Genomic DNA, 288,358 nt, shown 5'->3' with positions numbered 1-288,358 from the left:
TGGACACTGCAACTGGCATTTCTCTTTCTGAACATCTTGTCCCCACAAATGCCCCCATTGGAGGTGGTCCTGAGTAATTAGAGCACAACCATTGTGTCCAGGGCATTGCATTCTTAGGCCCCAGGCATTTCATGCAGAGATCTTGTATCAGACTGCAATCTAATTTTACAGGATGAGGGATCTGTCTTGTTCACAGAGAGCACATGTGGTTCATTTGCTGGAGTAAGTAGTTATACCTTTTAGCAATTGCCTGAGAGCCAGTTCTTCCATTCCAGGGTCTCAGTGGTCGGATCACCCAGCATCTTGCCAGAAGCTGCTCAGAATGGCAGGCAACTCTCAAGGTTTATCCTTCCCATAGCATTTCAAGGTCCATCTCCTTTACTCCAGAACAAGAAGAAAAGACAAGATTCTTCCATCTGTTCTGTTCCGTCTTCTGTACATTTCTCTGTGAGCGGATTCAAGTCAAAGGAGTTTCTATTACTCCCCTAAGAATCCACCTATGGGCTCACAAAACTTCCAAGGATCTCACACTTCCATGGACTTTGTAGCTGTCATTCGATCTGATGCAAGGGAAATATTCCTGAAGCTTGAAAGGCTAGTCCTGTTCTCCAGGTGAGCATAGGTCTCACTGAAGCATGTGAGCATCAGGCCTGCCTTTCTAGGACAGATGGTGTTCAAGGCCATTGAATTGGACCAGATGGTCTATAGCAAAGGACTTATTCTAACTGCACAAACTTTGGTGCTTCCACTTTTCACTCAATAGCTGGGTGAGCATAGCCTGCCCTCCTGAAAGAACTTCGACAAAGAGAGTCTGAAGAATAAAATGCCCCAAGTCAGGGATAAGCCTTCTTTTCCATGGAGCCTTCCAAAGGGCACGCCCTCTGCTACTGCGTACTGTAAATTCAGCGCTTCAGGAGCCGAGGCCTCCTGTGCTTGGGGGGAAAGGTAGCTGAGGAGAAAGGGACTCCTTCTCACCTTTTGTTTACCTTCAATCTGGCTGAATTTAGCTGCCCTTAACTTCTAGTTTGCTAAAGTCCTTATTGCCTTAACAACCACCTAATAAGCAGTCAGAACCAGAAGAGAAAGCCCCTTTGTTGGCATTCATTGTTAACCCCTACACCTGTCCCTGTCTCCCCAGTGCTGCTGTGCCTGAAATGAGTCCCAACCCTATCTCCAAAGCACTGGGTTAGCCTCTGCTGAGGCAGAGACAAACCCAGGCCAAGGACAAACCCAGGACTGCTCAGACGGGGAGAGATCCCCACACCACATTTTCACTGCTGACAACCATTTCTGTCCTTCAGACTTGCTTTGCTTCAGATCTGGACTCCTCACGCTCCCTCTCCTCCATCTCTTGTTCCAGAGACCCTCCACACCCCATCATTCTCAGTGCCGTTCCTGAAGACCATCTAGACTTTTTGTTCTCCTGAACATTCTACTCACCTTCAGCTGCAGCGTATTTCTTCAGCCTCTCCACCAAGCTCTTTAAAACGAAAGGCAGTTGCTGTCTTCCCATGGACAATAATGAATGTATCTACTGTAAGTGCAGACCATGTAGAGAAGTGGCTGGGTTTATCAAAAAGAGGGTTTTTGTAAAGCCTGTTTATTTTTTTAAGTCAGTTTTGAGCATTTCTATTTTACCACCCTTCACATGGTTTTGGGGAACCCAAATTGTATCAAGGTCTCATGCCAAAACAAGCCAAAAGTTGTTTTCTTTACCTTTTTCCTCCATGCACCATGATTTAAATGATTGTTTCAGTGTCATTTTAAATGTTTTCTTGTGACATGTACTGACGATAAAAGTCATCTTGACAAAAAAAAAAAAAAGATTTATACATGAATCAGAAAGTATTTATTTCAATTTTGTACCTTTCCATTTTAATACATTATAATGTATTGACTCAACTGAGATAATATAAACAGTTCATTTTAATAACATGTGTGTGTGTGGCTTTTCATTTATTCATGGTCAGGGAGGGACAAATAATCACGGAGTGAAAAATTCTAGGGATTTATTGGCATCAGTGTGAGCAGAGCGCTGCCTCTGAGCCAACCAAAGGCTTCTTGGCAGCAGCTGGAGACCCCTGGGAGTGGCAGAGATTTTACAAGGGAAACAAGGAGGTAAGTGGGCAGGCTCTCCAGGCATCAACTGCCTGCTGATATACTGACACACCTCTGCACATAGGGAGCACCATAGAGACGCCTCTACTTACCCATGGAGCCTGAATGCAGGCTGGCAATCAAAGGTTGGCATAGGGGCCAGATATGGGAAAACCCAAAGCAGATAAAATGAGAAGAAGCTAGGGAGAAAATTCAGTGTTAAAAGTGCTGGAGGGTGAAGGGTAGGAAGAAACAGAAGACTTCTGTGTTATATTTTCTGGATACAACCCCCACCCCCAACCCCCAGAACCTTATGTTAGAAATGCTGCAAATGAATCCCTGGGGAAAGTTGCCTTCAAAAAGCCCACTGACAATCAACCAAATGGTTTCTATTGCTTCCTTAGTATAATTCCTTATGGCTATAGTAGTATAAACACAAAATTGAACACAACTGTACTCATTCCTGGCTCTTTACTGGAAGATAGGTGAGAAGGTGGGCAGGGGTGGTGACAAGTGGAAGCAGGTTTCCGGAAGCAGGCAACCAGAGAAAGAGGGAGGAGGTGTCAAATGCAATTGCATCCAAACATCCAAAGGGCTTTATTAAAAATTTTTACCAAGTATATTTGGCAAAGGGGGTGGTAATTTCATGAGCCTCATGACATTAATCTCTAGTCTTCTCTATATGTTTGAACATGTTCCATTTTTATTTAAAAGATGTCATCTGGGAGGAGAGAGAGAAATGCTACTTGAAAGGAATCTATCAGCCCTTTCTTCCTAGTAAAAGTTTGGCTCCACATGAGACTCCTCTGAGGAGAGAAAGAGACTGAGAGACAGAGATTTTATGTCTAGGACTCTGAGAGGTCTGTCTTGGGTATGTCTAGGACTCTGGGAGGAAAGATGGATGTTCTCAACAATCAGTCATTTGATCTTCTGCATCCCCATTCCCTCCCTTTTCCTGCTCCCAACTTTTAAGCCTACAACTTTCTACAACTGCCCTTCTTGGGCACCTCCCTCTCTGGCCCAGGTTCCTTGAGTGCAAGCTTATCTCAGCCAGCAAGAACACATCAGAAGACAACTCTGGCTAGTGAGCCAAGGGACCTCCCTTTGATTCCTTCATCACCCCCACACCATCTTCAGCCTATTCTTCTGGGAACATTTGTATGTTCCATACAGGAGATTCATTAATGGATTATTTTAAGTCCTAAACCAATACTTTAGAAATGATCAGTTGCCAATTACATAAAATAAGCAGCTCTTCAGCCCTACAAAGGCTCAGCTACCAGGAAAGACATAGAAATTCCCCTCCCATCCACTTCTTTCTAAATCTCTTTTCCAAAACTCCCATTAAACTTATGGTAATCTTTAGCTTGCAGGGGATTTAGCTGTTTAAAGAGAGCTTGGGTTCTAAGGGAAGGATGTGGGAGGCACTTATTATCTTAAACTGAAATCCTTTCTAAATTGAGTTGATCTGCTTTGGCAAACCATTTCATCACAGGCAACATAGAAGACCCTTTTCAGATATATGGGAAAATTGCTCTTTGGGAATAGTAGTCCAAAATTTCATATTCTTCCCCTGTGCCAATGTATATTTGCATTTGGGGATTTGTGATTCTGGACCCTCTTTTCTCCTTAACTTGTAAAGAGAAGTCTGGGTTACTTGGTCCCTGGTAGTTGGAGCTGGGTGATAGGCTATTGTAAACAATCCCCATAGCTAACTGCTGTCAAGTTCACATTTGCTGGTCATACACAGACACATACACACCCATGTTCATGATACCCCAATTCCAGGAGGTCCCAAAGCACCACCCATCAGCCCTTGGACCCAGGCATCCAGTCAAGGGCACTAAAGCCTGTTTGGATGCACTAAAGCCAAGAGAGGCAGACGTTGAGCCATCCTTCCTCTGTGCCCTGCACTGCCCTTCATCTTTCAACCTAGTTTTCTTCCTTCTGGCCCCTTCTTTTGCTTACTCTCTCTCAGACCTTACCTGATTTCCTCTGCTCCCAGATTTTAGCCCGTTGATTTGACTTATGATCCCTTTCCACAATTTCAGTGTCACAAGAAGGAAGAGATCATCCCTGGGACTGGGAGTGAAATTCCTCATCCTCCCTGTGCCAGACTTGGGCAGAGTAGAAAAGAAGTCCTCATCTGAAAACTCTTTGGCAAAAGACCTCTGAGAGTAGAATTCCAGTTATTTCCTTGCCTTGAGATATTCTCCATCCTTAGGAGAGGTTTTTTGTTGGGTGCAGGGTAGGTTTGCGGGCATATTCATTCAAATAAACTCATGGTCCTCTCCTAATGAGGAGACCCACACACCAGCCCCTCACTTAATATATATTAAGCCTAGGAAGCACATATGCTGCCATAGCACCTTCAGGAAAAGAACCTCCCTTCCCATCTCCCACCCATATACACAGGGATGGCAGAAATGTGAAGCTTGCAATGGGCACAGGAGAAATGTATGCAGAGGAAGGAGGTCCCTGGAATCTTCAGTAAACATCACCAGGCTACCTGGGACAGCCTCATCCTTCAAAGCTGCTTCTCAGGTCCCCTACATGCACCCCTCCTCAGATGCCAGAAAGGGAGCACCAATCTAACTCAGCGTTCAATTTTCAGACCAGACTGCAGCCTGTGCGGTTTCCGGCCAATGGGAGCTGGTCTGGTCTTCTGCACAAACAGAGGCAAAAGTTAAGGAGGCTCCTCCTTTTTTTTTTTTTTAAGTTTATTTATTTATTTTGAGAGAGAATGCAAGCTTGACCAGGGAAGGGGTAGAGAGAGGGGGAGAGAAAGAATCCCAAGCAGGCTCCACGTTGTTAGAGCAGAACCTGATGTGGAGCTTGAACTCATGAACTGTGAGATCATGACCTGAGCTGAAATCAAGAGACTTAACAGATTGAGACACCCAGGATCCCCTAGGAGGCTCCTTTTAAGGACACATGACACAACACTTAGGAAAAATATAGAACACAAAGTAATAGTTAACAATATTTACATTTCAATATGTACATTGAAAACCCCCAGCTCTATTTGAATTACACTCTGATCTTGTTATGTAACTCTCCCCACCTGTATCCTTCTGAAGAGGAAGGGCCTTGGGCATTTGGGGAGGAATGTTAAAAGCTGCACTAGGAATAGGGAAAATCTGCTGTGTCTTGCCCTCTGCCTAGCAATAACACATAAACATTAACAGAGAGAAGGAAAGAAAACATGGAGGAAAAATTCCATTTTCTGTTTTTTGGGAGTAGCTATTCCCTTATAGACTGTGAACCAAGAGCACAGAATCATAAAATGATGTTGGATGACTTCAAGAAAACATATATTTGCCTCTGGAAAATCAGCTCTGCTCAGAGCCTAGACTCCCAAGTGGTGTTTTCTTCCACTTGATTCTCCTGCTTGGTGAGGGACATTCCCAGATTTGCTTTCCAAATGTCCTTACTGAATATCAGGTAGGAATAAAAGGGAAACAAATAACTATCGGGCAGTAAAACACAAATAGCTGAGCCCCTGTGTCTCTCACCACTGAGACCACAGGTGATCTGAGCTATTTCAGCTCTGGTCCTAGTAGATTGGCATGGCCTCCAGACACCATACTAGAATCTCTCATTTCTAAGTTCCTGGCCTGGTTCCATGCAGAGGACGTCTTCTTACAAGCCACCACCTACAAGGTCCCTTATCAAAAGCTTGACAACTTTTTGAATAAGGCCAAGAGAGCTGAATCCCCCTGGGAAGTGTTCCTGGAGTTTCTCTGCCCCTTTTCTGTTTCCTTTGAGAGACACAATTCTTCTCTCTGGTGACTGATGCAGGGGATAATATCACCTTTTAGGTGAGACCCCAAATCCACAGAGGCAGCCCTATCCTTGTAATGCCAATAATTAATTATTAAAATATTGGATCTCAGCTGTGCTATCAGAATGCCTGGATTTAATTCTTGGCTCTTACTGTCCATGTAAACTTATTAATATCTCTCTGCACCTCAGTTTTCTCATCTGTAAAGTGGGGACAGTAACAACCCATCTCACAGGGATTTTGTGAACAATAAATGGGATAATACATGTAAAAAATATTGAACAATGCCTGCTCCTGACAAAGATTCTCTCCTTGACTAAATTGTAGCCAGGCTCCTCTGAGCCTTCTCATCTGCTGGGCTTCAACCTTGGTCTATAAAGATGTGAACAAAATGTTAACACAGTTTCTAACAGCTCAAGTTTACATCTCCTGGATGACCCTAGCCCACCTCTAAAAGTGCCTGCCTGAGAAAACTCAAGGCTGCCCAAAGAATTTACTGTGTGTTCCAGCCAACACCTGAAGATGGCCCTGTCTGCCAGCCTTTGTGGAAGGGGAGGAGCCTAACTTGGATACACTGCAGTTAGCAAACCCAGATGGGTTTCATATGGGCCAACCCCCTTCCTGATTTTTGTAATTTTTCACTTCCCTGACTCTATTGAGACCCACTAATCCTCCTCCCTATCCCCTCATCTTCCCTTTAAAATGCAAGTGCAAGTCAAAGTTGAGTTCAGTTCATGTAGACTCTTTGCCTTATTGCCCTCATGCATATATTACTGACTAAAATCTGTCCTGACCAACTTCAAATACTGTCCAGCTTTGTTTATTGTTGACGCTACACACTGGCACTCAGTAAATGTTATCCACTGTTATTATCATTTAGCACTATATAATATTCTCCTTTCTGACTGACTGTTACAAGCTCTAGGCCACTTTTGACCTTTAGCTCAAGTTTACAGTATGTATTTCTATACACTAACCTCACCCTTGAATTATCTTATTTTGCTTACTTATATTTTCTCCCTTTGACTGGACTTCTTCATATTTTTAAAATTTCTGTGACCCATGTATTTTTGCATGCCACCTCAGGTTTTCCTGATGAAGGAAGCAATATATTCTAAAAATAAAGTTAAAATATTAAAAATTAAATATAGAAAGCAGGAAGATCAATTGCTCAAAGCTGGGTTTTTGTGGGTTTGAATATTTGCTTATGCTTTCTACAAATATATTATGGAGGTTGAGACCTAGAAAGAAAACTTAATATTTGTCACCTCCCCATCTCACCATACAGTTAGAACCAACTAATAAAGATGAGAAGTCATGGGGCGCCTGGGTGGCTCAGTCCTTTAAGTGTATAACTCTGCATTTTGGCTCAGGTCATGATCTCACTGTTGTGAGATGGAGCCCCATGTCTGGCTCCTGGATGAGTGTGCAGACTGCTTGGGATTCTCTCTCTCCCTCTGCCTCTGCCCTTCTCCCCCCACCCCCTACTTGCACATGCTCTCTCTGTCTCTCAAAATAAATAAGTAAACATTAAAAAAAAAAAAAAAAGGATGAGAAGTCATGAGGTCTAAAAGCCAGAAACCATTTTCAGAGGCTATAGTTTCAGGAGCAATTTGTGTGTGTTTAGATTTGGTTCTGTCTGTGAAGTCACTAAGTCACACAGGGGAGTCACCACTTACCCTGTGCTTTACTTTTCCTACATAACAATGTGATTCAGAGACGGTCCCTTGCTGCTTTCCTTCTCCCTTGGAATTGACATTCTGCCTTTGCCAACTCCCTGGAGCTCACTGAGATAAAACTAAGCAAAAGCTGATGGATTTGGAGAAAGAAATCAAGAAAAAGGAAACCTACTTAGCTGCACAACTTGAGAGACATAAAGGATGCCACAGATACCAACCTCTAGTTTACTCTGAATAAAGAGAGTTAATACTCCTTGTCCAATGGAGCATCTACACAGCTAGTGTAGCTCACTTTTGTACCACGGAGATTTCTTCCCCAGTTTCCTTCCCTACCACTCAGTCCTCTTTTCTGCATTATTTGAATGTAAAAATATGCTGAGTTCAGCACTAGTTCAGCTGATACCCCAGCATTCCTCCCTTCCCACCCAATAGACTCCCTCCTTAGCCTTTATTCTTAAAAAAAAAAAAAAAAAAAAAAAAAAAAAAAAAAAGCTGCAGACAATGCTTGTAACTATGCCAAAGACAGTTCTTGTCCAAATGGAAAACTCCCACCTGCCCTCTTGTTTTGAACTCAATATTCACCCACATTTTGTTATATAGACAAGGGGTAAAACCATATAGGATCCCTTGGCCAAGGAGAAGAAAAGTTTAAGATGAAAAAGACTTGGGTTTTAGCTAAGGCATTCTGGGTGATGACTGGGTTAAACACAGTCATTATCACAACTATTATATCAGCTACTAGTACTTATTTACCATTTATAACTCACTTTCAAGCATACTGCCCCATTTGGCTAGGTATTCCTGTCTTCCATTTCATAGATATGGAAACTAAGCCACAGAGATGTCAGTTGACCTCCTGCCCTGTAAGTGGCAGAACCACACCTGATTTTGGGGACTATCAGCCCCCCAAACCTGTGTTCTTCCCACCACACCACTGTCACTGTACCACTTTATGTACACATTCAACCTTAACAGTCCTCCCCACCAAAGCAAAAAAGAATGCATTGACTGCAACAGGGGACTGAATAGAACTCTTTTGGGTCTAGTTAACTATGGATTTGCCAGTATTAGGAACAGAAAACCAGGAAAAAGAGCTCCTGGGACAGAAAAAGCATTGAAGGCATACTAATAGCAAGGCAAACAACTGCAGAGAACATGAAAGAAGCCACAAGTCCAGGAAGGAAGTCCTCTTGGTTGACATCTAAAAGGAGGGGTGGCTGAAATCATGAGAAAGAAGGAGCCCCAGAAGGGAGCGAGATGGGGAGAGGAGGAGAGATCAAACAAACGGCTTAGGCATAGCTAATGTTACACATCTGGAGGAAGATGGTAGCAAAGGGGGAGAAGATAAATGTGGAGAAAACAGAATAAGACAAAGAAAGTACTTAGCATGTGTCAGGCAGTGAGAGCTGGGGAAGGCCCTTGGGCTTCCCCATGTTGAGTGTGACTTTGAAGAATCATTAGCTCCATGAAAAAGGAAGTGGTCCTAGCAAGATCCTATTAGCATGGAATCAGGTTCTTCTCCTAACTGAGCTTCATTATTACCTGGGAATGTAGTGTTCACCCCAATGCACCATGTTTGGTAAATTAGATTGGAGCCCATGCCTCTAAGTGAGGCTTCTTCTCTGCCTTAAGTCTAACTCCTACCCCAGCTGGCTGAAGATCTACAAGGCTACATGGGCACATGCAGAGAGGAAGAGAGAGAAAGCAATATGGGCAAGCCCACCCCGGAGAGACAACCCTGACTCAGCTGGTTCCTTCCACTACCAGAGAGAAAGCCACATCGGTGTATGACACATGACCTTCACCACATACAGCAACCTTGACCACTAGGAAATGTGGTCTAATTGGTATCTTGAAACCTGGACCCATCAGTTCAGTATAACTTTAATTTTCTTGTGGAGGAAGAAGCTGGAGAGCAGGGCATAGTATGTATCTTCTTGGTCCCCTCTTTAACCTCCCACAAGCTGCCAACAAATGTAAAATGGTGCTTCCTATGGCTTTGTGATTCATATTGCTGGACTTTCTATGGAGTTAACTCAATTATTATTACTATTATTATTTAATGTTTAGTTTTGAGAGAGACCACAAGTGGGAGAGGGGCAGAGAGAAAGGGCTGGAGGATCTGGAGTCGGCTCCACGCTGATGGCAGCGAGCCTGATGCAGGGCTGAAACTCACAAACCATGAGATCATGACCTAAGCTGAAGTCCAATGCTCAACCAACTGAGCCACCTAGGCATCCCTCTATAGGGTTAACTTTTAAGAAGTGGTTAAATATGGGCAAAAGACCTGAACAGACATTTCCCCAAAGAGGATATACAGGTAGTAAATAAACATACAAAAAGATGTTCACATCATTAGCCATCAGAGAATTGCATGTTAAAGCCACGTGATATCACCACCCCACCAAAAAATAGTGACAACACCAAACGCTGGAGAAGATGCTGAGAAACTAGACCACTAATACATTCTGGATGGGAAAGTGAAATGGTGCAGCTATGCTGGAAAACATTTTGTGAGTTTCTTACATATCTAAACATGCGATTATGTCTTGACTCAGGAATTGCATTCTTGGGCATTTATATCAAGGTAATAAACATCCATGTTCACACAAAAACCTGTACAGGTATGTTTGTAGCAATGGTCCAAAAATAAAAACAGCCCAGATATCCTCTACCAGGTGAATGGTTAAACAGTAATACACCTACACCCTGGAATCCTAATTAGAAATAAAAAGTGGTACAGACTGTTGATACACACAACAGCTTGGATGAATCTAAAACCTAAGGCCATAAATGACTGGCCTGTCTGCAAATACTGCACTTGTCGTTTTCATCAGGAGGGACTTAGCCATATTAACTTCAGAGCTCCCCTCTAAGATATCTAGAAATTTCCCTAGAGTTGTGTCATATGCCAATGCTAGGCAGGGCTGCCCAAATGGACCTAGAAATGTGATCATGGTGTCTGAAAGCCTGAGACAGGAGAGGCAATCAAGAGATTAGACCAGAAAACAAAAAAGAAAGTCAAACCAGGATCAAGAAGTGGGAGCCTAGAGGCCAAAGATCCTTAAAAGGGACACATTCAGAAGTAGGAACTGGGAAGTCACAAGAATCAAAGCTGTGGGAACAGGAAGTAACATGGACTGGTGGCAGGGCAGAGTGGCTAGGAACAGGCAGTGTGTATTAGGAGCAAGGGCATCCATATGGGACCCCAGCTATAGTCAGCTGATGTCATTCCTGGTGGTTCCCAGTCACATGTTTCTGCCTCAGGAAAATGCTAAATGTGTCCAGTGGTTTCCAAAATGCGGACAGATTTCTGTCATCTGTGCCTAAAATGAGTTTCCAACATGCCTCGGATTGGGTGGATAAGGTGGAATTAAGTTTCCAGGCAAAATACTTATGTCCATTCCATATACAGACAGACAATAATTTTAAAGGGAGCATGCATGCCCCTTTCACATATTAATAAACAGAATATATACATTTAAATTGTTCTGGTATAACAGAGAAAAAATATGTCATTATAATTTAAAAGTCTTGGCAATATAGAAATATACATTGCAGAAAATAAAGTCTCCTGTAATTCCTTTCCTGTTCCACTGAAAATGCCAATACTGGGGCGCCTGGGTGGCGCAGTCGGTTGAGCGTCCGACTTCAGCCAGGTCACGATCTCGCGGTCCGTGAGTTCGAGCCCCGCGTCAGGCTCTGGGCTGAGTTCGAGCCCCGCGTCAGGCTCTGGGCTGATGGCTCGGAGCCTGGAGCCTGTTTCCGATTCTGTGTCTCCCTCTCTCTCTGCCCCTCCCCCGTTCATGCTCTGTCTCTCTCTGTCCCAAAAATAAATAAAAAACGTTGAAAAAAAAAAAAATTTTAAAAAAGAAAATGCCAATATTAGCAGTTTGGAATATAAGCTTCTCAGATATTTCCATGTATATGCTAACTGTGTATGTATGTATATGTACACTATTACATATACTTTTTTAAAATTTTTTTTAACATTTATTTATTTTTGAGACAGAGAGAGACAGAGCATGAACGGGGAAGGGGCAGAGAGAGAGGGAGACACAGAATCGGAAGCAGGCTCCGAGCCATCAGCCCAGAGCCCGACGCAGGGCTCAAACTCACGGAGTGCGAGATCATGATCTGAGTCGAAATTGGACGCTTAACAGACTGAGCCACCCAGGCGCCCCACTTTTTTTTTTTTAAGAGAGAGAGAGCATGGGGCTTGACCTCACGACTGTGAGATCATAACCTGAGCCAAAGTCAAGAGTCGGATGCTTAACTGATTGAGCTACTCAGACACCTCAACATATACTTTTTTATTTTTAAAAGTGGGGTTTTAAAAAATGGGGTGTCTATAACTGTGCAAATGGTATTACTTAATATCTCTCATAATCAAGTTTTTTAAAAGAACTAAATGTGAATTAACTCTGTATAAGTCAAAAACGTCTGAAAGGACTTCTAGAGATTTCCTAGGTAATATCCCCTGATGTAAGGATTTGTGCTTCATGATCATGGCCTCCTCTTCACCACCTCCTCAATCAGCAATGGCCTCGGCTAGTGGCTTAATAGGTCTCCAATTCTTTGGGACTCTAGGTCTAATGACAACCACCACCCAGGAATCTCTCTCATCTGTTACCCTGCTGAGATCACTACTGGACAGATCAAGATGGTGGCCTTGGTGTGCACTTAAAAAACAAAACTGTGCACACTCCAGTACAAACAGCCATTTCTTTAGTTCCTTCTTTATGTTCCTTCTCCTTGTGGTAAACTACTTGAGGATTTCATTTAGGACATTCATTAAATTGCTTTTTCAACCAGCATTGCAATCCTTTGAGGGAGGTACCAGTATCAACCTTAAATGAGGCACAGAATATTTAGTAACTTGCCCAGAGTCAGCAACTGGTAAATGGCAGAAAAAGATGAAAGAGGGACAGGAAGAATAAGGAAGGCGCAGATTCAGCCCCAAGAACTGCATATAATTCTCAGGGTAAACAGCAAAGGCCACTTGCAGTATTACAACACTATAGCTCACTAGCCGTTCCTGTGTGTCTTCCACTTAATTTTCACAGCAACCCCTGGGATAGCAGATGCACGATCAGAGAGAGGACATAAGTTGCAGTCGTCAGAGCTAGATTTGAACCCTCTAACTTTGGAACTCACTCTGTTAATTACTGCACCAAAGAAAATCATCATGGTGAGGACAGACTATACCAGCAGAGCTCCATGGGCTGGGGACTACTTACCTAGAGAGCAGCAGAAGCCAGAAAGATTCTAGAAGGGGCCAGGGAGAGGCAATAGTAAGGCTTGGGAAACTTCCTTAGGTGATTCCAGAATCTCCATTCAAAATTGCCACGGTCCCTGCCTGATGGGATGCTTTCCCTCTCTCAGGACTGGGGGCCTCAGCTAGCAGCTCAGGTCTGGAAACCCTCTCAAGCCACTAAGTTGGCCACCACACCATCCTTTTTCATCACCCCAACTCCCACCCTGTGGGTCTATTCATTCCCTTTGCAGGCATCTCCCTGACCTCATCCCTATCACCCTCCCCTCTACCACCTGCAGCCCTGAAAACACCTCAAGGTATAAGAAACTAAAGTGTCACCACCTCACTCAAAGGCTAGAGAAGGCTAATCTAAGACAATAAAAAAAAAAAAATGTAAGGCAGTGAGGAAATCGGATTTTTTTTTCTTTTGACATGATTTTGTGAATTTGATCTCTGGATGTGATTTTCCACCGTTGAGCTTTACAGATTTTGTGAAGTCTAAAGCTTGAAGTCCTAACATTTTGATAGGAAGTATAAACAGAGGAGGCATCTCATGCCGGAACCGCCGCCAGGAAGCCAGAAGGCATTTCTGGACCAGTATCAATAGAGAGCCTTCCCTTCACACTGCTCTTGGCTAGGTTTTGTCTTCCTATGCGAGCTTCTATAACATACAAATACTGCAAGAGAGGACAAGAAAATCGATTACAGGAGGCTTTGAAGATGAGGGCCCTGAGTTGGTATTAGCTGAGCATGTCAACTTAAGGAAAAAAGGATCACTCACACATTCTCCAGACTCAGAAGCACAGGCAACAGAAACCAGGTTGAGTTTCAAGTAGATTACAGGGGGAATAGCCTAGCAAAATAGGATACTTCCTCTCCCCCCTCCCTCCACACCGGCCAGGGAATGGGTAGATAAATCTCAGGAAGACATCATATCAAGCACCCATTTCTAGTGTATTGGATCTGAGAGCGGGAAGGTGCTTCTCAGCTTGCGGTCTGAGGCAGGCTTCAGCAGGCACTGCAGGAGAAACCCTTCAGGGAGGGATGCGCCCTCCATGCTTTGGGTAACAGCCACTAGATTGGCACATTTAGAGAGTTTATAATAGATACAGCTCCCCTGATAACTGACAAGAACAGACTCCGTGGGCTGTGTCATTCCTGCTTGGGCAAAATATCTCCCAAGGTTGGTGGGGGGAAGGGCGGAGCCGAGGCCAGCAGTGAACTTCCAAGGCAGAATTAGCTTTAAATAAGTGAGAAAACAAAGCTATTTCCCTCAGCCTGCTCCCAGGCTCCCCTGCTCCAACCACCACAATATGCAGCTCTATGGAAATTCAGAATGCTCTCTGAGATGTTTATAGTTTGTTTTGGTGACAGTGGTGGTGGTGGGTAGTTTTTTTTGTTTGTTTGTTTGTTCTTGTTTTGTTTTTAATAGAAGTCATTCAGAGCAAATGATATTTCATTTCTGCTTTATGCAATTTTAGGTTCATGTGTTTTCACTAGTGAAAAAATTATATGAAGATAAAATTGGGTTTGTTGGCTTAAACCTTCCATGGTTCTAACTTGCTTGTTACTGTATAGGACAATTTTACTTTTTAAAGACTTGTTTTGGGGTGTCTACATAGCTAGTATATAAACTATATAAAACTTGAAACATTCACAAAGTATAAGGAATCTCTGCTTCCAGCCACAAGAGAGTAACAGGGACTGGATTTATCATCCATCTTGAACAACACAAAACTGGATGAAAGATACAAAATACTGGTTTTCAGACATTAAGCAGTGGGCAGTCAAGAACTGTGCTCCCCAAGAGATAGAATGTAAAGGGTGTGAACCCTCTGATTGCCCTTATGTCCTGCCTGGAGAGAGTTTCCAGGCTGTACACGGGGATGGGGCCCCCAAACAGAACCCAGAGGGTCTCCCTGAGCCGAGGAGACACAGATCAAAGTAGCTAGAATCCACGGGGCTGTGTATTGGAGAGAAGAGAGCTATACCAAGTGATGGCTCCACATACCATCAAAGGGGTCCCCTCCAGTCTTCCAGTGAGCACTGAGCAAGGGACACATGTACAGAAACTACAGGGAAAGAACCGCCCAAGAGAAACAGGCAGAAAAAAATCCCCAGAGCTTATGCAGTGCCAAGAATAACTTCCTGAGCAGGAAGAACTCTGAACACATGGAGCATTAAATAGAATCCTCAGAAGATTGTCTTACCTCAGTTGTGGGACCAGATTACATCTAAACTAAAAGACTATTAGCCTCCCACCTAACAAAGCTTGAAAGAAAGTCTTGAAAAGATCAAATTATTCCCCCCAAAACCTAACTGTATCCCAGAATGAAATATTTAAAGGAATATAAATCCTCCCAAACCCAATAATATAACACAGAATTCTTGTCATGGCATAACAAGTTATCAGGTAGGTAAGTAAAGAAGCAGGAACATATGAACCATAATCAGGAGAAAACCTTAAAAAGCATTAAGAAGATCAAAAAATAACCATGACCTTACCAGTAATAAATGATCTTAATGATTCAGGTTATTATTACCTTTTAGGCTTTTATTTGGTACATATTTTTTAAGTTACTGAAATCACATTAACTATGGCTGATCAAATATAGGTACAACTTAACTTGGTTGAGAACTTTTCTGCCTTCCTGCCTTCTTTTCTTTCTTTCCTTTTCTTTTCTTTCTTTTTTGGTGATAAGAACCAACACTCATTTGGGTTACCTCAAATAGGAAGTGTATTATAAGGAGAACACTAGGTAATAAGGAAAGAGGGTTCTCAGCTAAATTGGCCAAGGGAGAACAAAAGACAAGTAATTGGACCTTGTAGGAAGTGAAGGCATGAGAATTGCTCAGAACCAGAACAGCTTCCACATGTCGGCAAGAGCCTTAAATATTCCCTCCGATGCCCCACCTTAACAAGCCTCACTCCCCATGAACTCAGTATTCCTTCTCTTTGTACATCACCTTGTCGCTTCTGTTGTACACAATGGTTTCTGGCCTGGATCATTCAAACCCATGAACATCCACCTGACTTTCAACCAAACTGAGAACACTTTACATTAAGGGATTGAGAACAGAGATGACAATGACATTTATTCTCTTGGTTGTGGTCCCAGGACAGGACCTGAGCACAGGTAGGACATTTCTCTCACTGCCTCCATTCAGGAAGCTATGGCTGAAAGCAGAGGCAATGTGGGTGAGCTTTCTTCAGTCAAAATTTGCCTACACATCCAAGAAAAAGTCAAATGTTGGGGTATATATTTGAGCATCAACTGCACAGAAAGGATACACAGATTACAGTAACTTCCTTCATGACCACAGGGCTCAACTTCCAGCTCTTAGCCATCAAAACGGGGCTATCCCCATCAAGCAAGTTTACTCTATTAGAAGCAGAGAATTATTTTTCATTGGTCATTTCTCCATAAAACCCTGTAAAAGGAGTGAGAGTCTGTTTACTATTGGATTTGTTGCTCTATCTTATTTAGAGGTTGGTACAATATTATCTTTGAGCCCTTGTATTTATGTAAATGAAAACATCCTCAAAATCCTATCTTAAACATTGTCAGTGTTGTTTTTATTCAATTATGAAAAATTTCAAGCATAAAGTAAAGCTGGGAGAATGTTATAGGGAACATCCATCGAGATTTTACTCTACTTGCTCTATCACACATTCACATAATTGTCCTCTCTCCATCCATTAATCCCACCTATGTTTGGTGCATTTCAGAGTAAGTTGTAGCTATCAGAATACATTCCCCTAAATAACTCAGCATGAATGTTGTTACCTAAATTTCAATGTTTGCTAATATTTTTTCCATGTCTACACAATAAAATGTGAAAATCCTAAGAGTGCACCCCTGAGCTCAAAAAAAAAAAAAAAAACACATTGAACTGGGTAACCCAAATAATTATCAAAATCTATGACACCATCATCATCCCAGAAAATTTCTTTGTGCCCCTTCCCAGTCAATTTGTGTCCCAGTCCCCAGAGACAACAGCTGTTCTGATTTTTTACACCTAGATTTCCTTTGCCTTTCCAGAATTTCATGTAAATGGAATCACAGAATATATACTTCTTTCACCGAGCATCATGTTTTTGAGATTAATTCAGGGCACAGCAAATTTTTTCTTAATATATTTTTAAAAGTTTACTTATTTTGAGAGAGAAAGAGAGTGTGCGCACACACACACACACACACATACACAAAGTGGGGGAAGGGGAAGAGAGAAGGAGAGACAGAATCCCAAGTAGGCTCTGCACCTTCAGTGCAGAGCCTGATGCAGGGCTCAAACTCACGAACCTTGAGATCAGGACCTGAACTGAGATCAAGAGTCTAATGCTTAACTGACTGAGCCACCCAAGCGTCCCCTTAATATTTCTAAGTTGAAATATTTTAGCCTTTGGGGCCATACAATCTCCCAAAACTACTCAATTATGCTGATGTGGCCAGAAAACAGCCCAACACTAGATAAACAAATGGGGTTGGTTGTTCCAATAAAACTTTGTTTACAAACACAGGTAGCCAGCCCATAGGCCATGGTTTGCCAACCCCATTAAATGTTGTGTGCTTCAGTAGTTTGTTTCTCCTCACTGCTGAGTAGGATGCCATGGTAGGAATGTGCCAGTTTATTTATCATTTGCCAGCTGATGATCACCAGGGATGCTTCTAGTTTCTAACTATCGTGAATAAAGCCTCTAAGAACACTCTTGTACAAGTGTTTTTGTAAAAATGTGTTTTTCATTTCTCTTGAGTAATACTTAGAAGTGGAATTGCTGGGTCATGGGGTAGGTTTATTTTTACTTTTATTCTAAATCTATAAAAAAATAAACAATAAAAAACAGGTGCCAGGCATCAGTGTTACTTTTACTTCCCTTTACCAGGGAGAGATAATTATAACCACGTTCTGTGGAATTGTCTTCTCTCACGGAAACTTCTCTCCCTCTCCTGCCCTTTCCTTACTTTCACAGTGAGATCATCACAAACAAAACCTTAAAAAACATACTTTACACAGCTATCTCTACTACCTGGCTGCTTCTTTCTACTTCCTGGTTCAAACTGCCAAGAGGAAGACTCATTTCAGCTGATCATCACCTCATGCCTGGCCAGCTTTTCAAGGTGGCCTCATGCCAGTGGGTGTTGGCCTTCCAGGGAGTGACCGCATGCCTCATCTAACAGGCATCTAATAGGCAAAGTGGTTCATAGGGTAGAGATGGGGCTTCTATAAAGGAAACCTGGAGGGCTGTGTCTCTTGGCTGAGCAGTTTCCCATAGCAAGGATGGTAGATGTGGCTGGAATTTTAATTGACATATAACTATAATGATTAATAATTCCCCTATTGTTGGATATTTAGGTTGTTTTCAATTTTTTGTCTCACAACTTAGGCTGCAAAAAACACTCTGAAACACAAATATTTGCATAAAATTGGCAATATTTCTTTCTAGACCCCCTAGAAGTCATATTACCAGGCATGAGTATCTGATATCAGTGTTTCCCCTACTTCAGCATGAACATTACGGGCAGGGCTTACTAAAACACACAGGGCTGGGACCCATCCTAGAGTTTCTGTTTCAGAAGGTCTAGGGTGGACGTGAGAATTCGCATTTCTAACAAATTCCCAAGTGATGCTGACCTGGGAAGAGGAATTTTTCTTTCCTTCTAATGCTTCCACAGCCACTTTCTGCTACTTTAAAATATTTAACACAATTTGCATTGTGTTACAATTAAATTTGCATATATCCATTTCCTCCCTAGAATAAGAGTTCCATAAGGTCAGGTTTTGCATTGTTTATCTTCATAGGCACTAAAGTGCTAAGCACGAATAGTGTGTTTCCAAAAAAGAAAAAAAAAAAAAAGGTTGTTATGTCAATAATCTGCCACCTACCTAATTTCCTTGTTATTCTCTGCTTTGCAGTATTAATGCTGTCCCCAATTCCCCCAATTTTATTGGCAGACACTTAAAACTAGTTGCCACCTAACTTTTGATTATTGCTTCAATTTTTGATAAGCAATAGCTGTAATTTTTCACGCCTGGATTTTATACCTCCTCTTGTCATTAAGTACCCTTGATCCAAATTTTCCTTGGGGTGGGTGATAGTGGAAGGAGGTTGTGAGGGAAGATCGGATGGCTTGGCTTAGCTCAAACAGTGTCACAAATGCATAAACAGAGATCTTAAAATTAAATTTTTCCATTAGCATCCTTGAAATCAAAATCAAAATGAGATGTTTGTGAAAGACTTTGAAAGTAGTAAAGCCCTCTCTAAATTATGGAATTATTAATATGACACCTAGGTTATATAATAAACAGAGGAGAGGAAAACATTTAGGAAGTAACCTACCCAACTTTACCCCTGTCACAGTTCAGACAAAAATCAGACATACTTAAAACATTTAGACCACAATGCAGAAACTAAAAGATGGATAAACAGCACATTCAGACCAAAGTTAGGAGAGTCTCCATGAGTTTGTATTACAGGAACCACAGAAGTTTTTTTGACTCAGATTTGTGGTATTTCCATACCATACAGTAAAAGTGTAAAATGTTTTGAATGAACTGGCCCTAATTGCCTCAGAACATCTTAAAGTGAGAAACTTTCCCTCTGGTTTATTTCACCTGATCCCACAACCTCTCTCTTCATCCAAGGTATGATCTAAAATAGGACTCACAGCCCATTTCCAAGATTTTCAGGTGATATAAGGTCAATGCACCAAGGAAAGTACCTGTTTGCAATTACATATATGTAATTGCATGTAAGTATTTACTATAGGTACATACAATTACTATGTCATTGAATATACGTACTTACTATCCTTTTTCTTTTTTCTTTTTTATTTAAAGTTAGTTAACACATAGTGTAATAATGATTTGAGGAATAGAATTTACTGATTCATCACTTACACATTACATCTAGTGTTACTATCCTTTTTCACGAAGTTTTCCCAGTCATCTCCTGGTAGGATGAAGCTTGTCCTTAATAGACTTCTCAAGAAAGGTTCATGAGTGTAGTATTCCCTCAGTTGTGGCAAGTTTAAAACTGGTTTTCTACAGATTTGACACTTGAAGGATACCTAGGCTGGATATACAATTCTTGATTCATATTTTCTTTACTTGAGTGTCTTAAAATAGCTGCTCCATGGTTGTCTTGCTTTCTACGTTGATATTGAGAGGTCTTATGTTGACTTAATCTTTTGCCTTTATTATTTTAAGCAATTAATTATGTTCATTAATTAACTTACTATTTACATGTTATTATTATTACCTTGCTTAGAGATTTTTCCTTTTTTTAAAATTTTTTTTATTAGTTTTATTTTTGAGAGGCAGAGAGAGACATAGTGTGTGTGGGGCAGGGGGGCAGAGAGAGAGAGGGAGACACAGAATCAGAAGCAGGCTCCAGGCTCTGAGCTGTCAGCACAGAGCCTGATGCAGGGCCTGAACTCATGAACCGTGAGATCATGACCTGAGCCGAAGTCAAACACTCAACCAACTGAGCCACCCAGGCGCCCCAAGATTTTTCTTTTTGAAAAAGTCTAATAGTTTTGCTAGGATATGTCTTGGAGTTGATTGTTGTGGCTTAGTTTTCCCAGGTATTTGATGGACATTTTATTGAAAAAAAAAATTTTTTTGATGGACTTTTTAAATATGTAGAATCAGATCCTCTTTTATTTCTGGAAAGTTTTATGGACTATAGTTGTAAATGTTAGTTCTGTTCCATTGTTTTCTTTTTCTTCTTCAGGAACTCCAATTTTATATATGTCTGTTGGATCTTCTTTGCCTCTCTTCCATTTCAACAGCTTTCTGACAGTTTTTTTAAATTCCTTTTTAAATTTTATTTTCATTCTCTTAGCTTTCTTCAATATCTCTTATTAACTTTTAATTGAATAGCTTCCTCTGGGCATCTTGTAATCTTGTCATCACTTCTGATACGGTTGTGCCTTTTTACTTCCATTTCTTTCCCGTGTACAATCAACTCTCATTTGATTTCTTTCTGTTTTTTGTTCCTATGAGTCTGAATTTCCAATTCAGAGTTGTTTTTTCTCCTCCACATCACCAAGTAATTAATTTGATATGGGGTATTATCTATACTTTTCTTCTGGTTTTGGTTGTTTTTACAGGGGTAGATTTTCATCCATTGAAATGTTTCAATTCCCACTTTCTGTTTTCTTCTCATAGAAGCCTTGTATAGATGAAGACTATTTTTGTTTATTAATTTCATGGACAGGCTCTTGGCTAAGGCGTAGTGCAAGAGTGCCACTTACTCTCAGTGTAGCAAAGTGCCCTTTCAAACAGTAGTTCTCTTTTTAGTGTGTGTGGAGGGGAAATTGGGGAAAAGAAATTTAGATTCCTTGATTGTTTAGGATTCTCTTTTGCTTGCAGAACTCTAAATCTCCTCTTCTTTTATCTTTTTAATCACCTAGTCCCCAAAGGAGACTTTCAGAAGCATTGAAATTGGTTCACTGCTACATAAAAATCATCAGTATTCATACTTGATCTCTTGCTGCTTTCAACATTGCTGATCACTTCATCGTTATCTTAAACATTTCCCCCCCCTGCTTTTCCTCTTACCTCTACAGCAGCTCCTTCTATCTCTCCTAGGAGTCTTGTTATTCTCTTCTGGCTATTAAATTTAGATTTCTTCAAAGCCTGGCCTTTTGCTATTCTCATTCCATGTGCCTTCTGGGTGCACACATTATGGTCCATGGCTTCCTTTAACATCTACATTTGCATGATTCCCAATTTTTATCTCTAGCCCAACCTGTTCCCTGAGCTCTGGACACCTATGTCTAACTGATGAGGTTCATACTCAAAGACACCTCAATCATCCCATATCTAAAACTGAGTTATTTTATTCCTCACTCCCAAATACCACCATTTCAGTTGTAGAAATTTTGAGATTATTCTTGACAACTTTCTCTCTCTCAACTCCCAAATCAGTCTTCCCATATATACCTTTCTCCCTTCAATGTGTTCAGCCCATACAACAGCCATAGGGAACTTTTAGAAGCTATAATGTGTGTTACTCCCCTACTTAAAAATTCTTCAGTGGCTTCCCATAGCTCTTGAGACAAAGACCCAGACCATTATTATGACCCACAATGCCTTGTAAGAACTGGCCCCTTATTCAGTTTTGTGGCCTTGTTTTCCCTTGCTCTGAATTCTAGCCACATCAAGTCCTGGAATAGTCCATGTTTTAATTCATTTGTCACTTCCTTGTGGAAGCTTTCTTTAATTTTCCTAAGTTAAATCCCCTCTTATATTCTGTCCTAGCCACATGCATTTCTCTTTCACAACATTTACCTTTAGGTCTAATTCTATATTTATGGTAATGCCTCTTTTCTTTGCAAACTCAATGAGGGTAGGGGTCATGACTGTTTTGTTCACTTTTGTAATTCCAGCACCAAGCACAATCTCTGAAACAATAAATATTTGTTGAAATAATCATCCTAACCTCTATTTCCTTTAAAATTATAATAGTGCCTTATTGAGTATTATATTGAGTGTTTCCTATGCATCAGGTGCTTTTCTAAGCACTTGACATGTATCATCTCATTATTTCTCTTAATAGAGGAATAGGGAGGTAAAGTAATCTGCCCAAGATACACAGCAGGTTACCAAAGCTAGTAAGTAAGTGACAGAGCTAAGATTTGAACCCAGAAAGTGTGGCTTCAGAATCCTAGCTCTCTGGGGCACCTGGGTGGCTCAGTCGGTTGAGCGTCTGACTTCGGCTCAGGTCATGATCTCACGGCTTGAGTTCAAGCCCCGCGTCAGGCTCTGTGCTGACAGCTCAGAGCCTGGAGCCTGCTTCCGATTCTGTGTCTCCCTCTCTCTCTGCCCCTAACCCACTCGCATTCTGTCTCTGTCTCTCTCAAAAATAAATAAACATCAAAAAAAAAAAAAAAAAGAATCCTAGATCTCAAATATTATGATATTATAGTCCCTTTAATGTTCATATCACTGACTTATGCTTTTCTGATTAAAGTAATTTTCTGAAAGTCTTTCAGATGGAAATAATCTCAGTGATAATTCTTTTTTCATAGATTGGATCAGTGTTATAAAAAGAGGTCATTTCAAGATGACTTTCTCAAGATCACACTCCAAGCTAGTAGCAGAATTTAGGCTCTGTAATATTTTCTGACTGCTTTTTTCTTCCTCCATTGTATCAGCCTGGTGCCTCTTAGGACTGGGCTAAGTTTAACTGGCAAGATTCAGTTCTATTTCTTTTACAGATAAAAATTTTAGTGATACATCTGATATATAAAGATGTAGTACAGCATATGAGAATTCCTTTTTGTGATTGTACAGAATGTGTAACTAGCTTTTGTAATTGTATGTATGTGGAGTGTGTGTGTGTGGGGGGGGGTGTTGACTGAGATTTGCCAGAGCTAAAGAAAAGAAGTAGCAATCATCTATCTCTGACATTGGTCTTTGCTTGCCTGAAGGTGGGGGACTATGTCAGATGATTTACCCAAGTAACTTCTAGGTTCAGTTCTTTCGTATATTGAGAGCATTTGTTACCTAAAGGTATTCTTTGCAATGTACTTTTCTTGAACAGAAAAAAAAAAAGGTATATTTTAACCCTGCGTTCATTCATACCTTTGGTTGTTTAATGGCCTGCTGCACAAAGGAAGGTCTGTGGATCATCGGCACCCACATCCTTGGAAGCTTGTTAGAAGTGCAGAATTTCTGGTCCTATCCCAGACCTGCTGAATGAGAAACTGCATTTTAATAAGATCCTCAGATGATTCACATGCACATTAAAGGTTGAGAAGCACTGCTCTGAGAGGGTCTGCCAAGAAAGAGACTGAAGAATAAGACTGAATGTCTTATACTGATGTGTCTTATTTTTGTTTATTTTTAAAATTTTTAATGTTTTTATTTATTTTTGAGAGAGAGTAGGCGCATGAGTGGGGCAGGGGCAGAGAGAGAGGGAGACACAGAATCCAAAGCAGGCTCTAGGCTCTGAGCTGTCAGCACAGAGCCTGACGTGGGCTCGAACTGTGAACTGCAAGATCATGATCTGAGCTGAAGTTGGGTGCTTAACCGAATGAGCCACCCAGGTGCCCCCAAATCACCTTGTTTTTAAAAGTACAGTATCCACTCCCAACTGACAATTTAAAAATACAAATAGGGTTCTATATACATTTTTTAAAGCCCAAACTTAACAATAGTTTTTTCCCATTATAACGTGCACTCTGGAACTTGGCCTTTATCATAATCATCTCTGTATGCACATAGACATCTAGCAGAATAGTTTGAGTATGGTAGGGCTGTTTTGTGAATTTTAACTGAAGTGTCTCAGTCTCCAGGGGAGTTCTAATGAAATTCTGGCAAGGGGACTGTCAGACAGAGAGGAGGGACATGTGACTCTCCACAAATTTCAGGTGACTATATAGATAGAAGGCTTTCTCCTCATGAGTAGAACATAAAGAGAGCATCCTAGGTGCCAAGAGAAGCTGTATGAAGGACTAGATTCCTGTTCTAGATGAAGTTTCCCTTTAACTAGGGGTCTAGACCATCAAGGTAAACTTACCTAGTTTCATAAACATTAGAAAAAAGAAATACAAACGAATAGTTGCTGCTAGCAGTGAATACCCAGGAACTGAGGGGAAAGAGGAGAGGCAAAATCAATGTAACTTTTATAACTAAGTCAGGGAGCACATAAGTTGTGACGCAGAAAACAGGAGTAAAGTAGGGAGTTGGACTTGCTCCAAATGAGAAAGGCAGGATCACCCAAGTCCTTGGATAATTAGCTGATCTGTTTGATAAGATAGGAGAAGATAGAAGGTAGTTACATGAGAGTGGACAATAGTGAATTGATCAGGAAGTCAGCATTTTCAAGCACCACATACGTTGGTATATGATTGCAGGAAGATAATTTTGTCTCTTTGATGGTCAGAAACATTGAGACAGAAGTTTGCATCACTGCTGGTGTGGTCTAGGTCAAAACTGAACTCGGATTGTTGAGTGTGGCAGTGAATAGTAAGGAATGGTTGTGCCTTGTGATTTGGTGAGCTGCCTTTCCTGGAGATGTTCAGTCAGAGACCGAAAAAGGAATCCTATAAAAGGGACTGCATTTGGACGAATGCAGGATAGACTAATGGTTTCCATGGTTTGTTTCAACTCCACCATTTCTTGCGTCTATGACATCTCTATGAGGATTATATATTGAAAAAAACTATTAGTCTTGTTGAAGACATCATGTTAAAGACAGACAACATTTTAGCCACATTTAGTTATCTTATTAACTTGGGATCCCACAGATAGATTCATAGTTGTGTGTCTACTTACCTATCTACCTCAGAGGGCAGAGGTGGGACACCATACTGCAAAGTCCTCCCCTCTAGGTGAGTTTGTCAAACTCCTCATACACACCGTTTTAATAATACTGGCGGCCCTAAGAACTATTGTTTACATGTTTCTTTTCCTCAGGAGATTCTGAGCGGAGGGCAGAGTTCATGTTTTACTTCCAGAAACCACCACTCTTGGCATTTAGTTATTAATATTGAGAGTGACACAGGTAACCCTATTGAGCGCTTGCTCTGTGGCAGACGCTTTTAGAAGCGTTTACACATAGGCAATCATTTAGTTCAGGAACTTGCTCATGCGAATAAACCCACACCCTCCCCTCCACCTGCTTTAGACCCGGAGACCTCTGACCTCTCCCCCTGGGTGTCCGCAAGCCCGCACCTTCCGGAATATACTCTCCCCGGCCCGCCCCTCCCCCATAAGGCCCGCGTCCCGCCCACTCGCCGCCACGTGGTTGAGGGCTGGTCGCGGCCCACTGACGTCACCAGCACGCGCCTCGGCCGCTGCAGTCCACCTGGTTTGCGAGTCTGGTGGTTGTAACTTCCCCGCGAGCCGGCTGCTTGGTCGCCGCCACCTCTCAGGTCCGAAGGCTCGTGGCGTCACAGGCTCTCGACATGTCAATGCTGGCTGAGCGTGAGTGGAGGGAGCGAGGGTGAAGTTTCCAGGTGACGGGCCCGGCCAGACCAAGTGGTGCGGGGTGCGGGTCTCCGGCGCGCAGCGGGGCGGGGGATGCCAGGGGACTGGGTAACCCCGGTTCGTCTCGCCCTGCCTGCCGCAGAGATTTCCCGGCGCAGCCTTCCCCAGGTTAGCTACTGGTCGGTTAGTGAAAGAGACTGCCAGTGTCCACGTGGGACTTTGTCCTCAAGCTCAGATCTGGGCACGCGCGCGGTGGGCTCGAATGGGAGCCAGAACGCCGATCGTAGGAACCCTGACTTGGTCTTTCACTTCCCGGCCCTCAGCTTCTTCTGGTTAAAAAGAGGCGGCTGGGCCAGCAGAATCTCTTCAGGCAGTGAAATCCCGTTCTCGAAGGTTTATTGAACCCAGAAAAAGAAAAGCAAAGGGGTTAAAAGCGTCAAACGCAGGAAGTTAGCCTTTTTTAGGGGATGCAGGGCTAATGAGTGATTCTAAGTAAGACTGGCTTAGTTGGGCTTAGTTGGAAATGTTAACATTCTTGTGTGACAGGAGTGTTGGCTGTAACGCCGCGTCCTGCTTCAGTTTGCTTCTGACACCACCACTTTGTGAAGTTCATCAATTCCCTCCCTCTGGAGAGGCTATTTGACTTCTGAGCGGTATCTGTAGCTAAGGTTTCCTGCCACCAGATGGCAGTCGTGCTTTGGCCATGAAAAGATGGCCCATAACTTTTTGGAAGTGTATAGTGAGCAATGAACAGAAACCGCTTGAACAGACCTACAGCAACCACATAGGATTCTGTGAAATAAATGTTATCAGCATCCTCTTATCTAAGAAGGTGGAAGAATGGGAGCACAAAACGCAAGGAGTAAACAGTTTTACAGGGAGTTCCAGTTTTACAGGGGATGAAATCGAGGTGCAGAGGAAAATAATTTGCCCCGAGTCACTGAGCTAGAAAGTGACAAATTTGATCTAGTTATCTCGTATCTTAACTTTTTTGTCACTAGGACCAGCAGTTTTCTATTGTTTTTAAATAGGGACTTACAGAAAAGAATATGTTCTAGACTGTGACTCTGTGGGCTGTTTGTTCATTTGTAAAACTAGGGCTGCTAAGATCTTTTCTGGTTTTAATATTTTCTGATGTATGCTTAATACAGCATGCACGTTGGCCCTGGCTCTGCTGTTCATTTATGTCTCTTTCCATGATCAGTTTCTGTGGGACTATTAAAAACTACTTTTATTATCTTCATTACTAGGTTGGCTTAAAAAAAAATCAATGAAGTGGTGAATGTGAAAATATTTCAAAGTATGAAATGCTTGCTGTAGATGCATGAAATGCTGTCTGTAGACATCAGTAATTCAAGTTGCATGATTACAAGGGAATATTTTGAGTTCTTGTCTCCCCACCATGACTCCAGATTTTCAAATCTTTTGGTTTTTTTTTTATGCTTATTTATTTTTGAGACAAGAGTTGTGAGTGGGGGAGGGCCAGAGAGAGAGGGAGACACAGAATCCCAGCAGGCTCAGGCTCTGAGCTGTCAGCACATACCCCCCAGTGCTCAAACCCAAGACCTGCGAGATCATGACCTGAGCTGAAGTGAGATGCTTAACTGATTGAGCCACCCAGGCACCCCAAATTTTCAAATCTTTGGCATAATATTATATTTTGTGTTATCTTTTAAAATAACTTGCTAAGTATAGTTTGTGGCATCTTTTGTGATTAGATATTTAGGACTGATGTTCTCATTTTATTTTATTTTTTTTGTTGTTGTTGTTTTTTTGTTTTTTTTTTTTGTTTTTTTGTTTTTATTTTTGAGACAGAGAGAGACAGAGCATGAACGGGGGAGGGTCAGAGAGAGGGAGACACAGAATCTGAAACAGGCTCCAGGCTCTGAGCTGTCAGCACAGAGCCCGACGCGGGGCTTGAACTCACGGACCGCGAGATCATGACCTGAGCCGAAGTCGGCCGCTTAACCGACTGAGCCACCCAGGCGCCCCTGTTCTCATTTTAGAAGTAAGAAAATAGAAGCAAAGAAAAACCCCATACTCATAATTTCACTGCCTAGCAATTCTATTTTCTGTTAGTTTATAAAATTGGGGTGATTCTTAATTCTGTAGGTACAGTTTTGGTTTTTCCCCCACTTAACATTAGTGAAGATTTTCAATTCATTAAGCACATGCTATTTCCTGTTTTCCCTTGCCATGTGTACTATATTTTGTTTTATTTTTGCTATAGGCACTTACCCTATTTTTAAAATCTAGTAGTTTTCTTTGTATTTCTCAAATATATTTTTTATTTATTATTTCTTTAATTATCAAGTGTTATTTTATTGGGTCTCCTTTGTGTAAGACAAAAAATCTAGCTTACCGAAACTTCCCCCATGTAAGACAAGAATTTAATTTATTGATCTCACTTCGTAGTCTTTATATCATTTGAAGTTTTAGACCTGGATTTTTATCAAGATATTACTCTTTTCTTAGATTCTTTCCTTTTCGAGACAATTTTTGACACTTCTAGTCATATTTATAGTCAAATCACACTATAGTTAATGGATTTTAGTGCTCATCACATTAAGATTTTTATACTGCAGTTTCTTTAACTTTGAATATGTCTTGAATAATTTTTTAATAGGAATACATGGTACATGGATGGTATATTTTGAGCTCTTGAATATCTAAAAGTGTCCTCTGAAAAAGAGAAAAAAGACAAAACTTCTGTCCCTGGCTTTTGGGACTCAACACACCTTTCAGAGTAAGCTGAATCCTGGCATAAGTCATGTGGTATTAGGCATGGAGTAATTGGAAAGTGAATAGAATTGAGAGTCTAGAAATAAACCGTTATATTTATACTCAATTGATTTTCAAGAGTGCCAAGACAATTCAATGGGGAAGGAATAGTTTTTTCAAAGAACGGTGCTCAAGCAACTGGATGTTCACAAGCAAAAGAATGAAGTTGTACTCTTATTTAAGCATGTATATAAAAATTAATTCAAAATTAATTGTATTTAATCATATTTAAATATAATTATTTTGGGGTGATGAAAATATTCTTTAAGTAGGTAATGGTGATGGTACTACTCCATGAATATACTAAAAACCAATGAATACTACACTTTAAATGGGTGAATTTTATGGTTTGTGAATTATATCTCAACAAAACTACTTAAGCATTAAATAGTTGGAAAATATAGTTGGATAGTTATATAATCTAGAGTTAAATAAGGCCTTTCTAATGTTACCTAGGTAAAAAATATAGCAAAAAATGATTTATATACTTGATTATAAATTATTTTTATAATTTCTCTATTAAAAATTGTATTAAACTTTGCTTCAACAGAAAAAAAAAGAAAAGGGTTATTTATTGGGGTTACCCCCAAAATGCCTTGATGGAACCATCTAAAGTTAGAACTCCAAATAGGAGGAGTCCGGCTAGCGGATGGCAGAACACATCATCCTAAATAGTGATTCTGCAGATTCAGGGTACTCAACCCTGAGGCCCAGTGCTCCAGACTCCCAGAAGGAAAGCCAAGTATTCAGTATAAACCATATTGTTTGTATTAACAATTAGGCATAGTGAGCCACTGACCAATTCTGAGAATGCTTGGAACCCTCCTGAAAGCTAGGTTCCCAGCCAAGGTGCCAACCTTGTAAGCAAGCCTTTCGAAGGTTAGTAGTGAGGCCTGCTATGTTCTCTTCTGCACACAGGGTTAACAAGTTGACATCTAAGCGCAGAATGATTGTGGAATAAGAATAACAAAGCACATGAAAAAGTTGATCCAATCTGAACAGACCAGTGACAGTCTTTTCCTTGCCACGATTTCCCAAACCTGGAAATTCTACAGCACTAGAGCCCAAAAAGCCTTCCAGTGAAGTAGGGTTCGGATCAAATAAATTTGAGAAACATAGCATGCCTGCTTTGCCCTTAGAGGATCTACACATCTGCATATGAAATGTTCTGGGAAAGTCTCTAATATGGAACACTATTAAATTTTGTTTCACACAATGTTGCTCTATTTTATTTTAATGGGAAGCTCCCCTGATTTAACATCCTCGCTGGGGAAACCCTGCCCTACCCCTTTATTTGAGGATACCTGACATTTCTGCAAGGAAGAGGAACTGACCTTGGTGACCTTTTGTATAAGCATTATTACAGTCTGCTGTGTATGTGTATGTAACATAAAGTGTTGGAGTTCTTATTGGATAAGGTGGGTTCATTCATTCTCAGAAATGTCTTTTTCATATAAGCCCCAGTTAGAATCCCTGGCAGGCACCGCTGTGGAGAGACATGAACGCTGACACATACCAGTAAGCAGCCTTACAAAGAGAACATGGCTAAGAAGGCTCATATCTGGTATGTTGTTCATTAGCAGAGGCAATGTTATTCTCTGTATTTACTAAGATAGGTAAACTGGTAACTTAGTCATGGTTAACATTTTGGGGTCACCTTTTTCTTGCAAAACTGTAGATTTGAGCCCAACTTGTTTTGCTTTTTCTGCATGCTTATAAAAAGTTTACTTTTGTTTGGATGTGTGTAGTTTTGGGTCCCTTTATTGATTTTATGTGTTATACTGTAAGCCTCTCACTGGAGGTTGTATTATTTTTAAATTATGTTGTGAAGATGTGAGGGCGATCTGGCTGTGACACCTGTCACCGCATTGATTGCCAGGGTCGATTTGGCTGACCTGGCTGGTTAGGTGGGTGTCCCCTTCCCCACTGCTCTATGTGTGTCCCTCCCAAAGCTGCACAATAGGTCGAAGAGGGCGACCTTCCCCTTTAGAAAAGGGATAGAGGAGGACTGTTCTTCTGTCAAGGGTATACTAGTAGCTGTGCTCCCCTTCTAGAACCTTCAACCCAAGGTCCGTTTGTAGAATGTAGGGTAATCAAGCTTCCAAGACTCTAGACACATCCAAATGAGGTGCAGCATGTGACACTCTGCCTTCCTTGAAGGAGGAGGGGACGCAGGGAGTTAAGAGACTGCCAAGCATAAGGCTGTTGTTGATAGTGAGATACTGTGCTTTGATTGCTGCAGTAGGTCAATAATAAGCACACTTGACCTCCAAATTTCTCAATTGGCCACAATTTACTTTAGGGCTTCGTGTTCTTGTTCTGTGAACTTTTTGAGGTTCTATATCTCTGCAGCAATTTTCCATAAAACTATACTGATAAATTTGAGTTCCCAACGGTCAATTATTTGTATGCATTAAAAAATACTTAATACAAAGAGATTCAAAGCAGTTCCCTTAATTATGTTCTTTCCTTCCTTCATTCCTTTCCTCTTTCTCCTTTTTTCTTCCTTCTTTCTTTTGAATTCACTCATACATTCATTCACATATTTCCTGAGTGCCTGCTGTGGACATAGCATTTTCTACTTCTTGCAATGAAGCATGAAAAAGAATAGCACACAAATGTAAGCTGTAAGGAGATGATGGTCTCATAGGAAACATAAGAGAAGGATATTAGTAGTCATAATACAGAAGAATGTGTATTCAATGCCAGAAAAGAAGCAGATAGTTTATTTTGGAAGTTCAGAGAAGGGGTCATGTGTCTCTAGGGCATTTCAGTAATAAGGGATGACATCATAACTATGTGTAGATCACATGTGTGGAGGGTACAGTTGACTCTCCCCAAGATCATAATGACTGTTGTATATTGTGGATTAAGAATATAAGCTTTGATGTCAGTAGGCCCTTGCTTTGTATAGAGGCTCTGATATTTGTTTGGGGGCATTAGGTACATTTCTTTCTCTAAGCCTCAGATTTCCTCATCTGAAAAATGGAGGTAAGAATTTCCATCCTCATTGGGTTACTGTGCAAATCGAATACAATATATGGATAACATTTGGTACATAACGTATGGCACCGGAAGCTGTAGTGGCTGATGCTGCTGGTGGTGATGATGACACTGGTGTTGACAAGTGCTTAAGTTGCTGCCTTTAGCTGAGTGTGGAAGGCCAACTGATGGTATATCATGTATGTCTATTTGTCACATTTGGAGGGAACACTGTTATTTTTATCTTAGGCCAGTTTGTATATTGAGAATATAGTAGTTACTGGGAAAACCAGGGTAAGTAATCCAATCTGATGATATTTCATTGAATGCTGAATGTGATATCTGTATCTAATAAAACATATTGTTTGTCATATTTTTGCAAATATGTGTGTACGCATTAGGTTTTGTGTGTATTTGTGTAGTGTTTTCCAGGTTTAAAAGATAAATTGCTGATGAGATACTTTGTCATTTGCAGGTCGGCGGAAGCAGAAGTGGGCCGTGGATCCGAGAAACACTGCCTGGAGCAATGATGATTCCAAGTTTGGCCAGAGGATGCTAGAGAAGATGGGGTGGTCTAAAGGAAAGGTATGTTGGAGAAGAGCAAAAGAAATTGGAGCCATGCATAAAGGCAAATCAGAAGAATGCATCTTTCTTAGGACACTGGGAGAAATTTGTGTTTTTGATCAGTAAGCGATTTTGGAGACATAACTAAATTGTAACAATAAAATTAGAATTGAACATAAAGGTCAGTTCTCTTCGTTTATCATTTAAATTGCTGTGATTAGCATCTTTTATAGATTGTGCCTTTTAATTAGCTGCACTTGGAATCATACTTAACCATCAGTGTTTTTATATTGCTAAGAGTAATATTTTGTTCCCCTTTATAGCTCAGAATATACATTTTCCCATTTTCCTCACACTATTTATTCCTGGTTGAAATGGGTTTCTGGTGATACTTTTGTATTTAAATGGTTCTTGTGATGGCCTTTAATGATCTTGTTCCCAATCCAGTGGATCCTTTTTTATTCTCACGTTACTTAATCCCTTAGCAGCATTGGACACACTGGACTATTCTTGGCAATACTTGTGTCTTGGCTTCCACAGTACTGCTCTCTCCCTGTTTTTCCTTCTACCGCATTGGCCACTCCTAAGTATGTTGCTGGCTCTTCCTCCTCCAGCCTTTTGAGCTCTGGAGCTCCTCAGCCCCAGGCCTTTTCTGTATTCTGAAAGGTGAGCTCTTTGATTCCATACCATACTTTGAATGGTCTAAATTCTGAGAATTATCTGGTCCAGATCTGTCCTCTGAGCTTCAGGTTTGTAAATTCACCAGACTGCTTGACATTTCCACTTGAGTGAGCATCTCAAACTTTATAATTTTTGTTATAAAATTCTTGATACCCACCTTCCAGTCTTTTCCGTCTCAAGTTTTCCCCATTTTTGTAAATGGTCTTGCTTGGTTCCCCTACCTCTCTCACTTCTCGCATCGCCAGTCATTATTCCTCTCTATCCGGGGCCCCATCCTGGTCCACACACCATCACTGCCTGCCCTCTCAGCTGCTTCCCTCCCTCCTTTTCTTCCTCGGGGCCGTTTGCCAAACAATAGCCAGAATATCTTTTGAAATACAGAAATTAGATCATGGCATTCCCTTGCTTAAAAGTTCAGTGGCTTCCCATCGTTTTAAAAAATTAAATCCAAATTTCTACTGTAATTTCTAGGGTCCTGTGAGGTCTAGCCCCTTTATTTTATCTTATTTTCTCTCTGTCCACTCACCTAGAGCCACCCTGGTTGCCTTTTAGTTTCTTCAGTACAGCAGCCTCTCTGAGACACCTTACAAATGAGTGTTGATTGATTTAGGGACTTGGGGTCTCCTTTCTCCACTCTGTCAGTGTTGTTTTGTAAAATTATGTAATGGAGAGAGCCATAGATTTGTAATATCTCCAATGGGATTCCATTAGTTTGGTAATAGTACTCTGATTTCGAGCATCACAAAAAGGCATGTTCTGCATAGTGTGTACATGGGCCGTGAAATAGGTCTCAGGTTGAAGAGTTAGCATTCATTATTGTAAGTGCATCCTTGGTATTACAGACGTACTTTGTAAGAATCCATTAGACTGTGTCCTCTCTGAGGATAAGGATAGTGCCTCACTCCTGGATATTTCGTAATTAGTCGAATAGTTGATGAAGGAAGAAAGATGTGATCTCTCTTTATACTTGATAAAAATACTAACTCTCTTTGTGCTTGACCTCCACAGGGTTTAGGGGCTCAGGAGCAAGGAGCCACAGATCATATTAAAGTTCAAGTTAAAAATAACCACCTGGGACTTGGAGCTACAATCAATAATGAAGTGAGCAACAGTGTGTTTGCTGGGGGTTTTCCTTGCATGATTGGCTTTTTTTGTAAATACACATATTTCATCAAATTGATGAGGTTTTAACTATGCAAGTGTGTATCTTCCATGCTGTGGTTGACTAAAGAGCCCATAACTAAGCAGGCTTTTCGCCACACACCATGCCTTCACCTTGCCTTGTTGTCCTTATGGGATTCTTTACTTGATTATGTCTAAGATCCGAATTAGTTTTGTTCCTAAACTTTGAAAAAAATATTCTTTTTATAGAAATATTCATTTCAGTATAGAAAGGAATTTTTATCTTTATCTTCTTTCTAATATTTGCTTATACTATTAAAAGTTAGTGGCATTTAACTTCGGAGAGAAATTAAGTTTTTTCTGCAAGAAAGTGGTGACCTTTTCCTGTCCTTTTGTCTATTTTTTAATTTCATTTTTTAACATTTATTTATTTTTGAGAGAGACCAAGTGTGGGCGGAAGAGGGGCAGAGAGAGAGGGAGAGACAGTGTCCGAAGCAGGCTACAGGCTGTGAGCTGTCAGCACAGAGCCCCATGCCGGACTCGAACCCACAAACTGTGAGATCATGACTTGAGCCCAAGTCGAACGTTTAACTGACTGAGCCAACCAGGCGCCTCCCTTTTGTCTGTTTCCGACTATTGGTATATAGCAGTTGAATTTATTCACGTTTCTCCTTAAATACTGGTGCTTTGAAAATATAACACTGTAATTAAAAATTAATGGCCTATTGTGCTTTTCATTTTCAGTATTACTATAGTGTCTATGTTTTAAGTGTATAAGTATATATAAGTGTATAAGTATTCAGTATTACTATAGTGTCTGAGCTGAAAACTTTGTTCTTAAATTTTTACAGCCAGCAGAATCTGATAGGAAATCTGGAGAACTACTTATTATTTTGGAGAACTACACCAAATTATTTATTTGATATACTGAGTAATGGACTAGAAATAGTAATTGCGCTGAGTGATAGACTAGAGCAGCTAAAATTTTTCGGACTAACAGCTAAAATTTTAAACCACTAAAGAGTTTATATGGGGTTAGTTTTGAAGGTAGTTGTTAAAAGATAGATGTATAGATACACTTAATTTTTAGGAGAAGCGTTGCCCAGTAAACCTATTTTTAACATGCCTTAACCTTCAGCATTCTTAAAAAAGTGTGTATAAGGCAAATTTCTGCATTGATACTTGCTTCCCACTGGTTAGATTGTTTCGGAGATGCCCATTCCCTTTTAAAGTCAGGTTATTTTTGTTACAATGAACATATTAGCACCACTTCATGAAGGTGCTGACAGAGGGAAATTGGAGTCTTTCTTACTCCTTCCTCAGTGTGGTTTTGTAAATTGGGGGTCAATGCAAGCATGTAGAATTGGGCAAAGTATTTTAAGTTCACATGAGCACAAAAGAGAGCCCTGAACTCTGTCACTGCTTTTTTCCTTTGACCCACATAATATTTCCATAATGAGGTAATGATTTTATTTTGCTTTATTTTAATATTTAGCATGCAGGTTGCCTGTTGATTATTTGATTATAAGTGGACTGTTGATAAGTTATCCACATTTGAAATCAGGACTCAGGCTTCAAATAAGCCCATTTTTAATACCGACACAGATAAATTACATTTTAAATTTATATTATTTCTTCATTCAAATTTATGTCATAATATTTTGATGAAACATTTAAAGTTTCACATTAACCACTAGATTTCCTTGATTCCAAAATAAATCTATCTCAACTGGTGCAAGTAAACTGTAAGCTTACCTTTATTTGATTTTTTGGATATTTTCAGGATAACTGGATTGCTCATCAGGATGATTTTAACCAGCTTCTGGCTGAGCTGAACACTTGCCATGGGCAAGAAACAGCAGGTAGGGGAAACCTTTGCTTTGTTGTCCATTGGCTCTATAGAAGACACGTCTCAGTTTAAATTTTTTTACCAACTCTTTTTACTATAAGCATTATATATCTGAAAGTTAATTGATTGAAGTTATTACAATAGGCATTTCTGTTTACATTTTAATGGTGCTCTCCCCATCAAAAGCAAACACTTTTTCCCAGTAATAGTTTGAGAATGGCAAGATAAATCTGTTCAGTTCACAATCTCAAACAGTAAAGTGACCTTTCTGGGGATCCTTGAGTGTGACTAAAAACATGTTTTTAAAATATAAAGCAAAAACAAATACATATACAAAGCAAGAAATATCGAGTAGGACCACAAACCAGCAGCCAGCAAAGGCTTAATAGAAAAGCCTTTTTTGTGTTGATACTACTTAGTGAAATTTGTTTTACCTTTGAATGTATATAAGAGATTCAAAATGCTCAGGTAAAGTAAAATTTGTTACAAGGAGCTCAGTACTAGAAATTGTATACCTAAGGTATAGGAACTGGAAATGAAACAGTTGAATATTGGGCATTCCATATTAACAGAAAAATAGTACTGTTAAGGGAACATGGATGGTATAGTCCTCAGACTTTTGGGCCTTTGGTCTAATTTTAGAGTTTAAAGGAAGTTTTTTTTGTCGCATGGCTATTTGGAAAGCAAGGGCATGATGTCACCTAATTCTTGAAGAAATCTAGACTGTTAGCTCTTTGGCAAACAGTTTTTTTAAAAGAATAGTGGTAAAATACACGTAACAAAATTAACCATTTAACCGTTTTTAAGTGTACAGATCAGGGACATTAGGTACATTCATACTGTTGTGCAACCATCACACCATCTATCCGTAAAACACTTCATCTCGTAAAACTGAAATGGTGTCCCCATTCAATACTTACTCCCCATTCTTCTCTCTCTCAAGCCCTTGGTAGCCACCATTCTACTTTCTGTCTCTGAATTTGACTACTCTAGGTACCTCATATAAGTGGGATGATAAGGTATCTGTCTTCTGCATCCAGATCATTTCACTGAACAGAATGTCCATGTTATACCATTTCCAGGCATTCGGTTTTGTATCATTCCTTCCTTTTAAGGCTCAGTAGTGTTTCATTGTATGTACATACCACATTTTGCTTATCATTCATTCATCCATCAGTGGACACTTGGGTCGTCTCATGGTAATTCTAAGTTTTTGAAGAACTGCCACAGTATTTTCCGTAATGGCTACACCATTTTACATTCACAACAGCGCACATGACTTCCAGTTTCTCCATATGCTTGCCAACACTGGTTATTTTCTAGGTTTTTGGTTTTTTTGATAGGAGACATCCTGATGGGTGTGAGGGGATATCTCATAGGCTTTTGATTTGCATTTCTCTAGTGATTAGTCATGTCCGACATCTTTTCATATACTTGGCTGTTTTTATGTCTTCTTTGGAAACAGGTCTTCAATTCTTCAATTCCTTTGCCCCTTCTGAATTGTTTTGTTGTTGTTGATGATGAGTTATATTCTGCAAACATTTTTGTAAGGAATTTCTTTCTGTTCCCTGTGATTATGTTTGGCATACACTGAACTGTCAAAAGATGTTTGTTAAATTGGAAGAGGAAAAACTTTGTGGAATTAAAAATCAACCAAGTTCAGCAAACATTTATTGAGCTGTGTACTGAGTTAGACTTGAGGATATGTAGATGTATGAGACAGTCCCTGCTTAAGAGTTAGCTAGAGGATATGCTGGTAATTGGTAAAATTATAGGGCAAATTCAACTCTGGGAAGATTTATTGCAGTACTGCTTATAGGACTGAGCCCAAAAGCATGAAGGGAAAGGTGCTGTGTTTGTGTTTTCCCTAATTCCTTGTTAGAATCTATAACTTGGACAGTTTTCTTATCCATGGGATAACTATCAGAACTATCCTAATAGTTCTGTATAAAAAGATATATGGTCCTAATAAAAAAGATGCCAGTTTGTTAGCCAGAGAAAAACATAAGGAAAATGTTTTGTGAAAACACCAACTGGACTGGTATTAGGAAATGCGGGATATATGCAGTAGTAAATCTCAAGGACATTTAACCCTTACTAATTATAAACAAAAACATCTTTACATTCAGGATTTTAGTTGAAATCAGTAGAACCACAGATATGAATGTAAACATCATCATCTAAGACTTGCAGGTTTTGACTGAAGAGTAATAGAGTGTCATGGTTTAGAGATGAACACCAGAGCCAGACTGCCCAGATTGACATCTCTACTTGTGTGACCTTGACCTTGAGTACATTACTGAACATCTCTGTACCTTGGTTTCCTTTTTGGTGAAATGCAGATAATAGTACCATCCTCAGAAGGTTGTTGTGAGAATTAGATACATTAATATAACTAAAGCACGTTGAACACTGCCTAACCTATAGTAAGTACTCAGTAAGTATTAGCTGCTATAATCTTTATGATTGTTGTTATTTGTAGAGATAGAACTCCATAGTAGAATATTTCCTCTTGATTACTTTTAGTAATTAGAATATAGTGCCACCAAGAAAGTGTGTTACTTTTCAGGTGGATAGATTTGGGCTCATTACTGAGACTGTTCCTAAGTGTCATTAATGAAATCAAAGGCAATAATGTGCTTTCTCCCCAGATTAAAAAAAAAAAAAAAAAAAGAATGCTCTTAAGATAATGAATATTATAAATAGCCTCACTTGTTGGCAGCTAGATATAAATAAAATTTGAAATCTTTGTATGACTAATGGATGATCTGCAATTATTATAAGGTAAAAAAAGATGAAAACCCGTATATATGGCATGAGTTTGTAGGAAAATATAGAGAGGAAATACATGTGTGTGTGCTTGGGTATGCATCAGTGGTTTTCAACTGAGGGCAGTGTCTGGAGACATTTTTGTTTGTCACAACTAGAGGTGCTTCCGGTGACCGGTAGATAGAGGCCAGGGATGCTGTTTAATATCCTACAGTGCACAGGATAGCCCCCGATAACAAAGGATTATCTGGCCCCAAATACTAGTGGTGCTGAGGTTGATATACATAGAGTAGCTCCAGAATATCTATTCTGTACATATTTTATATACATAAAATATCTATGGAAAAATACTGAAGAAACTGGTAAGAGTGATTGCATCTGGGAAGGGAGCTGAGTGGCTGGGAAACAGGGATGAGAGGAAATTAAGCTTGTGCTATAGTCCTTTTGTACCTTCATGACTTTGTACCATGTGTGTTTTGTCCTACTCAAAAAATTGTTTAAAAATTAAGTTCAGGGGCGCCTGGGTGGCTCAGTCGGTTAGGCGTCCGACTTCAGCTCAGGTCACGATCTCGCAGTCCGTGAGTTCGAGCCCTGCGTCAGGCTCTGGGCTGATGGCTCAGAGCCTGGAGCCTGCTTCTGGTTCTGTGTCTCCCTCTCTCTCTGCCCCTCCCCCGTTCATGCTCTGTCTCTCTCTGTCTCAAAAATAAACAAACGTTAAAAAAAAATTTTTTTTAAATAAATAAATAAATTTAAAAAAATTAAGTTTAAAACTGTTTCTTGAGTCCATTTCCCTCATTTACGGCCACTTCTGATGCTTCTGCTCTCCTTTGCCACAGAACTCGAATTTTCTATACAAATTGATTTCAGTTCTGTTCTCTCTTTTTAAAAACTTTTAACATGGATTGAGTCAGTCTCAGACAGTCTGTTTAGCTGCTCTGCCTCTCTTTCGCCTCTTCTAGACTTGGCAGACACTCACTGTGTGGGGCGGGGAACCCAAAACATCACACTCACTTCTCTGGATTTTCTTAGCCTTAACTGGGACTGTGTAATTCTCTGCTTTGCTCCACTATAATATCTTGGAGTCATTCCCCTCCTGCCCCCCAATATTTTGTTGCGGTTTTCTTAGTAAGAGAGACCATTGAAATGAGCCAGTTCACCATTACTGGAAGCAGGACTCTGGCTAGAATTTTTTTTTTTTAAATAAACCTTAGTGAGGTATAATTTACATATATACAGTGTACCCATTTTTGAGAGTACAGTTCCATGAGTTTTGACAAATGTATATACCTCTAATATATAATATCGTAACAACCATGATAAATTTTCATTATTATAAAAAATTATCTTGGGTCGCTTCCGAGTCAGCCCCCTGCCACTCTCCTCCCACCCCTCACTTCATTCTCTGGCCCCATACAACCACTGATCTCTCTATATAGACTGGTTTTGTATTTTCTTTTCTGCCTGGCTTGTTTTTCTCAGCACAAGTCATCCATGTTGTGTTTTATCCATGGAGATTTATCCATGTTGCGTTTATCAGTAACTCATTTCATTCCTGAATAGTATGCCATTGTATGCGTATGCCATAATTGTTTATCTGTTCACCTGCTGATGGACATTTGGGTTGTTTCCAGTTTTTGCCTACTATACCCAGAGCTGCTGTGAACATTTCTGTGCACATCTTCGTGTGGACATATGTTTTCATTTCAGCGAGAGCCCTGTGCTCCCTTCCTTGTGCTATGTCCAGAAATTGCCTCTTGACAGAAATCCAGGGCAGTCCTTGAGCTCACGTCCTTTGTTGCCCCTCTGTCAAGGATGACAGTCCTGTGCTGCCTGTCATCAGTATCTCATGAGTTGTTTCATATCTTTTGTTTTCCCATTGTTTATAGTAGAGGGGCGTGCCCCATGGCAGTTACCTTTTGTGGGCAGAAGACAGGGAGTCTTCCTGCCGTCTCTTTTAAACCCATGTCAGTCAGACTTTGCCTCACTGCTCCACAGAATCTGCCCTTGCCAAAGTCACCAGTGACTTCCATGTTAGCAAATCCAGTGGGTATTTTAAAAAAAATTTTTTTAGAGGGAGAGAGGGAGAAAGAATCTCAAGCAGGTTCCATGCCCAGCATGGAGCTTGACATGGGGCTCGATCTCAATGACTCTGAGATCATGACCTGAGCCAAAATCAGGAGTCGGACACCTTACCGACTGAGCCACCCAGGCATCCCTCCAGTGGGCATTTTTTAATCCTCATCTTACCTCGCCCGTGACATAGATGTTCACTGCTTCTTGAAGCACTCATTTTCCTTGGCTTCTCAGACCCCACCATCTCCTGGTTTTCTTCCTGCTTCACTGGCCACTCCTCCTTAATCTCTGTTGCATTTTTCTTATCCCAGGCTTATGTCTGGGGCCCAGCAGTTCAGTCCTAGGACTGCCTTCATCTGTTATCTACACCAATTGTTTATTACATCATGGCCGGATGTAACAACATGGCTGGGATGTTTAGTGACAACGGCCAGATTGCTTGCTATGGTGTCACCCTCTCTCCTAAATTCCAGACTTGTATTGAACCCCCAACTCAGTATTCTTAATTTGGGGTGTCATCAGCTGTCAACCTCTCACACTTAACATGTTCAAACTCCAGTTCTGACTACTTCCCCACACCTACCCTCAGACGGTTTTATCCAATGTCTTTCCTATTTCAGTTGATGTCAGTTCCATCCTTCTAGTTATTCAAGCTCAACACCTGTGTCCACTAGGAAATGTTGTTGGTTCTGCCTTCAGAATATATCCACACCCTGACTGCTTCCTGCCACCTGCACTATATCCAGTATGATCTGAGCAATCATTTTTTCTTGTCTAGGTTTATAACAGCTTCTAAAGCTGATTTTCTCGTCCATGGCACTACTGAAGTTTTAGCCTAGATAATTCTTTGCTGTGAGGCAGGTCCTGTGCAAATAGGATGATTAAGCAGCATCCCTGGCCTCTATCCACTAAATGCCACTGGCACCTCTCCCACCCGCCCAGTTGTGGCAACCACAGGTATCTGCACATATTGCCAGATGTCCTTTGAGCAAAATACCCCTGGTTGAGAACACTGTTCTCAGTTGATCTTTCTTCATCCGTCCGTGGTCTCCTTCTGCATAACAGAGTGATTCTTTCAGAGTTTAAGTCTGTGCTATTCTGCTTTCCTGCTCCCCCGCCCCCCACCCCTGCCACTGTTTCCTCCTTTTCATTCAGAACAAAAGCCAAAGCCCTTTCAGTGGACTTGCAGCCATATATAATATGGGCCTTTTCTCTTTCTGACCTCATCTCCTGCCACCCCTCTTCTTACTCATTCCATCCTAGCCACTGACCCCTGTGCCAGTTTGTGAATACATCAGGCATCCTCCTGCCTTAGGATTTTGCACTAGATTCTCTGTCTCTAGAGCACTCTTCCCCCAGTTAGCTTCTATGCATTTTTTTAGCAAGGTCCACACTTACTGCCAGTTTAAAATTGCTTCTGTTTTTGGAAGCCAATTGGAAATTGGTAAGAAATAGCAGTATAAGGATATTATTTAGAAATATGAAGGAAGTAAAACCCAGGAGAACCAACTAAGAATGGAGAGAGATGGGGCAGGGAATTTGCTGTGTTGTTTTTTTAGCTTTGTTGAGATACAATTCACATGGCATATAATTTACTTATTTATAATGTATAGTTCAATGGCTTTTAATATATTCACAGAGTTTTCACCAGAACCAATTTTAAAACATTTCATTACCCCTAAAAGAAACTCTACCTGGTGGCAGTCATCCCCCATGACCCCCCTACCCACCCTAGGTAACTGCTGATTTACTTTCTGTCTCTAAAGATTTGCCTATTCTGTACATCTCATGTAAATGGAATCTTACAACATGTGGTCTTTTGTCACTGGTTTCCTTCACTGAGCATAACGTTTTCAAGGTTCATCTTTGTTGTAACATGTATCAGTACTTTATTCCTTTTAGTTGCCCAGTAATACTCCATTGTAGAAATATACCATGGTGTATCCATTCATTAGTTAATAGGCATTTGTGTTTCTTCCACTTTTTGGTCTGTTATGAATAATGCAGCTGTGAACACTATCAGTTTTTCTGTGGCCTGTATTTTCATTTTTCTTGGGTATAGATGTAGAGTGAAATTGCTGGGTGGTATGGTTACTGTATGTTTAACTTGACTTGAGTAACCACCACCCTCTTTTCCAAAACAGCTACACTATTTGACATTCCCACCAGCAGTGTATGAGGATTTTAATTTCTCTTTATCTTTGCCAGCACTTGTTACTATCTGTCTTTTTTATTATAGCCATGCTAGTGGCTATAAAGTAACATCTACATGTGGTTTGATTTGCATGTCCATGTCGGCTAATGATGTTGACCATTTTTCATGTGATTATTGTCCATTTGTGTCTTCTTTGGAGAAATAGCTATTCAGGCCTTTGCCCAATGTTTAATTGGGTTGTGTGTCTTTATTCTTGTTTAGTAAACTTTTTAATATTTTCCAGTACCAGTCCCTTATCAGATACATGATTTGTGAATATTTTCTCCAATTCTGTGGGTTGTCTTTTCACTTTCCTGATAGTATTGTTTGAAGACTAAGGATACAGAAATAGGTTAAAAGACTCATCCCGTTGTCTGAAGAAACTTAAAATCTAGTGCAAAAGAAAGAAATGAAATAAATACCAAAATAATTTGATCCTCCCAACTTTTTCAGTTCCTGAATAGTTGAGAGAGAGTAGCAAAGCTTTGGATGGTGAGGGTCTTCTTTGAAAATTTATCCTTATCTCTTTGTTTTCTAAGCTTTTTATTTCCCATCAGGTATCGCTAAGTTTGCATTACTGATGACTGTGGCTGGTTTCTAGCACACCTAAGCTTAGATACTAAGTGTGCTATTGGGTTGTTGTTTTGTTTTGTTTTTTAATGTTTATCTATTTTGAGACAGAGCGTGCAAGCAGGGGACAGGCAGAGAAAGAGAGAGATTCCTAAGGAGACTGCACTGTCAGCATGGAGCCTGACACAGAGCCTGATCCACGAACTGTGAGATCCTGACCTGAGCCAAAATCACGAGATGGATGCTTAACCTACTGAGCCACCGAGGCGCCCCCTATTGGGTGTAATGACAAAGTGGACACAGCTGAAGAAAGTCTAGAAAATAGACTAGAAAACAGCGACCCAGAATGCAGCTGTGAAAGAGGAAAAGCTGGGAAATATGAAACAAGTTTAAAGTGAGAAGACCAGCAGCACAAAGAAGAGAGAAAATGGGACAGAGGCAGTGTTTAAGGGGATAAGGGCTGAAGATGGTCTAGAATTAGTGATAAATCCACAGATTCAAAAAATTTAATGAATCCGAGCAGATTACATTTAAAGAAATCTTCACTTACAAACATAATAGCAGATGTAACTGTGTAACAGTGTAGCAGAACGCCATACACACGCATAAACACACACACACACACACACACACACACACACACATACATACACATTCACAGAGAGGAGACTCTTAATGCAGCCAGAGAAGATACACTGATTATCTGCAAAGAAGCAATGGTTATAAATGAAAGCAGAGTTCTTAAAGTGGAACCCAAAAGACATTGGAGTAATAATATTGAGGGAAATATAACTGGCAACCTAGAATTTTACCCCCAGCAAATAAAGTTTTCATGAAAGTGGATGGAAGAAGTTTTCAGATAAAGCTTTACCACCAGTAGGCCTTTGATAAAGGAAATTTTAAAGGATGTATTTCAGTCAGGAGGAAAGAATACTTATCATCTGCAGTATCCCCAAACCGGCGGTAACCCAACTGTCCATCAGCAAAAGACTGGATAAGTAAACTGCTATATGTTTGTAAATGCAAAGAAATGAAGTATGGTTACATGCAAGAGTAGAGAGCAGGGGTTGGTAAGCTTTTTCTGTAGAGGGCCACATAGAAATAATTTGCAGAGCATAGGGTCTCTGTTACAACCACTCAACTTGACTATTGGACTGTAAAATCAGCAACAAACAATATATAAACAAATGGATGTGACTGTGTTCTCCTTAAATGTTATTTACAAAAACAGGTGGCAGATCAGAGTTGGCCTGCAGGCTATTATTTATTCCCTGGTGTGGAAGAATCTCAGTAACTTCATGTTGACAGAAATGAGACACAAAGATAACATCCGGTATGATTCCACTTGTATAAAAATTGAGAGGGCAGGTGAAAATCTGATATTTAGGTGCCATACTTGGGTGGTCAAGTTATTTTAAAATACAAAGAAGTGATTACTATGTTAAGACAATAGTGATTACTTTGGGGGAGAGGCAAGGAGTTGGCATTGAGAAGGGACTCACGGGGAACTTTTGGGGTGATATTAGTGTTCTGTTTTTTTTTCTTGGTTGGCAATTACATAGGTTATTTGTGAACATTATGTTATATGTATTTTCTGTGGCTGTTACTCTCCCACCCTCCCGAAAGTAAATGGTTCAAAACCAGAACCAAAAGCAAGAGGAAGAGTGATTATCACAAAACTGAGGATAATGATTACAATTAGGACAGTGGTTTTCAACTGGGCGTGATATTGCCCCTCGTGGGACATGTGGCAATGTCTGGAGAGAATTTTGGTTTTCACAGCTGGGGAGATGTTAATTCTATCTAGTGGGTAGAGGCCAGACTGCTAAACATCCTACAGTGCACAGCACAGCCATGCCCCTCTGTCCCCGAACAAATAATTACTCACCCCGAAATGTCAGTAGCTCAGAGGTTGACGAACTCTATTCTAGGAGGAGGGGCCACAGGGGTGCTGGATGCTTCTGGGTGCAAGCAGTGTTCTGTTTTCTAATCCAGGGAGTGGTGGTGTGGTGGAATTTCTTTATAACTAACTGTATGGACTTCAGATGTTCCTATATATGATGATATGTGTCACAATAAATCTAAAAATTACTTGGTCCTTTTCTAGTAGACTTAATTACTTGAGTAATTTATGTAATATTAAACCTGTAATGAAGGTTGACTGAGAGTAACGTGCAGCAGTTTCATTATCAGGGTATCAACTGTAAATGGCAGTCAGTTTTCCTACACACATTCAATGACGTGCTTAGGGTGTTAGATAGACTTGAGCTGACCTTGCATGACCATGGTCATGGAGGCAGAAGCTTTTGAGTCTGGGGCTTTTTTTCTTAGAAACATCCACACAATCTTGAAGAGGGAAAATGAGTTGACTTTGCACTTTGGTATCATAACTTCCTCCTTCATGTACTGAATTAGAGAAAACTTGGTAATGTCTTAGGTAATAGGGTTATCAAGAAATCATCAACTGCAAGATTCATAAAGAAAGGAGCTATGAGATTATTTTTGTAGGTACTAAGAAAAGAAAGCAGAGTTTTCAGTTGTTTTCTTTTGAGATTTGACAGTGCTAGCTAGAAAGTTACTTTTTTTCTTTGATGGTATCGTGATTACTCTTTTCTGAGAAATGCCGTTGTAGTTGCAAAAACCCTGGTTGGGGACAGATGTACTTTGTTCTATTGCTGATTGCTGAGGCTGGGCACAGTGTAGTTGGGCCTTTGTGATGTATTCCCAGAAGTGCAGTCAGTGAAATGTTTAAAGTGACCCAGGGGACCCTGTATTATTTGTCAGGAAGGTAGTGAGTGTGTAACAGCTTCCAAGTGGTAGTGCTTTGTCCTCATGCAGTCCGGCCCACAGGTTTATCTGTGCAGGCTGATTCTTTTGTGCATAAAGCAAGCAGAAGACAGCTGAAGAGTTCCTCATCTGTAGATTAAGTTCCACCTCAAGACCCGTAGAGGGTGCTGATAGCTCTGCAAATGGGACGGAGCAGCTCACTGCTTACTGTCCTGCCCAGTAGAAACCAGGCCTTGCTAACTGCCACTCCCAATACTGAAAAGCCTTTAGAATCTTCCTGTGAGGGAAGACCTATCCAAGGAATGGACCTGGACAACTAATAGGTTATTTTTCTGCCATGTCATCCTTGGTAAATACAGTATCTTCATCCAAGTGAATTTTTGATCATATTGCTTGTATTAAAGCTGAAAAGCAGATGACACAATAACCCAATAACATACTTTTCTACTGTTATAATATTTTTAGTTAGTTAAGCCTGTGTATCAATTCATACAGTATTGTTTTAACTAAGTAGAGATTCCATACTGTTTGCTTCATAGAATGTCTTGCAAAGATTCTAGAAATAACCCTTATTTTCTTGTGGGACATAAAACTCGGTGTATTCTTCAGAATTTCATTTTTTGGAATTATTTTATTAATTAGTTCTCTCTACCAGACTCAACTTAGCTTTTCAGTGGACTTCATGGTTTTACGAAATGTTTGTTACTTCCAGCAGGTATTTTGTCCCTTATGATTTTAAATATTTTTGAAAATAAACTGGGATGCCAAACACCTGTTTAGGACAGGGGTCTTCAAGTTTTTTTGCACTTTGAAAAACAGTATACCCTGTCTCACATTTTTTTTTTTTTAAGTTTATTTACTTCTTTTGAGAGAAAGTGAGTGAGCTGGAGATGGGCAAAGAGAGGGAGAGAGAGAATCCCAAGCAGGCTCCGTGCTGTCAACACAGAGCCCAGCACAGGGCTCGAACCCACGAACTGTGAGATCATGACCTGAGCCTAAATCAAGAGTTGGATGCTTAACCGACTGAGCCACACATGCACCCACCCACCTCCGCCTCACATTTTTGAGAACAACATTTGTAAGGTTTTTAATCATAGCTTTAAATCATTGCAAAAAATATAATTTCTGGCCTATTGGGAAATGCTAGCATTTTAAAATAATACCATTACATTGTTAAATGTATCCAGCGGATGCTATATACCAGTACAATTTGATATTCATTGCCACATATTTATAAATACACCAGCAAGTCTTTTAGTAGTCAGAAATGTTGTATTTTGTTGTTCCTTTTCCTCTGCAATAATGTTTCCATTGCACATACCCCATAGTATTTTATGCTTATATGTTTCTTTTTGTTTAAACTTTTAAAAATTCATCACCCTATTCTATTTCTCTGCTACAAAACAAATACATATAAATACACCATTCCTGGGAAAGACTGCTCCTGTGTAAATCAGCCCCCAAAAGTCTCTGTTCCTAGAATGGGATTTGCCACCATACCTCTCCAAAAAAGAGACAGAGAGAGAGAGAGAGAGAGAGGAAGGAATTTGAGCAATTCAAGGTTGCTTTATTTCTAGTAACCCCAAGATTTTAAGTGTAATATTTTTCTTTGGATGAAGTTGTCATTGCATCAGTAGATGGCAATGAATAAAACTGGGAAATATATTACAAATTTTGAAAATAATTATTATAATAGTGCAATCTTTCTGGAAGTGCGTCTCTTGATGAGATAGATAGATTGGTGCGGGGAGGGGGCTGCTTTTGCTGCTTTGATTAAAAGATGCTTCCCAGTCCTTTGGTTTGTGCCTTGCTTATATCCTTGTTGAGAGGAGAGTTGTGCCCCTCTTGTAAAGTGAGGGAAGGACCCATGGGAGAAGTGGAGAAGGAGAGCCACATTGCTGCATCCGCTCACAGAGCAGTGTGGGGAAAAAGCTAGGGACTGATTCCCCTGGGATCCGTCCGTGCTCCATGTACTGTGGGAAGCCTGTGTCCTCGGCAGGTGAGAAGCTCTCCCGGTGAGGCTTAGTGTCCTCTGAAGTGCAAGAGCAGCTCTGATGGGGACGTGGTGTAATGGGTAAGGATGTGGACTGTCACTCATCTCTGCCTAGGTTTGAATCCCTTCATAGCCACCTCCTAGATGTGCCTCGTTTAATCCCTCTGTGCCTCAGTGTCCTGTGAAGTACAGTTAGTCATCATGGCCCCTCCTTTGCAGGACATGCATAGAAAGCTCTGGAGTCCAGGGTCTCGTGCCTCATAAGCCTTCAGTTGATCATAACTACTTATCTAAGCTCGGAACTTACTAAGTGACTTGTGTTTGGAACATCAAAATTGAGAATATTACGTACCCTAAGAAGTGTTTGACCTCCGAAAGACAAGAAAAATTCACTCGTGGGATGTCTGAAAAAAACCCCAAGCTGTTTGTGAGAAGTGGCTGCAGGAGAAAATGTTTTGGGTTGCTGATATGATTAACCCATGCTAAGCATAGTCTGAAACCTTGAGATATCTATACATCCTTTGGAGCCTTACTATGTAATTCACACTTTGTTTTTAAAATTGCTGATTTCTAGGAGGGATTACAGCTAACTCCTATAACATAGTCAGTGGACATGTGCTGGTTTTGCTCCAGTACTAAGGCAAAATTTTCCTTTCCCCCACTTTTTCTAACCTCATATCTGTATTTCTTTATGGAAAATTCAGGCTCTTTTCTACCTGTGGTGTTCTGTTTCTGTTGTACTCCGCTGCCTGACCTTGACACATAAAGGTGAGGGAATACAGGCAGCTAGTTAACTAATTGACTATAATTGACTCTAACCCCAGTTGTACTTGCTCTGACATTTTAGGCAAGGTACTTTCTGGCTCACATTTTCCTTTTTTATCAAAAGAATAAACATGAATTTCTTCTTCAATTTGTTTTTGTTTTTGTTTTTGTTTTGTCCTTAAGGTAAGTCTCTAGTGAAATCTGGTATTTGAGGCTATGGCTCAGTGCTAGCTCTGCTCCTTCACACTCTGATTGTCATCTCTGATCTGGTTTTTGATTATCATTTAACCTCTTACCTTTATTCAATTTTTTTTTTTAATTTTTTTTTCAACATTTTTATTTATTTTTGAGACAGAGAGAGACAGAGCATGAATGGGGGAGGGTCAGAGAGAGGGAGACACAGAATCTGAAACAGGCTCCAGGCTCTGAGCTGTCAGCACAGAGCCCGACGCGGGGCTCGAACTCACGGACCGTGAGATCATGACCTGAGCCGAAGTCGGCCGCTTAACCGACTGAGCCACCCAGGCGCCCCTATTCAATTTTTAAAAGAATTTTTTATTTTGAAACAATTATAAACATATAGAAAATTGCAAAAATAGTACTACAAAGAGTCCTGAGTATCATTCACCCACTTTTTCCCAGGGGTGACATCTAATATAGCAACAGCGTAACATTGAAACCAGGAAATTGACACTTGTGTGGATTGTTAATCAGACCATAGACCTTATTAAGTTTTCATCATTTTTTTAGCCTTCATTTGTGCGCGCATGCGTGTGTGTGTGTGTGTGTGTATGTGTAAGTTGTGTAGAATTTTATCGTGTGTATAAATTCATGTAATCATCACCACAGTTAAGATACAGGATTGTCTCATTACCACAGAAGAGCTGCCTCATGCTGCCTTTTTGCATGCACACCCACCTTCCACCCCTCCATCCTCCAGCACTCCCCATTCATCCCTGACCCCTGGAGACCATGAATGTGTTCTCTGGCTCTATAGTTTTGTCATTTTGACAATGTTCTCTAAATGGAACATATAGTGTGTAGGTCCACCTTTTTCACAGGCACAATGAGGTTGTTGCATGTATCCATAGCTTGATGCCTTTTTATTGTCGAGTAGCATTTCAGCATAAAGATGTACCAGGATTTGCTTAGCCATTCGCCCATTGAAGGAATTTTGGGTTATTTCCAGTATTTTACTATCATAAATAAGACTGTTATAACATTCGTTTGTAAGCTTTTGTGTGAACACAAGTTTTCATTTCTCTTTCTTGAGGATTTTATAAATTTCATGTGAATAGCCTTGCCTGATTCACAGTACACAGTTTAAGGAGAGTGTTTCTAATCCTATGAGTAGAGCTCAGTATTAAATAATAGGGCTTCTAAAGGTTTTATTTAAAAAAGACCATGTCATGGTAAGAGAATGAATGAGGGGATGGGTTTCAGAGAGTTTAATGCTTTTCTTTCGTTCTTTTTTTTTTTTTTTTAAAGACTCCTCAGACAACAAAGAAAAGAAAACTTTCAGCCTTGAAGAAAAATCCAAGATCTCCAAAAACCGTGTTCATTATATGAAATTCACAAAAGGTAAAATTAAGCATTTCTTTATTTGTTGTTGAAATCCCCATGTTCATACCAGGTTTCTTAAAGCATTTTTAGCTCTCACCAAAATTACTTCTTGTTTTATGTGCAGAATGGACAAGTATGGGTGGCCTGCCTGGCTTGATGTACAGCAGTGCTAAAGTTTCAGCATTTATTGTGAGTCACCTGGAGATCTTGTTAAATTGCAGATCCGTTAGCTCTGAGGTAGGGCCCCACATTCGGTTTTAGATTACATGCAAGTCCTTTGGCAAAGCTGGAAGCAGAAGTCAACTTGCTATGTAAAAGAGAAAAGTGACTTTACGTCACTAAGTCAGAAAATAATTTTAATTCATTGCTCAGCATTTTTACTTACAATTTCTAGTTTTTGAAGTTTAATGTTGGTATTGAATAACTTAAATTATTCCAATTTACAGAACTGTGTTCTATCTTGAGATCTCCAGTATGAGAAATCTCCCTCCTAAACTGATTTATATTATTTCACACCATTTCTTCATTGAATGGAGTGTTAACTTAGGCATTCCATGGTCATGGCAAAGTAGCATTAGAAAACATATTTGAGAACTGGGTAGTGAATCCCATCTTCTTCCATCACCGCTTCCCTACTCCCTTCCCAATAAACGCCGCCAATTACAAGTGCAGTTGTCCTGTGTAACCACCAGGTGGCAGTCTTGTATTGGTAAGAAACAATTTAACTTGAACTCCTCAACTCCCCCAGATGTTTTCCCATAGAATAATATTATGCATTAAGTACACTTTCCAGGCACAAAATCTTATTTGTTACATACTGTACTTCAAGTATAAATGTGATGATAATCCTGTTGTGCTATCTAGTCACCATATGATGGCCTTTCTATGGGAGATGAGATGTACCTTTCTATCTTTATATGCCAGGAAGCACACATCTCTTTGGTTTAGTCTAGTTGGCATGATTGAGAATTCCCTAATTCCTAGAACTTGCCTCAATAGCAGTAGGAGCTGGAATTCCCATTCCTCTTGGCAATTAATTGTTCTCACTTGGGCCAAAACCCCAAAGGTTTGGGTTTGGTTTTGGTTTAAGTGAGAGCCCGTGGCAGAGTTTAATGGAGTCGGGAGCTGAATAGCTTCAGGAACATGTACAAAGAGAAACAGGCACTTCCCCTTTCCCTCTTCCAGCTGCTGTGGTTTGTATGGCTCTTCATGTCTTCCCCTCTTCTTTCAGTTTAGAACCTTCTTTGTTGTTGTCCTCTGTGGTTTCTGATTGGGGTTTCTCTCCACTCCACTTCTGTTCTGGAACAAGAACAGTCCCTGTTACCTCCTCAGTCTTTCTGAGAAGAGGCTAAATTGCCACTTTATAACCAGTCGTTAAATATCCCTCCTTTTTTCATTATAACCTATGGGAAAAAAGAGACATATCACAGAAAGATGCTGAGCAAATTCATGAAAAGTGGCCTGTAACTTTTTAGATGGCATGTCAGCCTTTGAAGCTTTCACTTTTGCAAATCTAGTTTTCCTTTAGTATCTAACTACATGCATGATTTCACCCGAAGTGTTTGCTGAAGCTGGGATAAACCTCTTTAATCTGCTTTAATCTAATGGATGCTGGGAGTATCTGCTTTCTATTTCTAGTTAAGCCACTTCCTTGCCAGGTGACCCTGTCGGCCTGCTTGGTGTGTTGTGCCTTCGTTTTCTCTGAATGAGGTTTGCTGATTTATTAGCCTTGCCTGGGGAGAAAGAGGGCATCGGTATACAGGGAAAAGATACATCCTTTCAAGATATATTGTCAGAAAGGAAGCAGAGGAGATTGAGTGGGAAGATACAGGAAATGCAGATTGAGAGTAAGTGGAAAAGGTGGGAAAAGGAGGCAGAAATCCAGGTGGTGAAGAAAATAATTATTTACTACCCATCTTAACAATCCACAGTGAAAGCAGGTTCTAAAGTTCTTTCATTTAATAAATCTTTTCTTGTAGAACAATTGTTGTCCCTGGTTATGAATGATAAACCCTCAGTTTTCTCTAAGGTGGATGTTCTTTTTTTTTTTTTCAATATATGAAATTTATTGTCAAATTGTTTCCATACAACACCCAGTGCTCATTCCAAAAGATGCCGTCCTCAATACCCATCACCCACCCCCCATCAACTCTCAGTTTGTTCTCAGTTTTTAAGAGTCTCTTATGCTTTGGCTCTCTCCCACTCTAACCTCTTTTTTTTTTTTCTTCCTTCCCCTCCCCCATGGGTTTCTGTTAAGTTTCTCAGGATCCACATAAGAGTGAAAACATATGGTATATGTCTTTCTCTGTATGGGTTTTTTCACTTAGCATAACACTCTAAGGTGGATGTTCTTAGATCAACAGGAAACTTGGGTTCTGCCATTAGTCTCTCACATCACTTAAGCACTTACCTTCTTTCAGACTCAGTTTCCTGTCTTAAAAATGAGGAAAGATTTCAGGGGTGCCTGAGTGGCTCAGTTGGTTAAGCGTCTGACTCTTGATCTCAGCTCAGGTCTTGATCTCAAGGTTGTGTGTTTGGGCCCCATATTGGGCTCCATGCTAGGCGTGAAGCCTATTGAAAAATAAGTAAGTAAAATGAGGAAAGATTTCTCAGTCATTATAAAGTTCTAAAGTAGGTTCCATTTTATGACTTTTCAGAAATGACCCATTTTATGGAACTTTTGATTGTTCAGCATATTAAATGATAATCATTTTAGCCTGCGGGTATGCCCCGCAGTAACTAATTTGCTTATTTGATGAGGGTGATTCATGTTGTAACTCCCATGTGTGGTCCAGAGACCAAATCATGGGAAAATGGCATTTTACATAGCTTGGTTTGAAGAGTGAAGATAAAAATTTGACTTCAGTGAGATTCCAGTAGTGAATAGCACTGTAAAATATACTGCTGCCTAAATACTGGCTATATCATTTTAGTTCTAATACATAATTATTCCTTTTTCTGGTCCCAAATTTCTGCTTTTATTTTGAAACAATTTATTATATAACTTAAAAGTTAATTTCATCTGTATTTGTTTAACAAGCCTAACTTCAGTGCAGTTTCTTTTAATTTGAAAAATGTTTGTTGAGGCCTCATCTACAGAGAGGAAAAGATAGGGAGAATGTGAAATTCTACAAAGCCATTTTTGAAGTGTTTAGTATATGCAGTGGGAAGTTATCAAGAGAACGCTGCTTCTACCCCCCCACCCCCCCCGACCACTGCCCCGCATCGTGCGGTGGCTAGAAGAAAGGTCGCACAAACTGAAGCTGTGCAGCTTCACCTTAGTAATATTACTCAGCCTTCTTACTCCTGTGACAGTTTGCAGTATTTGCTTCTTAAACAAGGAAACTGCGCGGACAGCACAGGTCCTGGTAGCTGGCTTGCTAGCCTGGATACACCAGACTGTAGGACTGCTGGCGTGGTGACCTCCTCCCCACGTCGGACTCTGCTGGTGACCGACATCCAGTTTCCTCTTCTGATTCTTTTGCCATTTAAATATAAAATAGCACCATGGCAGGCTTTTACAGAATCCTGACTGTCTTATTGGTTGTGAGGGTCTCACTTCTTTTCATTCCCTACTCTGATTCCTTCAGTTTTCCTGGTTTTCTGACATCACCCTTTCAGTGACGTTGCCATAATCTTTGGTCCTAGGCTTATTATCGGTCCCATGTATTTTCATTAAAAACAGAAATCAGAATGCAGTGTTTTATCCTTCTTTATTGGGGAATGCAAATGAAATTTCTAAGCAAATGAAGCTTCCTACATACACCTGCAGTGGGTTTTTTGTTTGTTTGTTTTTTTATTTTAACAAACGTATTTCTCAGACCTGCATTTCCTTGCCCTCGCCCCTTTACTCTGAGTAGAAAACTCAGGGTTTTTTTTAAGTCTTTGTTACAATACAGTGCTGTAATACATTTTTTTCCTTAGAACTTGTTGGGTTCTATATGACTTTTACCCTTAAAGTAAGAGCCTCCAAATCTCTGTGATTCTTCAATTCTTATGTTTGTTTTTTGTAGTTTCATTTGCTTCCCTTGTGGACTCCTTGGTGTTGTAAAGTGTATCTGACTATAGTGGTAACTTCTCTCCTTTCCAAATTGCCACTTGGATAGACTGGAAAACCTAATAATCATGATTACTAGAAAAACAGCTAAAAAGATCATAAAGTACTCTTTTCTGAAAGTACTTGTTTATCCTTTTATGGACTTAAGTTCTATCAGCTTGGCTACTGGAAGCTGTTTTTCCTGGTTCTCAAAATGTTATGGCCAATTGAAGATTAATAGATAGATGACCCAAATTCAGACAGAGAACACATATTTCCTTTTAGTTTTTGATTGTCATTTTCTCTAACATCTAAGTTTATCAACAGTATTTGTTGTGATTTAACCTTAATTCAGAACTGAGACCAGTAAACTTTCAAACTCAGTTTTAATATATATACCTGATTCCAAAATGGCCATAATTTTGTAACGTTGATAAACTTTTCACCCAGGACCATTGACTAATAACTATTTCAATATTGCTTCCATCTTCACATTTTGATCTATCTTTAAGTCCCTTTCCATTGGTCTCTGACTCTTAATTCTTCTCTGTGTTTTGTTTTCCAGATCAAATCCAGAGCAAGGCCTGTAACAATCCTGGTTTCTACATTTACTTAAGTGAACTTTCTAAAGGATAAAAATTTCTGATACAAGAACCCATCACCAAAACCTTAGAAACACTTGCACCTTCATTGGTACAGCTTACTGTCTCTCTCAGCTTGGCAGTTTTCCCTTTGATGTTTAGATTTGTTTTCAATCTCTGCGTGTTCATAGTTTGACATCCTGTTTTAGAATTGTGATCTTGCATGTACCCTGCCTTCTTTAATCCCTTCAGCATTCCTTTTAGTTGAATTGCTATAAAAGAGATCTTAATTTGCATTTCTTTTAGGGTTTCTGTTCCATTCCAGAAGATAGGTTGGGGATAGATGGCGAATACATATTTTGAACTAAGTATAACTCCTTTTTCTGAAATAGAAGCTGCCACCCTGAATGTGCTCTGCTGTGCAAAATGGGTTATGCTGATGACAAAGCTAAGAATAGATCTCTAGACCTCCTCCTGAGGGTTTGTCCAGTTATCCCCACCATGAGCAGTGTTATTCCCCACTTTTCTGGTTCATTTTCTGAGTTCTTGTCTGGGATATGCTTCATTTTGTTCTTAAGTAGGTTTCCTATGGGGTCTCTTGTATGGGTCTGCTTAATAATCAGAACCAGGAGGGCTTTGTTTCTAGCTCAGGAAGAAAGGAGAGAGTAACACAGAGCCACAAAGGAACATGTCCTTCCTGATAGAAACTGGTCGTATTGACTGGACCATTGAATCTGGTACTGCTGCCTATGAAACTGGTTATGGCGCCTGGCTTTGCATTAAATCCAAGAGTGTTTTGTTTTTTAATTTCATGGAGTCACTGAGCGATATCATATTTGAATGCCCCAGTGATTGTCAGTGAACTAGAACTTTCTGGGTCATGCCATTACTTTGCCAAGTCAGTTTGCTACAGGAAGCTAAGAAGACCAGTGGGTCCATGACATTGGAACTTAGTCTTCCTACTCAAAACAAAAATTCCTGTGTCTAACCTAGAGCCTAACTCCCCCAGAGCTTCAAGACTTTACATGTAGTAGTTACATTTTAAAGTGCATTTGCCATGTAGTTGACAAATGGGAACAGATTCAGTTGACTGCTCACAGAGTATTATTGGTAGAAGTGGAAATTCCAAAGAAGTGAATTTTAAATTAGTTGGTTTGTGGGTTTGAAATTAAGTTAAAGAGTTTAGTGTTTTTAATAAGAGGCATAGGTCCTTTGGACAGTGCTTTGCCAGAAGCCATTTCATTTCCTGCTCTTATTATGTATCCTTTTATTTAAAGATGATATAGTTGTAACAGTAAAGAACATTTTAAAGAGAAAAATCTGAAATCCTTTCACCCTAATGTAGTAATTTTTGTTTGCATTTATTCTTTTTAAATTTTTTCTCATTCATTCAATTAGTTATTGAGCTCCTATGTGTCAAATACAATATGCTCTCATTCGTGTGTGTTTAAAAGCTGTAAAGCTACCAGCATTTTTGTTCTGCATTTCATAATCCTGAGTAACTCATGTCTCCTTGAAGTAAAAAATATCTGTTTTATAAATGGGGAACCTAGAGACCCAGAAATCATAAGTGAAAGGTGTACCAGTAGTAGAGCTAGCTTTGAAATTCAGTTTTCCTCTCCTGCTACACGCTTTTGATTGTTTCTACCGTAAAGAAGAGAACATCACTGATTCTGGTTGTGAAACACTGTCTTGAGTTTTAAGTCATTTTAAAATTTATTTGATTTTACTTGTTAACTAAGGAGTTGTTGTGAAGGGAGACAGAAAGTAGTTTACAAAATTGTCTCTTTTCCAAAATCCATTTTGCTTTCAGGATTCTCATAGTTTATATTTGTGCCCCTTATTTTAGAAAGAATGGTATTACTGAAAGGCACCGTGTTGTTTTTCTAGGGAAGGATCTATCATCTCGGAGCAAAACAGATCTTGACTGCATTTTTGGGAAAAGACAGAGTAAGAAGACTCCTGAGGTATTAAGCCACATACAATTGATATGTTCTGTTTCAACACCGCTTGGTTTTCAGCTGTGCGTAGAACTATTTATATCTATTACTGATAGTACTCTTTAGATAAAGCTCCAAAAAAAAGATGTGAGAAGTCTCAAAGGCTAAATGTGACCTTCTTAATAATAGTAGTTGGAAGATACAAGGATTCTAAAGAAGAGTATGTGTCACCTGCTTTTTCCCTTGTGTGAGGACTAGAGTAAACTCTGGGAAGAATGCTTTTGCTGACATATTCAATGGGGAAAATGTCTCTCCCATCTGAGGATGCTTGCAGCGGTTTTGTTTGCTCAGACTGCATAACAGTCTGGGATATGGCTTGGGAGGGACAATGTCATCTGCATAGTCCTGTCCTGGTCTGCTTCCTTTTAAAAACATTTTGAAAGTGTAGGATCATCACCAAGAATCTGTAAGGGATTTAGATGTAGTATTTCCTCCATTGTACAATAGTGTTTGTCTTAAAACTAGGTGAGAGCAGGGTGACTACACCGTACCCTACATGAGATGAGTCCATAATTCATAAGCTTCGTTAGTAAATTGGGCTTTGTAATTTAGTATGGAGTTTTTTGTGCCATTTCCAAAGTAAGAGGCAGTCCTGAGTTTGGATGTCAAAATAGAATTTGTGAAATAGGGGTTTCTGGAGACATAGGAGTAAAAATTTAAAATTGGTGTTGCCTCCAAAAATCTGCAGTATGGTTGCTATAACTATTACTCAGTTAATCTGGTGTGTCCTACTTAGGTTTCTTTATTGGTTTCTAGCCAAGGCCCTGGTGCAATTTTTTCTGACATTTCTCTAGACTGACAGGAATTTTTCCAGGGTAGTAGCTTTTTGTTACTTCATATTATTTCCGAAGACTCTAGAATAAGCAGTTATTAGAAATTTTTGCTCGGTGATTTCCTTTGCAGGTTGGGACTAAATTCCATTTGTCAGGGCTTTTCTGCCCCTACACCTTTAGCAGTGAGGACTGAGGAAGCAGTGCTCCCTTGGCTCACTGAGGGGCGGTGTTTATAGGTCTCTGCTGAGTCATGTCAAAGGCAGGTGGGTCATTAGGGAGAAGGCGTTCTGCCATCAGGCCACACTGGATGTTTCACTCCCAGAGAGGCTGTTGGAAAGAGCAGAGGATCATCAGACAGCCCTGCTTCTGGTCACCCCTCTGCCCCTCAGTGGTGACTGTATGACCTGGATTGGCTCAGGCAGGGCCCCTGCCTTGTTCACTAAAGACTGCATTTGTCTTATCTGAGTCTTCCTCTTTAATCACTGTCCTTTGATCATGCTCCATATTTTGAGTATCCTCAAGGATGTTCTATCACCTCTGCACTGACCTAACCACACCCTCCCATGGCCACACCTGGCACCTTTGCCTCGGCCCCATAGTCCATCCTGGACTCCTGAAAATAACCTTTTTGTTCCAGCTCTGTCAATCCTGCATTCTTACTGTGCTGGCATTTCTGGATCTTTGCGTTCTTGGATTACTTGGCCCGCCTTTTTCTTCCTGCTGCCTGAAACCGTGGTCTTTTGTAGTACTCTGTTTGAAATTTTATGGTTGAACAGATCAGGGAAGGAAACTTTTGGTAGAACTTTAAAAGAACTTCTGTGGTAAGCACAGGAAAGCTTTTTGTTAAAGGCAATTAGAGGTTTCTAATCCTCTGGCAGACATCTGCCTGAGGACTACTGATGTTAGGTGCCTTGAGGTTTTCAACACTGTCTGGTATTACTTGGCCTTTTGACGGTGATGTCATTCATGACCACGTTGACATGAGCCTGTGTTTGAGGAGCTTCGGAACCAATTCTCTGGTACTAACCCAGGGAAAATCTATTTTGGTGCAGTTGGTGTGGAGAAGACCGGCCTTGTAGGATCCTGTGCTTTGTGCAAGATTTATATCCAGGCGTGTCTTCATCTCTCATTCCAGCTTACGGTCCTCCTCTTGTTGATGCATTGAACATCCTGATTGTTCGCTGAGGCAGTTTTATATCAGGACGCAGCACTTGGTCTGTAGCAGTGGTTCTCAGCATCTCTTGCACTCAGTCACCTAAGGAGCTTTTTAAAAAATGATAATGCCAGGGTGCCACCCCAGGCCAGTTAAATCCTAATTTGGGGTTAGGGTCCAGGAATAGGTATTAAAAAGAGAAGAAGAAAAATCGTTTTAATATCAAATAAAGCCTACCCAGATGACACAGGTGATTATTGGGAGTAAGGATTGAGAGCCACTAGTAGAAGCCCTGTCATATGTGACATCTGGGAGAGCTTCTGACTTTAGGATTACGAATGTTGCCTAGGACAGGGCTTCTGAAATCTTAATCTGGACACAGACCGTCTGGGAATTTTATTAAACTGCAGGTTCTGGTTCTTGAGGGTGGGGTGGGGCCCAAGAGTCTGCATTTCTGAGAAGCTCCCAGGTGATGCCGATGCTGCTGGTCACACTCTGCTGCATGCAGTACAAGGAGTAGATTGGGCCCTGGTGGTATTTGACATTTAATATACGTCTGTACGTATTTGCATACAACATGGAATGTATTTAAATCTAATCACATTTTAAGACGCCAACTAAGAAGTATTTCTGTAAAGCAGAGTCACTTTTACGTTTTTATTTAAATTCCAGTTAGCATTAAGTACAGTGTAGTATTAGTTTCAGGTGTACAATGTAGTGAGTCAGCACTTCCATACAGTACCCGGTGCTATCACAAGTGCCCTCCTTAATCTCCATCACCTCTTTCACCCGTGCCCCCACCTACCTCCCCTCTGGTAACCCTCAGTTTGTTCTCAATAGTTAAGAGTCTATTTCTTGGTTTGCCTTTCTCTCTAAAGCAGAATCACTTTTAAATTTAAGTTTTAGATATGTGTGGATTTTCATATATGGAGTTGGCTCTCATTGAGGCACACCTGTACCTTCCCTGAATAAATTGTTGCTATGAAACCTTACCGTGTTAGTTACAACGGTCCTTATAGCCAAGGGCAGGAGGCCTTTGATGAGATTTGTTTGAAAATACAACCTCTTTTGGTTCCTGTTTGCAGTTGGAAGTAGGATCACTTGTTTTTACTCCCTTGACCCCCTAACAGTATTGGCCTGAAATTATATTTGGCATTGCCAAGGTAAAGGTGCTGCTGGAGGTCAAATACCTAAAGAATCTTAGACACCATGGCAGTGTTGAATGTTGAAGTAGTAATCCTCCCTGGGTGCTCTGGTTAAGGTACTGATGATAATCTTGGCTTTGCATCTGGATTTAAAGAACCTTGGGCATTGACCACATCTGGCTTGGGCAACATCATCTCTCTCACAACTAAGCCTGACTTACTGATTTCTATAACCCCTGACTGTTGTAGTGATAGAAAAGAAACTACAACCTTATGAAGCATGTATTTGCTGGACACTGTGAGAGACATATGTGAAGTAGGCATTATTATCACCTTTTTAGCAGTAAGGAAACCAAGGCTCAGAAGGATTTGTTATGAAGGTCCAACACAGCACAAATGGGGTTTAAATCCAGGTCCCTCTGACTCCAAAGTCCTTGTCCTTTTCCCTCTGCCACAATGTTAATTAACTTTTGTGCATTAAAAAAAAAAAAAAAATCTATGTTTAAATGAGTCCAGTTATGCCTCAGAAATTTTCTTTGAGATTTTGTTAGAGACATAAGCAGTTAATACTTCATCATAATTTTGTGGGGAAATGGTTGGCTATTATTTTGCTGAAAATAATGGTTTAACTTCCAAAACCTCACTGCCTTGCCTTCAGTCAGAATTGAACTATGGTGGGTTCAGAAGCATATTACAAATGCCTGGGCCAGCTTTGGGAACAATTTACTGTGCTGGTGGGAGCTGAATTAAGAAAGAGCCAGCCAGGGGCGCCTGAGTGGCTCAGTCGGTTAAGCATTCGACTTTTGGTTTCAGCTCAGGTCATGATCTCACAGTTTCGTGAGTTTGAGCCCACGAGCTCTGTGCTGGCAATGAGGAGCCTGCTTGGAATTCTCTCTCTCTCCCTTGCTCTCTGCCCCTTCCCCGCTTGTGCTGTAAAGAAAAAAAAGAAAGAGCTAGCTTTAGTTTCTGGAGCACAGATGCTGTGTTACTTGTGCATTTTCTGATTTCTCATATGCATCAAATGATCTGAATACATTTATATTCAAGAAATATCTGCAACCCTTAATTAATAACAGATTTTTTTTGGCTTTTTGCTTTAAAGCTTCTTATTTGGAAATAATTACAGATGCATAGGAAGTTGCAAGGATAGTTCAGAGGGGTTTCTTGTACTCTTCACCCAGTTATCCCAGTGATTACATTTTGTACAACTATAGCATAAGATGAAAACCAGGAAAGTGACATTCATACAGTCTGTGTGTGTAGTTCTGTGTATGCCACTTTATCCCATTTGTGGATCCTGTAACCACTGTCTCAGTTAATTACAGAACTATTCCCTCACCATAAAGATCTCCCTCATACTACCTCCACTTGTAGTCAACTCCCTTCCCTGCACCTTCCCCAACCTCAGCAACTGCTGCTGTCAACACAATTGTCTGATTCAAGATTGAATGTTCTATGTATCAGCCATTTGATCTCTCACAGTTACATGCTGGGTCCACTTACATCTGTAATGATCAGTACCCAGATTTTAAGGGCTGATCGTAGTTTCCATGATCTACCTTGGACACTTAATGCTTGCTAGCTTTTATGTCTTTTGCTAGATTGTATGTCTTCTATCTTGTGGAACTTTAGAAAATGCCCTGTAGAAATCAGATTGTTTGATGTCTTTAAAATCCAAATGTATTGATGAAGTCCTTTACTTTAGTAATGTCAGAAGTACATGAAACTGTAAAGTGATGATAAATATAAAGTGGTATCATTATTATATGACAGGTTTGTTCTGTGCAACATGTCAGTGCAGGAGAGGTCCTTGGGCAGTATCTCTGGGTATACTCATTATAGTGGGTTGGTGAACTCCTCTAAGTTGCATGCAGAATTTGTTTGTGGGCTTCTGTACATGTAGGTATGGATATATAAAGTCCAGAGCTTTCATCAGATTTTCCTGGGAGTCCTTGATCCAAAAGGAATTTTTAAAATCCAGGACTGTGCATAAAAAATCTCTTCCTAGTTAAAAAAAAATTATATAAAATGAACATTTTCTTTGTGAGGGTAGTAGTAGCAGTGAGCCTTATATTATGTAGAGGAGCAAACTGTGCCAGACCAGGAATCTGATTCTTTAATTATTTTGAATATAATATGTAGGAAAAAAAACCACATCAAAATAACAATCTAAGCTAAACCTAAGATGTCTGGGACACATTGATGAAATTTCGATTATGCCTTTTATCCTCTCTCTGATCTTGACACATCAAATGAAGAAATCAATCTCCTGTATTTTTACACATGGAGTTTTTCATCCATCACACACACTGGACAGTAAACTACATAAAGAGAGAGGATTTGTGTTGTATTCATCTCTGGGCCTCTGGCATGGCCTTGAGTCAGTGCTTGGCACATGGTAGGAATTCAGTAAATTAAAATCTCCCTGCACTTCTGTTTTTTAAAAATGGACCTGTTTCTCATCTTAAAAATGGTTTGTATAGCTTCAAGGTTGATATTTGAAATATTTTTTTCCTTTTGGAATGTTTTAATTAATAAATAACTGTCTCTTCTCTGAGAGTAGGAAATATTCATCAGTTAACTTTCAGTCCTATGCCAAGCATAATCCACTGGTACATCTAGTAGTTTCTCAAGAAAGGATTATTGAATGAATGTTTGCTTATGCCATTTTGTGTTTTTAAAAATCAATCCCATTTGCCAGAAATTGGCCTTTAGACATTGCATTTCACTCTGGAATAGTTTTTCATGGGCTTAACTGTGTTGTATTGTTAAAGAAATTAAAACCTTCCTGTCTCTTTAGGAACTACCCTCTGACTTTCTCAGTGCTCAGTGTTTTCTCAAGCCGCAGAGACAGTCTAGCGGCACTGTTGCCCTATCTGAATCTGGCTATTCAGAACTACTTGCTTAAATAGTGAAAGATCCTCACACACTACCGAGTAGTCAGAAACTTTTTAGTAAACTGCTGTGTATGGGAATGGTTGGTTGTACATTTCTAATTTCCAAGTCCTTCCTTTTCCCATCATCTTTGTAATAGGGAGACAATGACTCTGGATTGGAGTGCATCTAAATTGGAGATGTATGCACTTTCTATGGAGACAAAGAAATGATCGAATATATTGAACTGAGATTGCTAGGGCCCCTTGAGACCTACAGCATGTACTTGTGCTGGCCAGTGCCTGCCAGGAGGTATAGATACGTGTGTGTGTGTGTGTGTGTGTGTGTGTGTGTGTGTGTGTGTGTGTGTATCTTTTCTCACTTGGTGTGCAAGTGGGAGCTGGAGACGCTAAAAAACAAATTCCATTAGTTCCTATCTTGTTGAACTTCCTGATACTCCTCTTTTTTTTTTTTTTTTTTGCTTCTCTCATTTTTTCCCTCCCCCCACCTTTCCAGTTTCCTTCCTCTATCCAGCTTGTTTCCTGATTCAGCCTTATCACTAGAGAAAATACTCCTAAACCATATCAAGGATTGAGAATGTGTTACCAGCATTCCTACTTTGTTTCTCTAAACAGCGTGTTTCTGGCATAGTCTCTTGACAAAATAATTGTGTATTTATTCACCTCTATAATCTGATTGAATTAGAAACTTTGTTATTTCTTACATGCTCCCAGGATACCCCAGTTAATGATCACTTTGCTTGAATAATCTGATGGCTTTTGCCTTTTGAACCAAAGCATGACTTTTGTGGTTTATGTCCCTTTCTTGTCAGTTATCATGAATTCCCTCTCTTTCCCATTTCTGACTGTCAAATCTAAAAACTCACTTCCAAGCAGACCCTTCTCTTTTAGCTAATTGAATTCACGGAGGTATTTTTGACTATTCCATTAGTTCTATAAATTGCCCTCAGTACCTCTTAAGGGAAGATCATTGGGAAAAGAAGAGTCTTTTTTTGTTTTTTGTTTTTTGTTTTTTTAATTTTTGTTTGAAATGTCCTTGAAGGCTATTACTCCTTAGTTCCAAATGTTCCTTTTAATTACCTATATTCATTAATTAAGTTGAGTTTTATAAATTGTTTCCAGAATACAAACTCTTAAATTTGAATGTTTCCCCCTTCTTGCAACCTCTGTCACTACCTCCCCCTCCTCACCCCTGATCTGGGCATTAGCATTCAAAAGCTGGGCAGTTTTCCTATACTAGTATTTGCTAAAGCCATCTTCTAATGAAGAACCTTTTAGTTAGAGGTAAATTTAAACCAAGCCCTCAAACAAGCCAAATAATACATTTAAGTCTATATTAAGTTTATTTTTTTGCTGGCGTTGATGACTTCAGTAATTCCCGTCACCATTTTGACTACTGATAACAGAGCCAAAATAATCTGTCTAAGCTGGAAAACACTTTATTTAACCAAAACTAAATAGATGAAAATTTGTGAAGATATGTAAAGCCTCATTTAATCCTGGAAAGATCCTATTTGGTAGCAGTTAGATGAGAATTAACTTAGAGGCCGGGACATGCAACCTGACCACAGTTTTACATAAGCCAAAGCATGTAGTATGGCAGCTATCTTGCATGGAGGCTTGTGCTGTGTCAGAATGATTGTGCCTCCATGCTGAAAGAAGCAGGCTTTTTGCTTATTTTCTGCACTGGTGACCATATTTGAACTAGTCTGTTCAGGCCTGCGTGCCATATTTTAAGAGTGTGTTCAGACATGAGCCCTAGGGACCAAAGTATCAGGAAAGCAGGTTATGCACAGAACTAGCAAATGAGGGGCGCCTGGGTGGCGCAGTCGGTTAAGCGTCCGACTTCAGCCAGGTCACGATCTCGCGGTCCGTGAGTTTGAGCCCCGCGTCAGGCTCTGGGCTGATGGCTCGGAGCCTGGAGCCTGTTTCCGATTCTGTGTCTCCCTCTCTCTCTGCCCCTCCCCCGTTCATGTTCTGTCTCTCTCTGTCCCAAAAATAAATAAAAAACGTTGAAAAAAAAAATTAAAAAAAAAAAAAAAAAAAGAACTAGCAAATGAGCAGTTAGGAAATTCTGCCTGAATTCTGAGAAACCCTGACTTGAACTTAAATAGTTTTACTGGTCCTCTAAAAAAGGAACAGATTTGTTTGTTATGCTTCATAAGGAAAAACTAGTACTGATGGATGAAATTGATAGATATCTACCTAGAGAAAAGAAACAACATGGGCTGATCAGCTGTAGGATGTACCTTGTGGTTTGTGTGAGGAATTCTTGAAATGAGGGAGTCTGAACTAAATGCTTTTGAGTACTTCCAAGTCTAAGGTTCCCTGATTCTGAAGTAAAGAGGACACATGAAATACATTTGAAATAAGTTTTATGTTGTCCTAGACTACAAAGGAAAAACATTACTTGGATTCCTCTTCTTGATTCTCCTGTACTTGGGACAACTTTGGCTTTATCTACTTCTGTTTCTTACCCAGGAGATGAATGTAAAAAGTCTTTTGTGTGTTTAAGCAAGAAATTGCATAATATTGAGCAAGTTGTCGTAACAATTCAAGCCTTACAGGAGTTATTAGAAATGTTGAGTGTCAAGGTGAAGTTAACTGTCTTGGATGTTTTTTAATGTGTAAACTCCATTTTCTTATTTAGTGAGAGCGTTGAATTGTATGTCCTTCCACTAGGTTCTGTTTTCCAGAGATTCTCCTCAGTGATATTTCCCATTCCACATACTCTTCTAGATTGACCCTTGCCACTGTCTCACCATGACAGTGGATGAGAAGTGGAGCCCAGTCCCCTCCCCTTCCATCTGGGCAGGACTGTGACTTGCTTATAGTGATAGAGTGTAGCAGGGGGGATGCTGCCTGACTTCAGAAGCCTTGCTGGCTAAAATACTTACTCTTGAAGGTTTCAGCCTTCATATAAGCAGTGCAGTAGCCCTGAACCCCCAAGCTGTAAGAAAGCCCAAAGCCCAGACTAGCCCACGTGGAGAGCATAGCACACAGAATTATGCAGGTGCCCAAAAAGTACGTGAAGAGAAAGAGGTTCTGGTCAACACCCTTTGATCGTTAGAGAGAACTGTAGCCAGACTCTTTGCCCAGCCAAACTCTTCCTTGAATTAGTGACCCACAGAAATAGCATGTGGTAATGAAAGGATTGTTGTTTTAAGCTGCTAAGTTTTGCAGTGATTTGTTACCCAGATAACTGAAGTGGTTCTCTTAGGATCTGTCATTCTGTGGTTCTGTGATTATACATTGATGGTGAACCTGGTAGATCTGTCTTAACCTGTGGAATGAGGAAATGATGTCATCAAATGAATTGTTCTGTTTCTCTGGTTTCTTCTAAAGGGAAGCTCAATCAGTGGAATATGGCATTGAGCAGGCACTTCAGAGTTTGATAAACCTGTGTTTGATCCATGAGTAGTGTGAAGACTGTGTGATTTGGAGCAAGTTACTTACCTCTCTGAGCCTCAGCTTTTCCATTCATAAAATTGGCATAGTAAATCATCTAGCAAGATTGAATAAGCCGTGTAAAGTTCTCAGCAAGTCTCTTGCATGCAATAAGTGCCAAGCGTATCTTTGTTGCTGCCTCTAAGATCGCTGTCATTGTAATTGTTAATACACTCAAATTTAAGGTGGTAAAAATAAACCTAATATAGAAATGAGAAAATTTTAATCCATTTGCACACAGTCACATGCTGAGCAATATTTAATATAAATGTACTGACTAAACTTACTCATTGCCAATAAGCCCTTCCTTAAAGTCCTCCAGCAGGGAGGCTTTTCTGTTGTCATTTTGCTATTATAGCAATTATAGAGGATTTCTTAGCATATCGATTTTGTTTTAATTAATATTTAAGATGAGTAATAACTAAGGCAGTGATCTTCCTTGTAATGTGATGTCCTGTACAATTCTGGTAGAGGTATTAGCATTTGTTTATCATGTAAAGAATTCATTGCTTTTAAAAAACATGAGAAAAAGAAAACTGAGGTAAAAGCTCTTTATCATCATCAACATTTATTACGTATTCATGGAGATGATGGTACTGAATTTAATAAGTTTCAAAATGTATTTGATGCTATCCCTATTCGCAAAAGATTTACAGTGGTTTAGTACTGTTAGAATCTGTTTGTTTATGGAAAGATAATAGGATCTCAGGACAGATAGACTCTTAAGATAATCTAGTTTATGCCCCTGTATCAAGCAGGACTATTTCTGTCATCATTGCGGAAATTAGTGTGATTCCATTATCAGAAGAAAGAGAAAACGATTTTTTAATGTGAGTTTCAGAGATTAAGTTAGATATAAAGAATGTTCTTTAAAGAGGAAGTGGACGGTACAAATTATTTAGAGAGGTCATAGAAAATTTAACTTCTGGAGATACTTGCAAGTGGAATTAAATGCCAACTAAGAGAATTGAGGGACAGTCCATTTAGGAAGCACCAGGAGACTATTACCCTCCCCTTTTCTTTCACTAAAGTTCATCTGAGCAACATGACATCCTGGAGATAGGAAAGGACAAAATAGTAAATAGTTTACCAAGGATATTAAACTTAAATCAAGATGATCCTTTGTACCTGAGTACATTCTTCACTTCTATTAATCCTTTTTTTTTTAATGTTTATTTATATATTTTGGGAGAGAGCATGTACACACACATGTGTACGCGGGGGAGGGGCAGAGAGAGGGGGAGAGAATCACAAGCAGGTTCCACACTGTCAGCACAGAGCCCAACACAGGGCTTGATCTCACAAACCGTGAGATCATGACCTGAGCCGAGATCAAGAGTCAGATAGATACTTAACCGACTGAGCCACCCAGGCACCCCTGTATTAATACTCTCGAAACCAGACACAAAAGATATCCTCTTACAGGATATGTTCAGTTGTTTTCTTCTCTTCCATAATAAGCATAGTTTGTTGGCACTTACTTAATAATTGGAAAGCTGGGAAAACTTCAACGGTTATAAAAATTTACCTAGTGTATCCCAAGTATTACTGTAATTGCTGAAGCTGCGAAGATGATAGGATTTGGTCCCCTTCATGGAATTCACGGTCCTCTGCTAGAGGAGATAGATGTCGAAATATCTTGAATATAATGTAATAAATTCTATAAGAGAGTGTAAAGAGTCTTTTCTGCAGTGTATTTTTTCTATAGCAGCTTGAGTGATCTTTTGAAAATGTAATTGAGAGCATGTCACTACTGTGTTTAAAACCCTCCCACATTTTCTTGTCACACTCAGTGCAAAAGGCAAATCTTTACAGTTGCCTAAAGTCCTATATGTTGTGCTCCCCCACCCCCACCCCCACCCCGGCCCTCTCTCTTATACAGACAGGCACACACATACACTACCGCCCTGCCTCATCTTCTGGGTTTTTGGTACCCACTCTGCCCTCATCACACTGTCTGCTTTGCTGTTTCTCTATAGGAAAGCTTCCACCTCAAGTTTAAGTACTTGGTGGCTCCTCTGTGTGGAGTGGCTTGCCCCTGCCTCCTCTGCGTTTTTGTCCAAATGTGTCCTCTCAGTTGGTCTTCCTTGATTATCCTATATATAATTGAAAACACAAACAATAACAACAAAAAACTGTGACACTCTTATACCTTCTCCTTTGCTGTGTTTTTCACCACAGCAGTCACTGCCATCTGATGTACTAAATTGTTTACTTACCATCTTTCTTCAGTAGATTGGAACCCCCGTGAGGGCAGGAATTTTTGTACTGTCTAGCATTTAGAAACATGCCTGGCATGGAGTAGGTTCTCAGTGAAGGTTTTGTTGAATTGAACTCAGTTACTGAAGTATGTTTTAAACATTGTGGAAACACAGACCAGAGAACCATTAACTTTTACCATGATGTCAGAAAAACCTACAGAGAAGAACTGGTGATTGATCTCAGCCCAAAGGGCAGGAGTGTCTGAATGGACAAGGCATAGAAAAAAAGGTGTAACATGAACACCTTATCCTGGGTCTCAAACTCAAATGTCAATAGGATCTAGGCATCTGACTGTAACTGTGTGAATAGTCTAACTGTAAGATTATAGGGAATCAGGGAAATTGATATCCTGTCTGGAAGTCTCCAAGATTCATAAAATAATAACCATGATGTTGATGATGGTAGTGGTAGTAGATCTTGTTCAGGACAAGTGAAACATGTTTGTGATCTCATGTAACACAGACTGCTGGTTTGGAATCTTTGGCTTAGCTGGAGGTGAGAAAGCCAGGGAGTTTTATGTATGTAAGTAAGTGTGCAAGTGTGGAATTGCATGGCAAAGACCAGCTGCTCAGGACCGCCGTGCAGAGGCTAGGCAGCATACGACACATATGTAAGAGGTGCTTCCTATCTCCTACATTTATGAAGATTCACATCAATCTTCTGTGGAACTTGTATTCCTCTGATATTTGAACTTGTACTTCTTCATGCTTTGTGGTGCCTGTCAGAGGCATGAGGATGCTAAGAAACTGCAAGAGCCTGCAGCACCATGGGCGGCTGCTTGACTGGAGTGAGAGCTGAGTGTAAATAATGCCTGAGATGAGGTTGCTCGTGGCCTCGTCTAACTCAGCGTGCAGGTGAAATCATTCCAAGTGAGTAAGAAGCATTGCAGAGCTAGATTTTCTATTGAGCACAGCTTTTGATAAAAAGAACAAGAGCTAGATATTGACTTTTTGGTGCCTGTTCTATCAGTGGTCTGTTAATCAACAGAGGATAAATTATTGCTCCTCAGAAACAGGAAAGGATCCCCTTGGCTTGAAGGCATTTCCGCCTTTCTTTTCTTTGTTTTTTCTTTTTATTGGTAGAGGATCTTTCCTCCAGCCATTTGCTCCTTGGGGGTTTTGTTAAGGACTGAAGGGAAACTGAAAGGAGCTCTTTTGATTTATCTTCTATCCTTTCCTTTTGGTCACTCCACAAGGCTAAAATAGCCGAGTTGGCTTTAATATGTCGCCATTAGAGACCAAACATTAGCTGGAATAAACCATCATGCCTCACAATGAAAAATGTCCCCTGATTGGCTAATTAATCAGTCAAAGGGGAATGACATGGCTCTCGGCTTGAGGGACTCTGCTAGAGAGAAACAGGCTGTTGATAAATGGTTTTCCAACAAATTCATATATCAAGGAAACTTAGTCATTTTTTAACTATAGTTTGTGTGACTGTAATTTTTTCTAACTTTTTCTTTTCTGCTGCTCTTGCTGTTTGGGCTGCGTTTTTTATTGTTGATAAAAAAAAAATATGGGATTTTAGATATGAGAAAATAAATGCTTTCTACTTATTCATGTCTCTTAGTCTGATTGGTTGTGCCTGTCTAGGTTTATCAATAGGTGGAAATCCACTTTCTCCAAAATAATTTATGAAATTAAAGTTTCCTGGCTTTCTTCAAAGTTAAGATCTCCAGATTGTGGTCCACGCTGCCTAAGTTTGAACCCTGGCTTCATCAGTTGCTGGCAAGTGAGCTCCTAGGCCAATTACCTAACCTCTCTGTGCTTTAATTTCCTCACCTTTAAAATGGGGTAATAATGGTATTACCTAAAAGGATTCTTAGTTTGGAGATTAAATGAGATCATCTGAAAAGCAGTTCAAATAGTCCCAGGCACGTAGTGATAGTGAGCATTCATTTTGTTCCTTGTTATTTTTCAAAGTGATACCTGCACATTGATTTTAAAAATTAAGCTGCACTGAACAGCTTATAATGAAAAGCAGCATTCTGCATTCACATCCTGTGCTGCTCCATCTCCCAAGTGTTCCCTCCAGAACCTCAAAGTCTTTTAAAATTATAGGGTATTTATTTTCATATTTAAAGATGTCTGTTACAGTGACATTCTTTTTTTTTTTTTTTATTTTTTTATTTTTTAATATATGAAATTTACTGTCAAATTGGTTTCCATACAACACCCAGTGCTCATCCCAAAAGGTGCCCTCCTCAATACCCATCACCCACCCTGCCCTCCCTTCACTCTTATGTGGATCCTGAGAAACATAACAGAAACCCATGGGGGAGGGAAAAAAAAAAAAAAAAAAAAGAGGTTAGAGTGGGAGAGAGCCAAAGCATAAGAGACTGTTTTTTTTTTTTTTTTTTTAACGTTTATTTATTTTTGAGACAGAGAGAGACAGAGCATGAACGGGGGAGGGTCAGAGAGAGGGAGACACAGAATCTGAAACAGGCTCCAGGCTCTGAGCTGTCAGCACAGAGCCCGACATGGGTCTCGAACTCACGGACCGCGAGATCATTACCTGAGCTGAAGTCGGCCGCTTAACCGACTGAGCCACCCAGGCGCCCCTACAGTGACATTCTTGATGCGTTAATTTTTTTAACATCATCTGGACTTCTCTTTCAGTAGGTTACTGAAGAGAACTGTACTGACATAATTATTAGTTAATTTAAAATTTGGTATTTATATTTTTATGACTATGTAAATATTGTTCCTTGCTAAGCCAAGTAGTGTACTATTATTTCTTTTATAAGTGTACATGTCCTTTTATAATTTTGCATTTTCTGGGACAAAGGGTGTATCCATGTAACTTTTTCTATTTCCTGAATAGAATAGAATACTTTTAATAGAATACTTTTCTGCAGTGTCGAACATAGTGGGTAATCATTCAGCTCAGTTTTTTCCCCAGGGATTGCCTTCATTCTGCTTACTTTGGCCATTGGGTTTGCTCTAGCCCTGTCATCCCAAATTTTCCTTCCACCCTGCTCCTTTTCTCTCTTTTGTCCTTTGTCTCCTCGCTTCTCTTCCTCCAGCTTTCTGAGAAGCTTTCTTTTCAGACTTTTGAAGGTATTACTCTAGTCTCTTCTGATTTCCATTGCTGCTGTTCTTATTGTGTTCCTCTACATGTATTTGTTTTGTCTTCAAGAGTTTTTAGGATTTTTTTATCCTTGGATTTCTAAATTCTCATGGAAATGTGAGTTGGTTGGGAGTTTTTATTCATGAGATACTTGATAAGCCTTCCACTGTGAAGATTCATGTCTTTCTGTCAGTTCTGGAAATACCTTTTATTCATTCTTTGATAATTTCTTCCTTTCCTTTTTCTCTGGAAGTCACTAGTTACATGGTGCGCATCTTCAATTATTCTTCAGATTTTCTTCATCTTTTGTCTCCTATTTTTCTGTATCTGAATTCACTTTTGGATTTTCTTTGATATTTTTTCTTTCAATCTTTCTATTAAATTTTAAGTTTTGTTTTCATATTTTTAATTTCCAAGAGCTGCTTCTCATCATTTGATTGTTTTATTTTATTTATTTATTTATTTATTTATTTATTTATTTATTTATAAGTAGCATCCTGTTCTCGTTTCATGGGTGCAGAGTGCCCCTGTATCTCTCAGTGCATTATTTTATGAAAGCTACAGGTTGTTTTTCTCTTCTTCCTCTGAGCTCCTTTTTTTCTGTTGGATTTTGGGTGTGGTTTCTTTCATGTTGGAGACCTTCTCCGTAGTCAGATGTTCCTTTGCTCTCCAGCCCTCATTTGAGTCAATCAGTGAACAGCTGATCGAGAGCTCTGTTTGCATAGGCACCACTGCTTTCTTTTAGTGAGGTTCAGTTTCTCTAGAAAGGCACTGTTGCTTTCTAGAGAACGTGGCCTGGGTTCTGGTAAGGGATGGGGTGGGGAGGTCATTGCTGTATACTCAGGCCTCCTTGTCAGTGGAGCATCCACCCTGCCCTCCAGCTGCACGTTAGGTTGTACCAGCAGAACCTCTCAAGGTCAGTCTTTCCAGAGATGAAAGCTCTTGTCTTCTCACACATTTTTATTTTAGAGGGAAAAATGTCCCATTTTTACAGAAGTTACCCATTCTGTAAGTGGATAGGGCCTAATGTACAGGATATTCAGCAAATCACTAAATGAAAGAAGGTTGGAAACATTAAGATGAAACCCTTTCACCTCAAAAGAAATATTTTTATGGAAATTTAGCAACCCTTTTTCTCATCCATTAATTCCAAATGTAAACTATTTTATCTCAAAAGACTTGGGCCTGGTGAGGGTGGGGATTGCTTTCAAATCATGGGCCTAGCATTATTCCTGCTTTAAAACAAAACACAAAACACTCACTACTCAGATTTACTTTCTTATAAGATGCACTAAAACAAGATTGGCCTGGACATCAACTAAATTTTACATTATCCCTGGTCTCTCATGTGGACGTCTCCTCCACTTCCTCATTCTCCTCCTCCTCCTCATGACTGTCTCCTACTTCAGCCTTTGGAATGTATGTCTGAGGAAGACTGAAGATGCCCCCACTTTGAAGTGAAGGAGGGGGCATATTTGTCTTTACCTCTCTCCCTCAGCTCTAGTGTTGGTTCTTCATGTAGGTTAAGTGCAAGTAATTTGTTGAGTGTCTCTGTTGTCTAAAGTATATCATAGAAATATATTATTCCTAATTTATTATATACCAATGTGTGAGTGGGTTGCAGAAAGTACCCCGAGCTTCCAGAAATACATTGTTAACACCTTGACATGGAAGTCTTTGGGTGTGATTTCTGTAGTCAGCAAGCTGCATCTATTATATCATTTCTCCAAACACGCATTGAAGGAGGCCGTAGGTCAGACATCTTGCCCCTGGCTCCCATTTTCTTCTCCCACCGAAAGAATGCAAGGTGTTCTACCAGGAGAGACAGGCCTCACCTACTGACAGGTTTGCCTTTCTTAGAAATTATAATTGCACTCTTGAGAAAGATTAATGGAAACTAGTTATGTTGTCGAAGTGGAAAGAGTAATGAACTGAGAGACAGGAGATTTCCATTTCAGTGTTAGATCTGTTGGTAACTACCCTTGTGACTTTGAGCCAAGCCTTAACTTCTCTGGTCCTGAGTTTAGATGGAAGCATTTGTGGGGTGGCTTCATGTGAGAATGACAGCGAGTGGATTAAATGTACCCAGAGTTGTGGAGAAAAAAGTAAAACCGCAGACTACCTTTTCCATCAATGTGTGTTGTATTTGCCCAACATAAGTTGGATAATGAACTTGAGTATGATCTTTGATTTCGTTCTCTCCTTTGACCTTCATATGCAATCAGACCATCACCAACTCTTGTTGACTTGGTATTTTTAATACCTGTGGCATTCATCCTGCTTTTCCATTTTTACCAATATTACCATGGCTGTTATTACTTCTGATTGTTATTACCACTGAACTACTCTCCTGACTGGTCTGCCTGACAGCAGTTTTTCTTATTTTCAGGGCATCCTCTTATCTGTTTTCATGAAATCTCCTTGTAGTTCCAGTAGTCCCCCATGTCTAACGAATGCACTACCCCTTAGCCTAGCGTACCTCCACCAACCCTCCTGGCTCTGTATTCCAAGGGCTAATGCCCACTGATCTAAAATAAAGATCACCAGGACCGTGTCAGTCAGCTCCAGACATCTTTTGTCCTCTCACAGCTTTGTTTCCCCACACCGTTGCCTCTGCTTTCACTGCCCTTGCCTTGTCCACTCCGCCTGCCCACTTCTTCCACTGCAGCTCAAGTCCAGCCTCCCGCCATTGAAGGAAGAGAAGGAATGCACACTTGTTCAGTCGAATAAGCATTGGTATTTAAATCCTGTTTCATTCATGTATTCAGATTTTTATTAAATGCCTCTGGGCCAAGCACTAGTCTAGATATTAATGATGCAGCAGTCAGCAAAACAGATAAGGATTTCACTGCCCTCTAGGAGTAAGTTTCATGAAAGGGTTCCCCATGGTGGTCTTGCCTTCACTGAACTCTGCATTTGTCTGAGTTTGCTGTCACTGTGTGTTACCTTCACTTGTTACCTCTTTTATTATCCTTTTAACAGTGTATGTCTTACTGTTCTACGGCCATGACTTTGTGTCCCTTCATAGACCCTAGCTCAGTGTCTTTAATAGTTGCTCACTAGGAAACTAGGTAACTCTGAATTAGCTGGTATAATTAAATGGATAGATAGATTGAACTTTTGTAATATTCATGGGAATCAAGTGTATGGTTTTAATTGCAGGTTAATGTTCCTGCTTCTTAATTGATAACTAAATATAAGGACTGTTAAGTTTTGGTTACTGCTAACAACCTTACGTTATCTGCTTTATTAAGAGTTACTTAAAAATTACTTCCATAGTAATCTATGGAAATCTATTTCAGTAGCAAAAAATATTTTTCAGTGCTGATAAAGAATCTGTCACTGATCAATCTTAGTAATGTTAAAATCAATCTTAGATTAGACCTTGCATGCACCTCACATATGCAATATCAACCTATAAAGTATTCTTGCTATAAAAAGTAGAATCAAAATCCGTTCAAATCTCTAAAAGTAACTTTCACTCTCAAAAAATAGTGTATGGTGGTACAAGCTTAATGACTTTCTAAGGAAACAAAATTCCATAATGTGGAAAATTGTTAAGACAACTAATCCTATTTCTACAGTAAGTCATGGCATTGAAAGACATGGCATTTTCAGGGGGAAGGAGACTCTAGAAAGACCCTAAGAGATATGTCACTAGATATAATATGAAGGCCTAGTGTGGGACCTGATTTGAACCTTGAGAAGGTACACGTGAGACAGTTGAGAAATCTACTTGTGGATTTGTGTTAGATAATACCAAAGAATTCTTGTCAGTTTTGTTCGGTGTGCTAATGGCATTGTGATTGTGTAAGAAAATTTCCTTATTTTTTAAGAGATCTATACTGAAAGGAGTAGGGCTAAAGTGACTTGGTATCTGAAATTTGCTTAGAAATACGTAAAGAAATACATAAATGAAGAACAAAGAAATGCTGTAACAATGTGGTAAAACCTTGTTAATTATCGATAAGAATATTGGGGGCTCACTAATTATGTATATACTTGAAAGCTTTCATAATCTAAAATTTGGTAAAGAATCTACTAATTATAATATTCTTTAACATTTATTTAGCTCTGTTCAAAGAATGGTATGATTATTTTGTGTGGTAGGTTCAAAATATCATGGTCATCCTTCAAGTGCAAAGTTGTTAGTGCCCAGTTTATTTTTGTCCTCATATGTCCTAGTTTACTCCTTCCTTAGATCCTTTCAATAAGTCTTCTTGTCATTTATATTAATATTAATAGAAATCAGGGATGGAAGCCAACAGAGAGAGAATAAAGGTGGATGAAAGAGAATTGCCGTTAGAGAATGGCTAGCTTGATTCTTTCAGAGAGCATAATTCCTTGTTCTTTGAACACCTCATCCTCTCATACCTATAGGTCTGCCATATTCCTTGCTTATGGTTCATCATCCTGATTGCACGGAACAGAGAATGAGGCGTGGAGACAGTAGAGTGCCTGATTCCTCCTGGGTCCATTATCATTTGTCTACTCATGAGTGCTTGGGAAATCTAGATCTGGGAGTAGCAAGCAGGAGGGAAGATTAAGGAATATAGGATAACTAATAGGTTTTGGTCATCATCTGGGTTCTGGCAGAGACAGCAGTCCCCGAATGAGATCAGGTTCAAAAAGTGGTTGTTTTATGTTGAGATGGAGTATGGTTATGTATGTATGTATATAGTGGAGTGGTTATGTGGAGCAGATTTACTCCTTTATGAAGGAGTGTAATGCATGGGGCGCCTGGGTGGCTCAGTTGGTTAAGCGTCCGACTTCAGCTCAGGTCACGATCTCGCAGTCCGTGAGTTTGAGCCCCGCGTCAGGCTCTGGGCTGATGGCTCAGAGCCTGGAGCCTGCTTCCGATTCTGTGTCTCCCTCTCTCTGTGCCCTTCCCCCGTTCATGCTCTTTCTCTCTCTGTCTCAAAAATAAATAAAACGTTTAAAAAAAATTAAAAAAAAAAAAAAAAAAGGAGTGTAATGCAAAACTATTCCAGATCTGGAATATCCAAATTTAGTTGGTGTTCCAAGGTTGAGAGTTATTTTCATAAGTGAGGTTTACCCTTGTATGTGGAGTGAGGAATTCTGAGAAAGTTGTTTTTAGTGTATGAGTAACTCACTGTGTATAAGTCACAGAGGTTTGTCTCACTAGCCAAGGTGACCCTGGTGTTGTCAGCTTTATGAGCTTATTCCGGAAGCTATTCTGTATGTTCTGGAGAAGCAAGATGCCCAGAGATGTATGTTATGGGATTTATGACTTGTTCCAAGAAGTTTCTTGATTATTCTAAATCTTATTCCTCCCCTCCTCAATGCCCCAACCTGCCGTTTTGTTTGTTCATGTCCTTGAAGTCTGTGGGTTCTTTTCTTTGTTTTCATTGTACATTTTTCAGTTTATTGGTAGGACACAGTTGTGACTCATAAGGCATACAGAATGTCTTTTACTTCCCTTCCACTTTGGAGGAATAGTACTATAGGTTGGCCATATTTCAGTGGCTCTTATATAAGACATGATGTTTTCTTTACCACTTTCAGTCTGTGACCAGCAGAGTCTCTCATGGGACTATGATGATACCCATACTCAAAGGCAGGTATACTTATTGGTCTAGCAGTTAGGATTCTTGAGCTACTGATCATAGGGACAAAGAGTCAGGTTACAGTGATAACAGAAGTTTTATTTTATTAGAAGTGGTTTAGCGTAGTTCAGTGAGTATTGATTGTTTTAAAAGCCAGAGTACTTAGATGAAAGTCCCAGTTCTGTCAGTTAACTAGCCCTCACTGTGACTTTGGGCAAGGGGTAAAGTTTAGAACTGAAAGAGATGATCTGGGTTTTTCTTTGACTTTTAAAAAAGGAAATTGAGGACCATAGAGGTTGAGCTTGACCACCTAAGTGCTGGGCTAAGAGAATTCCAGTTTTAACTTTTGGGTAAAGGTATCGTACCACTTATCTGGTGACTAACCTGCTCTGGGCTTCTGCCTCTCCATCTGGAAAATGTGGATAAAATAACTTGTGTGAAAGCACTGCGAGACTCATTAAGTCATGAAGCGAACATAAAAAGTCTAATTATCTTTGAAAGGATGGGAAGGAAGTACAAGCAAATACCTGGAGTGATACTTGTTTTCTCTTACTTTAAGTGTGTGAGAAATAGAGTTTAAGGTGCAATTCTTCAAGCTGCCAATGGAAGTCCATTCCATTCCTGTATTTCCTCCTGCCTTCCTGTCTGCAGGATGAGGCATGATTAATCTGTGATACTAGGAAGAATTCACTTAAGTTTTCGTATGTTCTAGGATTCCATTTTTTAGTAGCAGTATATACATAACATATATTTATATCTATCTTGCTGAGCTTGTGATGATAAAATATAGAGCTAAAGAGATCTATGCCAAGGATCCAGCAAGAAAGGTGACTATCTTAGATATACTTAGGGTTTGCCGGTGCAGAAAGAGAGCGGGGCCAGATTTGTTGTCCGCTTACTTAGATAGATGGGTCCCACTAAGTCAGTGCTTTGGTCAAGTGCTGTGGTTGGAGGCTGTGGGAAAGCACAGAAAAGAGAATAGTGTCTTTTTCTTTTGAGACTAGTGTCACACTAGGAATTTGTACTGTATCCTCAACCAGATCATATAGATAAACTCCATTTTATTGTTTTAGTTAACCATGACCAAGAGAAATCCAATTTACTCATAACAACACGTTCAATAAAAGAACCACAAGGTAATTATCATTGACATTGTGTAAAACTCTTCAGTAACATCTGATCGCATCAGTGCAATGTAGCAACAGGGCCACCCTTAAATTGGACAGGTAGGTTTATAAGTGCGCAGTGTTAAAATATTCATTAAACCTGAAGATCTGTACCAAATTCTGTATGTCAAGCTCTTAATAGGTAATGTTCCCAAATCTAGGGTGTCACTTTGTGCAAGTGACAATGTAGATATAGAAAAATGTAATTTAAACCAAAACTAGAAAGGGCAAAAATCTGAAAGAACAGAAGTGATAAATGCAAAAAATGGTGTAAGATAGTGGGAAGAGTACAGGCTCTATGCGTGCCTGGGACTCAGTCTTGACTAGGCTCTCATGACTCACGCAGTCGTGGGCAGGAATTTAATCTTTCTGAGCCTCGGGAGTCAGGTAGTGACAAATAGCCCAGCAACGACTAACCTTGACCCTAATTCAGAATGAGTTCCCTGTTCAGGTTGTCAGAAGTCACCCTAACTTGGAGAAAACCTGCTTTGCCCAGTAAAATTCCTAAGATCCATGTTCAAATCCATAGTCCTTAAAAATTGCTGTCTGATCTCCTGCCAGTCAACTCTTCTTATCTCATGACCCATGACTGCTTACTCAACTGCCGCGCACCCTCATTCAGATGTTTGCAGACGTCATGTTTTTCATCCACTGCACCCCAGCTGAGAGAGAGGCGGCGAGCAGTATTAGACAGCTGTGGTGTTGCCCACTCGGCTTTAGCCCGAGTGGCTGTATTGTTCCCTGCATGCTTGCTTCAGGTTAGGCCCGTCACCTGTGCATTTCAGACCTTATCAAAGATGGACTTTTATAAGCCAGGCAGATTTGGTTGGGAAAAAACTGGAGTCTTTTTTGGCAGCTATTTAAGGCAGAATAAGGTGAATGGCAGAGCCAGGCTGGAGAAAAATGAAACAGGAGCAGACATGTCTGTTCATCATCTCCCCAGCAACTGTCAGGCCTCTGGGGCCTGAAGGGGACTATTTGTCTAGTAATGTAAAAGCAACAACATCAGAACACATCCGGAATGAACATACCTTTTTAAAGTCTTGTCAGTTTTATTAATACTATCTTACATCAATACCGTATTCAAATCCATTAATAGTAGAAAATGTAAGTGCAGGTTTATCATCCATTTAACTGAAGATTAACCTATTGTTTCTCTGTAGTTTCTTCTTCTGTCCAAATATAATAGAATTTTTAAAAATTAGACAAAAACAGAAGACCTTTCTCTAAATGTTGTATTTTATTGAAAAGAATTTTAAATATCCTGGTGCACATACCAGGTTTCTAAAAAAGTCGGAAGGGTCTTCATCTCTGATTTCTTTTTTGTGAAAGTGTGTATAAACTCACTTTCTCACAATTCATGTGATGAGAGGGACAGCTTTTCTTGCAGAGAGAGCAGAAAATGATGTACAGGCAAAACCTATAACTCAAACATCATAAATATTCCCTAACCACATAGCTAAGAAGAGGGGAAGGTATTTTTCCCCATTAGTGCAAACAGATACCCTTTTCTGTGACCACTGGTAACTGAAGGGGTGTTGATTGTTGTTCTGACATCAAATACGGTAGTTCCCCTTTATCTGTGGCTTCGCTTTCCATGGTTTCAGTTATACGTGGTCAACTGCAGCTCCAGAGCAGATGGTCCTCTTTCTGATCATCTTCAGAAGGTCAGGAATTAGCCTATGCTACATCACAATGCTTTTGTCACACATCCACCTCACTTCATCTCATCACATAGGCATTTTGTCATCTCATACCCTCACAAGAAGAAAAGAAGGGTGAGTACGGTACAGTGTGGTCTTTTGAGAGAAAAAGGGAGAGGAACCACATTTATGTAACTTTTATTATAGTATATTATTATAATTGTATTTTATTACTAATTTTTGTCGTTAATCTCTTACTATACCTAATTTATAAATAAAACTTTGTCACAAGTGTATGAAAAAACACCTATATGTGGGGTTTGGTTCTGTCTGCGGTTTCAGTCATCCACTGGGGGTCTTGGAAGTAGCCCCCCACAGATGAGGGGGCACTACTGTCATTGCTTCTTGTGCCCAATTTGGGAAAACTTGAGTATTTTCTGAAAAGCTGACACTAGGAGGAGCTACTGAGCAGTAATTTATTCACTGCCTCCAGTAAGAACTTAACTCCAGTTCTTAGGCAGAAGGATCACCTGATGAGCTTGTCAAAAATGCCTATTTTAGGCTCTGGGTGGACTCTAGAAATAGGCATTTGTAACAAGCCTCAGGTAACTGTGATGTGCAACTTCAAAAACACTTGACTAGGCCTTTAGACTCAAAAGAATTTACTTCTAAGAAGTTAGAAAGGGTGGCTTTCCCTTTTTGAAAGAGGTACAAAAGCATTTGATGGGGTTGTGGAAGGATTTTAGTTTTAACCAGCTTAATGCCAAAGGATTTTTCCTAAATACCCACGAATACAGCTTTTGAATTGCCTGGTTGGCTTTTATTAATCAGGAGTACCAGCTGCAAGCTTGATTGATAACAAGAAATTGCATATTTTTCTCTTCTTCACTAATTTCATTTCATATTTTCTTTTATATATACCAAGTGAAAGTATGCCTTCATATTGGCATTTTAACCAGTGCTACTTAAAAATTGGTAAAAGTAATATGTAGCCACAAGAACTCATTCTGAGTTGTTTCCAGTGGTGTTGAAGGCAAATAGATTTGGGAAGGCATGGAAGTCAACTTTAAGTGGTAACTCCTTGAAGCAGAGGATTATGCTTCTCTTCGTAATTCAGCGGTACACACACACACACACACACACACACACACAGAAACACACATACATTTTCATTGGCACTTAAGTGCAACCCAAGTCAGATGTACTCTGGGAGAAGTTAAGTTTTCCAAGATTTTGGCTGACTAGTTTATTCAAAGAAGGCCTACCTGTGTCTGCAGTGATCTCAGAAGCACATCTGTTGATAGGACAGATCCAGAATGGATTGTTTCACCTAATCTCTTCTTCACTTCTAGTTTAGCTTTTATACCTGAAAAATCAAGGTAGATTCATTTTTCTCTCCTTAAAAGCCAAAAATACTTGGCTTTTATTTCTTATTAAATAAAATAGCAGTTGTTGTTTTGACTTAATTCATCATTTAGTAGAATTGTATACTTCATTGCATTATTAAGATGACTGACATTTCTCTGACATGGATATGTTATTGCATATTTCTTCTCTCCATCAGAAACTGAAAGGACATTAATTGCTGTTGTACCATTTCCTAATGACCAAATGTTTAAAGAAGTTATTATGAATTTCTTTCAATGACTATTCTATGTGCTATTAGGGTTTTTTTTTTAAATGCAAATTATTAGAAGATACGAAAAGGTGGTTTGGGGAGCTTTTTGTCATGATGATGCAACATTACAAATAAAAGTGATTTTCATATGTCCCTTTTCCTAGATATCTGTGCTAAGAAGATTTTTTTCCTCAATCTCTGATTCAGAGGTTCTCTTTATTGTGAATAAAATAATAGCTTCTTAATACTCTCCAAACTGCAATGATCTACATGACTTAGACCCTGTTTGCCTTTAGAAAATCGTTTAACAACTATGTTGTTATAATCTCCTGTTGCCATGTGTTCAGATTTTAATTGAGATTGGTAGGGCACCGCTATAGGCTACTTCACACTCTGCCTGGTAAGTTTGAGCTAAATGCAGAAGGTTCATATTGTTAAACTGGAGGTTTTTTATTAGACAGGAAGTGGCTTAACAGTATAATAATTTTGGTTTAGAGAGGACAGTCTCAACATGGTTTCATTCTAGACTATTAGACAATCCTTGAGAGGTAGACAAGACAGGTATTAAATATGAGGAAGATTCAGAGAGTTTAAATGAAGTACCTTGTGTCATGACTGTTCAAAAACCAGATGTTTTTCACTGTAGCTCAGTAGCATTCTTGCTCCTGTCTTGCTTTACTGTGCTGCAGATTGATATAGGTGGGCCACAGTGGGGTCAGGGAGACAGGGATTGGATCAACTTCAGTTCAAGTTGTGCTGTGGTTTCTTCTGATTGGTCTGTCAGCATTGGTCTGTCAACCCTGCTGTAGGGCAGGGTTTTCCAAAGATTTTCAATGGGACAAGAGATAGTATTAATAGACATTGTGGGGAAAAGGGAGGGGAGGAGGCTGATGGTTGTCATGTCACATGTTCAGATACGTTTGGGAAACACTGGATTAAACATAATTATATAACAAGTTTGTTGCTGCTGTTGTTGTTGTTGTTGTTTAAACTGCATCCTTAAGAGCCCTTTATGTGGTAATGAACATGGTGCATCTCCAAAGCTTCTGTTACTCATTGGACTGTGGATCCCTCTTTTGAAAAACTACCTCTGTACATCTCTTAGAACAAGTTGAGGAAAGCTCTCTAGGTCACTAAGAAGAAATTTAAAAATTTAGGCAGAATAATGAGTTTTTACAACCTATCAGAAGTCAAGTTGGTTTTCTTGGACTCCTTATGTTCTAAACATTTTATGGTTTTAAGGATAATATGTTACCAGGACAACACTAAACAGATAGAACAGCAGTGTAGAAGGCATGCTTGGCTAGCTGAGTCATCAATATATTAGAGAATTACTGTCATTGTCTTTCTCCTACTACTCTCTGAAACTTGATAGAATGGCCCAAGTGATACTATGATGGAGGCTGGAATACAAGATAGGAAAGATATAATGCACCAGATTCTTACAGATCATCTCCACTGTGGTTAAAGTTAACCAAATCAAAATTCCTTTAAGCTCTATTTGGCTCAGAGGATGCCTGTGCCTTTCACCTGCCTGCGGCCTTTGACTTCAAGTGGGAGCACTCTTCGGCTTGATACCTGGTTTTTACTGGCAGTTCCTCAGAAGCCTTATGTGAAAGGACAAGCTACTTCCATGCATTCAGCACTTAATGGATGTGCTTTTTCTCACCATCATTATCTGTAACCCTAGAAATCTTCTGTCTCACTCTCATTTGAACCCATGAATTCTCTGAATTTCAGAACTCTTTCACCACTTGGTGTCCAAAGGCATCAGTCAGTTCCCTGAAATACCTTTCTTTACCTTTCTTCTGTGAGGGGTATGAGTTTTTAAACTCCCCTCAGGCAGTTAAAGCAGTGGCTCTGTTTTATTCACCCATACAAATTCTTTGTTCAGTTGAAAGGGAATGACTGCTTAGGCAATATGGAAAAGATTCAAATTATATTTATGAATAAATAAAGGTCCTCTTGTTGGGTTTTGGTGACTGTCATAATATCTGGAACTCCCTACCATAGAGTAGATTAAAAAAAAAGTGAGATCATGTTCATTTTAACTTTGCCTATTTAGGTAATAAAATATGCTTTAAGAGTCTTGAGTTTGTTGTTGTTGTTGAAAGCAGTGACTATAAAATAAGTCATGAAGTTACAAGGTAAAGACCTTGTTTTTTATTTGAGGTGACATTGATTATTGAAAATTTTTGTTGTCACTTTTAAAAAGGACCGTTTCTGCCTCGTTGATTATAGCAGCTAAGAAAGCATGGGAGTAAGCCAAGTCCTTGGTGGCTGCATCAGAGAAATGCTGTGAACTTCATTGGCTAAGGTGGAGGTTTGATAGCCCTTATCCATGCATGTCTGGTGAATTTACTTACTTTGATATTAGCACTTTCACCCAACCCATGTGATTTGTGGTGTTGTTGAGTGAATTGATCTTAGAATTTTGCACTTGTAAAATCAAGATACTTCAGTTTTATTTTCTGATTCTCTAAGTGAATATCCACTTTCTAGATGAGCATAACATTTGCCATGTTTAAATATTTGGGAACATGTGATGTGTTCATTTCTGACTTTTTTTTTTTTTTTTTAACATTTATTTTTTGAGACAGAGAGAGACAGAGCATGAACAGGGGAAGGGCAGAGAGAGAGGGAGACACAGAATCGGAAGCAGGCTCCAGGCTCTGAGCCATCAGCCCAGAGCCCTACGCGGGCTCAAACTCACGGACCGCGAGATCGTGACCTGAGCTGAAGTCGGACGCTTAACCGACTGAGCCACCCAGGCGCCCCTCTAACTTCTTTATCAAGCCATGTCTCTTTAGTAATGTTAAATTTCCCATTCTTTCCCAAGAAAACTTGCCCTGAATAAATACAATAGATAAATGGTCTTTCTGTTCCTGGGAAGAATTCAGAGCACTTTTTGTAGTTGATGTCGCTAAAAACAAAATTCCTTAAAAATGTTTAGGCACTCAGATTTTAGTTTTAAATTCTAAAAGTCTAATTAGAAGGCATCCATTATCTTTTCACTCATTTAAAAGTAATGACAAGCAAAAAGTCAGATCCTTTTTCTTTGCACAGGCATACCTTGGAGATTTGGTTTGGTTACAGAAAACTGTAGTAAATATCACTATAAAGCCAGTCAAATGAAGTTTTTGGTTTTCTAGTACATATAAAAGTTATGTTTACACTAGACTGTGGTCTATTACGTGTGCAAAAGCATTACATCTAAGAAAAATTTGCATACCTTATTTAAAAAATATTGCTTAAAAATGCTAACAACCATCTGAGTTTTTCAGTGAGTCGTAATCACTGATCCCTGATCACCATAACAAATACAATAATGAAAAAGTTTGAAATATTGCAGGAATTACCAACACATGACACAGAGACACAAAGTGAACAAATGCTACTGGGAAAATGGCGCCCATCGGCTTACTTCATGCAGGGTTGCCACAAACCTTTAATTTGTAAAAAAATACAATATCTGTGAAGTGCAGCAAAGTGAAATATAGTGAAACAAAATGTGCCTGTAATATTGTTTCAGCCTTAAGCAAATAGGTAATAAAGCTACTTTTTGTGAGAAAACAAAAGTTGCTTTCCTCATAGGTTAATGGAGGTGTGTCGATGTTTTATATGATCTGTGTGTTTTAAAATATATTTGTAAATACAGATTTTAGTTGATGTTAATTACGCAGTGAGTTGGCATTAATATTTCGCTCCTTATGAGCTTATTCCTAGAAATACCCCTTCATTGCCTTTCCATAATATTCCCATTTTTGAAGAGAAAAATCAGTAGTTATTATGTTGAAAAACAACTGCTAAGCAATTCGCAAATCCATTTTTTAACAGCTCACACTTGTTCAAATTTCAGAGCATTTCTAAAGCTTTGGATGTCATTGTGCTTTTATATGAAGCTGTTCTAGGCAGCGTAGCTTTCACACACACCTCCAGCTGAATTATCTTTGCCTCTTGTTTGAATCTGTTAATAGATACTCGTTGCAATAATATTTGTTTTACGTTTATCTTAAGTTAAATCTCTGCAGGTATTGAGGAATACACTTAAAATGCTCATATGTGAGTGACTCACGTTATTATGATTGGTTATAACAGTATTCACTGTATTCATGTTGCTTTGGCGGATATCCCTGAGGCCAAATGAGTTATAAACACACCCTACTTTTATTTTTGAAAGTAGAGCTCTTTTTGTTTGATTATTGAAATTAGTAATAAAAGGTAAAACAAGTGCCTACATTCTACTGGACACATGTATTCTTCCTTTAGCATTAGCCCATATGGAGCTTTTTGTTGGAGACATAATTGTCTAGGTCAAAACATTTGAACAAACCAAGCTCAGGAGCACCACTCTTTGTTCAGAAAAGTCTTGTACCATAAATAATAATTTGGTTTGAAGTTTTTCAGTATATTTTTAATATTTATTTTTGAGAGAGAGAGAGAGACAGGGTGTGAGTGGGGGAGACAGAGAGAGGGAGACACAGAATCAGAAGCAGGCTCCAGGCTCTGAGCTGTCAGCACAGAGCCCGATGAGGGGCTCGAACTCACGAACCATGAGATCATGACCTGAGCCAAAGTCAGACGCTTAACTGACTGAGCCACCCAGGTGCCCTTAAAGTTTTTTTGTCAATCAACAAATAGAGGATTATATAGATAATAATACCCATTAAAATAGTTGAAGGAATGCAGACACTCAGATATTGGAGGGCAGGAACTACTCAATCTTAACGCTTCTAGAAGCTCCTCAAGGCTAAGATCTCCATCCCTAGCAAAGTACTGGCACATAGTATGCACTCGAGAGATGTCAACAAGGGTTGGAGTAGTCCACTGAGATACACTTGTAGATAGCATGATTTGGCAGATACATGTTAAGGAGGAAAAAGACGGTGTGCAATAGAGCTAGGAGTATGAATGGAAAGTCAGCTTTCATGTGGCAGCGAGACATCCCTAATTGGGGAAAAGGTTGAGCAGTACCCTGAATGAGCTGAGCTGTGAGAGTCTCATTGAGATGGGAGTCTCAAATAAAAAACTGGTTTATTTTGTTTAATCATGCATATTATATGTTACAACTATGCGTAAAACACATTACAATATAAGTAATTAATACAGGTTGTAGCTATATCATGTATAAGTATGCATATGTATGTGTATATGGTATACGCATATATACACAGATATATATATATAGATAGATAGATAGATAGATAGATAGATAGTTTTGAGTGCCATTTGTTTCTAATTCAGAGTTGTGTGTACTGTGGGTCACAAATCACAACATTGAAGTAATCCTGTCCTTTAACTGATTCCTTTTTTTCTAATGCATTCACCCGTCGATACTACCATTAACCTGAAGATCCTAAAAATATCATTAAACCTTACATGAGTCCCTGTGGTCTGCATATGGCACACCATTTGCAAATCTCTCATGAATTCAATCACTAAGATTATTTCTTTTTACTGTAAACCTGCTTTACTTCAGTCATTAATCCCATAAACAGTTCTTGAATATCTGCTGTGTGGCAAGCACTCTTAAAAGCTGTACGCTGGGAAGATAAGACATAGTCCATCCTCCCAAGATGCTGACAGTGGCATGGAAGAGAGAAGTGGTCCATCATTTCAGTGCAGTTTGGTAACTTGTGCTAGAGGTGCACATATGGCTCCTACCTTCTTGGAGGTGGTAGTGTCTCAGCTTATCTGTAAAGGACAAATAGATTAGTAAGAGAAGAGGCAGGGAAGGTTTTTCAAGCAGAAGTTGCAATTTGTGCAAACATGAAGTCGAAAGAGAGCATGGAGAGCTGCAGAGTGCCGGGAGAGGGCATTAGGAGGTGAGGTACAAGCCAGATTGTACGGGGAATGCACTAGTCTGATTAGAGACTGGTTGTCGGGGGTGCCTGGGTGGATCAGTTGGTTAAGTGGCCAACTTCAGCTCAGGTCATGATCTCACAGTTTGTGGGTTCGAGCCTTGCGTCGGGCTCTGTGCTGACAGCTCAGAGCCTGGAGCCTGCTTCAGATTCTCTGTCTCCCTCTCTGTCTGCCCCTTCCCCACTCATGCTCTGTATTTCTCTCAAAATTAAATAAACATTTTAAAAAAGTTAAAAAAAAGAAACTGGTTGTCTAAGTCCCCTATATAAGTGGACCTTTATCCAGAGACTCAGACTCTCAGTTTGATACAAATATAAACCAGCTTCAGTGCTACCTCTTGTTCATCCTGAGTGATAGAAGGGAAGAAAGGGGGCGCCTGGGTGGCTCAGTCGGTTAAGCGTCCGACTTCACCTCAGGTCACGATCTCGCGGTCTGTGAGTTCGAGCCCCGCGTCGGGCTCTGGGCTGATGGCTCAGAGCCTGGAGCCTGCTTCCGGTTCTGTGTCTCCCTCTCTCTGTGCCCCTCCCCCGTTCATGCTCTGTCTCTCTCTGTCTCAAAAATAAATAAACGTTAAAAAAAAAATTAAAAAAAAAAAGGGAAGAAAGGAGAAGCCCTGGCCAGAACAGGGAGCTTCCCCTCACACCAGGCAAGTTATAAAGGGCACCTCTGTATAGAGATTGAGATTGGAAGACGTTGTCCGGAGAGCCACAGGTCTTCAAAAGCTAGCTTCTTTCTGGTCAGGCTAGAAGAGGACTTCCACCAGGGGGCCCAGGCAGGTACTACAGCTGTAGCACAGGCCAGTACAAGTCCTTTTGCCCTGGTCAGTGCTGGAGAGAAGCCATGACCAATGTTGCCTTTCTTTTAGCTGCTAAGTCAGACTCTTACTGGAAACTCATATTGGGCCAACGATTTCCTAAGCACAGCAGAGGTAGCCACAAAGACAAGAGCTGGGGCTCCCCAAACAGAAATACTCTACCGCTTCTTTTTTAAAAGAGTATAGTATGTTTCCAACTTTGTACTGAACCCTAATTTCTAACTGTAGTTTGACAAGCAGTTTCACCAGCCTGCTTTATTTCTAAGGCTGAGTTTAGCAGCCAGTGTGCCATACATGAATGCATTGCATGTGTGCTGAGTTACTGATCCCCTGAACCCTTGGAGCAGCCCAGTGGGGCCTGGAGTAGCTGATGTCCCTGGGTTGGTCACCTTCAGCTAGCCCCCCAGCAAGCTACTGCATGCATTTACCCATGGATGCCAGAGATGTATTATTGCCAATATGCGCTCTACTAAAAAGAGTTGGAAGCCACTATTAAGGTGTTGGTATCACAGAAAAGAAAGCCTCGCTATAAATTAGTTTTGACTTTTGGACTGGGTGTTGGAAGAGGGTTCCTAGGGAACCCTATTAAGATACATGCTAGGAGCTTAAATGGTATTCTCTGCATGCATTTGGGAGTAACTGAGGGATTTGAAGCATAGGAGGGGTGTGATTATTTTTGCAATTTAGAAAGATACAAGGGAGGAGTAAGTCTGTGGCTACTGATCAACAATGAAACAGTAGTTAACAGAATGTGTCTGCCACCTGGGCCTTCCATGCAGTCACGCTTTTACTTTATTCTCACTCACTATACATTCACTTGCTTATCATTTCCTTGCTATTACTGTTAACTAGTTGTGTTTTCCCCACACACACACTTTATTTGATGTTGTGAGTGCTTTTCTCGTGGATCCATCCACATCTGCCAAACCCATTCTCCCCTCGAACCTTGTCTTCCTGGTCAGCTTCCTTATTTTCATTTGGCTACTTTCTGTTATCGCTACATGTGACAGAGGCTTTTTCATTTGGCCTCATTAGAATCCCTATACATTCAAGCTGATGTGGTATGATGGGGGGAAGGACCTTGAGAGAGGCATTAGGACCATCTGGAAGTGAAAGAGATGAGGGAAAGAGCATGGAGCTGGTAGCATAGGTAGCTCCAAGATGCCGCCTGCTCTGATTAGTTCGCCTGCCACTTGGGCATGACTGTAGTCTGACCCAAACATGATCCTCTTGGAGGGAAGAGCAATCTGCCCTAAGCTTGTAGGTTTTTTCCTGTGTGTGTTGGGGGCAGGGGATGAATTTCAAATGATTAAAAAAAAATTTTTTTTATAATGTCTGTTTTTGAAAGAGAAAGAACATGAGTGGGGGAGGGGCAGAAAGACTGGGGGAGAGAGAATGCCAAGCAGGCTCTCTGCACTGTCAGCACAAAGCCTGACGCAGGGCTCAAACCCATGAACCGTGAGATCATGACCTGAGCCAAAGTCGAACACTAAACCCACTGAGCCACCCAGGTGCCCCTCAAATGATTTTTTGTATTATAAAAGCAGAAAACAGGGGTGCCTGGGTGGCTTAGTCGGTTGGATGTCTGACTCTTGATTTCGGCTCAGGTCTCTTTAGGAACTTGCCTTTTTAGCTCTGCCACTAAGCCTGTGAAGTGTGTTGCTTGCTTGCGGGCTGTGTGCTGGTTGGCTCCATTCCTAAAATGCTCCTTGCTTTTAGGAATGACCGCCGCTCTCTCTGCAGTGAGAGGGCACATGCCCAGCATGTCCCCCCTCTCGTTGGCCCATTGTTCTTCCCTTTACCTAGCGTCTCCTTAATTCTGCTCATTCTTTGTGGAGAAGATTCCCTTGTCATGTTCTGATGGCCTAGAAGTTACCTGGTAATCGAGGGAAAGAAGAAACTGGCTGAAAGGGGTGAGGCTGCAGGAAGTTGTCCTGGGCTGGATCCCTTTAAGGGCTGCTGAGAGCCTTTTCCATTCCCGCCTCCACCTTCATCCTGTCACTCTTCTCTACCCCTCATCCTGCTTTTCCCCCAGTGTCCTCAGTTCCCTGGTATTACATAATATTCCTGTTAGGATCAGTTCCTGTTTTGCTAGCAAGAGGAATTGTGACTCTTTCAGGGAAAAACCCTGTTCTAACATTAGTAGTGGCTGCTGGTGGCCAATCCATGATCTCATATGGGAAACGCATCGTTTTGCTGGCTTCTCTTTTCCCGTCTGAGTCAGCGCACAGATGGGATTACCTTGCTGCCTTGTTTGGGTTCCACTCTGCCTGGTCTCTTCTGTAGGAGTCCACGATGGTTTTTCTCTTATGATAATGGACCTGCCAGTGTCAGGCCAGTTAGTGATCACTTTCACTTATGCACAGATGCCCTAGGTTACTTACTGCACTCCAGGAAAAATTGTCCTTATACACTAGCAGACGTACATTCACTTTTAAAAACATTTCATAGTGGTAAACTTAAAATGTAATAAAAGCCAAGTAACAAGAGTTCCTACATACTCATTCCCAGCTTAACAACGATCAGTCCATGGCCAGTCTTGTGTCAGCTGTACTCCATTCTCTCCCCAGTTACTAAAGCAATTCCCAGACATCTTATCATTTTATCTTAGTTTCTTATTTTAGCATTTCATTATATACCTCTTAAAGATAAAGACTCTTTTCTTAAAGATAAGGACTCCCAAACACACAACCACAGTACCATTATTATACCTTAAAAAAATTAACCGCAATCACTTATCAAATCCAGTCAGTGTTCACATTTCCCCAGCTGTCTCATAATCTTTTAGTATGCATGTGTGTGTCTGAATTAGGATTCTAACAAGATCTGTATATTGTGATTGGTAATTTTTTTTATTATAAACTGCCATTTGATATTGAAATTTTTATTCATTGTAAATATTTATGTGATACTATATCTGATGTGCCAAAACTCTGGCTTTGAGAAAATAATTGGGGATATTAATAATGACTAATAGTTATTCATTTATTTAGTCATTTGGCCTTTTCAGTTTTTCTTATTCAACCAACAAATATTTACTGAATATCTAGCACACGTCACACATGATCCTAGGACAATGTGGATACAGATATGAAACACAAAGAGATTGATAATGTTTTTTACTCTTAACCTATAGGTTTTCATTTCTTCTTTTTTCCTTGCAGTTTATTTTTGAAGATACTTTGGGTCCTTGTCTTACAGAATTTTCCATATTCTGGATGTTGTTTTTATCTTTAGAGTGTCCTTTAATACATTCACTTTGTAAAGAAATGCTACACTGAATCGTTTTATAACGTAAATTACCATCCCTGCTGGCCCCCCTTTTATCATTAATTTTATTTGCATGGCTCTTTACCAGGTATATGGTTCCTGCCTTCATGTAATTTACAATGTAATCTGAGAGACAATAGATAGTACTGTAAGCTCTTCCAAGATAATGTCAAATATAAATATAATACAAAAAATATCAAGTAGAGGCATTTCTGCTATAACACAAGATATGTGTTCATGAAAAATGTTACATTTTGCAAATTCCACATTATAAAGAATAGAGCTTATGTGAAAAGACAGGTAAGAGGCAGATTAATAAATCGATGCAGTTTTGTAACTAAGAACACACATGTTGTTCCCCCACCATCTCTTTTCCTCTCTTATACACACACACACACACACATGCACACACACACACACACACAGTAGCTGTTGGCTCATGGTAATTCACTCAGACCAGGGAGACTACTTAGGAGATCTTAAAAATGCTCAGAAACAAATAGAGTGAACACATTGGCTTGTTGGTGCTCAGTTACTAAGGATGGAAGCGGAGCTCTGAGTTGTGAGCCACCATTTAGGTGAACACAGGGGCCTGAAATCTGCTACCAGCTGAGAGCTCTTTGGGGCAAGAGCCCTGGATGCCAGTGTGGTTGCAGATCTGGGTGAAGCAGACTCTAAAAATGGATGCGAGTTTAGCATTGTAGGAAGCGTATTGGGAGGTGTTTTCAGGATTACTAGCTGGGGGTGGGCGTGTGCAAAGACAGAGGAAGCAGGATTGGGCAAAGAGAGAAGTTGGCCTGCTATTATATAGTCACATGTCCTCAACTGACTCCACAGGGCCCTCTTCAAAGCTGCCCTAGAGGCTGGGTCTTTGTGGCCCTGCATTGGCCAGTCACTGGGTTCAGCTTCCCTCTCCAGGAATGGGGGCGTGACCTTAGGTCAGGTGGCTATTCGCAGAGAGGACTGACAGCTGAGAGTTGTCAGCCCTTGGGGAGCAGACCCTTTAGTCTGAAGGGTGGGTTTGGGGGTACAGCACAACATTCATTACCTGTGCTCATTTTAATTTTCTGAAAATAGAACTAAAGGGATCCTGCCTGCACAGCAGCCAAACTGAGAGATTTTGGGGTTTTTCTTGCCTTCTGGGGGTGTGATTCTGTCCACACGGTCCTGGTTCCTCTGGTCTAGGAAAAATACACGGCTTCCACATTTTACCATTACTAGTCCCCTGTTTACCAGCGATGGATGAGCTACTTGGTGTGAAAAACAGATATCACAGAACGGACTAGTTGAGAAGAGTAAGCAGTGGCATCAGGGCCTCTTCACATTTTCACTGACTGCAGAAAGTGTCCACACCATTCACACTTGCCTTTGGCAGCTAATTACCAGGTACAATTGCCTTGAGAAATTCACCTGCAGTTTAAGACACTTCCCTTGGTGGCACGTGATAAATTATACCTAACTTATTCATCCCTTCCATCAGACTGTCACAAATTTACACAGTTAGTTACTACAAAGCAACAGAGAAACTGAGAAAATGTTAGATTTCTCTGGCCATCAGAAACTTCAGCTGGCCAATTACTTTCAATGACTCTTTAGATATATTGACAAAGAAACAAAGGACAGAGGATTATTGTATAGCATTACAGGGCATTTTGGGTTAATGAAAATGTGGAAAAAATCACTAGGATCATGAACTCCAAATAGCATTTTAACAAATGCTTAAACTTATGTTTTGACTTCAGTAATCTAAACTTGGTGGAGTTTCTATTTCTATAAATAGAAATGCTGACCTGGGGAAGCTACTTTACCTAAGTACAATCTGAACATTTCATGTCACAGAGAATCTGTGCATCTTCAGCAATAAAATGGACAGCCTTATCTTTCTACTTACTATGTTCTAGTTCTGCCGAGTTAACCAGGTAAAATCCTTTAATCTAGTGATAGACAGAGTCTTTTTAGGTAACTAATTCTGCCATCTGGAATTTGGTGTGCCTAGCAACAAATTTCAGTACTTGTCTGAGGAGGAAAGAAGTAGTCACAGTGCATTGTTTATGTTCCTTTATAACAAGGCATTACTCTAACCTTACATAGGGGGTGTGTGTGTATAGATGTAGATGTACATAGACAAGCAACATACATTCCAAATTGGGTACCTAAAAATTGACCTTTCAACACTAGTTTCTTCAGTGTTGTGAAAAGTATTTACAGTCAAGATTTTCTTTAATTTCTTATTGAAGTTTGGAGTTTAAGAGCCTGTGTTCCACAGGAAAAAAAACCACTTACTTGATGAGAACTAATTGTAATTAGTACAGCAAATTGTTTGTATAAATGAGATCATTAAATTGCTTGAAGCTACCTGAAAGAATTTCTTTTAGGTAATTGAAGTATTTCCCTTGGCCATAGGAATTCTTTGTAATTCAGCCTATTTTGTAATCATGTCATTTAGAGAATTTGTCATTGAAACACTGTTGGATCAAGCTTAATAATCTTGTCTTTTTTTAGACTTTGGTTCTAAGGTAAACTTTTAAGGAGGATTCTTATTGTTAATTTACTAGGGCCAGTCCTTTTTTTTTTCCATTCATTTTAATTTTTAATTTTTTTAAACATTTATTTATCCTTGAGAGACAGAGCATGAGTGGGGGAGGGGCAGAGAGGGAGACACAGAATCCGAAGCAGGCTCCAGGCTCTGAGCTGTCAGCACAGAGTCCACAGAGTCCAATGCGGGGCTTGAACTTGTCAAATGCAAGATCATGACCCAAGCCGAAGTCGGATGCTCCACCGACTGAGCCACCCAGGTGCCCCAATTTCATTCATTTTTAGAGCAAAGTTGTATCCCATTGCATATACCACATCTTCTTATCAGTTAATCCATCAGTGAATACTTAGGTTGTTTCCGTATCTTGGCTATTGAAAATAATGCTGCAATAAACATTGGAGTACATACGTCTTTCCTTATTCAGATAAATACCCAGAAGTGTAATTAGTTGCTCATATGGTAGTTCTATTTTTAATTTTTTGAGGATGCTCCATATTTTTCATAGTGGCCACACATAGGGCCAGTTCTTCCATAGAAAGAATGTGAGAAACTTAAACCCAGCCCTAAATTAGTAGTATCTCACTAACAGCTCTAAGTGTAGTTTAGCATATTTCTTGATGCTTATCAGTCATTAAATTGTAATCTTATGTAATTCCATTGGAACTGCTTTATAACAACCAAAAAATTCTGTTTAAAACTCAGTCCTTAACCTAAAACTTTATGGGAATTTTCCAAATAATTATTTTTTTCTTCCATAAGATTTAAATTAGAAGTTCTGTGTGTGTGTCATAAATCACAGTACTGGTAGGTCTTTCTGATTGCCAAGGTTCTGTTCATTCTTATCTGAGCCTCAAGGAAGTTCACCCAGAGGTTTATTTCTTCCAATGGCACTCAGACTTTGCAAACAGCATAAGGTTACAATGGTTGGGTTTTTATTTATCTTTTCTTCATCAGAGAGAGTTGTTTCAAACAGAGGAGTAGCAGTAATGACAGCCAGCCTCCAGTCACTACTGTCCCCTGACATCTAGGACCCCTTCTGTAATTCTCATTCCAACTCTTAAAATCATGTGGAGGCTCTAAGTTTTACTTGACTGATACTGAAACATTGTGTTAGCCTGAACTCCAAGTCACTTACTTTTTCACAAGTGCCTAAACTTATTTTATGTCTTGATTTCAATAACTTAAATTTGGTGGGGTTTCTGTTTCTACAAACAGGAAAGGTGACCTGGGGGAGATACTTAATACTTAAGTAAAATCTGAACATTCGTATCAACACCCTTTCTAAAAGGAAGGTGGCTTTATATTATAGGAAATTGTTGATAGACTCTGGAAATCAGTAAAGTTAGTTTTATTTCTGTATATCAGTGAAACTTGTAAATAGAGTGTTAGCTTTAGATATTTTTCTAATTCTTATTCCATAATTGTTCAAGTTCCAGATTGGAAATTGTGTGCCTGTTTACTTTGTGATCCTAAGAAAATCTTTTTAAAAACTTATGATATACTTTTTAAAGTTAAATATTGACCCTATTAATTTAGTTAAATCCAATCATTTAATTTTAGATTATTATCCTTAATGCTCAACCCATCCTTTCCTCCCTTTTAAGATGATAAATATATTATTAGGGAAGCAAAAGCATGGCATTCATATTACTTTGTTTTTAATGGATCCTGGTTACTTGGAATTCTATTATGCATGATGCATGACACATTATCATCATTGGTCACATTTTATTTCAGACTCCTTTTTCCTTATAAGGATCTAGAAATGACACCTTGGCACTTTCTTAAAATTAATAGATAAAATTATAGGTCAGTTAGTTGAAGTAATGAGTGAGCCATAAACAGAGCCTGCTTTCCATTTATCTGTACTTTGAAGCTACAGGATCAAGCTGAGGCCTACTCGGTGTCTTTACATGAGGCTAGAGTCTTGGTCCTGACTCCTGCAGTGTAATAATCTCTCATTATTTCATCATTCTTCTAAGAAATATTATCATAATTGTTTTCTTCCTATGTACTTCCCCTGCTTGAGACTTTTCCAGTTCCTTCTTCTATTTTGGATGTTTGTCCTTGTCACCCAGTAGCACTATTGCATGACAAATGATTAAATGAGTAAGACACAGTCCCTACTCACCGTCTAGTTGGGAAGTCAAGATGTATACAGTCAACTGGAGAAGAGGTGAGCCAGAGGACTGGGGACGTCGTCTGCCAGAGGACTGGGGAGGTAGTGATGAATTCAGCGTGCACAGATTAAAGAAGGTAGTAGTTGGCCAGCCTGAAAGGTCTCACAAGGAGGAAAGAAGAGCATCTCCACAAAGACACACATCCTTGAAAAAGCAAAGGGCCTTTTTGGGGGACAACTGGCATACTGATATGGCTACATTGTGAAGGTGGATAGAGAGGGGTACATACCCCAGACACCTCTGCCTGCTGTGGTACTTTGAAATAAATCCCTGAACTCATAACATTTCATCATAAATATTTCAGTACTTCAGCATACATGTCTAAAAGTTAAAGGACTTTTTTACATAACTCCACGACTATTATACTCTACAAAAATTGATAATAATTGTGTGCTATCATCGATAATAAGTGTTCAGTTGCAGTTTTTGTAAATGTTACAAATTTTGTCTTTCTTTAAATCTCTTTGTTTGACTCAGGATCCAAATAAGAGTCACATCTAACAATTGGTTGATATAGGTTTTGTTTCTTTCATTTTGTGGATTCTCTCCAAATCTCGTTCTTTTTTTTTTTCTTTTTTCAATTTTAGAATGAAATTTAGAATAGAAATTCTCACATACCCACTACTGTTTACCCTGAGGTAATAAATAAATGATAGATATTTTATTTGTTTTCTTTATTTACCAGTTTCCAAATGGGGGAGGTTCTCTAGCATTCTCTGAATGTGGACCAATGAGTTTTCCTTTGTGCATCACTCATGGAGTGAAATATATCTGTTATGTTTCAGTACATTGCATTTATTATTTTTATTGATGATCACGTTTTCCATCTTTGCCTAGTGGAAGCCTCTTCAAGTTGGTTCCTGAATTCTTTTGACATGACCCTTTAATGATATTTGATCATTCCTTCCTACTTGGTGAAAGATTTTCTGGACTTAACTTTGTACATTTGCTGCCCCAGACTTGGAGTCATCCATTTCTCCCTGGTTCCTTTTGATGGTAATTGATATTTAGAGACCACAATCTGGGCAGTAGGGTTGCTAATTGATATTAGGTTTGTCTTTATTCTAGTTCTTGTTACATGGATAGAACTATAATTTTTTTTTAATGATAAAATATATTGAGTTTCTACTCATATTACTGATTCAAAATTCAGGACCACAGGACTTAACATTATTAAGTTAGAATTATTATTAAGTAGAATTATTATTAAGTTAGAATTAATAATTCCTGGAATCTATGGAATCTAGAAATAAAAGCATTAAACTGTTATTTTACTCATTTGCTTATTTCTCATTACATACATGATAGTCCCAAAATAACACCAATAACTTGATTATCAAAAAAAAAAAAGTAGATTTGAGGAGTTGTTTTGTTTTGTTTTACCAGTTCTTTTTGTCTTTAGGGTATATCCCATTAGGGTATGTACAATCAAATTACAGTGTTTTAAAGTTATTTGGAATTCTGTTCTGCATAGGTATCCAACAACTGGTGCAACAACTGGTGCAAAGTCAACGTGTTTTTGTTTCATTTTACTTTTAGGATTTTCTTAAATTTTAATTTTGTTATATGTTTATTGATTCTTGATTACGTTCTCCATTTTTATCCTCTTGATCATATTAGAAATTATTTACAATTCTGTAGTTTGAACTTTACGCAGACTTTTAAATGGAACCTCGTCCTAAGATCTTTCTTCACTCTGGTTATCCCACTGGTCAGAATATATAGCTCTTACATAATCCTGAAAACAAAATGTGATTAGATTACATGCCATTTTAAAATTTGACCCACACATACTTGTGTGATTTAGGACATGTTATTTCTCTGCCATCTCCCATTCCAAGATGAAAGAATTATATTTCTAACTAAGCCTGGGAATGGATATTCCCATTTTAATAATGGGATATCTAGGGAAGAGCTAGCCTCTTCTGCCAAGGCCACCTGGCAAGCTGGTTGTTCATAATGGAATATTTGTCTGGTCGTCTTTTCACTTCCCTAATAGGTGTCTGCCAGTTTTGCATAAAATGTGTGGTTCATTGGTAGAAAGCCCACCCCCTTAGACAGAACAAGGTAAATGAAAGATTAAGCTATAGGATTTAATCAGGAGAACTCGTCTTATCCAGATCATAGGGTGTCTATGCGAATAAACCTTAAAGCAGGTTCAGCAGAACACTAATTCCGCGGGTTGTTGATGGATTTTATACCAAAAACGGTTCCAGTGTGAAATAGTTTGGGAAGTTCTGAAGTTTAACAGCTACTGGGTATATCAGATGATAGAGTGCTTTATGAATCAAAGGGAAGAATAGCATAAGTTTGCTTCACAAGTTCACTTAACCATGAATCCATCCCAGTTTTTCATAAAGGAGCATGCCATATTGGAGAAGTGCTACGTTAGAAAATAAAGCTGTCTCTAGATTTAACTCTACAGGACATGCATTAGACAGAGGAATGTGCTAACCCATACCATACCACAGGGATCAATTCAGCAAAATTCAGATTCTGGGAGAACTTTATAGCACAGATACCTTGGTGTCATCAATAAGAAGTTGCAAAAACAAATGAGGGAATGAGAACCAATAGCCTAAAAGACGAGACATATCAGCTAATCACAGTATATGGACCTTATTTGGAAGCTGATTCAAATGAACTGTAGTAAGAAATAACTTAAAAGACAATAAAAACATTGTGAACACAGACTAAATATTTAGTGATATTAAAGAATTTTCTATTAATCTTTTTATGTGATCATATTAAAGTTAGGGATTTTTTTTAGAGCTGTTATCTTTTAGAGAGACACACTAAAACATTTATAGATGAAAGTATATGATATCTTTGATTTGCTTTGAATTAATGGGAGTAGAGTTGGTAATGGTTATGTGTTGATAATTGTTAAAGCTGGGTAATGGGTATTGGGTTCGTTTTACTATTTTCTCTGCTTTTCTGTGTTTGACAATTTTCGTGGTAAAAGGTTTAAAAAGAAGACTGCTAAATTTTTAAATTAGAAATAACGAGGCCATAACTAATTTTAAATTTTCCTACTTGGTCTAGATTCTGCTCCAGCAGCTATCTTTGTTTCCCAGCCCAAAAAAGACCAGGATTTCTGAAGAAGCATAGAATCCTTGGATTCAGAGGTGTCATTTTTTGCAGAATGAAAGAGGTCACCAATGACATCCTTGTATATTTGGAGGACTGTCTCATAGCCTTGCTTGTTCCTTTGCAATATGGAAATGGAATTGGCCCCAGAAAACACTGGTTGTCTAAATGAGGCATGTGTGCCCATAGAAAGCCTTCTGTCTACAGCCTATGGTTTACAGGCCCCTGTCAGAGCATAGACAGCAGATGGGTCCCGTGCTACGTGCCCAGGAGCCAGTAGCACAAGGCAGTTAGGGGCAGGGCCCAAAGCAAGGAAAGTGGTGGTGCATTCCGACCAGAAAGGAAGTTCTTACAAAAACTTTTATTCCTGTTACTGCAGTTTTAGCAAAAAAAGATGTAAAACGTGTGTGTTTAGTAAAAGCAGGGGGGCAGTTTTATTTGGGCCACACCATTTTAAGATATATTAAAAACCTCATCTCTTCGTTCTGTACCCCTTCCTACCTCACTCCTTCCAATCTCAAGCTACTCACACACCCAGCCCCCCTTAGACTAGTTTAGTTTATTGCCAGTCATGATGCTGTCTGCTCTGGAAAGTAGCAGGAAAAGCTGATAAGGTGCTGAGGACAGAAATCTCTGGCCTTATCTCTCCCTAGCACACAGTGCTGAGAGTGCATCCTTTTCCTGTCCTAGGACAAGAGACATAAACCGACCATCTCCTGGCAGCAAGGACTTCAAACAGGGCTTGGGGGCCTGCCTCTACTTTCTATAAGAGCCAGAAAGGAGAAAGTGGGTCATTGCTTTTTTGAAAGTTGTTTTAGTACCAGTAAAAATGTATATCAGTTAATAGTTAACAAACTAATTTATAAGAAGACATTCATTGAAGAAGAAGAAGTAGGCGAGTGAAGGGAAGGACTACCAAAACAACCCAAGAGTTGTAAGTCATTGGACTGTTTTGTTTGGTTAGACTTTTGCCAGGGCGTAGGTTTGTACTGAGTGGATTAGATTTGGCTTTTTGTTTGTTGACAGATCAAGCGCAAGGTTTTGAGAGCCTTTGTGATAATAAGAAATTGACACACAGATGGCCCAGTGTTGGAAGAGAAGAGTGAAATATTGGCTCATTTTTCCTTCTATCCTTCTGTCCTGCCAGGAAAACAGAAATAACATTCTCTCCCAGATTTTCATGCTGTGATGTTATGAAAATAGGATGAAGAGCAACTTTCCTTTGGGTTAGAGTGCGGCCTTGACTGGTGAGCAAGCTATGCTTTGCTTCTCTTGCTATAGTCTGAAGGGACACCGGTGATGGGATTCTGAGCATTACCATCCCCTCTGGGCCTTCTTTGGAGCTAAACCACATAAAGTCAGAAGAGTCAGCCAACCTTGACAACATTCTGAATCATCGGGTCCTCAGAGAGGAGAGGACCTGCTTTGCAATGTAAGACTTTACAGTATTGAGGAGACCAGGCTTGATACCTTGTTACCATTTTTGAAAGAAATTGGTCACTGGACAGTTCTGATAGACAGCTAATTGTTGAAATTTTAAAAGCGAATGACCACTTTAAGAATTGTGCATATTATATAATAGCAGAAGCCTGATTTTATTCCTTTTTTTAATGTTTGTTTGTTTATTTATTTATTTATTTTTGAGAGACAAAGAATCTCAAGCAGGCCTCATGCTATCAGCGCAGAGCCCCACGCAGGTCTTGATCCCACAAACTGTGAGATCATCACCAGAGCCGAAATCAAGAGTCGGACGCTTATCCAACTAAGCCATCCAGACAACGTCCCCCCTGCCCCTTTTTTTAATGTTTATTTATTTTTGAGAGAGAGACACAGAGAGAGAGAGAAGCCTGATTTTATTCTTGAAAGCTTCTTCGTCTCCTGACTCTGAGTGCTGTGAAATTATCAAGACTACACATTACAATGTTAGAATTGTAATGGACCTTAAAAAACATAGCTGCCATTTTTGCACCTTTATTCATAGAGCTCTAGGAGTTCCTCAGAAACGCCTCAGGGGCCTTACAAGGGCAGAGTAGGTTTAGGACATGAGCTTTGGGTCCACCTAACCCCACCTCCACCACAGTTCTGATGCGTTACATATTGGCCCCTGTTTAAGATTGCATTTAAAGAGTGCCACACAGAGCAAAACCGTGTTTGAGAAAAGTCATTGAGTAGCCCTACTTCCTTGCTTTGCACAAAGTTCACTTTGAGGCCCAGAAAGGCCAATAACTTGTCCAAGATCACATATTCTGTCAGATGTGAGTCAGGTTTTTTTGACACTCAGGTGATTGCCACTTGTACTACATTGAATTCAGCACCTTTATTTTTGTTCCTTTGGTAGCTAATACTGTATACAACCACCACTCAAAGGATGGTCCACAGACCAGCCCAGGACAAGGACAGAAATTAGAGTAAACATTTAGGAACTTTTATATTCCTTGATATTAACTTCTATAAATTGGAATTTGGGTTTTTTATGTCTTTTTAGAATGTCACTTTCCTAGTATTTCATACTATTTTATTTTATTTTACTTAGTATGTTGCAAAAATCTTGGTCCACAATGGATTGGAGATTTTAAAAAGAAAAATAAATGGCCCTTCACGAACCCCGATAGTCTGAGAAGCATTGTGATATAGAGCATTGACTTTCTAGAGAGATGAAGCCAGTTAGGGGCCGCAAACAAGAAGCAGGTCTTTACAGAACCTTTCTGGATTCTGAGCAGGTAGGAAGGCAGCTTTACTTGTTCTTTTTGCTTAAACTTTTAATATAGTATCATTTTTCTTTATCAAGTAAAAATTATTATAGCTTGTATAAAACTAAGAGATTGTGTATTTAATATGTATAATAATATATGAGGATTATATTTTTAATAGTAATGTTTTTTTATGAGCTCTTTAGAATTATGATCTCAATTTAATTGGCTATGGGTTTGTTGAACCGAGTTTCATAGTTGGTTTTCTTACCATTTAGTTTCTCTTTATTCTAAAAATAAATTCTCCCAATGTATTTTTTAATTTTAATTTTCATTGTTATTGTGATAAGATTACTTACATGAGATCTATTCAGGTATTATTATTATTATTATTACCAGTATTATTATTATTATTATTATTATTATTATTATTTTATAGTCTGTCTCCCTTAGAACAGGAGCTCCTAAGGGACCTCCTTAAAGGGGCAGTCCCTAAGGGACCAGTCCCAGTCAGGTAAATAGTAGGTGCCTGGTGAATGTTCATGTGGGATTGGATGGACCAAATGTTTGGACCTGAGCCTTTTTAAGATCTTATTCTTGTGTAATTTACTTTTATTACATGACTCAGTGAGTTCAGAATTTTATTTAATGTACTCTTACTAACTTAAATATCCTTTAAACACAGAATTATTTTGCCCAACCAAATTTACTCTTAAAAAGTATTTTTAAATGTTTTTCATTGTTATTTTGATTTCTGGTCAATTAAAAAGAGTATATAGAGGCGCCTGGGTGGCTCAGTCAGTTAAGCGGCTGACTTTGGCTCAGGTCATGACCTCACAGTGTGTGAGTTCAAGCCCCACGTCAGACTCTGAGCTGATGGCTCAGAGCCTGGAGCCTGCTTCAGATTCTGTGTCTCCCTCTCTCTCTGACCCTCCCCTGCTCACACTCTGTCTCGTCTGTCTCTCTCTCGAGAATAAATAAACATTAAAAATATATATATAAAGATTAATCTTATATAATATGCAAGAATTGAAGAAGGGGCTTTTTTTTAATTTTTAATTATTTTTTTAATGTTTTATTTATTTTTGAGAGAGAGAGAGACAGAGCATGAGCAGGGGAGGGGCAGAGAGAGAGGGAGACACAGAATCCAAAGCAGGCTCCAGGCTCTGAGCTGTCAGCACAGAGCCTGATGTGGGACTCGAACTCACGGACTATGAGATCATGACCTGAGCTGAAGTCAGACGCCCAAATGACCGAGCCACCCAGGCGCCCCAGGGCTTTTTTTTTTTTTAAATGATTTCACTTACCTAAATTAATATACCTCTCTCTTTAAAATAATCTTGAGTATTCCAGATAACTATTTCTGTTCTAATCCTAGTTTCAAAATACTAGGTTCTCTGAATTCTTCAAAAAATGCTATTCTTTCTATAATAAGGGGCCTAAATTTGAGTTTTCATGATTCCTTAGCAACTTTGAAGTCTTGTGTGGAGTAAAGATGGAAGAGACATCCTCTGTTAGCCTCTGCTTCTGTTCTTTGAGATTCAGATACTAGCCTTCAACTGTGGATAAAACTATTTGTCCTGCCTCCAGGGAGCAACGAAGAGAACCAGTTGACCTAGAATTATAAAATGTAGTCAATTTGTATTATTTTTAGATTTCATTCAAAGAAGTTGGTGCTTATGTCACATTGATCATTTCTAGCTTTGGAGGAGCCTCGTTTATCTTATAAGGGCCAGTATGTTGTGAAATGTTGTCACATGAGTCACTGCAACTTTCCAAGCCTTAGGACCTTTCAGGGAGGCAGGAAACCTGCTCCTTTTTTCTTTCCCCTCTTTTTCCCCAGAGGCTGTATGACTCTTGTCAATAGTTTTGATGTCAGTTACTTGAGAAGTTGTTGCCATAGAGAACCATCCTTTTAAAACATGTTTATGTTGGCTTTTCTTAATGAATGGTAATTTGAGCAGCTGACAAGGCAACTGGAAAAAAAAAAAAAAATGAACAGCTTTGTTAGCATTGGCCTTCATATGAGGAATTTGGCATTCTTTGTATTGCTCTACAGTTGTCCAGTACAGAGTGAGATATTTTGTCCCCTCCAGTTCCCCATTATCTTCTCTGAGATGTCCAGTTTGTTTGTTGGAATTTGTAAATTCCAAGCAAAGTTCTGATCCTAATTATTAGAAAGTTATCTATAGGCTTATAGGGTGTTGGAAGTTCTCTTTGATATCTGGTCACTTCATCACCAGACTTTCTCCTTGTCTACCATCCTTTGCTACTTGAAGTCAGACAGCAGTTAGCAACCCCTCCACCATCCACTAGCATTAATTCAGGAAGTTAGCAGGAGACAAGAGATTGAAAACTCCCATCAAATCCAAAGCCCCCCAGTTCCATATATATGTGTATGTATATGAGTCTGTATGTTTATGTGTGTGTGTATACTTCAAAAGCATCCAACATTTCCAAACAGCAGATCATATTTTATGATAAATGTATTCATTTATTTGTTCAGCACATATTTACTTAGCATCTATGTTTATTTATATACTAGAGAACACACTTCTACAGATTTTTTACTGATGAAATTCAAAACTTTATTTATAGACAGTGATATTTGAAATTCACATAATTTTTACATGTCATGACATATTCTTTTGATTTTCCCCCCAATTTAAAATGTAAAAACTGGAGCATCTGGGTGGCTCAGTCGGTTAAGCATCTGACTCTATAGATTTCAGCTCAGATCATGATCTCATGGTTCGTGAGTTCGAGCTCTACTTTGGGCTCTGTGCTGACAGTATGGAGTCTGCTTGGGATTTTCTTTCTCTCTGTCCCTCTCCTCCCCCGCCCCTCCCCCACTCATGTTGTCTCTCTCAAAAATAAATTTAAAAAATAAAATATAAAAACCTCCCCTCCACCCCGAGAGAGAGAGAGAGAGAGAGAGAGAAAGAACACGAGCAAGGTAGAGGGGCAGAAGGAGAGAGAGAGGAAATCTCAAGCAGGCTTGACAGCACAGAGCCCAACATGAGGCTCAATCCCATGACCCTGAGATCATGACCAGAGCCGAAATCAAGAGTCAGACACTCAACCAATTCAGCCACCCAAGTGCCCCATTATATTTTTTATTTTTACCCCAACTTTTAATCAAAACTTCTGTTCAATCAGGTGGAGTTTTACATTTGTTTTTAACCCTTGTGATGCTTTCTAATACTAAAAACAATTGTGTTTCCCAGGCAGATTCCCTAAGACTGGTTACAGCTGAGACTTGGTATATTTAGCCTAACTCCAGAGTGAGTGATGGAGATCTTGAAAAAAAAAAAAACACAAAAAACACAGAATTTCACACTTCAATAAACCTTTTGTGAGTGCAGATAGCTCTTTGTCAGTAAAACACTGAATGTTTCCAATTATACGGAAACCAAAAAGGTACCTAGAAAGCAAAAGAAATGCCAGTGTGGTGGCACACTTCTTGCTTTCTATCTAACGGTATGGACCACTGCTTAGCTTACCCTTTAGAGACAGACCCATTTAGTTGACTCCCTAGAATCAGAGGCTTTCCCAGGTTGTATTTTCTGCTCAAGATACAACATACCTGTACCTTAACAGCTTGCTACCAGGGGCTTCTAGTGTAACTTTCATCCAGCTATTTGTCTTCTCAAAATAAGCCCCTACCTTTGCCTCTGATATGCCCTAGAACTTTCTTGCTGTCCAACTTTTTCTTTTACAAAAACAGTTCAGCCCATGCATGTGGTTTTGTTGCTGTGTTCACCCAGTGCACAGAGTGCATGTGACGGTTCTCATACAATAGGACCTATTTTTTTCTTTTCCAACTGGGAGGTGACTATGGAAACGTGTAGTAATAGACCAGAGAAGTGTGTGGATTGGTTGACTGAGCTCCTCCACAGCACTAAGGGCCACAGGAAGTAATTGGCTGATCACTCTGAAAGGCACTCACTATACCTTGCAGTAGTTAGAGAAGCAGTATGCACCAGGAGGCCTGGTGGCATCTGATGAGAAGGGAATGGTTTCATCTGGATGGAAAGAATATACACTGCAAAATGCTAACTGTCTCCTTCCTACTCTTCCAAGCACCTTCTAGTCATTAGACCTGCTTGGCATGCAGACATATCGGTACCAACAAATACAAAGCTTATGGCTCAGTGGGTGGCAGTGGGGGTATCTTTCAAGCCTTGTAGGCTGGTGTTTTGTGTGCTTTCCTTGAGCACTCACCATGCAGTTGTTCCTTATTAGAGAATATGTGTGCTGAATATAAATGAAATAATAATGGTCTTTGCCTTCAAGGAACTTAACATTTCCTTGGGAAGATGCTTACAAAGCAAATACACAAAATCAGAAAACAGAAGTCATTAGTAATAATTGCTAGTCACAGACAGTAAACAAGACAGGATGTTCCACAAGGGATCAAGGGATCAGGCTTGTTGAAAGAGGCAGTTTTGCACTTGGTCTTCAAGAAGGTGATGCACCTGGGTGCCCGGGTGGCTTGGTCGGCTAAGCGTCCGACTCTTGGTTCCAGCTCAGGTCATGATCTCACAGTTTGCGTGTTCGAGCACCACATCAGGCTCCTTGCTGACAGTGCAGAGCCTGCTTGGGATTCTCCCTCTCCCTCTCTTTCTGGCCCTCCTCCACTCTCTTTCTCTGTCTCTGCCTCTCTCTCTCTCTCAAAATAAATAAATAAACTTTAAAAAAAAGAAGAAGAAGAAGGTGGTGCACCTATGTGTAAAAAATCTGCGAGAACATCATTGGCCCACATACCAAGTGACTGCATCAGCCCACCCTGCCCCCTCCATTGGCAGAGGGTTTAGTGCATACACATTCTGGCAGGACTTTCATCTTGACAAGTGATGAAACCACTTTATGAATTTATATCTGTCCAAAATGAATGGATGCAATTTCGACAACCCAAGAGTAGATCAAGACGTAATTTGTGTTTGTCAGAACTGTCCTGGTGAAAAACTTGGAAAAGATACAAAATGTTCTTTCAAACCACTCACTTGCCAAGCTTTCTTAACTTTTCACAGACTAATCCAACACAAGCTGAGGACAGACAGATGAGACTGAAAGTGAACATGAGTTCATCACAGGCAATAGCTATCAGAGCTAATAACTCCAGTGGCTAAATCCATTACTCTTGAGCTCTGGATGTCTACTTTTTCTTTCAATGAGGAAAGTTCATTGAAGGATTACTGTTGCAGCATGCTCTCTATGTTTTAACGTGGAAATCAAAAGGCTTCAGACATCTTATCACTTAAGATCAGCAGTGACATATGAGAAAGGCTGGTGAGCTGAAAGCCTTTTGCCTTTGAAACCTCACCCCTGGACTAGTCTGCTACCATGAGTTAAGAGTTTATATTTGCCCCAAACACCTAACTGAATCTTCAACCCAGAATGCTTTGTTTTCCTGCCCTGCAAGATACTAACAACATTCTTCTGAGAGCAATAAAGAGAATACTCTTTATTTGCGCATTCTGCTGTTAATCCAGTTTAGTACACATGTTTGAAAGGCACAGATTGTGAACCCAGAAGTGCTTGAGCACATAGCTCATTAAGCTGCAGAGCCTCTAGAGAGAAATACTTAAGAGAAACAAAGAACAAACTCATAATTCTGTAGACATTTGAGAAAAGTTGACATGCATAGCTTGGGGCATCTTCCAGGCACCTGAGATGGTTGCGTTATATTATAATTGATGTCTTCAGGATCTCCCTCTGCAAGGTCTTGTTTCCTTTGCATCCATTCTGCCCCACCGTCCCTAATCCCAGTGGTAATTTGGAACCGCCAAAACAAAAACTGTTTTGTTCGGAACTGCCAGTGGTAATTGGGAACTGGTAATTCGGTGTAATTGGCACACAGTATGCAGTCTTGAACCACTTGATCTAAATGTTGCTGAGAGAAAACAGACAAAGCAAGTCAACAGTAGGAGGGGCCGCCTGCCTCACCAAGTGATCGCTGTCTGCATTCGAAGTGTCCAGGTGGAGGTTGTAAGACATTTGTCCAGGAGGGAGTCTTGCCTTAGGTGGAAGGTTGGACTTGGCTTTTACTTCCTGCTTCAAAACACTCACACTTTGCTAAGTGAATTTACATGCTAATGTGACTAATTAAAAAACTCTTAAACCTGGCTTTGGGCTATTTTTTATTTTTATAAATTGCAAACTAGACAAGAGTCTTTGTTCTGTTTTGAAAGTAGTATCTATTTCTGGTGACATTTTTTCTACACTGAAGCTTTGCATCAGTTAATTTCTGCCCTCATCAAAGCTGAGTCCATGGGTTATATGACCAATGAACATATATTTCAGTTTTAGGATGATTTCTGAAGGAGAGAAACAGTGACAAGTGAGTCTGTGTGACAGGCTAAAAGTTAGGATGCCAAGTGGAAAGAGAAAGCGCTTTGTGTCTGGCAGTCTTGGGGCTGAATCCCCCTGCTGCCAGTTCCTGCCACAAGATCTACTGCACAGTTAAGTGTTTTGAGTGTCCATTTCTGTCTCTGTAAAATAGAGAGAATGCCTCTCCTCGGGTTGCTTTGAGGGTCACATGAGATGACTTATGATAATAAGTGACTGGCATGTTGAAGGCATCCAAGAAATGATAGCTGCTTCCTTCAGTACCCCCAGGTATGGCCACTTTGGGGAAAGTTGCCATATGTGATTGCATGGAGTGTTCCCACACGGTTTTTCTAGCTTGAACCCATTGAGGTTCTGTGAAGTGAGAAACAGTTCCTCCTGAGTTCTCACCCACAGAGTATTAATTGGGTAGAAATTAAGTCCCTAGCTATCATTTGGGAGGACTGATTATCAAATGTTTTTTCAACACATACTCTTCTATGCTCTGAAAGAAAGGAGAACACTGAGGCTTTCTGGGAACAGACAGTATTAACTCATGAAACAGTTTTTAGAGCAACGCAAGAGTAGTTTCTAAAATACATCAAAAATATTTAAAGTCTCTAAATGTACTTTGGGCCTTTCTGATTGACAAAAAAAGAAGGTAGTACAGTGGGTAGATTACAGATTTAGGAAGAGGTGTTTTAAACTGTTTTATTAATTCCATTACCATTTCCCCTCCTCATTCACGGACCTCTTTCTTTGAAAAGCTTATTCATCTTAAGTCCTGGGCATGCACAGCTACATTGGACACGTGCCTGCCCTGGCTGAGTGTGGAGTCTTGTGAACTGACTGGTCATGGTCGGCACAAAGGCTAGGGGTGCCCATGTCAGAGCCCAGCTCCAACACATACGACTCTCCCACCTGCATGCGTCACTGGACCCCAGCGAAAGCCCGCATTTCTTCTTGCACATGCCGTTCTCAAGCCGGGACTTAAAGAATCCTAGATTGTGGAGGCATAAAAGCCAAGGGAGAGGTTGCCAGGTTATTCATTACAGAAGCCCACCACATTTTTTATTCTAGTCGGGTAAAATCATTAGCATTTCCCTTGCTGTGCCTTTGGAGAACACAAGGTTAGGGTATGTGAAAGATCAGTGGAGATTTTCAAGCCAAGGTCTAGAAAAAGAGAACCTTCAAAATTGTTAAGTACAAAATGAGAGTTTATTATTTTTTAAAGTTTTAGATTTTTACTACCTTCCTTTGAATTTGGGATGATTTCTAGGATGTAGGTGTAAAATAGATGCATCCTCCAGTTTTTTTTGTTTTTATTGATTTTAGCCTCTATATAGTGTCCGTTCTTTTAAGCAAATTCTAAACAGCTGTTCAGTACAGAACAGTATTTGGCTCTTTCACCTCTTCTGAATGGTCTTACTGGATCTGCTCTTCTGCTACATGCGTTCTTACAAGTGGTATAAAAAAGTTTCCACAGGTAGACTGTAGGTAGATTGGTCTCACTGCTTGGCTTAGCAGTGGGGTGGTAGTTTTCAATGAACAGAGTTGATCTGCCTGCTTGTATACTGTCTCATTGAATCTTCTCTCTTATATCATAGAGAAGTGGCCAGCCACAAGTGTCTCTTCAGAGATCAGGAAATTTTAGGCCTTCAGGGGACCTTAGAAGTTACCTCATTTTGGGGCGCCTGGGTGGCTCAGTCAGTTAAGCATCCGACTTCAGCTGAGGTCATGATCTCACGGTCCATGAGTTCGAGCCCCCTGTCTGGCTCTGTGCTGACAGCTCAGAGCCTGGGGCCTGCTTTGGATTCTCTGTCTCCCTCTCTCTGCCCCTCCCCCGCTCACACCCTGTCTCTCTCTGTCGCTGAAAAGTAAATCTTAAAAAAAAAAAAAGATGAAGTTACTTTGTTTGACCTACTTCTTTGGCTTGATAATAGGTAATTGAAGCCTAGAGAGGTTATGGGATTTACCTGAGGACCTCCATTAGTTAACAGAAAGAATTAGAATTTAAAAAAAAACAAAAAAGTTTCTGAATCCCTAAGCTTGAATCAAATGTTTACTAAGGTGACTAACCATATCTCCTTTGGTAGTGTTTAATATGGAACTGGAAGTTTTCAACCTATTTGTAAATTTATTTTACTTGTTTTTAGAACATTGTTAGCAAACTGGTGCACTCTCAAAGTTTACAAAGTAGTTAAAGTGACATTTGGTATTACAGATTTTTTTTTTTTTTTTGAGGTTGTGTGTTTAATGGAAATGTGGAAAGGTGCAAGTTGTTTGTATTTCAAACAACTAGAAAGTAACTCTTGCTTTTTTCGGTGCTTACTTTGAAGTAGAGACGAAATATGAAAAGTCCTTGTTTTCTTGAAAAGCTGTACATTTTTCATATTCACGGACAAGAATGTAGAAACTGGGATTACAATCACTCTAGTAAAACTAGGTTTATAATTTATAAAATCATAAAATATGGACTTATGAAGTATGAATCCTGGGCACTGCTCCTACAGGAATTCAGATCTGCAACTGATTCCTGCTGTTACCATGGTTTTTAAAACAGATACATTCCTGTAGTGTGGGAGGGTGGCTGCCCTTGGCCTTAAATGGCTCCCTTCATCAAGTCTTTGTTTTGCCTACACTTTCTTTGAGATAAATCGGATTTGGGTGCTGGCACCTCTTGCTTGTCTCCATGCCCTGCTAAGCTTGGTGTGCAGTAGCCCATGGTTATTAAAATCCTTATCACCATAAGGAGTTAATTATGAGCATAGTTATTTTCTGGGATTAGAAAGCCCTGCTGAATTCAACAAGTGACTCAAAAATAGTCTTATATTTCCTATTAGTTAAAAGTGTGATTAATACCAGCAGCTAGTTCTGTGATTTAACTGTTAACAGCAGGAATTCAGGAGGTAATAAATAGGTGAGCAAGGTAAGGAGCCATAAGATATAATTTAAATTTGAGTTCCTCAGACACAGAAGAGTTGGCCCACATAAGATAAACTCCTTTTAATGCCATGAAACTAAATGAGATCTGTTTTACATAAACGGGCCACCTTCACAGACTATCTACTGTCTGGGTGTGGTTGTGTGCCCTTAAATGGAAGGCAAGACCGTTCTTGTCCATTAAACCCGGATTAGCTAACACCAGGAGACCTTGAGAAGACTTTTTGTTCTGCTGTGCGGAACTTCAGCTTTTTCAACATTTAAGAAATAAAAAGACAAATGACCTTGTGTTTTTCTCCTGGGGCAGCTATTTTTAATTTTTTTGCACAATTACCCAATGGGATTGCAGCCAGAATTGAATGCTGATAGGTAACATTTGAACTTCTTCCCAAGGCTTAGTTGGTTTATTCTATATGTTCTGCATTTTACATTTCAAAATTTTAAAATCGGCCACACGATTTTGTGTTTTGGGTCTTGAGTAAAATAAGGTGTGTGTTGATTGGATACGTTGTGATACAAGGTGAGATACCCTTTGGAGAGCTCCCTGGGGCAGTGGACACTCAAAGCCCAATTGTTCGTTGATGGAATATTAATTCTGCTGGAATTTCAAAAAGGATGCTACGTTAATTCCACTGAGCTGGTTTTTGAGTTCTGTATCAAGAAAATGCATAGTCCGTTTATGTGTGTTGGTTTGTGATAAAGTTCGCTGCACGGGCAGAACTTTGCCTGCCAAGTTCAGAATAATTTGTAAAATGCTAGTTTGGAAACTGATTTATTCAGAAAACCGTTTACCCACCCTTCCAACATGAAAGGGTCAGACAACCAGACTCTTCCTGTGAAAATAAGTAAATATGAAGGAAGAAGCCAGGTAATTATGGAAACCTAAGTTTAGCATTATTATTTAATGGCTTGATTACTTTAAAATTTTCTGTGGGCACAGTTCTAGATATTGACATGACTTAAAGCATAGTCCTTATATTCTTTATCTTGTAGGTACTTTCTTTCCTCTCACATGTTTTCATTGCCTTACTGCCAGCCACAACCCATATGGTGATACCAACATTTCATTTTTTATTCTAGCCTATTAGGAATTTTCTCACTTCTAAAGCCTTACAGCTGAATGTATTTATTTAAAATTAAAATATAAACCCCACTTAATCCCAGCTGTTATGAGTGAGTAAATTCTTCACATTTGGAAAAAAGACTAACACACCCATGAGTATCTAATCCATGTCAGGGTAGGGATGGGGTCATCTCCCTTCTCTCCGCCCCCAGCCGAGGGAAAGATGACTCCTCATGCTAACCTGTTATTTCTGAGAAGAGGAAGGAACACCTTCACTTCCAGTCACCGTGTGTCCTCTCCTGGAGGGCCACCCTCTGCCTTCAGAGGAGACAGGTGTTCCTGACACACCAGCTTCCAGTTGGTGTTGGGCTCCTGTTATAGGAAGGGTTAACATAGGCATGTGTCATCTGTGTTTCTAGGTCTAATGCACAGAGACTTGTCTAATTGATAACAGAGCTGAAATAGGTGTCCAACAAAATCACAAAGCTAGAGGACTTCAGTGTCCATGTTTTTTAAGGGAGACTCTGGTTACTTAGTCATCATTTATAACATTGTTGCTAAGGAGCTGTTTACTCAGAATTCCAGGTAGGTGACTTAGGAAGCTAACATATGAAGTTAGCTTCTGTCTGGTCGAATACAGCTTTCAACCAGTGTCTGGCCGCCTCGTTCTGTGCTTTGCAGTTCAGCCCTACCAATGGGGAGAGAAAGAGATGAGGGGGAAGCCAGGCACTCAGCCTGGTCTACTGGTGAGTGAGAGTAGCTCCATGTGCAGGCCCCCAGGATGCTGTGAGGAGTAACCAGCTGATGCCTAACTGATTTTAACTTTTTTCCCCACCTTAGGATGATTCCAGCCCTGCCACTCCAGATGGGAATGCACCCTCCACTACAACAACCAGTGCCTTCACCATCCAGGAGTACTTTGCCAAGCGGATGGCAGAGCTAAAGAATAAGCCACAGGTCATAGCTGCAGGGCCTGACCTCACAGAGACCCAAATGGAAAGAAAAAGGGGAAAGAAAAGAAAGAAGGAGGCAAAAGATAAAAATGTGGAGAATTACACCGAACCCAAGGCCAAGAAGAAGAGAGACCAAGTTGAATGGCAGCTCAGAGACCCTTGTTGGGACGAGAATTCTGGTGTTTCTGCTGAGGATGGAGAGGATTGTGTGTGGCCGCCTGACGACCAGGACATGGCCCCAAAGCCCAAAAAAAGGAAACAAAAGAAAAAGCTACAAAAGCAAGTTGAGGTAGCAGTGGATGCTATATTAGATGAAATACCAGTGAAAAAGAAGAAGAAGAAAGGTCCCAAATAAGTTCTCCAGAGCCAGGGCCTTCCAGCCACTCAGATGTCAGGGCACCACGAGCAAACACCTTTGGCCTGAAGTCAGAACAGAGTTCACCCAAGAGGGCTTTGACATGCCCAGAGGTTGCTGAGTCTCACCCTCTCACCACGTTTTTCCCAGCGTTTATCCAGAGAACTTTCTAATGTTCCAAATTATGGCTCTCATAAACAAATAAATTTCTTTTTAGACTGTGAGCCCTTCAGCATGAGTGTTTATTCATATTTATTTGAACACATAGTTATGTGTGTGTGCACATGTGTATGTAGGTATGTCACAGTCTGTATTTGCTCTTGATTTCCTTCAGTAACAATGAATTTTGCTTCCTTCTCAAGGATTTAGTCTAATTAAAGGATTAAGAGGCAATAGTTTAAATTCAGATACTTCTTTTTGTTCTATAGCCAACCATACGTTTTTGCCAAGCAGGTATTATGTGATTACATTCCCAAATCAGAGCGTTGTTGGGTTTAGTTTGGTTTTGATGGGGAAATTGTTTTAATACCCTCTCTTCCACTGAGCGATGATGGCCATGTGTTCTGAGGTCTTCTCCCCAGAACGTCAGAGTTTAGGAAGTGAACTGAGACTCTAAGGATAGTGTAACCTTCCAGTTCTCTCAGATGCCCCTCAGCCATTCCTCACCCAGTGTGGGCCGTCAGATCTATTTCCATGTGGTCGTGCTTGGGGATAGTCCCCTGTCGTGGGCTCTGCCTTGTTTGTAATGATCAGGAGTTTCAAAAATACTTAGAATATAAAGTAATGAAATTAATTTCCTCTGGAAAGCAGTCTCTAGATTGGGACTGCCTTATGAAAGTTCTTAAAAGTATAATTATTACATATATAATAAAAGGTATCTTTCCATCCTGCTCAAACCAAAAGGTGTCACCTCGTTGTGTTTATCCTTCTGTCTTCCCACACCCTGGCAAGTCTCCCTGTGTGCTGGTTAAGCTCTCTCTGTGCGGCTTTGCTTCAGACACCCTCACGCCCTCTTTGGGACACAAAGTGAAAAAGGTTTGGAGATCCAGGCCTACCGTTTTCCCAGCGTCTTTGCCCTCTTCTGCTTACTTTCTTCTCCTCATCTCTCCCTTCTTTTCTTCATCCTTTTCCCCTTTTACTCTTTCTTCCCTGCTCTCTCCTTATCTTTGCCCCCCCCCCCACTTTCTTGTACCCCCTTTCTAGCTTCCTACTCCCTGTGTCACTCTTGCAGTTTGCTGCTGTTTGGCCCGCTCTGCCAGACCTGTGAGCATAGCTGGGAGGGGTGGCGGGTGGGGTAGGCTATATGCGTCCTCCACCTGATTTCTGCGGTAGTAGGAACCAGAACTCCCACACAGGTTGATGACCTTTTGCCCTTGATTCTAACTCTCAGGTTACATGTTACACAAGAACCATGGCCCTGAAATGCTTAAAATTGACAAAATACATAACATTTGGTTTTAAGTCTTAAGAATTCTGAAGTGTTGCTAATTGTTTAAACACACTCTCTCACACACACACACACACACACACACACACACACACACACACCCCCCACAGAGAAAATTCTCGGGAGTTCAGAGCCCGAGATCTAGTTTCTCAGTTTTATCTTGGCCCCCAGAATTTAGAATCTCAGGCTATGGTCCAGTCTAATAAAACACCCAAGATTTTTTTTAAAACAGTTTTTGCATTTCAGAGTTTATTTTTGAGAGAGTGTGAGAAGGGGAGGGGCAGAGGGAGAGAGAGAATCTCAAGCAGGCTCCACTCTGTCAGCATGGAGGCTGACTTGGGACTTGATCTCATAAACTATGAGATCATGACCTGAGCCAAAATCAGGAGTCAGATGCTTAACCGACTGAGCTACCCAGGTGTCCCAAACACCTAAGATTTTTAAAGTCAGTTTTCTTTATGGAGACACATGCTCAAGTTATCTCTTCTTGTCCTATCTTGTTTATGAAACTATAGTTCCAGAAAGGAGTGGGAATGTATGAAACCTAAAGGAAACTATCTTTTAAGTATATATTTATATATATAAAATATATATATATAAAATAAAAAAGAAAAACCATATATATATTTATATACATATATATAAATATATATATGGGTTTTTTTTCTTTTTTATTAACTTTGACTTCTTTTACTAATAAAAATGAGTGTCAGGAGAATATACTGAATTGTGTGTAGGAGGAGGAAGCAAATGGCTATGTAGGAAGCAGAGTACAATGCATCTGGGTCAAATGGGGTGAAGGGGCAGCTGGGAAGACCACAGGCCAGAGGTGCTGAAGGGACGTTATTTGGAATTCCAAGGTAGTCACACAGCAAGATAAAGCACAACTTCCATAGAGCAAGCCTGTAGACTGTGATGATTATTTTCTGAGAGAGAGAGAAGGAGCATGAGCAGGAGGAGGGCCAGAAGGAGAGGGAGAGAGAAGCCCAAGCAGGCTCCATGCTGTCACCATAGATCCTGAGGCAGGGCTCCATCTCACAACCATGAGATCATGACCTGAGCCGAAATCAAGAGTCAGACACTTAACTGACTGAGGCTCCCAGGCGCCCCTGTGATGATTATTATTTTATTGGGCTGCAAAAATAACTTCTAAATGGTTTTAATCACAAATGGGTAGCCTGAGTATAAGGCACGTTTTCAGCAAATAGCAGACAGGGTGACAATTTGCTTTGAAGCACACGAGTCTGTTTTCTCCAGACATCTTCAGCTTCCATTTTTCCCAAGTGTCTCAGAACACTGAGTTTTCTGGATCTAAGTGGAAGTCAGAACTATGAAATAAATCCTCTTGAGAATTGCATTTCATAGGCATATTTTTTAAGTTGTTAACATACGAATCCTATTTTTTACCTTAAATTATCTCAGTAAAAATATATTTCGTATTCTTAAGTACTTTTCTTCAGTTTTGAGAGGGAAGGTAGGTTCTCAGGAGATTCATCCAGCAAGGAGGTTCCAAACGTTGTCTTGTAGTACCCTTCTTTTTTGTTGTTGTTTGTTTGTTTATTTATTTATTTATTTATTCAATACATGAAATTTATTGTCAGATTGGTTTCCATACAACACCCAGTGCTCATCCCAAAAGGTGCCCTCCTCAATGCCCATCTCCCACCCCCTATCAACCCTCAGTTTGTTCTCAGTTTTTAAGAGTCTCTTATGCTTTGGCTCTCTCCCACTCTAACCTCTTTTTTTTTTTTTTCCTTCCCCTCCCCCATGGGTTTCTGTTAAGTTTCTCAAGATCCACATAAGAGTGAAAACATATGGTATATGTCTTTCTCTGTATGGCTTATTTCACTTAGCATTACACTCTCCAGTTCCATCCACGTTGCTACAAAGGGCCATATTTCGTTCTTTCTCATTGCCCTGTAGTACTCCATTGTGTATATAAACCACAATTTCTTTATCCATTCATCAGTTGATGGACATTTAGGCTCTTTCCATAATTTGGCTATTGTTGAGAGTGCTGCTATAAACATTGGGGTACAAGTGCCCCTATGCATCAGTACTCCTGTATCCCTTGGGTAAATTCCTAGCAGTGCTATTGCTGGGTCATAGGGTAGGTCTATTTTTCATTTTCTGAGGAACCTCCACACTGCTTTCCAGAGTGGCTGCACCAATTTGCATCCCCACCAACAGTGCAAGAGGGTTCCCGTTTCTCCACATCCTCTCCAGCATCTATAGTCTCCTGATTTGTTCATTTTGGCCACTCTGACTGGTGTGAGGTGATATCTGAGTGTGGTTTTGATTTGTATTTCCCTGATAAGGAGCGACATTGAGCATCTTTTCATGTGCCTGTTGGCCATCCGGATGTCTTCTTTAGAGAAGTGTCTATTCATGTTTTCTGCCCATTTCTTCACTGGGTTATTTGTTTTTTGGGTGTGGAGTTTGGTGAGTTCTTTATAGATTTTGGATACTAGCCCTTTGTCCGATATGTCATTTGCAAATATCTTTTCCCATTCTGTTGGTTGCCTTTTAGTTTTGTTGGTTGTTTCCTTTGCTGTGCAGAAGTTTTAATCTTCATAAGGTCCCAGTAATTCATTTTTGCTTTTAATTCCCTTGCCTTTGGGGATGTGTCGAGTAAGAGATTGCTACGGCTGAGGTCAGAGAGGTCTTTTCCTGCTTTCTCCTCTAGGGTTTTGATGGTTTCCTGTCTCACATTCGGGTCCTTCATCCATTTTGAGTTTATTTTTGTGTATGGTGTAAGACAGTGGTCTAGTTTCATCCTTCTGTATGTTGCTCTCCAGTTCTCCCAGCACCATTTGTTAAAGAGACTGTCTTTTTTCCATTGGATGTTCTTTCCTGCTTTGTCAAAGATGAGTTGGCCATACATTTGTGGGTCTAGTTCTGGGGCTTCTATTCTATTCTATTGGTCTATGTGTCTGTTTTTGTGCCAATACCATGCTGTCTTGATGATGACAGCTTTGTAGTAGAGGCTAAATTCTGGGATTGTGATGCCTCCTGCTTTGGTCTTCTTCTTCAAAATTACTTTGGCTATTCGGGGCCTTTTGTGGTTCCATATGAATTTTAGGATGGCTTGTTCTAGTTTCGAGAAGAATGCTGGTGCAATTTTGATTGGGACTGCATTGAATGTGTAGATAGCTTTGGGTAGTATTGACATTTTGACAATATTTATTCTTCCAATCCATGAGCAGGGAATGTCTTTCCATTTCTTTATATCTTCTTCAATTACCTTCATAAGCTTTCTATAGTTTTCAGCATACAGATCTTTTACATCTTTGGTTAGATTTATTCCTAGGTATTTTATGCTTCTTGGTGCAATTGTGAATGGGATCAGTTTCTTTATTTGTCTTTCTGTTGCTTCATTGTTCGTGTATAAGAATGCAACTGATTTCTGTACATTGATTTTGTATCCTGCAACTTTGCTAAATTCATGTATCAGTTCTAGCAGACTTTTGGTGGAGTCTATCGGATTTTCCATGTATAGTATCATGTCATCTGCAAAAAGTGAAAGCTTGACTTCATCTTTGCCAATTTTGATGCCTTTGATTTCCTTTTGTTGTCTGATTGCTGATGCTAGAACTTCCAACACTATGTTAAACAACAGCAGTGAGAGTGCGCATCCCTGTCGTGTTCCTGATCTCAGGGAAAAAGCTCTCAGTTTTTCCCCATTGAGGATGATGTTAGCTGTGGGCTTTTCATAAATGGCTTTTATGATGTTTAAGTATGTTCCTTCTATCCCAACTTTCTCAAGGGTTTTTATTAAGAAATGTTGCTGAATTTTGTCAAAGGCCTTTTCTGCATCGATTGACAGGATCATATGGTTCTTATCTTTTCTTTTATTAATGTGATGTATCACGTTGATTGATTTGCAAATGTTGAACCAGCCCTGCATCCCAGGAATGAATCCCACTTGATCATGGTGAATAATTCTTTTTATATGCTGTTGAATTTGATTTGCTAGTATCTTATTGAGAATTTTTGCATCCATATTCATCAGGGATATTGGCCTGTAGTTCTCTTTTTTTACTGGATCTCTGTCTGGTTTGGGAATCAAAGTAATACTGGCTTCATAGAATGAGTCTGGAAGTTTTCCTTCCCTTTCTATTTCTTGGAATAGCTTGAGAAGGATAGGTATTATCTCTGCTTTAAACGTCTGGTAGAACTCCCCTGGGAAGCCATCTGGTCCTGGACTCTTATTTGTTGGGTGATTTTTGATAACCGATTCAATTTCCTTGCTGGTTATGGATCTGTTCAAGCTTTCTATTTCCTCCTGATTGAGTTTTGGAAGAGTGTGGGTGTTTAGGAATTTGTTCATTTCTTCCAGGTTGTCCAATTTGTTGGCATATAATTTTTCATAGTATTCCCTGATAATTGTTTGTATCTCTGAGGGATTGGTTGTAATATTACCATTTTCATTCATGATTTTATCTATTTGGGTCATCTCCCTTTTCTTTTTGAGAAACCTGGCTAGAGGTTTGTCAATTTTGTTTATTTTTTCAAAAAACCAACTCTTGGTTTTGTTGATCTGCTCTACAGTTTTTTTAGATTCTATATTGTTTATTTCTGCTCTGATCTTTATTATTTCTCTTCTTCTGCTGGGTTTAGGCTGCCTTTGCTGTTCTGCTTCTATTTCCTTTAGGTGTGCTGTTAGATTTTGTATTTGGGATTTTTCTTGTTTCTTGAGATAGGCCTGGATTGCAATGTATTTTCCTCTCACGACTGCCTTCACTGCATCCCAAAGCGTTTGAATTGTTGTATTTTCATTTTCGTTTGTTTCCATATATTTTTTGATTTCTTCTCTAATTGCCTGGTTGACCCACTCATTCTTTAGTAGGATGTTCTTTAACCTCCATGCTTTTGGAGGTTTTCCAGACTTTTTCCTGTGGTTGATTTCAAGCTTCATAGCATTGTGGTCTGAAAGTATGCATGGTATAATTTCAATTCTTGTATACTTATGAAGGGCTGTTTTGTGACCCAGTATATGATCTATCTTGGAGAATGTTCCATGTGCACTTGAGAAGAAAGTATATTCTGTTGCTTTGGGATGCAGAGTTCTAAATATATCTGTCAAGTCCATCTGATTCAATGTATCTTTCAGGGCCCTTGTTTCTTTATTGACCGTGTGTCTAGATGATCTATCCGTTTCTGTAAGTGGAGTGTTAAAGTCCCCTGCAATTACCACATTCTTATCAATAAGGTTGCTTATGTTTATGAGTAATTGTTTTATATATTTGGGGGCTCCCGTATTCGGCGCATAGACATTTATAATTGTTAGCTCTTCCTGGTGGATAGACCCTGTAATTATTATATAATGCCCTTCTTCATCTCTTGTTACAGCCTTTAATTTAAAGTCTAGTTTGTCTGATATAAGTATGGCTACTCCAGCTTTCTTTTGGCTTCCAGTAGCGTGATAAATAGTTCTCCATCCCCTCACTCTCAATCTAAAGGTGTCCTCAGGTCTAAAATGAGTCTCTTGTAGACAGCAAATAGATGGGTCTTGTTTTTTTATCCATTCTGATACCCTATGTCTTTTGGTTGGCGCATTTAGTCCATTTACATTCAGTGTTATTATAGAAAGATACGGGTTTAGAGTTATTGTGATGTCTGTATGTTTTATGCTTGCAGCGATGTCTCTGGTACTTTGTCTCACAGGATTCCCCTTAGGATCTCTTGTAGGGCTGGTTTAGTGGTGACAAATTCCTTCAGTTTTTGTTTGTTTGGGAAGACCTTTATCTCTCCTTCTATTCTAAATGACAGACTTGCTGGATAAAGGATTCTCGGCTGCATATTTTTTTCTGTTCATCACATTGAAGATCTCCTGCCATGCCTTTCTGGCCTGCCAAGTTTCAAAAGAGAGATCAATCACGAGTCTTATAGGTCTCCCTTTATATGTGAGGGCACGTTTATCCCTTGCTGCTTTCACAATTTTCTCTTTATCCTTGTATTTTGCCAGTTTCACTATGATATGTCGTGCAGAAGATCGATTCAAGTTACGTCTGAAGGGAGTTCTCTGTGCCTCTTGGATTTCAATGCCTTTTTCCTTCCCCAGTTCAGGGAAGTTCTCAGCTATTATTTCTTCAAGTACCCCTTCAGCACCTTTCTGTCTCTCTTCCTCCTCTGGGATACCAATTATGTGTATATTATTTCTTTTTAGTGTATCACTTAGTTCTCTAATTTTCCCCTCATACTCCTGGATTTTTTTTATCTCTCTTTTTCTCAGCTTCCTTTTTTTCCATAATTTTATCTTCTAGTTCACCTATTCTCTCCTCTCCCTCTTCAATCTGAGCCGTGGTCGTTTCCATTTTATTTTGCATCTCATTTAAAGCGTTTTTCAGCTCCTCCTGACTGTTCCTTAGTCCCTTGATCTCTGTAGCGAGATTCTCTGCTGTCCTCTATACTGTTTTCAAGCCCAGCCATTAATTTTATGACTATTATTCTAAATTCACTTTCTGTTATATTATTTAAATCCTTTTTGATCAGTTCATTAGCTGTTGTTATTTCCTGGAGATTCTTTTGAGGGGAATTCTTCGTTTGGTCATTTTGGATAGTCCCTGGAGTGGTGCGAACCTGCAGGGCACTTCCCCTGTGCTGTGGTATGTAACTGGAGTTGGTGGGCGGGGCCGCAGTCAAACCTGATGTCTGCCCCCAGCCCACCGCTGGGGCCACAGTCAGACTGGTGTGTGCCTTCTCTTCCCCTCTCCTAGGGGCAGGATTCACTGTGGGGTGGCGTGGCCCGTCTGGGCTACTTGCACACTGCCAGGCTTGTGGTGCTGGGGATCTGGCGTATTAGCTGGGGTGGGTAGGCAAGGTGCATGGGGGCAGGAGGGGCAGGCTTAGCTCGCTTTTACTTGGGAGATTTGCTTCAGGAGGGGCCCTGTGGCAATGGGAGGGAGTCAGACCTGCTGGAGGGATGGATCCGCAGAAGCACAGCGTTGGGTGTTTGCCTGGTGCAAGCAAGTTCCCTGGCAGGAACTGGTTCCCTTTGGGATTTTGGCTGGGGGATGGGCGAGGGAATGGGCGAGGGAGATGGCGCTGGTGAGCGCCTTTTTTTCCCCACCAAGCTGAGCTCTGTTGTCCGGGGCTCAACAACTCTCCCTCCAGTTGTCCTCCAGCCCTCCTGTTCTCCGAGCAGAGCTGTTAGCTTATAACCTTCCAGATGTCAAGTCCCGCTTGCTGTCTGAACACACTCCGTCCGGCCCCTCCGCTTTTGCCAGCCAGACTCGGGGGCTCTGCTTGGCTGGCGGGCCACCCCTCTGCCCTGGCTCCCTCCCGCCAGTCCGTGGAGTGCGCACCTCCTCGCCGCCCTTCTTACCCTCTTCTGTGGGCCTCTCGTCTGCGCTTGGCTCCAGAGACTCCGTTCTGCTAATCCTCTGGCGGTTTTCTGGGTTATTTAGGCAGGTGTAGGTGGAATCAAAGTGATCAGCAGGACCCGCGGTGAGCCCAGCGTCCTCCTACGCCGCCATCTTCCCTGTTCCCTGTTGTTGTTAATGTAATAGTTAATGATTATTACTATATGAAGTCCTATGTGACAACTCATGTAGTCCTCCCACCACCCAGTAAGATAACCGTTACTGTAATCGCCTTTTACAGATAAATTCTGTTTTGTAAGAGGACGTCTTTCAATTTGTTTAACTAGATTAATGCTGCTGCCAGAGAACCAGATGCTTCAGTCCCCTCTCTACACTGGTCACAAACCCTTACCCCTTTTGGTCCTTGCCTTTGCCACATCCAGTTTCACCTGTCATTAGCAAAATTTTCTATTGCTGGCCCTCTTATCACATGTCACTGTTACTTTATTTATTCTTGATTTATTAAAAAAAAGAAAAACAAAAAACATTTCACCCATTTCTTCCACCCCCTCATCTTGCAACCACCAGTCTGTTTTCTGTATCCATGTGCTTGGTTTTGTTTTCTTTTTTTTTCTTTATTTGTGTTTTTTAGATTCCACATGTAAAAGAGATAATATGATATTTGTCTTCACTGACTTGTTTCATTTAGCATAATGCCCTCAAGGTCCATCCATGTTCTTGTAAATGGCAAGATTTCATTTTTTTTATGGATGAATAATATTCTTCCCTGGATGTTTTTAAATTTCTTTATCCATTCATCCATTGATAGACACTTAGGTTTTTTCCCCCCTATCTTAGCCATTGTAAATAATGCTGTAGTGAACATGGGGGTGCATATATCTTTTCAAATTAGTGTTTTTGTTTAGATAAATGTCCAGAAATGGAAATGCTGGATCATATGGTAGTTATATTTTTAATTTTTTGAGGAAGTTCTATACTGCTTTCCATAATGGGTCACCAGTTTCCATTTCCACCACCAGTGCACAAGGGTTCCTTTTTTTCCACTTCTTCATCAATGCATGTAATTTCTTTTTTTTTTTTTAATTCTTACAGAGTTTTTTTTTTTTTTAAGTTTTATGTATTTATTTTGAGACAGAGAAAGAGAAGCAGAGAGAAAGGAGAGAGAATTCCAAGCAGGCTCCGCACCATCAGTGCAGAGCATAATGCAGGGCTCGAACCCACAGAACCGTGAGATCATGACCTGAGCCGAAACCAAGAGTCAGATGCTTAACCGACTGAGCCACCAGGTGCCCCTCTTGTCTTTTTGATAATAGCCATTCTAACTGGTGTGGGGTGATAATCTCATTGTGGTTTTGATTTGCATTTCCCTGATTAATGATGTTGAGTATCTTTTTGTGTACCTGTTGGCCATCTGTATGTCTTCTTTGGAAAAATGTCTATTCAGATCTTCTGTGCATTGTTTAATCATATTTTTTATCTTTTTGTTTCTTTATTTTTTGCTATTTAGTTGTATGAGTTGCTATTGAAACTTTATATATTTTGATATTTGTCCCTTATCAGATACATGATTTTCAATTATTTTCCTCCCCTTCAGTAGGTTGCCTTGTCATTTTGTTGATGGCTTCCTTTGTTGTGCGGAAGCTTTTTAGTCTGATGTAATCATACTTGTTTATTTTTGCTTTTATTGTTTTTGCTTTTGGTACCAGATTTTTAGAAAATCATAGCCAGGATCTACATCAAGGAGCTTATTGCTTATGTTTTCTTCTACAGTTTTATGATTTCAGGTCTTCTGTTCAAGTCTTTAACCCATCTTGACTAAATTTTTGTGTATGGTGTAATATAGTGGTGCAGTTTCTTTCTTTTCTATCTGGCTATCCAGTGTCCCCAACACCATTTATTGAGGAGAGTGTCCTTTCTCAATTGTATATTCTTGGCTCTTCTGTCATAAATTGATTGAACATATATGTGTGGGCTTATTTTTTTTTAATGTTTATTTATTGGGGGGGGGGGGTAAAGGGGGAAAGAGAGAGAGAGAGAGAGAGAGAGAGAATCCCAAGCAGTTTTCATGCTCAGCACAGAGCCCGATGAGGGGCTCAATATCACAACTGTGAGATCATGACCTGAGCCAAAACCAAGAGTCAGACACTTAACCAACTGAGCCACCCAGGCACCCCTGTGTGGGCTTATTTCTGGGCTCTCTGTTCCATTGACCTATGTGTCTGTTTTTATTTCAGTTTCATACAGTTTTAATTACTATAGCTTTGTTACTAGACTTTAAAATCAGGGAGTGTTTTCCTCCAGCTTTGTTCATTCTCAAGATTGCTTGACTCTTCAGGGTCTTTGGTGGTTCCATGTAAATTTTAGAATTGTTTGTTCTGTTTCTGTGAAGGATACCATAGGACTTTTGAGAGGGATTGCATTGAATCTGTGCATTGCTTTGGGTAGTGTAGTATGGACATTCTAACAATATTAACTCTTCCAATCCATGAACATGGACTATCCTTCCATTTATTTGTGTCTTCTAGTTTTTTCATTAATGTCTTATAGTTTTCAATACATGTCTTTGACCTTGGTTACATTTATTTCTAGATATTTTATTCTTTTTGATATAGTTGTAAAGGGGATTGCTTTGTTAATTTCTTTTTCTGATAATTTGTTATTAGTGGAAAGAAATGCAACAGTTTTTGTGTATTGATTTTGTATCCTGCAACATTACCAAATTTGTTTATTAGTCCTGACAGTTTTTTGGTGAAGTCTTAAGGGTTTTTTGTATATAATATATACAGCATACATATAATGACAGTTCTACTTTCTTTCCAATTTTGAGTGCTTTATATATTTTTTCCTGTGTAATTGCTCTGGCTAGGACTTCCAATACTGTGTTGAATAAAAATGGTGAGAGTGGACATCTCCATCTTTTTCCTGATCTTAGAGAAAAAGCTTTTCAGCTGTACATTGTTGAGTGTGACGTTAGCTGTGGCCTTCTCATATATGTTCTTTATTATGTTGAGATACGTTCCCTCTATCATGTTTTTTTTTATCATTTTTTTTATCATGTTGAATTTTGTCAAGTGCTTTTTCTGCATCTATTGAGATGATCCTATGATTGTTATCCTTCATTTTGTTAATAAAGTGTGTATCACATTGATCTGCAGTTGTTGAACCATTCTCACATTCCTGTAGTAAATCCCGTTTGGTCATGTTGTATGATCCTGTTAAGGTATTGTTGAACTTGGTTTGCTAACATTTTGCTGAGGATTTTTGCATCTTAGTTCATCAAAGGTATTGGCCTGTAATTATTTTTGTGTTGTTGGCATCCTCATCTGGTCTTGGTGTCAGGATAATGCTGGCTTCATGAAGTGTGTTTTGGAAGAGTTTTGTCCTTTTCTACTGTGGAATAGTTAGAGAAAGATCGGTATTAATTATTTTTTGGATGTTTGGTAGAATTCATCAATGAAGCTGTCTGGTCCTGAACTTTTGTTTGTTGGAAAGTTTTTATTACTGATTCAATCTCCTAGTAATCATTTTGTTCAGATTTTCTGCTAGTAATCATTCTTTTCAGATTTCCTATTTCATGAAGATTTAACATTGGTACATTGTATGTTTCTAGGAATTTATCCATTTCTTCTGTGTTGTCCTGTTTATTGGCATATAAATGTTCATTGTAGTCCCTTACAGTTGTCTTCATGTAGAAAAGATGCTTGGTATGATTTCATTCTTCTTAAATTTGTTAAGACTTGTTTTGTGCCCTAACATAGGATCTATCTTGGAAAACGTTCTGTGTGCATTTGAGAAGAATGTATATTCCGTTGCTTTTGGGTGGAATATTCTGCATATATCTGTTAAGTCCATCTGATCTAACATGTCATTTAAGGCCAATATTTCCTTACTGATTTTCTGTATGGATGATCTATCCATTGATGTCAGTGAGGTATTAAAGTCCCCTACTATTATTGTATTGCTGCCAGGTCTGTTAATGTTTATTTATTTAGATGTTTCTTTGTTGGGTGTATAAATATTTCCAAAATTATAGCCTCTTGTTGAATTGACCCCTGTATCATTATCTTTCTCTCACAAGGGTCTATGTTTTAAGGTCTATTTTGTCTGATATAAGTACAGCTACTCTAGCTTTCTTTTGGTGTCCGTTTGCATGGAATATCTTTTCCCAGCCCTTCACCTTCAGTCTGTGTGTGTCCTTACATCTAAAGTGTATCTCTTGTAGGCAGCATATAGACAGTCTTGCTTTTTACCCAGATACTGTATGTCTTTTGAATGGAGAATTTAATCTGTTTACATTTAAAGTAATTATTGATAGGTATATGTTTATTGCCATTTTGTTAATTGTTTTCTGGCTGTTTTTGTAGTTCTTGTCAAGTGTTCCTTTCTTCTCTTGCTCTCTTGCTTTGTGGTTTGATGACTTTATTCAGTGGTAAGCTTTCTCTTAATATTTCTTTCTCTTAACGTTTTGTGTATTTCCCATACGTTTTTGCTTTGTAGTTACCATGAGGCTTACACATAACAACTTATATCTACAATGAGACTATATTTGAAAGTAACTGGCAAACTGTAAAGAGTTTTAAAATTAGCTTGAGTTAGTATTACTATGAACTGTATAAAATACTTCAGTGTATACTGCACATTAGAAATTCTCAATGGAGATCTGGCTCAACTTGCTGTCTCCACCAGTCTGAGGAAAAAAAAAAATTCAGTGGATTTTCCTTTCCAACCTGGTGAAAAGGTTGGTGGAAAATTGGATAAGTCACTCAAATTCTTAAAACCTATTTGCCAGTTAAAAAAAAATTCTAATTTACAGAAAATATTGATGCTTCTGAAAAATGAAACCAAAATGAGCATTTGTTTTAGACCACAGTGCATACCTCTGCTTCTTTCTTCCTTCACCTGTTGGCTGACACCAGCAGGAGCAAGCCAGGACCTGTTTTTTTGTTTTGTTTTGTTTTGTTTTGTTTTTAAAAAAGTGTCAGAGAAATGTTTCAGCACAATCTGCCCAGACAAAGTCAGCCCTTGGACTAGCAAGCAGCAGCTGTATTTAGATTTAAGTAAGAAGTTCCCCACTGTCACCCTGTTTATCTTGCGGGTTCTGCAGCCACTGCAGTTTGGAGCCTGTTGTGTTGACGTGTAGGGATGGGAAGGCCAGATTAGGCGCTCTGATGTATAGTTTTATAGTGTTCAGTTATTAGTGAGCAAATTAGTGTCATGTCCTAATAAAGTGGATGACTAGACTCCTTGCGTAAAAAGTATACCTATCTATTAGGAAATATTGAATACACTAAAATGACATCCACAAAGCCTGTAAGGGACCAGTAAGGGGAAGTGGGTGGGTTGGGGAGAGCCAGAGAGAGAGACAGCATGTGAAAAAGGGTATGTGGGAACAAAGTTGCATTTGGGTTGCCAAAATGTAGATGGTTGCAGTGTGTGGGCTAATGCAGACATGCTCACTGAGCTCTTCTCTCAGCTGATTTGAAACTTCTCTACCTATTGGCCTTCAACACCTACCCCAGATGTCATCAACAATTTCTCCAGCCCTTACTCAAAAAGCTCCCAGAAGCAATCTCTCCTTTCTCTGAATTTTCATACTGCTTTCATCATGACTCATCAATGTCTATCCTGTGTTAGAACTTTTAGATGTATGATTTTTCCCCTTCAAGTCTGACTCCTCTGAAGGTGAAGTTAATCTTTGTGTCCCTACAGCATCCAGGACAATGCTTTGCACATAGCAGGTACAGAGGGACTCTTAAGTGAAGAAGCAAATGAACAAACTACAGCTAGAACAGGGCCCGTGCTCTGAAAGCCTGAAGTGTATCCCAGGATGAAGATGAAGAATCAGGGGTGCACTGCTGTGGCCACAGCTTCTACTTTCCTTCAGATTCTCAACACTACAACATATGGTAAATGTAAAGACCTGCTCACCCAACTTGACAGCTTAATTGTGAATTCCCCACTTCTCCCCTAGGCCTTCCTTATGACTGTCACCTTGCCACTCGGATCTCAAATGACCTCCTCCCAGGGCCCAATTTGCAAGCCTCCCTTCCTTGAGTGGTAGTTGTGGTATTAGATGAAAAAAGGACCTACCAAAATACCTGACAGAAAGCCCTTCCATGCGTTTTTCTCTCTTCCTCCAAGCACATGGGGAAAAAGCAATTCTTACAAAAAGCCGAGGACCCCACTCATGGGAACGCAACTGGTGTCCTCTCAGATGAGGAAGTAATGGCAGCCGCGGTCCTGCCAGTGCTCTGCAGAGCTATCACTGGGGCTCCAGAGCCACTTTTTATGTGCTGCAGTGATTCTTTCTCATGACTGACAAGCTCCAGGATGAAACAAAAGGTGTGGTCAGGTCATCCTGAAGACATGAGAGTCCCAGGAATGCTTAGGGCTCCTCACTGGAGGAGGTAACCTGTGAGCAGACCCTGGGGCAGGGTGGGGTGTGGTCACATTGACTCAGACTTCTGAGGTGACAGGTTTCAGGATCCTGCCCTTGTCTGGGTCTCCTAGGCAGCTCTGAGTGGAGCAAGTTGTTGCAATTTCGCTTGGAGGGTTTACAAAATCCTGCCGTGATGAGGCAAGGCACTATCAACCTGCAGTGAACAAATGTTAACAGGGTTGGAAGAGGGAGAATGGGTGTATTCTGGCCACATAGCCCAGTGGTTCTTCCAAATCAGAGGATCCTTCCAAATGCTTATCCCTGAGACAAGCAACCCTGCTCACCTCAATCCTGTAGGGGCTATATTATTACATTCCTCATTTTATAGATGATGAAATAGGCTCAGAGTCATGAAGTACCTTGACCAAGGTAACCAGTTCATAAAGTGGCAGATGGAATGGTTATCTCCCCTGGCTCCAACCCCTTTTTGCTGCTGGAAAGGTTTTGGATACTATGTTTGATTTTTGTTTTAATAATTGAATTAATTCAATGTGTGATTTAGTCCATTTGGGGATGGAAGGTGCCTTCATAGCAATTACAGTGTAATTCACAGGTAAGAGGAGAGATACACAAAATGATGCAGGAGAGCATCATCAGAGGTGCTCATATAGTCATTCCACAAACCTTAAGTGGTTAAGGCTCAATGCTAAGGGCTAGGAATACAGATATGACAAAGACATGATCCCTGGCCTTACAAAGATTACCATTTAGTGAACTGTGTTTTGAAAGTTGGAAGAACTAAAGCCAAAGTTGGATATTTGCAATTTTATGTACCTAAATTCAGGAGAAAGTTGTCAACTTAAGAGATTTTGTAAGCCAAGAAATGCCTATTTGGTGTCCATGGGTAGCAAGACACCTTTGTATACAGGTGTGCATGTGACAAGTCAGAGTTAGAGCTAGTGCCAGTTTATGCTCTTCAGAGTCAAGAGTGGTGACCTTGAAATTTTTTTGCTAGACCCAGACTTTTATTTTGAGTTTTGCTTCATGGATCTTGGAGTTTTAGAACTGGAAGGAACTGTTGTAATTTCACCGGAAATGGGAATGCAAATTGGTGCAACCACTGTGGAAAACAGTCTAGAAGTTCCTCAAAAAATTAAAAATAGAACTACCTTACCATCTAGTAATCACACTAGTGGGTATTTACCCAAAGAATACAAGAACACTAATTCAAAGGGATACATTCAGCCTTATGTTCAGAGCAGCATTTTTTACAATAGCCAAACTATGGAAGAACCTAAGTGTCCATCAATAGATGACTGGATAAAGAAGATATGATGTATATACACAATGAAATGCTATTCAGACATAAAAAAGTGAAATCTTGCAATTTGCAACAACATGGATAATGCTAAGTGAAATAAGTCAGAGAAAGACAAACACCATATGATTTCACACATGTATGGAATTTAAGAAACAAAAAAATGAGCAAAAGAAAACAAAAAGAGAGACAAACCAAGAAAGAGATTCATAGGTTCTTAACTATAGAGAAGAAACTAATGGTTGCCAGAGAGGAGGTGTGAAGGGAGATGGGTAAAATAGGTGATAGGGATTAAGAAGGAGGGCACTTATCATGATGAACACGGAGTAATGTATAGAATTGTTGAATCACTATATTGTACACTTGAAACTAATATAACAGTGTATGTTGCCTGTACTGGAATTAAAATTAAAAGCTTAATTTAAAAAAAGGAAAAGAAATTTCACCAGAAAAATGCAAGTCAGAGCAGCAATTTGGTGCAGAACCATTCTGGGTAGAAGGAGAAGGATTAGATGAGTTCCTGTGTCCTCTTCCAGTTTCTGGGCTAGGTCCTTCTCCTGACAGGCTCCTGAGAGGTGCTCAGGCTGCAAAGATCACTATGCCAACTCTGTTGGTCATGTGTGACACTCTGAAAACCTTGAGCTTAGGGGCTCCAGTCCCTTCTTTACTCATTCTTAGTATTTTACCAGGATGGTAGAAAGGTTTATAATAACCAGGGAGGGTGGTTGACATGTGTGTCTCATTATCAGTTATTAATGGCATCCTTTATTAAGCTGGAAGATTTATAATTATTTTCTCTTTATTCTCAAAACAACTCATAGGTAATAATGATTACCCAGATTCTGAGTGTGGAAAAAAAATGATATTCTGTTTGATGGGCATTTTTCTCAAGGTCACACAGCTAATAAATAGACCATTACTGGAGCCCACATCTGCCTGACTCCAAAGCCCCCACTGTTTTCCTCTAGGCTACATAGCCTCTTAGCTATCCCTGAGGATCATTATGTGAACATGTTTGGAAAGAAACACAATATATTAATCACTCAAAATTTAGCCCACAGTTCCCTGCTCTCCTGATAACTCTTGGTCTTGGTTACATATCCCTTTTCTGTGTTCCTTTTGGCACTGAGTGTGTGCTTTTTTCTATACTTACCATGAGAGAAGCTTTTTCTCACTGCATCCCTAACACCTAACACAGTGCCCATTCCCTAATACATGTTTAAGAAATATTTTTGAATAAATTATAGATAACACGTGAGCAAATGAAATGATTTCCTCTTATTCCCATATTTCTCTGTATTTGGGGGCAGGGGGCACTTGTAGCCCAAAGAAATCCATGTCTTGTGCTCTGCGTTGGATTTTTAAAGTCAGACTGATTGAAGTGTAATTTACAAACAATAAGTTCACCATTTTTAAGTGTGCAATTTGATGAGTTTTGAGAAGTGGATATAGTTGTATAATCACCACAACTATTGTCTTATAGAGCATTTCTATCAGCCAGTAAGTTTCCACGTGCGCCTTTACAATCAGTCACCTGCCCCTGTGCCCTGGCCCTCTGGCAACTACTGATCTACTTTCTTTCATTATATCTTTACTGTTTCTAGAGTTTCATAAAAGTGGAATCATTTCAACTTAGCATAATGTGTTTGGCATTCAACAAGGTTATTGTATTTGTCTGTAGTTTGTTCGTTTTTATTGCTAAGTAAATTACACTTGGGGATAGACCAGTTTATCCATTCATCAGATGACCATATGGGCTTTTTGCAGTTGTATACTCTCATGCTTAAAGCTTCTATGAACATTCAAATACACGTTCTTATTTAGATATATGCTCTCATTTCTTATGGAGAAACACCTAGGAGTGGAATGGCCAGGTTATATGATAAATGTTTGCTTAACTTAGAAACTGCCAGTTTTACAAAGGCTACAACTTTACATTGTCAAAAGCAGTTTATGAAAGCTCTGTGTGCTCCACATCCTCACCAACAGTTGGTATTCTCAGTATTTTTAATTCTAACCATTCTAATGATGTATAATAGTATCTCGTTGTGGTTTTAATTTGTATTTCCCCCTAATAACTAATAATGTTGAGCATCTTTTCATGTGCCTATTGGACATTCTTATATCTTCCCTTGTAAGTGTCCAAATCTTTTCCCCATCCTTTTATTGTATTTTCCTCTTTATATTGAGTTGTGAGATAATTGTCTACATAAAACTATCCCCAAGAAGTCTATCCCCAAATCTTTGAACTGTAAAGAGTTTAACAAGCTCACAGGATACAAGGGCAACACACCATTACATTTTATCTTTTAATGAACTGTTGGAAATAGAAATTAAAAACAATATCATGTACCATCAGTCAGAAAAATCAAGTACTGGGGACCTCAGCAAGGTGACAGACTAGGAAGCTCCAGGCCCCAGCTCTTCAACAAAACCATTAAATAAACAACTATAAGCTAACTAAGATAACTTTGTAGAAGCTCTGGAAATCAGCCAAATATCTACAGAAACCAAATTAACACCCAATCCAGAAAAAACTATACTCAAAATGCTAGGAGATTGCATGATGTTTTTACTTGCCTTCATCCCACCCCACCCCAACAATGAAATCAAGAGGAAGTGACCCAATCTTTAGTTCTGTCTCCTGGGCGAGAAAGAGTAGAAGGGAAATTGTAACATTCTAGCCTATCTGTGGACTGACCAAGGAACTCGTATCTGTCTTGCCTGACTCAGAGCTCAGACAGGAAATAGCAGCAAGGCTTGGATCTTAGGCTGGAAGCCATGGAAGGAAGTGGTAGGTGCCATGGCATGTGAAACTTAGGGGGACTGCAGATATACAGATGCCTGGAAGGAAAGAGATTGTGGGCAGAAGAATATAACAGAATATCTAAAGCCCTGAGAAGAAGTTGGCCTGAGACTCTTAGGGAAATTAAGACAGTTAAAAGCAGCAAAGGAGAGGCACCTGGGTGGCTCAGTTGGTTAAGCATCTGACTTCTGCTCAGGTCGTGATCTCACAGCACATGAGTTTGAGCCCCACGTCAGGCTCTGTGCTGACAGCTCTGAGACTGGATCCTGCTTTGGATTCTATGTCTCCCTCTTTCTCTGCCCCTCCCCCAGTCACGCACTGTCTGTCTGTCTGTCTGTCTCTCTCAAATATAAACATTAAAGTTTATTTTAAAAGCAAAAGAAAATGGGGTGGGGAGGGGAGGATGGACACAGGAGAGCATATGCATATAAGCCCAGAAAGATACATGCCCAGAAAAGACCTAAAAAACTCTTAAATCTTCACTCTGTGCTGATCTTCAGGCTCAGGGACCTGCTAGTTAGTAAAGGTCTCCCATGCCAATCTGCAAAGACTGGTAGGACAACAATTTTGTCAAATTCCCAGTTTTCAACAAAAGCTCACAAGATATACAAATAAACATGGAAATGTGCCCCTTTTGAAGGAACAAAATACATCTCCAGAAATAGTCTCTGAAGAACACACACAGTGGACTTACTAGACAAAGACTTTAAAACAATTGTCTTAAACATGCTAAGAGCTAAAGGAAAACACAAAGAACTAAAGAAAATCAGGAAAAGTATATGTGAACAAAATGACAATATAAATAAAGAGTTAGAAATTATAAAAATGAACCAAAGAAAATTCTATGCTGAAAAATACAATACCTAAAATTTCATTAGAGGGTTTCAACAGCAGATTCAAATATGTAAAAGAAAATGTCAGTAAACTTTAAGAGCGGACATTTTAAATTATCAGGTCTAAGGGACAAAGAGAAAAAAGAAGAAAAGTGAATAGAGCCCAAGAGACTTGTGAGACATTAACAAGCATACCAAATAAGCATTGTGAGGTTCCCAGAAGGAGAAGAGAAAAAGGAACAGAGAGAATATTTGAAGAAATAATGGCTGAAAACTTACCAAATTTGAGGAAATATATGGATATAAGTCCAAGAAGCTTAACAAACACCAAGAAGGATAGACCCAATGAGACATATTATAATCAAACTGTTGAAAGCCAAAGATAAAGAGGGAATCTTGAAAGCAGCAAGAGAAAAGTGACTTGTTCATACAAGAGATCTCCAATAAGACTGTCAGTAGATTTCTTAGCAGAAACCTTGCAGGAGAAGGCAATGGGATGATATATTTAAAATGATGAAATGGGGGCAGGGGAGACCTGTCAATCAAAAATTCTATACCCATCAAAACTGTCCTTCAAAAACGAGGAAGAAATTAAGATATTCCCAAACAAAAACTGAGGGAGTTCAGTGCCATCTGTCCTTTGAGAAATTCTAAAGGGAGTTCTTCTAGTTGAAATATAAAGACACTAGAGAGTAACTTGAAGCCATATAAAATATAAGGTTCTAATAAAGATAAACAGACAAATATAAAAAATAGTGTTGTAATTTTGGTTTGTAACTTAATTTTTATTTTCTACAGTATTTAAAAGTGAAATAAATATAAATTTATGTTAATGGTTATACAATATATAAGGATGTAAGTTGTGACATCGATAACAGAGTTGGGAGGAGCAGAGCTGTAAAGCGAAAGAGTTTTTTGTATATGATTGGAATTAAGTTGCTATCAATTCAAGGTAAATTGTAATGACTTCAGGATGTATATCTAATCTCCAGGGTAACAACAGAGAAACTATCTAAAGAACAAACAAAAATGAAATGAGAGGAGAATCAAAATGCATCAAAATGATTACAAAAAGTCAACTGAACACAAGGGAAAGCAGTAATGGAGGAAATGAGGGATAAAAAAAAAAGCTGTAAGCATACAGAACATTTTTTTAAATGTCAAAAGTAAGTGTTTCCACATCAGTAATTATTTTACATGTAAACTGGCTAAACTCCTCAATCAAAAGACATAGAATGGCAGAGTGGATACACACCAAAAAAATCAGGATCCAACTATATATACACTGTCTATAAGAGATGTACTTTAGACCTAAGGATCATAGGTTGAAAGTGAAAGGATGTAAAAAGATATATTATGAAAATAGTAACCAAAAGAGAGCAGGGGAGTTATACTAATATTAGACAAAGTAGACTTTAAATCAAAAATTTACAAGAGACAAGGATATATAATATTAAAGGGTCAATTCACCAAGAAGATACAGCAATTATAAACATATATGCACCAAACATCAGAACTCTAAACTATATGAAGCAAATATTTACAGGATTGAAAGGAGAAATAGACATCTGTACAATAATGAGAGACTTCAATGTCCCAATTTTGATAATGGAGAGAACAGCCAGACAGAAGATCAATAAAGACACAGGGGACTAGAATAACACTATAGACCAATTGGACCTAACAGATATATACATATCACCCTACCCAACAATAGCAGAAGACACATTTTTCTCAAGTACATAAGGAACATTCTCTCGGAAAGACTATATATTAAGCCACAAAACAAATCTTAATACATTTAAGGGAATTGAAATCATGTGACATTTCTTTGCCAATCACAATTGAATGAAACTAGAAATCAACAGCAGAAGAAAAAACAGTAAATTCACAAATATGTGGAAACTAAACAACACATTCTTTTTTTTAAACATTTATTTATCTTTGAGAGATAGAGAAAGACAGAGCACAAGCGGGGGAGGAGCAGAGAGAGAACGAGACACAGAATCCAAAGCAGGCTCCAGGCTCCGAGCTGTCAGTACAGAGCCAGATGCAGGGCTCAAACTCACAAACCGTGAGATCATGACCTGAGTCAAGGTCAGACGCTTAACTGACTGATCCAATCAGGCGCCCCACTAAAAAACACATTCTTAAGCAACCAATGAGTCAAAGAAGAACTTATAAAAGGAATTAGAATATATTTTGAGACAAACAAAAGTTAAAACACAGCATACCAAAACTTATCAGATGCAGTGAAAGAAAGCACTAAGAGGGAAAATTATAGCTGTAAGTGCTTACATTATAAAAGAAAAAAGGTCTCAAATCAACAATCTAATTCTACACCTTAAGGAACTAGAAAAAAAATACTAAATCCAAATCTGGTAGAAGGAAGGAAATAGTAAAGATTGGAACAGAGAAAAGTAAAATAGAGAATAGAAAAACAATAGAGAACACCAGCAAAACCAAGAGTTGGTTCTCATTAAAGGCGAACAAAATTGGCATGCCTTGAACTAGACTGACTAATAAAAAGAGAGCATGCATACACAAGAGGAGTCAAATAACTAAAGTCAGAAATAAAAGAAATAAAATATTTATTTTATCTCTTTTTCTCTTTTATTTATTTTACAGAAATAAAAGGGATTATATATAAATAAATCTCTTATGAGAGTATTATGAAAAATTGTATGCCAACAAATTGGATAACCTAGATGAAATGGACAAATTCCTAGGAACACACAAACTACCAAGACTGAAACATGAAGAAATAGAAAATCCAAACAGATCTATAAAGGAGATTGAATTAGTAACCAAAATCTCCCAAGAAAATCCCAGAACTAGATGGTTTCACAGGCAAATTCTACCAAACATTGAAAGAATTAATACCAATTTTTCTCAAACTCTTCTAAACATTGAAGAGGGGGAACTTCTGAAATTGTTCTATGAGGTCAGCATTATTCTGATACCAAAGCCAGACAAAGACACAAGGAAAACTACAGCCCAATACCCCTTGTGAATATAGATGCAAAAATCCTTAACAAAATACTAGCAAAATGAATTCAACAGCATATTGAAAGGATTATACACCATAACCAAGTGGGAATTATTCCTGAAATGCAAGGATGATTCAATATATAAAATCAATCAATGTAACACACATATTAACAGAATGAGGGGGAAGAAAACCCATGTCATCATTTCAACTGATACAGAAAAGAAATTATAAAATTCAACACTCTTTCATGGTAAAAACACTCAACTAATGAGGCATAGAAAGGAACTACCTCAATATACTGAAGGCCAACCAACATCATGGTCAATGGAGAAACATCAGGAACAGTTCAATGATGTCCACTTTCACCATTTCTGTTCAGCATAGGACTGGACATCATAGCCAGAGCAATTAGCCATAAATAAAAATAAAAATAAAAAGGTATCCAAAATTCAAAGGAATAAATAAAACTTTCTCTGTTCATAGGTGACATGATCTTACATGTAGAAAACCATAAAGATTACACACGTATTTTTAAAGATGGTTAGAACTAATAAACAAATTCATCAAAGTTGCAGGGTGCAAAATCAACACACAAAAATTAGTTTGTTTCTATACACTAACAATGAACAATCCAAAGAGGAAATTGAAGAGAATTTTTCATATAATTTCCCTCAAAAATAATAAAATACTTAAGAGTAAACTTAACCCAGGAGGCTGGGTTAAGTACCCTGAAAACTATAAAATATTGCTGAAAGAAATTAAAGAAGACAAATAAATGGAAAGGAATTCCATGTTTATGGATTGGAAAATTTAATATTTTTAAGATGTTAATACTACCCAAACTATCTACAGATTCAGTGAAATCCTGATTAAATCCTAGTGACAGGTTTTTGCAAAAATAGAAAATTCCATCCTAAAATTCATATGGAAATTCAAGAGACTCAAATAGTCCAAAATATCTTGAAAAAAAAAACCCCACAAAATTGGAAGTCTCACACTTCCTGCTTTCAAAACTTGCTACAAAGTTATGGTAACCAAAAATACTGTGGTACTGGCATAAAGACACATCTATAAACCAATGGAATAAATAGAGAGCCCAGAAATAACCCCTCACATGTATGGCCAAATGATATTTGACAAGGATGCCGAGACCATTAAATGGGGAAAGGACAGTCTCCTCAACAAATGATGTTGAAAAACTGGATATCCATAAGCAAAAAGTACAGTTGGACCCTTGTCTTTCACCATATACAAAAATATACAAAGTGGATCAAAGACGTACTTGTAGAGCTAAAACTCTAAGACTCTTTGAAAGAAAACATACAGGATAAATTCATGACACCAGATTTGGCAATGATATCTTGGGTATGGCACCACAAGTATAGGCAAGAAAAGAGAAAATAGATAAGTTGGACTTCATCTAAATTTTTTTAAATGTGTATGAAAGAACATTATGAAAATGGAACTCATGAAATGAGAGGAAATATTTGCAAATAATATATTTGCTAAGGAATTGATATCCAGAATATATAAAGAGATTCTACAACTCAACAACAAAACACAACTCTATTTAAAAATGCCCAAAGATGGGCACCTGGGTGGCTCAGTAGGTTGAGCATCCAACTTCAGCTCAAGTCATGATCTCATGGTTTGTGAGTTTGAGCCCCACATCGGGCTCACTGCTGTCAGCACAGAGCCCACTTCAGATCCTCTGTCCTCCTCTCTCTCTGCCCCTGCCCTGCTTGTGCTGCCTCTCTAAAAAATAAATAAAACATTTTTTAAATGCCCAAAGGACTTGAATATATATTTCTTCAAAGAAGATATGCAAATACCCAAGAAGCACATGAGAAAATGCTCAGCATTTTCATTAGGAAATGCAAGTTAAAACTACAAGAAACTGTTTCACACCCACTAAGATGGCTTTTATAAAAAAAAGGAAAAAAAAAACAAAGTAGCAAGTGTAGTGAGGATGTGGAAAACTTGGACCATTTCCAAGTGGACCAACTTCCACTCTCTTTCTGCTTGGATGATTTCTAAAGAGAAGTCTAATGTGATTCTTATCCTTGCTCCTCTATAGGTAAGGTAAGTTCTCCTCTGGCTTCTGTCAGGATTTTTTCTTTGTCTTTGATTTTCTGCAGGTTGAATCTGATATGCCTAGGTATAGATTTGTTGGCATTTATCCTTCCTGGTGTTCTGAGTTTCCTGAATATGTGGTTTGGGAAATTCTTGGTCATTATTGCTTCAAATATTTTTTCTGCTCTTTTTTCTCTGTCTTCTTATTCTGCTACATGAGGATATGTGTAATTCCCTTAAACATGCGCTACTCATTTAGTTGTCCCACAGTTCTTGAATATTCTGTACCATTTTTATTTTCTCCTTGCTTTTCAGTTTGGGGAGTTTCTATTGACATATCCTCAAACTCACTGATTCTTTGGTCAGTTGTATTCAGGCTACTAATTAACTCATCAAAAGCATTCTTCAATTCTGTTATTGTGCTTTTGATTCTGAACATTTCTTTTTTATTCTTTTTTAGAATTCTGATCTCTTTGTTTATGCTACCTATCTGTTCTTTCATGTTGTTCTTTCCTTAGCATATTAATCATAGTTATTTTAAATTCCTAGTCTGATAATTCCAACATCCCTGTCATATCTGAATTTCGTTCCCATGCTCACTCTCCCTGTTCAAACAGTATTCTTTCCTTTTTAGTATGCCTTGTATTTTTTTTTTTTCTTGAAAGCCAGATATGACATACTGAGTAAAAGGAACCTGGTACTGGTTCCTGTGGAGGTTTCTTCTCTTGGGTTTCTGCTCTAGTAAGTTGTGATTCTTTGTATCCACTTATCTGGCTCTCCAATCTTGGGGACAGCAGTTAGCCTTATGTTTGGAAAAACCTGTCTTCTTCCTTTTGTATAGGGGGAAAAATAATTCTTCCCTACTGTATGTTTCTTCCCTGTAAGTCTCCTTTACTACTCACACAAAGAACTTCACTTCTGGTCACCAAATGTGTGGAAATTATTCACCACATCAAGCAATTCTCTGAAACACCTGTTGACTGTCCTATGATTTAACTAAATTCTGACATTGTCTATCCAGAGATAATATCAGATCCCACAGGTTAAGGGCCCAGTCCCACAAGACTGACCCCATTCCTAAGTGCACACATTTCAAACACCAGTTGCAAGCCCAGCTTATCACTTTTGCTTCTGAACAACAGATTATATACATCAGAGGTTCCAATGACCCTCTACTTGGTTTCAACCAATTTGCTTGAGTGACTCATAGATTTCAGGAAAACTCTTAAATTTACCAGTTTATTAAAGGATATGATAAAACATACAGATGAACAGCCAGATGAAGAGGTAGATAAGGTAAGGTCTGGGAGGATCCTGAGCACAGGAGCTTCTATCCCTAGGGAGTTGGGAATGTGTCACTCTCCTGGTATGAATGTGTTCACCTACCCGGAAGCTTTCTGGACATCATACTTTTGGGATTTTATGAAGGCTTTCTCATGTGGCCATGATTAATTATTAACTCCATTTCCAGCCCTTCTACCCTTTTTGGGGAAGTAGGGAGTGGGGCTTGAAAATTCCAAGCTTGGTCTTTCTGTTGACCAACCCCCATCCAAGAAGCATCCAGATGCCCACCCAGAATTCCCTCAAGAGAACAAAATATTCTCCTAGTGTTCTTATTAATAAATGGCAAGTGTTTTAGGAGCTCTGTCCTAGGAACCAGAGGCATAGACCAATGTATTTTTTTTATTATCTCATATTCATGACCCTTCATGATCTCAATTCTCTAATGGATCTAAAAAGAGTTGTTGATTTTCAGTTTATCTTTTTTCTTGTTAGAATAGGATTCATGATTTCCAGGATCCTTACATGCCAGATTGGAAATTAGAATTCCCATGCTTTTACTTTTAATCTATCTGTGTATTTGTGTCTAAAGTGAATTTCTTATAGGCACCATATAGTTGAGTCTTGCTTCTTTTCCCAATCTGACAATCTCTTCCTTTTAAATTGAGTGTTTAGGTCATAAATCTTTGATGCAATCATCAATATAGGTGGGTTTTTTTTTTTAACGTTTATTTATTTTTGAGACAGAGAGAGACAGAGCATGAACGGGGGAGGGTCAGAGAGAGAGGGAGACACAGAATCTGAAACAGGCTCCAGGCTCTGAGCAGTCAGCACAGAGCCCGACGCGGGGCTCGAACTCACATACCATGAGATCGTGACCTGAGCGAAGTCGGACGCCTAACCGACTGAGCCACCCAGGCTCCCCAATATAGGTGGGTTTTAATCTAACATCTTACTTTGTTTTCTATCTGTTCTATCTGTTCTTTACCTATATTTTCCTATTTTCATGTTTTGGATAAATTAGATTAATTAAAGTTTTCATGATATAATTTTTATCTATAGTAAGTCTCTTTGCTCTTTTTTTTAAAGTGGTTGCTGTAGAGTTTACAATATTTATCTTTAATTGATCAGTCTACCATTAAATAATGTAGTATTACCTCACCTATAAAATAAGAACATCACAACAGTATATTTTCATTTCCCTCCTCGTGGCCTTTGGGCTATTGTTAAACATTTTATTTCTAAATATGTTATAAATGGCATAATACATTGTTATTATTTTTGCTTTAAACAATAAATTATCTTTCAAAGAGGTCTTTAAGTTAGACGAAATGTCTTTTATATTTACCCCATATTATCATTCCTTTATGTAGGTCCAAATTTCCATCTGGTATCACTTTCCCTTGCCTGAAGGACTTTAAATTTTTTATAGTGCCAACCTACTGACAATGAATTCACTAAGCTTTTGCCTGTTTGAAAAGCCTTTATTTTGCTTTCATTTTAAAAGATATTTTGGCTGGATATAGAATTATAAGTTGAAAATTTAAATTTTTTTCTTATAGCACTTTAAAAATGTTATTCCATTGTCTTCTGGATTGTGTAGTTTCAAGCATGAAGTCTACCATAATTTGTATCTTTGTTCTTCTATATGTTATGTGTCCTTTAAACTCTGGTTGCTTTTAAGATTTTTCAGTTCAGTTATTATGTGTATTTATGTGCTTTCTTTATATTACTTCTGGTTAAGGATTGTTGATCTTTTTGAAACAATGAATTTATAGTTTCCATTAACTTTGGAAATTTTCTTAGCCGTTATTTTCTCAAATATGTATTTTAATGTCTTTTTTTTTTTTTTCTGGGACTTCAATTGCTTTTATGGTAGGCCACTTAATATTGTCTCACAGGTTGTTGCTTCTCTGTTTTTAGTCTTTTTTTCTCTCTGCTTTTCATTGTGGGTAGTTTGTCTCTTGTTCACTAATATTTTCTTCTGTAATCTCTAATCTGATATTAATCTTAGCTAGTGTCTTTTGTATTCCAAATATTGTATATTTCACCTTTAAAATTTTGATTTGAGTCTTCCTTAGAACTTTTATATCTCTCCCCATCATGTTTTTGTTTTCCCCTACCTTCTTGAACATATGGAGTGTATTTAAAAATAGCTCTTTTGATATCCTTAACTGCCAGCTCCATTATCATTTCTGGTTCTATTTCTATTGACTGTTTTTTATCCCGATAATGGGTTGTACTTTTTTTATGATGCAATACTCTTCTGGGGACAATACCTGATGCCCCCTGTATTAAGAGGTCTTTACACCTTGGTTGATGGGAACTGAAACACTTTCTAGCCCTGTGTGAGCTCAGGAGATTATTCCTCCTACTTTTTTCCAGATTTTTTTCCCCCACATAGCCTTAGTATTTTTTCACAAAATGTGCAGTTGAGTACTCAGCCAAAGATCAAGGATACTCTTCTGCAAATCTCTGAGGCCCTTCCTTTTTACAGTCTCTCCTTTGTCCTCCTTGAGCTGAAAACATTGTCTCCTTGACACAGCAAAACCCTGCGGTCTCTGTCTCAATTTCCCTCCTGTGCTATGGTCTGGAAACTTTCTTCAGATGGTGAGCGGGGGAACTTATTGGATTCACCTTGTTTATTTATCTTTTCCAGGATTATTGTTCCACTCTGTGTACAATGTCTGAAACTCTTGTTTTATATATTTCATCTAGTTTTGTAATGGTTTAGGGTGGGAAGATAAATCTGATCCCTGTTTCTCCTTCATGGGAAGAAGTGGAAGTTTCTGTAATTTAAAGTTTGCTTTCTTACATATTATATTGTTTGTTTGGGTCCAGCCTCATTTCACTCAAACCCTACATCTTGTGGAGAATTAAGCAATGAATGGGTCTTCTTGAGAGAGCTGTAGTATTAGGGCTTAGTATTTTACCTGTTCTGCCACTCACTAGCTGTCTTTTAATTTCTATAAGGCTTAGTTCTTCATCTATAAAATGAAGGTTATAATAATATACCTTCTTTGCTTTCTTTTTTTGAAGATGAAATGAGATGTGATTTGTAATAGCACTTTAAATAAACAGGTAAAATGCCTGTTTATACAAGTAAACAAGACTGTGATTACTTCTGCTCCAAACATTTTGTTGACTAGATCCAGTGTCAAAAGTGACAGGATGACTACAGTTAAAAACCCAGTTGAAGAAGGCCTTAGAAACCATTTTCCATACTTGAACTTCAATTCTTGCCAAATACCCCAACTTCCCCTTCCAATAAAACTTTACATATTCCAGTTCTAAATGTGGATCCATAACTCATTAAGCTTTTCTCAAATGCGGCTTCAATATCCAGACCCAGTCCCATCCTTTAAATTATTTTATGGCCCTAGACACACCCTGTGCCTCAGTATCCTCCATCTTAAAAATGAAATTATTATTGCCTGATTTCTATTATTTTCTTTGGGGGAGGTTTGAAAAACCTTTTGAAGGAATGGCATTGTGTAATGTGTGTGGACATAAGACATGAAGAAGAGGGTGACACATTTCTTTGCCTTGACATTCACTTTGGGGTGGGAAGGAGTGTTGTTATGAGTTACTTAGTTATTTGTCAGTTTTAGACCTATGGTGTTCTTACCACCATCATCTCACACAGAAATATATCTGGTGCTGGTTTTAAAGCATGCCACAATTTTTTGACACTTCCCACATTGATAGTTATGGATCTATGTTCCCTCCCCTTAAATCTGGCCAGGCTCGTGACTGCTTTGTCCAATAGAGTATTGGTCAGAGGTAATGCATGTGACTTCTGGGCCAAAGTCATAAAATACTATACAGCTTTTGCTTTGTTTGTGGGAGCACTCATTCTTGGAGCTGAGTTAACATTTAAGAAGTCTATCTAGTTGGAGGCCACCATGCTAAAAGGAAGCCAAAACAATATAGAAAAACCATGGATAGATACTCTGGTTAATAGTCTCAGTTTAGCCCAGCCTTTGAGTGAACCCAGCCCTGGTGCTGGACACGTGGCTGAAGAAACTTCCAAATAGTTCCAGCTCCTGGCCATTCAAGTTACTTTAGGTTATTCATGTCTTTCCACCTGAGACCTCAGACATCATAAAGAAGACAACCTCACTGTACACTATGCAAATACCTACCATAATGGGATGGTTAATCACACAGCAATAGAAAACTGAAGCACATCCTTTCCTAGATCACTGTCAAATGATAGTGGAAATGCAGGGCAAACTATTCAAGGACTAATTTAGATAGGTAGTGTGAATGGATATATTGAATGAGGGACGTGTTTCCCAGTGAAGTCTTCATAAAGGGACATCTAAGACTGCTGAGACATCCCATCTTTCTGAATATAAATCCAGGAGCTGTTGAATGCAGTCTTTTCACATGAGTTGTGGGCAACTCACTTCAGTGTTTATGGGAAGTGAGGCTATTGAAAGCAGCACTCTTATTGTCCAACTAGCCTGCCCACCGCACATTGTTCCCATTGTCCTCCCTCACTTCCTTCTTTCTTTCCTTCCATCTTTACCCTTTACTTGAATGCTGATTATGTGCAACCCATTATTTTAGGTTCTGGAGTGTCAAAGATAACTGTGTATTAACGGAGTCTTTTATGTTTATATCTTGGTGCTTTGACATCAGGAGCCTTGCTGACTCTGGAGGGACTGCCCCTCCCAAGTCTAGCCAATCCCTAGAGATAGTGAACAGTGCAACTGCTTGTGCACTTTTCAAATACAAACCCACACCCACAACCACATCCTTTATGGAGCTCTCACATTCTGGGCCACTGTCCACCTGCCCTAATCACCTCAAGGCCAGGTACCAGACAACCAGGGACAATTCCTATACTCCAAAGTCCACCAAAATTATTCAGACTTATTAATCCTAAACTTGCTTCCCCTCCCTGCTCACCTGTCCTTCCTGAGGAAATCACAATGAAGGCTCTTGCTGGTCTGCTGTTCCTTTCCCATGTGTACCCCAGAGTGTAGAGTGCCTTCTTGGGAACTGTGAGTTACTAGCTTTTCAATGGCGATCATCTCCTGATTTTTTCTATTAATATACTATATTTCAAAACAGAATGATACTCAATCCTGCCATAAGGGAATTTACAGTTTAGTGGGGAGTGGGAAGCATTAAAATGGTAAAGCAAGTAACATTCTATTTCATGATCTGAGCCCTACTTATGCAGGTGTGTTCACTTTGTGAAATCTCAGCCAGCAGTCACCATCTGCACACTTCTCTGTAGGCATGTTATACTCCAATGAACATTTTATTAAAAAGCAAAACATAAAATGATGGTTGGTTGAGACCCATCAAGACAATATCATAAGCTAAATAAACAAGATGTATCCTCAGCTTCTCACAACAGAATTGTTGGCTAATTATAGAGTTCTCCGTGACAAGATCTATACCAGTATTACCTCATGACGTCGGTCATTATCCTGACACTATTTACCCAGAAATCAGACCTGTGTACAGATAGCCTAAGAAAAGACTTATTCCTATTTATTCTTATTTCCATTTTTTATTATTTAAAGATGACTTCTAGTCAGTTTCCCTTCTTCCTCTTAGGCATTTAGAAAGAATAGGCAATAGGATAAAGAGATAGAAACATATCCCCTTGAACTGTTAGTAATTTGTTGGTTTTTCCATCTAAAGTCTGAAAGTGTAGTGTGTGACCAATTAAATAAAGATCATTTCAAAGCAGAAATCCTACATACATATTACCTTACAGAAGAAAAACTGGTCATTGTTCATAGTGGAGTAGGAGAAAATTAATGTAGAAAAGGTGTGTTCTTGGCTTGGAACTCTTCCGGCCCTCATTGCTAGGGAGAAGCAAACACAAATCCCAGAATGAGCATTGGCATCTCTCTGCCCAGCCCTCAAGAGTGCACACAACAGGGCAAGCCCTTCATCTCACTGGTCTCATGTGACTCTCCACCCTGTGTATTGGTTAGGTGACTTTCTCAAATGTGTGCAGCCAGTAGAAGCTGATGGGACTGGACTGGACTTAGTGTCTTCTGGCTCCAAGTCAGAGTTCTTCTCATCATTCCTTGGGAGACACGAGTAATCAGAGATGAGCCCATTTATGTAGAGAGGGGATTCTGTGCATAGGACATCCCAAGAAAACTTGGGTTTCTGTAGCCCAGTGTTTTGGTACTATTAAGTCCCTCTTACAAAGGGGTTTTGATATCGTCAGGAGGTCTACACTACCGACATTCAGGGACAACACAGGCTAGAAACCCTATTCCTCTTCCTCCTAGTTCCTGTAGAAAAACAGTTTACGATGCAGTGAAGCTCTGTCTATGCCCTGCCTACTTCCATTACGGCAAGCCATCTTAAATCAAGTACATCTTCAATCCATGTTGTGTAGTTTAACCACCCCCCCACCAACTATTCTAAATTAGGGACCTTGATGAACTTCTCCGAAATGACTATGAAGAGATCCCTCTGGGTTGGAAAAGAGAAGCTCTGAGTGCAGCTTTTGAGAGGGAAGTCAGGATTTCTTCTTGCTGGACCAGCCTTGAGGAGTCGGAGAAGAGGCAGCTGGCAGGCCTGGGCAGGTCTCCTGGCTCTCCAGCGTGTACCTCACCCATGGCCAACAGGGTTTGCTCATTTGCTTTTCACATTTCCTTGAACTTCAGGCACCCTTTGGATGAGGAAAGGTCCAGTGGAACTTCAAGAGATCAGACTGGAGAGGGTACAAAGACAGAGGGAGACACAGCAGCTGGTTAGAAGCCCTTCTCTCTGGCCTGGGGCTCTGTTGAGGGTAGGGAGAGCTGGAAGCTGACCCTGGGGAGCACAGGGACCAGGGAGCAAAGGCACAAAGGCAAGAGATGCATCTTCAGTCTCTGCTCTGTCACTGGCATGCTGCAGCCTCACCTGCCTCATCAGGGAAAGGGCTTAATAATAGAACTTGGTGGGGCACCTGGGTGGCTCAGCTGGTTAAGTGACCCACTCTTGGTTTCAGCTCAGGTCATGATCTCATGGTTCATGAGATCAAACCCCGTGTTGGGCTCTGTGCTGACAGTGTGGAGCCTGCTTGGGAGTCTGTCTCCCTCTCTCTCTGCCCCTCCCCTGCTGGTGCTTTCTTTCTCTCTCTTTCTAAATAAACAAACAAACATTTAAAAAAATAATATAACTTGGGCAGCCTGCTTTGCAGAGTGTTTGTGAGGTGGCCCAAATGAGTCAGCAAGTGACCTTTACGAACACTGTCAATCAAGGACAGATAAATTAGTGTGAGCAAAGACGATGGTGGTGATGATAATTTCAACCCCCAGCCTGATGTGAGGGACAAAGAGCACCAGCTAAACACACATACAAAACCACTGCAGAGATGAAAGCTGGTGGCTGTGGCTTCACCAGCCCAGTGCTATGCTTGGTCCAGGGGCAGAGCTCTGGTGCCAGAGCTGCGGGTCAGAGCAGGGAATGTGTACCTGATCCCCCCACCTTCTCCTTCTCCTAGAGTAACCACAATTCATAGATTTGGAAGCGATTAAGGAAAACTTGAGGGGGAAGTTTTGAAGGCCCAGCCCAATTAATTCCATTTAAAATGTCATCCATTTATTGTAACATTTCACAATTCTTTAAAGTATAGGAGGTGATTTCACAAATACTATATCAGTAATCCTGATTTTATCCCCATTTTACAGATGAAGAAATCGAGGCTGAGATCAAGTAAATGAATTCTCATGACACAGCTAGTAAGTTGCAGCAATTTACACTCGGGGTTTCAGACTTTTAGGTTCTGTGTTCCTGGAAACCCAAGTTCAAGGAATTACAGAGCTAAAGAAAGACATGGGAAAGAGGGCAGAGAAAGGGAAAAGGGGAGGGGGGAAGAGAGGAGTAAGAAGGGGAAGAAGGGAGGAAGGGAAGCACAGAAGTAGGAAAGGAAAAAGAAAAGGAAAGAAAGAAAGCAAAAGTCTTTTGAGTGAGCAGAGAGCACAGTTCACGCAATACACACAGGAAAAGGAACACTTGCGTCTGTGTCCCGACAGGTCTGCTGCGTGGTACTCGCACAGTGTCCACTGTGTCCCTGAGTCGTCACACACAGACCGCTGCTGGAACTCTCTGCTCTTCGATTTCTGCTGAAACCCCCATCCCATCCCGTTGTCTCTGCTGGAGGCTCCTTGGTTTGTTTGCTTGCAGATTCACTGAGCGGAGCCTCTACCGATGAGCCTCTGAGCCTCTGGACCCACAACTGGCCTTGCCTTGCCCCCTCCGCCCCCGACCGCGGGCCAGAGCAGGTGTCAGGGATGCCTGGCGGATATAGGGCGCCCGCCTTGGCTCTCCGGCTCAGCCCTCCGAGCCCTGGGCTTTGGCGATGCTTGAGGTCTACACGGAGTTCTGGAGGACCGAAGGTCGCAGTGACCAGAAAGGCAGAGGGGTCACAGGGACCTGCATCCCTTAGCACCGCCTGCACCAGGGCACCTTCCCATAAAGTTACCCAGGTGAATCAATACGTGCGTACAAATTAAGATGTGAAGGTATGGAGCGAACAAAAGAGCTCAGGTTCCGGTGAGCAGATAGCTCACACGCGGAGGGCGGCGCCCGTGCTAGCCATGCGGCAGTTAATGCCCAGGTTCTGGGGAACTTGGTCTCCCGCGCTCCCTCCAGACAAAATGCAAGAACTTAAACGACTGGAAACAACAATCACAACTTGTATCTCTCTGTGCCCGCCCTTACTGTTTTCTCCAATTTTGCCAAAGGTATCAGGAATCCAATTTGACCGCTCTGCGCTACCTGGGGCCCCCGCCTCTTCCTAACCTGGTGCCTGGGCGCTGCCCCACTGCGTGCGCGCTCAGCTCCAGCTGGCAGCGCGCCAGAGGCTGGGGGGCGGGAGTGGGAACGCCCTCGGCCGGCAAGGGGGCGCTGTCCACTAGAGGCCGCTGACCCGGCGGAGCACAGTCTGCGCCCAGCAGCGGTGGTGGGCTTACAAAGGGTGGAAGCCGAATTCTTCCAGAGTCCACGACTGCAGCTCAAGTACCCCAGATGAGATCCCTTCTCCTTACCCCCTTTCCCCAACGAGCTGCCCTCCCCGAGCCTGGCGCTGCCCTAGCTCCCCACGGCTCTTAGAGTATTCTGGCCTGGGGATTTTTTCTTGAGGAATTTCTGGCAGAGGGGTCCAACACGGGAAATGACCTAGGCTTCCCGGGGTAGGGAAGTCCGCCTAGACCGTGGACACATTCTCTCCGCACCCCGCCTTCTCCCCCGCTCCCTGCTCTGTCTCTGGCGCCAGCCAGCCCCGGCGCTCCACCTTGGGTTCCACGATGCTCTCCCGGCTGCTGGTCACCCACTTTCCAGCCAGCACCGCGCCCTGCTCCCTTTGCTGACCACACTGGCCGTGAGAGTAGCTGGTGGAGCACATGGGCCTAGCTTGCTGCTCCTGGATTCTGCCCAAAAAAGAGAGGCCCGTTCTGGGATAAAAATTATCCTGGGCTCTATAGGTTAAAACCAGGACTTAAACACGGAGAAGTTGAATTTCTCTATCCACTTGCCTTGGGGTTCGTGGGGCCCGTCCAGGAGCACGCGTTGCACACAAGACACCTATGAATTCAGTGCTCTCTAGGACATTGGATTTGGTCCTAGAATTTACAGGGCTTTACGTTTAGAGTTATATTAACATCAAGCATCATGTAGAACTTAACTTTTCACATATATTATCTCACCAAATCTTCACAACAACCCTGTTAGTTCAAGTCTTATCATCGTCCTCATTTTAGATTTAGGAAAAAAGGCCTAGAGAGATACCTGCCTTGCCGAGAGTCACACATTAAGTGATCAAACACTGAATACAGGTCCTGACTCAGACCTCAAGGTCCTCCCACTGTCCTCCCACGACAATGCTACCTCCTTTCAGGGTCACCTCTGCTAAGCCCTGAACAGGGATAGGGCTCTGTAAATATTTGTAGATTGAATTCCAGGATCTGATCAAGCTTTATGATTGCCGCATTTTATACAGTAGGGTGTGTCTAAGCCTTATTTACTCATTCACTTATTCATTCACTTATTCGGCAGTTCCTGAGTGCCTACTGTGTGCAGGAGCTGAAGTAAGAGCCAGCAGAATGGCCCTGCCCACACGAAGCTGGGTATGGAAAGAGCTGTCCTCTGGGGCAGGGGGCAGGCATCTGGCATCTTGGAAAGACTGCCAAGCTCCCACACTTCAACCCTCGGAGTTGAGCTCAAGCCCAGAACCAGTGGCCTATCTCTGGGGTGTCAAGAGAAGAACTCAGAAAGTCATAAGGGAACGCGGGAGGGGAGGGCCAGGACAACCATTCTAAGGAGCAGGACGGAGAAAAGAGAAAATACAACCAGAAGAAAATTCCCTGAGGGAAGAGCTAGAGAGGAGGGGGCTGGAGACCTTGCGGACATCGGAGACAAGGGTGTTGTGAGACTAAGGGTGTTAAAGAAGAGACCTTAGTGGCGGAGTGAATAAAGGGGAACTGAGAACGCAGACAAGCCCTCGGGACAGCCAGGGAGTCTCGGGGCGTCGAGGGGGTCCTTGATGAGCGCTGCATAGAATCCCATGGAGAGTGCAGACCCAACCCTTGCCAGTCTCTGGCCGCCAAAGCTGGCTGGGGGCGAGGTTGGTGAAGCCTGGGTCATTTTAGAAAAAGAGTAGAAATGTTCTCTCAAGAACAGTTCACGGGCTGCTCTGGGAGGATTCATGGTCAATGTCTCTCGCGCCTGGCCCTGACCAGCGAAACCTGTTTGGCTTCGGTTCTTCCTGGGATTCCAGGCGCCAGAGGAGTTGGTGGAGCCTGGCTCCGGGAGGCCGTCGAGAGTCGGGACAAGGGGCTGGAGTCTGGCTCCCGGTCCGGGGCGAGGTGACTGCGGGGGGCGCCAGCCTCCCGGCTCTGCGACACCTGCACCTGGAGCGGGCGGGACGAGAGGCGTTCCTGGGGGCGTCCAGGCAAGGATTCCCAGGAGGGACTCTGGAGGCAGAGGGGCGGGCCGGGGAGGGCGCCGGGAAGTGGCCCTCCCTCCCATCTCCCCCTCCTGGCAGGTCGGAGCCGGGACGCGGTGGCCCTGGACGCTGGGAGTGGGCCCGCGCCGAGACGGAGGGAGGGGCCGCGCCGCCTTCGAGAGTCATTGGAGGACGCGACCGCCCGAAGCTGATAAATAAGGGGACGGGCCGCGGCTGCCAGCCAAGTTGGACGCCCGACCCGTGCGAGGGCCAGGTCAGCGCCTGCCCGGCGAGGCGAAACGAGGGGACCCCAGTGCGGCCATGGCCTCGCTTTTGGGAGCTTACCCGTGGCCCGAGGGGCTCGAGTGCCCGGCCCTGGAAGCCGAGCTGTCGGATGGGCTGTCTCCACCAGCCGCCCCCCGCCCTCCGGGGGACAAGGGCTCGGAGAGCCGCATCCGGAGGCCCATGAACGCTTTCATGGTGTGGGCCAAGGACGAGAGGAAACGTCTGGCCGTGCAGAACCCGGACCTGCATAACGCCGAGCTCAGCAAGATGCTGGGTGAGTAAGCAAGCCGGCAGGCGGGGCGCCCCGGGAGGTCGGCAGGCTTGGGGGCTCGGGAGGGGGCGGGCCGGGGGCTCGCGGCTGCGGGCAGGGCGGGGGGCCCTCGAGCTTGCGGAGCGTGGGTAGGAGCCCGCGAGAGGGTATGCGCGGGGAGCGCGGGCGCTGTCTGTGCGGGCGAGGTTGGGCATCTGTGCGAGCGTGGGTGTGCGCGCAGTGCCCGGGATTCAGAGCAGGGACACCTCGACGAGGCCCAAAGTGAAACCGCGCGGCCCACTAGGGTGGGCCAGGAAGCCCACTGGCGGTAACAGGAGCAGAATTTGGGGTCCCAGGGAATAGCGGAGACCCGCGCGCACGGACGAGTTGGAACCGAAACGCAGAGGAGACCGGGTGGAACCGGTGTTTGCTGGGAATGCCGAAGCGGGAAACCCACCATCCCCTTCACTTTACCACTGGCACAATCACGGAAGGTGGTTGTAACTATTATTAACGAATATTCGTGAAGAGAGAGCTTGTGGGAACGCAGCCCTTCTTTAACTTAATTTTTAAACCAAGAGCGAAAAGTACGCAGAGACTCGATTCGATCGTGTATTTCTCAATCTCAGGAGCGTAGATAATTTGATTGGGATGCTCAGGGCCGCCAGCGAGGTCTGTCCCGGGGGCCGCCAATTTCCCAGGGCTGCTGCGCAGTCCCAGCAGGGGCAGTCGGACTGGGGACAGGGACACGCCAGACCGGGGGAGCCCAGAGAAAGGATGTTAGGTCACATCCGAAAAACCGGAGTTCCAGTCGGGTTTCGTCAGGGCTTCTTCTCTCCCACGTCTGGAGCTGAGCACTTTCAGCGCCGCTCTGCCGCTCTACTCCTAACCTTTTTGCCTTTGGATTTATTTTTATTCATTTTAAGTGGTGGAAACCTTTCAGAGCATTTCATAGGCACAGTGGGCGCCAGGACCTGAGAGAAGGGACAGTAGGGGTCACCATAGGCTGCCCTGCCCCTCCCCAACCCCACCCTGCCCAGAACTGAGCCTTTTTTTCCTTTTCCCTCTAGAGCTCAGAACTGTGGCGGTGAGGGCTGACACCCATCTTCCTGCCGGCTAAACCTGCTGGTCCGCAGAGAGGGTCCCTCCTGCAGTCCAGGCGTCCATTCAAAGCAGCTGGTTTCAAAAAGCCTGCTACCCATGGCCCAGCCCCCTGGCTAGATGTGTCAGTGTCTCCATGAGCCGCTTTCTTCATAAAAATATTTAAAATTATATTTCATGCTCCGGTGGCATAAAGACAAACATATTAATATACACAACAGTAAAGTATTTATCTAAAAGTTCATTTGTTTCTTCAGATTTCTTTTTTTTAAGTTTATTTATTTTAAGAGAGAGACACACACACAGTGTGAGTGGGGGAGGGGCAGAGAGGGGGGAGACAGAGAGAGTCCCAAGCAGGTTCCCCACTGTCAGAGCAGAGCCAGATACTGGGCTTGACCTCCAGAACTGATACTGAACTCGAACTCAGGAACCATGAGACCATGACCTGAGCTGAAATCAAGGGTCCGACACTTAACTGATCGAGCCACTCAGGCACCCCTTTTTCTCCAGGTTTCTAAAGAAATGAAAACGCTTTTTTTTTGTGGACCTCTCCACATTTTTTCAGTGAGCCCAGGCACTGTGCCTCTTGCTGAAGTGAAGCTCTTGTGACCACGACAGAGTGAGGTTTCTGTTGCGGCCCAGGCCAGAGGTGGGAGAGGAACTCAGGCTAGGGAACCTTCTGCGACCCAGGCTGCCTGCTCCCAGGGAAAGGGCAGGCAGAAAGACCTGCCTGACAAATGCCTCTAGCGAGCTGATGCCTGTTGGCAATTTGCATTTAGACTTCCAGAGGTTATAGTTCATTTTGCAGGAAAGACACTGATTCCTTCCTGCTTAACCACACAGTCCCTGGTCCTGGGCAAGAGGAACCAACATATTTTTAAAATGCAGACTTTCTACACTTGTTAATAAGGGGGTGGCAGGATGATCTACTTCTACTCTATGATCTTGCCCAGCCCTTTCCTTTCTGACCTAGGAAAGAGTCCCAACTCTTTTGACTATAAGTTTTCCCAACTTCAACATTAAAAATGTCACCCAGTAGCACTGGTATTTTCGGTATACTGTGAATGAGAAGGAACATAAAGACAGTTTTACATTTAGTGGTATTTACAGTGAATATTTTATTAATACTATGACATCCATGTATACTTAGAAACCTGAGTCCCATTTTATATTCAGTCCACAGACAGGGTGTGGGGTGTGCCTGGATCTTGGGCCTCTTGCAACAACTTTGCAGTCTCAGCCACAGGCTGTGAACTGCTGACCAACCCCAAATCCAGAGTTCCTCACACTTTTCAAGTTGCCCTTTTAAGTGACAGCTAATTATATTAATTGACGACTCTGTCACAATAGTTATAAACTTTCATCCCAGTGGTAGAGTGCCTTTAATAATTGTCCTCCTCCAGTGCCCTTTGAGGGCCAGGCATCCAGAGTCAGCCAGTGCGGGTACCCAGGCAGCAGTTACACACACCTCTGCACTGGGCCCTGTGCAGAGGGCTTGGGGCAGGACATGTGGCCCCTTTCCTTACAGGGCTTGGGGATGGGGATGCTTACCCTCTGGACCAGTAGGTCTCAAACTTTAGGATACATCAGAGTCATGTGGGGAACTTTTAAATTTGCAGAATCCCAAGTCCGCCCTAGGAGGTAACAATCTAAGGGGTCCAGAAATGACTTTCAGAAAACCAGCAGCCAGAGGGATATTCAATGAATATAGACAGATGAGAGAGGTGCTAAAACAATTTACAAAAAGATACAAAAGGGAATAAGGATGAATAGAAAATACAAGTGAAATCAGCATTTTAGCATCCGTGGGATACAAGCATGGGATGCTTCTTAGAGAGTTTTGCATTGGATAGTATTGCAGTACATTTTATAGTGTGAAAAATAAAGTCCCAGGGAAGTTAAAGAATTTGCTTCTGCAAAGAGAATCAAAGACTGAGCAGCTGCCCCCTGCCATAGTGCAAGGGTACTAAGTAGGTGGCAGGAGGCCTTGACATGAGTGTGTGCTGGCACACCTGTGTGCCTGTGCATGCATGTGTGTGTGTGTGTGTGTGTGTGTGCCTGTGCATACAGGTGTGTGCATGCACTGTGTGTGTGTGTGTGCATACAAGGGGGTGCATGTGCCTGTGCATGCATGTATATGTGCATGTTGCAGGTAGATGCTAGCATTCTGGCCATGGTCTTTATATGGCAGAGTCATAACTGACCTTCAGATATGAGGGATAATGGTCTGTTACCCTAAGTGGGATCCTGTAATTTACTTACATATGTGAAACGATTGACTGAGCCTGAGTTCCTTCACAAGAAGACCTGTGAAATTTATGCCATAAATAAATATAGCATTATTTCCTGAGAGGCAGCAATAATCAGCAAAGGCAGAGAGTTTTCATTAAAATGCACAAATGGTTTGTGGACTTGGTCCACGAAGGGTAAAAAAGAGCCCAAATCAATGTAGTCGTTATATATTTTTATCCTGTGTCTGACCCGGGGTCTGGTGGGCCCTTCACCGTGAATCCCACATCGCGCACATTCATAGGAGAGGTGATGTGTTGGCGGCTGCGGTTGACTTGAGTGGTTTCGTAGGATGCAAGCGGGAGAGATTGGCTTGGCCTCACAGTGCTAGGGTGCTAGCAAGGGGGTACGAGGGGCGCGGTGTCCTCTGTGTCCTTTGTGGAGTGGGGGAACCCGCGGGTGGGATGAGGGCCAGAGGCTGAGGGCAGGTGTGAGTGTGGATGCTGGGAGACACGAGTGCCTGGGACAAGGGCACCGGCCTCCCCAAGCCGCACGGATGCTAAAAGTGGCCTTCTCTGACCTATGTGAGCAGGAAAGTCGTGGAAGGCGCTGACGTTGTCCCAGAAGAGGCCCTACGTGGACGAGGCGGAGCGGCTGCGCCTGCAGCACATGCAGGACTACCCCAACTACAAGTACCGCCCTCGCAGGAAGAAGCAGGCCAAGCGCCTCTGCAAGCGCGTGGACGCAGGCTTCCTCCTGAGCTCCCTCTCCCGAGATCAGAACGCTCTGCCCGAGAAGCGGGGCGGCGGCCGGGGGGCGCTAGGAGAGAAGGAGGACAGCGGTGAGTACTCCGCGGGCTCCGCCCTGCCCAGCCTGCGGGGCTGCTACCACGAAGGGCCGGCTGGCGGCGGCGGCACCCCGGGCAGCGTGGACACCTACCCCTACGGGCTGCCCACGCCCCCGGAAATGTCGCCCCTGGACGTGCTGGAGCCGGAGCAGACCTTCTTCTCCTCTCCCTGCCAGGAGGAGCATGCGCACTCCCGCCGCATCCCCCACCTGCCGGGGCCCCCTTACTCACCGGAGTACGCCCCCAACCCCCTCCACTGCGGTCACCCCCTGGGCTCCCTGGCCCTTGGCCAGTCCCCAGGCGTCTCTATGATGTCCACTGTACCCACCTGTCCCCCGTCTCCTGCCTATTACTCCCCTACCACCTACCACCCTCTCCACTCCAACCTCCACGCCCACCTGGGCCAGCTCTCCCCTCCTCCCGAGCACCCCGGTTTTGATGCCCTGGATCAGCTGAGCCAGGTGGAACTCCTGGGGGACATGGATCGCAATGAGTTCGACCAGTACTTGAACACTCCTGGCCACCCGGACTCTGCTGCGGGGGCTGTGGCTCTCAATGGGCATGCCCCGGTCTCCCAGGTGACATCGACAGGCCCCACAGAGACCAGCCTTATCTCCGTACTGGCTGATGCCACGGCCACGTACTACAACAGCTACAGCGTGTCATAGAGCCCGGGGCAGCCAGCCCAGCCCTGCCTCGCCGCAGCCCTCTCCTTCCCGCGCACTGAGCAGAGCCGATGGCGCCGCGCTAGCAGCTTTCCTCCAGCCGCCGGGTGTGCAGGTCTGACCTGTCCTCGGGGCAGAACGGGGCTCTGCGGATCTGAGCGCCCCTTCACTCCCGGCAGCCTGCATTTTGAGGGTATTCCTTCAAATGGGTTCTCATTGACTGCACCCGGGGAATAAGGCAAGTTAGTTGCTCAAAGATGGTTTCCCGGTAGATTTTCCTTTCCTTCTCCAGGTCCCCGTCACGGAAACAAATGTGTGAAATCCCAGCGGCTTTCATACATCTCCAGCTTCTGACACAGCCGCATGGGGCACAGCCGTCCTGATCTATGGGTCCTCCCGGTGAGGAGATCCCTGAGCTGGGATCCAGGCGACCCCCGCTCCAGTCCCAGTTCTGCCTGGGAGAGTTGGTTCCCACTCGTCTCTCTTCCCCTTCCAACCCCTCCCCCCACCCCCACCCCCCAATCTAGGAAGTGGGGCACAGACTTGATATCTAAGGCCGCTTCCGCTCCAAGGTTTTCTGATCTAGGATTGTTTCAAGGCTAATTAAAAGGAAAACGAAGTTTGACTTAATAAGTTCATTGACGGCCAACCTGGTGATAATTCTGTGTGCATAGCCCAAGAACACGTGGCTTTGTGTGCTTGCACTGCCTTTCAAAATGATCACAGTCTTTCAAAAAGACTCCTCCAACTTGAGAAACAACACCCATCTTGATTTGGAAAATTAACCACTAGGGTTGCCTGCGTCACCGAAAATAGGATTGAATTCAAGCTATTGTTTTTTAAACATATTTTGAAAGATAAATTATTTTTTATTACACACACATTTCAAGAGAATATACACAGCCTGAATATATAGTGTTTGTGGGACACACACAACACACACACTTTCATGCACACCCTTAAATGCATGTCTGTGCAGCCTAAATCAGATACTCTTGTTGATGTTGGCAACTTCTTGTCAACTCCCTGTTCCTAATGACCCAAAGAGCTGGGAACCTACAGAGCAATGTCACTTACCTCCAATCTAGATATGTTGATTTCTTGAGCAAAATTTCATCATACTCTCCCCCTCTGCAGGTGCAAAAGGAATTTCCTTCTCTCTGTCTCTGAGTCCCCTTCTTCCTTTCCTGGATTTCTTTTTCTCTTCTTCACCGTTCTTCCTCCACCCCTGAATTGGCCATGAATTCAAAGATCCCCTGATTTAAAAATCCTAAGCATGATTCCTATGGCTGCAGTGGGAGTTTGGTCTCCTCACCAGCCATCTGGTTCTTGGTAACACCTTCAGCCAACACTTCAAAACAACTTCCTTCACTATACTTACTTCCCAAAGAACAGAAACGCACTGTGATCCAGAAAATGTTTCTGAGCCCTGACCCCACCCCAAAAACATTTTCATCCTTTTCTCAAAACTCCTTTGAAGGAACATAACTAGCAACAAGCAAAAAGGCAGTTGTCTGTCTTTTAATTGCAGCATATTATTATCGCCTGTATGAAATATGTAAGTGTTTTATATATTCTCCTATTTTCAGCTTATATTTTATATTGTTGAGAGATCCTTTGTTTTCTTCCAAGGAGTCCTACTGTAAAATTACTTATAAGATATAATTAATCTTTATGCTATTGCTGTATATACATTTGGTAATAAATAGTAAATCATTGACAATATGATTGGCTGATGCAGTCCAGAATGTATATTAATAATCTTGTAAAACATTATCACAGACGTTAAGCTAAACTGTTCCCCCCCTCCCTTTTTTTTTAGTAAGAACTACACATGCTTTGGAACGGTTGTAGATATTGATCTGTCTAAAATATTTAATTTAAATAAATGTTTTTGTACCATGACCATGCTATCATTTGAAATAGAGTTTTGTGAACAGAAAAGGTTTTCAAGGGAGGCATAGATATTATGCCCAGTTCTACTTTATAGTATCGGTCAAAATATTTTCTACATCAAGGTTTTTTAAAAAAATGATCTTGTAGGGGTGGTTTATTTTATTTTATGAATTATGGTGAAGAGATAAAGCCTAATTTGACATGTTGGAAACAATATTGTTATGATTCACTTCGAAAGAAAAGGATAGTTCATAACCTACCTGCAGAATAATTTTCTCCTCAGGATGACTTCACACTTGTAAAGTGGAATGAGGTGATTATCAGGCGCTCTCAAGATAGGACGTGAGTTCTGCCCAATTACTTGCTTCCTTAAGGCTGCTACATTTTTTCCTTCTTCAAAATAATCTAGAAAAATACCTAGTCTTCCCTCTTTCCTATGCATTTATCGATGTGGCATAACAAGACACCACAGCCTCCCCCAAACCCAGTGGAATGTTGTGGAGAAGGCAGAGAAGCACTCAGATTGGTAATTAGAGGATGCAACATCTTGTGAGGTTTAGGATTAAAATCCCAGCCAAGAAGTGCCTGGAAAAAAACGGATGATTACTCAGTCCCCTTGCGGGTCACCATGCCTGGCTCCTCTCCGTGGGGAAGCAGTTGTAACTTGTTCAACTCAAGGGCAGCCTCGTATTCTCCCAGGCTCTCTGGGCCAAGAAGTGGGTTCTGGGAGGGCCCAAATGGGCATATGTTTGTCCTTCAATTCCGATCATAATCTATAGTCATTACTTTAATAGCACTTTATAGCTGTAGGGAGATTTATGGCAGGTTTTATGAGCTAATTCTCATCCACAATCTCAGGTGAGGCCCTGTCACCCATCCACCCCTTTGTGCAGCCCGGGACACTGAGGCCCAGTGGGAGGGGGTGCAGTTTAGCTCACCCCGCTCAGTTAGGGGAGGCTGGGGTTCCAGCACTTCATAGATACCTTTGTTCATTGGCAGCATTGCCAAATGGTCTCATAGCTAGAGGCTTCATGCCTTTTTTAGCGCTTCACCATGGCATGGAATTACATGTAGTCCAGTTCATGCCTCTCACAGCCCAGGGAAAGAGAGAATGAACAAAGAGGAAGTATGGGGTCAGAGTTAGATGAGGCCCGAATTCATTGCCATCCAGGCCCAGTCACTGTGGCTGGACGACAGTGGCAGTCTGCAGGGTCATCAGCTGGCTGGAGGACTCCTCGGGCAGTGTCTGCACAGAACATCGGCCCTCAGCATTGCCAAATGGGCATATTTCATTCCAGGACTTACGGTGGGGGGTGGGGTTGTCCCTGCCTCTGGGAGGGCAGGAAACAGGCAGGCGACAGGACTGCTCTTTCACTTTGGCTCAGCTATGAGCGAAACAGTTGTGCCCAGAAGCCAGGAGTACTTTAGAGTTTTAGCTGCTCATTCTGAGAACCCACCTGCCCCCAGTAACAAGAGCACTTTTTCTTTGCCTGATGAGAATTGATGGGTATGCACGGTTGTCCATTTTTTTTCCCCAAAATATAGATGTTACTATTTCACTCTTCCTTAAGATACTTCAGTACCTGCTCATCTCCCATGGCGCCCAGGGTGAGCACAGAAGTGGGGTCATGTGAATGCAATGAGGATCATGCTTCCGGGCTTCTCACTTATCAGCCCTGGTAATGTATTCACATCCCCTGCCCCCTCGCCTTTCCAACTGTGTGAGCTTCAGGATCCACAACACCTGGCTTGGCCCCATGCGAGTGCCCCTATGGCTAACCTTCTTCCTCTTTCCAGAAGCCTTTCACAGCATCCCCCGCATCCCCCACCATGGTGTACCTGCTGCACGAAAAGCCTATTGTTCTCTGAAATATTTTCCTTTCTGATACTTCTGTGTTTATCCCAGTGGTCTTCCTCAACGGGGGAGACCCTCACTCCCATCACCTGTCTGCTGTCCAAATTCAGCTTACATGTCCCCAGCCCTGCCTGGCAGAGGGGCCAGTCACTGCCCTCATTGAGCAGGCCTTGGTTACAGCACTTAGTGCCTGGCAATGGAATCATCCACCCATATGCATCTTCCCCAGCATGGTAGACACATAGTAGCTGCTCAACAGTAACATGAATGGATAAATGCATAAGCATCTGAGATGTTCCAGTTAGTCTTGGTGATAAAGATCTGAAAGCTCCTGGTCCCTAATTTTCCTGCCCATCTCCCTGGACACCAATACCCTGGAGTCTTTGTGTGTGTAGTTCTCAAGGCTCTGAGGCTGGATATGATGCATCCATGGCTATTCACTCTTATCTGCTAGAATGTAGCCTGTAGTAAACAGGTTAGGAATGGGCACAAGGGCACCAGAGGGGAATCTCTTCTCCCATCCCATTCTAGAGCACTGAAAAGAGCTGAGGACAGATGGTTTGTCACATTTGTAATTTGCCTACTTTCCTTTTGAAAATTATGCACTTTGTTTCATCTCAAGGAAAGGGCTTTGGAAGGAAGGGAGTGGGAGGGAGGGAGAGGAAGAGGAAGGAAGAAAAGAGATCTATGTACCTACCTACCTATCTACCTACCTATTTATCCACCTGTCATCTTTTTAATATATCCATCCAACCATCCATCCATCCACTTATCCACCCACCCCACATACCCATTTATCATCTTTACATCCATCCATCCATCCATCCATCCATCCATCTTTGTCTGCCCATCTATCATCTATCTTCTATTGATACTGAAATTCTCAAAAGAGACAGTCTTTGTAGAAAATTTAGAGAAGAAAAGATCATCTATTATCCACAACTTTGAGACATTACTGGTAAATTTTTAGATATGTCCATCCAGTCTTTAAATTTTTTTTGTCTAGTTCTACATGTACATATATCTTTCATAATAGACGTTTTTATTCATTAATATTAAGTAAACATTTTCCTATGATATTAAGCTTAATTTTTCTGCAAAAGCTTGTTTTTTTTTTCCAGTTGAAAAGTCAATATGGAACATTTTTGAAAAGCAGAAAAATTGATCACTCCATGACTTTGACGTAACTATTTCTTGAATATATTCATTTTGGTATACAGAACTCCCCAGTCTTGTATTTATGTGTTCAAAATTGTGCCTCATGTGATCATAGTGTAGATATAGATACCACTAGCATTTGGCTTTATTCTCTCAAAATCCTGTTATAGAATTTTTGCCATATTGATATTTGTCTTGGTATTATTATTTCTGATGATGGCTCAGTACTTCAGAGCATTGATGTAGCTTAATTTATTTGACTGCCTCCTTGCTATTAGATTTTCTATTTTTTTCCATTATAAATAACACTGCAGTGAACATTTACTTGTTCATGTCTTTGACTACATTTCCAGCAGGGTATCACCAGGTAGACAAATGAACAAGTTTATAGCTTTTTCCTTCAAACTGCTTGTTTGTTGGTTTTCTCAAAGAGCCTCAACTGGTAGCGAAGGCACAAAATGACTCCATTCAATTCCCAGAATGAACTGACTCTTTCTTAGCAAGAAGAATTAAAACCCCTGAAGACTACATATGACTGACACTACTTGTCATGGTAACTTTGTCTTCCTGAGGACCTATTTTGCGCTCACTGCTGGTTTCCATTGGCAAATTGTGAGGGTTCCTTTCCCCAGACACCACAATGGATGGCATGCCCTTCTCTGACTATCAAGTTACGATGTAGGGGAACAGATTATTCTATCAGCAAGGCAGCTGGGTTGGTTCCAGAGTCCTTCAGATCACCATCAGCACTGCTGGCTGCATTCAGAGGGCACTCAGAGTTCTGGACCTGGGGGAAGAGTCTGATCTTACCCCATCACTGGATTTTAATTGAGACTTGAGTAAATCCCTGGACCTGTTCTCTCGTCTAAGGAGCTGGTGAATTTGTAGGCATTTGAGAAATTGTAAACTTTATATGCATGTACAGGATACCTATTATCTATTTTATTTTTTTATTATTATTTTTAATGTTTATTTATTTCTGAGACAGAGACAGAGCATGAGTGGGGGAGGGGCAGAAAGAGAAGGAGACACAGAATCCCAAGCAGGCTCCAGGCTCTGAGCTGTCAGCACAGAGCCCGACGCGGGGCTCGAACTCACGGACCGCGAGATGGTGACCTGCGCTGAAGTTGAACACTTAACTGACTGAACCACCCAGGTGCCCCTATTTTAGATTTCTTTAAACAATTCAGATTTTTTTTTTAGGCTGGTACTAGTTTGAAAACTCTGGATCCATGTGATTGTCATACTGGGGTTTGCTTGTGTGGGAGAAATAAGGGGAAAGGACCCCCATAACATGCCTAGGAGGATCACAGATGACTCACTTAGTTTCCTTGTCTGGACACTCTTGGCGGAGAGCTTCCATTTGATCTGAGAGTCCTCTAGAAAAAGGCATCTTTCTCTCTGGAAGCTAGTCTAACAGCATCTACCATCAGAAAGTTCTTTCTCCTACCTCACCTAAATCCTTCTTGCTGCAGTCCAAGTCTGTGTGGGCTTGGCGTCACCTGTGGAGAGGGACACATTTGTCCCTGTCTTGCCCAGCTAGTCCTCATCCTGCAGGCTGGTGGCCACACTCTTTCACTTGTTGTGGGGCTGTATCTGAGGCCTGGGTAGGGTGTGGTTTCCTCCAGGTCCTCTCTGAGGTCTGCATTCCCCTTAATCAGAGAGTGAATGTTGTAGGGATGTGGGAGGGGCAGGAGGAGGAAAGCCTCATTGTAGGTTCCTTGTGCGAGAGAGGTGGGGAATTTCACCAAGGAGTGGGAGTGTGAGCTCTGGGCACTTGATGAATGTTCCGCATGCAGGCATAAGGTGTGGGCAATTCTCAGAGGGTCACACAGCTGGGTTGAACGGTGGGTTCCCTGGCCCTGCTCACCATCTTTCCACTGGTCACTCATCTCCCATTACTCTGAGGAGCTGCTCAGTGGGACAGTGGGTGGAACCTTAAAATAACAAATATGGAGGTGCCGGGGTGGCCCGGTTGGGTTTAGCCTCCAGCTCTTGATTTCGGCTCAGGTCATGATCTCATGGTTTGTGGGATTGAGCCGTGTGTTGGGCTCCATGGTGATAGTGCAGAGTCTGCTTGGGATTCTCCTCTCTCTGCCCCTCCCCTGCTTGCTCTCTCTCTCTTTCAAAATAAATGAACTTTAAAAACAACAACGTTCCACTGGATTCTGGAAAAACCACTGGATTCTGATGAATGAAGTGTTTGCAAGCTCCAGAGGCCTCAGGGTGCTGGCTGTTAGGTCTTAGAGGCTCTGAGGACAAAATCTAAAGGTGGGGCTGTGACTTCCATGGGTAATAGGTCATGTGAAGAGGTCAAGTGGCCACAGATGTCAACCTACTCCAGCCCGTGTCTCTCCAAGCTGACTAGTTCTTAGCATGTCGGAGAATCCAGAGAGCTACATAGATGGCTCTTCCCTTCCTACCTGACAAGTCCGAGAATGTGCTTTTTCTTCATTCCCTTCCCTGAAAAGCAGAAGCACCACCCCCACATCCCAGGGTGCCATGAAGGTCAGGGAAAGTGTGCAGCCATAAAATCTGCAACACAGAGTGTGATCAGCTGATTTGTCCTCATGATGGCCATCAGTCCATCCAGGTACCCTCATATAAACAGAATAGTTCTGTTTTACTGGAAAGAACATGAGGCTTGGAATTAGGAGACTGTTGCCCCAATTCTGTGACCTTCAAAAAAAATCACTGGAGGTCAGAGCTGGAGGGAATCATTGTTATCATGTTGTCAACCCCCAGGTTTGATTAGAAAAGAAGCCCAGAGAGGTTAGGGGACTGGCCTGAGAGCAAAAGCTGGTGCAGGGCTGTGGAAGGGAGAGCTGTAAGGGGGGAGGGGGTCAAAACCCTTCACGACTGAGGTGGTCAGTCTTCCTTAGACAAGCAGGGTGGCTGGGATGAGGCTGTTGAGAGGCTACCCCCATGGCTCTCTCTGATGGATCAGGGGTTTTGGCAGTGGTCAGGGGCTAGTGGCCTAGGTGAAGGGATGCAGGGTAATGGGAAAAAGTGGCCGTGGGAATGAGGATGCCTTTAGGAGACCTCCGAAGAAGTTTCTTCTTGTGCTTCCTGAAACCCAGCAGGTCTTGATGGGTGCTGGCCCAGGAGAGGAAGGCTGGGAAAAAGCTTCCCACAGGACAGAATTCTGGTGCACTCTGATGGGAGGTAGGCACATGGCTTTAGGGTTACCAGACACTTCAGGGAACATGTGGTGGCTTCCGAGGGCCAGGTGCTGGCCCAGAGGGGCCCAATAAGCCTACCCAGATATCTCTTGGAGACATTGGAAACCTGTGCTGCGTTTCTGCCATCCCTGCCTTCCCTACCCTGTGTCCAGGTTGTAGGGACCCCAAGAGGCAGCAGGGAGGTCAGGGGCAGCAGACGGGCTGGAAGCCAAGGTGCCTGGGCAGAGCTCTGAGGGCAGCAGAACACAACACTCAACGCTACCTCTCCAGTGGGCTGGAAGATGAAGAGGAGAGCAAAGGCGTGTAGGAGGGGCCTTGAAAGGGCAGAGGAGTAGCCGGCTGCTGAGTGTTTTCCTGCCCATGGGAGCTGCTGAGACCAGGAGGAGAAGGAGGATGTGGCCGGAGCCCAGTGTTTCCTGCCTGATAAGCCAGCCCCTCCCTGGGAGCCCTGGCTGGCCCTACCTTCTTGCCCAGAGCCCTGCCCAGGGAGGGACTGGCTGAGGAGGAAAATCACTTCTCCAGATTAGCTTGCCCAGGCTGAGCCTTCCTCCCCCGCCCCTATCCCTGCAGCAGCCACAGGAAATGAGGCTGGGGCCCAGCAACCCAGAGGTCCCCACCTTCAGAGTACTCAGGCTCCAGGCTCAGGGACTCCGGTCTGTCTCGGGGCCCTACCGTCCAAGTCCCCCAAGAACGGAAGCCTTCTTGCTCCAAAGTCAACCATTTCCAAGGGGGGCAAAGCTTTCATGTGTTTGTCAGATCTCATGCCTGGAGTTGGGCCTAGAAAACTGGTCAGTTTATTCACAGTCAGTCCACACACCAGCCCCCCCCCCCACCCGGCCAGCTGTCCAAGGGCAGAGTGCAGAAGGCTTGGGAGGCAAGATGTTGGGCTGATCTCTGAGACCAGCCCCTGCCCTGCTCTGCGCTGACAGGCTGTGTGGCTGGGGTGAGTCTCTGACCCTTTCTAAGCATTGCTCCCCACCTGTAACCAGGAGAGGAGAGTCACATAGAAGTGAAATGCCTCCCTTCCTCCCAGCATTCATGATTGAGGACTGGATCTGGGGTACTTCCGGAGCAGCAGGAATGGTGGTCATCCCTGAGAATGTTTGGGCACCCTGAGGACAGTCCATCCCTACCGAGGTGGGGAGGAGGCCAAGGGAGAACACCCACTCTTCACTGTCTTCCTGGCTGATCCCACTTCGTGTTCCCCTCTCTTTTGCCCGTAAAGAGCATCTTCTTCTGGTTTCCTACCCACCATCTTGTCCTCCCAGGGCTAGACTCCTCCCTGGGAGCCAGTGTGCCTTGACTCCAGGTTGGGGGCAAGGGTTGTGTGTAGGATCCCAAGATCCCAAGGCGAGGGAGAGATGCTTCTCAGAGAACATCGTTTCAAAAGGAGGACAGAGTCCCAGGCCGGGGCACTGCTCAGAGACACGGTCACAGACACAAGGCCCACCAGGACCTCAGAACACCAGTAGCAGCTGAGCCCCCACCACGAGGGGCTGTAAGCTTATGGCCCAGGCATTCCTTCCTCACAGTCTGGACCCCAGACCAGCTTCCCAACCCACTCCCTGGCCCCTGCCTTCATTGGGAAGCTGAGTTTTGGTAACTAAAGTGTACAAAGGGAGTATTTAATGCCCAGTGCAGATAAACATGTACTTGCTTGGGGGAAAACATTTACACAGGTGTGGACAGATATCTGAGTATGCACACTCATGTGGATGACCAGGCAGCCCCTCTACCTTCACATTTGGGGGTGTTTTGCCATTTATAAAGCACTTTTGGGGCACCTGGGTGGCTCAGTTGGTTAAGTGCCTGAGTCTTAATTTTGGCTCAGGTCATGATCTCACAGTTCATGTGATCGAGCCCCTCATCAAGCTCTGCGCTGACAGCATGGAGCCTGCTTGGGATTCTCTCTCTCCCTCTCTCTCTCTCTGCCTCTCCCCTGCTCACACACATTCTCTCTCAATAAATTCACATTTAAAAAAATTTTTTTAATTAAAAATTTTTTTAATATTTATTTATTTTTGAGAGAGAGATAGACAGAGCATGAGCAGGGGAGGGCAGAGAGAGAAGGAGACACAAAATCCGAAGCAAGCTCCAGGCTCCGAGCTGTCAACACAGAGCCTGACATGGGGCCTGAACTCACAAGCTGTAAGATCATGATCTGAGCCGAATTTGGATGCTTAACTGACTGAGCCACCCAGGCGCCCCAGTAAACATTGTTTTAAAAAAAAGCACTTTCATGTTTGGTATTTCATGTGATCATCACAGCAATCCTGACATAGGAATGATTATGTCCCTTCACAGGTCCTGGAGCTGATGCTCAGATGGGGCAAAGGGGCTGAGTAAGGTCACATCACTGGTAAGCAGACGAGACCCTGCTGAAGGAGCAGGAGACAAATTTGCTCTTTCTTGGTTCCTGCCCAGGAGTGTGGGCTATTTCTCAGCCTGCTCCTGAGGTGAGAATCCACACAACCACAGCTGAGCCTGAGTAACCCAGGTGCAACGCAGGGAGGTCAGGAATCCCCTAGGCAGCGAGATCACCAGCATCCTGGTGGAGAGCACAGGGCCACCCAAGCTGCCAGACCTTTGCGGTCCTCTCTGATATGTGGTCTGGTCATGGGATACCTGCAGATGAGAGAAGTGGCTGAAGGCAGGAAGACTGGGGTTTACACCTTTTCATTTTATGCTCTGCAGAGCTGGCCCAGCCATGCACCTGCTGTGTGACCTTGGGTAAATCACTTTCCCTCTCTGGGCTTCCATAAATTCAATTCAACAGTTTTCACAAGCTAGAATACCCTGCTTCTCTGAGCCTGTGAAAGAGAAGCAAAACAAAAAAGGGGGGGGGAGTTCCCCTCCTTTGTATTCCTGGCCTCAGCCCAGAGTCATCTCTAGGGAGGTGGCAGTGGTAGGGTGTCACCGGGCAGGGGTCACCCTGAGCAGAGCTATGGCTCTGACATCCAGGCCCTGAACACCTCCTACCACGTCATCCAGTCCTGTCTCAGCTGCCTTGGGCTGCTGCCCACCCTCTGTCACCAGGCTACCTCATGAGGCCCCCAGATACCTGGTCTGGCCCCATTTCCATGTGTCACCCAGCCTTGGCCCCTCCTCCTTGGAACTTTGCCCCACCTTACCCACATCACCTGATCTTTCTACCTCTCCACACAGGGTGCCGGGCCAGACAGGATGAGGTAAGAAGCCTCTGTCATCTGAGCCTAGCCTGGCAGGTCCTCATGTAACCCTGACACTGAGGAGCACCTCCCTGTCAAGTCTGACCTGGTACAAAGGCTACAACTGGTCTCCAGAGGGATGCTAGGATCCCACCATAGTCTGTAGAGACTCCTGGATGCTGTCCCCTCAATCCGACTCTAGGCCCTCACCACAGCCACCCACTGGCTATCCTCCTGAGACTCTCCCCCTTCAATCCAGTTAGAGATTCCATAAGTTAGATAGATCACCCTTTCGCTTAAACTTTGGCCTACAGGGTAAAGCTCAAACTTTTCAGAAGACATTCAGGCCCTACTCTCCTGGCCAGCCCCTTCTGCCCTGACTCACTTCCCATAGCACACCTTATGTTCTGGGCACAGCACATTTCTAAATAGGACTTGTTTCCTCATACCCCAGTGCCTTTGTACAAGCTGCCTCCTCAGGCTGGAATGTCCTTCTCCACATCTTGGCTCTGTGGATTCCTCTTCACATTTAAGGACCCAGCTCAAATGTTCCCCCTCTCAGAAGGCCTTTTCCACCCAGTCCTCACCCCAAGTGAGTTTGCAACCCCATCGTCTGCATATTCCCACAGCCCTCTCACACAGCACCCATGGTGTGATGAGGCAATCTCTCTGTTTTTAAGCCTCTATCCTCCCACTAGTCTGGGAACGTGTTTATCTGGGAAGACATCTTATTTATCTTTGATTCCATGGGACCTATTTCATGTCAGGCACATAGTAGGTGTCCAATCAATATCTTTTGGATGATAGAACAGCTACTCAGGGTTCAGACACTTATGGGTCTGTCCTCTGCTCGGTGTTCTTAGACAAGCTGCTTCATTTCTTTGTGACTCAGTTATCTTGCCAGTTAGTGCTGGTTTATGTCAAGGGTTTTCAGAATATGGTAATAAAGAGAAGCCATGAGAATATTTCAGGAGATGATCAATGGTGCGGTACAAATTTCTAAGACAGTCACCTTTTGGTGATCCCTGGAAAAATTTAATTCTACACTGGCTCTCTGCCACCTCCTAGCCTGCATTCAGACCCCACCCTTGGCCATGGGTCAGGAATGAAAACTATTTGTAATATTGTCCCCACAAGGGCAGATTAGGAAAAAAATTGGTGCCACATGTGGGAAAATGATATATATACACGTATATATATATATATATATATGTGTGTGTGTGTGTGTGTGCAGAGCTGGCTGCTAATTCTATAGTAAGAAGGATGCTAGATTTGTTTTAGGAGTAAATTTAACTCTTTGGTAAGTTACCCTCTCCAGGCCTAATGAAAAAACCTTTAATTATTCCCTTTATGAACCATGCTATAGAAGTACATACAGAAAGCTTGGAAATGCATAGATGCAGCAACAGAAAGAGAGAGAGAGAGAGAGAGATCACCCCTATAATCTCCACGCAAAGGACACCTTCTGTTAACATTGCGTTGTATTCCTGTCAGACATTTTTTGTTCTAGGTATATGTGTACACTCACACGAATGTGTTTTTAAACTTTATTTTAGAATAATGGGATTACGTTGCTTTGTAAACCATTTTAACCAGTGAAAAGGTAACCCAAATATGTTTCTGTATCAACGCGTGCCTCTAAATGGATGATAAACATTCTAGTGTGGGCTCTTGGAGCGCTTCTCTGTTCCCTATGCTATCAGCCCCCCATGAAGGCCCTGTGGTTTGCTGAAGTCCGAGTTGCCCTAAATGAGGACCCATCTCTTCTTTCAGAGAGCAGTTCACCTGCTCGTCACACCTGATGAGCAGAGTGTACAATCCTCACTTTTCAGGCTTTCTCAACCTTTAGCAGGACCCCCTTTCCAGAAGTAGAGCCACCCCTAGGACTCCCTCCTGTGCATGTTCCCCAAGAAGTGTGCGGAACTTTCTTTCCAGTGGTGTGTGTTATGAAAACAAATCAGCACCGGTTTCACTTTCTAAGTATGGGTTATATCTTCCCGTTGAATGTCGGTTTTCAAACATCACGTTCCCTCCTCTCCCATATCATCCAGCCCCCTCCCCACTCAGCCAGCTGCCAGTCAGCTCTTGTGGGAAGGGCTTCTCTGGTGCAGGGAGTGTAGGCTCGGATCTGGGCGGTGAGGGACACAGGGATGCCCACTTTCAATGCCACGCCGGTGCCTGGGAGGGAAGTGACTTGTCTGAGGTTTGCTTAGTGAGTCAGCAGCTTGGCCCAGCTGCCCTGAGAGTGCTGGGAATCAGCCCCAGGCCCAGGGCTGTGAGGCCTCAACCTCTGACGTGCGCTGTCTTGCTCAGGGCGGAAACCTCTCTTCCTGGGAAGGAGGGGCAAAGGCCCTGGGGTGCCCCTGAGCCTGGAGATGCCTCTCTCTGCTAGAAACTGCACAGGGTGCTTCTGGGTGGTATTTTCCGGTGTGCGTCTTCTTTGTCCAGCCAGACTGTGACTGTGCAGGACGTGGCCTTCCTGTCTCCTGTACCTTTCCAGGTTGAACTCCTTCCAGCCCATTGCTGCAGGGGAGAGAAAGTGTGCACAGAGGGCAGAGACTGGGACCCGGCTCTCAGCTCCTCCACTCACTAGCTGTGAGAGGCAGTGTGAGTCACTTCATTTCCTCGAGCCTCAGTTTCCTCAGCTAGAAGAATGGGGACCCTGCTCCACTCCGCCACAGGGTGGATAGGTGGACTGAAATCTCATGCTGTCATCTAGTGACTCAAAGCAGGCGCTTAACAAATGAGCACTGTTCCTTTTGTCACTGCCCATCTGGGAATCACAGTGGTTCCCCACCCTGGAAACATGGCTCTAAAGTCACAGCCTCATGTTGAGTACCCTTTCCCGTATTCTCTTCCCAATCCTTGTCTGCACCAAGGCTTTGTGAAGGGGTCATGGTGCCCCAGGGAGCACACAATTTATAAAACAAAGAGCTTGCTATGCAGATGCAGCTTCTGGACAGGGTCTCTAGTTCCCCTTCTTGAACTTGGAGTACAGGAGCCCCCCAGCATTCCCACACAGTTTTCTGAGCCCCTGGGATTCCAGCAGCCAGCCTTACCTCAGACACCACTTCCTCCCATCCACCCTTCCTCCCAGCAATGAGCCTTTGCTCAGGCTGCTGCTGTGCCCACTCAGGTGGCCTGCCCATCTTCCCACTCTCTGAACCCTTGCATCCCTGAAGCCTGCCCTCTGGAGCCCTCCTGGGCCTGCATCCTGCCTCTCCTGTGATCGGTCTGCCCCTGCATGCCTATGGGCCTGACGCCTTCCGTCACATATTGCCCTGTGGTGTTTTGGCCTCTCCTCCAGATGGAACCCTCTAGAGGAGAGAGATCAAATCAGTGTGATGGCTGATTTAGGGGAAAGGGTGGACAGTTAAGTTTAGGTCAGGGTTTGAATCTTGGAAAGTTACTTATCAGTTCAGGCGAGAACCATAGGGAAGTTCCTCATCTCCTCGGAACCTGTTTCCTCATCTGTAAGGTGAGGATAATGAGATAAAGTGCCTGGCACTTGGTAGGTACTCAGTATTAAGTTAGAGATGACTTTTATTGCACTATTTTGGCATCCCCTCTGGTCCTTGCACATTCCAGGGGTTCCTCAGCTGCTCCAGAAATGAGGAAGCAGCAGAATGTGGATGGGTGGCAGCTGGCACCAGTTAGGGGCTGGGGAGGTCTTGATGGGCACAAATGCACAGGGAGACCTGATCAGATCCAATCTGAGCTCCTCCCCCACGTTGGCACCCTCAGCCCTCTCACGGGCTCCCCTCCCTGCTCAGTTTGGAGAGTTTCCAATAGCTGCTCACACAGATTGGAGTGTGGCATGTCCAGGGATAGAGACTGGATAGGGACTCATAGGCAGAGTTTCCTGCACTCTCCCAGCCAGCAGCACAGTGTGGTAGGAAGAGTGGGCCTGGAGAGTTGAGCCTTGGGTTGGTGTTTTCCTTGTCAATGGCCACGATAGTGATCCCTTCCTTTCCCTGGGACTCACTTCCCTCCGCTGTACTGTGAGGTGGCTGAAGTGGCTCCCTTCAGCTCTGACATTCTATGACTCCTAAGTCAAAAAAACCTTCTAGTCCCAAATAAGTTAATGTCAAGGTAATATTATATTCTAAAATTTCAGATAGAGTGACAGTGGGTGTATGGGTGCAAGGAAGATTATTGTTGAGTAATGGTTGACAGCATTAATTAACCGTTTATTTAACCCTCATTTACCTAGTGTTCTGTGCCAATGTGGCAGATCAAATAGGACTAAAAATGCTTTGTCACTCCCTGCTCAATTTTCCTACTCCCTCGATTCTGGGCTGGACCTAACACTGCTCTGGCCAGCGTAATACAATGGAAGTGATGCTCTGTGTGCCCCTTTCATTTTAAGAGGGCTGTCAGCTTCTACTTCCTCCTTCTTGGAGCCCAGCCACCATGTTGCAAGAAAATCCAAGCAGCCACATGGAGAGGCCCATGTGGAGGAGAATCAGGGCTCTGCGTCAACAGTCCCAGCTGAGTTCCCTGTCAGCTGATAATCAACTTACTGGCTATGGAGCTCAAGCATCTTGGGAATGGATCCTACAGCCCCAGTTGAGCTGCCCTAGCCAATGTCACATGGAGTAGAGAAAAGCTGTCCACATGAACCTTACTCAAGTTGCAAAATCATGATTATTTTTTTGAGCCTCTAAATATGGGGTTAGTTTGTTATGCAGCAATAAAGAACAGAAATAGGCAAAGCTGGTGCTGGTATATGGGGATCCAAAGATGAAGACATGTGTCTCAGCCTATGCAACTTCCCAAAATAGAACCCAAGACAAAGGTTTGCTGGAAGCATGTAGAGGTTTGGAAAGTGATCGTAGAGAACAGGAATGAAGACAAAATAGAGGAACAGGAGGGAAAGCCAATCTAAGGTATGCTTCTGAGTTGTCCACCATTGTGGGTGACTGATGCTTGATCCCCCTGGGACTTTCTGAGGAGTCCTACAGGTTGTGTCTCAGAATTGTCTGCCTGAGATGGAAGAGAGAGGCATTTAGCCACAGCTCCTACTTCCAACTGGCTGGGTTGTTCCATGGATGTTAAGCCCCCTGTACTTCCAGGATGTGCATGCATGAGTGCTGTGCTTGTTCCTGACGGTGCCCCATGCAGTGACATCAGACAAGTCCCCAGGCAGGAAACAGGAGACATTTGGCATATGCTGGAGATAAGGTGTTGTGAGCACGAAGTGGACAAAATCTGTACGGAAAAGGTTTTTATAGCCCTGGCTCAAATCAGAGATGAGACCATGAGAAGAGGACGTAGCTCATAAGAGGTATCCAGGATAACAGGACCTGTGAGGATCTGTCTAGTGTCCCTTCTCAGCACATGGCAGTGGCTACTCCATGAAGCTGTCAGGCTATCTCAATTGCCCCTGAAGGCTGGGGTTTATTCTGGGCTTTGAGTCCCAACCACCAACTATCTCCTGGTTCAGATTTTGAAAGTAAGTGCCTCTAGACAACTAAGATGGTCAAACGGTGTTGTATTGAAGACAGACAGCACTGACTCAAGTTAGTGCTTCTTGCAGAGTCTTGAGCAGCACTGCTCGACTTGTGCCAATAGCTCTATCCTTTTGCTAGAAAAGTTCCAAAATCTTTGTCTATCTGTCTGGCCTAAATCATTCACAAATGCATGAAGGACATTTGGAATCCTCCATAAGAAAACACCCAAGGCTGGTTTACATGAGAGGCTCTGGGCCGATTTGAGCTGTGTCGTTTCCTTTGCTCTAGGGGTCATGGAGGTGGCATTTCCAGGTTCTGCTGGAAGTCTGAAACCCACAGGAAGAACAGTATCCTGGGAAACTCTTTGGGAATGATGGGGACTGGATAACATAGTCTTACTGTATCAGGTTCAGAAAACTATTTCTCTGTTCTCACTCTGGCTGAGGTGCCCTGGAGCCTTGACTGGGAGCCATGTTGCCATGTTCTTAGAGTGTTAGATCAGGAAGGAGCCTCAGAGAGGATCCAAGGGTTACCTCGCTCCTCATTTCAAACGTGTGGGTACCGGGAGTGGCCTCTGGCTTCTCAATCCTTTGAATAGGTTAAAAGGACTTTATAGGAAATGTTAGAAAGCCCTTTGAGTTCTTCAGAGGACATTTTACAAGTACCACTGTGAGGAGGTATAATAAAGCATTTACGGTTGATAGAAGTTTGGATGTAATGCATTTTGTGGTAGACACCCTACTGAATGAGTAGGGGGTGATGACACTGCTGTTGAGGTAGACATTTTCTGAAGAGGGAATAATGGTGAGGTAAATTCTGTCCAGTGTTTCTCAAATCCTCCTTTTGACTTTGTGTGCACAAATTCCAAGAGCAGAGGTTCTGTCCCCTGGACCCTGAATGGTTTTCCAGCATCAAAGAGTGGATGCTGTGGCCTCATTCCAAGTCCAGAATAAAGAGTGGCTGTCACTCTTACACTACTACACATTTTTGCAGAATAGTATACATGTGTACAGGGACGATGCCCTTTGAGGCAGCGGATGAGACAAGAGTTCTCATTTAGAGGGTAGAAATTCTGGTTGCTTCTGCTAAGACTTCACCACGTGACCTTGAGCAATCATTTCACCTGTCTATTGGCTCTGTTTCCTCATCTGTCATGGGGAAGCATTCTCTGCCCTGCCTGTCTTACTGACCTCAGTCAGATAAAGGGTGTGTGCACACTGGCTCAAACCACTGACAGGGGAGAGATGCCTCTAGGGTGACTGGATAAAGGAGCAAACTCTCAATCAATCAATCTCTCCTCTTTCTCTTCTGGTTCCCTGTGCATATTGTTTTCCTTCTCTCAGGCTGGAATCACAGCTACTGGCTTCTCTGATCAGAACCCTGCTTGCCCTCTAGAAAAATCCATGAATCACTCACCAAGGCTGGGGGCATGGTGGGTGGGGTGAGAATAGAGCATTTTGATTGGTCCAGCTTGAGTCATGTGTCTATGCATGGCTCAACCATTGTGGCCAAGTGCAATGGAGTACTATGTGTTCATCCTTTGGCCCAGAAGGGGAGCACTGTGTCTAGGAACCTCCATCACAAACACTTGATTGGAGTAGCAGGAGGAAAATAGTTCCTCAAAGAAGGAGTTATTGATTTGGGCAGTCAAAACTGTAAATTCCCACTGAGGTGTGGAGCTACTTTGTAAGCTTACTTGTAAGCCAGGTAAGTGTAAAGTGCCATCAATGTTTCTGTTGTTAGTCCTGTTCTGACTTTCTATGAGGAGGAAGAGGGACCGGGGCCCTGTTCCACTGTGAGTACCTTGGCCAAGGAGGATGGGGACTTAATTGCTTACCCATCACTGAAAATTCTGATGTCATTTGATAAAACCATTCTCCCCTTTAAAACTGAGAGCACAGGATGAATGCTTCTCCTCATGATGCTTCTCTTTTCTACTTCACCCACATAGTCACTTTTTCCTGAACAGGTGGTCTTTGGCAACGCTCAAGTCTATGGATCTGCAACATGCCCAAATGTGTGAGGTGGAAGAAGACATAACAGAGGTACAATGGCTCCTGGCTCTCAAAGGAGTTACAGACTAGCTGGAAGCACAGCTGGCCAACAAGCAACAACAGTGCAGAAGGATGAATGCTCAAGAGCTGGAGGGGTAGAGGAGCTTGGGATGCCTGGTTTGGGGAGACGAAGGTCTCTGCTTTTGTGGACTTCCCCTCCCTGCTCCCCTGCCATTGCCAGACCACATGGAAAAGCAGTAAAACATGGAGGTGAAGAGGATGAGCTCCGTCTATCCTGCCTGGTGTTGTTTAACCCCTGCTCATCAGCTTTCTCATTACACAGTGGAGATGATAATACTAGTGCTTACATCATACGATTGTCATGAAATTATAAGATGTTGCTACATAACAGTGCTTACAAGAGTGCCTGACACACAGTATATGTTCAACACATGTCACCATGTGTTACATTCAATATTTACTTGTTCACTTTCTCTCTCTTTCTGTCTTTCTCTCTCTCTTTGTCTCCCTCCACTAAATTATAACCTTCATGAGGAGGGATTTTTTTTATTGTTTAGTGTAACAATCTCAGGGCTTGGAAGAGGTGCTAGCACACAGGCACTTACTAAATACCTGTGTATTGCATGTAAGGTGGCTAATAGTATACTTGGCTTGAAATATTTTAGTAACCTCCTCCCAGCCTCTATATCCCTCCAATAATTTTGCTCTCCTGTCTAAATCTTTTAAAGGCTCTTGGGGCTCCTGGGTGGCTCAGTTGGTTAAGTATCTGACCCTTAATTTCAGCTCAGGTCATAATCTCACGATTTGTGCAATTGAGCTGTGTCAGCTCTGTGCTGACAATGCGGAGCCTGCTTTCACTCCCTCTCCTCTCAAAATAAATAAACAAATAAATAAATAAACAAACATTAAAAAAGGATAAAGTCTCACAGATGAACATAGGGGAAGGGAAGGAAAAATAAGATAAAAACACAGAAGGAGGCAAACCATAAGAGAATCTTGATTACAGAGAATAAGCTGAGGTATGCTGGAGGGGAAGTAGGTGGGGGGATGGGTTAAATGGGTGATGGGCATTAAGGAGGGCACTTATTGGGATGAACACTGGGTGTCACATGTAAGAGATGAATCACTGGGTTCTACTCTTGAAGCCATGACAACACTGTATGTTAACTTTAATTCAAAAGAAATAAAGTCCTCTTTCTCCACATCCTTACCAACATCTGTTGTTGCCTGAGTTGTTAATGTTAGCCATTCTGACAGGTGTAAGGTGGTATCTCATTGTGGTTTTGATTTGTATTTCCCTGATGATGAGTGATGTTGAGCATTTTTCACGTGGCCATCTGGATGTCTTCTTTGGAGAAGTGTCTATTCATGTCTTTTGCCCATTTCTTCACTGGATTATTTGTTTTTTGGGTGTTGAGTTTGATAAGTTCTTTATAGATTTTGGATACTAACCCTTTATCTGATATGTTGTTTGCAAATATCTTCTCCCATTCTGTCGATTGTCTTTTAGTTTTGCTGATTGTTTCCTTCACTGTGCAGAAGCTTTTTATTTTGATGAGGTCCCAGTAGTTCATTTTTGCTTTTGTTTCCCTTGCCTCTGGAGACATGTTGACCCAGCAATTGCACTACTAGATATTTATCCAAGGGATACAGGTGTGCTGTTTCAAAGGGACATATGCACCCCAATGTTTATAGCAGCACTACCAACAATAGCCAAAGTATGGAAAGAGCCCAAGTGTCCATCGATGGATGAATGGATAAAGAAAATGTGGTATACACACACACACACACACACACACACACACACACACACAATGGAGTATTACTCAGCAATCAAAAAGAATGAAATCTTGACATTTGCAACTAGGTAGATGGAACTGGCGGGTATTATGCTAAGTGAAATTAGTCAGTCGGAGAAAGACAAATATCATATGACTTCACTCGTATGAGGACTTTAAGAGACAAAACAGATGAACATAAGGGAAGGGAAGTAAAAATAATATAAAAACAGGGAGGGGGACAAAACATAAGAGACTCTTAAATATGGAGAACAAACAGAGGGTTACTGGAGGGGTTCTGGGAGGGGGGAGGGGCTAAATGGGTAAGAGGCACTAAGGAATCTACTTCTGAAATCATTGTTGCACTATATGCTAATTTGGATGTAAATTTAAAAAAATAAAATAAAATAAAAAAGAAATAAAGTCTCCTTTTCCCACAAATCAAGAGTTCACACTCTTTCCCTATTCTGTATAATTGGCTTCAGCCTGTGTGGACAGCTTTGTCACTTTCTCTTGCTCCAATCCCTACAACCACTTGGCACAGTCTACTCACTGTCCTAGCTCCTGCTTTCTCTCCTCCAACCTGAGCCTTTACATATGCTTTTATTTTCTTTCTGTATAACGTGCCTTCCCCTATTTCCCCCTCAATTAGAATCCTAATTCTCTTTCACAGTCCATTTCACACTGTCTTTCAGTTGAGAGCCTCTCCTTGACCTCTCCTATAGTACTACATTTCTCCCCTTGGTGTGTCTATTTTGGCATTTGTCTTGTTCTTCCTTGTGTTAGCATTGGGGGGGGGGGTATACATCTGCCTCCTGTTTAGACCTGGAGCCAGAGCTCATTCAGGGCACTAACTGTGTCTTTTTTGTATCTTCATATGTGCTTGTTGAAGAACCTAATATGTTCTTCATATGTGCTTAATATGTGCTTGTTGAAAAACCTCAAAGTTACCCCAAATCCTGTCACCTCAAAGTTATTGGAGTACTTTACTTGCTATGGCCTACATATTTCACATCCCAGCCCATGAGTATCTTGCTTATTTACTTGCTTATTCATGTTCTGCTTTATGACATGAACTCAGGGGTGCCTGGGTGGCTCACTCAGCTGAGCATCCAACTTTGGCTCAGGTCATGATCTCACTGCTCGTGGGTTCGAGCCCCATGTTGGACTCTGTGCTGACAGCTCAGAGCCTGGAACCTGCTTCAGATTCTGTGTCTCCCTCTCTCTCTGCCCCTCCCCCAGTCACACTCTGTCTCTCTCTCTCAAATATAAATAAACTTAAAAAAAAAAAAACAAACACAACAAGAACGTGAACTCAAAGATGGGAACCTTGTCTATCTTGTTTACATGTGAGTCCCTAGTGCTTAACAGTGTCTCGTCTGAACAACTGGTCAAGTGGTATTTGGGGGATGAATAAGTTCCAACTGGCTCTGACATCAGTGTCTTTGTGGGAGGAGTCTGACTCTGTCCAACTGAATTGCTCATCACTTTCCCACATCCCTCCTTCTCCATCATTTCTGCTTTCTGACTCTCTCAGTGCAGGTCTGACTTCTATATGCCCAGCAGCCAATTCTAGGTACATTTCTGTTCCATAGTTTTTTAACGTGGTGAGAACAGTGCTCTTACCAACACTTATATATTTCAAATGATATCACCTCAAAATCAATTACTTTTGTCTTTCATGTGGAAATTTAAAAAAAACACATTCCCAATAGTATTCACAATATTGAGAGATGTTTCACCTTGAACAGAATGAACTTCTAAAAGCTTTACTTTGATTGTCTGGATTAGATGAAAAAAAGTGAGTTGTTATTGGAATTAACAGATTTTTTTCCTATAGATACATCTGATTACAATAATATAAAACTGGCATCATTTAATCATGTTTACCATTCTTCCCTTGGTGGTGGTTATCAGGTAAACAGCTATCACTTCACTCCTAGCATGTGTGCAAGAAAACTTGGAATTGACAAATGTATTGGCAGCGTTGTCCAGAAAAACACAACCAATCGATAGAAGATTATATATATTTATATAAGAGTTGTATGGTAAGGAGTTGGCTTGCATGGTTATGGAGGCTGGCAAGTCCAAAATCTTCACAGTTGATGTCTCAGGCTGGCAGGCTGCTGTAGAAACAGGAAGAGCTCACAGTCCATTTCAAATGCTTCCAGGCAGGGAGAATTCTCTCTTACTTGGGGAGAAGGCAGCATTTTATTTTATTCAGGCCTTCAACTGATTGGATGAGGCTCACCCACATTAGGGAGAACAATCTATTTAGTCTGCTAATTCAAATATTAGTCTCATTCAAGAATGCTCTGACACACACCAGAGTAACATTTGACCAGGATTTAAACAGTGTTCTTAAAATCACTGATGACCTTGGAGGTAGATGCTGATGCTTCTGGAGCAGATCTGTGTCCTGCTTTTTATGTAGTCAGTGCTATCACCACGGTTCTCTGGGAAGATGGTAAATGCTGATAACCATTTTGTGCATGTTACAGTTTTATCGTTAACTTTATTGAAAAAAGATATTTATATTTCCATTACTCATGCAGTTTCTTTTTTGTTGAACTTATTGCTACTGAAGGTTTATTGTAAAATGAAAACGCCATAGCAAACACTAAAATAAATAGTTCTAGATTTATACTGCACAAAATGTGGAAAAGTTGCCGCAGCAAGGCTGCTCCCATTACTGTCTATGGGCCCTTGAGCAAGACCACTGCCTTCTAGCTTCTGCACATCATACCTCTCACCCTGACTTTCCCCACTGACCCCGGGGGCCTGGTGGCCTGTGGTTTCCTGCACCTTGCAGGCACGGCACAACTGGCAAGAACAGAAACACTGAGTCTGTATCTTAGCACCACTCCAGAGGGGGAATTACTCTCCTTGGTGGCTTGTGTCTATGTGCATTTCAACGTCTAGAGGACAGCTGCACGCAGTGTCCCTGAGATGGCTGCACTGAGTCAGGAAAGGATTGGGAAGGAGAGGTAGGTCAGCCCTCATTGTCTTCCAGATGTATCCTGGAGTTGAAGTGAGAATTCACTCACTGCACATGTGACTCCCACTCCAAGAGATGCAATTGTGGCAGAAGCCAGAAGTACAAGTGAAAGGGCACCAATCCTATCTTGGCTTCTTTTAAAGCAATTATTTTTTTTACAATGTTTTTATTTTGTTTTTGAGAGAGAGAGAGAGAGAGAGAGAGAAAGCAGGAGAGGGGCAGAGAGAGACACACACAGAATCCAAAGCAGGCTCCAGGCTCTGAGCTGTCAGCACAGAGCACAATGTGGGGCTCAAACCCACAAACTGCAGGGACATGACCTGAGCTGAATTCAGATGCTTAACCAACTGAGCTACCCAGGTGCCCCTTAAAGCAATTCTTAAGAAGAGTCCATTACACAATGACAAACTAGGGGCAGGGCACTAGGACAATATGGGTCAATAGTCACCATCCATGACAGAGCATTTGGTCACCCTACCTATAGGTGCTTTATCTTTGGGCTCTAAGGGATGCTCTGATCTCAACTCAGTTTTTAGGGTTGTTTCTCTGTTTGGAGTTTCCACATCTGTGTGGTGTCAGTGACCAGGACTTGCATGAGCGTGGGGGAACAGATGGGGATTCTGCCCTCCCGCAGACTTGGGGTCCTCCAAGAATTGCTGCCGAAGGCTGTTCAGTGATGCTTCCTAGGTGACTGGGAGGGAAGGGCTTCCCAATGGGACCACCCATTCTCTGTTCTTACCTTGATGTAGAAAGCCCAATTTTAACTCCTGGCCTATATGGGGCCCAAGGCCTCCACTCTTGTCCCCACGGAGGCCTTAAATCCACTTGTTGTTGTGGCGTCTCTCCTCATTTCTGATCCTTATGACTTCCCTGTCCCAGCCTCCTTCATAAGTGCAACTCAGCTACCCATGAAACAGACATGTACTGAAACCAGAACTTCTGTATGTTTGAGTAGGAGCTGAAGGGGGAGGATTGCTTAGGATGTCCCCTCCCTCTCAGACATCAAACCTCTAGGCCTCCTCTGCTTGTCCTTGAATAGAAGGCACCAAATGGCTGTGGAAGTCAGATGGGCATAGGGGTGTTTGTCTCCCTGCTAATCAGAGACAACTTCTTAAAGGCAGAAACTTCTAGCACAAGGCTGAGCCCGTGGAAGATTCTATAGGGAAGGCCAGGGCAAGAGAGTTTTCTACCTCTGTCATACGGTAGAGGCTACAACTCTGCTTTTGGCCTTGGAAGGAAGGAGGATTGTTTTGTATCTGAGGAGTTTGATAAGATAGATTCTCCATACCTCTTTGGGCAGAGGAAGTAAGGTCCAGGATTTTCTTAACATTTTCATTCATTCATTCATTCATTCTTCCTTAACTCTCAAAACATTTTTTAAAAGTGTATTTATTTATTTTGAGAGAGAGAGAGAATGTGGGGGAGGGACAGAGAGAGAGGGAGAGAGAGAGAATTTCAAGCAGACTTCACACTGTTAGCATGGAGCCCGACTTGGGGCTTGAACCCATGAATGACAAGATCATGACCTGAGCTGAAACCAATGGCCGGATGCTTAACTGACACCAGGTGTCCCACCCCCCAAATACTTTTTTAACATCTACACCTAATGTGTGGCTGAAATGCTAGCTGTGATGCCAACCCTTCCAGGTTAAGGAGAAGAGCTGCCCCTGAGGGCAAAGGAGGGCCCTGCAGACTCACTGTGTGGACACAAGGCTCTAAGAACCACTTCTTCCCCCTTCACAGCCACTACAGGAAACTCTTATGGCTCCCATCTCTTTGCTAGAGGCCTGACTATTGCTGGGAGGAGGACCCTTGGCCAATCTGTGGGTCCACCAATGGGGGTGGTGACTAGGGGCTCTCTTGGCAGGAGAGCTGGGGAAGGTCCAAGTCCAATGGGGGCGACAACACCAATAGAACCCTGTCAACAGCTCAGGGTCTGAGTGGCCAGAAACTGAAAAGGTTCAAAGCTTCAGGGGTCCTGAGGGTCGGTTGGGGCACTGGCAGGACAAGGCTGGGACATTGGGTGTGGATGGGATGGTTGAACAATCCCCCTTGACTTGGGAGAAAGGCAAGGCAAGAGGGAGATATTAATCCTTTTATACCTGATTGACCCAGCCTAGTGTTGACCACTGCTTCCAGCATCTTCTGGATACTCTAACAGTACTCTCAGCAAAGCTTCTTCCCAGGCTGGCCAGGGTACCTGATTCTCTCCTGCTCCAGCACTGTCTCCAGTGTATGGCCTGGAAGAGTGCCCATCTGCCCCTTCCCCCTCCCCCCAAACACACATACATACTCACACACACATACACGCACACACACACATATTTTAAGCATACATACACCCACGCATGCACATGTGGGTGAGCACGCACACACACACGCACACACACACACACACACACACATCTCATCCACACAGGCTGCAGGAGTGTTTTGCAATTCTGGTCAGGCCTGGGCAGGATAAGATGGCAGCTCTCATATTTCCCTCTAGGTCATAGTGGTTTCAGTCACATAGTAGATGTGGATGTTTTAAAAAAATGTGAAATATGAATACATGAATAAGTGAGTGAGTGAAGGGATGGAAATTTAAGAAGAACCTGGAACCTCCTTCCTCTGTCCAAAGAGGTCTGGGAAAGCTTACTGTATTTCTGGTATAAGGCACACTCCCAGTGGCCTCAACATAAGATGGAAAAGAGTGGGGCAGTGCTCCTTGTGAGGCGCCTTCTCAGCTGGGGCACACCTGTCTCCTGGACTTCTCTCAGAAGGTGCTCCAGGCCAGTGACATGCCTGCTCTGGGGCTCCCTCTCTCTACCTGAATCCAGCTTGACCTCCAAGAGCAGGCTGACTGCATGGAAACACATGGAGCCAGGCACACTTTGGATGGCAAGACCCAGAAGGCAGCAGTGGCAATGGTGAGATGATGGGTGTGATCCACTGTGGCCCATCCCATCATCAGCAAATAAATGGGGCAGACCACAGAGGTGGGAGAGCAGACCGCTGGCCTGGGAAGAATCAGTGAGTGGTAATGTCTCTTCTGTCTTAATCCTGGGGGCCATAGTCCCCTGTCAGTTACACAGCTGTGATAAGCTGACTACTACAGGATTTGTGCCACTGTGTGGATGAGGCATGAGGCTGTAGGGGAAGCAGCACAGAAATAAGAGTCCAGGTACCCGAGTTCTAGTCGTGATTCTCTCATTGCATCTTGTGTGACTTTGAGATAGGTACTTGACTTCTTTGAACCTTGAGCTCCTTGAAAAATGAGTATAGCCAACCTTGCTTCATCTCTCTTCTAGGGGAGATGGGACCTCCCAGGGTTAGAATGAGAGAGAGACTTTAGACACCAGCCAGCAATGCCTTCGCCTGACACAGATAGAGAGCTGAGGTCCAGAGACAGAAGGGACATGGGCAAGGTCACACAGCAGACCAGAGGCAGAGCTGTGCTCCCAACCAGGTTTCTGGCCTCTTGGGCAGCACTGGTTCCCCTGCCTCAGTCTAAGCAATGTAGGTCCTCACAAAAGGAAGAGTTTTCTAGAGGCTCTAGGCAGCTCTAGGTCTTCTAGCAGGAATACCAGCACATGAATTAACAGGCTGCAGGAGGTCAATCCTATTGTACAAATTGCAGAAAGGAAACAGAATCCCAGGACCTGTTCCCACACTAGCCAGAGAACCACTTTGTTAGCTGGAAGTCTTTCCTGGTGTCTGGTGTCACCCTCACCCTTATCCATTTAAACCCACTGGTGGTAGTTCTGTCTTTAGTGTCTAAGCTCAGCCTTAGTAAACAAGTGATGTTTGCCTGTCTGAGCATAAACTCTGTGCTTAGCAGAGAAAGACAGCTTTCTTCCAAGATGCAGGGAAAATTCATTTGGGTTGGATTTTCAGGGGGTAGAAGGTGGTTTCCAGAAATAAGAGAGAGGAGATATGATGACTGCCATTTTATTTATTTTAATCACTAGAAAGCTCTGATCTACTGGATGCTGAGCACATCACATAATACTTTTATAATTGTCAATGGCTTTTCCTCAGTCATAGTCTTTAGTCAGTGGACACCAGGAGCTCTCTACTTCTTTGCTTTTGCTTTCTTTCCTTTGTTTGTTTTGTAGAACTTAAGAGATTCATCTTGGCCTGGCTGGCCAGTGATAGAGAGGGGGGAAGGGATAGGAGCATTGAGGTTCAAAGTCTTCTGAAGTTTCAGGTCCAAAATATCAAAAGTTATCTGTATCTCATATTGCAGCAGCTCCTTCAGGCATTCAGTCTGAATGTGAATGACCTCATCAATGAGCTTTTCTAACTCCTGGAAGAAATAGAACATGGCTGGTGATCAGAACTCTGGGGAGACTGAGGCTATCTGCAGATATCCAATTCTGAACACATCCACTCCTTTTTATGTGTTCTAAACCTTACATTTCCCCCACCAGATCTCTTGGTCACCCTTCTCACCCCTACTCTGTGCTCTGAGAGGCTAACTTATAAGGGCTGCCTCAACCAGCTACCTTGACCTATGGCTTTGAGTTCAGCCAATGGGAGGTACTGGCAGGAGATCTGAGCCTGGGAAGAGAATGAAGTCTCTCACCTCCTTCAGGATCCACTGTAGATTGGCCATGACTCTAACCCTCTGCCTACAGCCTCCTAACCCACAGCCCTCTCCTACAGCTCTCTTTTTGGATTCCAGTGACTGTTTCTTTCCTTCTTCCATCAGGCCTACTGTGGCAACAACCCTGTTGGACTGTGTCATTGACTACTAACATTGTTCTGGGCCCATAGGCTAGTCCCATCTTCTCCTATCTTCTGGTCAGCGAACTTTCCATTTAGATATCATCCCCCTTCCTTCCCCTCCTGCCCTCATCTCATTTTTACATCTCAAAGTTCTAGTAGCAGCCTAGTAGCAGCACTGTCAGAAGGGACAGTGCAAGTTGCTCAGAGAGTGGGAATGTCCTCCAGCCAGCCAGCCATGGAAAGAATGGAAACTCAGTCACCATCTTCCATGTTAAAATGAGACCCTGTTTGTCATCTCAGTCAGGATTATGGCACCATGGAATCCTGGAGACATGGACCATGTAACTGTGTGTCTCCAAATTTCCTGCTTGAGGAACCAAACAGCAGAGGAGAGTTTGTGCTTGTCTTGAGGGTGTCAGGGGACATACTTAGAGTAGCTGATGCCTAGAAGACATTTCTTTGAGATCTCTTATTTTAACTAAAACCTAGTGTAAAATCTTATATTTGACCCAGAATATCTCCTTGGTTGTTTTATATAAAAATAATGTTCTTCCCCTAAGTCCTTGGGGAGGACTGTGCTCCAAGAGGATGTACTGTGTTTATCCTATGGTGTTCAGTGTCCCCACCTCTGGCACACAACCAGGGGCACACAGTGGAAGGGACTCAAGTCCATGAGCTCCACCAGGCAGGGACCAGCAGCAAAGTAATGGGGGCTGGAAGAGGACCTGGGAGGGGCAGGGAAGGACAGCAAGAGTGGGAGGGAAGGCAACACCTCCCATCCATCGCCTTGTCCACATGTTCTAGAGCAGGGTCCCCCAGAGGAGACAGGCTATTGCTTAGGTTCTTTTTTTCTTTAAAAATATTTTTTGATAGAAAGCACAAGCAAGGGAAGGGCAGAGGGAGGGAGGGAGGGAGAGAGAGAGAGAGAGAGAGAGTGGCAGAGAGAGAGAATCTTAAGCAGGCTACATGCTCAGCACTGAGCCATACGCAGGGCTCGATCCCATGACCCGGGGATCATGATCCAAGCTGAAATCAAGAGTCAGAGGGACACTCAACTGCCTGAGCCACCCAGGAGTCCCTGTTGTCTAGGTTCTGTTGGGTCTTTCTTTGCTGCACATCTTACTGCACTAAGATTACCTGGCAGCCCAATGTGCTATTTCTCTGGGAGACTTGACTTAACCTTAGAAGAGTATCATTTATTCTATTGTGTTAATTGCTTTTTAGAGATTTTCCCCATGTTATAATTCACAGGGCTGTTCACTCTTTGGCTGACTTTGGAACACACAGGCCCTGTGACTCTCCACCCCCACCCCAGCATATACCAACATACGCCCTCATGTGTACACATATGCAATACTTGTCTCTGTGTTCAAAGATAATGCAACAGTGATGATATTAGTGCCTATGTTTAGTTAAAAAATAAATTTGGACTCTTCCAGGCCCTTAAGAAGTTGATTGCCCTGGGGCCAAGATAGTCACCATTTAGTAAAGAGCTGGTCATTGAGACTCTGGCTCCTCGAGCCTCTGTGGCCTTAAGACTGGTCAAGAGGGCAGCCCGATTTCTTCTATCCATGCCAGACTCTTCTAGGTTCCCCCTGGACCACTAGCCCCACCCCTTTGCCTACCTCAGCATATCACCCACATTGGGCTGTCCCCAGTGGACCTTCCTTCGTCATCTTCCCCCACCCCCAGGCCTCAATGGATGCCAGCTCTGCAAGTAGATGAAGGGCACTGAGACCATCTGTGGTGGTTCAGATCCTGGGCTCTTCATTAGACGTTGGGATCCACCAGGCCTCAGTCCAAATGTAAACAATTCTACTTGTTAGCTTGGTGACTTTGGGCAAGTGGATTAAATTCTCCGAGCCTCAGTTGTCTCATTACTAACATGGGGACAAGAATTATACCTCACAGAGATGTTTTGTGAAACGTGCATGCAAAGCCTGTGGCCAAAGCTCAGTGACTGTCCCCTTCTGCCCCGTCCCATGTGTGCAGACCATGGAGTCCTGTCTGTGAGTCTGACTCCAGCTTTGATGTGCTCTCGGTAGGAATGCGCATTTGTATATGGTAGGTGAGCATCCTTCCACTTCATGGGTCCAGCCTTACCTCCCTCTTTAGAACCCGGCTGGGCTGCTCAGACACCTCAGAGAACGTTTTCTGTAGCTTATGCTCCTGCTCCAGGTGCAGCGCCTCCTTCAGGAGCAGTACATTGGTGCGTTTCTGCACCTCAGCCATACGGAGCTCCGCCATCTGCTGCTCAAGCTGCCAGATGTCCTTGTCCATGCCCTTGGCCAGCGGGAGGGGCTGGGGCGGTGCACATACTTCCAGGTGGTTGACAGTCAGGTTGACTTCCTGCTCCTGGCCCAGGACATACTGGTAGAGTTTGTAGTGGCGGATGAAGGTGTTGTGGAAGTAGTCACAGAGGGCCAGCAGGTGGGTGGTATTGAACTGCCCCTGGTAATCTCTGAGTTTGTTCCCTAGGATCGTCACCGCCTCAGTGATGGAGCAGCCTGTGGGGACAGAGGGGCTGAGAATTGAATGTGAACTGAGGTAAAGCTGCATTGATAGGTGATCAACATAGGTTCTGAACCTAGGCACCCATCCACCCATCCAGCCATCCATGCACCCATCCATTTCCTATCTGTCTGCCCATCCATCCTCCCATTCATTCCCCTACCCACCCACCCATCCATGACACCCATGACCCTAGAGCCCATGTCCTACTAGTTATTCTATATTACCATTTATCAGTTCTTAAAAATTATGGAGTAGAGGCACCTGGGTGGTTTAGTTGGTTGAGAGTCTGACTTCAACTCAGATCATGATCTCATGGTTCATGGGTTCAAGCCCCTCATCAGGCTCACTGCTGTCTGCACAGGGCCTGCTTCAGATCCTCTGTTCCCCCCTTTCTCTTCCCCTCCTCTGCTCATGCTCTGTCTCTCAAAAATGAATTAATATTTTAAAAATCTTTTAAAAAGGCTATGGAGTATATCACATTTCTCCTTTTACCTTGGCTTCTAGGAAGTTCAAAGCCAAATTTAAGTAGTAACTTACCTTTATCTCATTTTTAATATGATTATCTCACCCCTTACCAATATTTTGACCTTTAACTCTTATTTTGAAGGTTTACTTCAGCTGTTCTTTATGTTGTTTCCACTTGAAACCCTTTGGAAAGGAAATGAGGGTGTAAAAAAAGGGATTCTGATAAGAGTAGACTATGAGATGGCTGGAGAGACAGATGTCCAGGCAACTGTTATCTTGGAGATGTGTGTCACATATTTAGGCAAATATTGCTTCTATCATGCAAACAAAGATCAGCTCTGGGGTTACACCATGGGCAATGCTCCTGAGCAAACCATCTTCTCTCACCCCCTCCCATACACTCCTTTTGCTCACAATTTTATCAAAAGCTCACGGTAGTGTGATCAAGGAGGAAGGACTCTTCCCAGCATGTGATTGGGTCTTAACACAGGGGGAGGTTCAGTAAAGGGTCATGACTGAATGGTTGGTATGCCTTGATGAACAGACTTTGGGCAGAGAGAGGGGCAAGAAACAAGGAACAGAGAAAGAACATGCCTTAGCATAAGGAGACCTGGGTCCTCACACAGATGCCATCCCTGAAGTGCACTGTAAATTCAATCAAGTGTCTCTTGCTTCCTGACTCAGTGTCTACCTCTGTAGAATAGGAGCTTGGGCCAGTTGACCACCAAGTCACATGATTTGGGGGATTCAGTTTTATCTACTGAAGGGAGAGATTAAGTATTGCATGCAGGGAACCTGGCTTTCCTCCTGGAGTGGAGGCCCAACCTGTCTGTAGATCCCCCTCCTCGTTTCTCCTATGTGAGGCTCCCGTAGGGCCCTAGTGAAGTCTCTTACCTTCCTAGCCAGAGGGCTCCTTTCTCCTTTAGGAGGAGCTGTCTCAGTCTTGCCCTTGTAGTTGCTTGTAAAGTCCTCCACACCCCACCCCCACAATGAACATTGTATGCTCATTTTGGCTTCTCACTCTTGGCTCTGTATGGGAATATTACCCTCAAATCTTCCCGGAGTGCTGAGATGGTAAGTTATCACTGTCTTATAAAAACATTAGTAGATGGAGCACTACTCCACTTTTAGCCTCATTTAGAATGTGCTTGGGAGTGTCACTTGGATTTAGACTTCAGTCTTCTGGGCAAGGGATGAAGAAAGGCCTCTCCAATGTGCAGAACAGGAGGTTGGTAGGCTGTGTTTTCCCCTTCTTTCAAGGCAAATCATCAGGCTCAGAGGTCCAAGAGAGTGCTTCTGTTTCAGGATGGTGTAGAGGGAGGGCACTGGATTTGGAGGCCTGAGACAGTTCTGTCCCGTTTTAGTTGTGACATTGGGCCTTCATTCCCACAGATGTAAAATGAGGGATAATAATATTTAGTTGATAGGATTTTTATGAGGATCAAATGGGATGACTTGTCCAAGTGCCTGATACAGAGCCTGCTACAAGGTAGTGATCAATAAACAGTGTAGGGAAAGAAGAGTTTGTTTCTGCCCTGTGAGAAAAGTCTCTCCTGGCCACATATATCTTTCCTTCTTTCCATTTCTCCATCTATTCATCCACCTATAAATCCACCCATCACGCATCTATCCATGAATTCATGCATGCATCCATTCACCCTCCATGCATTGCATGCATGTATCCACTCTTCCATCCATCATCCACCCATCTATCCACCCATTCATCCACCCATCCATCCACTCATTAATCCATTCATCCATCCATCTATCCATCCATCCACCCATCCATCCACTCATTCACCCACCCATCCACCCATTTATCCATTCATCCATCCATCTATTCACCCATTCACCCATCCATGCACCCATCCATTTCCCATCCATCTGCCCATCCACCCTCCCATTCATCCTCCTACCCACCCACCCATCCATCCACTCAAGATTAATTTGTCAATTGTTACTGAGTGCCTATTAATTACTAGGAACTATGCTAAGTCAATACTACGGCAATACTGTGACAAATAAGACACATTCTTTGTTTCTAAAGTGCTCACAGGAAAGACAAACAAGTAAATGTTACGATATGTGTGTAAAGAGAAACAGAAACAGGTGGAGAGGAAGGTTCAGTTGAGGATAGGGATTCCCCTGGAGGAGATAATGCATGAGCTACATCTCAGAGGCTTAGTGGGAGGACTGAGCCAGTAAAGATGGTGAGGGAGGCACTTTCTGGGTACAGTCTGGGTGAAAGCATTGGGGCAAGAAACTGTATGGCATGGGTGGGGAACAAGCCTGGGTTTGTTATTTTTGGCATATAAAAATGGAAGCAGAAAATGGCAAGTGTTGTGTGGAAAGGTAGGCAGAAGACAGATGGGAGGGCCTTGAATGCTGCATTCAGAAGTATTGCATTGTAGGAAGTGCAGAGTCTGCCTAGCATTGTAGGAAGATTGTACACATGGCCATGCTTGCCTTGAGCTAAATAACATTGATGGTCATGTGGTGTTGGTGCATTGCATTGTCCGGTCCAGATGGGATTGTTGTGGCCTGAGAATGCCAGGTCAGCAGGTGTGGGCAGATTTGAGTGGCAGGACTGATGGTCCGATGTGGAGTGTGGTAGCGACCTGCATAACTCCCAGATGCTTACATAAAAAGAGTGGTGGGACCACCAATAGAATATGATACAGGTGGCACATTCACCTCTGACATGACCCCTGCCCTCAGAGAGATTCCAGTTTGTAGAAGAGGTGACAAAAAGATGACATTCCCTTTTTATGCTCAGTCCCCAGCACAAGGCTTTGTGCACAGTTGGAGCCAATGGGTAGCTAGTGAGTAAATGAGCAAATTCTGATATTAAGTGCAGTGACAGAGTTATTCATTTATACATCCAACAGGTATTAGGGACTTTTCATGTGTTAAGACCTGTTCCAGGTTCCAGGGAGGCAGTGAAGGGCTAGGGAGAAAACACACAGAGTATAACTCTGTTCAGGGTTCTGCAGTCTGGGCGGGCACGGAATAAGAAGAAGTGACTTTGTTAGGGAAGTCAAAGAGCAGTTCTCTGAGAGGGTGATGAAGAATCTGAGATGAACAGTGTCAGAGGAGTTACTGGGCAAAGAGAGGTAGGAGAGAATGAATTAGGCAAGGGCAACATCATGTGCCTGCAGTTGGAGAAAGCATGGCCCATTTGAGAAACCAAAAGACTGGGGGTGAGGGGCTGGCAGGCTAGAAGGCAGCTGGTGAGAGATTCCCTGGTTCTAGAAAAGGTTGGGTGGTGGACAGTAGCCCAGTGGTGCAGGACCTCCTAAGACCCTATGGGAGGAATTTGGTCTTCAGCCTAAGAGTGATGTTAAAACAATGACCCTTTTGCAACATGAGCCAGATCTTGGTCTTCCTCTGCATAAAACCCTCCTTTCCTCTTCTCCTTCTGCTTCTGCCTGGCACACTGGCCTTCCCTTATTTTTCCACCATACCCTGTATTCCCTTGTGCCAGGCCTTAGGCTCGGATGGCATTCCTGGCTGACGACGTATTCTTCACTCCCAGGATGCCACCTTCTCACAGACACCTCCCAGACCACCCTACCCCCAGCCCATCCTCCAAATATTTAATGTATGAAGGAAAAGTTGAAAGTTAAGCTTACTGAAAATAGTTTAAAAAATTAATTTTGTAAATTTTTTGTCAAAGAAATGGCAGTTTTGAATGACATTTTAAGATTTGATTGCATTGCTATTATCGTTATGCATCTACATAAATTGCTTCTTTGCATGTGTAATTTGACAATTACAATTTACATAAGTGAATAAATTATATTAAAATTACTTAGAAGTTACAGTTGTAACATTAAATTAGATGTTGATAGCTTTTTAATTTTGACTTTAACTTAAAAATTTTCTTTAGTCATCTTTAACCCTGCATTACATACAAAGAGTAAGCTTTATATGTGTATAAAGCAGACATACATACAACACAAAATCAGATATACAAAATATTTGTGATATTAAAACTAGATAGTAGGTCATTAAGGAGTAGGTCATTAGGGAAAAATGTCTAGAATGCCTCCTCTGTATGATCCAGCAATTCCACTTCTCAATATATACCCCAAAGAAATGAATTAAAGATCTTTAAGAGGAATCTGTTCTCCCATATTCAAGGCAGCATTATTTACAGCAGCAAAGATATGGAAACAACCTAAGTGTGCTGATGGATGAATAGTTAAAGAATTGTGAGATATATAGATATAGAATATACATATAATTCTATTCTATGATCTATATAATCTCTCTCTATATAGGATATGTAGACAGAATATCTATCTATCTGTCTATCTATCTATCTATCTATCTATCTAATCTATCATCTATCTAGAATATTATTCAGCCTTAAAAAAGGAGGGCACTTGTTGGGATGAGCACTGGGTGTTGTACATAAGTGATGAATCACTAAATTCTACTCCTGAAATCAATATTGCACTATATGTTAACTAACTAGAATTTAAATAAATTGAAAAAAGAAGTAAATCCTGTCATTTGCAACGACATGGATGGGCCTGGAGGACATTGTGCTAATTGAAATAAGCAACACACAGAGAGACAAATACTGCATCATCCCACTTATATGTGAAATCTAAAAAAAGTGGAACTCAGAAGCATAGAGTAGAATGATGGTTGCCAAGGGCTGGGGGGAGGGAGAAATGGGGAGATGTTGATCAAGGTATATAGAGTTCCAGTTATGCAGGATGAATAAGTTCTGGGGATCTACTTAGTGCTTAGAGCTAGCAATACTGTTTTGCATATTTGAAATTAGCTAAGAGAGTAGATCTTAAATGTTCTCACTACAAATAAAAGTGGTAACTATGTCAGGTGATGATTATGTTAATTAGCCTGATTGTAGTAATCATTTCACAATGTATATCAAAACATTATGTTTGTACACATTAAATATTTTTTCAATATTAAAAAAATGTTTATTTATTTTGACAGAGAGGGAGAGAGAGAGAGAGAGGAAGGAGTGGAGAGGCAGAGGGAGAGACAGAATCCCAAGCAGGCTCCACACCGAGCATGGAGCAGATCCTGATGCGGGGCTTGAGCCCATGAAACATGAGATCATGACCTGAGCTGAAATCAAGAGTTGGTTGCTCAATTGACTGAGCCACTCAGGAGCCCCTATTTTTCAATGTTTTTATTTGTCAGCTATACCTCAGTAAAGCAAGGAGGGGGTATTTCACACACACACAAATTCAGGAAACAAATAAAACAACTTCTAGGGGAGGCAATAATGGCAAGAAAAGAGATGCTGCTTTTGCATGGTAGGGTGTGAAATGCATTCTCCCCATTTTCTGCTTTGCTTCTCACTTGTGTCACAGATACTCTGCAGCCACCAGGACAGCGACCTAGGCATTCCTTGACTTCTCTCTTGCGCTGGGAAATATCTGGCTAGGTGGCTGATCCTGAAGACCCTTTCATTACTGAATAGTGGGGAGGAGCCCAGGGCCAGTGGAAGCCCTGTGTTCCACAATCACCTGGATCTTTCTAAAAATACAGAGCACCCCCCATCTCAAAAGAAGGAAGTGCTGATTCCAGGGTGGGATTGGCTTGGGAATTGTTGCTCCTCAGTTATGAGCCAGATTGAGCCGAAAGAACTCAGATGTTGACACATGGGGGCCATGGAGTTATGAAATGCCCAACTGGCAAAAGGATGAAACCAAAGCCCCCAGATGCTCTGTTCTGCTGAGTGACCTTTACACAAGACACCTGTCTCAGGACCCTCTCACCTGTCACATGGTTGCCAGGTCCCTTCCTGCACAGATGTGAGCTTTGTGCTGTTGGGATCCTGTGGGCATTTTGTTCTTTTCTCTTTTGCTTTTGGAGAGGGTTGGTTAAAAATGACACAGAATGTACAAGTCTCTGTTGTTGTTGTTGTTGTTGTTGTTGTTGTTTTTAAGGTGCTCAAATACATTACATAATGACATAACAAGAGTTGAAGATTCCTCTAAAAGCAGCATGCAAGCAAGTACCCATGTTTAGGACAAAACTGGGCACCGAGGTGCAGAGAGGAAGAAGTGAAAGTACAAGGAGATGGGGTAGGTGCTCTCATGGGGAAGGCATCCTGACTCAGGATGTGGGGGGACCAGGAGCCAGGGAAGGTTTGGGCTCCTTTGGAGCCCAAAGGAAGAATGAGGAGTTTGGCAGAAGATGGTAGGGAAGGGCCCTCCAAGGTGGAGAGCCTGCAGAATAAAGGCTGGAAGCAAATAGGGTACAGTGTGGGCATGTGCTTGATCCACATGGTTCAGAGTTTCTGGGAAGAAAAGCTGGAGTCTGGGGGACTCCCCCAGGGTAACAGAAGGGCTTGGCATCATCAGTTTGCAAAGGGCAAACTCGTATATGTCACATGAAAGAGCTGGACTTCAAAACAGAAACCAGGCTCTTTAAAGAGGATTCATGGACCCCAATGTTGGGCTTCAGGACCAACTGGCATCTTCTGAAATTGTATCCAGAATTTCACATGCACTTTTTTCCCCTGGGGGTGGGGTGTGTGCATAGAAAGAATCATCAGATTTCTGAAAGGAAAATTAAGAACCGTGGCCAAGAGCTGCAGAGCCACTCAGAGGTCTTAAGCCGAGAAGGGAGAGCTCAGATGGGCATTTAAAAGGGATGGTGGTGGTGTGTGATGGCAAAAATAATCAGTAAAGGAATCTCAGAGACTGGGGGACCAGGGTTGGTTTCTGATAATCAAAGCTGGACTCCAGGTTGGTGTGGAGGCGACTGTGTGAAATTTGTGAGGTGAATCATTGCCTCTTCTCTGGGCTCTGCGGAGCCGAACAAACATACTGGAAAATGCCGTCCCTCCTCCAGCCTGGCTTATGAGTGGACGGGGCTGGGATCACCTGCATCCTCCAGATGTGGGTGGCCACAACTGCCTCATTTGTCAAGGCTATGGTTTTCTCTATTCAGCCCCTGGGCAGCCATGCATAGAGGCCAGGTTTGAATCAAGAAGTCTGAGGGCCCAGTTGTGCTGAGTGACCTCAGCAAATGTTGGCAAGTGCTCCCAGCTGCCTGTCATCCTGGCAGGTGCCCAGTTATGGGTATGAGCTATGGCCTTAGCCTCAAGGTCATAAAATGCAAGAGTGGACCTCATACAGGGTCACTGGGGAAGGAGTCCCTGGGCTGGATTCTAACTTCCAGCCCCAAGACTCCTTGGCCAGCTCTGGTTTTCAGCAAAGATCATCCTAAGCTGGCTCATGAGACACACTTTCTTGGCCCTCAGACCATTCTCTATTTGCCGCAGGTAGAGAAGTTCCGATGACTCAGAAAGCCAAGGATTAAGTCTCAGAGAGAAGCCTCTGGCTGCCGGGGGACAGATCTGTACGTGCAAGTTGCTCTTCAATAACAGGGAGTGGCTTTCATTTGCATTGGCTGCTGGGAACTTCCTGAAGACAGTCCCCAAGCCCCTGGAGGCCAGCACCTGCACGGGGACCCAGGCATGGGAGAGGAGGAGAGCAATGAGGAGGGGAAGAGCAGGGGGTGGGATGACAATACCAGATGCTCCAGAATCAGGGCAAAAAGGCACTGGGCTTGGACCAAGCACTCTGGGCGCCTGCCTCCTGCTGCCCCTCATGTTCGGGGTCTGGGGCTGGATGACAGCAAGGGAGATGTGCCATGTCCTGGAAGGGTTGGGAACGGTGAAGAGGCATTGTTCCTTCTGGGTGGGTGTGAGGGGGAGGATCCAGGTGCCACCAGTGCCCCCTGACAAACCAGTTTGGTTGCCCCCGCCTTGGCTCAAAGGGGAGGAACCAAGTCAGGCTGCAGCCTGGCTTGCTTACCTTTCTGTGCACCTACCAGGGTTGACCTGGGATGGTGGAAAGCAGATGAAAGCACAGAACCTTCATCTCCACCCCCCTCCTGCATCCTGAAAGCTGCCCCCTGCCCATCTTTCTGCTCATGGTAAGGTTCTGCCAAACTCATTTACACCAAGGTGCCAATAACAGTGACAGCTCACGTGCTTTCCTTGAGGCAGTGGAGGACTCTTGTTGAGGGAGCTCCCGCTGGGTGCCGCATGCCCTGGGTCATCTCGTTCCACCCAATCCCTCCTAGCTCTGTGAGGCAGGGGTACAGGCACTTTACTCATGAGGGAAACTGAGGCTCAAGGACTCAAGGGATTTGATTAAGGACGCACAGCTGGTGGAGTGGGGAAGCCAGAATTCAAGCCGCTGCCTGGCACAGCCATCTAGTCCCAAGCAGCTTTGGGCTGTCTTTGTAGACCCTTAGAGATGGACACTGGAAGGGGCCCCCAATCCTTTCGGACACAGTTTTCCAAAGGATGTTTTGCAATAGGTATTACATAGAAACCAGTACTTCAAAGCCAGAGACCTTGAAGATATGTTGGATCAAAAGATATGAAACAAGGCCCTTAATATGCTAGTGGGCTCAGCAAATGGCCCAAAGGGGTTGAGCATCTGCAATATTTCTCAAATTTATTTGACGTAAAAGGTCTTTCGGACCAAGGAGCATATTTGAGCAACTATTGAGCTAGTCTAGTCCTTTCATATTAGAGATGGGAAACTGAGACCCCTCTCTGCCTCTATGAACCTGACTGCTCTAGGTAACCACACATAAGTGGAATCATAAGGTACTTGGTTTTTTGTGGCTGGCTTATTTCACTTAGGGTAATGTCCTCAAGGTTCATCCGTGTCAGAATTTCCTTCCTTCACCAGGCTGAGAAATATTTCATTTTATGTATAGATCACATTTTGTTTGTTCATTCATCTGTTGATGGACAAGTAGCCCATACAGATGGGTTGCTTCTGTCTTTCAGCTGTTGTGAACAATGCTTCTGTGAGCACAGGTGTGCAGATATCTGTTCAAGTCCCTGTTTTCAGTTCTTTATACAAAGAAGTGGAATTACTAAGTCATATGGCAGTTCTATGTCTAATTTTTTGAGGAGTCTCCCTACTATTTTCCTGCCCATGGTATTTTGTTTTTGTTTTTAAGATAAACCAAGAGTCACCTTAAAGAAAAAAATCTACTCCAACAGTAGGACTGGAAAGATTATGTTGATCTTTTAAAGATTTCCTTGCTATTCAAAGTCCTGGGACTCAAAAAGGGCAAACACAGGGCCATCTATTTTAGATTGTCATGAACTTTGGCCGAAGCTCTTCTCATTGCTTAAAATGGTCCCCTGACCTTGTCTGTTTAGTAAATGCACCCCTCACTGTTCCTCACTTCCATTCCTCAAGAAGTTTGCATGATATTTTTACTTTAAAACATTTTTTAATGTTTATTTATATTTGAGTAAGAGACAGAGTGTGAATGGGGGAGGGAAAAAGAGGGGGAGATATAGAATGTGAAGCAGGTTCCAGGCTCTGAGCTGTCAGCACAGAGCCTGACCTGGGGCTCGAACCCACAGACTGTGAGATCATGACATGAGTTGAAGTCAGATGCTTAACCAACTGAGCCACCCAGGCGCCCCTGGAATTCCTTTTTTTGTTTTCATTGAAAAGGAAGTGTTTTTATTTTTTATTTTTTTAAGTTTTAATTTTAATTCCAATTAGTTAACATACAGTACTATATTAGTTTTGGGAGTACAATATAGTGATTCAACACTTCCATACAACACCATGTGCTCATCACAACAAATGCACTCTTTAATCCCCATCACCTATTTCACCCATCCCCCTTCCCACTTCCCCACTGGTAACCACTAGTTTGTTCTCTACAGTTAAGAGTCTGTTTAAGAAGTTGGCACGCTTAATGCTACAGAGCTTTGGCAGGAACAACAGATCTGGGGCCAGAAGGTCTCAAGGTTAATGCTGGTTCTGCCTTTATACTGTGTGATAATTTGCAAGTTACCTAACCTCTCTGAACCTCAGCTGCATCATTGCTAAATCCACCTACAGTTGCTGTGGACTTTAAAGGAGATGATTCATGAGGAGAGCTCAGCACGTACGGACTGCTGAGTGGATGTCCCATCTTCTTCACCCCCTAGCACAGTGCCCTGGAAATGTTTGCTGGAGGATGGCTGACTGAGTGCAGTGGATTAGGCTGATTCAGGGAGGAAGGTTCAGAAGGCAGAACAGAAGTCTTCAGATGGAAGTCTCAAAGAGACAGGTTTCAGTTCAGCAGCAGAACTTTCTAGAAGCAAAAGTTTTATTAGCAGAGCAGTCTAGCTTGAGGAGTTAGGAGGCATTTGGCTGGTAAGAGGATTCTCGAATAATGTGTTTGTTGTGGTGGTGGTAGTGGGGCTTGGATCAGGTGAGATCTTGGGTTTCTTTTTGATTCTCAGATGTTATGGTTACTTCCATGGAGCTGACGGTCCTCCATAGCCATATTTGAGGCACTGTGGGTACCTTGTGGCCAAACTCTGCAGCTGTCTCAAGTTTAGTGAAGGGAGTCCTGACTTTTGATCTTTATCATTATCCTGTTGTCATCATCCCTGAGTTGAAAACGACCAAGGAATCCCACTGTCTCGGGGACTTAGACTAAAAATAGACTATATTGTATCTGTACCGTGTCCCCTCTAATGTTGGGGGCTCTGAGACTGACCAGTATGTCCAGCTGACTGAAGAAGGACATGGGAAGTTAGAGGTAGAGCATGAGGTCACTCCAAAGGGCCAGAGGTTGGGTTTAAGGCACCAGAACCACCCACCTGCACACAGGTGGCACATCCAGGCCAGAACACGTTACCCAAAGGGCATGGCTCCTCTTTGCAGCTGGGCCTGTGCCACCCACCACATTGGAGCCATCCTGTTGAGGGTCAGGATCCCAGGTACATGCTGTAACTCCAGATGACCCACTTAGGAACCCCACCCCCAGGTGTTCCACACGTGGTTCTTCCAGGTGTCTCCCTCTTCCTGCATGCAGGCAGCCTCATTCTTCTCATCGCAGGGTGCTTTCCCAGGCTTCATGCTTCTCAGACCCTCATGTGCTCTGTGTACAGATCCCTTTAGTCAAGATAGAAGGGTCACATGGCAGGGCATGTGCTCTGCTGTCAGACAGACCTGGGTTCAAATCCATTTACTGGGGGTGTGACTTAGGGCAAGTTACTTAACCTCTCTGGGCCTCAATTCATCATTAAAATAATGGGTATGATGCAAGGTCATGGTGAGGATTATAAATGCTACATGCAAAAATGCCAGGATCATAAAGTCCTCACTGTTCCTCCCTCTACAGGATGTATGCTCCTCCAGGGAAGGTTGGGGGAGGTTTCTATTTCATAGTCTTGATTTCTGGCTTACTAGCTGGCACAGTCTCACCTGGAGAGCTTTGACCTTACTTAGCGTTATGGGGTGAATTAGCACAGCATCCCACACAATTCATATGTTCAAATCCAAACACTCCGTGCCTCCTAATGGGACTGCTCTTGGAAATAGGGTCTTTAAAGAAATAATTAAGATTAAACGAGGTCATGTGGGTGGCCCTAATTCATTATGACTGGTATCTTTACAAAAAGAGGTTAGGACACATACATACACACAGGAAAGGCCATGTGAGGACACAATGAGAAGATGGCCATCTGCCAAGGAGGGAGGCCTCAGAAGAAATCAACCCTGTTGACACCTTGATCTTGGACTCCCAGCCTCCAGAAATGTGAGAACAAAAATGTTTGTTGTTGCAAGTGCCCCATCTGTGGTATTTTGTTATGATGGTCCTCACAGACTGATATGCTCAGGGAGGTATCTCTGAAATGGCAGTTGCCCATTTGCCCCCACAGAATGCTCTCTCAGGATTTCAACCAGTGGCCTCTGTGGCAGCTTCCATTCTCCATCAGCAAGGAAGTTGCCTCAAAAGGCCCCTCCTTAGAGTCTAGTGGGAGAGGCATTGAAGTCAGGCTGCCCCAAGGAAGTTAACTTCCAAGAAGAGTGAAGGTGCATTTTCTCTTTGGGCTGGTCCTGAATTGCTGGAGGCTCTCCCACATGGGATGCGGTACTTGGGGGCTGGTGGAGTAGACCCTGGGCATGGCCATGAGTATTCTGGTAGGAAGAACTCACACAGATGACCTTAGGCAAGTAATGTGTCCTGCCAGCCCCAGGCTGCTGGGGGAAGGTGGGGTGGCTGCCTTCCATGTTATGGCTGCCCAGATGACATTTTCTGGAGAGTCAGGAGTGGCCATGGATGGAACTACAGATACAGTGCTATGACCCACTTGCCTGGCCACCTCATACCTCTACCAACTGGCCATCAAGGCCCACTTCCTCATGGCTTCAGGATATGAGGGCCAGGACAGAAGGAAAGAGGTACTTCTAGACCAGAAGTCTAGGTAAAGTATCAGAGAGAAGACCAGGGCCTGCCAGGCACTGCTGATGACAGTTGCCACAGAGGCTATTCCCCTCTAACCCCTCACCTGCTGCTACATGTGAGTCAGAGATAGGATGTGCAGGGCCTTCTGGGCACCCTAAATCTCTGCCACTCCTGTATGCAAAGTGGGAGACCTCAGGGTTCCCATATGTCCCAACACCTCTCTCCAGACACTCAACAGGGTGTGCAAAATCTGTCCACTTCCTGTGATTTCTTCCCACCAAGACAGAGTTGGCAGCCTTCTGTTCCTCTGTGTTGTGCCTGGTGACTTCCTCCCAGGCCCTACAGAGACAGAAAGATGGGATCTTCTCAGGGCTTCCTGGATGCTGGCAAAGGAGGTGCAGTTCACAAGACTCTCACTTCTAGCTTGGAACTGAGACCAGAACATCCAGGTGAGCCATTTGCCAGGGCAGAATCAGCTTATGCTTTTGAATAAAGGGCCACTCTTTCCCTCCTGGTACTGAGGACTGATTGGACCAGGAAATAAGCCCAGCTGGCAGCTGGCCTGTCAAAGCTCTGAATCATTGTTGTACAAACATGACCCTCCTTAAATACTGTCCACCAGCTTTGTTATCTAGTATGCAAACAGAACTCAACCATCCTTAGCCCCATATTAACAAAAAACAAACAAATAAACAAATCCCTGGAGAATCTCCCTTCCAAGAAGAGTGACAATCCACTGTGGAAATCAGCTTGCACGTAAGTTGGCTGGTCAGTAGGACCCTGCTGTCTGCATCCTGCATCCCATGACCTATGAGGAACTGACTTGCTGTCTTACCAGCTCTTCCTGCCCCTTGCTGTCTAGGTCCCCTAACAAGGGCAGTGAACAGATGCTTTCTCCCCTATGCTGTTGGGCAGTGGCGCTTCCTCACATATGTGCCCAAGGGCAGGTCATGGATGCTGGGTGTCTCCATTAGGGGCCAGGTTTGAGGTTCTCTGGACCTCCATTCTGTTGGCCCATGATTTGAATGCATCTGCCATCCTGCCTGCAAGGTGAGGGGAAGACAATAAATGGCACAGACAGCGAGTTCTCCGAGGGGCAGCATGTAGCAGCTTCTAGCCCTGGATTTCCAGCACCTTCTATTCATCTCACCTCCCTTCCATGTGTGATGGGCACATGGGGGCTAACACTTGTTGAGCACTCACTGTGTGCATGTTACTGTGCTATACATTTTGCAGGCCCTGTCTCGTTTAATCCTCCCAACTGCTCTATGAGTTAGAACTATTATGCCACTCATTCTAGAGCCAAGGAAATGAAGGTGTAGAGAGGTATAGTAACACATTAGTAAGTGGTAGAGGTAGGATTTGAACCCAGATCTTCTGACTGCAGAGTTTGGTGCTAATCACCCCACCGTGCAGCCTCTAATATCACCTGGACATGCAACTCAATGAGGTCACCCTGGATGAGTCAAGCACCCTAACCTCCTCTCTGCATACAGGGCATATCATCTCCATGGGCATCAAATATCTATTCATTCATTCATTCATTCATTCATTTTCTTCATTTAGCACCCACTGTGTGCCATATGCTGTATTTGGCATGGGGGGTATTAATAGAGGGAGAAAAGTGAAGTGGGCATAGACCCCTCTCCAGGAGATCCAGCCTCCCCAGGGTCTAGCCTTCCTTGCTGTCTAACTATAGCTCTTTGGGGGAAGAGTTTAGATCTGAATAGAGTAGGAAGGAGGACACCTTGATATAAACAGAGTTTGAGAAGGATGAACAAGGTGGCCACCACAAGCAAGAGGGTGCTTGCAGGCATGTGGGTGCCCAGAGAGATGTAGCCGCAGACATCCAGGTATAAAGTGTTGAGGGCATTGGGAAGGTGTGGCCATGGCTGGGAGTGGGCCTGACGTGGGAGGTTCTAAGGATGGCTCTGGGTGGCAAAGTCTGGGTACCTGGAGGGTGAAGGGATGGGATAGGGTGTGAGAGTGTGAGAAGGCCCTGGGCTGATCTCAGAGATCAATGTAGGGGGCATCTCAGAGGTAATGGACAGCATGGGTGGACAGGGCCTGGGGAGGGGCAGGTTAAGTTGAGAAAGGATTTGGAAACACCCTCCAGCAAGTGGGACTGATGTCAGGTGCCTCTTTGTTCAGCTGGACACTTATTCATTTGGCCCCTACTGGGGTTGGATCCAAGGTTAGGAGAGGAGTTTACCCAGAGCTGGTAGGCACCTCAAGGAGCAAAGTGGGCCAACTCCTTAGAGAATATGGTCCAAACCTGGGTAGTGTGGCTCAGATAACACCAGGTAGGAGAGAAAGAGAAGATCAAGATTGGGTTAGGAATTGGGTAGAATGGGAACAGAACTAAGTAAGCAAAGGCAGGGGTTTTGGGAGCAAAGTCAAGAGGAACAAACCAGGCACCCTCAATGAACAAGACCGAATGGCTGTCTCCTGCTGCAGGTGTAAGACCTACATTTCTGGAAGGACAGCTGAACCCATGGGAGTGCCTAAAACCCCCGAGGAATGGGTATTATAATATTAGTGGTCAACCCACTGCACGTTCACAGGGCTTCCTATGTAGCAGTCACTGATCCAAGTGATTTACATAAATAGACTCATCTAATCCTCGCAAAGATCCCATGAAGTTGGTGCCATTTTTGTCCTCATTTTACAGATGAGTGATCTGAAGCACAGAGAGGTTAAGGGACTCTCACAAAGTCACACAGTGAGGAAATGGCAGAACCAAGCCTTGAAGCAGGGCCCCAGCAATGTTGAGGACCAGTCCAGCCTGATACTGGGGTTGACTACAGACTGAAGAAGAAAATCCCCGGGAGTAAGGAGGCTTCAGATGAAATTCTATCCCCTGTTTTGGGGGTATTGATGAACTTGTTCATGCTCTCACTAGTGTCCCTGGGCTGGATTTCCGGGAAGCAGTGTGGGCATGGCTGCCATGGAGATGCTATCTGGGCCAACCCGACAATCTTCAGGTGCAACAGCCACCATCCTGAATGGCACCATGAGGGGCCCAAGGTGAACAGGACCTAGCTCAGGAGGCCTGGTTCTAGTGTGGCTCTGTACCCCTGGGTGCTTCCACTGCACACAGTTGTCTACTCCCTGCAAACCCATAGCCAGCCTGGTGTTGCTCTCGAGTCAGCTCTCACAATAAGTCAGTTACCTGGGAGCCGAGCTGGGAACAGTCTTGTCTGCCTTTTTTCCTGCGTCCCCACTTCCCGGACAATCCTGCCAGTTTACTTTACCTCCGGGGCCTGCCTCTGGCTGAAGTGCCAGCCCTCTTGCTTTCAGTCCATTGTCCTGCCCACTCCCCAGGTCACAGGGTCTGCCAGGCAGTGCTGGCAGCTGGGTTTCTCTGCTGCCCTTGACAGGAGCTGATGCTGCTTTTGTACATCTGGAGGCTGATCCATCGTGGATGCTGCATAAAGTACATGCAGCCACATCTGATCATGCCATCTCTGAATCACATCCTGTTCTCTCAAGCCTTGGGTCTTTGTCCCTGTGGTCCCCTCCTAAGAACAATAGCTGACTCTCACTGAGTACTTACGCGGCACCAAATGCCATGCTATGGGCTTTATGTATGTAACCTCGTTTAATCCTTAAAACAACCCTAGCAAATGGGTGCTCTCGCCTTTTCCACTTTCTAGATATGTAACCAGAGGCTCAAAGGCAATGCGACTTGACGAGGACCACACATCCAGTAAGGGACTGAACGAGGACTGGAATGTTTGCTTTGAGTGCTGAACCTCCTGATGGATTCTATCTTCAGTGAGTCCAATTTCAGGCATGAGGAGCCCACCTAAGTGCTTGTTCCCACTCAGTGTTTGTACCAACCATGTTTCTTAAATTTTGAGATGATTTAAAGGTAAGAGAAAGAACTTGTAAGGTGGAGAGCCCAAGACCAAGATTTAAAAGTTGTTAGGAAGAAATAAAGATGGGCCAACACTGACAAGATGGAATCCATGGAGATGATTGTAAAGTCCTGCAAGTTCACTCAAAACTGCCATTGCACAAGGGCAGGATGGGAAAAATCATTCACATGTGGAACTGCCTGCCCAATATAAATCAGTGTGACTTTGATGTTGATAAAGTAAGTGCACCTATATACTATATAAACAGGAGCATCATCACCAGGACAGAGGAGGTGATAAAATCCCCGACCAATTCACTGACCAATTTTCAGGTTGTTTTGTATTTGTATTTGGATGACATTTTAAGAACAATATTGACAATCACAAGTATGCCCAGAGAAGGACAGCAAGAAAGAGAGCAGTGATGGGAAGGTAGGAGGAAAGGGCCTGTGGAAATGATGTCACATTAAAATGATAAAATTGGGCTGCCTGGGTGGCTCAGTTGGTAAAGCACTGACTTTGGACCAGGTCATGATCTCCTGGTTCATGAGTTCAAGCCCCTCATCGGGCTCTGTGCTGATAGCTTAGAGCCTAGAGTCTGCTTCAGATCCTGTGTCCTCCACCCACCCCCACCCCTGTCCCTTCCTCACTTGTGCTCTGTCTCTCTCAAAAATAAAATAAATATTACAAGAAGAAAAAAAAAGTGATAAAAGCAACCGGGAGTTGATAGTCACATTAGATAAAGCGGATTAAATATCTTCAGGACTTGCATTCTGGTTCCAGGGGACAGACTTTGAACATTCTAGTAAAAGGTGCAGAAGGCAGATGTAGCTAGATATAAATAAGACCTTCAAATAATTGGTATGGTTTTAGAAAGGCATGAGTGGCCTTGGAAAGAGGGAGCACCCTGTTGCTTGGAGGGTGTCTGCAGAGGCTGGAAGAAACTTGCTGGCTGGTTGAGGGTCTCCCTACAGTAGAGGGAATTGAGTGTCCTTCCAACTGCAAGGTTTTAGGAGTCCACAAGACATATATAGGCTGCATTGGCTGCATGCACTAACCAGATATGATGAAAGCTCCAGGGTGTTCTAATCTCCTCCGTGTGAAGTTGGGTCTGCATCGTCATTGACTGTTTTTCACGGGCTCAGCCTGTGGAAGGCTCTGATGGAAACTTGAAAGAGCCCAAGTTCCCACCTGCTTGGGGCAGACATTCTTCTTCCCACTCGTCAGTGTTTGTTCTGGCCACAAGCCACTGCAGAGCTCAGCCGAAGGGGATGAACCCTGGTACCTGTGTATTGCTGTGAGCAGCAGGGAGTGGGACCCAGAGGGATTCCAGGAAGGGCCCAGGGGTGGGGGTTAGGGGGTGGCTGGTGGGAGATGAAGTTTCCCAAGAATCTCTGAAGCCAGCCCAGGAGCAATGCCATGTCTGGTTCAAGCCTTCAGACAGGGATCACTGGTTTGGAGGAGAGAAGTAAAAGGGCACATGGGCAGCATAAAAAATAAAAAGAGGCTGATCCACATGCACATAAGATGTGCGATTCAGTGGCAGCCACTAAATGGCTTGAAGCAGAGGAGTGATGGGATTTTATTTGTGCCTGAAAAAAAAATCACTGGGCAGTTCAGTGAAGGGCTGCAGAGGTATAAGATTTGAAAGCAGTGGGCTGGTCAAGAGACAGAGGTGGGTTAGAAAGGGTGGCAGACAAGGAGCTGGTGAAAAGTGGTGAGCTTAGGGAAGGACATTGAGGCACTGCTGACTAGACTGGTGGATGAGCTCTGGGCACATAAGGGATGGGGACCTGATGCACAAGGGACAAAGCATCATGTGTCCTATTTGCTTGGCAGCTGTTGGAGACCTTGGTCAGAAGTCCAGAGAATTTCAAATGTGCCACATGTTAAAGAAAATATTATGCTTAAAAATTTTCAAAATAAAGAATCACAGAAAAGTTTCAAAAAGAGTTCATCATCAGGGCTATGTGGTATTGGCAAAAGAAAAGACAAAGAGATCAATGGGGCAGGCAGAAGAGAGAGCCCAGAAATAGACCCACACAAATATAGGCAACTGATCTTTGACAGGGGAGCAAAGACAACACAATGGAGCCAAGATAATCTTTTCAACAAATGTGCTGGAACAACGGGGCATCCACATGCCAACAAATGGAGTCTAGATACAGACCTCATACTCTTCACAATAATTGACTCAAAATGGATCACAGATCCAAATCTAAAATGCAATACTATTAAACTTCTAGAAGATAACATAAAAAAACCTAGATGACCTTGGGTTTGGTGACTACTTTTTAGATACAACACAAAGACATGGCCCATAAAAGAAGAACTGGTTGGGGCGCCTGGGTGGCTCAGTCGGTTAAGCGTCCGACTTCAGGTCAGGTCACGATCTCGAGGTCCGTGAGTTCAAGCCCCGCTTCGGGTTCTGTGCTGACAGCTCAGAGCCTGGAGCCTGTTTCGGATTCTGTGTCTCCCTCTCTCTGACCCTCCCCCGTTCATGCTCTGTCTCTCTCTGTCTCAAAAATAAATAAACATTTAAAAAAAATTAAAAAAAAACCCATAGAATGCACAAAACCAAGAATGAATCCTAATGTAAACTAGGAACTTTGGATGATAATGATGTGCCAATGTAGATTCATGAGTTGTAACAAATGTACCACTCTTGGAGGGATGTTGATAGTGAGGGAAGCTGTGTGTGTTGGGCGGGCGGAGGGGTGGGGGAGACAAGGTTTCTGTGGGAAATCTCTGTACCTTCTGTTCCATTTTGCTCTAAGAAATAGTGTACTAAAAAACAGCACAACTGGAACCATAAAATTCCTACAAGAAAACAGGGGGAAACCTCCTTGACATAGGTCTTGACCATGATTTTTTGGAATAATACCTAAAGCACAAGCAACAAAAGCAAAAGTAAATAAGTAGAGCTACATCAAAGTAAAAGGCTTCTGCCCAGAAAAAGAAATTTTGTAGAAAATTAAAAGGCATACTATGAAATATGAGAACATATTTGCAAAGCACATTTCTGATAAGGTGTTAATATAAGGAACTCAAACAATTCAATAGCAAGACTCCCAATAATCTAATAAAAATGGGCAATGGATCTAAATAGACATTTTCTCAGAGAAGATATTCAAATGCTTAACAGATCCATGAAAACAGGCTATCACTAATCATTAAGGAAATGAAAGTCAAAACCACAATGAGATATCACCTCACACCTGTTAGAATAGTTAGTATCAAAAAGACAATAAATAGCAAGTGTTGTGGAGAAGAGGGACCCCTCATGCACTGTTTAGTGGGAATGTAAACTGGTGTAGCCACTGTGGAAATAGTACGGAGATTCTTCAAAAAATTAAAAATAGAACTACAACATACGATCCAGCAATTCCACTTCTGGGTATATATGCAAAGGAAATGAAACTGCTCTCTTGAAGAGGTACCTGTACCTACATGTTCACTCCAGCATTATTCACAGTAGCCAAGCCAAGCCATGTACACAACCTATGGTCCATCAACAGATGAATGGTTTATCCATTTCTTTATGAAAATATGATATTTTTTGGCCATAAAAACGAAGGAAACCCTACGTTTTGCAACAGCATGGATAAACCTTAAAGGCATAAAGACAGACACTATATGATCTCACATGTGGAATTAAAAAAAGAAAACTAAACTCATGGAAATGAGACAGACAGGTGGTGGTTCCCAGAGGTGGTGGGGGCGGGGGGCAAAATGGATTAAGGTGGTCAAATAGTACATACTTCTGGTCATAAGAGAAATAAGTCCCAGGGAATTAATGCACAGCATGGTGATTACAGCTAATGATATCATGTTGTATGTTTAAAAGCTGGTAAGAGAGTGGATCTTAAAAATTTACATCACACAAAAAAATTGTAACTATGTGAGGTGATGGATATTAACTAAACTTACTTCGGTAATCACTTTGCAATATATACGTATATCAAATCAGTATGCGATACACCTTAAACTCATACAATATTATATGTCAATTGTATCTCAGTAAAACTGGAAAAAAATAGTACAAAGACACTGTTTCCAAGTACTTAAACAATCAGTGGCCCACAAAATGCCCCATCATCTCAGAATGCTTTCATGTAAATTACCTAACATAGGGCATTCATAACCACAGCCATCAGAATCGGGAGATCTCCCTTGACACACCACTACTGTTTAACCTCCAGACCTCATCCAAATTTTTCCAGTAGTCCCTTATATCCCTTCATAGCAAAAGGACCCAAACTGAGGCCACATGTCACGTTTAGTGGCCACATCTCCTAGGTGGCTTTCAGTTTAAACCAGCTCCTCTGCCTTACTTTGGCTCTCAGGACCTTAATGTTTTTGAAGCTCACAGGAGAGGGACTTTGTTCAGTGATGCTAATTTAATGCTTTCTCGTGATTAGATCAGGTTCTGAGTCTTTGCTAGAACCATCACAGAAGGATGCTGGGTTCTTCTTTTGCATTCTACCAGGTAGAATGTGATTCTTAGTGTGTCCCTTTACTGATGATGTCTACTTGGATCGTTTCATGAAGGAGGTGTCTGTCAGGCTCACTCACATAGAAGTAGTCTTTTCCCCTTTGTGATCAGTAAGAATGTTGGGAGGGAGTATGTAAATGTCCCATTTCCCATCAAGCATCTACCTACTGGTTGTGGTACTTATTGATTATTCCTGTCTGAGTATCACTATGATGTTGGCCAAAGAGGGGCTGCTCCAAATATTTGCTTAAGGAATGAATCTGCATCTCACAGCCCAAGATGAGGATGGGTGTGATCACATTCCCTCGTGCCAGGGAGTCACAGGGAGAGATATTCTTCCTCTTCTCATGAAGCCCAGCACAGGGCAGAGGTGGGAGAGATGCTCCCTCTATAAACTCACTTTACTGCTTTTCCCCTCATCCCTGCCAGCAAGCTGCTGCCTGTAAAGGATTCCTCCAAGACATTCAGTAGACCAAAACCTGATACTTGGAACAATTGTGGTCTTTCAGGAATGCAGTGGGGGGGGGGGGTCAGTGAACCAGTAGAGTGACACGTTTGATTTCTGTTAAGTGAAAACAAAACAAAAATTATGAATCTTGGCCCCTCCTCTTTTCACTAAAATAAAATCTGATTCCACTGGGAGCCTACTCTCAGCTAGCTGTCTCAGAGGTACTGATCAGATAAGGAAATTCATATTTAAGCATAAATGACTGACTGACCAAGAGACAAACATCCTGGCTGCTGTGTGAACAGCTTGAAGTTGTGTGAAATTTTCAGCCAGGGAGATAAATATAAAGACTCAGCATGGACACTCAGTTTGCTTCAATTTCTAGAAAGCCTAGACAGGAAGTTTGTTTATGAGCATGGGAGGATGCTAAATGCCAGAGAAAGAAAGAAAGGGACTTCCAGCTCCTCACAGGGTTCCTGAGGCTGTGGACTGCAGGGGGGTCCTGTACCCTGCATTCCCCTGCAAGCCTCACTGACCCCTGCTCTGGATGCCCCATACCTTTGGTTTCCTTGAGCAGCTCTTCCGTGAACTTGACCACCTTGGCCACTTCCACCCATGGAAAACCTTTGCCCACGGCAAAGATGATGCTTTCATAGAGGGTATCCAGCAGAATGCTTCTGCGGGAGTCTCTCACTTCATCAAACTCTTCCCAGTTCAACAGTCTCCGTAGGTGCTCCCTACCTTCTGGTTTCTGCAGGGCATGATATGAAGGATGGAGAGTGAGACTGAGGAATCAAGATGCCATCCTCACTGAGAAAATCACCACTGTGGTCCTCACAGGGCTCTGCATTGTCCTGAAGAGTGACCAGAAATGTGAGTATGCCTGGGGAGAATCATGCTTTCAGTTTTGGACAGCTCTCCCTCCCCTTTCTGGGAATGCGCTGTTCTTTCTAGCACTGCTCCTTCCTCTCAGAGTTCTCATGCTAGTCATTGCAGCTTCAGCAGGCTTCAAGTCCTGAATTATGGCTCCTCCTTCTTTTCTCTAAAACAAAAGTTGACTTCCCTGTGAGTCCACTCTCAACTAACTGCCCCAGAGGTATTGATCTGATAACGAAATTCATACTAAAGTGTAAATGACTACAAGGAGGCTTGGTGAGCCTATGTTTTAAAAGAAAGAATATGCATTACTTGGTGAAAATTTGGGCACTCTAGCAGGTCAGGCAGGGAAACCTGATCAGGGAACTAGCCAAAAGATCCCATTTCACTTGAGAGTTTGTCTGGCCTTTCCAGAAAGATTCTTATAGGTTATCAACAGATGTAGGAGAAGCAAGTGTCATTAAAGGAGGGAGTAAGAAAAGGTGCGGCATGAAGTGGAGAGCCACTGAACATGGGAACATTGGTCCCTTGGGGTGAGGGAGGTTCCTGGCTGGGGGGGGGGGGTGGGCATTTGTGGGGAAACTGCTCTCAGGGGAAGGTCCAGAGCCCAGGGATTCCTCTCTCACCACCTGACCCAGGCAGCCATTCCTTGCAGCGCTCACAGATCCCCAGGTTGGTGTCAGCTGGTTGGGAGATGTAGAGCAGCCAGTGAAAGCACATGTCCCAGGGTGGGGAGGGAGGCCCCACCAGGAAAGTTTTGCCTGGTGCCTGCCCATCAGCTCATGGCTGAAGGTCAGAAGCTAACCTGTGCACATAGTTGCATGACTCCTCTTGCCTGAGCTCTGTAACAGTGCCCTGACACCCCTCTGTGGAAAGCCCTATTCTGGAAGGTCCAGGCCCCTCCTTACTCACACCAGTCACCATAGAGTTGGGTCTAGGAAATTGATGAAATCTGCCCCCTCCCTGCCTTAAAGCAACAGCCCCCTTCCCCCACCCCCACAACCACACACATTCCCTACACACATTGGCATATAAGCCCAAAGGGCTCACAGGGCCCTGAGGCTGACTGATAAGAGGTAGCATCCCATGGTGATCAGCCCCTAGGGCCTTCCTGGCCCTCCTCAGAGTGGAAGCAGGCACAGTACCTTTATGGCCATATCCTCCTTCCCTTCAGGCAGGCTCTGTCCCTATAGGTTGGGAAAACAGCCTCCAAGCTCCAAGGGCTGGTAAGCCTTTGGTCTGGCATTCCAGCTAGCACCCTCCCCCCCCCTTTGTGGGCCTCCTGGGCAAGGAGTCATGTCCAAGGTGTCTATCTGAAGAAGCACTGTTGAGGGGCCACTTTACACACACACCTCACTCTTACATCACCGAGCAAACTCCTTTTTAAAAGTTGGGTTTTCTCTTCACCTGAAATTGGAAGACTTTTTTTACTCCCTGGGGTGTTAAGAGTGCCATGCCCCCTGCATCCAGTTGCTAGGAGACTTAGCCAGTACTGACTCAGATTTTCTGGAACCCTGGGGATGAGTGTGCCAGCTTTGTGAGGTCATAGGGTCTGCTTTGAGGTGGTTTCTTCCAGGTTTCTTTTCTGCTGGCCCCTCCTCTCCAGCTGGGTTCTGGGTCTCATCCCCCAACACCTGCTTCAGGGGCCTTGGTCCCTTTCCTTTGTCCCACCTCTCCTTCACAGAGGTGAGCTTTCTCAGGCTTTCCTATAAACACTCACGAATGCCCCCATCTTACATATCCTTCTAACCCAAGCCCCACTTCTCTCCTTCCTTTCAAGGTCAAGGATTTATCTCCATGAAAAGACTGACCTCCATTTACTGTCTTCATGTGTTTTTGGACTTTATTCCCACCAAGGTCTAGTTTCATCCCACTTCTTCACTGGCCTGTATCATCTGTGACTTCCTGTTCCCTGTATCCTGACTTTGCTTTGGGGTGCAGGAAACAGCCCTGTGGGGGTGTCCCCTAGCACGGTGCCCAAGCATCCACATGCTGAGATTAGTAGGGACCGAGTCTTCTCCTGGCTAGCTTTGCCCTCTGCATCCTGGAAGCCCTGGTGCCCACTGACAAGGGTGAGTCCTGCTTTCCCTGCCTCCTTGACTGTAAGCCATGACTCCTTGCCCAGGAGTCTCCATGAAGAAAACCTTGGATGCTGGCTTAGGTTGGTGGCTGAACTGTCTGATCCTGCAGCCGCCTCCATTGGTACCTTCCCAGGTCTCCTTGTCTCTTTGCGTTAGGGCCTACCAAGAGAGTTCCTGGCCAGGAGTGACAGCTCCCAGGTTATAGCTTTTCCCTGAGTCAGGGAAGAAGTAAGAGAGCCCAAGCGTCTAGCATCTACCACTTCAACTACTCAAAGTATTATTACCATCAGCCCAGTGACTCCATCAAGCTAGTTCTGTTCTGTACCACTTTCGTTACCCTCATGGTCATATTACTTCAGGGCCCCTTGCTGTCTTTCCCGCCATGAGGAAAAACTTGGTTAGGGCACTTTGTTCCACTCCTGCAAATTACTAGGGTTAAAGGAATGGGGAGGGGGTGCCCTTCCTTCCCACGAGGGTCTCGGGCTCCTCATTCCAACTTACCCATTCTCTTTCTGGCAACCTTCACACTCTTGTTAATCTCACAGAGGGTGTCATTTTGCAACATGTGGTTGCTGCATCATGGATCCCTTTCCATCCTTGTCATCCTTGGCTGATGTTTCTTGGTTTCTCATAAGCTGCTTTCTCCTGAATGACCTCTCTCTCCATGCATTCACTCTCTGCCTTCTGTGAAGACTTCTCTTCCTCTATTTGTCCCTGACATGTTGGTGTCATCCATTGTTCGATCCTTACCCTCTTCTCTTTTTAAACTTCATGTTCTTTTTAAAAGCTCTATTATGGTAACACTTAACATGAGATCTACCTTCAATACATTTTTAGGTGCACAGCACAGTCTTGTTAACTACAGGCAATCCATCGTCCAGCAAGCCTCTAGAACCTATCCATCCCATGTAACTGAAACATTATGCCCATTGATGAGCACCTCTCTGTGTTCCTTTTCTTCCAGTCGCTGGCAATCACTGTTCTACATGCTGGCTCTATGAGGGTGAATATGTTAGACATCTCATATAAGCAGAATCATACGGTATTTGCCCTTTTGTGATTGGTTTCTTTCACTCAGCATAATGTCCTCAATGGTCACAGGTCACATATTCTTGAGGGATTTTTTTTCTAGCCATATGACTTCAATGTCCATCCATTGCAAATGACTTCCAAATTTATGCAATGGATGTGTCCTCTCACCTCTACCCCCAGCCTGGGGAGTGTTAAAGTGCTCAGTCTTCTCCCATAGAATGGATGACTGGGGAGATTTGCTAGGTTTTTGGGGTCCTTGGGGGCTCAGGATTTTCATGGGGTGTTTTGCCAGGGGGAGTGGATCCTGACACAGTGGTTTGAGGGGGTGAGTCTCCGAGTCTAGACCCACTGGGTGGGAGCTGTCCTTGCCCACAGTCCTGGGGTAGGTCCTACAGGTCAGTCACTGTGCCTGGAAACTCAGGTGTTCTTTCTTGACTTCTCTCCTAAGTGGCATTGATCTGGGGCTCAACACCCTGGACCTAGAGGCTGCTCTCATCTCCTTTTCCATCCCTCTCAATTTTCTCCTCATAGCCACAAGTCTCTGTTACATCAGAAGCTCAAACTAGCTTAGACCAAGTGAGATTTTATTGTTGCACAGAAGTAAAATGTCTTAGGGTATATTTAAGGTGAGGCTAGATCCAGGTGCTCCCATCTGTATTTATTCCCAGGATCTTCCCTGAGATTGTCCTTTGCCACCCCCTTCCTAAATGCACTTTTCACTCCCCTCACCTGGCTAACTCATTGATTTTGCAAAACTCAGCCTGCACATTAGCTCTTCTGGAAAGTCTTCCAGATCCTTCTTCCCCAGGGTGGTTAGGCGTCCCTCCAACTACTCCAGCCAGCAACTTGTGGGTCATTCCTGACTGCCCCTCCCCTGTTCCTTCCCAGACATTCCAAGCTCTACCAACATTTTCTTCTATTTATTGAGTTCCTTCGCTTCAATCCCCATTGCTACTACCCAAGTATATCCCTCATCAGTTTTTTCCCCCACCCCCATCACCCATTCTCTACACTATTGCCAGAGTAAATAAACATACAAAACAAGTCTGATTATGGGATGGACGTTGGCAAGAGGGAACTTGCTAAAGTGATCATAATGTCCTGCATCTTGTTTTGAGGGTTGGTTACTCCAGCATGTATCCTCACTTAAGATCTCTGAATTTTATTTTTTTGTAAATTGTATCTTCCCTTTTCGCTACACACAAATATATAACACACATAAAGTTGAACTATGTCAGTTTCTTGCTTCAAACTTGCAATACAATTGTTGCTCACAGAGTAAGCCCCAAAGACTTCATGAGGCTTAAAAGGCACTGTAATGATCTGGACTCTTCTTTCTTGTCCAGTCCATCCTGGTGGCTATACCCACTGCCTCCGGGCCTTACCCATCCACACTTTTCCAGTCCTCCTCTGTCCTCCCTCCAGAACTTTGCATACACTGTCTTCTCTCCTAGAACACTCTCTCCTCCCTCATTCTGCCTCCATCATTCTGGTTCCTCATGTCTCAGCTTAATCATCTCTTGCCCGGGGAAAGCTTTCCTGAGCCCTTGTGACATGGTCTATGGCACTAAATGCATCACCAGCAGCACTTTGCACATTGTAAGTGTTCACTTAACCATTTGAATGATTTGTTTTAATGACTGTTTCCCCCTAGATTGTAAGTCATGAGAGTATTTCATTTTATTGATGACTATTTTATTCCCTGTTCTCCAAGCCGTAGTAGGCTTGTTGAATGAATGTGACTATCTTTATCATAATGACAGGACATTTCACCTGTTTATTGAGGGCCTCTCCCTATAGCTTGCATGTCCCACAAAGACATGGACAATGCCTTCTTCCTCTCTGGGGCCCTGATGCCTTGTGTAGGGCCTGGATGGTGGCTAGTACTCAGTAAGTGTTTGTTAGTTGAATAATTGAAAGCATCATGAGGTGATATTGACAGGAGAGAAACAGGTTATGGACCTACCTATGAACGTGGCTCATTTTGGCCACACCCAATGTTCTTTAGTTAAACATGGACTTTTCTCAGATCTCCCATGAGATCCATACAAAAGCCACAGAGTCCAGCACTCTTGAACTTAATGGTACTTGATGTGCCTTTTCCTATTTACTGTTTGTGGAATGAATGTGTGTATCTCAGCTCATCTATGTTACAGGCCTGTTTGGTCATAAAAACAACAAAAAACAAAAAAATTTCATGTACTTACCAAGGAATGCTGAAGAGTACTTTCAGTTAGTAAATAGAGTTATATTCCAGGAGCTTTAACTATCTCTTTTTAATCCTTGCAATAATTCCATAGGATAGATATAATAATGGTCATTCTCATTTCACATATGAGGAAACTGAGGCTTAGAGAGATTAAATACCTTGTACAAAATCACAAAACTAGCGTTGAAACCCTGACCTTAACAGTTGGCCATACTAACAGCCATTGCAGATTGCCAGATTCAGTAATTTTCTAGATAAGACCTGGATGTTTAGGTTCACAGACTCCAGTTAGTGTTCAAGTAGAGTTTACATAACTGCTTCCTTCAGAAGGCTATGATATACACTATAACCTGGAGATTTTGGCTATGTTTGAGTGATTCAGGGCAGATCTGGTCATTACTTTTTCTTTTCATCCTTTATCACCAACTTTTTTTGTAGTAGTTACCATGTTACAACATTAGATCCTCAGACCTTATTCATCGTATAACTGGAAGTTTGTGCCCTTTTACCAATTTCTCCCTATTTCTGTTTCCTCAACCCCAGCCCCAGCAACCACTTTTAAACTCTCTGTTTCTATGAGTTTGACTTTTTTTTTTTTTTTTTTTTTTTTTTAGATTTCACATATAGTGAGACCAGGCAATAACTGTCTTTCTCTGTCTGGCTTTTTTCACTTAGCATAATACCTTCCAGTTTTATCCTTGTTGTCACAAACATCAGGATTTCCTTCTTTCTTATGGCTGAATAATATTTCATTACACACACACACACACACACACACACACACACATCGTGTTTTCTTTATCCATTCACTCATCAGTAGACACTTAGGTTGTTTCTATATCTTGGTTATTGTGAATAATGCTGCAATAAACATGGAGGGGCAGATATCTCTTTGATATCCTGTTTTATTTATTTTGGGTACATACCCAGAAGTGAAATTTCTGGATCATACATGGTAGTTCTATTTTTAATTTTGGGGTGGGAATCTTCATATTCTATAATGTTGATCAACATTGTTTTTATCACCTTCATCATCATACTAAGACATGACTGTGGATCCTAGAAGTACAAAAAAATACACAGTAAAGTCATATTTTAACATATCAAATATTAAAATTAAAATATTTAATATTTAAATTAAAATCAGAATATTTAAAATATTTAATATTTAAAAATATTACATCTGGAAGGGAACACAAAGGTATTCTTGTCCATGCCCTTAAATTTCCAGATAATGGAATGAGGCCCAGAGCAAAGGGAACATCACTAGATATCAGAGTTCAGACTGGAACCCAAGGCTCTGACCCGATAATAGTGCCATTTCATCTACGTTGTGTTACCTTTCTATGATGGTCAGTTTTATGTGCCAACTTGACAGGACTATAGTACCCAATTATTTAATCAAACACTAATCTAGGTGTTGCTAAGGTATTTTCCAAGTGTGATTGACAGCTGTAATTAGTTGACTTTAGGTAAAGGTGACTACTCTTGATATTGTTGCTGGACCTCTTCTAATCAACTGAAGGTCTCAAGAAAAAAACTGAAACTTCCTGAAAAAGAAGAAATTTTGCTTTAAGACTGCAGCACCAACTCCTACCTAAGTTTCTAGAATGCCATCCTGTCCTATAGATTTTGGACTAATATACTAACATACCATAATCATATAAGCCAATTTCTTAAAATAAATTTCTTAATATTTATCTATCTATCTATCTATCATCTATCATCATCCGTCAATCATTTATCAATTTATCAATCTATAAATCTACTATCTATCACCATCATTTATCAACTATCTAAAATCATCATCTATCTATCTCTCCTCTTGGTTCTGTTTTTCTGTAGAATCTTGACTGGTTCCCTAAAGGAACTTACATGGCACACATAACTTTTATTTACATATATATAGCATAGGTACATTGAAAGAAAATACATAAAAATAAAATTTTCTAAAAACTTTATTCTACCTACTAAGAATGACCAAAGTAAGGTGAAAGCAGTCTAATAGGACAGTTGACAGATTGGCTATGAGATGCTGGCTTGTGGTTTCAAGAGAACTTGAATTTCGTCAGTAGAGATACAGAGAATTCTCGTTGTTCTCCAACATTTACCTTCCTCCTTTGCATTACTAACAGAATTCTCGTGTTTGGAGAGGGCTGGCTGTTTGATAAAGTTTGTCCCCAATAAAATATAAGTAGCAGTTCCTAGCTGGTATATCAGGGAAGTGTTTTAAGAGGAGCATATCCACCTGACACACACATTTTGTAAATTCATTTACTTATTTTGAGAGAGAAAGAAGAGAGAGAAAAAATGCAGAGAATGAGAGAGAGAATCTCAAGCAGGCTCCATGCTGTCAGCACAGAGCCCAGTGCAGGGCTTGAACTTATGAACTGTGAGATCATGATCTGAGCTGAAATCAGGAGTCGGACACTTAACTGACTGAGCCACCCAGGCACTTCTGGAACACACATTTTGTCTCTCTTTATCATTTGCTCTTCCTGCCAAGAAGATAGATGACATGGCTGAGATCTCAGAAGCATCTTGGACCCTAAGAAAAAGGCTATTCAAATCAGAGAGATCTTAACCTTTACACACCAAACCAACATCATCAGTTACCTACTTCTAGACTGTTCGTTAGACAACGAAAACAAGCCCATTTCTGTTTAAACCGCCATAATTTGGTGGCTTCTACCACACAATTCTACCAATTCCTACCTGAGGCAGACAGGTACCAGGAGTGGGACTGACAACCTAATATTTGAAAGTAACTGAATGAAGAAAGTAGGTAGAGAGATATTAATATATCAGATATTACAGAATAAAAACTAGTAACCTCATGATGCATTTGAAGACATTTTAAACTGTCACCTACTGTACCTTGGAATGTATATCATATGCCAAACAAAGCTGTAGCATCAGGGAATATGGTAAGAAAAAAACAGACTTCTGACAGCAAAATACAGAGAGAAAGAGACAGAAATTCAGACTGGAGTAGGGAAGTCTGCAAGCAGAGATGGATGAAAATACATCTTAGAGATATACCCTTCACCTACAGTCTACAATCTATGCTGAGAACATTACAATTTTTTTGCTTATAATTTATTAAAGATGATTTTTTTAAAATTATGGCAAATGCACATAAGATTTACCATTTTAATAATTTTCAAGTATACAGTTCAGTGACATTAAGTACACCCAGATTGTCATGCAGCCATCAGCACCATCCATCTCCAGAACTTTTTCATCTTCCCAAACGGAAACTCTGTACCCAGCAAACAATAGCTCCCCATTCTCTTCTCCCCAAAGCTCCTGACAACCACCATCTTAATTGTCTATGAATTTGACTACTCTAGGCACCTCATATTATTAGAATCACTTGTCCTTTTGTGATGAGTTTATTTCATTAGAATAATGTCCTCAGAGTTCATCCATGTTGTAGCTTGTGTCAGAATTTCCTTCCTTTTTAAGGCAGGATAATATTCCATTGTATGGATAGACTATATTTTGTTTGTCCATTCATCCACTGATGGACATTGGGTTGCTTCCACCTTTTGGCCTGCTATCCACATGGGTGTCCAAAGAGATCACTGTAATTTGGAGTCTTACAGGATCAAAAAACCCAACTATTTCTATACTTCAAACTAAACAATTTATAAATAATGACTTGAGAATGACAGCCACAGTAAGATAAGACTGGACTGCTATCCCATCAGGCAAAAGTATTGATCTCCTAATAAAATTAGGATTAAACCTTCTGATTGGAGCTTATTGTTAGAAGTTACCTCAGGTCAGTAGTCATATTTTATGGGCTAAGGGATTACATAGAAGCCAACAGAAAAAGGAAAGCAGCCCTAAAAATTAAGTCTAGATAGGATCTTTGGTTCTGTGTGGTTGTTTGCATATGGAATTGGCTGGAGCCAATTAGAACCAAAGTCAGTTAAGTTTTGAGAGAACAATATTACCATCAAAAGCCTAACCTGACCTGCAACATCCCAAGATTCTTAAACAAAAATGATCCCTGCACCTCCAAACCAAAGCAAATAGGAAGTGAGCTTTAAAAGCTGTGAATTTCTAAGGAAAGTCATTCTTCCAAAGACCATTCTGAGATGGAGCAAGGGGAGTAATGGATGAGGAAAAACCTCCTAGAGGGGAAACAGTGAGGAAAATGCTTAAGAGAAATTCTTCCAGAGGGTGAAGCAACTGGCCAGGAATACAGTCCATGGCCAAGACCAACAGTCCATGCTTATTCTGTGTTCTGTTTAGAATATTCCAGAATTGTTATGGACCAATGACTGCAATGAGTTTCCCATCATTCTCTTTCCTTAATGGGAGTTTTAAAGACAGTTATCTTCCTTTTCTGTCATTGCATATGGGGGATGCTGAGGTAGAATCTTTGACTTTTAGTTTTTAGACCTTTGGGCTACAGGGACCACATTTAGACATAACAGAAAGAAAACATCACTCTTAGTGGGCATGAATATGAATATGAAAAAGGATATTCATGGATGATGGGTAGCTCAAGAGGGTTGATTCTGAGAGAGACTCTTTGTCGTCTATCCAAGATTTATTCTCCCCTAGTCTTACCAATGGGACCTCAATTTTCCCAGAGGGGCAATGTACACAACAGAAAAACATTTCCCTGCCTCCCTTGCAGATTGGAATGGTTATGTGACATAGTCCCTGGGTAGGTTTTCTGGGCTTTGGAAAGCCCATTTGCCCATTATCCCTTTCTTTCTTCCGATTGGGAATGCAGAGATGATCACAGGAGCACTAGCAGTCCTGTTACAAGCACAGGAGTGAGTATCCCATCTTGGGGTCCCTGATGACAGCTAAGGCTACTGCACCAGCCACTGACTACTGGACTCCGGACTTGTGACATGAGAGAAAAAAACACCCACTTCTTAAGCCATTGGTATTTGGGTTTAGAGTTATGTGTATTGACATTCAGTCTCTAACTGCTATAGAAACTAATTTCTGAGGTCCAAGTTGGGTCAAATCAGGTCATGAGATGGACCAGGCAATGGGGGTTTCTTGTTCACAGAAATAAAGCGATTTGCCAGAACCAGGAAGTGGGGGAGTTTAGGTTGCAGGATATCTCCCCTGGTCACCAATGTGCATTGCAAGTCCTACTTCCTGTCAGGGCCCTGAGAAAGGGACAGTCATCAGTCATCTTGGGAAACTTTTTTGGGCCTGGGGAGTGGGGGCAGGAAGTCTGCTCATTAACATAAAAGGAGCTCCATTAAGGACAAATTATCATGTAAGCCAAAGGTTTACCTATAGGGGACACTTGTCAGAAGGTAAATTTAGGCTTTGTGAGCATGCAACCTGTTAGATGGGTGGGAACCCTTAGTTTTCCTGGGCAAGGACCCCTGAAAGTAGGAGACATACACAGGAAGCCTCAGCATGTTTCTAAGCAATCATTCATTCACTCAAAAAAATGTTTATGAAGCATGTGAGAGAAGCCATTCCACTGCAGGTGTGAGATACAGATATATCCATAAAATCTCCTATGATGTGTCCCCTGTTCCTTGCACTGGCTTTGGGGCAAGCTCATTCTTGGGGATTTTGAACATTTTCTTGCCTCTGTCCAGAAAGCTCTTCTCCCAGGTACCTATCTGACTAGTTCTTTTCACTCAGAACTCAACCAAATGTCACATCCTCAGAGATGCTTTCCCTGACCATGTCCCTAAAAAGGCAGTCCCTTCTTCTCACTCTTTGTATCCTCATCCTGCTTTATTTTGCTTCACAGCACTTATTACCACCTGTCATGTATTTATTTCCTATGTGTTTTTGTTCCCCTCACTAGAATGAATGTCTATGAGAGCAGGATCTTTGCTCTGCTCACTGTAGGGACCATGTCCCTAGAACAGCATCTAACATAGAGCAGAAACTTCACACATATTAACTGAATGAATGAACACACAGGCCTTGTCCTCACAGAGTCTCCAGTCTAGGAGAGGAGCAGACCAATCACAATAGTGCTGTTTGAAGATAAGGGCAGAGCACTCAGGAGGAGAGGAGGGACACCCAGTCCAGACAGGGATGGATGCCTGAAGAAAATGACTTTGTGGAGACAGAGCAGGACTAACTGGGGACTGAGGGTCAAGGCAGAGAAAGAGGATGGAGTCTGGTAGATTAGCCAGGTTGGGGACCACTTCTCCCTCTAGGTCAAGAGAAGTGGGTGGATGATGAAACAAAGAACAGGTAGAGGTGTGGGGTCATGATAGAAAGTTGAGAAGGGCCATTATACAACAGGACCCTAACTTCAATGTGGGAGAGACAGATGTGGAAGTTAGCTTTAGGGCCAGGGGAGAGATCATCTTGGGAAGAAATTTTTTAGAATAACTTAATTGGCTTCTTTGGTTGTGCCAAGATAGCTCTTGGGGAATACTGGAGCAGAAGGCAGAAGGCCACATAAATGGCTTTGCATAAGAAGTGGACAGGACATTCAATATTCAGCCTCAAAAAGTGGGGTCCTATTGGCAGTGAAGAAAGCAGACATGGCAGTTAGGTAAGCAACTGATCTCACCTGCCCCAACAACAAAGTCTTTTTGCCTGAGGATAATAAAACATTTGTTGGGGAAAAAGAAATAGCAAAGCATTAGGGGTAGAAGAGGTGAGGAATCTGGAGAGTTCCAAGGAGGAATTTGAAAGAGGGAACAATGGAGGAAACTAGTGTCCAAGAGGAGGGGCCACTATGAAAAGTCCTCACTGGCGGGAAGGGGTGAGGACCAAGGCATACATCCCTTTTGGCATACAGGGATGTACCAGAGTCACTTTAAATTGTCCTTCCTCATTGGGCTGTGACATAATCTGAACTGCTCATCTTTACCCCCTACCTCACAGACATCTAGTATGCACAATGATCTGGTTATGAAGAAATTAAGATCAATGTAGGACAGAGAAAAGTAACAAATCAAAAGCTACTCAGTGAGTGGGAATTTGGCAGCAGTAAATGAGATTCTGGTGCATGAAGATGAAAGTTCTAGTCCCCCGAATCCCTTCAGAGACATGGCGAAGGGTACTGAGTTTCCTATCTATGTGGGATGGGGTTGGAACTTGTTTAACTGCGTATTTGAGAACAAAGTGACCACATTCTGATTTTTACTTTACAATAGTAGGGCACAGATGATGTTGTTGCTAAGGGTGAGGGGGCATTAATGGGGTTTGGGCAGGTGGGGAAAGCAGAGGTTTGGAAGAATAGCTGTAGAGAGTAGGACAGTGATAGATACAAGGATAGCCTTATATCCCCTAAACCCAAGCTATGGAAAACATAATTCAATCAAAGACTTTACCACACTTGGCGAATGCATATTGGTCCAGGTCTAAAGCTTTCCTGAGGGTCTTTCTTGGAGAGGAGGGAGTAAAAACAGGTCAATGCCTAGAGAGGGACAAGTAGCAGAGGAATGATTTTAATCCTATGGACAAAAAGCCCAGCTCCTATTATCTTGGTCAGAAGTCTGTTGAGGCAGTGACCTGGAAAAATTGGTGATGGTTTGGAGTAGATAGAGTGAGGACTGGACCTGACCAGAGAAATATAGAAGTACTGAGGATTAGCACTGGATGCCCAGATAATGTTGATACCAGGAGTTGGCAGAAATTTCAATCCACTGGAATGAGTGAATTCCTCCAGAAGCTTCCAAACCCTGAGGGTGGAAAAGAAGAAGGAGATGGCTGGATTGATCAGCAAGACAGTGGTTGAAAAAATGTCCCATGGGCACTAGGCTGGGTACAAAGTGATCCAGAGATAGGAAGGAGGCAAAGGAATCTGAGGAGAGTGACGAAGTTCAGCTGAGCTTCCAACCCCTGAGGGTGGAAAAGAAGAAGGAGATGGTTGGATTGATCAGCAAGACAGTGGATGAAAGAATGTACCATGGGCACTGGGCTGGGTACAAAGTGATCCAGAGGTAGGAAGGGGGCAAAGGAATCTGAGGAGAGTGACTAAGTTCTGCTGAGCATGGAGAACACTTGTAGTAGGGGGAAGAGAGGAAGAGAGCCAGAGATAGAAGGCCATGGCCTGAGACTGACATCTTAGAGTTGAGGTTTCCAGAACCAAGCATGTCTGGGAGAGAAGACCTTGGGAATGGACATGGGAGTGAGCTGGTGATGTGGGGTATAGACATAGAGTATTGAGTCAAGGGCATTTGAAGCCAGCTTGTGGGCTGGGTGTGACAGAGACATCTAGATCTCAGAGAATGTTGGCTGGAATGAAGCAGAAAGGGAGATTCTGCATCATTGGGTGCCATATTCCCCAGGACTGAGGAAGACAGAGTGAGTCCATGAGATGATAGTAATGAGGAGTGGTGGGTAGTAGCTAAGCCTAATGGCAAGCCCTTCAAAGGGAGAAGGGACTTTGTATGACAGTGAGAAATGGTGGGATAGCAGTTTTTGTGGAAAGCCAGTTCCATTCCTAGGAAGGTGTGAGAGGTGACACAGCATTCCCTCAAGGGCTGCAGAGGAAGTGGTGAGATTAGGAGGGTTGGGCTTCAGTTACAGCAAGGAAGCAGAGGCGATGCTCCATGAAAAGGTTGATGATGTAGATTTCAGAAGACACAATGCAAGCACCAGCACAGACAAAGCAGTGAAAGAAAGAATAAATGCAAAAGAAAACACAGAGTGGTATGAACAATGCCAAAGGTGAAAGATAGGTTGACTAGAGAGTCCCAAATTTTACTGGGTTGCTGGAAATCATAGAGACAAGACTCTTGGGAGTGATGACTGTCCAGAGGCTACAGGTTTCCTTGTCTGGGTGATGTGGAAACCTGCTGAAGTTTTTACTCTGTGTCTGAATGGCTGAATTTACATGCCAGTCCCAAGTCCCATAATGAGCTGTGACCCCCCTCCCCCCACTCTCCACTCATTGTCTCCTCTCTCCTGCATTCTCTGAGTCCCCCCACACTGGCTTATCTCTTCTGTTTTCAGGCACACACAGGCCATCTCCTCTGGTTACCATCTTCTCTCTTTCCTACCTTTCACTGCAAACTTCCCAATAACTGCCTCTATTTGCCTACCATGCTCTTACATACAGTCTATCTTCTGCTCTCACCTGTCTACTAAAGTAGCTCTTGTGAAGCCACCAAGCCTCTCTGCACTGCCAGCAACTAGGGCCATTCATTTCCCCACCTTTTCTTCCTTGATGTCTCAACAGCCTTTGGCTGGATTCCTCCATACTTGAAACATTCTTTTCTTGGTTTTCTGCACGCTCTTGCTTTTTAACTCTTCTCATTCCCTTCTTGACACTTCATTCTCTTTCTTATTCCTTTAATAAAATAATTCCTTCTCTGGGCCTATGCTGTTCTCCCCACAAAAAGTAAAGTGTAGTGGTTAGACACATGGAGGCTGATGCCAAGCAGCCTGGATCCAAATTCTGACCCCACCGCGTGCCAGCCAAATGTCTTTTGGAAAGCTAAGTTTTCCAGGACTCAGTTTCTCCATTCAAAAATTGGTATGATAATAATATCTACTTCATAGGGTAGATGAATTGGCATTTACTGAATATCAATGAATGTTGTACACTTTTCGGGTACTCAATGAACCAATACATACCATCTGAAATGTGTTTGTGCTTCTTATGTTCTACAGTTGGCATAAAAAAATCTGGATTTCAGCCAATGACTATTGTATTTGACAATATTTGTTCTTATTAAAATTACCTGGGCAAGCCCAGCGTGACTATTAACTTTATGTATCAACTTGACTGGGCTAAGAGATGCCCAGATAGCTGCTAAAACATCATTTCTGGACTTGTCTTGAAGGTGATTCTGAAAGAGATTCATATTCAAATCGGTAGATTCAGTAAAGCAGATTGTCCTCCCCAATGTGAGTGTGCACCATACAATCCTCTGAGGGCCCCAACAGAAGAAGAAAGTGGAGGGAAGGTGATTTTTTTCTCTCTGTATAAGCTGAAACATCCATCTTCTCCTGACCTTGGACATCATTTCTCCTGGTTCTTGGGTCTTTGGATGCAGGCTGGGACTTGCATCATCAGCTGGTTTTCAGGCCTTCTGGCTGGGATTAGGGAGGGGAGGGCTGGGTGATGGGTATTGAGGAGGGCACCTGCTGGGATGAATACTGGATGTTGTATGGAAACCAATTTGACAATAAATTTCATATTAAAAAAAAAAAAAGAACTACATCACCAGTCCTTCTGGCTCTCCAGCTTGCAGATGTGGGACTTTTTAGCCTCCATAACTGCAAAGGCCAATCCCCCATAACCTATTTCTACATATCTATATCTCTAAATATTCTATTGGTTGTATTTCACTTGAGGATCTTGACTAATACACCTATATTTCAAATACAGAGTGATCTCCACTCTGTAACACACATCTGTGCACATCTAATTGGACTAAACCCTGTATCTGTCAGCCAGAAGCAAGCCTTGAGTGATTTCATTTGTAGAACTGATCAATCATATTTATATTGAACACACATTGGCTAAGTCTTTGTTTCTTGATGGCAATTCATTATCAGTTCCAGTTGTTTCTGCAGGTGACTCTTTAACCTCATTAAATTCCATTGAGGAAACCACCAAGTTTCAAGTTACATAGTTCATTCCTGCCTCTAAGCAATCCTGAACCTAAACATGAATTTTCTAAGAAAGAATAGTTTCCTGCCCTCAGAGAGAGGGAGGGAGGGAGGGAGAGAGAGAGAGAGAGAGAGAGAGAGAGAGAGAGAGAGAGAGAGAGAGAGAGAGAGGATTTGATAATTCCAGGCTTCAAAATTTCACCAGAAGTGTTGTCAACATAAAGCCAAAATGACCACTTCAGTCTAAAATGAGTAAGTAGGGTCTTACAAGGGGGAAACTGGTTATTCAGCATTGGTACAGAAAACAGCTGATGGATATGTGTACTTGTCAAATGGTTCTTTTAGGACTTCATATACCGAATTCCTATCTCTTGCAATGACATCATATTTCCTTTTCTGATTTATTCAGGGAGATGGGAATCAGCTAACCATTTCTCCCCTGGTGTTTCCAGCTCAGTACTTGTGTTTCCATGGAGCACTCCCTGTCAGCACAGGCTGCTCATGGCCTACCCAAGCAGCTGGAATCAGGTGGGAGCCCCTGGTGCTGGGAGGGCTTCCCTGAAAGCCCATGGGGGCTGTGTTTAACAGTCTTGAAGAGTGCAGCCTTGGGCAGAGGGCCAGGAACAATCTGTGTAACCCACTAAGCTAATTATTCTCTCTGCAGATGGTGTCCTCCACTAATCCTCTCTCAGTTTGTCATAATCCAGTTTTGTTCTGAGGAGAGCTGCTGGGTGTCTGGCTTTCATGCAAAAGGACTGTCTGCTTAAGCAGAGGAGGTAGGTCACCTGCTCTGTGGGGCTGGGGCTCTGGGCTCTTAAGCCAAGGAGAGCAGCCGCAAGGGCTGTACAGAAGAAGGCCACTAGTCCTGTGGCCCCGGGGAGGCTGAATCAGCTTCAGAGAGAGGGGCAAGCATCCACAGTGGTCTGACTTTCCTCCACTGGCCACTTCCCTGGGGTCTCAGAGGGCTCAGAGGAGCTGGCCATGCTCTTTTGCTCTGCAGAGGATGGTGAGTCTTTTTGAGTCTCAGTAGGTCTGTGTCTCTTAGGGTCAGCCTCCCCAGGGGTAGAGTATTTTGGCTCTGGGAAGTCACAGCCATGAGGGAGGTGTTTCAGCCTGAGACTCTGGGAGGGACATCCTGAGCAGGATGCATGTGGTGATGCAAGATTGGTTCTCTTCCCCCAGCTTGCTGGGCTGTTTGGTGGTAGGTCATGTTTAAACACGGTGCTGCTAAGATTCAGGTTCCTGCTCGTTAATTTACAGGATGTTAATATTATATAGCCTGTCTGGTTCTCCCACCTGCACCGAGGGGGTGAACAATGCAGTCACTGGAGCCAGAGAGGGAGAAATCCCTCCTGAGGACCCTCCTCAATCTCTTAGGGTGGAGGGGAGCTGCCCCTCCACTCCTACAGGGTGAGGATGGCCCACGTTGGGGTGGTTCAGGGGCCATGTTTGCTTCTCAGAGGGCCAAGACTTCAAGAGAAGGCTATAAAGAGCCAGGGCGAATATAGAGATTGGCAGGAAAAAGGGTCAGGTGTCCCTAGGAATTACATTATTGAATTTCCTCTACTGGCTTCAGGGTTAGCATCGTTGCTCCCATTCCTACAGAAGAAAATGGGGCATGGAGATGTTAAATTGTGGAAGCACCACTAAGTCAAACCCAGGTCTGCCTCAAACCTCTTTCCTCCTTGTTGCTCTTTTTAGTCATCCCTGGTTGAGGCAAATGCCATCCTCCTGTCCCAGGTTTAATGACAAAGAGACTGAGACTTGGGGTAACTGGGTGATTTGCAGAGGGCACACAGCCAGTGAGGGCAGACTCTCAGCCAAGTCCAGCGTGACTGACACTAATTATCTCTGTGCTTCAGTTCTGCACCTTCCCATTGGGCTCCACCCCACTGCAGACTCATCCTCTACTTGGAGAAGGAGGTCCACTCCATAGTGATAGGCAAGGGGGCATGAACCACTGCCTTCTGGCAGTGTAACCATGAAGGAGGCCCGGGAGGGCATCTGGTTCCTTCCCACAGCCCAGAAGTACACCTCAGACAGTGAGAATATCCTCTGCTCTGGGAAATTTCTAGAGAAGTATAACCTGCATTATTCTTTGTTTATGCTCTTAGATATGTAAACATCATCCAGAAATCCTCTTATTATGGTGGTCTCAGACAGGTCTGCTTTCCTTATCTAAGCTGGGGAAAATAGGAGAGCTGGTTGCCATTTTCAGCACCAACGTGCTTAAACGTATGTCTGTGTATATGTGTGTGGGTATGCATGTCTATATGTGCGTGTCTGTGTGTGTGCATGCCTGTAATGCGTGTGTATGTGACTGGGTGTTTGTGTGTTTGTGCATGTGTATGCACATAGGTTTGTGTGTGTGTGTATGCATGTATGTGTATGCATGCATGTGTATGCAGGGGACCTGGTTTTGCTGAGAGACCACTGGACTAGTGGTCACAACACCTAGACCTGCTGACTGCATGGTACCCCTGCTCTCTGGGCTTTGGTGTTCTAGGTGGAAAGCTAGCAGGATGGAGTCAAGGAGCCATACCTTCTTTCCAGTGCAATAGCCTATGCATGCAGTGTTCAGCAGCTTTCTCAGCTCCAAGTTAAATAACCCCAGTCCCCATAACCTTTCCCTGTAAAGCACATTTTCCAATCCTTTAATCATCTTGGTTATTTTCCTCTGAACTCCCTCCAAGATACCTATGTCATTGGATAAGTATGTCGTATAAATTAGTCGGTAAATCAATCTGTCAACAATATCTCTTGAGCAACCACCCTGTGGCTTGCAGGAGGTGCTGGGCTGATACAATCCAACCACACAGGAACAGAAAGATTTTTTTCACTGTTGCTCAGACCAAGGGTTCATTTGTCCAGCAGTGGCCTGAGGCATAGTAGACATGCTGGGAAGATATTGTTCCTTCCAATACCATCATCTCCAGAAGCTCAGGGCTGTGCCTCAACAGCAGTATCTGAGAATGTTTTCAGTAAACACTTAAGGGCACCTGTTCTGTTCTGAACCCTGTGCTAGGCAATTTGAGGGTTATAAAAATGAGCGTGATGCTCCCTGACCACCTGCACAGAGTACAGAGTAGGGTGGATTCAGAAGCAAAGAGGGGTAAGTGGGTCCTAACTGAGGACCTAGCCAATCTCTCAGCTGCAGATAGGACATTGGTGCTCAGTGTGGGCTGCTTTGAAAGCTTTTCTCCCAGATGCAGCATAATCAACAATAAAGTGAAATAGCCAAAATATTTCAGAGTTTGGAGGAAACCAGGCTTTTATCTGAACAATGATTTCACTCCTCATTAGCTGGGTGAACCTTGGGCGAGCTAGTTAAGTTCCTGAGTCTCAGGTACTTTACATGGCAGGGTGATATCTACCAAGAGGGATTGTTTGAGATGAGACAACATCACATTTGTCAAATGTCTGGTGCATAGTAGGTGATTGATATTATAGTCTGCCTTCCCCTCACCAGCTCATTAAGGATCAGTTTCTGCAGTCTTCAGTTCCTTTGGTTGGATCTTGGCCATCCCACTAGTTGGGGTTTTAAGTTCTATGAGTCGATCATGTGATGTATACAGTATACAACAGTATCATCTTTGCTTATTGATCCTAAAATAATTTTCTTCAAGGTTGAAGGGCAATATTTTACTTATAGTATAGCATATGCTTCATGATTTTATAGTCTGAGATCAACTGTGATCTTAGCTTTTATCTTTATGGTTGGAGTCCATATTCTTTTTTCAGTTTAGCCTTGACTTTTTGTATTAGAAAGAACACTTGGCCCTTGACCAAGACCTCTGGCTAACCTGAAGGATAACTTTGGACAGGTCACTGAAGAGACAGCTGTAGTACAAAGCAAACACTTCTCAAATATAAGTGTGCACCAAAATCATCTAGAGGTCTTAGTAAACAAACACAGATTGCTGAGCTCCATCCCAGAGTTTCTGATACAGTGAGTCTGGGTGGAACCTGATAATTTGCATTTCTAAGACATTCACTGGTGATGCTGACTCTGTGGGTCCAGGGCCTGCACTGTGAGAGTCACTGATGTAGGAAGAACAGCTTTGGACCTTAGCGGAGCTTGGCCAAGTTGACCCTTCTGAGCCCGTTTCTTTATTTACAAACCTCTACCTTACAGATTCGATTTAAAGGTAATAATTAGAGAAATTATGATGAGCAAAGAACTGCATGAAACTATAAAACACAATGTAACTATTAATAGTTTAATATTCCACATCAGCTTTAGCTTACTCACTTATAAAATGAAGATAATAATAGTAATTTTTATAATGATTAAGTGAGATGACCAATATAAAAGCAACTTATGAAATATAAAGAACTACGGAATTTGGTTCTTATAACTTCCCTAAGCCTCAGATTCCTCATCCATAATATGACAAGGTGCTCAGTGAGTTTATTTTATGTGCCAAGTCATGCGGTAGCTCATTATTCTACATGTGGATAATGCAGGTTTGTAGTTAATACCCTGCTGATGCTGCCTTGTGTCCTGTTGGATCCTTTGGTCAAAGCTCCATGTTGGGCCACTGTTGTGTTAGGATGCTTTTGGCTACAAGAAATGGAATTCCCAGCTAAAAGTGTTTTTAAGTTAAGGATTTTGTTGCCCAGAGGCAGAGTGATTTCATGGTCGATTAATTCAATGGCTTGACCAAGTTAAGACTCTAGAATTCTTTTGGCTTTCTCCTCGTGGTCACATGGTGGCTGTAGAAGTGCCAAAACTCACATCCACATACAACAATCAAAAGCATGAAGAGACGAATCCCTGACTTGTATTCTTTTTAATGTATATAAAAAAAACCTTTTTAGAAGCCTGTTATTGGCCAGGGTGGTATCACATGTCCTTTGACAAGGGAAATGGAATTACATGATTAGTTTAGACTAGTCAAATATTCAACCTCTGTGGCTGGAAGAGATTCATGAAACATGTGGTCACCCAATCAAGCCTCTGTCAGCAAGTGAGAAAGTCAGCAAGTGTGAAAGAGGAGGTGACCAGCAATGTCCCTTTCCAATCACAGTCATGTCCATAAGGCTTTACTTGCGCACCTCCCCACAACGTTATGAGATTTTCCTGTACCTGGGGCACAGCTAGGAAGGCCCCTCACCAGAATATCAAAAAGAAGTTTAAACAGGTATTTGCCATCCTTCATAAGAGAAATGGAGCTCTCCGGGAGTCAGGGGAGCAATCCATCCCCCTTTCCCAGCAGGGAGGTTACTGATCTAGAAGGACAGACTCAGTGGCCACAGAGTCTTTCCCAGGCAAAGTGCTGGACCCTGAGAATTCACAAATCAGCACTGCAGCATTACTACTGTGTGTGGTGTGTCCTCCTGAATCTAGCATAGTGCCAGTACTTAGAGCATGTGCCTGACAGACACCTAAGTGCTTAAGAAAGATACTCTAACTGCCACAATTAAAGTAGTTTGGTCAGCAAGCAGGTTTGGGGAAAGTGAAGGCTTTCATAGTGGAATAGATTTTGCTAGCATTCTAAGACAGTCATGTCTGTGGAATTTTAAAATCTCATTCTTCTTCCTCTGTAAGAGCTTTGTCAACCCATTGGAGTAGTGAATCCAAGGGTTTTCTGAGGGAAGGGAAGGCCCCCCCCCCAACAGGTTTCTGTTTTAAGGAACAGACTCTTGTCTAGGCTCAGGGATGGCTAACAGCTCTGAAAGGAAACAAATCCTGGATGGGAGTGGTTGGCCACAGCCTTCACTGTCCTGGCTCCTTCTGACCATGGGGTGGATGCTCTTGCTCCTGAAGCTCCCCACTTAACCCTTAGTAAGTGACATAGGAAAGCTGTGAGGTTGAGATCCCCAGGGGTGTCTCTAGGGGAGATATGTGCAGAGTTGAGGAAGATAAACACTGAGAAGGTGGAAGATTGTGTCCAGTTCCCCTGTGTGTGTAGTGTCTGTCCATGCTCAGCAAAAATGATTTCTCTAAATGAGATCCTACCTGGAGCTCTAGCACAAGAGTCAGATGGACCTTATTGCTTTTCTGCTTTGAGGGTCTCATTTTACTGGCAAAGACATGGAGGTCACTTCAAATAAGACAAAGAAGCCAGGGCTTTGGACATCAGGGTCCATGCTTGTTACACCATTCTTTGTGATTTGTTTTAAAATTTTGGAGATGTGTATCAGATCCATGCAGGAGCAGGATGGTGTGGCTACTAGATTTCAGAACTGTGGTTCTCAAATCTATTTGTTGTGAAACTGCCCAAGGCATTTAAAAAACATGGCTCCTCTAGGAGGAGGCCTGGAAGCCTACATTGAAAAGCAATTAATGACAAGGGTTGGTGAGGATGTGGAGAAACTGGAATTCTTGTGCGCTGTTGGTGGGAATGCAAAATGGTGCAGCCACTATGGAAAACAGCATGGCGGTCACTCAAAAAATTAAACATAATATCAACATACGATCCAGCAATTCCACCTCTGGGTACATACCCAAAATAATTGAAAGCAGAGTCTTGAACAGCTTTTTGTACACTCATGTTTAAAGCAGCAGCATCCACTATACCCAAAAGATGGAAGCAACTCAAGTATCTATCAATGGATGAGTGCATAAAGAAAATGCGGTATACATATACATACAAGGATATTATGACACCTGCTACAACATGGATGAACTTGAGGATGTTGTGCTAAGTGAAATAAGCCACCCATAAAAAAGACAAATACTGTATGAATTCACTTATATTAGATTCCTAGAGGAATCAAATTCACAGAGACAAAAAAGGTGGTTCTATCAGAAATGGTAGAGAGGTGGTTTCCAGGGGCTAGGGAGAGGGGGAATGGGGAGTTCGTATTTAATGGGGACAGAATTTCAGTTTTGCAAGATGAAGAGATCTGTGAGTGGATGGTGGTGATGACCACTCAACAATATGAATATACTTTATGCCATGGAACTATACACTTAAAATGGTTAAGACGGTACCTTTTATGTTATATGTACTTTACCACAATTGAAAAAAAAACTGATAGCAGCAACAATAATGAAAATATGCTCTCAGCTGTCACAGATTGGGTTCATTGGGAAGCAGAATCTGAGAGGCAGGTTAGGGTACTGAGGTTTATTAGGAGGTGCCCTTAGAGGGAAGAAATAGGACTGGCAGAGGAAGAAGTGGGTTGCCATGGAGTCTTGGTGGAGACTCAACCAATTTTGCAGGGAGTTCTGAAAGTAGACAGCTCTTGACTGCTTCCTTGACTAGGGGCAAGATGACCAGGACTTTATGGCTGGGCTTGCACAGATGCATCATTGGAGGTACACTACCTTGCAAGAAATGTAGCCCAGGGCCAAGCTGCCTTCTGCTGAAGCAGTACCTAAGGGGGCTAACCACTGAGGGCTGTCATTTGAGAAGAATAGGTGCAAAGTGCCTAAGAGCATACATACCATAATAGGCTTCAACACCCATTTTTAAATTTTCATTGCAACCTTCCTAGCACTTTCTGAGGAAAGCATGTCTCCTTGTTTTGTATGTAAGGCATTGAGCAGTTAAGTCACTTGCCTAGCCACATAGCTGGTAAGTAGCTGAGCTGGTTTAGAACTCCAACTTCCTGTCTACGTCCAAGGCTCTGTCCACACCTGCCACCTGTAGATGCAGGTAACAGAGGCTCCACCTTGAGCCCTGGACATTAGAGGGGCTGGCCCTGGCCCATCTCCATTGACACTCCTTCCTAGGGGATGAGGAGTCCAGAGACACCAGGGGATGTGCCCCACCCGGAGTGCATACTGGGGACTCGGGATTCCTTGGAAATTCTAGAGCCTGCATCGCCTCTTCTCTGGGTCCATGCTCCCAAGGCTCCTAGTAAGGTATGCAAAATCCTTACTAGGTTAATAAATGAAAGACAATATCTTTACACAGCACACACAGGTAAGATACTTAGCCATTCGGAAAACCAGTACTGGTGTCCATGCTTCTGGATTCAAACCCCAGCTTCCCTTCACAGCTTCTGCCTGTCTCTATGTATTTAAATCTCTTTATGTATTTAAACTTCTCCATTTTCCCACCACAAAATGGAGATGATAGTGGTGGGTCCCACATGTTGTGTGGGGATCAGACTGTCAGGGAAAGTGTAACGTAAACAGGTGCTAGTGTTATGAGATCCTCATTACAGCAGGCTCTCCCAGTGACATTGCTGAGTCTGATGCACCCTCTGCTTCTCCTGACCCAGCCTGGTTCTCTCCTGTCTCCAGATAAGGCTCTAAGCTCTGAGGTGCAGGATGTCTCCTGTCATGCTCTCTGGGGTGGCCTCAATGCCCAGCCTGGGGTGTAGTCCGTATCTGCTGAATGACAGAATGAAGATGGGGCAGGGTGGCCAACAGGGTATTGAAGGAATCCAGGCTTTATGAGTGAGACAAAATGCAAGCTGGAAGGAGGAGAAAGCCCACATCAGCAGTTGCCTTTTGGGTTCACAGTATGGAATCTTGCACTGGTGACCAATAATGAATGTGTCCTCCACCTGGCCTGGTAGTGACATGGGAGTTGCACTCCTTCGAACAGTGGGAAACAGCCTGTGGGTTATGTTTCTGAGTACTTCCAGAGCCCATAGTTTTATAGTTGGGAACATGGAGACCCAGTCAGCAGAGGCTGAAGGCTCAAGGGCACATGACTGCTTCCCTTCCTGGAGGCTTTCTTTCCTGGCAGGATGTGCCCATCCCAGAATGTGTTAGCAGTGATTCTCTAACCTGGCTGTGCTTCAGAATCACCTAGAATGATGGCTCATACCAATTCCCACCCTCAAAGGTTTGGATTCAGTTCTAGGAAGTGATGTTTGGAAAATCTGGGACTTCAACCAAAACCTCTGGTGGTTTGGATGATTTGGTGTTGAAGACTGAGGTTTGGGAACCACTGGTTTGGAGAACAGCTTTACAGAAATTAATCTAAGATTTTATTTCTTCTATTTGTGTATTTCTTCATTCCCACAATAATTTAAGACATTATAGAAATCCAAGAGATCCAGGGGTGCTTGGGTGGCTCAGTTGATTAAGTGTCTGACTTGGGCTCAGGTCATGATCTCCCAGTTTGTGGGTTTGAGCCCCGTGTCAGGCTCTGTGCTGACAGCTCAGAGCCTGGAGCCTGCTTCAGATTGTGTGTCTCCTTCTCTCTCTGTCCCTCCCTTGCTTGCACTCTCTTTCTCTCTCCCTCTCTGAAAAATAAACAAACATTAAAAAAATGAAAAAAAAAGAAATCCAAGAGATCCAATGTTAAAATAAATGGTCATTAATATAAAAATCAGCCAAATGGGTTGTTAGTGTTGTATAAGCTAAATAACTACTCAGCTGACTTTTTCATCTTTTATTAGCAATAACATGTATTTACTCAGAGTTGGAGAGAAGTGGTTCTAATTCCTGGCTATATGTTAGAGTCCCACAGGAACCACTAGAAAAGTGCCAGTTTGGTAGAGATCTCTGAGGTCGGGTTCTAGGTAGATTATTACATGTAACCAGGTTTGAGAACTACAGCTACGGCATTGCCAGAGCTCCCACTACTCACCAGCTTCATGGCATCCTCAGGGCAAGCCTACAAAATAGGAAGGGATTTTGTTTTTATTTTATTAATGAAAAAGGATGAAAAGGCTGAGGCCCAGACTGGTGAATGAACCAGCCAGAAGCTAGAGAGGGAGAGGTGGTCTTTGTTTATAGATGCTATTAGCTCACCTTGACCCAGTCAACTCTTAGTTGTTACATTTTTCTGTTTAGTTGAGAGCAGGGGTGAATCAGACCTGTGTGGCCTTGTGTGCCTTTCAAAGAGCAGAGGGTGGCACAGGGATGGTCTGCTATGGGCTGCTTTTCTTTGGAGGCTACAATTCAGGAGAGCCACTGGCTTCTTGTAGAGTCATAGACTTTCAGGATGGACAACGTCTTTAAGGGCCAACTTGTCCAGCCTCCTCATTTTTTGGAGAAGAAATCAGAAGTCCAGAGATATGGTGTGAAATCTCTGAGTCCTCATTACCCCAGTGAGACAGCATCTCAGTCACCTGGTCCAAGTTCTGAGCAGTCCAGTTTCCTAGACCTTGAATAGACCTTGGGTCTTCTTGGAGAAGAAGGTCAAGGAGCAGAGCATAAGCTTTCCCAGAGGGCAGAATTGGGCTGGATGCTCTCAGGAACCCACATGACCTTCTCACATCCCAAACATGCCCTGGCAACATGTCCCCTTGTTGACAGATGCTGGAAGTTTCTGCTACCCTTTCTGATCATCTCCCAATCTCCTCCCACCCACTCTTGGCCACATTTGCCAGAATGACAGACTCTATAGAGTTTTATTGCTCTGGTTTTGTAAATCAGTTTCTTGTAACATACCAGTTGCTTCCATTCTCTGAATTTCCATGACTCCATCAACATGTTTTGGGAGCTGGGTGCTTTGTCACCTACCACCACCTGCCCAGGTGAGAAGTAGCCAGCAAGCCCCCAGGCGAGAAAGGAGTGTTTTTCCAGCACTCACATTAGCTTCTTGGCTAAACCAGGATCTTCTCTTTCCTTGTGCAGGGATTACTGGATCACATTCCAGCTTTTTCCAGACTCTTTGTTACCTTATTACCTGGCAAAAGAGACAGATGGAAAGACACTGTTCCCCTCTGCCCAAGACACTAATCTAAATGCTTTCCCTTCCTTTCTGAGAAGCCAAGAATGTGTCTCTCATCACTGATCCTCGGGTCTTTGGGGAGCCCATAGCAGACTACCCATCATCCTATGGCAGAAGCCAGATTAGGAACCATCAGAAGAGTGGAAGAACTAACATCCAGCACCTACAGGGTGCCAGGCATTTTCAAACTTATGCTTTCATGTAGAACTTGGGGTAATTTTTATTTTTTTTTTTCAGACGAGGAAACTGGGGCTTGGGCTACTAGTTAATTTAGCCAAAATTACATAAATAACTAGTAAGTGGGGAAAAGAACCAAAATTTAACTGCACCCATGTAACCATCAGCTTCACTGTGTCTTGCTTGAAGCTCTGCATTAAAAGAGAGAAATAGAATGTCTGTGACATTCCTCTTCAAAAATATTTTTGTAATTTTTAAAAGTTGATCATGGTTTGGCTAGAGTAGATGTTCTCCTGCTTGTGCTTCCTAAGAGCACCCTGCATTCTTCTTATCTTTCCCTTAAGTTACTAAGCATTTAATTTAGGGGACCCTGGGCACATAGACAATTCTTTTATAACCAAAATATACTTGAGCTGCCTGTTGGCATTTTGCAGCATACTGGTAGAATCAGAGAAACTCATTCTGATGTTTAAAAAAATTTTTTTCCAAAGCCAATTATTTACTAAAACCTCCCTAAGAAGCCCCAAGGGGTCATTTCATAGCAAAATATCCAACAGATCTTCACCTATCTTCCCCTCCCTCCTGATTTTTCCTAGTTTTCCCTCCAAATTTTTTCTCTCTTGATTTTAGCCAGTACTACTCTCCATTTTTCTCTTACTTTTAACTACCCGATTAGTTTTGTTTTTCTTAAGTTTCTTGAGAGTTTTCTAACGTAAATGAATCAAAGCCATCTCTGGTTTTTCAATTCTGCAGACTTCCTCTTGCTCCTTAAGCACAACTAAGCCCCAAGCCAAGTCACCATTCCTCTGTGTGGGGATGGGAATGTTTGGGACTGGACAGGGGGAGGTGAGGCACTGAGAGATGTGGTAAATTGTATGGTGCACCAAGTAAGATTACATTTGACTGCAGGTATGCTCACTTCGGTAGCACATATATATTTGACTGCAAATGATGGAAAATCAAGTTTCAGTGGCTTAACTGAAAAACTCAGAAGCAGTCCAGGGCTGGTATGGTAGTTCCGTGGCCATTGGCATGTAGGCTCCTTCTATCTCTTATCTTTAGTATTAGATTCCATCACGATGACAAAATGGTGCCTGTAGTCATTGTGTACACATTCCAGGCATCTGGAAGGAGAAGGGAGTGAGGGGGAAAATGTCTTAGCACCCTTGAGAGAGGTTTCCTAGAAACTCCTCCAAATGACTTCTGCATAAAACTCATTGGTCATCCTGGGGTGCCTGGGTGGCTCAGTCAGTTAAGCTTCTGACTGGCTCAGGTCATGATCTCACGAGCCCCATGTTGGGCTCTGTGCTGACAGCTCAGAGCCTGGAGCCTGCTTCAAATTCTGTGTTTCCCTCTCTCTGACCCTCCCCTGTTCACATTCTTTCTCTCTCAAAAATAAATAAACATTAAAAAAAACCCTCATTGGTCATCCCCACCTGAAAAAAGAATTTAGGAAATGTCATTTTATTAATTAGATATATTGCAGCCTCCAATATTTAGGATTTTGTGAGTAAGAAGAAAGGGAGAATGGGTATTAACAGTCTTTGCCACATATGGTGAAAATTTTGATCACTCTCCCTCTTGGGACTTTTAAAAACTCTTCAAAAAATTAAGTCTTTTATTTTGAGGTAATTGTAGTTTTATATGCAGGTGTAAGAAATAATACAGAGAGATCTATAGTCTTTACTCAATTTTCCCCAATGGTAACATCTCATCAGACTATAGTACACTATCACAGCCAAGATATTGACATTGATATAGTCAAGATATAGACATATCCTGCACCACAAAGATCCTTCATTTTGCCTTCTTATAGCCACACCCACTTTCCTCCTTAACTCTGGCAACCATTCCTCTGTTCTCCATTTCTATAATTTTGCCATTTCAAGAAAGGAAGATGAATGGAGTCAGAATATGCAACATTTTGCCTCACAATTTGTGGTGTGCATCAATAATGGTTTGTTTCCTTTTCATTGCTTGAGTAGTATTCTATGGGATAGATGTACCACCAGTCTGTTTAAGCATTCATTCATTGAAGGACATCTGAGTTGTTTCCAGCCTCTGGCTATTACAAATAAAGCTGCTATGAACACTTATGTAAAGGCTTTTGTGTGAACCTATGTTTTCATTTCCCTGGAATAAATGCCCAAGAGTGCAATTCCCGGGTCTTATGGTAGCTGCTTGTTTAGTTTTATAAGTAGCTGCCAAACTGTTTTCCAAAGTGGCCGCAATATTTTACATTCCCATCAGCAATGTGGGCATATAAAATTTTAGTCATTCTGATAGGTAGGTAAAGATTTCTCATGGCTAATGGTGTTGAACGTCTTTTCACATGCTCATTTGCAATACATATTTCCTCTTTGGTGAAGTATCTGCTCATGTCTTTTACCCAATTTCTAATCAGATTCTTTGTTCCCTTATGAGTCTTGAGGTTTCTTTATATATTCTAGATAACGATTCTTTGTTGGACATGTAGTTTGCAAGTATTTTCTCCCATTCTGTAGTTTGTCTTTTCATCTACTTAATGAGGTCTTTTGCAGAACTGAAGTTTTAGATTTTGATAAAGTTAAATTTAATCAATTTTTCTTTTTCTGGATCATGTGTTTGAGTCTAAGAACTTTTACCTAGATCCTAAAGATTTCCTTCTATTTTTTCTAAAAGCTTTATTATTTTATATTTTACATTAAAGTCTGTGATTTTGAGTTAATTTTTGTATAAGACATGAGGGTTAAGTTGAGATTAATTTCCTTCCTTCCTTCCTTCCTTCCTTCCTTCCTTCCTTTCGAATGCCCAATTGCTCTGGGACTGTTTACTGAAAAAACTATTCTTTCTCATTTTGCATTTTTGTCAAAAACTAGTTGGAGATCTTTGTGTGGGTCTATTTTAGAATTCTCTATTCTATTCCATTCATCTATGTGTCTATCCCTTCACCAATAACTTTTGGGGCTTTTAAAATAAAATTAATTTTTTTCCACTAAAAATAATGTATTACATGATAGAATATTGAAAATATATAAAGCCAGTTTTTTTTAATTACCTGTAGGTACCATCACCTAAGAAAAATTAGAAAAATTTGGAGTACTTTCTTTCCATGTAATTTAAAAATATTTTTATTTTTGTTGTTCTCCTTTTTATGTCATGCATTAGTGTGGATAGGCTAGGTTAGGCTGCATTGATAAATAACTCCCAAATCTCAGTGGCTTAGTCCAATGGAGGTTTATTTCTCACCTACACAGGCAACCCTCTGGGGCTATTGTCATTTAAGTGGTGACTAAGGGGTCCAAGCTGTTTTAATTGACTCTACTGTTCCAACTTGAGGCCTCCATATCTGTTCACATTTCATTGGAAAGAGCTGGTCACATAGGCCACCTGCTGCAAAGGACAAAGTGTGGTCATATACTCAGGAAGGAGGAATATGACATAGGATTTGTTGAGCCATGGCATTGCATCTGCTCCATATCATATGAAAAATGTTGTATTTTATTTTATAGTTAATATTTCAACAGTCTTTTTCTTGTCTCTTATAAATTCTTTTTAAAAATTTTAGTGATTTAGAGCATAGAAAAAAATCTTGGTGTTACACAGAAGTAAAACTTTTGTTACTTGGAAAGTTGACTTATGCAAAATGGCTCATTTTCCAACTATTTGAGATATATGAGACTTCACTGTTAAAAGAGTACCATTTCTGAAGTGAAAGGAACAGGGTTGAGCAGTTCAAATCATGCAGCTTTCCTGGGCCAGCCTGTCAACCTCACTCCAAAATCTTCCAGTTTCCGTAGTTTCTTTCCTACGACTGGTGTCATTCCAAGGGAGCTTTATTTTTTGTTTTGTTTTTAAGTAGATTAAAGTAGAATCAAAAGACAAACAACAACAACCAACACTGACTATTCAGGATTTAGAACCCTGTAATAAATATATGCCATACAACGTTCTACCAACACCATCCTTTAAAAAGAGGGAAATGCCACAGGGATTTTTTTTTTTTCCCATGCTGTTCCTTCTACTTGAAATGCTTTTCATCTATCTTTACCAAATTAACTGTCATTCATCTTTTAATACTTTTAAAAGTTTATTTATTTATTTTGAGGGAGGCGGGGGCAAGAGAGAGAGAGAGGGAGAATCTCAAGCAGGCTCTGCAATGACAGCACAGAGCCTGATGTGGGGCTCTATCTCACAAACTGTGAGATCATGACCTGACCCGAAATCAAGAATCAGACACTTAACCAACTAAGCCACCCAGGCATCCCCTTTAAAAAAAAAAAAAAAAATATATATATATATATATATATGTATATATGTATACACACACATATATATATGTATACACACATATATATGTATGTATATATGTGTGCATATATACATATATATATATATATATATATATATATATATTCTAAGTTTATTTTCATTCATTTCTTAGATTTGATTTGTTATGGGGTGGATACCTTGATGCCTTGGTAGTCTAAGTACAGTTTGGCCACGTTTTCTCTACTGTCATGAAACTGAAAGGCTCATAATAAGATGCTCAAATAGCATGGTTTGTTAAATAAATTGAAAACATCATCAGGAAGCAAAGAGAAACAGGTAGGTCAGGTTGACACACTTAGAATCATATTACCTGAATCGTGGATAATACAATGTCTATATGTCCTGTTTCTCTTTCTCTCCTGCTGCTGATGGGGTTACAAGGAGAAGAACTGAGGGTGAGTGAAGGGCCTTCAGCAGAGCTAATGTGTTGCTTGCTCTGTCAGAAAGCAGCAGCAAGAACACCTGGCCCCAGCTGCCCTGCTGGAGCTCCTCCATTAATCTGTTGAGTAGCTAATGGGTTTAATCTGTGTCCTTCTGTCTGGTGATCGCATTTATTTGCCTCAGCTCTAATCTCAATAATTCCCACTCTCAAATGATTTGAGTAGAAACTTTTATCTAATATTTTGAAAAAAAATCAAGGGAGGGAATTATTTCATTTCTTCCTTCAATTTTTTATTTCCGTGTGAAACTGTCTTAAATTTCTGCTTAAGTTGCAGCATCCACGGGAAGTTTCTATCTCAACGCTTCTGTTTAAACTTTTATCATGAAGATGAACCAAACTGTTTTACTGTTTGGTTAGACTTCAGTGAGAGTCACTAATGCCTACAAATAAGTGTAAATTTGTTTGAATGTGTGTTTAATTTGAATAGCTAAATTTAGCCAGTATTTTTGTGTTCACATGTGTAATTGACATAAGCCATACCTGAAACTAATGAAATATTACAAAGCAGGTGTTGTCCAATTGTTCTTTCCTGTTGTGGACTTAGGGGATATTATTCCCCAGGTCTGTGTCTGCTCTGGCCTCTGGTCACCAGCTCCAGGAGTGGGTGCCATTGCCTGCTCTTGCTGGAGAGGGGACCTGGCCCTGGGGCTGCAGACAGGAGGGTGGAGCCATCCTAAGAATTCGTTCCTTATCAGGAGGATACAGAGTCCTGAAAATCCCCCCACCCCCAGAGTTTGTATTTCCTTTTGGATCTCTGAGCATCTTTTGATCTTGAAACGAACCCATTTTTCCTCTCTCTCTTCCTATTTCCCCCCGTCTCTTTGCCCTCCTGTCTCAACCAACTTAGGGAAATAAGTGCCTATATGGGAGATAAGTTACCACAAATAACATCTACATTAACTCTTTCTTTGCAGGAAAGTTCAACTGAGCACATTATCTAGAGCATCTAGTATATTCTTAAGTGGGTCAACTGACTAAGGGGGAGTTCTTTGAACTATATTTTTTACTGATATATTTATTCTTCTATTTAATACCAAAAAGACCCAGAAAAGTCTTCTGGTTCCTGCATAACATCACACACAGTAAATTTATCACCTCATTGAATCTATCACCTAACTAGCTTGATTTCAATATAGTGGATGAATACGGAAGGAAATACTGTGCTCTCCTCGGACTGTGAAAGGGGGCACAGTAACTCACCAGATGCTGTGATGAGCCCAGATGGTTGGGGAACGTGAACTGATGCCTCTAACTGTGTGAGCATTCAGTTTGAGTCCAGACTCAAACTGTTTTCTCCTTACCTGCTCCTTGGACCCTAAGCAGATCCCTCTCCTCTCTGGGCCCCTGATCTTTCACTCTAAATGTTTTCCAAGGATAACTGAGAGTGGGTGAAAGTGCTTTGTATGCCACAAAGAGCCTCCCCTAACAGGAACCTTTTGTCATGGCCCAAGGTCCTCAGGCTTGGAGCTGTTTCAGGGGAGGTGTGTGGACAGGCTGAGCCTTGCCCTGGACACTCCCACTCTGTCTGGAAGGCAGTCAACTTCCCAAAGGGCATCTATGCCCAGGCAGCCTGAGTGACAGCGAGGATAGGTTAGTTCTGACCTGCTGCGGGCATCAGGTCCAGCTCTGAATTACCTAATCCCAGCTAAAAGCATTTCTGATTGCTTGACCGCTGACCTCCTGCAGCTGGATTATCAGATGTGGCTTTGGGGAATAGGCTTGTTTATAATGCCAGAGACAAAAGGAGGAAACCCAGAGCAGTTAAAACAACAGTCCTTCCTGTTGCCTCAGTGCCTGTCATCCAAGGAGGTCATTATGAAGCAGGCTCCTTGGGGCTGGTGGGGCCCTGAGATGCAGTTCGAGGGGGAAGGGGAAGAAGAGAGGCTTTGACTGTGCAGGACAGGTGTTGATGTCTCCCTATTACATAGGAGCAATGACCAGGCTCAGATAGGTTAATTCATTAGTCCAAATTCAAGGCTTTACAGCTTCTAAAGAGTAGCACTGGGACTTTGAGGGGTTCTGGTTGACTGCAAACCTGCTTCTCTTCCCTTTGCCTAGTGTTGCCATCTTCATACTGGTAGACTTAACCTACCCCAAATGCTCCCAGTGCCCCTCTTCAAGGCCCTGACACAAGGCATCCTAGAGTTCTTGTTACATACTCAGAAAGGGTGAGAACTGGAAGGACCCAAAAGCATCACTTAGTCCAAATAACCCATTTTACAGATGAGAAAACTGAGGCCCAGAGGGATGAAGCAACTCCTCCATGCCCACATAGCACTTAACACTGTGCCTAGCAGAGGACAGGTTATCCATAGGGAGTTGTTGATTAAATGATGGAATTAGTGGCAGAGCAGGACATGAGCCCAAGCCCCATCCCCATCTAGTTCTCAGTCTGTGCTGGCCTCTTCAAATGGACCTTTGTCCATAGGTCAGTGCAGTGGCCTAACCTGGGGGGACTTCTGCTGCCTCCAAGCATTCCATCCATTGGCCTCCAGCTGTCCCTGACTCCCCACTCACTATTCATGCTTTTTAAGTAACTAATATTTATTTTGAAGTAGTTCCAAACCTACTGAAAAGTTGCAGGAACAGTACAAAAAATTCCCAAATCCTCCATGATCCCTGTAGGCACCCAATCACCCTTACCAACTACTCCCTTAACCAATAGCTCTGTGCCAGGAGGGGAAGGGAAGAGAAGAGCAGAGGAAATGGGAAGCTTTTAGTGTTGCTTATTTTATTTTATTATTTTATTTTTTCATTTATTTCAATACAAGTTAGTTAACATACAATGTAATATTGGTTTCAGGAGTAGAACCCAGTGATTTATCACTTACATATAACATCCAGTGTTCATTACAAGCACCCTCCTTAATGCCCATCACCCATTTAGCCCATCCTCCCACCCCCCTCTCCTCCAGCAACTCTCAGTTTGTTCTCTGTATTTAAGAGTCTCTTGTTGTTTGTATCCCTCTCTGATTTTATCTAATTTTTCCTTCCCTTCCCCTATGTTCATCTTGGACATCTTAGTGTGTAAATCAAAGGGTTTTCCTTTACCCAGTGAGAACATTGAAGAACCCTGTCCCAAAAGGGTTCTTTCTTGACAACACCAAGGATTTCATAGATATTCAATAGGTATTTGCAGAACAAAGGAATGACTTGGTCTCATAGAATAACATGAGTTTTGTTAATTATGTTCCCTAGGACATCCAAGAGAAAACAGAAAGTACATGAGGCATTGGGTATCTGGGGGTGGTTTGGGAGTAACAAGGCATGGTAGGATGAACAAAACCCAGAGATTAACATGAGAGTATTCTGGGTGCCTAGAAGGGGCTCCTCTTGGAGGAGATAATAATCATGGGCTACTGTGGATCAAGGGTCACTTGGAAAGCACCTGGGCTTTTATCCCCTCACCAACTTGTACCCAGTGAAGTAAACTGACTTCCTCAAGGCCGAATATTGGTCCATGGCAGAATTAAGATGAAGAATCAGTCTACTGACTCCCAAGCCTTTGCTTGCCTCCCTCAATTCCACAGTTCAACTGTTCTGTGCATTTGTTATTATTAGCTCATGTTAATGTAGCCAAGAGAAGACAAAAAGCTCACAAACAATCTACATATTTTTACTTATACATGGCAGAAAAAGTGACTAAGAAGACTCAACAGTACCTAAGGCTTGGGTGGATGTATTCCTGAAGGAGGTGGGACCCCTAATTCTGGGTGGTGAGGGTCCCAAGGAAACTGGAGAGGCCATGCCTATTGGTGTCCCTTGAGGAAGAGGAATCCTATTTGGGGGTTAGTGAGTTCATAGGTAAAAGAGACATAATTCTTGGAGGTAGATTTGCTCTGCCAATAGATGGGGTGGGGCCCCCTGGCCAGGTGGGTCCTATGTAGGGACTTCATTGACATTGATAGTAGTAGCAAATGTAGCAGCCACCACTGTGTCTATAGACTCAGTTCCTGTTGGGATGTCCCTCAATTATTTGGATGACCTCCTAGTTAAGCAAGAGCCCAGGGACTTGGTACTCTTCTGGCAGCTTCCCTGCTAAACCCAGAGCCGCCTTCAGCTCCAGCAAGCAGTACCTTCAGTTCCAGCAAGCAGTACCTGAGCAATGCCGGTAACTTTGAGGATAGAACTGAACAGTCATGGAAACCAAGTTCTCCCCAGACCCACTCCCTTGCATCTATGCTTTGACTGTTCTGCTTTCTTTGATTTGATATTCCTCAACTCATTGCAATCACAAAGGATCAGTGCACATGCTTGTAGAAATCTTGAAGTTGCCAGTGAAGATGAGGTTGTACAGTAGGGTGCATCTTGTCCTGTGGTCTATGTGCTGAGAATCTTGCTGCTTTTGCCCACCATGGTGGTTTCTCTTTCTTGGATACTGGAAGAGCATGTATTCTGAACTATTTGCACAAGAGTGAGTGACTAAGGTGTTAGACAGGAGCCAAAGATACTTTCTTCCCTCTGTAGGTGCTCTGTGGCATGAGTACTCCACCCCATTTCATGCCCCTATCATCTCTCTTTCTGCTCAGACAACTGTGGTATGCTCTGGCCTGATCCCCTGAGCCCTGTCTTCTCTACCTCCGGGCCCTGAGGCTGCCTCAGGCCTGATTGGGAGGCAGGGTGAGTTTGGGAGCCTGGCTAGGCCTTTAGCCACCCTTATTTACAATAAGAGGGCAGGGTTTCTAGAGTCATGAAGATTGGATTCCCTTTACATCTGTCAGTTTTCTCATTTGAAAAAAAGTAGGGAGTATAAAAAGGAATATTAGTTCTTGCATTCCTCATGATACAATGTGAAGATTATATACAATACTATGAAAATGTTTTGTAAACAGTGACCCACCATGAATTAGTGGTTACTGAAGTTCATATGAATTCTATGTAGGTCTAGAGAACATTTTGGAGTAACTTGGGTCACAATCTGGAGATTTGAAGCCCCTCCAGTGCTCTAGGTGATACCAAATTCAAGAAGGATAAAAAAGATGACTGTTTGTTTCTCTTCCAGGACTGTAGACTCCTCTGGGCAGGATTATGACTCCCCAGTGACTCTCTGGAGCCTGGCACATAGGAGGGTTGTGGAGAGCGTTTTTGGAGCGAAAATGTACTAAGGTCTCAGACATGTTACCAGTGCCCCTGTCCAGGGTTTCCTTTGGCTGGAAGCAGATGTCATTTGGGGTATTTGGTTAGTTAAATCTCTGTCTGCCCCTCCAGATCCATTCTTAGACATTTGACCTATAAGGATTGCCTCATAGACCCCTGCACCCTCTGTCTTCTGGTTGGGTTTGGCCAATGGCAGGCACCAGCAGCAGATCAGAGGGTGAGAAGAGAGAGGTTGGGCTATTTGTTTTCCCATCCCCTGCCAGGCCGATACCTTTGGCAACATCTGCAGTTTTTTACTCAAGGCCAATGGGTAGTTGCTCTGTAGATTCACCTCTCACTGGCCCAGCAATGCTTTTTCCCCATCACCCCTCAGGCACAGGGACAAGAATGACTTCTCACTGTTGTCATCTCATAGGCACATCACAGTCCCTTATTGGACCCTCTACCCATGTTTCTTCTCTCAACTCTTTCAGTCAACCCTTTGACTGTGCTCTGTGTTTCCCAACCCTGACTGACGAAGGTGGGTACCATCAGATGCTGACCCTCTTTCTCAAAGTGATTCCTGGGGTTCAGTGGTTCCAGGCCCTGAGCTTTGGTGGGGGGCCAGCCCAGCATAACAGATAAGCAAGAGAAGTGGCTGGGGTGCCACTCATTATACATCAGTCTTAGCCCAAGGGGGAGTGATTATAAACTTTTATTTATTTTAACTCTGAGTATTGGCTGAGCAGTCTCAAAGAGTAGGTCACAACTGGCTCCAAATAGTGTCAGAACATCAAAGGGTCCTCAAACGCTTTTAAATCCTAACATCGACCTCATTGACCATGTATCAGGTCAGCCTCAGATTGAGAATCATATGACCATTCTGTCCAATGAATGTTCACCTATTTACAGTAGTGCCCCCTTATTCACAAGGGATATGTTCTAAGATTCCCAGTGGATGCCTTAAACCATGGATGATACCAAACCTTATATATACTGTTTTTTCCTATACATTCATACATTTGATAAAGTTTAATTTATAAATTAGGCACAATAAGAGATTAACAACAATAACTACTAATAAAATGGAACAATTATAACAATATACTATAATAAAAGTTATGTGAATGTGGTCTCTTTCTCTCTGTCTCTCATATGTTATTGTCCTGTACTCACCCATCTTCTTGTGATGATGTGAGATGATAAGATGGCTACACGATGAGGTGAAGTGAGATGACTAATGCAGGCAACGTGTTAGGCTACTACTGACTTTCTGACAATAATAGGTCAGAAGAAGGATCACCTATTTTTGGATGGTTGCTGATGGGGGATAACAGAAACCATGGTAAGGCAGGGACAATTGTACTCAGGCATTCAGCAAACATTTCCTGAGTACCTTCAATGTGCTATGCACTGGGGACCCCAAAATAAGTAACCTAGCTCTCACCCTGTCTCCTAGTGTAGTGGGAGAAATAAGCTGCATGCATACACGTCAATGATACAGTCAGCATGAAAACGAGGGGGAAGAGATAAAGCACTGCAAGAGCTCAGGGAAGACAGAGGAAATCGGGATAAGATAGATCATAACCTCCTCTGGATCTGGGGTGGAGATAACCCCATAAATCAATACATTAGATTGTATAGCCAAGAGATGATTGTTTACCAACAAGCTAAGCCAAAACAGAGACCTACTATGTGCCATGGGCTTCACAACCATCATCTCAAAACACTTGGTAAATACGATTATCTTCACTGTGCAGGGAAGGAAACAGCTATGAGGGTTGGATGGCTGCCCAGGAGGTTCTAGACTCAAGGTTTTTATCTGCACAGTCTCTTCTACATCCATACATCACAAAACAACTGCTCCTATCCATTTCCCAGAGAAGAAATGGAGGTTCTGTCTGCGTCTGCATCTGATGATGGGTTGTAGAGTGGAGTGCTAGCCAGTTGTCACTGAACCTAAGTAGGAAAGACAGGGATTGCCTGTTGTTTTTGCACACTGGGGTTGCCCCATATTGTTTTACATTATTTGTTAGGACCAGTGTGTGATAGTTAACCTTACATGTCACTTTGACTGGGGTAAGAGGTGTCCAGATAGCTAGCAAAATATGATTTCTGGGTATGTCTGTGAGGGTGTTTCTAGAAGAGATTAGCATTTGAATCAGTAAACTGAGTAAAGAAGACCTTCACAAACACGAGTAGGCATTATCTAATCCATGGAGGGTCCAAATAGGACCAAAAGGCAGAGGAAGGGAGAATTTGCTCTCTAATTGATCAATTGATCTAAGACCTCCATCTTCTCTTGTCCTCAGACATCAGCATGCTTGGTTCTTGGGCCTTCAGACTCTACTGGGACTGACACCATCAGTTCCCCCTGGGTCTCAGGCCTTTGGACTCAGATTGAATTATACCTCTGGCTCTTCTGGGCCTCAGGCTTGCAGATGGTGGACAGTGGGACCCCTCAGCCTCTGAAGTCTCATGCACCAGTCCCTCAAGATAAATCTTTATGTATCTCTCTCCATATGTTCTGTTGGTTCCGTTTCCCTGGAGGACCCTGACTATTACACAACGATAGGATTGTGGGAAGAGAAACCGCTTGGCCTACATCACTATGCCCTCTCCTTGGGCCAGGTCTGTCCCCTGTCTTTGCTCCCTTTTCTTCCTCAGTAGGATCCGTCCTCTGGTGGCCTCTTGAAGGCTCCTCCCCCACCACTCCCACCATGTGAAGCATGATGACAAAATGACAAAAACATTCTCAAGGAAATGAGCAGTCCTGCTCACAGAGGCCACAGTAAGTGTCTGAGAAAGCAGGATTTGGAGTTATTCATTCAACTTCCATGGACTGATTCCAAATCTGCTCTGTGCTGGTTTCCCCCTTCCTGTTTTTGAATCCAGACACTTGCGGTCACAGTGTCTTCCCCACAGTGCAGTATTTATGGGCTTGTGGCCCTTGGTTTTCACTTCATCAAGAATGGGCTGCTTCTCTTCTGCCTGCAACCAACCCTCATCAATGGGCTGAGGCAGCCCTGAGGGAGAGATGTGGTGTTGGCAGTTTGAAGGCTGACAAAGCCTTGCCTCTATCATTTGTGACCCAGAGGCCAAGGGACAAACAAACCCTGGAACTGTGCCTGGCCTTGGATTTCTCCTTTGTTCAGTGGGGCTTCCCACCCTCTCCCTTATAGGTTATGGTAGGAACAGTGAGGTCATACATACAACTATTATTGTATATATATGTATATATTTAAATATATTTATGTATGCATTTAAACATATATACCTATATATAAAATCACTTTGTAAACTGGAAAGAGCTTTACACATGTTGCCTTAAAGCATACTTTTCTTCTTTTACTTGTATGTTTATAAAGGTGTTTATGTCAGTATTGTCTGTAATAATCACAGTAAGAAATGTCTACCCGTAGGGTAGTGGCTAAATATATTTGGTAAGTTTATTCAATGGGGTATCACAAAACATTTGTTAACATTAAACTTGATTTTTATTGAAGTATAGCATACATACAAAAAAAAAAGTATATAAATCAGGAGTTATTAGCCAGCTATACTTACTGAATTGTCACTGAGCAAACCAATGTAACCACTGCCAGCTCAAGAATCAGAAATTACGAGTTCCAGAGCCATTGTCCTCAAATGTGCTACCAATCTTCAATCCCTGCCTCCCCTCCCCCATACATAGAACCACTGTCCTCTAACAGTACAGCCATTAAGTCTATTCTGAACTATATAAAAGATTACTGTATGATTTATTGTGTACAGTTAAGGGTTCTTTAGGTTTTGTGAACTCTTGCTGAGCTGTGCTTGTATATTCATTATGTACAGTGCCCCTTGCCCATTTTGTGGTGTGTGTGTGTGTGTGCGTGTGTGTGTGTGTGTGTGTGTGTGTGTGTGTGTGTGTGTAGGTACTGTTGCCATGACAATATCCTCACCACAGGCCCTCTAATTCATCCTGCTGGTTCATCTTGGGTGATCATCATGCCCCTACTCAGAAGTCCCCCATGGCTCCTGCCTGTGCAGCTGCTTTATATACAACATTTCCTCCCCCAAATAAGGGTGAGTAATGTCACCAAGCAATGTCACCACTCTGGAGAGTCAGGCTCACTCCTTCAAACAAGGCCTCACCCACAAAGTTGCTGTGGGGCTCACCCTGCTCTGTCAGTGCACATCTTCCCACTCCCCCAAAGGGCCACTGGAAAGTCTTGGTCCAACTGTCTGCCACCCAAGCACCCCTCTTCCTGGTTTTTCACTCTTTATGTCCCCATTGTACTTAGAGATGCTTTGGAGATTTTTTTAACAGTGATTTTCTGCCAGGTGCAGTTCCAGGGTTTGTTTGTCCCTGTGAATTTCTGTTGTGCCTAGACTTAACATCACTTGGGTTGGTCTGCAATTGCCATACACTATTTTCCAGGTGTTACTTTAGCTTAGTGGTTTTCAACACTGGCTGAGAATCACTTGGGGAGTTTTTTTTGTTGTTGTTCCCCAAAGAAATTGAACACCATTTTTAAATTCTAAAAAATTGTTAGGATCTCAGGCCAAACCAAAGACTCTGGATATCTGAAGGTGCAGTCTGGGCATCAGTACTTTCAAAAGCTCTCTAAGGGTTATGGGCTGACGGGCTGAATCGTGCCCCCCCCCCACATTCTTATGTTGAATCCTAACCCCCAGTACTTCAGAATATGATTATAGATAATGTCTTCTAAGAGGTAATGAAGTTCAGTGAAGACATATAGGTGGGTCCTAATCCAATATGACTGGCAAAGAGGAGGACATTAGGACACAGATGCATATAGGGGGGACACCATGTGGGAACCCAGGGAGAAGGTGGCCACCTTCAAGCCAAGGGGAGAGGCCTCAGGAGAAACCACCTCTGCCAACCACTTGGGTCTTAGACTTCAGAACTGTGAGAATGTAAGTTTCTGTACTTGGAGATGCCCAATCTGTGGTACCAGATTACAGCAGGTGGAGCAAATACCCAGGTGATTCAGTTGCACATCCAAGTGCAGCCCTTCGCTAGCCACACTCATGTCCCTCCACCTCCCACCTCCCCAGCGGGATCATAATCTCCCTGAGGCCGGTGGTGGAACTGTACCTTTTGATTCCCTTGGTATAATACCTGGCTATTGACCCATTGGTAGCAGCTCATTATATCATAGAACGTGGCTTCTATGTGCATCTCTTCAAGGGTTTTTTAAAAAAATGTTTATTTATTTTTGAGAGAAAGAGAGAGTGCATGCACGAGTTGGAGAGGCACAGACAGCAGAAGACAGATGATCTCTGCTGGCAGCACAGTGCCCAATGTTAGGCTTGAAATCACGAACCCGTGAGATCATGACCTGAGCCTGAGTCAGATGCTTAACTGACTGAGCCACCCGAGTGCCCCTCTTTCTGGTTTTTTACTCTTTATGCCCCAATTGTACTTAGAGATGCTTTGAAGTTTTTTTTTTTTTTAACAGTGATTTTCTGCTTATCATCTTGGCCACTTTTACATCTACGATTTTCTGCAAAAGGCCTTTTTCTAATCCAGGGAGCCTGACCTTTGTTGGCATGTTTAATATTTTCTCTTATTTTGAGTAAATATCTGATTTTTCTGAACTTTTTATGTGGCCTATGCTTGGTCTACTGGGTTAGATAACTGTCACTGGCACCAATGACTTGCCATTTCCAGTAGGATTTTGAATCTTATTCAAGAATGCTACTGGCCTGGACTAGCTTCCTTCTCTCTGGGCTCATCCTTCTGTTCACTTCTCCTGTTGTGCATGCAGGAGAAAACCTTGCCAAAGGGCTCACTCACCTCCACACACCTTTTGTTGCTCAAGACCATCACACCCAGCAGAGCACTTTTTCCCCCCCAGAAATGGGCCATTCAAGAACCACTGGATTTTGCATTTGGAAGTGAATAGAGGTGTCATTTACTGATGGGAAAGTGAGACCCAGAGGTAGCAAGTGATCTGCACACAGTCAGATAGCTAGGCAGCGGCCAAGCCCATGTTTGCAGGCTGCCTGTCAAATAGTGCAGAGCTCTTTTCTCTGACCCATGCTGCTACCCTGTAGACAGGCATTTATTTTCCTGGGAAACAATATGGGCATATAGCAAAACCAAAATGCTTCATTCTCCAGAACTTGTCTTGAAGTTTTCTCTCAATCTGTCCTTTATAGCTCTCAAACTTTATATCACATCCTCTTTCTCCACTTGAAAGCCAAAGATGGCCCAGAGTGGTCGGTCATTGCTGCCAGACCTGGTTTCTCCACCTGCTGCTACAGTCGTTGCTAGCCCCCATGCAGGTCACAATGGCCCTTGAAGTTCTGCAACGGGAAGTAGGCAGAAGTTGTTAGACGACAGCTTCAGGTCAATTTTCTAAGGTGTTAACTCAGTTGGTAAGTGCCTCTGACTTTCCCCCTTCCTCCTCCTAAAATGTGGATGGGTGGCAAAGAGAGGAAGTGTGCAGAGCTGGAACAAAGCAAGACAGGGTTCTTAGCTCTGGTTCCTAGCTCTCTACTCTCTGCAGGTGAATGACACATCAAGAGCAAAGGGCCTTTTTCCAACCAATCCCCATGACCGAGCTCTAAAGAAGATCTCCTTTTGGACTCCCTACCTGACTCCCACTTGGGGTAGGGCCTCATCAAGGTAGGCTGGGTAGAGTGGATTGGTAGGCACTCTCATGTTTACTTTTCTGAGCTACCTGTATGACTTGGGGTATGGACAAAATGACACAAGAGCTCAGGGGTTGGTAGTAAAGCTGTGGCAAGTGGCTTTGGTGAGCACAGAGCCCGAACAAGCAGACCATTAGTGTTGGGCTGAATGGATTCTGTTCAAACGACAGCAGCCATCTTGTAACTGAGGGAACTTGAAGAGAGAAGTCAGGAGTAAGTGTAACAAGGCAGAAATGTGGAAATTGTCAGGGACATTCTGTACTGGCTCAAGAGTGTCCATCCCTAGACTTTTTTTTATGTGAGAGAATAAATAGCTACCTTAATTAAAGTCATTTGGGGATGAGGGTCTCTGTTATTAGGAGCCAAATGCAATTTCTGATACTACAGTCATCTTGTTGATGACACCATTTGTTTAAAAGTTGTTTCCTAAGTCAGCTGAGAGTAGCCTCAGTGTCCTAGGAAAGCTCTGGCCATTCTCAACCCCTAGTTCTGCCTTCTTGGCCTGCCCCCAAAGAAGTCTATCCCTTCCTTTCCCCAGCTTCTGCCCAGTTCCTTCCCATTGATATTTTTAAATTTGATCCTTACTCTATCTCTTTTACCTGAGATTATATGTTTGTTGGATCTCAGGCATCCTTAGTTCATTTCTTAACTGCCTGGGTTTGCCCTGTCTGTGCCCCACCCCCCCGCCCCAGCTGTCTCCAGCCCATGGTATCTGTTGGACTCGCACTTTTTTTTGGCTGTTTGTTTCTTCCATGCACTGGCCCATGGGCAGGCAAGCTTTCTGACCTTGGGCTATACTGCCCACTATTTTATTGTTATCTTATTCTTTGCTGACTGTACTCTTACCACTGCATGGTCTCCCAAGAATCATTTATTCTGCAAATATTTGTCAAGCACCTGTGATGTGCCAAGCACTGCCTGGGACAGCAGGGACAGAACCAGAAGCACCTCCTGCCTTCTTCGGAGCTCAGAAACTCCACTTTGCACATTCCACTTTGCATTTTAAGCCCTATAAATCCAGGCCATCTCATTAGCCTACTAATGTTGTTGATAAGCTGTCTAGAAAATATTAGCAAGTGTGTGCGTGGGAGGTGGGAAGCAGGAACATATTCTAATGCTGTTTGTATTTTTTTAAACTCAGTTTCCAAGGATTTTACTTCCTATGTCAATATCAGGGTTCTTCCCATCCCAACTCTCTTTTCCTGACTTGTCACGAATGTGTCTTTCCTTTATCATCAGGCAGAAAGGGAACTATCTTTAGAAAACTTTTCTCTGTAGCTACAAGTTGAATAAGAGTATCTATATTCACAAACACAATTTATTTCCTTCATCCTAAATCCCACCACCAGCATATACTAGTCAATCCAGAGCTCCACAGTGTTTCTGTCAATTATCCTTCCTCTCCTCAGTTTTCTCATCTCCAGTAACTAGGCAAAGGTTCTTTGTGTATGAAAGACAACATTTTAGTTTTATTCTCTTAGCAAATTTCAATACAATTACAATTCACAAATGAAACAAATACAATGTTATCGACTATAATCACCATGTTTTACATTAGATCCTCAGATCTAGATCAGAAAATTTTAACCTGGACTTTGTGAATCTTTGGGGGGCTTCTATGGGTGGGCTTCAGAGGCCCACATCCCCTGAAATTGTATGCAATATTATGTGCATATAATTATTGGACATGTGGAATATGGCAATGTACTCATTTTTTCTGGGGTGTTCTTCATGGTTTTCACCATAATTTTGAAAGGGGAGGGTATTACCTGGACAATTTTGGGAACTAATGAGTCCAGTAGTTTTTCAAGAGGTCTTCACAATTCAAGGTAACTCATTCATAGCATAGCATTATGTGCTACCCTTTCCTACAAACTCCTCGTATAACTTCAGTGGCCCTTTAGTTTGTCACCTTCTTTTTATGATTAAAGTAACTGAGCTCAGAGAGGTCAATCTACTCAGAGCCATCAGCTAGTTACTAGAAGAGCCAAGGTGGGCTCATGAGCCTGGGTCCCCCTGGAAGCAGCAAGGACACTCATGTGCCCAAGGGTGAGGACCCAGGTGCAGACGTTCTGCCTCCTTCCTTGCATTATAAATTTTAGTAGACATAAAACCATGTCTCCATGCTGTGCCTCAGTCTGTGTCTAACCAAATTTTTGGCACATAGCAGGTCTCAGCATTTGCCTCTGGGTTGCTTTACTGCCATTAATCACAACCACCACTCTTGTTACACTTGCTTTCCCTCTCGCATTGTTGATTTTCTTCCTGAATCCAGCACTCAGAGCCTTGAGCACCTCTAGAGAGGACCTGTTCTGCTGGGGAGCCAGTGTGGTGTTTGCCATCACCCTTCTCCATCTCAGCACCAGATTTGGGAAGTCTCCACCCACCAAATCACCTTTCTCCTCACCACCTCCTTTACATTTTTTCTATTATTTCATTTTACATTTCCTATTGTGGTAAAATATACATAAAATGTACCATTTTAACCACTTTTAAGTGTACAATTCAGCAGCATTAAGGACATTCACATTGCTGTGCAGCCATCACCACCATCCATCTCAACTCATTTTATCTTCCCAAACTGACTGCATCCCGAGTAACACAAACTCCCCATCCCTCCTCCTCCCAGCCCCAGCAGTCACCATTCTACTTTCGTCTCTATGAATTTGACTGTTCTGGGTACCTCATATGAGTAGAGTGATACTTATATGATACAAAGGATTATTCCCTTTGTATTTGGCTTATTTCGCTTAACATAATGTTTTCCCTTCCCTTTTAAGGCTGAATTATAGTCATTTGTATGTCTCTGCCACATTTTGTTTATTTGTTTATCTGTTGATAGATACTTGGGTTGCTTCTGCCTTTTGGCTATTGTGAATAAGGCTTCTATGAACATGGTATACAAATATCTGTTTGAGACTCTGCTTTCAGTTCTTTTGGGTCCATACCCAGAAGTGAAATTTCTGGATGATATGGTAATTCTATATATGATTTTCAATGTTTATTTTTGAGAGAGAGAGAGAGGAGAGAGAGAGAGAGAGGATGAGGGGCAGAGAGAGAAGAAGACACAGAATGTAAAGCAGGTTACAGGGTCCAAGCTGTCAGCACAGGCCTTGACGTGGGGCTCAAACCCACAAACTGTGAGATCATGACCTGAGCTGAAGTTGGATGCTTAACCGACTGAGCCACCCAAGTGCCCATATATCTGGTTTTTAGAGGAATCGTCACACTGTTCTCCATAGCAGCTAAACGTTTTTACATTCTGACCAGCAAAATCGCCACATTCTTGCCAACACTTGTTTTCTGGATTTTTGATTTTGTTTGTTTTTGATAATAGCTATCCCAATGGGTGTGAGGTGGTATGTCATTGTGGTCCCCTCCTTCTTTTATGAGTCACATTTGCCCATCTGAGCACCATGACATGACTATCAGGTTTTAGTACACTGACTCCCTGATGCTGTTGTCACTTCAAATCAGTAGAAATCAAACTCAAGTAAGCACTGTGGCTTTATCACAACTATGTGTACAACCCATGCGTGGCTCTTTGTCATACTGTATTTCACTGACTTTAATACACAGAGGTTCTCCCATGTTTTAATATCTCTGAAATCAGGATGTATCCTGCAATTAATAGCATGTCTTTGTCTTAGTCTCTCACAAGTTCTTTCTTTCTCTCTCTCTCTTTCTCTCTCTTTTTCTTCCTTCCTTCCTTCCTTCCTTCCTTCCTTCCTTCCTTCCTTCCCTCTTGACTCATAAAATAATGCTGCTCCTTGGGAAACTGAAAGGTGGTGTTGAAAATGGCTCTAGACTCCATACACCCTGTATGGACCCATTGTGGACCTGGAGGAACCTATGAAGGTCTTAGCTGCCTGGAATATCGGTGGCTCTTATTCTCTCTGGAGGCTACGTGCTGTAAACACTTTTCTCTGGGACATGTACTACTGACGTCATTGTTGTTTCTTTGAGCTGTTGATTGTAATATCAATTAACACTTCAAGGCTGCGGCCACAGTGCTCTCCCTGCTTTCTGCTCACTCCCTCTTAGATCTAGCTCTGGGGTCCTTGCCACTTGTAGTTTTTCTCCTGCAAAGCCCAGCCTCCACCCTGCCTGCAGACTTCACCCTATTTATCCTCTTCCTGAATCCATCACTCTTGCTGCCTGCTCCTGCTTCCAGCTCCTCACCCTGGTATAGCCTGCTTCCAGGACTGCAGACAACACTGTTTCCTCCCCTGCAGGCCCTCCCTTCCAATTTGTCCTCCAGGGCTGTCACCGTTTTGAGCATTTCCTGTGATTTCTATTTTTTTCTCCTTTTGCCCCTTAATCTGTTTTTCTCTGCTTCCCTCCCCCTCCCACACACAGCTGGAATGTCTCCTCTGCTTTCTTGCCCTGCTTCCTCCTGAAATCCCCTAACACCCCTCCCCCATCCTTTGCTGCCCCAAACCAATCCCACAATAGCACTGACTGGTGCTGTGGGCCCTGGGGTTTGCTGGGCCAGAAAAGTGGTTCACCCTCTTGTCTCTGTGCTCACCAAGACTACCCACCATAGCTTGGCAGCTGGGCCCTGAGCTCTTGCATGATCCTGTCTATACGCATGGCAGCTTGGTCACCTGGGAAAGCTGACTCAGAGTCCCCTCCAATACACTCTGCCCAGCATACCTTGGTGAGGTTTTTCCCCAGTGGAAGTGGGGTAGGGAGTCTAAGAAGAGGTCTCTCTTAGAGCTCGGTCATGGGGCTTGGCTGGACAGCAGCCCTCTGCTGCTTGAGTGTCTCTCACCTTATCTTGGCTGCACCCCCTCAGCCACCAGAATTCCTCCCACTGGACCTCAAGCTAGGAACTGAATGTGGAAAGCTGGAAAGCAAGCCTTATTTGCTGTCTTCCAGCTCTGCCCCCTTACTCTCTCTGCCCCTTTCCCCCCACTATTCCTTGCATCCAGAAAGGTCAGGCTCCTCTCTTCTTTTATACCCTTTTAATCAAGTATTGGGGCAAGGGCTGTCTTCCTTCTACCATGACGCAGGTTTAGAATTGTGTGGCCAGTCTGCTTCATGTGGTAAGGAGGACCTAAATGGATTCAGGCCACCCTGTCTCTGGGCCAGGTCTGGAGTCCTTCCTTGCTCGTCTGTTTAGGAGGTCATATCCTCTCCCCCTCCACTTAGGGAGAGAAACCTCATGATTTTACCAGGAGGAAGGCAATGAAGGACAAACTGATATATGCAACTATGTGTATCAGCTGATTATTAATCCTTTGTCCCACATCTGAGGGCCTGTGTTACATTCTCCCCTCTCCAACCCTCACCGGCAGGTAGGAATGAGGCCGTTGTCCCATGTTGGGGGTAGAGTGGGAGGATCTGGGAGGGGCTTGAGGGCCACCCTCCCCACCCAAAGGGTCTTCTGAACTCAGAAACCCAGCTTTGGAATCCAGAAAATGCAGGATACTCACTGGTCCTGCTCCCTGGTGGGTCCAAGTCCCTTTCTATTTCAAATGACAGAAACCTCAGCTCAGGAGAGAATTGTTGGCTCACATAACTAAAGAATCTGGCTTTCCAGTTTGGGTTCTGGTTTTAGGCCCTGCTGAATCCAGGGGCTCAACCAGCTCCACCAGTCAACTCATGGCAAGACCAGATTATCGAGGCCTCACTGACACAGGGCCAGTGCCAGGAAGAGGCCACCTGCTCCTGGGAAACCGCACGGGCCCCACACTGAAGGTGACTAACTGTCTGGTTAGCTGGGGGACAGGAGGTGGCAAATGGGTCCCAGCATTTGAGGGGGCAGGTTCAATGTTAAAACCAAGACAGTCCCAGGGTGTTGGTTAAGTCTGTTGGTTAAGCATGGGCTCAGGTCATTATCTCATGGTTCGTGGGTTGGAACCCCATGTCAAGCTCTTCAGTGTGGAGCTTGCTTGGGATTCTCTCTCTCTCTCTCTCTCTCTCTCTCTCTCTCTCCCTGTCCCCCCTCTCACAATGAATAAATAAACTTAAAAAAATATTAAAAGGTAAATGACATTTAACTTGGTAAATATAGATGAAAAGCATTTCAAGTAGAGAGAACAGCGTGGGAAGAAAAAAAAACCCTGTGGGATTTCCCTCTTTTTAGGGGATGGTGTTGGCAGAATGTTGCATGGGATGTATTTATTACGGGGTTCTGAATGGTCAGGGTTTGCACCTCCTCTGCTCGTTTGCTCTCACTCTCGAAATAAAGCAAAAAAAAAAAAAAATAATAAAACTAGGCAAGATGTCCCCGGTAAGCTGGGACAGTTGGTCACCTTGGCCTGCAACGACATCTGCTTCTTATTTCCCCACTATTTTTTTCCAGACTGGGATACTGTCCTCCTTTTCTTCACTTACCTGTTCTTAGATCTAACGTAGGGAACCCAAGTTTGCTTTTGCCACTTTTGGCCTCTTAAGCTTCAGTGGAGGGGGACTTTGGGTTCTGCTGTTGAGGTACCTGGTTCCAGAGCTGTGTCTGTGCCGCTTTATCCTCAATCTACCGGCTCCCTAAATAAAGCCATGTCAGATGCACTCCTGGGCGGTGCACCTGCTCCCGCCCAGAAGATGACCCTTCCCACCGCCCCTCACCCCTTCCTCCAAAACTCCTCCCTCTGCAACCTCGCTGGATGAGTAGACAGTGCCACCTCCCACCGAAGTCCCTGAGCCTGAAACCCGAGCGCCACGCAGGACCTCGTCCTCCCTTGCAGCGCCCTCCACAGCCCGCCTGTTGGTCACCAGTCCCTCTGGTGCCTTCTCAGCCTCTGCGGGATCAGTCCACAGCAATTGACCTTCACTCACCAATTACCGTCCTGCTCTCCCAGGCCCCATTCTCCCTACTGTTGTCAGAGGGGTCTTTCTAAAATATTAGGATGACATCCTCGAAGGCTCTTCTCGAATTCCCAAGCTTTCTCCCTCTGCTGCAACTTTGCACATACTCCCCCATCCCAAATGCCCTGAGCAGAGCAGGGATGGCAAGTGTCTGGTACTTCTCTGGCCCATCTCTGCCTTGATGCTATGGCAACATTGCTAGCTGATTGCAACACACAGGAAGCCTGGACACCTTTCCTCCAGTCCTTCCACCTGCTCACCTGGTTGTTCAGAATTGGCACCAAGGCCATATCTATTTGTCATGCTGGTCCTAACTTCTTCCTTCTCTGGTTAATCCTTAAATTGTCCTTTAGGTCTCAACTCAGGAGGTTGCATGTCACCTCTGTCAGGAAGTCTTCCCTGATTTGCTGTTCCTCTTAATCTGCTTTTGGTCACACCCTGTGTATAATATATCTATATCTATATATCTCAGAACATTTTTTATGTCACATTTTAATGATGTCCTTGCTTGTCACACTAAAATGTGAACTTTTTGAAGGTTCATGAAATGTCGCTGCAATCTTCATATTTCCAGGACCCAGCATGGACCCTGGTACCCACTAGATGCTCAGAAATCTTTGATGGGTACACATATGAGTGAACATATGGGTGATTGAATGAGTGAATAACCTGGTATGGCCAGGTTGTTTTGAAGGTGAATGAATCAAAAGTTCATTAAGCCTCCTTGAAAAGGAAAATCGATTTGCTTCTCCCTTCCCCGTAGCTGCAAGAGAAGGTCATGCTTCTCAGAGACTTGCCAAGAGATGAAGTTGAACCTGTTTGTTTCAATCAATGAGGCTGGAAAGCAAGCAGTTGCCTCACCTTCCTGCGAGGAGCAGTGTGAGTCATATATACCCTCACCTTTCATAGTCCACATATCTAGGCCACCCTGGGTCCTTCAGCTCATTCTCCTGGGTCCTAAATTTTTTTTCTAACGTGTGCCTGTATATGTGTGCATGCACATGTGTGTGTACGTCTGTGTGTGTGTGTTTATGTATATGCAGCATCTTGCCAGTTATTTGAGTGCAGGTACATTCAGCAGGGAATGACCAGTAAGTTCCTTCAGCTTCTTGGTCTCATGTGTGCTTGGTCTCATGCTGGGAAGGAGCCTTCATGGTGAACTGTGACTGCTGCTAGCCTGATCTTCGGTACTTAGGATCCATTTCTCTTTTTATTTCAAAAACCCAGTTGGATATTGAGAATTCTAACTCAAAAAGATGTTATTTTCTAGAAGAATGCCAGAAGAAAGGGGCAGTCAGCCACTTGAGCATATGTTGCAATGTTAAGCTTTTGCCTGGGTCTTCAAGGAGTGACAGAAGGGTCTTTGCCTATGCTGCAGGCCAGGTTCTGCTTGAAGGCTCCCCTTTTCACTGCAGAGTTGCTGTCTCAGAGGTTTCCAGAGAGGCTCTCTCTGCCCAGAAATAGGCTGCAAGAAGCAGAAAAGCCCTTGGAGGCAGCAGAATGCTGGGGAACGTGGCAATGCTGGGGGACGTGGTGACATTGAAGAATGCAGTGACAGTGGAGAACACTGACCTTGGGGACATGGTGATGCTGGGGGACACGGTGACCTTCCTTGCCCCTCTCTCAGTCCCTTCGTAAGGGCCAAGAAGGATGTGCATTATTATAAGCGAAAATGGAAACCAAGTAGGAAGAAAAGTTAGTCCTGCAGGAAGACATGCCTGGGTAACAGCTTATGACCACTGCAGGGATGTTTGTGGGAGGTCTAAGAAAGCAGCTTAAAGGGATTAGCTGGGAGGGAGGAGTTTGAAGAACCTAATTACAAAGTTTGTACCAGAGATGAGAGTGGATTAAAAGGCCTCTTTGTGCTCCAAGATTTTGAAATTGAGAGAAGAGTTCTTTCCCTAAGATGAATGTGGATAAATAGAGAGTAAAGGTAAGAAAGGGAGATGGGGGCACCACTGAGCCGTAAGTAGGATTAATGGCTGCAGCAGGGAAGATCATGTTTACTTGCTGTGTGCACATTTATGAGGATCCTGCTATGGTCTGAACCACGTCGAAGCAGGGAAGACTCCTCACTTGGTCATGATTCATCAAGTATCAGCTTACTGACAGGATTGAGCGTTGTTATGAGTTCTGTGAAATATGGGTGTTATTAATTGGTATGTATTTCCTGGGCTCCTGATCTGTGTCAAGCATGGGGCTTGGAGCCCTGGGCAGTACAGATTTGCCTCCCAGGCTTGGGGTACTTGGCCAGAAGGGATACAGGCCCAGAATATTGGAAATATCGGGGGGAGCTATACTGAAAACGGAGGTTGCCCCGGACTAGGGATCTGGTGCAGGCTCCACAAAGGAGGTAAGCCAAGGCAGGGTGCAGAAGGATAGGGGCTGCCATGCAGGGAGAGCCTCTGAGCCAGGCAGCCTGATGGGAGTGGAGAATTCCTGCAGGAAAGAAACAGGAGCTGAGGCTCAAGGGGCAGCCAGAAGCAAGCCTGAGAAGCCCTTTAATTGTGGGGGTAAATGGCCCAAGCTTCTTCTTCAGACACTGGGGAATCAATTGAAGGATTTGGAGCATAGGAAATGTCTAGGTAAAAACTAGGTTTTAGGACAACTTGACTGGCAGGTGCACAGAACAGAGCAGGGTGATCTGGACAGGAAGAGCCTGTGGGAGGCTTTTCCAAGGGTCCCAGGCAAGACAATGGGGGTTCCCCTGAGGTGGGAATAGAAATGAACAGTTTGACAAATGGGCTTGATCCTATCAAAGCTAGGCTAAGCCACCAATCTTCCACATCGATAGAAGTGGGCTGGGGTATTCTCCCATAGGGTTTATTACATATCTTCCAAAGACTTTGGAGGGATGCAAGGAGGGGGACATTCTTTTTACATTAATGCAAACATTACCATATAATAAAGAAAAGACACGGTGGCATCCTCTTTGGGCTACAAGTCTCCTCGTCTACCTTCCCATCTCCGAGTGGTTTGTGACCAAGGGATTCTGCTCACCTGGTACCTAGAAGATGTGAATCCAGATTGCTGGGAATCCCTCCAGGGTTACACACAAAACCTTGCACTGAGAGAGCAGGCAAGGTACCCAAGTCTCCTGAATGCCCGTCCCATGTTCTTATGCCTGTGTTATATGGTCTTCTCTTTATTTACCCACCTCTTTAGGAGACAAGCTCTAAAGTATTAAAGGAGTTCAAGGTGGTAGAAGAGGGTAAGAGAAACAGCAAGAGGAAGGAAAGGAAGAAGAATTTATTGATGCTTACTCTATGCCAGGTGTTCTGTATGTGTAAACTCAGTTAATCATTATAGTCACTATGCAGAGTGAACATGGCTGCATCTTAGAGGTGAGATCCACCAAGATGAAGATTATGTCATTAACCTCCTGGGTATTAAGTGGGGAGTTGGGATTTGAATTCGTATCTGTCTGGTGCCAAACCTTTGGCCTTCCTTCTATTCCTGTCAAAATGGGTTAACCAGCTTCTATGTAGCCGAGTGGAACAAATTTGGGATGGCCAGGAGGCGCCTCTCTAACAAAGGAGCAAGAAATGCAAACTCTTGCAGGTTGCTCTCTGACTCTCCTCTTCCTCTGATCCCTTTCAGCTGCCTGGACCTCCACGCCATGAACAGCACCCTGAGAGATGCCCAGGCCCCGAGCCACCGGGAGTGCCTACTGCCTTCTGTGGCCCGGACTCCCTCTGTCACCCAGATCACACCAGCCAAGAAGATAACCTTCCTCAAGAGAGGGGATCCCCGGTTTGCTGGGGTTCGCTTGGCTGTTGACCAGCGTGCTTTCAAGAGCTTCGGTGCCCTGATGGATGAGCTCTCTCAGCGCATGCCTCTGTCCTTTGGGGTGCGCTCTGTCACTACGCCCCGGGGCCTGCATGGCCTCAGTGCCCTGGAACAGCTGGAAGATGGTGGCTGCTACCTCTGCTCTGATAAGAAGCCCCCCAAAACACCCAGTGGACCAGGCTGGCCACAAGGGGGAACCTTATCTGCTCAGCAGTCAAGGGAATTTGAAAGCCGGGGTGAGGCGCCAGGAACATCCTCTTCCTGCAAGGGTCCTAAGGCCCCAAGAAGGATAATGCTGATTAAGAATGGGGACCCTAGGTTCCAGAAGACAGTGGTTCTCAGTCACAGAAATACAAGGAACCTGACGGCCTTTCTCAGCAAAGCCTCAGATCTTCTGCACTTTCCTGTGAAACAGGTGTATACGACCAGTGGAGAAAAGGTAGGCTGTCTGGGTATGATATTTCCTCTAAAAAGTTCTTTGGCCCTTAGATCGAAATACTTTGATGGAATGGGGAAGTTATCCCTTAAAATGAAGCACAGATTGCCCTGCTATTAATTAAAGGTGAATAGAGACATGCAGTCAAACAAGCAATTATTATTTATATTCTGGCTACCATTTAGTGAGCACTTAGTAAGTGCCAGACACCAGGCCTTGCACATTTTTATTATTTCCTCATCCACTCCTTCTGTTATCCAATCCCACCTATTTCGGTGAGAATTCAGTGCAGAACATGAAAACTACTCAAAGTACCTTTAGCAGAAAGCAATCTAATCCAGGGCATCAGGGGATTTCTAAATCTTTAAACAATTGGAGGCATGAGCTCTGAGCTGGTCTGCAGGAAGCTACTACCCTGCTTGAAGCTACCGTGATTATTGAATTGAAGAGTACTTCTCTGCAGTGGCATCCAAGTTTGTAAAGCTGGGATCAGGAAACTGCCACAGCTGCATGTTGACATTCTTGACATGCAGGAAAACTGGGGTGCCGAGTCCAGACACTGCTGTCTGGGCTACTGTAGCCGTCTGGTACCCACACATTTGCTTTGCAACAACAACAAGAATCAAGAAGAGATAGTGTCTGTCTCACTTGCTTTCCCAGACTTGATCAAGTACATCTAATGGATGGAGAACCCAATCTTCATACAGTCCTAACTTTAAAGAAGGCTAGTGAATGTAATTTTTGCCTTTCCAGATTCTGCAGAACATAAATGTGCACTGTAGGTGGGCGTGATGGGGGAAGGAGGTGGATTGATCTAATCCACAGTCTCCCCATAATCCACTCCTATCACTATTTAACACCTGTATATACTACTCTGCCACTACTTAAATTTATAAGCAGCATCTACAGCAGCAGGTTCTCACCTAAGAATGTAGCTGTCTTTCCTACCGTCAGAACATATGCACTTCCTCCCCAACTCCGAGTCACATCAGGGTCACATTAGAACTGTACCATCCATCCTCTGGGCACAAGCCCACCTTGTAGCCTCTGTGTTAAGATTTAGCTATCAAGTCCACAACCACCAAAATACCTTGTATAAAGTGCCAGATGGAGGCAAAGGCAAAACATTGAAAATTGTTTCACACCTACCAAAGCTGTGAAGAAAACCAGGTTATCTACTGCAAGACCATTGATGGTATTAGGTTTCCTTCTACTGTCCATTTTGTGTGTTCCCTCTGACCTCTGCCAGCACCTCAGCTTAATGTGGTTATGGATGTGGTAGAGTGACTGAACCATTTCTACAATCTAAATTACGGTGCATTTACTATTTGCTAGCATGTGCTGTATCTTTCCTGTGGACTCTGAGCCCTTGGAGGTTCTTCATGAGCTGCTGGGTTAACTTTTACCACTGAATATGACAGCTACAGAAAGCACCCAAGGGATTCCCTGAGCAATAGATGACTTTTCCCCAATCCTATGCATTACAGCAGCCCTATTTCCCCTTGATAATCAGAATCAATCATCCCATTCAACACAGAAACCCCCTTGTTGCCTTGTGGTTCATTGTTGCAAGAATCACCATATGGCCAGGTAAGGGATCCTTTAAATTTTCAACTGCACTGTCTCAACTTTCAACTTCACTGACCCACTGTTGTGTCTCCTGGTTGGAACATTTCCCCTTAGATTCAGAGACTTCCAAACTAGCAGAGCCTGAAGTTGTTGGAATGGGAAACAAAATGTTTTCAGTTAGGTCATAGGTGTAACAGTGAGAGGAACTGCTCTCATTCCCACCTTTAATTTCCAGGCATCTGTTGCCTATGGAGAAACAGCACTATACTGTATATTGGTTGCCAGTCAAGAGCACGTATAACATCCTGCAAGACAATGCCTCAACATCGTAAAGTGATACCTTTCAGCTGGTGCTCAAACTGAGCCTCCCGTAGAATGATCCACTGTTCTATAAGTTATAGCTACTTTGGGGCAATGGTATATATGTCTACACAGTGAATTAAATGTGTGTTAGTGCATTGGCTCACTTCTTTTGCTATAAAATCAGTTCTTTGGATAGAACTAATCTTCATGGATTATGGCAATGATGAGTAAGGTATTTAGTAAGTCCAAGGATGGTGATACTAGAAGGATGCTGGGAAGGAAGAAAATATATAAGCAAAATCAGTGTCTTTTTCAATGAGTACACATTTCCATCATGGGGGGGGGAGGGGTGGGTTCAATGTTATTATCTTCACAAGAGATGGCTGGCTGAATACCTCAAGGTATGTTGCAAATTGAAAGTATTTTGGCATAAGTTTAGCATGGATCTCTGTTCTTGGCAGATTGGAGCCTCAGCAGAGTTGGCAGTCAGATCCACATGAATAAGGTAGTTTATGTTTCTAGTTCCTGTTTACTTTGCCACTTTGTTTGAGCCAATTGAGCACAACTTGGGGTGGTTGGAGGAAGATAATGACTAACATCCATTGTACAGGTCATTTGTCCACATGATTATAACCTTCTGGTGAGCATACAATGGGACACAAATGTTCTCACTCTCTGGGCACAGATTCCTCTCCAGAGTTCCTTGTCACTAAGCCTCCAGTCCTACTCCCTCCAAGTCCCTGATTCTCATATTGAACTGCTAATCACTGCCCATAAATTGCCATAGAACCTCCTTCCCTTGCTCCTTCCATGAAAAGTAGCCAATCAACAACATTGTTCCTTGTACTTTCCTTCACCACTGCCCTTAATGCCCCCCTAAGTGGGTCTGTCATGCTGCAGCGGTCAATTTTTGACTTGTGTCAGCATACCCTGTGAAACCATCTGAAAGCCAGAATCAAATATTTTCATCTTCAGTTAACTGGTCATAGGGAACTTCCCCAGGAAGTTGTAGGTGTGTGGGGAGGAGAGATGGCAATGCAGCAGAAGCACGTGAACTGAGAGTGTGGTTCATGCAATTTACATATGCCTTCAGTGCAAACATCTGGAGCCTGATATAGTACATGTCACCACCACCTGATGATGGAGTGCTGCTTTGACATACCTGCTTTGTGGCTTGATGGATCATACAATAACCATTTCATTTGTATTTCAACAACTAGCAGAATCAGTTTCTGCATCTGATGTTTGACTACAAGAGGAAAAGATTCTTTTACAGTAGTAGTAGAAGCACCCAGGTCCTCTGGCCATCCCAGAACTGAGAGCTTAGACCTTAAGCTTGCCATTCTCTTTAAGTCAGAGAAGTCAGCCTACTGTATAATCCTTTCAGCCCTCATTATCAAGGCAGCCAGGGATAGTCAAAATCCTGCTCTCAGTAAGCACTACATTCTACTATCAGAGGTGATCATTCAAGAATCTGTTTTACCACTTTGTGCCATAGGCCACCAGTGTCCCATTGTAACCAGATTATCACTGCCTTTAAACCCAATCAGGTCAGATAATCAGATAACTAATCCTAGATTCCCATTCTTGAGTGTCTATTGCATGTAACAATCTCTGATACTGCACTTTTAATCAGCTATGATTCAGTACAGGAAACAAAATCCTCTGTAGGTATCATAAGCACGAAGAAATTATACACAGAGAGTTTTGTGTTTAAAGATTGGGAAGCTGCAGGAGCATACATTTGATTTCTGGAACTAGTTCCGAGAACATCATTGACCTATCTGGGTAGATACCTCTCACACAATCAAGCAAGTGGGTTTTTGGGGGGCTGTCACTAGAATAATTGAGTTCAGTATCAGCTCACCACTGCTGTGGTCCAGAATCAGGCAGGTGATATGCCACTACTGTCTATTGGTATCCAGAAAGCTGGTGACTAGGTACTGGAACAATGAGTGTGACTTTTGCCATCTCAGCTGCACATGCTCCTTTGTACCTTTGACTTTTTTTTTCTTGTGACAACAATCAAAATAAAAAAAAAGATGGCCTCTGCTTCATTGTCATTTTCCATACCTTGTACAAATGCATCTAATCGTTGGAAACTATTTCGTGGTTAGAATTATAGCTGCAAAGGAGTCTAGGGAGCTTTGTATGCTCTGCAGTACTGGAAATTATAGCAGAAAGAGTAAAATAGATATTGACTAATTTAGGACATGACATCTGCACAAACTCATGAGGAGGTTAATGTCATTCTTTTATTTGCATGGGTAAGAAAACTGGGGCACAGAGGCTAAGTAGTTTGCTCATGGTTGCATGGCTGGCAAATGATACAGTCAGCATTGATGATTTAAGAGTCATCATGTAAGAAAACTTTTAAATTATGGCACATTGCTATGTACTATCATGTGCTACATGCAGAGTACACAGAGAAATAAGTCTAGGTCCCTGCTTTCAATTAGCTACAGTTTAGAGGGAAGGGTGAGAGGGAGAGGTACAAACATAAGTTAGTTGGAGAAAAAAATATTAGTGTAATTTCATATAGAATTACTGCAGAACTATTAGAGTTTCTGTTAACAAAAGGATGTTGTATCTCCCCAGCGCAGGCTTGGGTCATAACTCAGTTTTCAGGTCCTCAACTGGATTAACACTCTCAATAACTCTCCTTTTGTGTGTGTGGATCCTAAACCTCAACCTCTTTCCAGAATGGGAGCATCATTTAGGACTCAATTATTTTTTTCCCCTTAGAAAAGTCTGATTTCCTAGAAACATGACTACATCTATAAATTGATAGACTTGGGTCATGTTTGTATTTTTGTGATTGACTAGAGCTCCAAATCAACCAAGAAATGTACCCAGTAGTTTGAAACAAACTTCTAATTAACTAGGTTGAAAGATCTGATGTACAGCTAATTTAATGTCATTTGTGGAGACAGGATGCAAAAGGTCTTTTTTTTTCCATTTCCTTGTTAATGAACATACCCTTCTAATTTGAGAAAATAAAAAAGAACATATAAAGCCCTTTGAAGATGAAACTAAATACCCCAACACTGCTACTTACAATATAATGTCATAAATAGTGCAACGTCTCACATACGCAGGGGCCTCAGGCCCACGTGAGATTTTTCTAAAAGCAGGGTCCTGTTTCCTGGAATGCAATATTGCCTGATAGGTACCCAGCCCAGGATGTCCTGGGGTGGGTGGGAAAGGATGACACAAGCCTCTGGGCAGGAGCCTAGAAAACCAATGGAGAAGCCTGGAAGAGAATGACTACCTGTAGAGAGAACAGCCTTGCCCTTTTCCACTCCAGAAGGGTTGAAGGTTCAAGATTATATTGGAAAGCACAGATAGGACCCAGGAGAGAACTCTGTGTGGGAAAAGAGTGAGATAGTAAATCAGATCTCCATAGGGAAGATGTAGGACCTTCTGGTTGCTTTAAAAAAATACGTATTCTGGAGGGTGCAAGTGCAAGCAGGGAAGTGGGCCAAAGATTTCTTGAAGTGTTTCCCACCTGAGACATCCAGAATAGTCCCTAAACCACAGGCCTCATTCGAGGTGGAGGGAGAGGGTGTAGGTAGAAAGGAAGGTCATAGTGGTAGGACCTCAGGCCCTAGCTAGTTATGGAGGTATTATGGCAAGTGGATAGGATCCTTTCCTTGAATCAGAATTCTGGGGTGAGATGTGCAAACCTCAGGAAAGGTCCAGTGTGAGGGGATTTTTCCGGTACCTATGTCTCCTCGGGAAGAAGGTGGGTTTTGCAAGCTAGGCTTCCTAAAACTCAACACTCTCCTTCTTCAGGTGGACTCTTGGAACGGTCTACTGCACAGCCCCTCGGTGCTAGTATGTGCTGGTTATGAGTCCTTCAAACCTCTGGCAATGGAAGATTCCAGAAGATATGGGATTGAAACTTTATCTGGGCAGACTTCAAGAAATAAAACTGGTGAGTTAGTTTTGGAGTTTCTTCAATTTTTCACTGGATAGTGGTTCAGTAGGACTGGGAAGATATCCCTTCCAGATAATTTTAAAAACCTGCCTTTTGGCCCCAATTTTGGAGTATCCTAGTTGTTTTGGGTAACTCTTGCCTTTTCCTCTTTATTATCATCATCAACCTTAATCAGGCTGAACATTTGACTGGGGTATGGAGAAAGGAGTCTGGTATTTAAGAAAACAGGAATTAGGAGATCTTGAACTTTAAGTTTCCAGGATCTAAAATAAACTTTATTAAGGACCATGGTGGGCATGACCATAGGTATGCGGCATTTGCATCTTTCAAGAGTCATGACTTCCTTAGACAACAGTGGAAGCCAAATGATCTAAAACTAATGATAACCATCAATCATGCATGCATTCATCAATCTATACATCCAACTGTATATCCCTCCAAAAAGCTTACTATTTCCAGAGTCAAAGGGTTGTTATTTAAAAAACACATTATTTTAAAAGTATAACTAACAACTGTAGATTGAAATTTCAGCAACATTATTGGAATAGAAATGGGCAAATTTGGTGAATAAACAAAATAATATCCATTGTGAAAATCTGTTAAGAAATGACAATAATGATTTTGGTGATCGCTGCATGCCAGGTGCTAGAGGTACAAAGACCTATTAGCCACAGACCCCCCTTTGGAGGAGCCCTCAGTCTCATTAGGTGCTTATGGAAGAGGAAAGCTTGGAAAAACCTTCCGTCCAGATGGACTCAAGTGGGGAGATCTGTTCTTTTGCTGGCTGTAGCCTCAGCCCCCACTAGTCTTTTCCTTTTGCCATGCATTAGTTCAAGAGATGAAATGAGAAAGTACTAAGGGCTTTATTCTTTTTTGGTATCCCTTCTTTCTTCTCTTTCTTTCTCTTTTCAAGGCTAGGGTGCAGGGTTGACTATCAGGACTTGCTATTGTGTGTCCAGGTCTTTCCTTGAAATCATGGATCAACCCCAAAGCTTGATGAGTGTTAGGATGATAAATCACTCTTAATAATTGAAAAGCATTTTACAGTTTCCAGTCAGGCACCTGTGCAGCAGCTTATTGATTTTGCTTTCTGTGTTGGGGGTGGGCATGAGCAGGGCCAGGAATTAGCTCTGGGCACTGCTGCTCTGCCTACCAACTCTGCTATCTACCAAGAACCTACTTTGTGCTAGAACGTCTACAGAAAGTTTTATAGGCACTGCCTTGCATCATCAAAACAAACCTGTTATTCTTATTTTACAACTCAGTAAAGAGGCTCTGCCAAAAACTACACAGTAAGGAAGTGGCAGAGTTGAGATTGAATTCAGACTTCAATTTCATCTCACTAGGCTTTGCTGGTTCACAAACTGCAGACTGGATATTCATTCTAGAGTGGTTTCTGCCTTTACTTTGTGTTTTGGGAGGTGGTAGGGGTGTTGAGGTGATGAAAGGCTCATGGCCAGCCTTTATTCTCTTACTCTGAAGCTCCCCCTAGTAGCTCACTGTCTTTCCTCTTTTTTCTTATTTTTATTATGTGCCAGGAAGCTGGGGGCCAAAGGCCAAGCAGAGCGTGATCCACTCAAGGTCCAGGTCGGGCAGTCGGCCACGGCGGTTTTCCTTGCTGTCGGAGAGGTCTGGTCTCAGTGACCCCCCAGTGTCCCTGCATCACGCCCAGATGGGCCCTGCTTCTGAAAGATATCCTCAGGACACACCCACCCAGCTTGGCCCATTGGTGGCCAGTGATGATGTTGAGAAAAAGGTCCACATGAATGAGGATGGCAGCCTGTCTGTAGAGATGAAAGTCCGTTTCCACCTACTTGGCGAGGATGCACTTCTGTGGTCCAGGAGGGTGGGGAGGGCCAGTGTCCTCACGGCAGCCAATGGAGAGGTCCCTGTTCTGGGGGAGGTGGATCCCCTCCACTGTGTGTGTGAAAGTCACCCTGGGGGCTCCTCAGAACCTGGAACACAAGGACTAGGGACCTGTGAGGCAGGATGTGAGAAAGCCCTTGGCCGAGGCCGGTGGAAGCCAGGGTCTAGATATGAGATATGGATGAACCCCCTGTACTCTGCCCAGGAAGAGGGGATGGCCTCTCAGAGGAGATCCAGGTTGACCCAACACTCCTATTCCAGGAGGCCCTGGAGCCAAGGAGTCACCGGAAGGAAACGAAGCAGGAAAGACAGTGTCAGCCCTGACTCCAGTGACAGACCCCCCAAAGACTCTGAGCCCAACTCCTCCTGCTGCTCTAGGTCTCTGGAGGGCAGCGTGGACAGCTGTGACCTACATGCGGCCTCTGGGGCTGCCTCCCAGACAGAAGCAGGGAGGGAAGCTGGCAGCATGTGCAGGACTAGTAAAGACCCGGGTCCACAGGGAACAGGGCAGGACAGAGAGCACCATAGATGCCTGAAGCAGCAGAGTGGAGGCACGGCAGGTGCTACTTGTGAGTCCTCAGGGAGTGCTGGGTCTCATGAGGAGTCCAGTGAAATGGGTGAGCAGCACCAGGGCTGCCTAAGCAAGACAAGTGTCATGACTACTTCCCGGCCAAAGGCCACTCAGAGGAAAGGCTCCAGTCCTCCCACGGTGAGTCCCTCATCTTTGAGGAACAAGGACTCACAGGCAGAGGAAAGTAGACAGGGTTCCAGGTGCCCCCAGGCTAGGGGTAGGTCTGGGATGGGATCGCCCCTGGTTTCAGATCAATCTGGCTCTGCAGATACTGCAGAAAGCTGTTCTCTGCCTTCTGCCTGTGCCTCAGTCCCAGGCAGAAGAAAGCAGGAGGGCAGATCCAGGGCTGTGTCCTCTCCCAGCATTTCCAGCCACAGCCGAGGGGCCCGGATAGACCACCCCAGGCGGCACCCCAACCGAAGGGACATCTACTGTCCGCTTGACTCAGCTGTTCCCAGGCAAGTGCCGGGGCCTTCTAGTGGAGGCAGGGCCTGTCCAGATAACCCAGCACCACACCTTTCTGGAAGCTCACCTACTGCCAGGAACCAGGCTTCCTGGGACACAGGGCCTCCCTCCTCTGCCTCTCTTCATTCCCAGGATGTACAGGGGATTAGCAGTGCTCTCATGACCCCTTTGAGCAATTCTGACTGTACTTCCAATTTCTATCCCCCATACTCTCCCTCTGCTGAGACTGAAGGTCACTCTGAGCTCAGGGCACGGTCACCAGCTCCCTCACCTTCCAACACATCAGACCCTTTGAGCATCCAAGCTGATGGCCTGGACAAAAAGGCAGGGAATGACCTTCCCAAGCCTTCCTGGCCTTTAGTTCCACCAGTTGGAGAGCCTGAGAGAGGGATGCCAGGAGCCCACCAAGACTGCTGCTGCTCACCAATCAGCACACCCCTGTTCCATGAGACCCCCAGTGATAACACTCAGACCCTACAGAACTCCCAGCCATCAGGCAGCCAGGGGCCCTCCTCTGAGGTCTCCTTGGTATGCAGCAGGTACTGTCCCACCCCCCCGAGGACATGGCCTTTTGTCAAGAAACACCCTTCAGGCAGCAGTAGCCTTGGTGCTGACTGGGAGCCAGACGGGAGAAAGCTGGAGGAGGAAAAGCTAGATGCACGGCCCCCACGGCCCCCGGGGTCTCAGTCAGGGGCCATGGGGAAAGCAGTCAAAGCCTTGAGAAAGGGCAGCTCTAGCTGTGGTCCCAGGTCTGGGAGAATGTTACAGGGGAAGGTTGCTGGTGGAGGGGAAAGCCTGGAGGAGCAAGAGGAAGATGGCAGAATGATGCTGGGTGCCCTACCCCGAGCCTCACCAGATGCTGTGGTCCGTGAATGGCTGAGCAACATCCCGGAGGAGCCCATACCCATGAAATGTGAGATGGTGGATGAGAGTACAGTTGTGGTGGGGGGTGATCCAGAAGGCCCCAAGGAGGACAATGCTGACAAACATTCCCAGGAAGGTCTAGGGGAGCCAGTTCTGGCCAGACAACTGTCCCATGAAGGGGTCACCAGTGAAAAAGCAGAATCAGATGGTGCCCTCCCAGTGACTAGTGATGCTCATTCCAAGTCAGGAGAGGGCCATCCTTGTAGCAGAGTTTCAGAAGTCCCCAGGGAGACTGGATCAGGCAAAGGAATGGCTGTGGACTGTGGTGTGGGCCAGTGTGTGCTTCCTCACAAGGTCTCTGCCTCCATACAGATCATGAAGGTGCTGATGGGCTCCAAGCAGGGCCGGCCCAGCAGTCTGCCTGAGGTGTCCAGTACAGTGGGCAGGAGGCTTAGCCACTCTGCCCGGGCCCTCATCACCTGTCTTGCTGGGCTCCACTTCTTTGATGAAGACCTTAGGTCTCCTACTGACAAAGTGAGGTTCACAGAGTCTCCTCGGTACCAGGAGCTCCTGAGCACCTTCCAGGCCCTATGGCCAGGGTGTGGCTGCAGGCAAGGTGAGCTGGATTCTGGCCTCTGGGAGCTTGGCTGGTGCAAGGCTCTGCCAGGCCTCAGGTCCCATGTCATGACTGAGGACTTCACACCAACGTCCTCATCTGGTGTGGATGTTGGCAGTGGCTCCGGAGGCTCAGGGGAGGGCAGTGGACCCTGTGCCATGGACAGCGCCCTGGTCCCTGAGAGGATAGAGCTGCCCTTGAAAATCCCCTCCCAGAGGCCTGATTCTAGAACCTCCAAGAACCAAGAGGATCCAGAAAAACAACAGTCCAGTGTTTCTACAGCCTCTTCAAACTTCCAAGAATGGGCTTGTGCCACCAGGAAAGACAAGGAAGAAAGAAACAGTGGGGAGCAGGTGCTGGGCAGTAACCTGGATCAAGTAGTTGAAAACGCAATGCAAGAAGAGGAGGTACAACTAGAGAAAGTTGAAGAAGAAAAAGAAATAGCAGAACTGCCAGGAGAGGGTGTCCAAGGATCTCCAGAAGAGGGAAGAGTCATGGGACAAGAATTGTCAGAGGCTGACTCTGACGATGGGGAAGGTGCACAGGAAGATAAGAGTGTGCAGGAAGAGGAAGCAGGAGGAGACCCTGCCTCCACCACACTTTGCCCTCCAGGGACAAGAGAGAAACCACCAGAGCCCCCTAGGAGCCCTAGCAGGAGGGATCCAGATGCCAGCGAAAGTCAGAGTGGCCCCAACAATGAGCCTGGCTTGGAGAAGCCACCCCAAACAACTGAGACAAGCCATGAGCAAACCCAGACCAAGTTCTTGCAGGGGCCTGGGGAGAAGAGCTCTTCTACAGCCTGCAGAGTGTCCCTGGATCCTGACATCCTCTGGGTGACCAAGTTGCTAAAGAGGATGGAGAAAGCTTTCATGGCTGACCTTGCCAGAGCCACAGCCGAGATCCGAGCCCGCTGGAGCCTGCAGAGCAATGACCTTCTGGACCAAATGGTGGCAGAGTTACAGCAGGATGTGGGCCAGCGGCTCCAGGATAGCACTGAGAAAGAACTCCACAAGATCCAGAGCCGGGCAGCGGGGAGGATGCCAGGGCCAGCGAGGGAAGCCCTCAGGTGGGAGATGTCCCTGCAGACAGAGCAGCGCAGGCATCGTCTCCGGGACCTGCGCAACCTCTCGGCTTTCTCCGAGCAGGCTCGAAGCCAGGGGCTCCTGTCCTTCCCTGTGGAGGATGTGCCAACCCTCCATGGAGCCCTGGGGACCTGGCTGGTTGGGGAGCCTGAGGGGGAGGAGTTTTGTCCCTGTGAGGCCTGCATGAGAAAGAAAGTGATCCCTACATCCCCGAAAGACACAAAGGGGGTAACCAGTGCACCCATCAAAAAGGCCTTTGACCTGCAGCACATTCTGCAAAAGAAGAAAGGAGGGTGTGCTAATGGGGAGGCAGCAGAGACAGTCCCAGAGAAGAGAGAGATGGAGCTTCTCCAGGGGGACGCCTCAGGGATAGGGACTATTGACAATGAAGGCCTGGAGCTGGGGTTAGGCCAGGATCCTGGGACAGAGGAGGGGGGTGAGGATGAGAGCAGCCAGAGCCTTGGCAGGGATGGAAACCCTCAAGTGGGAGAGGAAGGTGAAGTTTCTCAGAATGGAGAAGAGAAAACAGATTCCGGGCAAGGCAGTGTCTTTGAGGGAGTGGGCAGGGAGGAGCAGGGCTTTGGTGAGAAGGATGAAAACACAGAGAAGGGCTCTAGAGCTGAAGGCAGTTTGGAAGGTGAAGCCTGGGGAGAAGGTGACCAAAGTCCAGAGGGACAGAATGATGGTGCTGTAACTACAGAGGGAGACAGGAAGCCAGAGTCAGTGGGAGGAGATCAAGGTGAGAAAGAAGGTAGCTCACAAGCTGTCTGGGTACAGGGCCAACAAGGTGAAACTTCTGGAAACAGCAGCCCAGACCAAGAGGGGAAACCAGCAATGCTCCCTACCCCAGATGGAGACACCCCCTGCCAAAGGTCAGGCTGGAAAGCAGGCCTTGCCTCCTCCAGCACCTTTTCTCTGGGAAATTGCTCTCAGCTCTCTCAGAAAGGCTCTGAAGAAAAGCCTTCGAATGGAGACATGAGGAGCATCGAAGATGAGTCCAAGGGAATCCCCAGTCCAGAGAGAAAAGTCACAGGCATGTATCCAGAAAGCTCCACTTCTGAGCAAGAAGTGGCACCCTTGGGCCCAAGGACTCCAGAGCAGGAGGTAGGTGAGGCCTCTGGCCTAGAAGCTGAGAATGTAATTGAAAGTCTCTCTTTCACAGAAATGAGGTCTAAAAACCTCACCAAGGACAGGACAGATGGCTTTGGCCAAGATGACTTAGATTTCTAGAGATCCAGCTGCAAGGTGGTCACAAGTCTGTTTTTATTAGTAGTTTGTCTACAAATCTGAGCGTGGCTGGGTCCCCTACAGATGCACAGAGAGCATGGAGAACGATCAGGGCTTGCCAAGGACATGGTCATACCACGCTGTCCCTGGGTTCTAAATTCTGGAGCTTCCCAAGGCCTCCCTGGCCAATCCCATGCACGTTGTGAAGAAGGCTTATCTCAGACCTGCCCTGTTACCTGAGGGCCACTGGACTCTTCCATTTTCCTGTTTGAGTCCAAGAAGATGGACCTGACTGGAAATGTTCCAGGAGCATTTTGTTTATGTTTGTTTTTTGCTCTCATTCTTTTGCCTATTGATCTCCAGTTATTTTTCTCCTTGGCCTCTCTTGGCATTCACCTCATTTGACTTTGAGGTGCTTTTTTCTAATCTTGAATGTATTTGGTGACTCTGCAGATGTGAATACTTGGAAAAAAATGAATAAATTCAGGGTCATTGGACAAAGTTTGTTCTCAGCCCAAAAGTCCAAGTGTATTTCCTTAATTCGTATGTATATATATTCATGAATATATATATTGGTAATGGAAAAATACAGAAAATGCAAAAAGAGCAGGAAGAAAGAAAAGTAGTCACCCACAGTCCCATCACTCAGAGTTGACTCATGTTAGCATTTTGATACAGCTCCTTCCCCTTTTATTCCTAGCCATTTGATAATTGAGCTCATCATTATATGCTCCTTTTTTTTTGACTTAACAGTATAAGAATTTCCTGTATTTATCTCAAAATCTTAATAAAACTATTTTTTCATAAAACTATTTTTAATGCCTAAATAATTTATTATGCAAATATAAAATACTTCACCATTTCCTTTCCCTAGCATGGACCATTTAGATAGGTTTCATGTTTTTTTCTTAACCTTTTCCCTCCTGAACTGTGCATGATTTCTCTAGAATAGATTCCCAGGCATGGAATTAGCCAAAACTACCAGCTTTTTTGAAGGTTTGATATCTTGCTGCCAAATTGCTTCTCTAAAGGTCTGTACTAATAAACTTCACCTGGCCCACCACTCAGTCATCAGTGTTTGGTATAGCCATTAAAGATGAGAACTCTTTTGCTAATTTTATGGGCAAAAATGGTACCTGATTTTAATGTGGTACTATTTTTGATGTGTTTGATTGCTAGTGAGATTAAAGAGTTTTCTATGTTTATTAAAAAGCTATTTGCATATAAATTTTATGTGTATGCCTTTTACCCATTTTCAACTGGGATCCTAGCTTTTTTTTTTTTTTTTTTTTTTTTTGAGAAATTGATTTACTTGTGCCCTTTACAATTTTTTTTTAACATTCTATTCATCATTTTTGAGATTTAAAAAATGCCCTTTCTTTGTATCCTTCCACAGCAAGCCTAGGACGGGGCCCTGTCTGAGTGGGGAGCTGCCTGATGAGGCAGAATTTCTTTGACTGGTTTTCATTAGTGTTCCACTCATACAGGACAATTTTGTGTATTCAGAATTACTAAAATGGAACTTCCTCCTGGTTGTTTAAATGTAAATATTAATAACAAAAATAATAAAAAATAAAAATAAGTAAAAGGGGTGCCTGGGTGGCTCAGTAGGTTGAGCATCCAACTCTTGATTTTGGCTCAGGTCATGATCTCATGGTTCATGGGATCAAGCTCTGCATCAGGCTCTGTGCTGGCAGCATGGAGTCTGCTTACGATTCTCTCTCCCTCTCTCTCAGCCCCTTCCCCACTCACTTTCTCTCTCTAAAGTAAAAAATTTTAAAAAATAAATAAAAAAATAAAAAATAAGTGAATGTTGGGTATGGGCTGTGTCCTCACACCTGTAGTCATCTATTCTGCTTCTGAGTGCTGGAGATATTCTTAATAAAATTTGATGTGTTGTAAAATTTTCTGTGAAGATGATTCTTTGAAGTTTTTACATTAGAAATATATATACATACACACACACCTACATGCACTGGTGTCCTAGCCAGGAGCCCTCAGTGGAACAGATTGTATTGTGAGCTTAGTTTAAATACGGTGATATGCAAGGTTGTCTGGAACTTGTTGCTATTAGTTGACATGACGCATACATCATGCACCTCTTTCTGTGACTTGAGGTCCCCAGTCATCCCCTAAGAGATGTTCCAACCTTTCTGATTCCTAATCTGACCTCCCCAAATGAGAGACAGCCATCCTGGCATTCACTGACCTGGAACTTCATTGAAGTGTCATTGTCTGTCTCTAATCACGAGAATGCAATGGAAGGAGCACAGGACTTAGAGTTCTATGACCTATATAGGCTCTAGTCCCAGGGATGGCACCTCAGTTTCAACATCTGTGAAAGTAATGTTTTCCTCACTGCATTGTTAAGAAGTAAATGAGATAGCATATGAAACTTTGTTACACTCTCATGTTGGGAAAATATCAATATTTTCATTAGCATTGCTACATTTTCAGTGCCTATTATGTGTCGGTTACCATATTAGACATATGTGACCCCGTATATTCTTTCCAACATGTCTGTGAAGTAGGCAAGACCACACTGTCATCCCCTTTTCACAAATGAGGTAACCAGCGCAGAGAAGACTTAAAACTTCTCCAAGCTCACACAGCTAGTTAGGGGAAAAGCCAAGATTTAAACACAGATGTTTCAGAGTCTAAAGTCCCTATCTTTTTTCCTTTGTACCATACTTTCTTCATTTCGATTCAGACCCTATAAATAAATAACTCAACTAAAGGTGATCAACACTTTGTTGGATGAACTTACTGCAAAATAGTTAAGACTTAGAAAAGTAAATTAGATGGGATTGATTTGCTCAACTGATTGCATTATGTCCTTAGGAATGTTCTGCATATATATAGACATCAGGAGCTAGAGATAAGCTGGTTTCATAAAGCTAAGAGTTAAACTGGAAAGTTATCTCTCCATGGGATTTTCCTTTTAGTTACAACCTCATCTGCTTTAAGCTCCCAAATATTTCTGCCCTCTACATTTAAAAAATCGCTGTTAATGGAAAACTCTGTGTTTTCTTCTGACTTGGAGATAAAGAATTCAGGGCCATCACCTAAAGTGGGGATATTTGTGTCTCTTCCTCCCTACCCCTTCTCTATAACAACCGTATCACACAGCCTGGCTCAGGCCTCTGACATTTAGCACCTTGGGAAAATGTTGGCATTCCTGTAGTCTTAGTTCAAATCCCTGATTCCAAACTTGATTCATTCATCACTCAAAGTGATGCCAAAGTCCTTATAGTCTCAGTGGTAATGCAAACATTTCCATCTAGGGATTTCTCCTTGAAGTAAGTTGGAGAGAGAAGTGAGCAGTAGTAAAAAGAAAACAAACTCTCCTTTCTATCCTTGTGTCTAGCTGATGGGGATCAGAGGCTCCAGCTCAAAAGACAGCCTTTCAGTGGCTGGGAGCCAAAGACCTCCATGTCCAGGTCCTTTGCCCAGAGATTCTGACTTTATCAGTCTTGGCTAGAGCTCTAGCACTGCTATGTTGTCAAGCTCTCAGATGTATACAATGTTCAGTCAGGTGGCTCATCACTGGTTTAGTCCAACTTCCTTTTTCCAGGTGAGAAAACCTGAAAAAGGGAACTGCCTAAATCACACAGCAGGATAAGTGGCCATGCTGAGACCAGATGCCATATCTCACTTCAGACTCCTCTTTCCCAGAGCTGAGAGAAGCCCTGCTGAGGAAGGTGACAAGCAACAAGCCCACTCCCTTGTCACCCAGACCTGTGCTCATGTCACTTGCAGGCCCACCCACCCACCCACCTTCTTCTGCTCCCCAATTCCATGCATCTGAGTCTGTACCTGAGACCCAGGCTATATGTCCAGAAGGACCCTTCTAAGGTGTTCAGGGGAGAAGTAACCTGATCTTCCTCTGCAAAACTCTCCAGGCAAGTACAGCTTGGAAAGGGACACATCCTGAAAGATTTCCAAAGAAATCATAGACCAGGGATTCCACCTAGAGAGCTTCATTAAAATGGACAGTTCTACTCAGAAAACTCTGATTCAGTGTGTCTGAGGTGGGATTCAGGAATATGCATTTTAACAAACCCCTGGAAGAAACCCCACATACCCGCCTCCCACCACTCCCACCGAGTTGACTCCTACATTCTGTGGTCTGGCCATCCCATCAGAACTGGGTTTCCTCAGAGAGGCTGAGCACCTCTCCCCAGCCTTACCAGCTCCCCAGCCCCACCCCCACACTATTTCTCTCTCATTATGTAGTCTGCCCAGGGGACAGTGTGGGTAAGTCACAGCAACCTTTGTCTGCCTCCCTCTCTGGAGAAGCAATTAGGGTGGGTAAAGAGAAATCTCCCTCCGCTGGTCGTCCCACCCATCCCCAGGATCCAGAGGCACAGCTGGCAGCCCATGGCCCCCTGATTGTCAACAGTCCTCACCTGGGGCAGACGCAGACCTGGGCAGCAAAGGTCCCCAAGTTCATGCCTTCTCACTACCCCAGGCCAAGTGACCCACACTTGTTTTGTGACTTCCACTAGAGCCACCCAGACCTGGATTCCCAAGGTAATCAGCCTCGGGTCTCTAAACCTCTGTGCAGCAACCATTCCCAGCATTTGCGTTGAGCCCCAGCATCCAGGGGGAGAGGGTCACTGCCTCCTGATGCTCCTCCTCTGGAGGCTCCACCCTTCCCTCCCATTGCTTCCACACGCTCACCCCAGAGGCACTTATAACACCCTTACCTGTTCCTTCATTCCTCGTGGGGTCTACCGAGTCTTATCCCAGAGCCTCCTGGGTTTTAAATTTTTAGATTTGGTTTGGAGGTGATCATAACCCAAGATGTCAAGTTTGTTGATGAGAAGACTGATCAAAGCCCCCACAGGTCAGGAGCTTCACCATAGCCCCAGCTGCTATTCCTCCCCCACTTTCATCTATACCCCCCTCCCATCTCAACTCACTGTCTAGCACCTCACTCTTGACCCTGAAATCACAGCTAGTGGCCTGTTTTCCAAACAATGTAGTACTTTTTAGTCATCAACTTCCTGACTGGTAGGGCCCACTCTCCTAATGATGCCCCCCTGGCTCATGACAATGTCTCATCCTCATGGTCCCCCACTAGTCCAACTCTGGTGCTTTCTCCATGGCCTGCATGTGAACTGGAGAAGTCCACTGGACTTCTCCCCCCTTCATCTCCCTGGATGATCTCACTCACTTTTGCTGTTTCTGCTCCAACTTTTGGGCTGATGACTTCTAAATCATCAAACCCCGTATTTCGCTGGGCTTCCAGCCCCTACATTTTCCTCAGGAGCAACACATTCAGAGCAGAACTCATCTCTCTTTCTCAGCTTTTTCCTTTCACCACATGCTCAGACCTGGCACCATATCCATCTATCCTAGACAATTCTCTCCCCAGCCACACCATGACACCTGTACCATCCATCCTAGACTCACATCTCCCCTACAACCCTCATGGTACTATCACCACCCATCCTAGACACATCTCTCCCCCACTGTGCCCATGGTACCACTACCATCCATCTTAGACTATCTCTCCCCCACCATGCCCATGGCACAACCATTATCCATACTAGATTTATCTCTTCTTCTATTAATCCCATCAAGTTCTCTCTCTTTATTCTATTAAAACTCCCCAGGCCTGGTTATTCAGTCCTCACCATTACTACCATTTGCCTCCAAAGAGGGTGTCCCGTTTCTCACCTTGCTCCACTCAAGTTTATCCTCACCATGGCCACCATCCCCTATCTAACAGGGCACCATGTTGCTTCCAGTTATAACTAGGCAAGAGTCTCTCATCACCCAGAATGATGTTCCTGACTGCTCACAAATTATGCCACAGATCACAGATCAAAGGCCTTTTGGTCAACAACTTGGAAAAATCTTACGCTTTTACTAAAATAGTTTGCTAAAGCTTTGGGAGAAGGCCATTTTCTTCTTATTTGCTTTTCCCAGGATTGTGACCACAGCACATCCTAGTCTGGACTCTCCTTGCAAGGAGAGCAGCACCAGAGAAATGGCAGAGCACAGTGGTTAGTGGTATAGGCTCTAGTGGTGGACTGAGGGGCTCTCATATCACCTCCACCATCAGTCACCATTTACTTAACCTCCTTCATGTGAAAATTGAGGAAATAATAGTACTCCCTTCCTGGAGTTGTTGAGATGGTTCAGAGAGAACAAACAAAGCAATTAGCATGGTGGTGCCAACTCAACCAAAAGTTGTCAGTAAAAACCTTCAGTTGTTTCACCACCATTTTGTTATTTTTATTCAGCAGAGTCATCTATTTGGTCAAAGAAAAACAACCTAAGATGTTTTTATTTGAAGGGTGAGGGAGCTTCCCCTAAAATAGAGGCTGTCACAGTGCAGTTGGAGGAGAGCCCGATGTGGTATATTATGGACACTTGACATGAGTAAGCGTCCCTTCCAGCTGGGCTGTCCAGAAAAGCACCAGGAGGACACTGACACTTGTTCTGGATCTTGAGGGATGAGCTGTAGTGTAGAGAGGTGAAGAGAAGGGCATTCCAGGTGGAGGTGATGACAGGAGAAAAGGAACAGAGAAGTCAGATATGGGTTTGAATGGTGAATAGTGAATGGTGAATGGTGAATAGTCAGGGTCTCTGGAGTCAAGCATGAGTGAACAGAGAGAGTATGGTCATGTATACAGCCTCATAGTGGAGGCGACTTGAATCCCTCAGCTGCTGGACAGCCCTGACATTTTCGCAGAGACACTGAAGCAGCCCTTGGATTAATTGGGTCTGCTCTAGGTCTGCATTCTGGTAACTGGACTGCTGTCTTTCAGCTAGGCTTGAGTCCTTGCCTTGGGAATTCAGCTCTGTCTGGGGCACCTTTTGATGGAGGGTCTACGTTGCTTCTGGAGGTACAACTTCCCCCTCTCCCCAAATAATCTGGGATCTCTTAGTGAACTCCTAATGTGTATCAGGAAAAGGTTTTTATGTACATTCTCACCTTTAATCCTTGCCACGACCCTACAAGGCTGTTGTATTGCCACTTTGTGGATGAAGAAATGGGTTCAGAGGTGAGCTGCCAAGGACATATGGCTGGTAGATGTGGGAGTTGTGATTTGAACTCGAATCTGAATCTCTCAAGCGTGGGCTCCCTCTTCCACACAGTCCAGCTCTGAACTCCATGTTCTGAGCATCCTCTTACCTCACATTCCCTAGGCTGGGCTTCAAGCTCCACCATCTTTCCTTGCAACCTCAGTATGGAGGCAGGCCAGCATGGCCACACTCTGCTGAGCTGCACCTCTGGCCTTGTTGTAGTCTTGCCTTGGTCTGCTGGGCTGAACCTTCCAGGTTGTCTCATCTTGTCCCAGCTGATGTTTCCCAACCCTAGGGCTCACCCTCCTCATAGCCTCCCTGACACCCCCATTCATCAGGCCTGTCCCTGATAAGGAACAGGGAACCTATGGTTTTCCAAAGGTGGACAGCCTTGGAAAAGCACTGAATGCTTTTGTTAGTGACAATGACTGGGGGCGCTAGTGAAGTTTGGGGTGCAGGGCCAGGATGCTGAACGTCTTGCAACATGTGGACACACAGGTATTATTATGGCTGCATTTTACAGTTGTGGAGACTGAAGTCCACGAGCACAGTGGCTTCATCAGAAGCATGGCGGGGGGGGGGGGAGGCGCTAAGAGTGGATGAACATCCCTCTCTTGACTTCTGACTCTTCCCACTCTGTCCCATAAAGAATGAGATCACTGCTAACATTCCAGACTGGCTTGGGAGCACCCTGCCTCAAGGCAAAGGGATGAACTGGGTGACCTTTCAATGCTCCATCAATCATAGTCGTTCCGGGAAAGGACAAACCCAGGGACAGATACTCATCCATTGGGTTCAATGGATGGAATGATGGGAAAGGTAAGACTTGAAAAGTGATTCATTTTCTTGGAAAAGGCTAAGCCCCACATCCTCTTTTGTTCTGCCCCAGCATGGTGAACTTTTTCTTGCCCTATGGAAGACAGGTTCTGACAAGACAGGCAGCTCCAGAAAATGTTGGGGACCCAGGGGTAAAGAAAATGCTTTATAGCTCCTTTGTTTTGTGATCAAGGAGCAATTATCCTTTTTCCCCTCTTTGACCTCAGCCTTCCAAGAACACCTGAACTTCCCAAATGCATACCTGAATAAACCCGTAAAAAGTTCTGAGTTTAAAGGATAGGGGTAAGGAGCTAAAACATCTACAGGATAAAATGACTTTATTCCCTCCTGGGCTTAGGGCTCCTTTCTTTGCCCCTACTATGAAAGTAGATGGTGTTTCGTTCATCCTGGTCTTGCAGATGGAGGTTATGATTTTCTGCCAATGGGTTCATTGCAACCGGATGTCACAACAGCATCACAAAGACTCATTATGATGGAATTTTCCTGCATTACTTACACCAGCATTTTAGAGCACACTACACACCAGGATGATTGACATTTGTTAGTTCTTTCACCCAACATGTGTTGAGCAGCTGATTCATGTCAGGCCATGTGCCAGCTGCTGAGGATGCAGAGATGAAACTGGTGCGCCTGATGTGCCCCCTCCCTGCACCTGACTGTGTGGCCCCTCCCTGGGGTTTATCGATTAGCAGTGCTGCCCTCTTAACATCTAAGTGTGGAATAACAGAGCAATGTTTCTACTCTGTGTGGCCACTGGGGCGGCAGCAACAGCAGAAAACCCAGATGGTAATTGAGAAAACTGGGAGGTACAACAGGAATGGCCTCAAGAGCAACTATGGCACCAAAAAGGCCAGGTTCATGTGTTAGTTTGACTCATGGCAGTGGTGGGATAGGTACTTCTAGGCCGAAAGGACTGGAGCCAGGATGGGGTAAGTGTGCCATGAGCTGAGACTGGGGATCAGGGGACTGGAGGATGGGGGTGACAGCAATTAGGAAGAACCATAGGGAGTCATGTGGTATGTGTGTGGGGTGCTCTGTGGGTAGTGGGTATAGGGCAGAGAAGGAGCTGAGAGAGGAGGGGGCTTTGATGACTCCCAGGCCAGTATGACCTGAAAGACTGCTGTTCTGGAAGACAAAAGAGACTCATTACAATGGAGGAGGATGGGCGTGGAGATTTTGAACCTCCTCAGGCACTTTCAAAGAAATAGGATGGAGCTTTGGCCAATGGGAAGCAGTCTCTCCTCATGCTTCAGGGAGGACCAGGCTTGAGCCCGCCCAGCTGGCAGCTTAAGGCTGGCCCTGGCTCAAAGACCACCCAGCCACCAGGGCCCCACACCACAGATCCAGGAAGGAGTGACTGGGAATATAAGAGAGGTGAGGGATAATGTTGTGCTGGGGAGTAGATGGTGACACGACAGAGAGAAGCCAGGATGAGCAGGACCCCTGGGTTCCTGGGGCATGGGGGCCAGGCCACCATGGGGACTGTGGTCTTCTCTATTCCAGGTGTTTCTGCCTGAGGCCATGTACTCTGACCATAAAGATGGCCTTCCTGCTGCACCTAACTTCTAGTCCTGGCTCCATACCTAACCAGAAGAATGACTCAGGGCACCCATGTGCTTGGAGGGCCCAGCCATCTTTCCTAGCTATGGGAGCCAGGATTTGTCAAGACCTCCTTGTGGTTACCTGCCACAACAGGGAAGCCAGAACAAGAAAGGATGACTGCCAGTTTTACCCAGAGACACTTGGCTTCTAGGGGCAGTTAACAGTGAACTTTTGGAAAGCGCTGCTGGTTTCCTATTCTCTGTGTCACAGAAGCATGAGTCTTTCAGACCAGGAGAGCCATGCACCTACCACCTCTTCGCTCTGCATTCTATACCCGTGTGTCACTGGAGCTCATGTAGCCCAGTGGCCTGGTTTGAAAGATAAGAGCACAGAAGTCCAGAGAGGTATTGGCTTGGCCCTAGGTCACACAGCAAGTCAAAGCACAATCAGGCCAAGAAACGGGGTTCCCTGATTTGCAGGCCTGAGTTTGCTCCACAGCCTGAACCTGAGCCTCAGAGTCAGGGCTGCCTCCTCTGCTCATGTGGGCGGAGAGGGTGGTGGGCAGGGAGGGCAGCATCCCAGCCTAATTAGAAGCTGTAGAGGAGCAGGGACATGGGGGGCCGTGCTCGCAGATTAGTGCCCCCTCCATAGATCATAGGCACGCCAAAGACATAATAAATAATCTGCCCAAAGGTTTTAAAGGTAAAAATCAGCAAACCATTAATAACATCCCCAGCACCATACATCACGCTGAAATCTTCCCATTATGCCGCTCCCTGAGCCGATTCGCATTTTCTAGGCTGTTTTTTTCCCCTCCCTTTCCAGTACATTCTGCTGCAGCTCTGAAGCCCCTCCCCCACAGCCCACTGAGCCTGGAAGGATGGGAGTGTGAAACCTTTGCAGATTTACCATTAGCCATTGTGGTTCTATTCAGGCCTGTGGAGGGATGACCAAAGGGGAGGCTTTCAGGTCCCTTTCTTGGGACCCTACATTTCTGCTTCCACTTCCCCTTTTAATGGATAGGATGGAGCTTGCCTACCTGCCCCTCACCCACAACTTTAAGTAGGAATAACTGTGGTCTCTCTCTCTCTCTCTCTCTCTCTCAGAGGCTAAGGAGGTTTAATTAATTAATGCAACAGTGTCACTTTAAATAAGAAAAATGCTGATGGCTGCACTTTCTAGTCCCTGGTGTGCCTGTGCTCTGCAGGAGACAGCTGGGAGCTCCCAGTCTAGCTGGCTGGGCTCTAAGATTTGGGTGCATTACACGTGTTTTATAATTTGAGGGTAACCTATGGTATCAAGCCAATCAAGAATGAGGATCAAAGGAAAATTAGTAAGCAAGAAGGTAGGCCAGCTGACTAGTGGCCTGTGACATGGGACAGCACAGGGATATGGTGACAATGAGGCAGAGAGCCAGGGGAGTCTCCTCCCAGGCCTGAGTGCCAGACATTGGCCCAGTCACCTATATTTGACCTCAGCTTCCTCAGCTGGGAAGCAGAAGTTAGAAAAGACAGACTGGGGAATAGTCACATGCCACTCTCCATGAATTCTTTGAAGGCCACGTGGATTGAGCAGCTCCTAAAGCTGCCACAATTAAGTGGTTTTTTGGATGCAAGATCTACACTGAAGTCTGGGCTAGCTAACTGTTGCCTCCTAGGAAGAAGGGGGACTGTCCTGGCAGTGTGGGGAAGGGGGAAGGAGTCTGAGCCTCAGCTCTCCTTTCTTGAGCTGGGTGACCTCAGGTCAGCCCTTTCACTCTTCTGGGCCTGTTTCCTCATCTACGACATTCCTAGAGTCCCTTCCAGCTCTGAACTATGGGGCTGAGTCACCTCCCTGAATTTCCCATCCAGACCCAGAGCCACATGCTGGTGGTTCTGCAAAATCTCTTGGGTAGTCCTGGGTTAGGTCCTGGGATCCACCAGCCTCAAATGTTTCCAACCTTGGCTAGGACAATAAAGTTCTCCATAGCTCAGAGTTCTGTTCCTGTCCCCAGCAATTGCACAAAGCAGATAGTAGGAATCCCCCAGCCCGCACCTCACATGTGAGTGGCACTGTGCATTTTACAAAGCACATCCTGGTTTCCTTTGACCCTCAGAACAACCCAGTGAAGAAGAAAGGAAAAGTCTGCTTTACCTGTTTGATGGTGGGGGAAACTGATATGGAAGAATGAACAGGAGGACTGGAGAAATCCTCTGGTAAAAGATCTCACGTGGGGAGAGCCTCGGGTTGTGATAGCCAGTGGGGGGTTTCAGAGAGCCTGAAGACAGCATGCTTTGCAAGACAGACTCACATTCCCTAAGCCTATGAGTACCATCCTAGGCTGACTTTTCAGGGGTGACGTGCAGCAGGGGCCCAGCAGCCAGAAAGGAGCCTGGGCCCCACAATCAACAAACATGGTCTGGCTTCTCTCTCTGCTGGCAGGCATTCCTTAAAGCCCAGTGCCCTCCTGAGGCTGGCTTCCCCTTCTCAGCCTCCCTCTGGTTCAGGGTCTCCAATGGCACATCAGTAGCCCTTGAAGCCTCTGCTCACAGACCCCCACTGTCGTACCTTCCTT

At 42.8% G+C, this 288,358-nt stretch overlaps 4 protein-coding genes and 2 long non-coding RNA genes across 14 annotated transcripts in view; 4 read left to right on the top strand and 2 right to left on the bottom strand.

Annotated features, from left to right (window-relative positions):
- The window catches only part of LOC102966135, a 50,742-nt gene extending 25,307 nt beyond the window's left edge, over window positions 1-25,435 (bottom strand). For all 3 annotated transcript variants that reach the window (XR_006216677.1, XR_446952.3, XR_006216678.1), the window contains exons 1-2: window positions 25,106-25,435; window positions 23,411-23,517 (exon numbers count right to left, since the gene is read on the bottom strand). This is a non-coding gene — a long non-coding RNA (uncharacterized LOC102966135). The remainder of the gene's footprint in view (window positions 1-23,410; window positions 23,518-25,105) is intronic.
- A 184-nt stretch (window positions 25,436-25,619) lies between these two features.
- PINX1 (PIN2 (TERF1) interacting telomerase inhibitor 1) lies at window positions 25,620-114,116 on the top strand. Its single transcript, XM_007097128.3, has 7 exons — window positions 25,620-25,756; window positions 31,998-32,107; window positions 33,776-33,868; window positions 35,673-35,751; window positions 50,378-50,470; window positions 56,960-57,036; window positions 113,425-114,116. The coding sequence occupies exons 1-7, from the start codon at window positions 25,738-25,740 to the stop codon at window positions 113,890-113,892; spliced, it is 939 nt and encodes a 312-aa protein (XP_007097190.1). The 5' UTR covers window positions 25,620-25,737; the 3' UTR covers window positions 113,893-114,116.
- Window positions 114,117-151,516: 37,400 nt separating this feature from the next.
- SOX7 (SRY-box transcription factor 7) lies at window positions 151,517-158,540 on the top strand. 3 transcript variants are annotated; one of them, XR_006216673.1, is made up of 3 exons: window positions 151,517-151,817; window positions 155,716-156,828; window positions 156,928-158,540. XR_006216673.1 is itself a non-coding variant. In XM_042983576.1 (2 exons), the coding sequence occupies exons 1-2, from the start codon at window positions 151,580-151,582 to the stop codon at window positions 156,636-156,638; spliced, it is 1,161 nt and encodes a 386-aa protein (XP_042839510.1). In that variant the 5' UTR covers window positions 151,517-151,579; the 3' UTR covers window positions 156,639-158,540. The 3 variants fall into 3 exon arrangements, 1 of the variants encoding a protein (XP_042839510.1); XR_006216672.1 differs by having other exon boundaries at window positions 156,908-158,540; XM_042983576.1 differs by having other exon boundaries at window positions 155,716-158,540.
- A 272-nt stretch (window positions 158,541-158,812) lies between these two features.
- On the top strand, window positions 158,813-175,695 carry LOC122237914. Of its 3 annotated transcripts, XR_006216675.1 has the most exons (5): window positions 158,813-158,873; window positions 160,077-160,210; window positions 164,625-164,709; window positions 167,031-167,085; window positions 175,316-175,695. It is a non-coding gene; the product is annotated as an uncharacterized LOC122237914 (long non-coding RNA). The 3 variants fall into 3 exon arrangements; XR_006216676.1 differs by lacking the exon at window positions 164,625-164,709 and having other exon boundaries at window positions 160,103-160,210; XR_006216674.1 differs by lacking the exon at window positions 164,625-164,709.
- Window positions 175,696-184,056: 8,361 nt separating this feature from the next.
- CB1H8orf74 (chromosome B1 C8orf74 homolog) lies at window positions 184,057-211,234 on the bottom strand. Of its 3 annotated transcripts, none has more exons than XM_007097127.2 (4): window positions 211,141-211,234; window positions 209,416-209,608; window positions 186,954-187,357; window positions 184,057-184,428 (listed from the first exon to the last, which is right to left on the bottom strand). In XM_007097127.2, exons 1-4 carry the CDS (start codon window positions 211,186-211,188, stop codon window positions 184,195-184,197), a joined length of 879 nt encoding a protein of 292 aa, XP_007097189.1. In that variant the 5' UTR covers window positions 211,189-211,234; the 3' UTR covers window positions 184,057-184,194. The 3 variants fall into 3 exon arrangements, with proteins under 3 accessions (XP_007097189.1, XP_042839509.1, XP_042839508.1); XM_042983575.1 differs by having other exon boundaries at window positions 186,954-187,374; window positions 211,086-211,170; XM_042983574.1 differs by lacking the exon at window positions 211,141-211,234 and adding an exon at window positions 210,879-210,983.
- A 118-nt stretch (window positions 211,235-211,352) lies between these two features.
- On the top strand, window positions 211,353-276,387 carry RP1L1 (RP1 like 1). The gene is made up of 9 exons (XM_042984741.1): window positions 211,353-211,805; window positions 214,301-214,445; window positions 219,809-219,851; window positions 226,035-226,110; window positions 226,247-226,358; window positions 263,257-263,884; window positions 269,549-269,690; window positions 271,232-272,200; window positions 272,441-276,387. The coding sequence occupies exons 5-9, from the start codon at window positions 226,327-226,329 to the stop codon at window positions 276,385-276,387; spliced, it is 5,718 nt and encodes a 1,905-aa protein (XP_042840675.1). The 5' UTR covers window positions 211,353-211,805; window positions 214,301-214,445; window positions 219,809-219,851; window positions 226,035-226,110; window positions 226,247-226,326.
- The last annotated feature ends 11,971 nt before the right edge of the window (window positions 276,388-288,358 follow it).

Source organism: Panthera tigris, chromosome B1, assembly GCF_018350195.1.
Source record: "Panthera tigris isolate Pti1 chromosome B1, P.tigris_Pti1_mat1.1, whole genome shotgun sequence".
In the NCBI taxonomy this organism is placed as follows: domain Eukaryota; kingdom Metazoa; phylum Chordata; class Mammalia; order Carnivora; family Felidae; genus Panthera; species Panthera tigris.
Note: the sequence above shows the minus strand (reverse complement) of the source record. Positions and strands in the feature narration are given on the sequence as shown.

Coding starts and splice junctions, on each gene's coding strand:
- PINX1 (XM_007097128.3), top strand. Junction 32,108..33,775: donor TGGGGTGGTCTAAAGGAAAG/GTATGTTGGAGA, acceptor TGACCTCCACAG/GGTTTAGGGGCTCAGGAGCA. Junction 33,869..35,672: donor GAGCTACAATCAATAATGAA/GTGAGCAACAGT, acceptor GGATATTTTCAG/GATAACTGGATTGCTCATCA.
- CB1H8orf74 (XM_007097127.2), bottom strand. CDS start 211,188: ATGGCACTCTTAACACCCCAGGGAGTAAAAAAAGTCTTCCAATTTCAG. Junction 209,609..211,140: donor AAAAAGTCTTCCAATTTCAG/GTGAAGAGAAAA, acceptor CATGCCCTGCAG/AAACCAGAAGGTAGGGAGCA. Junction 184,429..186,953: donor GCCGGGTTCTAAAGAGGGAG/GTAAGGCTGGAC, acceptor TATTTCTTCCAG/GAGTTAGAAAAGCTCATTGA.
- SOX7 (XM_042983576.1), top strand. CDS start 151,580: ATGGCCTCGCTTTTGGGAGCTTACCCGTGGCCCGAGGGGCTCGAGTGC. Junction 151,818..155,715: donor CGAGCTCAGCAAGATGCTGG/GTGAGTAAGCAA, acceptor CTATGTGAGCAG/GAAAGTCGTGGAAGGCGCTG.
- RP1L1 (XM_042984741.1), top strand. CDS start 226,327: ATGCAAAAGGACTGTCTGCTTAAGCAGAGGAG. Junction 226,359..263,256: donor TGTCTGCTTAAGCAGAGGAG/GTAGGTCACCTG, acceptor GATCCCTTTCAG/CTGCCTGGACCTCCACGCCA. Junction 269,691..271,231: donor GACTTCAAGAAATAAAACTG/GTGAGTTAGTTT, acceptor ATTATGTGCCAG/GAAGCTGGGGGCCAAAGGCC.